This window comes from Oncorhynchus gorbuscha, linkage group LG13 (genome assembly GCF_021184085.1).
Source record: "Oncorhynchus gorbuscha isolate QuinsamMale2020 ecotype Even-year linkage group LG13, OgorEven_v1.0, whole genome shotgun sequence".
Taxonomy (NCBI): Eukaryota; Metazoa; Chordata; class Actinopteri; order Salmoniformes; family Salmonidae; genus Oncorhynchus; species Oncorhynchus gorbuscha.
Window position 1 is genome coordinate 46,937,587 of NC_060185.1, and position 288,358 is coordinate 47,225,944.

At 43.0% G+C, this 288,358-nt stretch overlaps 1 protein-coding gene across 2 annotated transcripts; it reads right to left on the reverse strand.

Moving 5' to 3' along the window:
• Positions 1–44,468: 44,468 nt before the first annotated feature.
• On the reverse strand, positions 44,469–193,137 carry LOC123993033 (leucine-rich repeat and fibronectin type III domain-containing protein 1-like protein). 2 transcript variants are annotated; one of them, XM_046294773.1, is made up of 6 exons: positions 192,104–193,137; positions 104,532–104,729; positions 61,225–62,598; positions 56,730–57,378; positions 45,735–45,788; positions 44,469–45,508 (listed from the first exon to the last, which is right to left on the reverse strand). In XM_046294773.1, exons 2-4 carry the CDS (start codon positions 104,597–104,599, stop codon positions 56,820–56,822), a joined length of 2,001 nt encoding a protein of 666 aa, XP_046150729.1. In that variant the 5' UTR covers positions 104,600–104,729; positions 192,104–193,137; the 3' UTR covers positions 44,469–45,508; positions 45,735–45,788; positions 56,730–56,819. The 2 variants fall into 2 exon arrangements, with proteins under 2 accessions (XP_046150729.1, XP_046150730.1); XM_046294774.1 differs by lacking the exons at positions 104,532–104,729; positions 192,104–193,137 and adding an exon at positions 98,390–98,480.
• Between the last annotated feature and the right edge of the window lie 95,221 nt (positions 193,138–288,358).

Here is a 288,358-nt window from a genome sequence, read left to right on the forward strand (position 1 = left end):
GCACAAACCCAAAACAATATGGAGATATCGGTAAGGGAGTAGGGGTTTGCATGACACCACATATGCAAATGATTAGGCAATAGATGGGCCACACTGACAATTTAGCTTAACACACGCTTGCTGAGCCTTCCCTAACTGGCCTTTCTCATGGATTGTGTGTCAATTAGAGCCTTTCCATATGCAGGTGGAGTTGAATGGATGTGAATGGCTCTGTTTGTATAAGTACTACCCATTGTTGTCACCCAGTGTTTGTATGGTGGTCCCAGTAGGGAATGCAGAAGGCTATCTCCATGCACTGTATGTGAGCATGGGCCTATTTGCTATTTCACAGCAATGCATAGCAGTTAAATTGTGAAAGAATTAGTGTTATCCCTACACTGCAAAATTAACTCCTCTGCAGTTATTTCCTGGCAGTCAATATCCTAGAACTAAGCAACATATACATGTAAATGTAACCAGTACATTGCAGATAAAAAATAAGTTACTTAAAGTTTTTTTTATTTTTATGACTAAACATACAAATATTTTCTTTCTCCTCTCTACATTTTCCTCCTCTGTCTCTGCTGCTAAAGCCACTTTCTACCACGCTAAATTCCAAGCTTCTGCCTCTAACCCTAGGAAGCTCTTTGCCACCTTCTCCTCCCTCCTGAATCCTCCTCCCCCCCCCCTCCTCCCTCTCTGCAGATGACTTCGTCAACCATTTTGAAAAGAAGGTCGACGACATCCGATCGTCAAACGACACCGCTGGTTCTGCTCACACTGCCCTACCCTGTGCTCTGACCTCTTTCTCCCCTCTCTCCAGATGAAATCTCGCGTCTTGTGACGGCCCGGCCGCCCAACAACCTGCCCGCTTGACCCTATCCCCTCCTCTCTTCTCCAGACCATTTCCGGAGACCTTCTCCCTTACCTCACCTCGCTCATCAACTCATCCCTGACCGTTGGCTACGCCCCTTCCGTCTTCAAGAGAGCGAGAGTTGCACCCTTCTGAAAAAACCTACACTCGATCCCTCCGATGTCAACAATTACAGACCAGTATCCCTTCTTTCTTTTCTCTCCAAAACTCTTGAACGTGCCGTCCTTGGCCAGCCAGCTCTCCCGCTATCTCTCTCTGAATGACCTTCTTGATCCAAATCAGTCAGGTTTCAAGACTAGTCATTCAACTGAGACTGCTCTCCTCTGTATCACGGAGGCGCTCCGCACTGCTAAAGCTAACTCTCTCTCCTCTGCTCTCATCCTTCTAGATCTATCGGCTGCCTTCGATACTGTGAACCATCAGATCCTCCTCTCCACCCTCTCCGAGTTGGGCATCTCCGGCGCGGCCCACGCTGGATTGCGTCCTACCTGACAGGTCGCTCCTACCAGGTGGCGTGGCGAGAATCTGTCTCCTCACCACGCGCTCTCACCACTGGTGTCCCCCAGGGCTCTGTTCTGGCCCTCTCCTATTCTCGCTATACACCAAGTCACTTGGCTCTGTCATAACCTCACATGGTCTCTCTTATCATTGCTATGCAGACGACACACAATTAATCTTCTCCTTTCCCCTTCTGATGACCAGGTGGCGAATCGCATCTCTGCATGTCTGGCAGACATATCAGTGTGGATGACGGATCACCACCTCAAGCTGAACCTCGGCAAGACGGAGCTGCTCTTCCTCCCGGGAAGGACTGCCCGCTCCATGATCTCGCCATCACGGTTGACAACTCCATTGTGTCCTCCTCCCAGAGCGCCAAGAACCTTGGCGTGATCCTGGACAACACCCTGTCGTTCTCAACTAACATCAAGGCGGTGGCCCGTTCCTGTAGGTTCATGCTCTACAACATCCGCAGAGTACGACCCTGCCTCACACAGGAAGCGGCGCAGGTCCTAATCCAGGCACTTGTCATCTCCCGTCTGGATTACTGCAACTCGCTGTTGGCTGGGCTCCCTGCCTGTGCCATTAAACCCCTTCAACTCATCCAGAACGCCGCAGCCCGTCTGGTGTTCAACCTTCCCAAGTTCTCTCACGTCACCCCGCTCCTCCGTTCTCTCCACTGGCTTCCAGTTGAAGCTCGCATCCGCTACAAGACCATGGTGCTTGCCTACGGAGCTGTGAGGGGAACGGCACCTCAGTACCTCCAGGCTCTGATCAGGCCCTACACCCAAACAAGGGCACTGCGTTCATCCACCTCTGGCCTGCTCGCCTCCCTACCACTGAGGAAGTACAGCTCCCGCTCAGCCCAGTCAAAACTGTTCGCTGCCCTGGCCCCCAATGGTGGAACAAACTCCCTCACGACGCCAGGACAGCGGAGTCAATCACCACCTTCCGGAGACACCTGAAACCCCACCTCTTTAAGGAATACCTAGGATAGGTTAAGTAATCCTCTCACCCCACCCCTAAGTTTCCTAGGGCTCAGGTCCTCCGATAGAGAGAAAGAAAGAGAGAATTAGAGAGAGCATATGTGGGGTGGCCAGTCCTCTTCTGGTTGTGCTGAGTGGAGATTATAACAGAACATGGCCAAGATGTTAAAATGTTCATAAATGACCATCATGGTCGAATAATAATAAGGCAGAACAGTTGAAACTGGAGCAGCAGCACGGCCAGGTGGACTGGGGACAGCAAGGAGTCATCATGTCAGGTAGTCCTGGGGCATGCTCCTAGGGCTCAGGTCAGCTGAAACTGGAGCAGCAGCACGGCCAGGTGGACTGGGGACAGCAAGGAGTCATCATGTCAGGTAGTCCTGGGGCATGGTCCTAGGGCTCAGGTCCTCCGAGAGAGAGAAAGAAAGAGAGAAGGAGAGAATTAGAGAACGCACACTTAGATTCACACAGGACACTGAATAGGACAGGAGAAGTACTCCAGATATAACAAACTGACCCTAGCCCCCCGACACATAAACTACTGCAGCATAAATACTGGAGGCTGAGACAGGAGGGGTCTGTTTGTGCCCATGGTAGGTGTGAGCGAGTCATCATGCTGCCCCGTTGCTTCACGTTTCTCTTCAAAGTCCTGCGCTTTGTGGTATGTTGTCAATTTGAATTCTGCTCTCTGGAAACATGAAAAATGTTTTACTGATGTCCATAAATCAGCTCTGTCTATTCCTTTCAGAATGTTTTTTTTTTTGTCTCAATAAATTTCTTAAATTGTACACTCAATCATAGAACTCTGTCACACTTTTCACATCACAAACATACAGCAAGTTTATGTTTATTGTCACGAGTCTTGTCCTGGAGGCAGAACTGAGGGATTTCCTCTTAAATAGAAAGTAAAAATTGGCTGTATTGTAAAAATTCACGAAAACAAACATGATCTTTCTGGTCTTATTTTAAAATTAGGGCTAGGCATTATGGTTAGCAGCGTGGATAAGGTAAGTTTTAAAATCCGATTTTATGACTTTGTGGCTTTGCTAGCTAGTGACCAATCTGCAGAGCTGCCTCCAGAACAAGAGTCATGATTAAAAAAACGCTCACCTGCAAACATACACTGACCTCCTCTGGATTTTGTTATACAACCCTACCCTTCTTTCATCCCTCGCTTGGTTTTCTTTCAAATTCACCAGGCCTTGTTTCATGGTCCCCCAGATTCTTACACTCCACTTCCTAAAGTGTTTTCCAAACCCCCCTCCCCCACATCAGGAAAAATGACAGCCTTTTCTTGGTAAGGGAAATCCCTCCCCGCACAGTAGCTCTAGCTTCCCCTATTTCCAGTAAAAGTGTGACAAGGCACTGTGGAATGTGTTTGGACAAGAGCCGAAGAGGTGGCTGGACACACTCGCACACACACACACACACACACACACACACACACACACACACACACACACACACACACACACACACACACACACACACACACACACACACACACACACACACACACACACACACACACACACACACACACACACACACACACACACACACACACACACACACACACTGCTCTCGCAGAAGCGTATAGACACCAAAAGTGCCACCACCTCTTGTCTCTTTCCCCCCAGACCCTTTTCCTGATTCCAGGAAACAGCTCCAGCCTTTGTGGGTCCACCCAGCCATATGCTGCCAACTGCTGCCTTCTGTGGCGCAACACTGCTGACCATGGAGGACTAAGACGACTCTGGTTGGTTTACAATGTGCGTGTTATGGTGGTGGAATTGAATATTTGATTGAATAAAAACAACATTTTTAAATAAGCAATTGCTTTCCCATATGTCTGCATTATTGAGACAAACAATTGGCTATGCATGATATTTTGGCGGACAAATTTGTAACATCAAAGTTAGCAATGGAAACACACGCTCTGTAAATAGCGACACATCAGCCACAAGATTGGCAATAAAAAAAAATCATACCCCTAAACTAGCAAATGTCCATTTGCACAGGAACCTTAGTTCAAACTCCCATGCACTCTGTGCTCGAGCCGTTATTGACGACTGGTGCTGTCTGGAGCGTGCACACAGAGTCTGGTTCCCTGGGTGTGGGAATCAGTGAAGTCTTCTTCTCCTCCTGAGCAGCTGTTGCTGTTATTTTAACAGGGGCCTGTCTCTCTGTCTGCGCCAGTCTGTGCTTTCATCGCCCTCAGCTGTTGATAGCACGTTTCCTTTCCTGTTAAACTGACAGGCCAAGTTTGTCAGATGGCCATGTGATGTGCTTTTGGGACTTGGACACTGTGACTTCAGAGTCACATTGCAGACTGCCCACATGTCGCAAATGAGATAGATTTCAGTTTGCCTTTTTAACACCATTGAGGATTTGCTATGATGTTGATAAAGGTTACTTGATCTCTCAGTATTCTATTTGGCTGTTACACATTCATGAACAGGCGCACGAGTAATCCAGCGTCATTTGGGTCTGACTATTTGGGACATAGCAATGACCGCAAGTCAAATAAATAAAAGATAACAGAATAAGAACCATCTTGCTAGCAGAACAGTCCCCTGTGGTTTCAAAGTGACTGTATCGCAGCAGTGGCAGTTATGAACCTGCTAGTACTACTGGAGGAAACGCCTCATCTCAGGAACAGCGGTGATCTAAAATGGCAGGTGGGAATGTTCCACTGTGTCCCCTAGAGCAGGGGCTCTTACATTTTTTTCAGCTCGATACCCAAATTAAGAAATTGACCCAGATCGTCCTCCATTGACATAAATTAAGAAGAGATAGTGTGTGATAATATATGTATTCTCATAACTCGCAACCCACCTCTAACATGCCCAGGGCCCACTTTGGGTCCCGACCCATAGTTTAAGAAACCCCCGCCCGAAAGAGATGCTGTTCTTTACCTTTGGATGATGTTTGGGCTCTGATAAAGCCTATCTGTGTACACCGTCTACAGATCATGTGTGTCTTTAGTCAGTGTAACTGTAGGCAGTTAGTGTAAGAACACTAACAAGCCAATCATGGCTGTCAGAATGGTGGAGTCGTGAACATTCATCATATTCACCCTAAATTACATTAATATATATGCACGGTTGCTTCTGAGAATTCCCAACCCCCCTTTTCCCTGTGTGCTAAGCATGAATCATGTACATAGTTAGGCTGGTTAGGCTAATCCAGCATTCCAGAGCATTGTTCTTCTTCCAATCTAATGTTCGGACTCTGTTTTCATCATGCTATATCTTTTACGCCTCCCCCTCGTCCACACAGTGCCTCAACTAGAAAGTCGGTCGAAGAGATGTGAACGATGAAACCGAATAATACTGAATAACTGAGTGATTCTGAATTCCTTCTAATATTACATTCGGAAAGGTTAGAGAACGCGCAATCATCCTTCGTATACCAAATAGAATTTTTGACCGCCGTGGAGACTTTGCTTTCGCCTTCAAGTCGGACAAGTCAGCCAAGACTGAAGCGCATGAGAGGGGGGCTGGCTTAAAAGTTATACACAGAGGGGATTTTACTCCTGGATATGGAGCCTGGTTGTTATTCGATATGAAACTAATCAGAGTGCACCTGGACATACCACATTATGGGAGGTACGTTACGACAACAGACAGTATCTGCACTGTTGATATTATTTTCTCTGGCTTCAGCCCGAGGTGACTTCATGTTTGGTTTCAAATATAACCTCCAATATGTATTTTCTTTGAAAGTCCCTGGCCCGTTGCTTGGTACTCGTTCCCGAATGTTTAGAATGTCAACATTACATCCAAAAGTTAGAAAACACAGGATAAAACGTGTGGGGTTCGTAAAACGCAGGCCCTCGACACGTGCCAGACGTTTAGTCGAAATAGCTGCCCTTTAAAATGCGGTTTATAACCCAGGTGGGGTTGGGAACATATTTGACTTTGGAACTCTCTCTTTCTCGCCTGGAGCGCAAGCTGAGGCCAAGGTCAACATATGCCCTCATAGCCTTCACTGGTCCTGCCTCATAGGGCTCTGAAGGGGGCCGTACAGTGAAAAGTCAACACAGGCCTTTTACTGTTAATGTTGTCATTACTGTCCCAAAGCGGAGGGGTAAGGGGGGCACCTCGTAACTCAACACCAGTTGCAGAGCAGGGACTTTAAAGTAGGGTGGTGCGGATGGGAAGGGGGGTTCTTCAACCCTTTTCAATGAGCTCAGCACTTGAGATGAATAGGCTAGTAAAATGATGGAGCGCCTGGCTGTGGGGTAGATGTGAGGCCGAGTGGTTTGGGTCGTATAGGGGATGGTGGTCTGTACAGTCACATGTACCTCCTGTCAGCAGGTCCCAAGCCACAAGCACCTGGTGACATAATTGCTGGGTGGTAGACTGGGGGCTAGACCGGGGGGGCAATCCCAGGGCTGGAGCACTGGTCTGGGTTTGGTTGCTCCGGTTCACCCCCATGGCAGTCCAGACACACACACAGACAGGCAGACCAACATGGCTTTCTTACAGAAAACACAAGCACTTCTGTTTGCTTTGTGTGTTTACATCCTTTTTGCAAATTCTTTCTCAGTTTGTGTGAATGACGGCTTATGATCAAGCTTTGTGGACACATGTTGAGAGTCGACATACTGGTAGGAGTAGCATTTTACACAGACATATACATGCAAATAGATAAAAGTTTAAGGCACAAAGACACCCTTTGTCCCATGTGTGCACGCACGCCCGCACGCACGCACGCACGCACGCACGCACGCACGCACGCACGCACGCACGCACGCACGCACACACACACACACGCACACACACACACACACACACACACACACACACACACACACACACACACACACACACACACACACACACACACACACACACACACACAACATACTGCTACCACACGTTACCATTAACCTGTCATAAATGGAGAACTTACGTCGATCTTCTGAATTGTGTTGTCTGGATGTGGTGGCATGTTAAAGTAGAGGGGTTACAGAGTGTGAAGGCTTGTGGCGCTGATAACGGGTACCCCTCTATGCCCACTTCCATTCGCTCAAATTGATAACCACTGTGCAAGATGTTGTGGTTAGCCCAGCCGTAACGGGTGATACCTCGGGGCAAACGGCTCCAACCACTGTCAGTTAGCTCTACAACAACATCTCTGGGAGTGGGTTAACCTCTATGTGTGTAGAGACTAGAGAGGGTTGAACACATCAAAGTCAAGTCACATAAGCTGTTTGAGGTGATTCCAAATGAACGTAAAGATGTTAACGTACTTGTTTATTTTTATCGGACACACAGAATAATTGTCTTTTGACGATATCTACAAAAAAAGACTCACCAAACATTCTAAAATAGTATTACGCTATTTGTACAGAAGATGAGGACACCCATGACAGAACAATGCTTGCCATGACAGAACAATGCTTGCCATGACAGAAACAGGTTTGAGATGTATGAAACAGATAACAGGAAGGAAGAACATGGGATCAACACGAGGACAGCAGAAAAGAGATGAACATCTAAACAGATAACTCGATGACTGATTACTGTAGAAGGTGGCCGGGAACGCATTGGCCTACTGAATGACGCCTGTTGCAGAGAGGAATAAATCTGTCTCTTTCACAGCGGGAACTGCAGCAAAGCATGGTTTTGTTCTGACACTCGTCATGCCTCCAGCCAAGTTCATAGCCTAGATCACGCGGGCTCGTGATCAGGGTCGATCACGTTATGGTACTGGCCCGCGTGATCTGGGTTCGACTCAGACCTTCCCTTCCCACAGTTGCGTAAGGAGATCTGCTTTTATAAATTTTGTGTTGCACCAAGTTCCTCTATGTGCGGTCTGTGTGTAACTGCCTGTTAACTGTATCGTGCCAAACTCAGCTCCCCCTTCCTCACATACCTCTGGAGTGGAGTGGACAGCTGCTGCCAGTATTGGCGAGATTGCCCAAAGCTGTCACTAGACATGGAGGGATAATCTATGTTAACACTGGGCATTGATAATATTACAATCTTCTATAAAACGGGGTTTTAAAAACGGCGATTTCATTCGCAATTAGATGAGATATGAACAAGCTTTTCTCTGTGGTACAGAAAATAATATCTTTGTGTTTCTGGTGCTGGAATATATTATGGAACATGTTATGCTGTAAGTGAGACTGTATGCGTTGTTGGATGATAACAAGGTTATGTCTCTTTTCCTTTCCTGACACATAGCCTAGGCCCTATGAAATGTGAGTGGGCTTCAGCCACAAGGCCTTGGAGTTAACTAAACTGTGGACCTCTCCCATCTGACAAAGCCTACGAGGGTACATCATTTTTATTTCAGGCTGGAACTATCAACACCAGAGCTGCTGACTGACATGAGTGAGCTCAAATATTTGATGTCTGAGGTCGGGAAACGGTTGGCTACGATTGCTCCCATGGCGGTCATATTTGGCGTAGTGTGTGTAAAGTTTAAATGGTTCATACTGGCATGATGTGCACATGAAATATACTCTGTCTCTCTGAAATTGTCACGCCCTGACCTTAGAGATCCTGTTTATGTCTCTATTTTTTGGTTTGGTCAGGGTATTCTATGTTCTATTATTTGTATTTCTATGTTTTGGCCTGGGGTAGGGTTCTCAATCAGGGACAGCTGTCTATCGTTGTCTCTGATTGAGAACCATACTTAGGTAGACCTTTTTCCCACCTGTCTTTGCTGGAAGTTGACTTTGTTTATGGCACATAGCCTTAGGCTTCACGGTTTGTTTTGTAGTGTTTATTGTTTTGTTCGGTGTCTTTTCTAAAAAATAAAAATAAAATGTACGCGCGCCTTGGTCCTCTTCTTTCAACGGCCATGACAGAAATGCAGTATCTGTATTGTGCAATAGCAAGTACAGTATCTGTATTTTTCACCATGTGACAATTGTGTTTAATCTAACACACGGTTTGACTAGCAGTATGAGAAAAACCTTGAATGTTCTTCCCGTATAATAGTGAATGACAGTTAAAATCGAAAGGTTTATTGTTTAACTATTTCTAAAACCACTTTTATAGATATTTGGTTCTTTCCCAACTGATTAACCCTTTGACATACAAAAAAACCCCTGCAAAGTGAGTGAGCTGACCACTTGCATTTAACCCTGAGTGGCGCAGCGGTCTAAGGCATTGCATCGCAGTGCTAGAGGCATCACTACAGATCCATGTTTGGTCCCGGGCAGTGTGACAACCGGCCGTGATCGGGAGTCCCATAGGGTGGTGCACAATTGGGCCAGCGCTGTCTGGGTTAGGGGAGGGTTTAGCTGGAGTAGGCCGTCATCATAATAAGTTAAATAAATACAGATTTTTTTTTCAGATGTCTGTCACATGAAAATGGAATTAGAAAAGGAAAAGAGGTTCCTGCCACTGCTCTATCCCCTTCTATCAAGGCTCTTTCTGAAGAGAAAAAGCTTGAGAGGCAAATGTTTTAAGAGTACCCTTGTCTGTTTTCTCTTCTCTGTCTCCCCTACTCTTTCCACTTTTTCTCCTTCCACAGGACTGGTGAGCCTGCACAAGAGCAGAACAGAGCGACAAGAAGGCCGCTATTCACCAATCATTTTCAATGAAGTTAATTATCTGTTGCCTAATTGGCCGCAGGGCCCTTCCACAGTAGCACGGGCTGTCCTGGGAAAAAAAAAAATGACTACATACATTTCTAAAAACAACAACCCCTACAACAAGCATTCTCTCCCAATGGGGCATGCTGAATACTGAAAGGCGGCCATTTAGCTGTGTCCTCTTAGGGCCTTGTCACACCGAGGAGCTCCATACAATGATGTATTCAACGCAGCGGGTTTTCCAATGCTGGGTCCTGGGACCCCCTCTTTGTTTGTTGTGATCAGAAACTCGCCCCAGAGCACGTTTGTTTCCCAGCAGCCTCTTCACTGCCCCTCCGGCCCTAGCTATGCTACAGGAATTGGTGTTTGTGGTATTTGTGTGTGCATGGGCATTAGGTTACATTTACTCCTCCTCCCTAGCAACCGACTTGTGGCCTTAGTTTGCTATTCATTTGTGTGGTTTCTTCCAATGATTTGGCATTTCATTTTTTAAAAACCCTTTACTCCTCCACCAACCCCCATTAATCGCCTCCTCCCCAGCCTATTCTCCCTGCCAGTCCCACTGGCTCTGTCCACACAAAAGCCCACAACGTCTTTCTCTAGCCCTAACGTGTCAGGACAACTATAGTTTATGGACATCTGGACCCATCACTAGGTGCAAAGTGTATCGTGATCTGAGAAGACCGTGAGAAAAGTGGCAAGATTGTGGCTTGTGACTAAGTGTGCTAGTTACAGAGTATGTCTGGTGGGGGGATTTGTTGAATGATGGGTGTTATAGTTGCGTTTTCATGATGCAAAGCATCAAACATGGCTTTGCATTATGAATCTACATTTGATGTAAAAGACAAAGAGTTCTTGATGTTCTGTTTTTTTAACTTCTCTCTTTCTTCTATGTTCTTTTATCATGCTTTCCTTTGTCCACACTTCTCTAGTGTCTGGGGTTTTGTGGTAATGCTGTCGGTTGGTTGTGCTTTTAGAAATGATCAAATGTTACCAAGCAACAGTAGGTTTCTTCAGCACTACAAGATTACTGAAATAATACACAGCATTAATTATTCAAGATCATTCTGTGTGTTTGATCAGCCTCAATGCTCTGGCTTATTAAATGGGTCATTAATTCATGCTCACTCTAGATAGGAACTTAAGCAATATAGAATTTACTAGCCTGCTTCACCCCCTCTCTGCTCCCAATAGTCCCACATCACCTTTCTCTATTTCCTTTTCTAGCAACTCTCTTTATCCCCTGTCTATTCCTCTATTCCCCTCACTAGCATCTCTCTCTATATCCCCCTCTCTACTCCTCTCTCACATCTGCACTCCTTCTGAATTTCATGGTCCGTCGGCGAATTGAGTCGGCAGCACAAAGCCTGGAGCCACGGCAACGCTGCAGTCCTTGGGGGCGATGACCCCTGACCTCTCACAGCTGCTTTTCAGCAACAGCACCTATCCCACAATCCCCACTTTTTTTCACTCCAGGGGCGAAGGTCATGAAAGGGGAGAACAAGGAGCTGAGTCTTCATAGCCAAAAACCCAGGCTGGCGTGTGAATGCTCAAAAGCTGACATTCTGTGCCACACAATCTCACAGGGAAGCATAGAGAAACAGTCAGGGAGAATGGGCATCTTTGACCCCTTGGGCAGAGTGGGAGAGTTAATGTCCATATCATTTCAGAGTTCCTCTTCCATTTAAACTATGACACTGTCGATCCCATCTACTTTTTCCATTTGAAATAGTAGTAGTCTTTTGTTCTTTGTTTATTTCAGTTTGAATAGTTAAAGGGATAGTTCGGGATTTTGGCATGCATGCTGATCCGGCTACACACGCAAGCATTTTGCTACACCCGCAATAATGTCTGCTAAATACGTGTATGTGACCAAAAACATTTTATTTGATTTGATCCCGAACACTTCAAGTCTTTGAGCTAAGCTAGTTAGCATTTGTGAAACTACTTCTGACTTCCTTCATACTGGACACAGAGATATAAAAATGGTATCCACAAGTTCATCTGACGCTGAGGATGTACACTATGGATAAAAGGCTTCATTGGCAAAATCCTTAACTATCCCTTGAAGTCAGTTTAAATGATTAATATTGTGGCGTATAATCATAGCAATGCTAATAACCTTGAATATTAAAGCATTTATCCATCTTAAATGTTGAAATATTTCAATATCGGACGGTCAACCTGCCTATATTTGTAAAAGCAGATAGTAAACTGGAGAGATGAAGAAGTAAGAAAATAATGAGGAAAATCACTTGACTTTCTTGGTACATTTTCAATTCTTGTTGAATTACTGTCTCGCTCATTAAAATGGGAATTCTTCCCTGAGCTTGATTGAGCAGCTAATTATGTGCATCTGCAGAGTAATTAAAGACAAAGTAGCTCGAATTTATATTGATCCTGTCTGTCCTTCCCTCCTTTTCCCTCCTTTTCTTCAGCTGCCTCTCACAGAAGGATTCTTCACCTGCAATTGGATTTCCACACTCGCTCAGTCTACTCCTATTTTTATGAGTTTCTTTTCTAGTTTTCAAGTTTTTCAGAGTTTGGAGCTTTTACATATTTTCATCATGCTTTCATTGTCAGTATTTGATATTCTGCCCTACATGCACTTCCTTCACCAAATAAATGTTCTATTGATGCTGAATGTGTTATTCAGTTAACATTACTACCCCATTCTCTGTCTTCTTGTCTTCTCTATCAATAACCCACTTTCCATTTATTCTCACTTCTTCTTATACTTCTCCCTTGTGTGTCCCCTTTCAATCCTGCAATCCTCTTAAAAAAAAACTCATTCTTGCATCCAATACGGGTCTCAGCACTGAACACCGTGAATGTAGGCAGAGCAGTGCTAACCTTCTCTTACCCCCAACAGCCCCCCACACCAACTCTTCTCACCCAAGCTCCCAAGGGACAGGGACAATGCAGCAGCCCCCTGCTACAGTGTAACAGACTGCCCCCCCCACCCCCACACCCATTTCAATTTCCACAACAAAGCAGGTCAGAAGATTCTCACGCTGCTCGGAGCCTGCCATCCAATGCTGAAGATTGGTCCCGCCCCTTTACACACACACGGACGCACTGACACACACACACACGCACACACACACACACACACACACACACACACACACACACACACACACACACACACACACACACACACACACACACACACACACACACACACACACACACACACACACACACACACACACACACACACACACACACACACACACACACACACACACACACACACACAACCGTCTCTCTCTCCTCCTGCTCTAGCACCCTCTCACATGAAAAAATACTATAGTATACCAATGTGTAAATACTGTAGTATTGCTATTTGTATATACGTGTATACACTGTAGTGTTTATGCGGACTGTACTGTAGTATTCACTGTAGTGCTTTTTCAGACATGACTGTAGTATACTGTAGTATTTGTTGTAGTGTTTTTGTTTTATTATCTTTGACATAGAAGTCAAAGTCATAAGGATTTCTCCTTGAGGAAACATACTGGACAGAAACTAAAAGAGCAAATTTTCCATAACCTGTAGGTAGGTAGGTCTGGAGTCTGAACGGATAGTTCAGAGCTTCGGCTCTTTTCTATAACCTGATTGTAACGCAATATATGGTCTATACTTCGCATGTAGGGGGTAGCCAAGCTAGCTGCACTTCGTTTCGTTTGACCATTTTTCAATTGACATCTCTTTGTATATATCCATAAAAATGATGCCAGCTGATTCATGATTTCGACTGGCTGAGAAACGCTGGCTGCCTCTCTCTCTCTTGTCCCGACAGGCAATAGTTCACTGGGAATGTGATGATAGAAATAAAAGCTGAAATAAACCACTCTCTATTATTATTCTGACATTTCACATTCTTAAAATAAAGTGATGATCCTAACTGACAGGCAATTTTTAATAGAATTCAATGTCAGGAATTGTGAAAAACTGAGTTTAAATGTATTTGGCTGAGGTGAATGTAAACTTCCGACTTCAACTGTATATATATATAGAACCGCCCCCGTGGTCAGCTTGCTCTTTGAAAGTAAAGAAAACAGATATTTTTTTATAGATATGAGATATGAAAACAATAACTGAAATGTTTAAATAATTCTACCCTGAAATGTAACCATGAGCGAATATAGTTTATGTAGCATGTATAAGGAATAATTAAAGCATTAAAGTCCAATTAGGTTGAACTGAGAGAGAGAGAGAAATGTGTGTGTGTGCCTAAGAAAATACCAAAGAACAATTCAAATGTGTTTGAACCAACCTGGCTGAAACTTATGAGGACAGGGAGTACTTCTCAAGGTTTCCCTAATCTCGGGGGAATGGAACTGTCGGCTGGGTAGTGATACACAGTGGTGAGAACTATGGAGAAGGATAAAACTCACCTACTGTTTGTGTGTATGTATATGCATAGGATACCTACTGTTTGCGTGGAAGTATGTGCGCAGCTATAAAATGGATGTCTTTGTATAATGGACTTTCTCTGAATAAACTGTACAAACCTTTTGCATAAGCTGAGTCTTTGCCTAATTATTATTAAACCCATGGTCTTACAAACCTCGAGGATTGGTCAAAGCTATTGATTGTTAGTGATTATCAATGGAATTGAACATTCTCATGTCAGATTGTTCAATCTAAAGCAGCAGATGTCATTTTTAGGATACGTCAATATAGCCCAGTGCTGCTTACCTGAGATGCAATCTTCATAGTGTTATTTTATTATTTTTGATTGAAAAAAAAAGGTTTTGCTCTCGACAAAAAGACACAAATGTACCTCCATAGCATATAACAATTTGCCAGTGAATAACCACACCTTCATACAAACGTGCTACTGTATGCAAAATTCTTGACGCACAACCGAAGATGCTGACATATCCTGCCAGCACGCCCACAAGCGAGCCACTCAGGAGCAGAATGATGAATCATGGAAGAGGGAATGGAATGAGATGGGAACAGGAATTTGTTGCAAGTTGGGGAGGAGGGCTAATAGCTGAACAACAGAATATTTAACCTTGTGTTATGCTGGTGAATGAGGACCCAAAAGCGACTTAACGAAAACAGAGTCTTTATTCCAGTATATGACAAAAGTAATAATCCTGGAAAAATCAAGAAGAAAACAAAACAGGAAAAAACTTAAATCCACTCGTAGTAACGAGGACAGACTGGAGACTCGACCATTGACTGCAGGTTGCTTCAGGAAGGCACCGACCGTAGCAGACTAAGACACCTGCTCACACGCAGCATCTGAAGGAGACAAAACACGACAGGGCAAGACAAGGACACAGAACAGCGAACATCATACAAGGATCCGACAAGGACAGAAGCGGAAAACAAGGGGAGAAATAGGGGCTCTAATCAGAGGGCAAAATAGGGGACAGGTGTGAAAAGAGTAAATGAGTGAGTTAGGAGAATGAGGAACAGCTGGGAGCAGGAACGGAACGATAGAGAGAAGAGAGAGAGAGAGGGGGAGAGAGAGGGATAGAAAAAGGGAACGAACCTAATAAGACCAGCAGGGGGAAACGAACAGAAGGGAAAGCACAAGGACAAGACAATATATGACAAAACATGACAGTACCCCCCCACTCACCGAGCGCCTCCTGGCGCACTCGAGGAGGAATCCTGGCGGCAACGGAGGAAATCATCAATCAGCGAACGGTCCAGCACGTCCCGAGATGGAACCCAACTCCTCTCCTCAGGACCGTAACCCTCCCAATCCACTAAGTACTGGTGACCACGTCCCCGAGAACGCATGTCCATGATCCTACGTACCTTGTAAATAGGTGCGCCCTCGACAAGGACGGGGGGAGGGAAGACGAACGGGGGCGCGAAGAAAGGGCTTGACACAGGAGACATGGAAGACAGGGTGGACGCGACGAAGATGTCGCGGAAGAAGCAGTCGCACAGCGACAGGATTGACGACCTGGGAGACACGGAACGGACCAATGAACCGCGGAGTCAACTTACGAGAAGCTGTCGTAAGGGGAAGGTTACGAGTGGAAAGCCACACTCTCTGGCCGCGACAATACCTAGGACTCTTAATCCTACGTTTATTGGCGGCTCTCACAGTCTGCGCCCTGTAACGGCAAAGTGCAGACCTCACCCTCCTCCAGGTGCGCTCACAACGTTGGACAAACGCCTGAGCGGAGGGAACGCTGGACTCGGCGAGCTGGGACGAGAACAGAGGAGGCTGGTACCCCAGACTACTCTGAAACGGAGATAGCCCGGTAGCAGACGAAGGAAGCGAGTTGTGAGCGTATTCTGCCCAGGGGAGCTGTTCTGCCCAAGACGCAGGGTTTCTAAAAGAAAGGCTGCGTAATATGCGACCAATCGTCTGATTGGCCCTTTCTGCTTGACCGTTAGACTGGGGATGAAACCAGAAGAGAGACTGACGGAAGCACCAATCAAACGACAGAACTCCCTCCAAAACTGTGACGTGAATTGCGGACCTCTGTCTGAAACGGCGTCTAACGGGAGGCCATGAATTCTGAACACATTCTCAATGATGATTTGTGCCGTCTCCTTAGCGGAAGGAAGCTTAGCGAGGGGAATGAAATGTGCCGCCTTAGAGAACCTATCGACAACCGTAAGAATCATAGTCTTCCCCGCAGACGAAGGCAGACCGGTAATGAAGTCTAAGGCGATGTGAGACCATGGTCGAGAAGGAATGGGAAGCGGTCTGAGACGACCGGCAGGAGGAGAGTTACCTGACTTAGTCTGCGCGCAGTCCGAACAAGCAGCCAAGAAACGGCGCGTGTCACGCTCCTGAGTAGGCCACCAAAACCGCTGGCGAATAGAAGCAAGTGTACCTCGAACGCCGGGATGGCCAGCTAACTTGGCAGAGTGAGCCCACTGAAGAACAGCCAGACGAGTAGAAACAGGAACGAAAAGAAGGTTACTAGGACAAGCGCGCGGCGACGCAGTGTGAGTGAGTGCTTGCTTAACCTGTCTCTCAATTCCCCAGACAGTCAACCCGACAACACGCCCATAAGGAAGAATCCCCTCGGGATCGGTAGAAGCCACAGAAGAACTAAAGAGACGGGATAAGGCATCAGGCTTGGTGTTCTTATTACCCGGGCGATAAGAAATCACAAACTCGAAACGAGCTAAAAACAACGCCCAACGAGCTTGACGTGCATTAAGTCGTTTGGCAGAACGGATGTACTCAAGGTTCTTATGGTCAGTCCAAACGACAAAAGGAACGGTCGCCCCCTCCAGCCACTGTCGCCATTCGCCTAGGGCTAAGCGGATGGCGAGCAGTTCGCGGTTACCCACATCATAGTTGCGTTCCGATGGCGACAGGAGATGAGAAAAATAAGCGCAAGGATGGACCTTATCGTCAGACTGGAAGCGCTGGGATAGAATGGCTCCCACGCCCACCTCTGAAGCGTCAACCTCGACAATGAATTGTTTAGTGACGTCAGGAGTAACAAGGATAGGAGCGGACGTAAAACGCTTCTTGAGGAGATCAAAAGCTCCCTGGGCGGAACCGGACCACTTAAAGCACGTCTTGACAGAAGTAAGAGCTGTGAGAGGGGCAGCAACTTGACCGAAATTACGAATGAAACGCCGATAGAAATTAGCGAAACCTAGAAAGCGCTGCAACTCGACACGTGACCTTGGAACGGGCCAATCACTGACAGCCTGGACCTTAGCGGGATCCATCTGAATGCCTTCAGCGGAAATAACAGAACCGAGAAATGTGACAGAGGAGACATGAAAGGCGCACTTCTCAGCCTTCACGTAGAGACAATTCTCTAAAAGGCGTTGGAGTACACGTCGAACGTGCTGAACATGAATCTCGAGTGACGGTGAAAAAATCAGGATATCGTCAAGGTAGACAAAAACAAAGATGTTCAGCATGTCTCTCAGTACATCATTAACTAATGACTGAAAAACAGCTGGAGCATTAGCGAGACCAAACGGCAGAACCCGGTACTCAAAATGCCCTAACGGAGTGTTAAACGCCGTTTTCCACTCGTCCCCCTCTCTGATGCGCACGAGATGGTAAGCATTACGAAGGTCCAACTTAGTAAAGAACCTGGCTCCCTGCAGAATCTCGAAGGCTGACGACATAAGGGGAAGCGGATAACGATTCTTAACCGTTATGTCATTCAGCCCTCGATAATCCACGCAGGGGCGCAGAGTACCGTCCTTCTTCTTAACAAAAAAAAACCCCGCTCCGGCGGGAGAGGAAGAAGGCACTACGGTGCCGGCGTCAAGAGAAACAGACAAATAATCCTCGAGAGCCTTACGTTCGGGAGCCGACAGAGAGTATAGTCTACCCCGAGGGGGAGTGGTCCCCGGAAGGAGATCAATACTACAATCATACGACCGGTGAGGAGGAAGGGAGTTGGCTCTGGACCGACTGAAGACCGTGCGCAGATCATGATATTCCTCCGGCACTCCTGTCAAATCACCAGGTTCCTCCTGAGAAGAGGGGACAGAAGAAACAGGAGGGATAGCAGACATTAAACACTTCACATGACAAGAAACGTTCCAGGATAGGATTGAATTACTAGACCAATTAATAGAAGGATTATGACATACTAGCCAGGGATGACCCAAAACAACAGGTGTAAAAGGTGAACGAAAAATCAAAAAGGAAATGGTCTCACTGTGGTTACCAGATACTGTGAGGGTTAAAGGTAGTGTCTCATATCTGATACTGGGGAGAAGACTACCATCTAAGGCGAACATGGGTGTGGGCTTCCCTAACTGTCTGAGAGGAATGTCATGTTTCCGAGCCCATGCTTCGTCCATAAAACAACCCTCAGCCCCAGAGTCTATCAAGGCACTGCATGAAGCAGCCGAACCGGTCCAGCGTAGATGGACCGACATGGTAGTACAGGATCTTGATGGAGAGACCTGAGTAGTAGCGCTCACCAGTAGCCCTCCGCTTACTGATGAGCTCTGGCTTTTACTGGACATGAATTGACAAAATGTCCAGCAGAACCGCAATAGAGGCAAAGGCGGTTGGTGATCCTCCGTTCCCTCTCCGTAGTCGAGATGCGAATACCTCCCAGCTGCATGGGCTCAGTCTCTGAGCCGGAGGAAGGAGATGGTTGCGATGCGGAGAGGGGAACACCGTTAACACGAGCTCTCTTCCACGAGCTCGGTGACGAAGATCTACCCGTCGTTCTATGCGGATGGCGAGTGCAATCAAAGAGTCCACACTGAAAGGAACCTCCCGGGAGAGAATCTCATCCTTAACCTCAGCGTGGAGTCCCTCCAGAAAACAAGCGAGCAATGCCGGCTCGTTCCAGTCACTAGAGGCAGCAAGAGTGCGAAACTCTATAGAGTAATCCGTTATGGATCGATCACCTTGACATAGGGAAGCCAGGGCCCTAGAAGCCTCCCTACCAAAAACTGAACGATCAAAAACCCATCTCCTCTTTAAAGTTCAGATAATTGTTAGAACACTCAGCCCTTGCCTCCCAGATAGCTGTGCCCCACTCTCGAGCCCGACCAGTAAGGAGTGAAATGACGTAAGCAATCCGTGCTCTCTCTCTTGAGTATGTGTTGGGTTGGAGAGAGAACACAATATCACACTGGGTGAGAAAGGAGCGGCACTCAGTGGGCTGCCCCGAGTAACATGGTGGGTTATTAACCCTAGGTTCCGGAGACTCGGAAGACCAGGAAGTAGCTGGTGGCACGAGACGAAGACTCTGAAACTGTCCTGAGAGGTCGGAAACCTGAGCGGCCAGGGTCTCAACGGCATGACGAGCAGCAGACAATTCCCGCTCGTGTCTGCCGAGCATAGCTCCCTGGATCTCGACGGCAGTGTTGCGAGAATCCGTAGTCGCTGGGTCCATTCTTGGTCGGATCCTTCTGTTATGCTGGTGAATGAGGACCCAAAAGCGACTTAAAGAAAACAGAGTCTTTATTCCAGTATATGACAAAAGTAATAATATAATATATGCCATTTAGCAGACGCTTTTATCCAAAGCGACTCTGGAAAAATCAAGAAGAAAACAAAACAGGAAAAAACTTAAATCCACTAGTAGTAACGAGGACAGACTGGAGACTCGACCATTGACTGCAGGTTGCTTCGGGAAGGCACCGACCGTAGCAGACTAAGACACCTGCTCACACGCAGCATCTGAAGGAGACAAAACACGACAGGGCGAGACAAGGACACAGAACAGCGAAAATCATACAAGGATCCGACAAGGACAGAAGCGGAAAACAAGGGGAGAAATAGGGGCTCTAATCAGAGGGCAAAATAGGGGACAGGTGTGAAAAGAGTAAATGAGTGAGTTAGGAGAATGAGGAACAGCTGGGAGCAGGAACGGAACGATAGAGAGAAGAGAGAGAGGGAGGGGGAGAGAGAGGGATAGAAAAAGGGAACGAACCTAATAAGACCAGCAGGGGGAAACGAACAGAAGGGAAAGCACAAGGACAAGACAATATATGACAAAACATGACACCTTGACTAAAGAATAGACTAATAGCTGAGCTAGGTGTGAAACCCCCCCTCCTATCACAGACCAGATTTGCCTTTACAACCAGGGGGTAGCTTGCTACTCAATGTAATGAAGTAATGACTTTTCAAATAACCTTACACGTTATATTGGCCGACAATTTGTTAGTTACGCTGTACTTACAAACCACATAGCATATCATTACAGCAGTATGTACCGGTATGTTAGCTAGCTACCTAACGTTAGTAGTTATACATCAAACTTGCCAGTATATTAACTATAGGCTATCTAACTACCCAACGTTTATTGACTTGATTGTTCTTGTCATTCTTAGCTTAGCTAAATGGTATAGCCGTTGTGCTTTCTCAATGGACATTCGGGTGCTTTCGTAAATTCGCTCTGGCTGTCTATAGGCTGGACAATAGAACGAGTCAAAACGGCTCAAGAACGTTGGCTAAACTGGAACATTAGCGCGAGCCCGTAGCAAATGAATGGAATTGAACGTTCGCAGGGCCTGTTTTGACTGGAGTTTTGACTGGAGTGATGTTTAGAATTTCATTAATTTCATTATTTCACCACTACAATCTGTGTAGAAAGTAAAACATCCGCACCTTGATGGTGTCAACTGTGCTTTTGTCTGCGCAATGGAAAAGTAGGGAAAAAATAACAACTTCGGACTATTTCTGGTCTAGCAATCGATGACAAACGATCTCGCTGCTCAGACTTACATAATTACAAAGAGGAGATTCTCCTGATTAAAATGGTGCCCGTGTAACAGTTTTGCTTCCGTTCCTCTCCTCGCCCCTACCTGGGCTCGAACCAGGGACCCTCTGCACAATATGGAATACTATCAAATGCTTCTCTAAGATGCCCTCTGGTGTTCAAACTAGCAATAACTTGTAGAAATGTCTGAGAATTAAATGACGTGCCACAGAAAGATGCAGCAGCACGAAGGGTGTGCCGAAGTATGACGCAACTTTTAAAGGAGGAAACACGTTGGCTAATAGGTCCGATGAAAAAGGTAGATTACTCTCCCGGCGACGAATCCTTACAAGGCACCTGGACCTTCGCTCTTAATACCTCCGTCTCTTTCTCCTGCAAATGATGGGGATGAGGGCCTTGTTGGGCATCTAAAGTAAATCCTTCCCGTCCGACTGGTTGAAGAAAAAGTATTTCTCCAGTATGGGGTAAGTAATCTGTGTCCTGATGTCTAGAAGCTCTTTTCGGTCATAAGACACGGTGGCAGAAACATTATGTACAAAATAAGTTACAAATAACGCCAAAAATACATGCACAATTGGTTACGGGATCGTAAAACGGCAGCCATTCTCACTAATACACTGTATTTCAAAGAGTCTAAATATAAGCCTTCCACAACCATAAGAACCCCAACGAATTTAATGATTTTATCAAAATAGTTTTAACTTGCTTTTTTTTGCAACCTGAACCATGCACAATGCACATCCCCACTAATAATGACCTACAGACATTTTAGAAAATGAACACAGTTCTCATCAAATCAAAGTTTATTGGTCACATACACGGTTTAGCAGATGTTATAGCGGGTGCAGAGAAAGGTTTATATTATTAGCTCCTAACAATGCAGCAAAATGTCAAACAAGAAAGGTCGGAATGAATCTCGTAAACAATTGCTCAAGCACAAGCCCCTGTGCTAGTCAATTGCCAGCTAACCTTTATATATCAAGTTTAGTTGAACTTGGAATCTATTTGTTAGCTAACAAGGTAGAACAGCGGAACAGCAGGCTAGCCTTTCCACTTGTTAAGATGTTGAAATCAAGTGGCCTACCTGGATAGGAAGATGCTTGCCAATTCCTTATATATATGGTATTTTTATGCTCATTGCACATTTACAAAACCCAGACTAGACAGCTAGCACATAGCAGTGTGCAACCGCAATGCCGAGTGCAACAGAAACTGAGCATTCATTTTCCAGAAACAACGTTCATTGATACTCCCATTTTAGTAGGGTCTGCTCTCCATACATTTTGGGAGTTGAAACATAAAAGTGGTATTGTTAGAAAGGTTAAGTTGTCCTCTGTTGTATACTTCAAGGGCTATGAGTTCCATAGAAAATAATGAAGGACGTGAAAGGAGTGTTCCACGACATGCTAGTAGAGTGGAACTCCCCTTCCACGGAGTTGCAATATTTTTCAGAGAACGCATAGTTGATTATCCCTTTTATAGCATGGCTATAATTGAACAAATGTTCCACAAGGAATATGTTCAACATCAATTGCAATGTGTTCAACATCCACTGAATTAGCTAGCAAGTTTAGTAGATACAACAGTAGTTGCCTTGGTAACCAAACATACTGACTTGCTAGTTTAGTTAACCAAACCACCAGTCCTAGCTTGCTATACAAGAGATCATGTATATAGCCTCTCTACTGCTATTTTATTGTTGCTCTTTAATAATTTTTTACTTAACAAAAATATTCAGTATTTTATTAAATGCTTTCTTAACACTTATTTTTCTAAAAACTGCATTGTTGGTTAAGGGCTTGTAAGAAAGTATTTCACTGTAATGTTGACACCTGTTTGGTTTGATTTGATCACCATGATGTCACAATTAGCAAGCAAATTTAGTTCCGGGTGGAGCAAGTTGCATTCCATGCATGGTTCTCTGCATGGTTGTGCTCTGTATTTACACATCAGTAATCACATAATGTAATTGACAGTACGCTAAGGAGCAGGGCAAAATCAACTTTCCAATCACGTGAAACTTTGTCAATGTCGCAGTGCTATTTCATGGTGTAATCTCAAAATGATCTAGCAGATGAGGGTAGTGAGTCACTACCTCTATTAGCTGGCTATGTAAGGTTAGCTTGCAATTTCAAAAACTGTTTGTTCACAATGAACAACAAGCAATGAGAGCCCGTGCCCGTGCCCGTTCATTCATTCATAGATGAATGATATCCCAGTAAAGCAATAATATTGTATTTTAAACAGAAGTTTATATTTTCTGTGTATAACATTAGCGACTAGTTCAGCAACTAGTTAAGGAAATATTTGTGTGCTGATGTAGCTACCAAGCCATATTATAGCCATATTATTAATTGAAAATGAGGGTTGTCTTGCTAACTCTACATGACTGACATCTGCATTCATCCATGCATGCTGGCAAATAGCCAATGCAATGGGAAGGCAAGGATATCTATCTAGCTAGCTACCGCACCCACACTGGGAGGAAGCTTGAGGTAATTCGGTGTTCAAACAAGATTGCTGGAAAATAACTAAACAATAATTGCAACTCAGCTAGCTAACTAGCTAGTTAGCTAGGTAGTTGGGGCCTACAGGTGGGCTAGCTAACATTAGCTAGCTACTGTTTTTACATACATGCATGCTGCACAGTGCCCGTGGGTGAAGCTTGGATAAGTAAAAAAATACTGTGAGATTGGCTAATTGTCGCTATTTTCATAAATGGAACTGATTAGCTATCTGGCTGGATACATATTTCTATAAAAATACATACAAATACATGGCTTTGTCTAGCATACAGGTCAGCTGCAACCAAGGTAATGTAGCTTTGTAGCTAGTTGGCATTTCCTCCATGAACGGAGCAAACTAGTTATCTAGTTGACAACCTAGAAAAATGGAGGCTTGATAACAAGAGAGTAGTGCTGATCATTGTATATAAATGCTAGAAAAACTGGTTGATTTATTCATTAGATAATCTAGCTAGTCCGGCAGTGGTCTGCATGTGGTTTCCTATGTGTTCTCGAGTCCAGCTTTCCGATGCTCGAATCCTGGAACTACCAGATCGGCTTTGTTTACAAACATTGTTCTTGTCTATTATGAACATTGAATTCAATAATGCCAATAACGTTTTCAATTTGACTTTTGCTTTCAAAAGCAGCTCAAACACTGAACATGTACAGCAAGAATGAACTATAGCCATTGAATTCTATCATGCTGATATATCATGCCATAGAATGCCCTTCAGGCCAATCAGAAACTAGTATTCAACACATAACACAATAACAGTAAAATAATGTCTCAATGTGTTTCGGTGTCCATATGACCGATTCTGTTTGACCAAACCTCAAATATAAATATTGAGTTGAAAGTGCTTTTTGTTAGACTAACCTGCCTTTTTATAAAAAAATATTTTGAATTGGACTTCTCTATGGGGCCGTCAATGGGAATTGTACTTTTGGGCTCAACTTCAGCTAAACTGCAGTACCAAAAGTGTTCTATGAGCCCAGTGGAAAGTGTGCATCCCTGGCCCCTTGGAAATTGATTGAAGGAGAGGAGACCAGAAAGACAACATGAGAACAAGAGGATATAAACGCTAATTCAAATAATTATGAATAAATAAACAATTATTGCTAATACATGCATTTGGAATTTCACACTAAAACATATATTCTAATTAATCAAATATATTCAATATATCGTACAACCCTAGTGTAGTATAGTATTCTCCACTATACTACAAAGTTCTGTTGAAAGCACTACACATGATCAAGGGACAGTACAGTGTGTAGAATAGTATTCTACAGTATACTACACATTTCGATAGTAAACTGAATTATTGTTTAATGTGGGCTCCTCTGTCCATCATTTATTTTCCTTCAACCAGACCCCTCCTACCCATACACACACAGCACACTACAGGCAGCAGTGGGCCAAATGGCCTGCTGTCAGAGGAACAGATGTATTTATTCATCCGGGAGCACCACATTCTTATGCCATGGCCTCAACACCAGGGATTAGAATGGGTCATCAATAAATATAATAATCCCCTAACCACCGTTTCAACCCCCCAGCCCCTGCCAACCGCTCGTCGCTCTGCTTCATCTCATTGCCCAGCTTCTCACCCTTCTGTTTCACATCCAACTCTCTACTTATAATGTGTCTAACAACTCCATTTTTTTCCAATTCTCTCTGTTCATTTTAATATATCTATATATATATATATATATAGTACCAGTCAAAAGTTTAGACTCACCTACTCATTCAAGGGTTTTTCTTCATTTTTTTACATTTTATTTGACTATTTTCATTCCCAGTGGAGCTGGTTGAGAGAATGCCAAGAGTGTATAAGCTGTCATCAAGGCAAAGTGTGGCTACTTCTCAAATGTAATATATATTTTGGATTTGTTTAACACATTTTTTGCATACTACATAATTCCATATTTGTTATTTCATTGTTTTGATGTCTTGACTATTATTCTACAATATAATAAAAAAAGAAAGAAAGAAAAACCCTTGAATGAGTAGGTGTGTCCAAACTTTTAACTGATACTGTATAGATATATATATAATATAATAATAATAATATATGCCATTTAGCAGACGCTTTTATCCAAAGCGACTTACAGTCATGTGTGCATACATTCTACGTATTCTTGGTTTAGAGAATAGTTATTACTTCTACTCTGTCTTACCCCTTCTCTTCCTGAATTTCCCTCTCTATTCCCCTCCATCTATTTCACTCTCACCTCCACCTCTCTCTCCCTTTCCCACTCTCTCTCCTCCAGTCCCTATCTCCTCCTGTCTCTCCTTCTCACTGTCTCCCTACCACCCTCTCTCTCTCTCTCTCTCTCTCTCTCTTCCAGTGTTCCTCTCCCCTCTCCCCTGTAGTCTCTCTCTCTTGCACATACACCATTGTCTTCCGAGTGCATCTGCTGAGATTTAAATCCCCTTGTGTCCTCTTGTGTCTCAATGTGTTGATGTGACTGGTATCTGCCGACGACACAACAGGAAGGTCTTGGGCCTGGGCCAGGGCTGGCAAGGCTTCCCATCTCATTTGGCTTTAAAGCAGACGTGTTCTCTCTCTGCTGTCTCTCTGGCTGTGGGCTGAATGCAGAGAGAGGGGAACGGCATGCTACTGGATGGTTATACAATTTCCTTAAAAATGTATTTTCACACGCAGACAGGATGGCTGCGAGTCAAAAGTGGTTCCCTTTCATGGTGCTGAAGAAGAACTCGAAAGCCACCAAGAGGCGACTCATTGTTTCATTAGCAGTCTGCATTGAGGTTAATCTGGAACACAGAATAACTGCATTTAAAGTGAAATAAGTGTTGTTGTTTTTTTAAACAATTTAAAGTAGTGTTAAATTGAGGAGTTTAATTCCAACACTCTATGTATCCGTTTTCAGAAATGTTAGTAAAATATGCTAATATTGTTGAAAGAACAAAGGCGAAAATTTGGTGGACGTAGCATTTTTGAACAAAACTCCTCAATTATAGAATATTACCAGTAGGAGTGACCATTCCAATGGTATTATTATCTCCATTTATTGCTGTAATTAATCTGTATCTCTGAAGCATTATAGATTGCGCGATGCAGCGTTTCCGTTTCCATTTCCTTTACATTTCAAACACGCTGTAACGCTGAACTTCCTCGATGCGGATTAAATAGAGCCCTAACTCATTTATCTTGTTTATATACTAATTGAAAAGTAGATCCTTTTGATATCAAGATTGCGCATAATCTTATACGAAGAGTACGCCTTCACACACTCATGCACATATGCAAGATGGCGCCGATAGACATGTCTAGCTCCTAAGAAACTTTGCAGTATTTTGCTTTTTTTGTGTGTTATTTCTTACATTATTAGCCCAGAATGTTTTTGTGTTATTACATGCAGCCGGAAATAACTTTTGGATATCAGAGCGGCGGTAACTCACCAGTATTACGACCAGGAATACGACTTTTCCAAATTGGGTCCTTTGTTCGTACCCCCCAGGGCAATTGAACTTATCCCAGAGGCTGCTCCAAGACGCTGCCGGCCGAAAAGAGGCATTCGGAATGGACTTCTACTCCGACTCCGACTCAGGAGGCCGGCACACCATACAACAATGCCAGAGACTGTAATACTCTGTTTCACGGAATCATGGCTCTCTCCAGATATACAGTACAGTGCCTTGCAAAAGTATTCATCCCCTTTGGCATTTTTCCTATTTTGTTGCATTACAATTTAATTTAAATTGATTTTTATTTGGATTTCATGTAATGGACAAACACAAAATAGTCCAAATTGGTGAAGTGAAATGTAAAAATTACTTGATTTAAAAAAGTATAGAAAAACAAAAAATGGAAAAGTGGTGCATGCATATATATTCACCCCTTTGCATGAAGCCCCTAAATAAGATCTGGTGCAACAAAATACCTTCAGAAGTCACCTAATTTATTAAATAAAGTTCACCTGTGTGCAATCTAAGTGTCACATGATCTGTCACATGATCTCAGTATATATACACCTGTTTTGAAAGGCCACAGAGTCTGCAACACCACTAAGCAAGGGGCAGCACCAAGCAAGTGGCACCATGAAGATCAAGGAGCTCTCCAAACAGGTCAGCAGAGGTGTGGACTTGAGTCACATGACTTGGACTCGAGTCAGACTCGAGTCACAAATATGATGACTTGCAACTCGACTTTGACTTTAACACTAATAACTCTTGCCTTAAATTGGACTCGAGCCCTTTGACTTGAACTGACTTGATACCCTCCCCAAGACCAAGTATTAAAAATGATGCTATTAAAAAAGTGTGCAGCGCATCAACTCTTCATTTAACGGATTGCAGTTTTGAATCAAATTGTGGCAGCTGAGAAAAAATTGCACGTGGCAATGCAGAGGAATGTTGGTGGGTGAATTTAGTCGGAGCCCTCGGAAAGATGATACTGAAAACTATTATTTTCGGATATGAAGATTACGCTGTAGTCAACAAAAAATGGATTGCAACTTGCAAAAAATGCAGGAAGAAAACAGGACGGAGGCGCAACAACTTCCAGCTTGGTTCGACATTTGAAGCTGCACAAAATTGAGGAAAATGCTACCGAACCTCTATCAACACATTGACTGTAGTATTCAATTAGGAAAAACACTAGACCACTGCTACTCACCTTTTCAAGATGCCTACAAGGCCCTCTCCCGCCCTTCCTTTGCATATCAGATCACGACTCCATTTTGCTCCTCCCTTCCTATATACAGAAACTCAAACAGGAAGTACCTGTGCTAAGGTCTATTCAAAGATGGTCTGACCAATCAGAATACGTGCTTCAATATTGTTTTGATCACTCGGACTGGAATATGTTCTGGGTAGCCTTTGAGAATAACATGGACATTTACAAGGACACGGTGAAGGAAGTGTATAGGGGATGTTGTTCCATCGGTGATTATTAAAACCTTCCCAAACCATAAACTGTAGATAGATGGCAGCATTGGCGAAAAAAATAAAAGCGCAAACCACCGCATTTAACTATTGGCAAGGTGACTGGGAATATGGTCAAATACAAACATTGTAATTAATCCCTCCGTAATGCAATCAAACAGGAAAAACGTCAGTACAGAGACAAAGTGGAGTCGCAATTGAACGGCTCAGACATGAGACCTATGTTGCAGGGTCTACAATCATGGATTAGAAAGGGAAAACCAGCCATTTAGCGGACACCGACATCTTGCACCCAGACAAGCTAAAGACCTTATTCACCCGCTTTGAGGATAACACAGTGCCACCGACGCTGCGCACTCTCAAGGACTGTGGGCTCTCGTTCTCCATGGCCGAAGTGAGTAAGACATTTAAACGTGTTAACTCTTGCAAGGCTGCCGGCCCAGATGGCATACCTAGCTGCATTCTCAGAGCATGCGCAGAACAGCTGGCTGGAGTGTTTACAGACATATTCAATCCCTCCCTATCCCAGTCTGCTGTCCCCACTTGCTTCTAGATGTCCACCATTGTTCCTGTCCCCAAGAAAGCAAAGGTAACTGAACTAAATGACAATCACCCCGTAGCACTCAATTATGTCATCATGAAGTGCTTTGAGAGGCTAGTTAGGGATCAAATCACCTCTACCTTACCTGACACCCTAGATCAACTTCAATTTGCTTACTGCCCCAATAGATTCACAGACGATGCAATCACCATCGCACTGCATACTGCCCTATCCCATCTGGACAATATGAAGCTCAGCCTTCAACACCGTAGCACCCTCCAAGCTCATCATTAAGCTCAGGGCCCTGGGTCTGAACCCCGACATGTGCAACTGTGTCCTGAACTTCCTGACGGCCGCCCCAGGGTGGTGAAGGTAGAAAACAACACCTCCACTTTGCTGATCCTCAACACAGGGGTCCCACATGACTGCATGCTCACCCACCTCCTGTGCTCCACTTTCAGCCATGACTGCATGGCCACAGATGCCTCCAACTCAATCATCAAATTTGCAGACGACACTGATTACCAACAATGACGGACCAGCCTACAGGGAGGAGGTGAGGGCCCTGGTAGAGTGTAGCCGGGAAAATAAAACAAAATGAAGGAGCTGATGTGGACTTCAGGAAACAGCAGAGGGAGCATAGCATGCCCCTAATCACATCGACGGGACCACAGTGGGAAAAGTGGAAAGCTTCCTCGGCATACACATCACTGACAATCTGAAATGGTCCACCCACACAGACAGTGTGGTGAAGATGGCGCAACAGCACCTCTTCAACTTCAGGAGGCTGAAGAAATTTGGCTTGGCCCCTAAGACCCTCAGAAACGTTTACAGATGCACAATTGAAAGCATGCTGTTGGGCTGTATCACCGTCTGGTATGGCAACTTTACCGCCTGCAACAGCAGGGCTTCGCAGAGGGTGGTACGGTCAGCGCAACGCATCACCGGGGGCAAACAACCTGTCGTCCAGGACACCTACAGCACCCGATGTCACAGGAAGGCCAAAAAGATCACCAAGGACAACAACCACCCAAGCCACTGCCTCTTCTCCCCGTTACCATCCAGAAGGCGAGGTCAGTACAGGTGCATCAAAGCTGGGACCGAGGGACTGAAAAACAGCTTCTATCTCAAGGCCATCAGACTGTTAAATAGCCGTCGCAACCCGGCTACTCAACCCTGCACCTTAGAGGCTGCTGCCCTATACACATAGACATGGAATCACTGGCCACTTTAATAATGTATCACGAGGCACTAGTCATGTTCACATACTGCTTTACACATCTCATGTGTATATACTGTACTCTATTCTACTGTTTTTTAGTCAATTCCACTCAGACATTGCTTGTCCTAATATTTATATATTTAATTATTTTACTTTTAGATTTGTGTATTGTCGTGAATTGTTAGATGCTACGAACACAAGCAGTTCGCTCACCCAGCAATAACCATGTGACCAAAAAAATGTCATTTGATTTGACCTCCTTGATGTCAAGATAACAGATTTAGGAAAACAGGCTCAATGCATTGCCTTCATGCGCTCCCTGCAACCCCCTAAATTGGGCCAATCGAGAGTTTAATTTGTGTCTACCTCACTCCAGAGCGGCGCAGCGGTCTAATGCACTGCTTCTCGGTGCTAGAGGCATCACTACAGACCCTAACTTGATTTCAGGCTGTATCTCAACCGGCCGCGATTGGGAGTCCCATCGGGCAGCGCACAATTGGCCCAGCATCGTCCGGGTTTGGCTGGGGTAAGCCGTCATTGTAAATAAAAAATGTGTTCTTAACTGGCTTGTCTAGTTAAATAACAATAAAATAAAAAAGCGATCCATCTTTGATTGGCTTGAGCCGTTCAGGGTTTCTCCTCGTTAGCTACCATTAACCTGAGGTCCAGGCATCCTCTCTTCAAGTTGCTAATGATAATTACAGGAGTGGCTGTCAATGCTAGCCTTGCAGATGAACGCTCTTAAAATGGAGGCCACTGAGTCACTCCACACAGAGTTATGCTAAATGTGTGTGTAATTATGGGTCAGAGGTCGTATGGTATACCTCTTACACCTTCTCTCAGTCAATGTCACTATGCTGCTGCTGGTGCTGACTGGAGACATCAAGTCCATGCAAGTTGATACGTGGCTGGCAACAAGACATATATCCCATTCCCTAAATCAGTGTTTCCCAACCCTGGCCCTCCAGTACCCCAAACAGTACACATTTGTGTTATAGCCCTAGACAAACACACCTCATTCAGCTCATTGAGGGTTTGATAATTAGTTGACAAGTTGAATCAGGTGTGCTTGTCCATGGTTACAATACAAATGTGTAATGTTGTGGGTACTCGAGGACCAGGGTCGGGAAACACTGCCCTAAATCACTCTTTGGTCAATACATTGTGCTTTTGAAGATACGTTTTAAATGGTCACTTCGATCTAGCTGTATGGCCTAGTCCACAGAGATTCCCTGTGTCATTCAATGGGAAAGACAGACCCTCCTGCCAAGCCTTTTAAATATGCACATATGTCTTCCTGAGAACAGCCATGTTCTCTTTCTCTCAATTCAACTTAAGGGCTTTATTAGCATTGGAAACATACTGTATGTTTACTTTGCCAATGTAAGTGAAATAGATAATAAACAAAAGTGACAAACAATACAAAATTAACAGGAAACATTACACTCACAAAATTGTGTTGGGTTGGTGGGTCCTGTGTTGTATGTCCCATTGCGGTGCTGAGGTTGTGGTCTAGGTCTGAGGTGGGCTGTTCTGCTCTCTGTCACACACCTCTCTCTCTCTCTCTCTCTCTCTCTCTCTCTCTCTCTCTCTCTCTCTCTCTCTCTCTCTCTCTCTCTCTCTCTCTCTCTCTCTCTCAATTCAATTTCAATTTAAGGAGCTTTATTGGCATGGGAAACATATGTTTACATTGCCAAATCAAGTGAAATAGATACTAAATAAAAGTGAAATAAACAATAAAAGCATAACAGTAAATATTACTGTTACAAAAGTTCCAAAAGAATCAAGACATTTCAAATGTCATGGTCTATATTCAGTGTTGAAATGATGTGCAAAATACTAAAGAACAAAAAGAAAATAAATAAACATAAATATACTGTACGTTGCTATTGGTGTTTGTTTCTTCACTGGTTGCCCCTTTCTTGTGGCAACAGGTCACAAATCTTGCTCCTGTACTTCACCAAATAGATATGGGAATTTCATAGAAATTTTCTCTCTAATATGGTCATACATTTGGCAGGAGGTTAGGAAGTGCAGCTTAGTATCCTGTCACGCCCTGATCTGTTTCACTTGTCTTTGTGATTGTCTCCACTCACCTCCAGGTGTCACCTGTTTTCCCTGTGTTCCCTGTTTGTCTGTTGCCAGTTCGTCTTGTCTACCCAACCAGCATGGTTTTTCCATGCTCTTACTTTCCCTTATCTCTGTTTTGCTAGTCCTCTCTGTTTTGACCCTTGCCTGCCTTTGACTCTGGACCCGCCTGCCTGACCATATTGCCTTCCCTGACCTCGAGCCTGCCTGCCACTCTGTACCTCCTGGACTCTGACCTAGTTTTTGATATTTTGCTTGTCCATGACCATTCTCTTGCCTGCCCCTTGGATTATAATAAATATCAGAGACTCAAACCATCTGCCTCCCGTGTCTGCATCAGGGTCTCGCCCCCTGTGTCCTTTATATTTCTACCTCATTTTGTGGGCAGTGTGCACATAGCCTGTCTTCTCTTTAGAGCCAGGTCTGCCTTCTGTGGCCTTTCTCAATAGCAAGGCTATGCTCGCTGAGTCCATACATAGTCAAAGATTTCCTTCATTTTGGGTCAGTCAGTGGTCAGGTATTCTGTCATTCTGTCACAGGGCCAAATAGCTCATTTTTTTGTAAATTATTTTCAATGTGTCAAGTAATTATCTTTTTGGGCCTAATAATGTTGTTGTCCTGGGTCTCTGTGGCATCTGTTTGTGTTTTTGAACTGAGCCCCAGGACCAGCTTGCTTAGGGGGCTCTTCTCCAGGTTTATTTCTCTGTAGGTGACAGCTTTGTTATGGAAGGCTTGGCAATTGCTTCCTTTTCGCCAATTTTAACAATTGTTGTTTGTGTACATGGATTTAATAATGTTGTTTCCCCCAACACCGTTTTCCATCCATTTGTATAGCAGGACCTCGTGCCAAGTTGAGTCGAAAGCTATTTTGAAATCAGCAAAGCACGAGAAGACTTGGTTTGTTTGTTTGTAAATTAGGGTGTGCATGGTGAATACATGGTCTGTCGTACGGTCATTTGGTAAAAGTACATTGTTTTCGCTGAGGACATGTTCGAGTCTGCTGTTAATGATATTGTAAAGGATTTTCCCAAGGTTGCTGTTGACGCATGTCCCACGGTAGTTATTGGGGTCAAATTTGTATTCACTTTTGTGGATTGGGGGGGGGGGGAATCAGTCCTTGGTTCCAAATATTGGGGAATATGCCAGAGCTGAGAATTATGTTTTATAATTTCATTTAGAGAGTTTGTTTTTTGTCCTGTAGTTCATTCAATGTAATTGAAGAATCTAGTGGTTTCTGGTAGTCTTTAATAGTTGATTCTAAGATTGGTATTTGATCATGTACAGTGGGGCAAAAAAAGTATTTAGTCAGCCACCAATTGTGCAAGATTAAAAAGATGAGGCCTGTCATTTTCATTATAGGTACACTTTCCACCATAATTTGCAAATAAATTCATAAAAAATCCTACAATGTGATTTTCTGGATTTTTTTCTCATTTTGTCTGTCATAGTTGAAGTACACCTATGATGAAAATTACAGGCCTCTCTCATCTTTTTAAGTGGGAGAACTTGCAAAATTGGTGGCTGACTAAATACTTTTTTGCCCCACTGTATATGTTTTTGCGGTTTGTTCTTTGTTATGGAGCCAAAAATATTGGAGAAGTGGTTTATCCATACATCTCTGTTTTGGATAGATTTTGTGTTGTTTGTTTAGAGTATTACAATTTTCCCTGAAGTCGTTAGATTCTTCAATTACATTGAGCTGATTTCTAACGGTCTGTTCCTTCTTATTCCGTACTGTATTTCTGTATTGTTTTAGTGATTCACCATAGTGAAGGGGTAGGCTCAGGTTTTCTGGGTATCAATGTTTTTGGTTGGATCGGTTTCTCAATTTCTTTCTTAGGTATTTGCATTCTTCATCAAACGATTCATCATTATTGTTAATTGTCTTCGGTTTTCTGCTTGAATTGTTTAGATTTGATAGGGAAGCTGAAAGGTCAAATATGCTGTTTAGGATTTTTCCTGCCAAGTTTACACTATTACAGTGAAACATTTTGTCTAGGAAATTGTCTAGAAGGGATAGAATTTGTTGTTGCCTAATTGTTTTTGGTAGATTTCCACACTATTTTCCTTCCATCCATAGCATTTCTTAATATTATAGATTTTCTTTGGCTTTGATGCTTCTTGATTGAGCAACGCTCTGTTCAAGTAGAGTGTGATTTTGCTGTGGTCTGATAGGGGTGTCAGTGTACTGACTGTGAACGCTCTATGAGGCTCTGGGTTAAGGTCAGTGATAAAGTAGTGTACAGTACAACTGCCAAGAGATGAGCTACATGTCTACCTACCACAGGAGTCCCCTCGGAGCCTACCATTGATTATGTACATACCCAGCGTCTGACAGAGCTTCAGGAGTTTTTGTTGGTTATGTTGTCATAGTTGTGTCTAGGGGGGCAAATGGGGGAGGGAATGCTGTCACCTCCTGGTAGGTGTTTGTCCCTCTGTATGCTGAGGGTGTCAGGTTCTTGTACAGTTTTGGCATTTAGGTCACCACAGACTAGTACATGTCCCTGGGCCTGGAAATAGTTGATCTCCCCCTCTGGGATGGAGAAGCCGTCAACGTTAAAGTATGGAGATTCTATTGGGGGAATATAGGTAGCACACACAAGGACATTCTTCTCTGTTGAGATCATTTCCTTGTTAATTTCTAGCCAGATATAAAATGTTCCTGTTCTGATACATTTAATAGAGTTGGTTAAGTCTGCTCTATATCACATTAGCATACCTCCTGAGTCTCTTCCCTGTTTCACACCTGGTAGTTTGGTGGATTGGACTACCAGCTCTCTGTAACCTAGAGGGCAACCAGTGGGTCCGTATCCTCTGTACCATATTTCTTATAGGATGACAATGTCTGTATTTGTTCTGGGTTGCTGCTCTGTAGGCCAAAGGCAGATGACCTCAGACCTTGTATATTCCAGGATGAGATAGTAAAAGCTTTGCGTGGTTTAGGCCCAGACCATTACAGTAGGTCTCTCTCAGTATATCTCCATCTTCTCCCTATGTTTCTAAAAATCCCCAGGACACTGAGATCATTGTGTCATTTCTGTGTGAGTGTAGTATGATGGATAAGAACATTAAAATCTGCCTCCCTTGTATGTCACAGTGTGCCTCAGGGTATTGGTGCGTTTGCGAGGCTGTTTGTCTGAGTGTGTGAATCAATGTAGCCCCACACAGACACACACGTGTAGAATGAGCTCATATTGTCGCACCTCTCAAAGGCTCTGCATGTGCTCCACAAACCATCTGTGTGATTGCAGTGTAGATTATAATGTACAGTGCGTCCCTCCATGTGTGTATCACTAATAGGAGCGTGAGTCTGCTGAGGGGGCTGTAGGCTGTAGTCCAATTCTTTGTGTTCTTCAGATGGCGGTTGGCCCCCATACGGCCCCTAACAGAGGGGTCAGGCTCCCGGGCCCCGGGGCCAGAGCATCCATCATCCCACTGGTGTTTGAGGCCGGCTCCGTCGACAACACCAATTATTCTGAGGAGCCTATCGACAACACTCGCACACTGGGCCTGTCTATGTCCCACTTCTTTTGTCTTGTGCTCACAGACAGAGAGCAACTGATTACTAATGATGATTTATTTATTTTTTCAACTTTGTTGTTTTTGACTGTTTTATGGACCGCATCTTTTAATTTTCTCTTTTTCAACATTTTGTTTCATAAGGTCTTTGTGAATTAACATGTTCCAACAACTTGCTGTTATTAACGAGTTGACAACAATTGAGAAACGTTCAAATTGAAAGATTTGGAGGTACGGAATTGCCAGCGTATTCCCTCTTTGTGATAAAGTCACAGAAGTGAAACACTTGTGGATATAGCTCCCCAGAGACAATGACCGTACCCCCAAAGATGTGGATGTTATTCCAGCTCCCCGTCATGCCCCCTGGGCGTATGGCACGTCACAATATAAAACATGCACACTTGTGTCCCGTTTCCAAAACACACTGAAATTAATGACCAATTAGCTTACACAAGTCACTCTTAATTATGCCTCAGTCTGCTTGTGGCATAAGAGGAATGTAACAATGGCCGTAGTTATCACAGCTCAGGAGAAGACCCAGATGCAGACAAAAACAAGGGCAGACAAACGAATGGTCAAGGGCAGGCAGAGGTCAGTAATCCAAGGCAGTGTCACAAGTTACAGAACAACAGGCAGGCTCAGGGTAGGCAGAATGGATCAAACCGGGAAAAAATACCTAGAGCACAACAGGTGTATGGAAAAACCACTGGAATGCTGAACTCTTTTGGACCATTTGCAGTTGCTTTCATTTATGATGTTTCTTAGATCTCCAAGGGAGGCAAAGTAATGCCTCTCGCGTTGTTTTCCAATTGGTTTGAGTGTCAAGTGGATTCTTATACTCCTCATTGCTTTTCTTTTTGATGTATTTCCAGTGGTTGATTATTGTTTTAGTTCATTATTTCATCAACTCACAAAATGAATGAAGTACAATATGTTTGAACAGGACTTAAAGTATTATCACGCATACATTAGTAGGTCTACAACCCAGCCAGAACTATGTCCTGATGTTAGCTTTCGCAACTTCAATTCCTATGGAAGATACAATAGGAGGGTAGATGCATAGAAATATAATGAATAGAACAGGCTTGGAAGCTCTAAGGCTGGCAATTTGATTGGTAAACTCATGGGTACACTCCAAATGACTGCCTGGTATTGTGATGCAATCATTTCCATGGTAATTTGGAATGTTATATCAAATGACACCATGGTAATGTAGAATTTTCATTCAAACGATGCTAACTTATGTGGCTTATGCAATGGAATGTATTTGTTGTAACGTCAATCGAGTTGACTCAACAAATCACAGAACAGATTGAAGGGTACACTTCCTGCTTTTACTTCCTCCCATGGGGCTGTAATAAAATGACGCCGAAGAGGATGGCTGACGTTTTACATGCCCGTAACCAATTGAGCTATTTTGTTCTTATTTTTTGCGCTATTTGTAATTTATTTTAAAAACGTATTTTATACATAATGTTACTGCTACCGTCTCTTATGACCAAAATTAACTTCTGGACATCAGAACTGGGATTACTCACCACGAACTGGAAGAAGCTTTTTCTTTAACGAGTCCGACGAGAAAGATATACTGCTCTCCCTGGAACAGGCCCAGATCCACATCATTTGCGTGAAGAAAAGACATAGGAAAAGAGGATGCAGATCAGGCTGCCTTTTGAGAATCCGTAGACGAGTGAGTAAACTCCCACTGCCATCAATTCTACTTGCTAACATGCAATCATTGGAAAACGAAATGGTTGACCTACAATCACGATTATCCTACCAACAGGATATAAAGTACTGTAATATCCTTTTTTTCACTGAGTCGTTGTTGAACGATGACACGGACAATATAGAGCTGGAGGGATTTTCAATGCACCGGCAGAACAAAGAAGCTACGTCTGGTAAGACAAGGGGTGGGGGTGTGTGTCTTTTTGTCAATAACAGCTGGTACGTGATGTCTAATATTAAAGAAGTCTCGAGGTATTGCTTGCCTGAGGTAGAGCACCTTATGATAAGCTGCAGACCACAATATCTACCAAGACAGTTCTCATCTATATTATTCCTAACTGTCTATTTACCACCACAGACCGATGCTGGCACTAAGAGCGCCCTCAACCAACTCTATAAGTCCATAGACAAAAAAGAAAATGCTCACCCAGAAGCAGAAGCTGTGCTCCTAGTGGCCGGGGACTTTAATGTAGGCAAACTTAAATCAGTTTTACAATTTTTTTTACCAGCATGTCACATGTGCAACCAGAGGAAAGAAACCTCTAGACCACCTTTACTCCACACACAGAGATGCATACAAAGCTCTCTCTCGCCCTCCATTTGGCAAAGCCGACCATAAATATATCCTCTTGATTCCTGCTTATAAGCGAAAACAAAAGCAGGAAGTACCAGTGACTCGCTCAATATAGAAGTGGTCAGATGGTGCAGATGCTACCCTACAGGACTGTTTTGCTAGCACAGACTGGAATATGTTCCGGGATTCATCCAATGGCATTGAGGAGAATACCACCTCAGTCATCAACTTCCTCAATAAGTGCATTGACGACATCGTCCAGACAGTGACCATACGTAGTACATACAACATCAGCATCGAGCTAAAGGCTAGAGCTGCCGCTTTCAAGGAGCGGGACACTAATCCGGACGCCTATAAGAAATTCCGCTATGCCCTCAGACGGACCATCAAAAAAAACAAAGCGTCAATGTAGGATAAAGACTGAATCCTACTACACCAGCTCTGACGCTCATCGGATGTGGCAGGGCTTGAAAACTATTATGGACTACAAAGGGAAACCCAGACGTGAGCTGCCCAGTGACACAAGCCTATCAGACAAGCTGAATGTCTTTTATGCTCGCTTCGAGGCAAGCAACACTGAAGCATGCACGAGAGCAACAGCTGTTCTGGATGACTGTGTGATAACGTAGCCAATATGATCAAGAACTTTAACTTCTTGACACTACCCATCCCATCCCATCCCTGTATATAGCCTCATCATTGTCGTGTTATTGTGTTACTTTTTATATATGTTTTACTTTAGTTTATTTTGTAAATGTTTTCTTAACGTTTCTTGAACTGCACTGTTGGTTAAGGGCTTGTAAGTAAGTATTTCACGGTAAGCTCTAAACTTGTTGTAATCGGAGGATTTGATCTAGGTCAAAAATACACAGGTTAAGACAACGTATTCACAAATCTGGTACCAGCACAATTGCTAACTACCAGCGCCGTTGCTAACTAGCATACCCATTGTTGCAAAGAGCTATGGGATATTATAATTGTCTTAACCTTTGTCATCTTCAACCTATGGGTACACTCACATGGCTGCCAGTCCACCCATTATGCCGTCATTGATTCGAACAGGGATATCCGTTCTATTCATTCTATTTCTATGGTTAGATGTGTCGGTGAAAGTGGGTCACCAACAGAAGACAAAAACTGAAAAATTCCAGCCCAGTTCAAAATCGGGAAAACTTCACACCTCAATGAACCTGTGAGAGAGCTAGGCAAAACAAATGCTGTGAAGGGGCCTGTGCTGCTCGTAGAGGGGGATGCCCTAATCTCTCTTTTGTCCCGGTCCAGGTAGGGGTCTCGCTTTGGTATGAAGTTCCCCTTGAAGTGGAGTGAAGCAGGGTGGGTATAATGAAGTGTGATGGGACACCACCAGCCCCCTCCCCCACCATCTCTCACCCTGTCCCATACAGCCCAATCCCGTGCCATTATTGCCACTAACGTCCTTCCTGGGTCTGTGGAGAAGCCAACAGATGTTGGCTGGTGTGAAAGGACCCTTGAGCTTGTAAACTAGCCGCCGGGATTTGGAGGGGACGGGATCAAAGGGAGGCCTACTTGAACACCTCCAGAGACACATATACTCTGACCAATCTTCAACCTCAGCATGTAGACAAATGTGTGCACACATGTATTTATACATGGACTCTCACTTTGCAAGCCTATTGTCCCCATACCGACACATTCACTAACATGCAATCAAGGACAAATGTGTGTACACATACAAACACGATTTCACGCACACATTTACAGGCATAAACACGCACACAGGTACTTGAACACGCACTAGTTAACCAAACCAATCCAAAAGGGGTCTGTTTTATGTAATACTTGTCAGTGTAATAACTGAAGAATTCACCATTGGAGGAAGTGAGCAGACAAAAAAATATGCAGACAGAGGAAACAAATAGCAATGTGGAGCGACAGCTTTACTTCGTGTCCTTTTTCCAGATTTAGAGAGCAGAACGGAGGATCAAGCACCCAGGTAGAAATTGCCTGAATCTTTGTTGAGTTTGACAAACCCAGGTTATGCAACGAGTGCTGCTTGCAATGCCAGGTGACAATTAAAATAGCAAGCGGCGAAGTAGGGAGAAACTTCGAATAAATAATAATTTGGCAGAGTGCTCAGGCAACACTGTCTGACAAAACATGACAGGAGCATAATGTGGCATCACATAACACAACAGTCCTTCCCCAGATACCTGTTAGACACTGACTGCTCATCTTATCTTTCCTGGATGAATATGCATTTAGGCCAAATGTAAAGGGAGTGGATTCGGTGGATGTGCCAACATTGTAGCTTTGTTCTCTGTTATTCCAGTGGCAGCGGTTGCGTCTCCCTGTCTGACAGCGCAGGCCTTTCATCCATAGGAGATGTCCCTGCTAGTCCTCCCAGAATGTCACCTCAGCAACATCACCACCACTTTCATCCGCTGGGAACAGGAAGTGGTTTTTTACGACTGTTTCCTGGATGTTACACTTCATCGTTTACTCTCCCTGTGTCGTGATGCACTCTGTCTTCGTCTCTGAGTTTAAGGTCATTAGGATTTCTATGGTCAGCTAGATCTTGTTTTTACAGCTTACCAATTAAAGTACTACAAAATAACACCTTCATATGTAAAAAAATAAAAAATAATAATAAAAAGGAGAATCAGAGCTTTGTCATTAAACAAACCTCTTTCTGTCTATGGCTTTTATTTGGGGGGGGGGGGGTGAGAAGAGAGCATGTTGGGTATTCAGCCACCCCTTTTAACCTGGCTCATGGAGGATAAGTGACACACACAGACACATGGGAATATCCCTTGCAGTCCAAAATAGCCTTCACCCACACACCAAAAAAAGCATCTCACATACTTGAACAATTAGTTCCATGGCTCAAATCACCAGAAAAAGTCCAACAGTGCTTTTGACTTGAGTACAATGAAAGTACATACTATCAGTGAGGTTTGGGTGACAGTTAATACAACATGAGGTTTGTATTCACTCACTTAAAGACGACAGACTAGTCCTTAAAACCCCATAGAGATTATCCAATCTCACAACAGTCACATGTTAGGGCAGAATGACATGTCAAATTAATGACTATTCCCGAGAATGTAAACTGGCTGCCTGAGCAATTTTGACATTAGCTGTGGGACCAGCAGAGGCCCAAGAGGTCTGTCTGCCTGGGTGTTTAGTATTCTGCACCACCTGTTTGGAGCCTGAAGGACCAATGATGTTAGATTTCAATCCATCTAGCAAAAATCCTGAATCATTGCTCCTCCATTTTGTAAGACTCACAAACATACCATGATTAAAGTAGTGTCACACCCTGATCTGTTTCACCCCCTCCAGGTGTCGCCCATCTATCCAATTATCCCCTGTGTATTTATACCTGTGTTCTCTGTCTGTTCGTTGCCAGTTCGTATTGTTTGTTCAAGCTTACCAGCGTTTTTCCTGTCAGCTCCTATCGTTTCCCAGCCTCTCTTTTGTCATCCTCCTGGTTTTTGACCTTTGCCGGTCCCCGGCGTCTACATTCCCTGAGAATATCCGAGTTAACCGAGTCCCTCCAAGAGCCTCCGGAGACTGCTGATTCACCTCTTCCCGAGCCGATAAAGCTCGGCAGGGCTGGGCTGTCTCCAGCCAACCGCGTACGCAGACTTGAGACCCAGAGATGTCTGCATTGTGGTATTGCCGGTCATTTTGTGTCTACTTGTCCCTTCAAGACAGCTAGCTCATTCGTTGGAGTGAGTACACTTGTGGGTCTGAAAGATAATTGTTCTTCTCCCCTTACTCACCCCACCTATCTATGCTACCCTGCTGTGGGGCGACCAGTCCAAGTCTCTCCAGGTACTCATCAACTCGGGGATTGATGTGAGTCTCATGGACGTTAGACTGGCATCCGAGCTGGGCATCCCCACTCAACCCCTCTCCCTTCCCAAGGGTGTTGGAGTGCTGGACGGGCGCTCTTTTGGCCAGGTCACCCACCAGAACACCCCTGTCAACCTACGAGTCTCGGGGAACCACAGCAAGACTATCCAATTCCTGCTGATTGAGGCTCCGCAGGTTCCGTGGTATTGGGATTCTCGTGGCTCCAGCAACACATTCCCTCCATTGACTGGGCTACTGGTGCCATTATAGGTTGGAGCCCATCCTGCCACACTCACTGCCTGAAGTCAGCTCGGCCTGCCCCGGGACGTCTTCCTGGGGGCTTGGAAATTGCCCCTGACCTCTCCACCAGCTCCACAGAGTACCAGGACCTCCGGGAGGGGTTCAGTAAGGACTGGGCCACTTCGCTTCCACAGCACCGACCAGTTACAAAAGAAGGTCGAGCCTGAGGCACTGGCACATCGCTATAGGGCGGCGGCTACACCCATGGAAGCCAAGACCTGTCCCGCCTGCTCCAAGGTCATTACCCCCTCTACTGTTTGTCCTCTGTTGCTCTGTACCCTCCGTATTTTTCCTACCTTTTCTGTGTCTAGTGTCCCGTTTGTCTTCTGTTTCTAGACCCTTCCGTTCCCCCGTGTCATTGATGGCCAGCCCTGATCTGTTCCACCTGTCCTTGTGCTTGTCTCCACCCCACTCCAGGTGTCGCCCATCTTCCCAATTATCCCCTGTGTATTTATACCTGTGTCCTATGTCTGTTCGTTGCCAGTTCGTCTTGTTCGTTCAAGCTTACCAAGCTTTTCCTGTCAGCTCCCATCTTTTCCCAGCCTCTCTTTTCTCGTCCTCCTGGTTTTTGACCTTTGCCTGTCCTGACCCTGTACCCGCACACCTGACCTCTCTGCCTGTCCCTGACCAGGGACTGCCTGTCGTCCTGTACCTTTGCTTTACCCTGGATTATCGACCCCTGCCTGCCTTGACCTGTCTTGGCCTGCCCCTGTTGCTACAATAAACATTGTTACTTTGACAGTCTGCATCTGGGTCTTACCTTGAATCCTGATAAGTAGAGGAATCCAGATGTAGGCTAATGTCGTTACCTCATGTTCCATGTTTTTCTTTTTGATCTTAAGTCCCGTTTATATCTGCCTCTAACATGCATACTTCATCCTGATCTTGTCTGTTCACACTTACAAAATCAAATTACAATCAGATCAGAATGTGTCTTTTAATCGTCTATGCCTGTGGGCACATTTAGCATGTGTACAAGATCAGGACGCATGTTAGCACCAGGTGAGAACGGGTGATGAATGTTTTATTTGTTTTGGAGGACATTGACAAGCACCACATCTGGCAAAATTAGTTAATGACTTTAAGGTTGAAATCAATAAAATAGGAGATAGAAGAGCACTCGTGTAGTTTCATTTGAGCTCGAATTGGCAATTCAACAGGTACTCTTCAAAAGGTCAACGTCAAAAAGGTAGGCCTGGTAATAGAGTCAAAGGTAATTTTAAAATTGAGGTGAAGTGTTAAAAAAAGTAAGATCAAAGTTAAAAAGGGATCCAGGACTTTTTCCTGAATCTAATCACATGGAGGTGATGTGCAGTGTTTTTGTAGAGAGAGGCAATCTCAGCCTTTTTGACAAGCTCGAAATCCATTCATGCGTTCTCTTTTAAACAAGCCGATAATCTTTGTGTAAATCAGCACTTGAATGAAAGGAATCTGCTGTAAAAGCATCAGAAACGATAACTGACACATCAATAATGAAGGTTTACCATAATGCAGGCAAAGCTGACAACCACATGTGAGAGTGGAACCACTTCACTGGTTACCTTGCAAAGCTGCTTTTGGGCTCCCTTATGTAAAACATATGCTAATAAGAAATTACACATGAATCTCAATGAATGTTGTCAATCCTGTTAATGCTTTTTGCTTCCCTAAAATACACATTTTATGTATATGGTTTGTCTATGGACGTTTTCCTAGCCTAATGGCAATGCAGTTTTAAACAATGACATGGTTGGGCCATCTGACCACAGACTGGAAAGCAGAAGTACGACCTAGAGTTAATCAAATGTAAATAAAAATGTTCACGTCAACAGTGCCTGTGGAAGGGTCTCTGAGATTAGGGGTGTCTGGCTATAACATAACCACTAGCATCTATAGACCTGTTACTTACTCAGTTGCTTCTCTAATATCTTTTCCACACTAATCTATGTCTGAGTTGAACTGAGCTGAGGTGGACTGGTCAAGTCACCATGAAAGCCTCTGGCGACCCTTAGTGGCAAAACCCTACTTCTGTAACTGTCATTACATTGTCATAAGGTCAGTGTGGTTGAAAACTGACCAACAAAGCTGACGAAAACACTGCTTCTCAATGCATTTTCAAAACAAGTTTGACACTTAATGCAATTATTCATCTATGAATAGGATTCATATCGGAAATTGTGTGAGTAATGTTGCGGCACATCTTCAAGAAAAATACTTTTATTTCTTTATAAATCCACATATTTGACCTATGAAAGCATAAAATTCCATCTCACGTTTTTTTCTTATTGTTGCTTCATAATTCAAAGGGAATATGGTTATCAAATCAGAGAAGATTGAAGGTGTATCTCACATACAAATACATACACAGTCAACAGTAAGGGGAAAAAGAGTATTTGATCCGTGTTCCATCTTTTCAATTGGCAAGTGGTACACAATAGGGTCAGTTTCTTTTCTGTAAAGTTTGTGTCAGAATGAAACTTAACTCACCATTTCACCATCAAACCACAAGGTATTGCTTGTGCTGTAGGTTCATGTAATCAAACCAAACCAGGTTTTTCTTTTGTCCTCATCTTGAGAGCCCATGTTTTTGGCCAAATAATTATATTTTTCCCACCGTCATCCAAAATGGATGCATTTGATCTCATAATTGTTGATTATACTATTCAGATGTCTATATAGACGGAGGGAGAGAGAGTGGGAGAAAGAGAGAGAGAGAGGATTATAAAGATTATAAAGTGCCCTAGAGATCACCGAACAACCGTTTGATATTGGTGCATCGACGTGACATCGATGTGTGCTAACACTTCCAAGGCCTTCGGGGGGGGGGGCAAAACACTGTATCGCCATCTCTTATTGTATTCCTTTGGCATGTGACCGATCGTTAAGGGAGAGTGGAGCTTTATTACGAAACCCACAACATTTCATCAAAACCATCCAAGGGTGTTCCTCTGTAATAGGCAATTCCAATGAGAATCCCAAAAAAGTATTCCGAAAGGAATTTGAGGCGTCTGGGTTGTCAACTCATTCCTCACACAGTGAAAGAAACCCCAGGTTTTGGAATACATTTCCCTCCACTCCACAGGGCTGGATTACATCCCAGTTCCAGGTAGAATTGCATAAGTGACAGAACACAGCGATTCCATGGCATCCACCCATCTCTACTCCTAATGCTGTTCTTGGCTTCATATGTCTTCTTTTGTGAGTTTGTTTTTCCAACTTCCTTGGACCAGGGGGACTTTACCTGGAGGAGAGAATTAAAGTGAACATCACCAAGGAATTGCCTAAACCCCGCAGTCTACTAGACAATCTAATGCAATAGAACGAAAACACTATTTGTGTTGTACGTGTCCCTTCTTGCCTTCTCATTTGCCCTTTAAATCAGACATGCGTAACGTCATACCTTCACCATCTCTATGTAGAACTTGCATATAGAATTGAAATGTATAGCTCTCTGCCCCTAAACTCACCTTTCCATTCTCCCTCCCTCCACCCCAGAAGACGAGCATGGGTGATGTGCGAATCTGGAAGAGACAGGACACAGGAATCAGTGCACGAACCTCATCACCTGAGCTAAGAATTCCTGGAAAGTTCCCGTATGTCTTACCTGACCCCGGGGGGAGGGGGGGGTTTCAATTCTGTAGATATGAATATCACATCTGGCTACGTGATTGCGCCTATTAGTTCCTGTTTTTATTATACAGAGACACAGGATAATAAGATGGTGCTCTAGAAGGGCATAGGCCCGATTCAAACCCACGCCAGACCTGGCATATCTGTGTGATCAGAAGGCAACAGCAGTAACCACTAGACCACCCCAGGCCACACACACCTACAAGTATTTGACAGTGTCTTACACATAGGTCTTGTTGAAAATGAGGTGATGAAAGCGGACCAAGACCATGAAGAAGCATATCTAAGAAGCTGGTTCACTGACTGATTTGGATAAGGTCGACCTTTCTCAATAGCAATGCTCACTGAGTCTCTGCATAGTCAAAGCTTTCCTTAATTTTGGGTCAGTCACAGTGGTCAGGTATTCTGCCACTATGTATGTACTCATTATAGTTAGCACAGTTTTTTGGTTAATTCTTTCCAGTGTGGGGTCTGTTAGTGTTTGTGAACAGAGCCCCAGGACCAGCTTGCTTATCTTATGGGACTCCTCTGCAGGTTAATCTCTCTGTAGGTGATGGCTTTGTTATGGAAGGTTTGGGAATCACTTCATTTTAGGTGGTTGTGGAATTGAATGGCTCTTTTCTGGATTCTGATAATTAGCGGGTATTGGCCTAATTCTCCACTGCATGCATTAATTGGTGTTTTACGTTGTACACAGAGGTTCATTTTGTATAATTCTGGTTGGTGAGCGGACCCCAGATCTCACAACCATAAAGGGCAAAGGGTTCTATAACTGATTCAAGTATTTGTAGCCAAATCCTAATTGGTATTTCAAATTTGATGTTCCTTTTGACGGCATAGAAGGCCCTTCTCGCCAAGTCTCTCAGATCATTCACAGCTTTGTGGAAGTTACCTGTGGCGCTGATGTTTAGGCCAAGGTATGTATAGTGTTTTGTGTGCTCTAGGGCAACGGTGTCTAGATGCAATTTGTATTTGTGAACCTTTTTTGGAACACCATTATTTTTGTCTTACTGAGATTTACTGTCAGATTTACTGTCTCTCTCTCTCTCTCTCTCTCTCTCTCTCTCTCTCTCTCTCTCTCTCTCTCTCTCTCTCTCTCTCTCTCTCTCTCTCTCTCTCTCTCTCTGTCTCTCCCTCTCTCTCTCTCTCTCTCTCTTGCAGTGCATGCTGGGAGTTTTTGGGGAGTTTGAGTGTTTGGTGTCTCTGTTTTCTTTACATGCTATTTTCTATGGTGGAGGGTTAATGCAATATTTGTTTTAGCGGTATCCACAGTTTTTTCAAAGTTAGGGTGGAAGAGGACAGAGTAACTTTCCTGGGGTTTGGAAGGTGTGGTGTGTGCGATGGCATCTCAGCCTAGCGCAGAGGAGACGCAATCGATACGGCATGGATTCAGGTGTGTTCCTGAGAATGGAGTTAAGGTGGAGGAGGTTCTGCTCGCGGTCGGTGAACAGGTAGGAGCTGAATTTATACACTCTGCTTCTAGAATGAACAAAGCTGTGGTTGCGTTCATGAAAAGGGCTAATTTGGTTGGTAGGCTAATTGCTAGCGGAATATTTGTAAGGGGTGTGTTGGTGTCAATTTCACCTCTCTCTACCCCTTCGACAAGAGTGGTAGTTGCAAATTTGCCTCTTGTCTAATCAGGCTAGAGATGGTAGGGTAGTGGAGGCTGGGTCTAGTCAGGCTAGAGATGGTGGGGAAGCAGAGGCTGGGTCTAGTCAGGCTAGAGATGGTGGGGAAGCAGAGGCTGGATCTAGTCAGGCTGGAGATGGTGAGGTAGCTGAGGCTAGGCCTAGTTATGCTATGGAGGGTGGTGTAGATGATTCTGGGCCTAGTCATGCTATGGAGGGTGGTGTAGATGATGCTGGGCCTAGTCATGCTATGGAGGGTGGTGTAGATGATTCTGGGCCTAGTCATGCTATGGAGGGTGGTGTAGATGATGCTGGGCCTAGTCATGCTATGGAGGGTGGTTTAGATGATTCTGGGCCAAGTCATGCTCTGGAGGGTGGTGTAGATGATGCTGGGTCTAGTCAGGTTATTCTAGTGGATGAGGAGAGTATAGTGGGGAAGTGTAAGAGACTAGGGGGGAGGAGGAGGGTGTCAAGCGGAAAAGGAAAAAGGGTGTGGACAAAGGCACCATGGAAAATTTGCCTGTTGCTGTGGGTGATGCCCTGACCAGAGACGAAGGCCAGGTGGTCAGGGTGGGAGATAGAGATGAGGAGGAAAGTGAGTCTGAGGAAGATAATGACAAGTTATTTTTTTCAGACTCCTCTTCAAAAAAGTTAATCTTGAGGCTTTTGCTATGCTATGAAAAATGAGGGGCATGGTGTCCTCTCACCCAGGAAACGGTTTAGGTTGAGGAAGTGGGTCACAACAGTGCGTAAAGGTTTACCTTTAGACACTGTTTAGACATATATTTTCTTTCTGACACTGGGGATTTTTGCGCTTTTCTATTGGTCTTTTTCTCCGCTGGATTTTCTTCCACTTCTTATGGAGACTCTTCGGGTAGGCTCGCTCAATATAAATGGCGCCAGAGATGCGGGAAAGAGGAGTGTGTTGGGTGAATATGTAAAACAAAAGAAAGTACAGGCGTTGTTTCTGCACGAGACGCATAGTGATGTGTTGAATGAAGTCGATTGGGTGCTCTGGTGGAAAGGGGCAAGTGCATTGAGCCATGGGACAAATCTTAGTGCAGGGGTGGCAGTCCTTTTTGCACCGGGGCTGTCTGTAAAACGTTGCTCTTCAAAGGAGGTGTGTAAAGGTAGGCTGCTTGTTGTTAAAGCAGAAATTAACAACATGGGTTTTGTCTTTATAAATGTGTATGCGCCTAACACAGGGAGAGAAAGAGGGGTTCTATTTGGGAGCCTTAGACAGGAACTCTCACAGGTAGCGCCTGAGGAGACGCTGGTGGTCGGAGGAGATTGGAACTGTACAATGGATTTTAGGAAAGACAGAAATGGGGAAGAGCCTCATTCAGTGTCAGTGGGAGTGTTAAGGGACATCGTTAATCAGTTCGACCTAGTGGATGTTTGGAGAACTTAACATCCAAACACAAGACAGTATACATGGGTGAAGGTTTTTGGTGCTAGGGTGAGTGCAGCCAGACTTGATCGGTTTTACATGTCTAGGAATCAGAGCAATAGGCTGCTGGGCGCTACCATTCTCCCGGTGATGTTTTCGGATCATCACATAACCATGGCTCGGCTGTCTATCTCACCAGGGCCCCGGCAGGCATCTTATTGGAAGTTCAATGTAAAGCTCTTACAAGATGCCACTTTTTGCTCAGGTTTCCATACCTTTTGGGAAAGGTGGGGTCAGTGAAGAGACGAGTATGAGTCTCTGAGTCAATGGTGGGATGTGGGGAAAGTCCAAATTCGGCTTTTCTGTCAACAGTACACAGCTCTCTCATCCTCAGAGGCTAGGAGAGTATTGGGGGAGGTAGAGATGGTGGTGCAAGGCAATGTAGGCGTCCAGGCTAATTTAGCTGAATTATGTAGCGACCTGGGCAGTTTTTTCCAGGTTAAAGCAAAGGGAGCACTTTGGGGTGCTCCCAGCTCCTTCTTCTTTGGTTTTAATTGACAGAGTGGTGAAGCCAAGGGTAAGCATTGTCTATGGCTGTCTGATGGGCAGGTGAGATGCGGGAGTGGACTGTGGAGTTTCATACTGAATTGTATAGGGCAGAAGTGTGTGATCCTATGTGTGCTCAAGTCTTGTTCGCAGGACTCCCTAAGCTCTCTCTGGCACAGAGGGATGAAAGGGACATTCCTCTGTTGTCCCATGAACTGGCAGAGGCCGTAACCCAGATGTCCGCAGGTCGTGCACCGGGGGTTGATGGGAATAATTGGACTGGACTTCTTTTGTGTGTTGCGTGAATGCGTCGGGGTAGGAGAGTTGCCGATGAGCTGCCGTCGGGCGGCTCTGACTCTACTGCCCAAAAAAGGGGACTTGTGTGAACTTAAGAACTGGAGGCCTGTGGAATTACTCTGTGCGGACTACAAGATATTTGCCAAAGTCCTCTCTAACAGACTGAAGTCCCATTTGGACTCGATAGTACATAAGGACCAAACATATTGTGCACCGGGACGCTCAATCACGGACAACTTGTTCTTAATTAGGGACATGTCGGACTTGTCGAGAGGTTTTAATGTGAACTTTGGACTGGTCTCTTTAGATCAAGAGAAGGCTTTTGATAGAGTGGACCATGAGTATCTGTTTAATGTGATGTCTGTGTTTGGGTTTGGGAAGAGTTTTTTGACCTGTGTGAAGATGTTTTATTCTGGGGCGTCATGTATGGTCAAGGTGGGAGGGGGGCTCAGTAGGCCAGTCTGGGTGAGGCAAGGCATTAGACAAGGATGCCCTCTATCTGGGCAGTTATACCCACTAGCCATTGAGCCTTTTTTAGGACTGCTACACAGGAGACTACAGGGAGTGTGCTGGACAGGAATGGATGTGGTGACAGGCATAGCAGTGTCAGCATATGCAGATGATGTTTCTGTGATGGTCAGGGATGATCAGGATATGCAGGCACTAGAGACCAGTCTGAAGGTGTACGAGGGAGCTTCATCAGCTAAGGTAAACTGGGGCAAGAGCAAAGCTCTGTTATGTGGGTCTGCTCGCAGACCTGCAACGCAAGCTGGTGGACTTCTTCTGGTCGGGCCATCAGTGAAGGCAGCAGTGTTGTACATGACCGCTCACGAAGGAGGACAGGGCCTGGTGGAACTGGAGAGCAGGATGGCTGCTTTCAGGCTAAAGGCGGTGCAGAGACTGCTGTACCATGCTGATGTTGGCTGGAGGGAGCCAGCATGCGCGCTGCTGAGGAGAGCTGGTGGATTAGGGTTGGACCGGCAGCTGTTCCTCATGAAGCTGGAGAGGCTGAGTACAGCAGGTCTCTCAGATTTTTCTCCACAATGCTGAGGGCCTGGCAGCTGCTAAGGCCCATATGAGAAGGGGGTGTGGAGCCTGGGCTATGGGAGGAGCCTATCTTCCACAACCAAGCCATCCCTTTGAGATCGGTTCAGTCGGCCACCCTGCAGAGGTAACTGATGGCAGGGGGTTTACAAAGGCTGGGTGACCTGAGACTGCTGAGAGAGGAGGGGTGGAAAACCCCGGAAGTCTTGGCACAACAAACAGGAATAATGTCTCTTCGGCTGCTGGAAAGATTCCTGGTGGAGGTCCAGGAGGCACTGTCTGAGCCGGTAAGGGGGATATTTGAGCGGCCAAAGGGAGAGGGGCCACCAATGTTTCCGCCACTGCAGGTGACGGCAGAGACTGGCAAGGGGGTCTGGAGGACTTGTTAGATTTGAACACTCCGAGCCTGGGGGAGTTTGAGGTAAAGCCCTCTACAACCTCTGTGTTAAGGTTAGGAACATTAGAAGCCTAACAGGAGAGAAGGCACATCAGTGGCAGGGGGTATGTGGAGCCGAGAGTATTTTGGGTTTTAGGTGGAGGGGGCTCTACAAACCCCCAGTACCAAAGAGGTCAGGGGACCTCCAGTGGAGGGTTCTTCATGTAGCCCTGGCCACAAACAGCTGGTTGGCACGGGTTGAACCGGGAATCGGGCAGGGGTGTATTTTCTGTCAAATGAAAGAAACTGTGATTCATGTGTTTTCTGGGTGCACCAGGTTAATGCCTTTAATGTCTCTGTTGGAATGTCTGTGTGAGAGGTTGGGGTGGTTTTTACTGTTGGGATGTTTATAAGGGGATACAGGTATTCGAGTAAGGAGAAAGCCAAATGTGTTTTGTTGAATTTTCTGTTTGCTCAGGCAAAGTTAGCTATTTGGCTAACAAGGAGGAACAGGGTCAAAGGTGGGGGGATAACAAACTCTTTACTATTGTTTAATGGGATGGTCTATAAAATGATAAAATGTGTAGAGATGTTTGAGGAGATGTGGTGTGTTGGGGGGGCAGTCTGTATAGCTGAGGATGATGTTTTGGATATACGGTTGTAGGAGTGGGAATTGTGATGTTGGTTTGTATCATGTGGTAGACAGAAAGGTGAGTATGGTAAATGTATGCAGTACAGGATATATATATATATATATATATATATATATATATATATATATATTTTTTTTTTTTTTTAAGGGGTCGGGTGAGTTTTAAATGAAAGACAATGTCAAGTCTCTCCCTCTCTGTCTTTCTATATTTCTGCAGTCCTTTCAATCTCTTCTCCATCCCTACCTCTTTATCTCACTCTCTATCTTTCAACCCCTCCATGTCTTTCTCTCTCTGTACACTACATCTTCCCTTATCAATCTCTCTACCGTTGTCTTTGTTCTTATTGACTCTGTTTCCTCTTAAACTTGTCTCTGCTCTCCAGTCTCTCTCCCTCTCTCCAGGCTCTCTCTCCAGTCTCTCTCTCTCTCTCTCTCTCTCTCTCTCTCTCTCTCTCTCTCTCTCTCTCTCTCTCTCTCTCTCTCTCTCTAACCAGTCTCTCTCCCTCTCTAACCAGTCTCTCTCTCTCTCTCTAACCAGTCTCTCTCTATCTCTCCAGTCTCCCCCCCCCTCTCTCTCTCTCTCTCTCTCTCTCTCTCTCTCTCTCTCTCTCTCTCTCTCTCTCTCTCTCTCTCTCTCTCTCTAACCAGTCTCTCTCTCTCTCTTCTCTCGTCTCTCTCTCTCTCCAGTCTCTCTCTCTCTAACCAGTCTCTCTCTAACCAGTCTCTCTCTATCTCTCCAGTCTCTCTCTCTCTCTAACCAGTCTCTCTCTCTCTCGCCAGTCTCTCTCTAACCAGTCTCTCTCTCTCTCTCTCTCTCTCTCTCTCTCTCTCTCTCTCTCTCTCTCTCTCTCTCTCTCTCTCTCTCTCTCTCCAGTCTCTCTCTCTCTCCAGTCTCTGCTCTCCAGTCTCTGCTCTCCAGTCTCCCTCTCCAGTCTCCCTCTCCAGTCTCTCTCTCCAGTCTCCCTCTCCAGTCTCCCTCTCCAGTCTCTCTGCTCTCCAGTCTCTCTCCTCTCCAGTCTCTCTCACCAGTCTCTCTCACCAGTCTCTCTCTCTCTCTCTCTCTCTCTCTCTCTCTCTCTCTCTCTCTCTCTCTCTCTCTCTCTCTCTCTCTCTCTCTCTCCAGTCTCTCTCTCTCCAGTCTCTCTCTCTCTCTCCAGTCTCTGCTCTCCAGTCTCTGCTCTCCAGTCTCCCTCTCCAGTCTCCCTCTCCAGTCTCTCTCTCCAGTCTCCCTCTCCAGTCTCCCTCTCCAGTCTCTCTGCTCTCCAGTCTCTCTGCTCTCCAGTCTCTGCTCTCCAGTCTCCCTCTCTCTCTCCGCCCCCTCCTTTCCTCCTGTCGCCAGTAACTCTGTCAGCCTCATTGTGTCGCTGTGAGAAACACAGGGCCTCCTGGGAGTGATCTGTCATCTCCTCGCTGGCTGTCTGATGCTCCTAGATGAATTATGGATGCACAGACACTGCAGGTATTTCACAGCTAAACGCTGAGCACGGAGGCTGAGGAAGAATACTACCTCATCTGCCTCATCCAGGCCTGTCACAGAGAGAGAACACTGCCTGCTGCTGCCCACAGCTATAAACACGCAGACATTCATTGAGCCAACTAAACTCTCTTCTTGAAGAAGACTATGATCGACAGGGTTGTAAAACCCTGTGTAACCAAGGTCTAATCACTCGGTCATCTGAGACAAAAATAGCTCTTCCTACTAAATGGATATGCAATGCAACCAGGACTCATAAACTGCTCAACAACAAAAACAACTGATCCCAAATGAGAGCTGCATGGATTGCTTCACTGCTGCAGCAGTTGATGACTCAAATGGCAAGCTATTACACGAGGTCAATGATCGTAAGGTTGATAATCTCTTAGTTTAGGTCAGGGGTTCCCAATTCTTTTTCGGACCTGACCCCATTTTGATATCTGAACATGTGCACGACCCAACCCATGTGAAAAACAGTATGTAATTAACAGCCAATGTTCACTTTTTTATTTGGGGCTATGACAGTTAATTTAAAAACAGTATTTCTGATTGTCTTCTCAACTCACCATCACATTCTTTTAATGTGGGGCTATATGACAGTCAATGGCAAATTAGTCTGACATAATGTCTCTGATCTCACCACCACTAATGAGGTAGGTGTGCTTGATGCATGTCGCATTGGAGCTTCTTAAAGTCAGGGGGCGGGGTCGACCTGCGCACCTCATCTCTGCTGTCATCCAACCTGGATCGATATTTGGTTTGAATGCAGAAGAGCGCACTGAATCCAGCTTCACACAGACATGAGCTGGTGAAGGGTAGCCTACCATGGGTTTCAGAGCACTTTCAAAGCATATGGGAACTCTGAAAAAATAAGAGGTCAAATCATGATGTCAGTGATCTTTAGGTCGGAAAGTCAGAGCTCTAGAAGAAAGCCCGAGCTCCCGAGTTGGATAAGCGTTCAAAATGATTTTTCCCCACTTCCGAGTTCCCAGTTGTTATGAACGCCACACTAATTCCCAGAGGGAGACGGTAGGTTATTCCCTTTGAGTCAGGAACCAAAACTCCTCTGTATTGAACTGTGAATGCGTTGTCTGCAGCATGACAGCTCGATCAGCTTTGGACTGATCACAGTTAAATGGATTGGGAAGTCGGTCCATCCTAAAGTGCTCTTCCAAGGGTTGGGAGGTGAGCAGTCAACGCTCGTGTGGGACACCTTACTGATGCCGTTTCTGTTATTTTTCTTTTCATTACTCAGAAAGTCAACCAAGTCTGTTTTATTTGTTTTTATACATCCATTGTGAATGACAACAGTTCCTGTCTCAATGGGAAAAATCATTCCAACACTCCTCCTCGATAACCACCAAGCCTCGGAGTGAAATAGAACATTGTCATGCTCTGGTCCCATATCACCACATAGTTTTGCGAACAGGTGTGCACGCAGTGGATGTGGTTTCCAATCGAAGTTACCTGTTGCAGTATATCTCCGAGTTCTGTGCTCAGCTTCTTTGCCCCCAGTTGCTCTCGGTGTATCATACAATGCATCCATATGGCAGAGGGAGACACATTCAGAACTAGAGTGCAGAGGCTTGCCCTCCGCCCCGGGACAGATAGAGCCCCATCTGTACAAAAACCCATAATTCGATCCCATATGAAATATGTTTTTTTTTGTCAATTATAGCCATGCAGCACACTGTAATATAATAATAATAATATAATAATATAATATAATATAATAATAATAATAATAATAATAATACAACATCCCACCTATGCTGTTTCATACTCGGAAATCGCGAGACACAACACCATGTCCTGTATAGTGAACAAAAGTCAATGCTTGAGCATCTCGGCCCTCACAGCTAACGTCCATTTGGAGAGCATTAGCTGGGGAGTTTCTGAGTCGTTAAGTCAGAGTTTCCTCTTTGTTTAACAGTGTTATCTGACAAAGGTATTGATGTGAGTCCCACACATTGTTGTCACCATATCAATTGCGGCCGGCAGTATCAAGGTCTCTGCAGTCGTGTGTGGTTTCATAGCGTAGCGGGCCTAGCCGTTCACCGTGGGAATGATTCAAGTGCGGCCTTTTCCCATGATCTGAGGGCAGTCTCTGGTTGAATCTTTTACATTTGAATCATTTTCATTTAGATTTTGAAGGTTAACCACATTACAATGATTTTGAGATACAAAGATGATGTTATAATGTATCCTGAGAAAAAATAATAGTATGTATAACCTTTTTTTGACATACATATATATATATGACAAAAAAAGGTTATACATACTACTGTATTATTTTTTTCTCAGGACTTCTTGAAATTCTCCTGCAACCCAATTGTCATATCATGCCACCCCACAAGGGGTCGCGGCCCCTAGTTTTGGAACCGCTGGCTTAGGTTAACATTACCAATGGCATACCTGAACATACCCATAGGGGTCGCTATTACGCATGTGGCTGCCATTTGCCTTTTCTAACCTAACAAGGTTCTGACCCTTGTTTAAAAGTAACTTCCAGCTGCTGGTGACATAGCCTGTAGCTTGCCCTCCAAAAACGAATCAGAATAACACAAATGCCTTAGGAATCCCCAAAGATGACTTCAAACCCTCGTTAGTACACTGAGTTTGCTAATATGCGGGTTGATGTGATGTTGTTGGTGGGCGGCAGAGACACCGATGACAGTGTTTAAAAAGCCACAGAGCTGTCCCGGGCCCAGCTCAGTTCATTTGAATTTGGAGAGTGCAGATGTAGAGGAGATTGCTATACTGCGGATATTAAACTTACAACAAACAACTCAGGGCCAGCAAAGTCAGCTATGATTGGTTATCATGGAAACAGAGAGTGTGTGGGGGGTGGGGGGGGGGGGTCCCATCGGGCAGCGAGGGAGAGAGGAAGGAAGTAGAGAGAGGGGGGACGTGGAGCGAGTGAGCACAGCGTGCCGTCCTTTATGTGCTGTGTGATTTTATGATGATTGCCTATTCCCATCAGTCCTGGGGACTTGGCGTGGGGCACGAGCAAAGCCTGCCTGCAGTCATCGCTGAAGCTCAATAGGACTAGTTCACTGTACTATTTACTACGCTTCATTTAAAGAGGAAAATACGATACAGGAAAAGTACTGCACTTTGTCAAGACAAGCCCCTCGAAATAGACACTGCATGCAGATGCACCTAGACTTATAGGAACACAGCATGTACACACACACACACACACACACACACACACACACACACACACACACACACACACACACACACACACACACACACACACACACACACACACACACACACACACACACACACACACACACACACACAATCTGTAAACTACACACATCTGTAAGCTCTTACAGAAGCAGTCTGCAGAATTTTTAATGAATACAGATGAGCCCTGAGCACTTGCCCAGACTTGTCTGACAAGAATCACCCACCTTGGACACGAGATAATCCTTGGTAAGGCAGAGGGACCCCAGCACCAGGAAATAAAAAGGGGGCGGGGTGGGGAAGTCCCAGATCCTGTGTTATTGTGATATAGCATCCTCGTCCTTCACTGACTTCCCGTAGTCTGGGTTCAAGTCCACTACGGTGGTCCCTTTCAAGGGCCCTCCGAAGCCCCCTTCCGAGGCCTGATGGGGTCCCTCGTGCCCTACCTTGTCCACTGGGCCAGGAGGCATGGGCTTATTAGCCGAGCCTGAGGAGGAAGGGGGGATGGGAGGGCCTCCCCCGCCCGCCGCGTGGCCTCCGTTGGTCTGAGAGCACACGTTGCTGACATGTGCCGCCTTCTGCTTGTAATGGTTGCTGTGCAGCTTGTATTTCATGAGGAGGATGAAGATGAAGACAAGCACGGACGCCACTATGATACCGCCGATCACGATGATCATGGTTCCGCCCAGGAATTGGTCGTGGAGGGAGCGGCACTGACGGTACTCGCGCTCTGTGGTAAAAGCCACGCAGCCCACCAGGCGGGTGCCGGTTAGGGCCGTGACGCCATCGTCGTACACCGCCAGCACACACAGGTCATAATCCCGTTGAGTGGCCAAGTCACTGAGTAGGAAGAACTTATGAGACGCAGGGATCATCCTGAGAGAGAGAGAGAGAGAGAGAGAGAGAGAGAGAGAGAGAGAGAGAGAGAGAGAGAGAGAGAGAGAGAGAGAGAGAGAGAGAGAGAGAGAGAGAGAGAGAGAGAGAGAGAGAGAGAGAGAGAGAGAGAACAATGTTATTGACAGAGTGAACATTCTAGCAGTAATCCGAAAACTGAAAGCTTGTATGAAGGCAGTGAACTCAACAACCTATACTTTCAGTACCTGGAGATTACGTTTAACCTTTACTACCCTGACCACACACTTTCATGCTCTTCTCTCATTCTGCACTCTCCATTGTCAGGTTTACTTTCTGTCTTACTAACACTAGACCACACATTGGCTAAGGTGTGTGAGTGTGTATGTGTGTGGCTGAGTACGTTCCTGCATGTGTGTGTGTGTCTGTGTGTGTGTGTCTGCTGCTACCCCGGTGGCTAGCGTGCCAAACTGCTCCATTTATCAACAGGGACATAGGGGCCCGGGGGCTCCGAGGTGACGAAACATGGAGCGGAATTCCAATGCGCGACATGCCCAAGGGGTGACAGCGTGGGTGACAGTGTGTGCATTAAACATTTCTCCTCTAAACGCAGGCGCCAGCGGGGCCAACCTCTACGCTCACACGGCGGGATTCGTACTGTCTCAGAGTACCCTCCTCTGCCCTGCCTTATCCACAGGTCACACCTGCTGTTTCCATTAAACCGACTTACTACCGTTACTACGCTCTTGCCACCCTGTTTATCCCCTGTGTTCTCCTTTACAAATTGCAATACATTTATGGAGCATGCAGAATATCTGCCACCCATAAAGTTAGTGTCATATTATGGTCTGGTGTTTAACTATGGAGTAAAAGTTTCATGATGAGATGTTACTTGTATTGTTACGTGTTATTACTTTCTATTTTTATCTCTCTCTACATTGTTGGGAAGAGCCCGTAAGTAAGCATTTCACCGTTAGTCTCCGCCTGCTGTTTTTACGAGGCATGTGAGGAATAACATTAGATTTGACGTGAACAGAAAAACGTGTCAACTCTCTACACTGTAAGTCGCTCTGGATAAGAGCGTATGCTAAATGATCAAAATGCTAAATGTACGTTTTCAATTCCGTGAACGTTTCCTCGAACGAAAGAAAGGAAACGAGAAGATCAAACTACTAAGAAAGGTGGAATCTCACTAATTAGGGGGAATTGTCTTGATGTTGATTCTGCACACCCCGGAGCATATACGCTCATCATTAGTGGATGTTCTGGATGAGTGGAGGTCACTAGCCGCCCACAGACGGGTCTGGCCATTTCGTTAGTCGTCAGCCTAGCATGCAGTCTAGGTATAAAAAGGGAGGTCGCCCGGTTCAAAAAATAATAGGCCCCAATATACTGTATCTTCAGATGTGTCGACATCTATATCCTCTGGTGGGACTTTGATGGACATGGAGGAGAAGGCTGGGTCCCCTACATGCAATGGGGAGGAGGTGGTGGGGATGGTGAGAGAGGAGCGGGAGCCATCACTGATGTAGTCAGACCTGACCTTGCCATAACTCCTGTCACCGGTCTATCACATTAGAGATGGGAATATGGATGCTACAGGCAGGGGGCCAGGAGGGGTTAGGGGGACATGAAGGTGTGTGTGTGTGTTTACTCTTGTGCGCGCGTGTGTGATCATGGATGTGAGTGTGTGCTGAAATCTCCCTACCACATGCTGTCTATAATGGCTTTAACATAGGATAGTTCTCATCCTCTCATGTAAGACTGTCTCCGAAGAGGCCATACAAAAATAAAGGCAATTAGGTAGGGATATCTGGAGTCAAAAGATGGACAGAGAGAGGGAACGAAAGGAGGAGAAAATAGAGAGTGCAGTCGACTTGATGTATGAAAGAAGAAAGAGACTGAGGAAAGCGTATACCGTCACAATCCTCTCCTGTTTTCAGCGCAATGTTAATGTGTCTGAGAGGATATTAGCTGTCCTCAGCCACTGCGTCCCTTCATTACCCACTCCCTCCATCTCTGACCTCCCAAATGCAATACAACCGTCAGTCCACACAGAGCTGGACTCATGTGTACCTAATTGATAAAAAAAAACGCATACCGATTACTTTGCAGTGCCATAAACCAAAGGCCTCCATGTGATTTTTTTGCATAATTAACAGCAAATTGCTTCTCCCACGTGTCTTTTTTGTCTTCATCCATCCCAAGGGAAAGGCCGGAAGTTAATTAGGTACTAACAGGGCTGCTTCAACGGAGAATCACGCCACAGTGCAATGTTGAAGAGGGCCGTGGTGTAATATAAAAATCGAATCAATAGATTAATTTCTGTCTTTTAACGAATCTCTCCGTCCGTCCATTATAGGCTTGTGGAATAATCCACTGTGTGAGTGCTGTGAAGTGCTTCAACAGAGAGGTGAATGGATCTGAGCTCGCTGGCTATTTTTGCCGTGGCGAAGGGAAAAATACCCTCCGCTTAAGACTTCTAATGTTGTACAGTACTCTCACTTCTAAATTTCTTTAATAACATTAGCTGGTGCTGCAACACTCATGGGGATGTTTCCTATAAAAAATAATGAGCCACTGAACAGCGAATTTTAGAAATCTTAAGAGGAGAATATTGCCCTAGGAGAAGAAAGGGGTTCGCAGCCGACTCTGGGGGAATTTAATGGCCGCCGATTTCTCTGGTTTTCACTTTGAGGAGAGAATTCTTTTTCTTCTGTTAATGTTCCACTTGATTCTTAGCAGAGACAAACAGAGGGCTGTAGTGACTGTGGGAGTGACCCCCCTTTCTTCTCTGTGTAAATCGGGATGTTTCAGGTGTTTTATGCTCTCTGCAACAGTCCCATGAGAACAGATTATTTTCATTCCTAAAGTTGGGGTGAAGAGTTCAACTCAACTGTGCCTCATTCAAAATCAGTTATCAAACACTGCCTTCTGGAACGGATTGCACCTCACTGGGGTAATGTGTTTACATCAGTTTAACTCTGCACTGGGATTCCTTTGGGTGCTATAGAAAATATTAAATATTTTCTCTCACTGAAGTTAATACCTCCATTGTCCACGGCTTACAAATAATCACAATCACTTAAAAGTCTGGACAGTATATTGTTATTTCTGATAGGAACAATACTGAATTACAAAAGCCAAACTCAACACTTTTCAAAACCCTTCCATGACACTTACGGCACGGGTGTGGCATTACAGTGAGGTGTTACAGTACGACTGAGGCATTACAGTAAGAGTGAGGCATTGCAACCTCCAGTCCATTGTGTCATTGAATGCTTGGCCTTTGATACTTGGGAGTCAACCCACTGAATAAAACATCTGAATCTGATATCAGAAAGGTCAATATTGAACTGCATCTCCATCTCAGTTCTATGGAAATGATTGATGGCAACAAGTTCTCTTCTTATAGGCCCTTCACTGCCAGACATATTATAGCTAATGGCTACTGCACAGTAATGCTATATAGGTTGGTGTGGCAATAGATGTCTGCACATTGAGTCATTCCAACACATTTTCTTCAGAACTTCTTTGTTGTTTTCCCTGTGGGCGTCATGTTCTAGTGTTTCTGCAGTTCGCTCAGTGACTTCTTTAGCGATGAGTTAAGTCCACGCATGTTGTCATCGGGCAATACATTCATTATCAACGTGATTCAGTGCCTCTCTAAACCAGGCTGTTAATGGGGATCAATTTCAAGACTCATGAACTGTCGAAAAACAACAAGAGACCCACAGTATGCAATGCCACACGTGAAGACCACCTTCCACACAAAGATACCAGTTGGCTTTATAAGGATAACATTAACCACCCCCCCATAGAGATCATCTTATATGATCTTTTTGTAAAAGCATGTGGTTCCCAGCTCACCTGTATATGAGGATGTCGTCGGAGGAGCTGTTGTACTGGATCTGGTACATACGGACCCCCGGAATGTGGTCCTGAGGGGGCCATCGGATGGTGACCGAGGTCGAGCTCAGCTCTGACACACTGACCCTCTGATGGTCGGTGCGGGCGTGGCCCCCGCTGGCGTTGGACTTGATGGAGGTGGGGATGTCAGAGGGGCCAGGCTCGGGCTCCAGCTTGGGGTCAAAGTGTGGAGAGGGGTTAACCACCAGCTCCACGGGAGCCGTTGCCTCGCCGGCGGCGTTGGATGCGATGCATGTGAACTTCCCAGAGTCCTTCACAGTGGTGGTGAGGATGTCCAACGAGCCATTCTCATAGCAGATGGTGCGGGACGTGTTCCCAATCAGCTTCCCCTCGGGGCTGACCCAATGCGTGGAAGGTTCCGGGTCGCCCACTGACTTACAGCGCAAGCTCACCTCCTGACCCTCCATCACAAACATCTTGGAGGTGTGCCGCGTGATCATGGGTGGCTCGCACACAAACTCCTCCTCGCGGATGGTCCAGAAATACTTGCCGGCGAGCTCTCGGGGGGAGGCGCATGTCTCCAGGTCGTCTTCCCTGGTCAGCCTCCTCAGCCAAACTAGCTCACAGTTACAGTGCAGCGGGTTCCCACCGAAGCTCAGCACCAGGGATGTGAGTGGAGAACCTTTCAGCTTAGCGTACACTGGGATCCTCAGGAACAGGGGATCTGGAGGGATTTTCTTCAGCTTGTTGGAGGTCATGTCTAGACGCGCCAGCTTGTGCAGGTTGGAGAAGATGCCCTCGGGGACCATCTCTATGAGGTTGTGGTCCAGACTGAGGGTGTTGACACTGGCCAGCAGGCCAATGGTCTCCCAGGGAATGTTCACCAGGTTGTTATAGGACAGGTCCAGGTCTTCTAGGGTCTCCAGGAAGTCCTGGAAGGCCCCCTCTGAGATGCTGTGCAGCTGGTTGTTGGCCAGGATCATGTGCCTGAGGTTGACCAGGCCCTGGAAATGGGTGTCGTCCAGCATGGTGAGCCGGTTGGCGTCCAGGTGCAGGGCGTGCAGGTCCTGCAGGTCGGCGAAGGCATACGGCTTGATCTGGCTAATGGTATTGCGCGACAGCGTCAGGTGGATGAGGCTGCTCATGTTAGCAAAGTCACGGTGACGAAGGGTGGTTATGAAGTTGTCCATGAGGCGCAGCTCGGCAGTCTGCCGGTCAATGTTTGGTGGCACGAAGAGCAGGCCTGTCTTGGCGCAGAGAACAGTATAGGAGGGCATGAGGTTCTGGCAGGTGCAGCGCTTGGGGCACAGCATGGTGGCGACGGGCGCAGCGAGGAGGGCCAGGCACAGGAACAGGTGCTCCATGGCTAGGCTCCTGGAAGACAAGGGGAAAGGCTGTTAGGATACAACAGCAATGAAAACAGCATTGAAAAAAAACCCAAATACAATGAAAACAACAACATTGTTGTCATTGTATTTGTTGTTTTGGGATGGATAGAAAGCTGTAAATATAACATATTTCTAAAATGAAATGCTTACATTTTTATCAGGGACCTGAAAACAGAGAATCTATTTAAATAAGGCAGATTTTTTTCAAGAATAGATACAGTTCATTACAAATGTTGTTGCATTACAGCCTTTATTAAAATTGATTATATTGTTCTCCTCAATCTACACACAATAGCCCATTATGGTGAACACTATCAGTCAAAAGTTTGGACACACCTTCTCATTCAAGGGTTTTTCTTTATTTTTACTATTTTATACATTTTAGAATAATAGCGAAGACATCAAAACAATTAAATAACACATATGGAGTCATGTAGTAACCAAAAAAGTGTTTAACAAAACAAAATATATTTTATATTTGCAATTCTTCAAAGTAGCCACCCTTTGCATTGATGACAGCTTTGCACACTTGTCACGTTCTGATCTTAGTTCTTTTGTTATGTCTTTGTTTTAGGTTGGTCAGGGCGTGAGTTGGGGTGGGTTGTTTATGTTCGTTTTTCTATGTTGTGTTTTGCGTTTGGCCTGGTATGTTTCAATCAGAGGCAGGTGACCTGCGCCAACTCCCTGTGCTTACTGTGGAGAGAGGTGGACCGGGCAGGCACCGTGTTATGCCGTGAGGCGCACGATGTCCCCGGTGCGCAGGCATAGTCCGGTGCTCCTCGTAATCAGCCGGGCTAGAGTGGGCATCGAGCCAGGTGCCATGAAGCCGGCTCAGTGCATCTGGTCTCCAGTGCGTCTCCTCAGGCCGGAGTACATGGTTCCAGCCGTACGCATGGTGTCCCCGGTTCGCCAGCACAGCCCAGTGCTGTCTATTCCACCTCGCCACACTGGCCTGGCTACGGGGAGTATCCAGCCAGGTAGGGTTGTGCAGGCTCGGTGCTTGAGACCTCCAGTGCGTCTCCACGGTCCGGTCTATCCGGTGCCTCCCCCATGCACCAGGCCTCCGGTGGCAGCCCCCCACACCAGGCTGTCTCTGTCTCCTCCCTACAGGTGCTCCCGCCTGTCCAGCGCTGCCAGAGTCTCCCGCCTGTCCTGAGCTGCCGGAGTCTCCTGCCTGTCCTGAGCTGCCGGAGTCTCCCGCCTGTCCTGAGCTGCCGGAGCCGCCCGCCAGTCAGGAGCTGCCAAAGCCGCCGCCCAGTCAGGAGCTGCCGGAGCCGCCGGCCAGTCCGGTGCTGCCGGAATCTCCCGTCCATTCGGGACCTGTTGCTAGTATTCCTAGTCCAAGGTCGGCGGCGAGGGTCGCCGCTCGAAAGGCGCCACGGAGGTGGGTTAAGAGGCGGGGAAAGACTATGGTAGAGTGGGGTCCACGTCCCGCGCCAGAACGGACAGACATCCACCCAGACCCTCTCCTATAGGTTCAGGATTTGCGGCCGGAGTGGTACTCTCACGTTCTGACCTTAGTTCTTTTGTTATGTCTTTGTTTTCGGGTTGGTCAGGGAGTTGGGGTGGGTTATCTATATTCGTTTTTCTATGTTGTGTTTTGCATTTGGCCTGGTATGGTTCTCAATCAGAGGCAGGTGTCTTTAGTTGTCTCTGATTGAGAATCATACTTAGGTAGCCTTTTCCCACCTGTGTTTGGTGGGTGATTCCTTTCTGTCTTTGTATGTCACCAGACAGGACTGTTTCGTTTCAGTGTTCTGTGTTTTAATAAATTCATCATGAACACGTACCACGCTGCGCATTTGTCCTCTGATCCTTGCTACTCCTCAGAAGAGGAGGAAGATGAACGTTACAACACTCTTGGCATTCTGTCAACCAGCTTCATGAGGTAGTCACCTGGAATGCATTTCAATTAAAACAGGTGTGCCTTGTTAAAAGTTCATTTGTGGAATTTATTTCCTTCTTAATGCGATTGAGCCAATCAGTTGTGTTGTGACAAGGTAGGGATAGTATACAGAAGATAGCCTTATTTGGCAAAAGACCAAGTCCATATTATGTCAAGAACAGCTCAAATAAGCAAAGAGAAACAACAGTCCATCATTACTTTAGCAAATGAAGGTCATTCAATCAAGAACTTTGGAAGTTTCTTCAAGTGCAGTTACATCAGCCATCAAGCGCTATGATGAAACTGGCTCTCATGAGGAACGACATAGGAAAGGAAGAACCAGAGTTACCATTAGAGTTAACTGCACCTCAGATTGCAGCCCAAATAAATGCTTCACAGAGTTCAAGTAACAGACACATCTCAACATCAACTGCTCAGAATCAGGCCTTCATGGTCGATTTTTTTTTACAAAAAAACACAATAAGAGAAAAAGACTTGCCTGGGCCAAGAAACACGAGCAATGGATATTAGACCTGGGAAAGTTGTCCTTTGGTCTGATGTGTCCACATTTGAGATTTTTGGTTCCAACCGCCATGTCTTTGTGAGACTAAAGGTAGCTGAATGGATGATCTCCGCATGTGTGGTTCCCATCGTGAAGCATGGAGGAGGAGGTGTGATGGTGTGTGGATGCTTGCTGGTGACACTATCAGTGATTTATTTAGAATTCAAGGCACACTTAACCAGCATGGCCACTACAGCATTCTGCAGTTATACACCATCCCATCTGGTTTACACTTAGTCCCACAATCATGTGTTTTTCAACAGGACAATGATCTAACACACTATTTGACCAAGGAGGAGAGTGATGGAGTGCTGCATCAGATGCCCTGGCCTCCACAATCACCCAACCTCAACCCAATTGAGATGGTTTGGGACGAGTTGGAGAATAGAGTGAAGGAAAAGCAGCCAACAATTGCTCAGCATATGTGGGAACTCCTTCACGACTGTTAGAAAAGCATTCCAGATGAAGCTGGTTGAGAGAATGCCAAGAGTGTGCGAAAAGTTGTCATCAAGGCAAAGGGTGTCTACTTTGAAGAATCTCAATTAAAACAAAATATTTGTATATGTTGAGCACTTTATGGTTACTACATGACTCCATATATGTTATTTTATAGTGTTGATGCCTTCACTATAATTCTACAATGTAGAATTATAAAAAATAAAAAGAAACCCTTGAATGAGTAGGTGTGTCCAACCTTTTGACTGGTACTGTATATTTAAACCCCCCGTAAATATCACAATTACCTAAGTAATCAGACCCTTTACTCAGTACTTCATTGAAGCACCTTTGGCAGCGATTACAGCCTCAAGCCTTCTTGGGTATGACGCTGCAAGCTTGGCACACCTGTGTTTGGGGAGTTTCTGACATTCTCTGCAGCACCTCTCAAGGTATTTCTGTTTTTCATTTTTAATACATTTGCAAAAAATTCAATAAACCTGTTTTCACTTTGTCATTATGGGGTATTGTGTGTAGATTGATGAGGAAAATGTATTTAATTTTAGAATAAGGATGTAACGTAACAAAATGTGGAAAAGGGTAAGGGTTCTGAATACTTTCCGAATGCACCGCACCTAAGTCCATTCCCAGACCTATTCCCTGAAGGTGTGCTTGGATACGAAAACATGCACGCTTTACTACAGTCTGGTCAGAATGTCATGATGTGAATTTGTTGCAGGTTCGCCAAGATCACGGGGATATCTGTGGAGGCTACAGAAAGAGAAGATATCAATGCTGCTCCCTTGACACCGCACTTCATTCTACCACACCCCACCACTTCAAACCATTATGACACCCCATCTGTCTATAACACACACTCAACTAGAATTTCACAAGGCAATCCTTTATGTAAATATTCAGAAATGCTCCAGAATAGCTCATGGATATCTGTTACGAGATCCTTTTGTTTATTGTTTGTGCACACCATTCCATTCTCATAACGTTTACATAGAAATGGCAGAACGTGATTATTTCCCACTGCCAGGGCACCCACTCTGAATATCAATGCTCTAACTGCAGGGATATGAAAGAGATGGACTTTCAAGCGGGGAAGAGGAGGTGGGAGAAGGTGGAGAAAACATGGATGTGTAGTTACGGCTCTCTGCCAGGTGGGGGAGATATCGAGCCACACAGGTGGTATATCAGTAGGGACTGAGAGAGGAGAGCTGCTCTCTGCTCTGCTAAGTAAGGCGAGCCAGATATCAGAGGCAGAGAAAAAGACAGTGCGGTGTCTCGGTGACACGCCCAGGCAGGGCTGAGCTCCCTGCTCTCCGTTATAGGGAGGATGAGAAGTAACAGCACCCCCGGAGAGAGAGCCATTACCTCTCGACAACTAACTAAGAAAAACGCAATGGGAAAAGGTACCGATGTCAATGCATGTAAGTGGTGGACTATTTCATGCAGGCGCATTAGCTATAGGGCTATCACTGGAGGCTCCTGAGGGGGCTAATAATAATGGATGGAATGGAGTCAATGGAGTGGTATCAACCACATGGAAACCACGTGTTTGATGTGTTTGATACCATTCCGTTGACTCCATTCCAGCCATTATTATGATCCGTCCTCCCTGCAGAAGCTTCAACTGAGATCTAGGTACTTGACTTAACAGTAAAGTATGATTGAGTCATGGCATTCACATCAATGAGTAGTCAAGTGCAATTCACATACAGTACCTACACAGCACTTTCTTCGGTGTTAAATCAACACTGAGCGTGTTAAATGTCTATACAGGTCCACACTTAAATGAACACACTGCTTAGTGTAAAGCCTTATTTGCATATTTCCCAGAGTGCCTTTTGAGTGAATAGTAGAGTTACCACCCATGACAATTTGTTAGTGACAGAGACATGGTTGTTGCATTCATCCTTTTTTCAATCACGTGGCCTTCACCAAGTGGGATCCTAAGCGAATACAGTAGGTTATCATTCAAATGAATTTTGTTAACACAATAGATAAAGCCTTATTTTGAGGGCCTAGTTTGTCATTATATGCAAAAATGGATTAGAAATATGCACGTGTGGCCAGGGAGGATCTGGCTGACTTCTTTACAATACAATACAATATCCTTTGTCCATTAGTTACAGTGAACAACAAAATGTGTCACTGAGTGTACAAAACATTAGGAACCCCAACCCTTCCTATTATTGAGTTGCACCCATTTTTGCCCTCAGAACAACCTCAATTCGTCGGGGGAACGGTGTAGAAAGCGTTCCACGGGGACGCCGGCCCATTATGACTCCATTGCCTCTCACCTTTGTGTTAAGTTGGCTGGATGTCCTTTGGGTGGTGGACCATTCTTGATACGCACGGGATACTGTTGAGAGTGAAAAGCCTAGCAGCGTTGCAGTTGTTGACACAAACCGGTGCGCCTGGCACCTACTACCATACCCCGTTCAAAGGCACTTCAATATTTTGTCTTGCCAATTCACTCTCTGAATGGCACACATAGAATGTATGCACACATGACTGTGGATAAAAGCGTCTGCTAAATGGCATATATTATTATTATTATTATTACACAATCCATGTCTCAATTGTCTTCACCTTAAAACTCCTTCTTTAACCTGTCTCCTCCCCTTCACTGATTGAAGTGAATTTTACGAGTGACATCAATAAGGGATCATATAGTAGCCGTCACCTGGATTCAACTGGTCAGTCGATGTCATGGTGTTTTGTGCACTCAGTGTATATTAAACCTCTTTTAGTAAGGTTCTTTAAACTCCTCCAAAGAACCACAACGTTTCTGTGTAGAAAAATATCACATTTTTTCTTAGAGTGTATAGACTTAATTTGTATACAAACATTCAAAACGTAGCCTACAGTGCGAAACTTGAAAGAACTTGTGGTTCTCACAGTCAAACGAAATGATACAATGTATCACAAGTGCTCGGTAATTCCAAAATAAAATATTTAGGGTCATATGACGATCTGCTCTGCTGTTCCTCCCCTTCACACCAGGGCTTCCCACTACCATGAGATGTATATATTTAATGTATTACATGAATGTGATTACAGCCCTTCTGAAAATACATTTCAATCGTGTTTTAATTAGGTTTTGTCCACCCTGCTCCGTGTATTCCATTTTAAATTGGCTCCCAGCGCAGCTTTACTTCCGGGCCATTATGATGGATCTGGCAGCTTCTTCTCTGTACATACCTAGCTGCAACCTGCATTCAGAATGACTGCCGGGATGGGAAGACTAAGGTACGAGACTACCTAAATCATCAAAACTGGATCAAAATTGTACCCATTCAGTAACGGGTACAATAAGTCTAACTAACAGATTGGATTCGTTTAGAAAAATGAACGTTATTTATATTTGAGTTACATACGATGCATTAATCTATCAATGTACATGCAAAAACTGAGACATTGAAACAAACAATGCTAAAATAAAAAAAATATCTACAATAGAGCATGCTGGGAAATATGATAGATGGGTGTGGTTTTGGTTTAACACTGAGGTTCTTTTACACCAATGAGTGATAATAGAACACCTGAATCAACACTAGAAATGTTGCATTGAAAAATCAACAGTAGGTAGGTAACACTGTCCAATTTGTTGTGTAGTCGATTCTGTCGCTGCATGCATCTACAGTAAGTGTCCTTAAAAAATGCACAAAGTAGCACAGCACGTGTAGTTTGTTAATAGTATATGGAATCCATCATTATTTAGTCTCTTGACGCTCTGGTTGGCTCTTATTGTAAGTACAAGTATTGTTTGTGGGAAAATAGCTTAACATGAGTGTTTTAATTTTTTCAAGGGATTTCAATAGTTTAATAATGTTGCTATTTGTGAATTACATAAGATGGCATCATTTTTTGTAAAACTGTATCAGCTCAGTACGTCTTGGCAGAGACAAGCAAAGATAGACGTGATTCTCATATGGTACAAATTGTTTCAATCCATTCTCCAGCACTGGAACACACAGGATTGAGCAGCCATCAATATTTTAGTGAAGGAATACTTGAGTGCTTGACAGAGGGAGCAGAGTGGGTAACCTCTTGCCCTGTTAGGCATTTAATAAGAGACTAATATGGTCAAGGGTAAATATACAGTATAGAATCTGTCAAATGGCTGTCTTACAATCACTGCATTTATGTAAGGAACAAGCTGTTCATGACATGTTTCTACTGCGTGTTTCTTGGGTAGCCGGTAGCTTAGGGTCATTGCAAATAAGAATTTCTTCTGACTTGCCTAGTTAAACAAAGGTTAAATAAAATAAAATTCACTATGTAAGGAAGGCTGGTAATACATGCTAACTGATAAAGATGCACGTGAAAAGGTGGTTAAAAGGGGAGGATGGGGTATGAATACAGAGTACAGCGACTCATCACCCGCAGCCATTGTTGTTAACAGTGGGATTTCCATTTCAATGAAAATAAGAAAGGCGAGATTGTCAGAACATGGAGTAGAGTGGTGGGTGGAAGATTGACAGTTAATAGAAGTGTTCTGACAATCTAACAGCCACAGCTGTTTAGAGGACATCCTGCTGTTCAAACGGGCTTCCTTTTTCATCAACACTAATCAACGCAATCTCAAAGAAGAGGAAGGGATGGTGTGTGTGTGTGTGTGTGTGTGTGTGTGTGTGTGTGTGTGTGTGTGTGTGTGTGTGTGTGTGTGTGTGTGTGTGTGTGTGTGTGTGTGTGTGTGTGTGTGTGTGTGTGTGTGTGTGTGTGTGTGTGTGTGTGTGCACAAATGAAAACTGAAGAGAGGAGCAGTAAGGTAGAGAGAATCTGAGTGAGTGAGAAAGAAAGAGAGAGCGGGATAAAGAGAGACAAAGAGACAGCTAAAAGGAGGCAGACAGCTAAAAGAGAGTGAGATGAAACGAGTGGAGCGAAAGCAGACACCTCCACCATCCACTCCACTTCTCAGCACAATATATCTTGTCTGAGGGTGTATTAGCCATCCACAGCCCTGCATCTTCCCTCCTCCAAAGAGAAAGGGAGAGATGGAGAGATCGCTCGTGCCACCCAATTCCCCCCCCCCCGACCTAAAAGCATCCCTCACCCAGTGCCTGATGGAAAAGAGGGCAAGCGGCCCACAAAAACAAAGGCAAAGCGCAATCCCTGGGCTCAGTGTGTGGGTACAATCACCTCTGTGATCAGCATTGTAAATATGAGTAAGTAGGGCAACTGCACTTGAACAACAAGGGCCTGCAGCCCGCGGTGTTCTCTCCCTGTCCCCCTGGGACACAGACTGCTGTCACGGGGGCTTACAGGAGCAACCGGAGCAGACAAGTCACTGAGCCTGGCTTAACCAACCAACGCTCTCACTGAATGCCTCTGCTTGCCTGCCTGGCTGGCATGCAAAGGGCGGGCGGGGTTCACGTCCATACACAACCCTCATGGCACACACACACATGCAAAGGGCGGGCGGGGTTCACGTCCATACACAACCCTCATGGCACACACACACACACACACACACACACACACACACACACACACACACACACACACACACACACACACACACACACACACACACACACACACACACACACACACACACACACACACACACACACACACACACACACACACACTCCTTCCATTAACCCCCTCCATTATGAGCCAGAACCTGTGACACAAATCAGCTGTGTTATCTGGACATCCTCAGCAGGAGAGTCATTTCCATGCTATCTCCTAACGACAGGGAAAGTGATCAAGAGGATCAAGCTGATTGGTCATTACTACAGTAGAGTTTGGCTGGGGAGGGTCATAAAGGTCCCCCCTCCATGACTTAATTACCTGGCTTCCTAGGGAAAGCTGGGGAGAGAAACTGTGACTAATTGCAGCCTGATGCCTTTAAAGAGGAGATGGGGAGGGTAATGTTCTTGCTGTGCTGGCAGGCCAATTGATTTTTATTGTAACAGGCGTTCTCCAAAGCTCCTGTTTTTTTTTTGTCCATGGAGATTTTATTAACCTATTATTAATTTTGACATGGTATTTATTGGTGATGCATTGCAGCTGCGATAGCCGTCGCCATGTATTTGTTAATCATTACTAAAGGTTTGAGCCACTCTTGCACAGTCATTTCCCCACGCTATGTGCCTTGAATGGAAGTCCACCTGGACCGAATGGAATGTCCTAGACATTTTATAATCATCACGTTCCATTGTGCGCCACCAACCTGTAATTGCTAAGTGCAAATTGAAAGCGAGATATTAATGAATGGAGAGCACACCTATTTTTTGTTGTTGATGGGGAAACATTTGCTTTTGTTGTTTTGTTTCTTCCTCCTTGCTGTTGGCCGTAAATGTAATTGCCCATTTTGATTTGCATAAGCATCCCTTCCGTGGGATTTTGCACGGCGGAGTAATTTCTGTTCCATTTCCTTTTGAAAACTTTTTCTGATGCGAACATGGTGGCACAGTGGTTGAACTCTCCCAAGGGGCTTGTTCAGTGGGACAGATGCTACATTACTGGAATCTATGTCATCTGCAAGCTCACCGGAGACTTCTTAAGAAACCTATTAAGTAAACAATGGTTATGCTGGAGGTTATAGTGGGTGTACCATGTACGTGGAAAACGCTTCTATTAACCATCTCCAATACACTTCAATACATTGGATAGTGGATAAGCCTGTATCTTACACATTTACTATAGTCAAAACATTTTCATTTAATAATTAAGACAACCATCCACCCACACACATACATACTGTACAATAGATCTATACGTCTTTACCATAAACACTAAGACATACATGTACATCCTGCATGGTAACATTGAACTTGAACTTTGAACACCTTCATGCAAACATGAATTGAACATACAAGGGTTGCAAAGCTACTGATAATTTACCAAAGTTACCGGAATCTTCTGCAATTTGGATGATTAACAGAAACTCTATGACATCTATGGTAACTTTTAAAGTTATACTTGAATAAAATAAAAACAAATGTATACACATATATCTCACATTTTTTATATATGTGCCCATATTGTCAGTGTTTCTCGTAGATAGACCATATGGTTCAAGAGAAAATAGCCTAATTAGTGGAAATCAACAATTACATAATTTTCAATTAACTCCGCAAGTCTTCCAATTACGTTTTTTTTCATAACTGCCACCAGTCTGATGCCAAAACATTGAAAACAAATACCTATTGACATAGTAAAATAAATAAAAGTGTGTAAAAAATATCTACACTGAGTTTACAAAACATTAGGAACATGAGACTGGCCAGCTGAATCCAGGTGAAAGCTTACTGATGGTACCTCTTGAAGCTAGGGGGCACTATTTTTATGTTTGGAAAAATAACGTTCCCAAAGTAAACAGCCTATTTCTCAGGACCAGATGCTAGAATATGCATATAATTGACAGCTAAGGATAGAAAACACACCAAAGTTTCCAAAACTGTAAAAAAATAGTCTGTGAGTATAACAGAACTGATATTGCAGGCAAAAGCCTGAGAAAAATCCAATCAGGAAGTGACTCTTATTTTGAAACCCCTGTCTTTCTATGCATCCCTATTGCCCATTGAAAGGGATATCAACCATATTCATTTTTTCTATGGCTTCCCTAAGGTGTCAACAGCCTTTAGACATAGTTTCAGGCTTTTATTTTGAAGAATGATTGTGAACGACCACATTGCGTAAGTGGACAGGTGGGGGCTCTCAGAGTGATTTGTGCGCAAAAGAGAGAGGCGGCCATTGTTACTCCCGGTCCTAGTGAAAAGCCAACTGTCCCGGTTGATATATTATCGAATAGATATTTGAAAAACACTTTGAGGATTGATTATAAAACACGTTTGACATGTTTCTGTGTACATTATGGATATAATTTGGAATTTTTGTCTGCGTTGTTGTGACCGTTCTTTCCGGTGGATTCCTGAGCATAACGCATCAAGCTAACGGAGGTATTTGGATATAAAAAATATCTTTATGGAACAAAAGGAACATTTGTCTAACTGGGAGTCTCGTGATGAAAACATCCGAAGATCATCAAAGGTAAACAATTAATTTGATTGCTTTTCTGATTTTCGTGAAAAAGTTACCTGATGCTAGGTGTACTTATTGTTTTGTTGTGCTATCGATAAACTTACACAAACGCTTGTATTGCTTTCGCTGTAAAGCATAATTTCAAAATCTGAGACGACAGGGTGATTAACAAAAGGCTAAGCTGTGTTTCGCTATATTTCACTTGTGATTTCATGAATATGAATATTTTCTAGTAATATTATTACATTTACATTTAAGTAATTTAGCAGACGCTCTTATCCAGAGCGACTTATTTGTGCTATGCTATTCAGCGTTGCTGATGACAAATATACCGGATCCGGGATGGGTGGTTCTAAGAGGTTGTTAACCTGTTGCGACGAGCAAACCCATATCCGGGAGCGTAATCATAGCCTCAAACGCATTAGCATAACGCAACGGACATAAATACCCCTATAAACTTTTCCTATTCATGAAAATCGCAAATGAAATAAATATATTCAAACACAAGCTTAGCCTTTTGTTAACAACACTGTCATCTCAGATTTTCAAAATATGTGTTACAGCCAACGCTAGACAAGCATTTGTGTAAGTTTATCATGGCATAATGCTATGCTAGGCTCTGCTGACAGCAGGCAACATTTTCACGAAAATAAGAAAGCAACCAAATTAAATAATTTACCTTTGAAGATGCTTTTTTTAAGATGCTTTCACTCAGGAGACTCCCAGTTAGATAGCAAATGTTCCTTTTTTCCAAAAAGATCATTTTTGTAGGCGAAATAGCTCCCGTTTGTTCATCATGCTTGGCTGAGAAATCGACCCTAAAATGCTACAACTATAACGCCAAACTGTTTTCAAAATTTGCTACATAATATCGACAGAAACACGGCAAATGTTGTTTAGGATCCATCCTCAAGGTGTTTTTTACAAATATATTCGATAATATATCCGTCGAGGCAGTTGGTTTCTCATAAGAAGCGATTGGAAAAATGGCTACCTCAAGGTTTTCTGCGGGAGACACCATGTGACCATGCCATATATGGTCCCTTACAGCCATTCTTCAAGGGAAATGCCTAAAAAGACGTCACAATGCTGTAGACACCTTGGGGAAAACGTGGATAACGTAAGCTCATTCGTAGCTCATTCACAGCCATATAAGGAGTCATTGGCATGAGGTGGTTTAAAAAAATGTGGCACTTCCTGGTTGGATTTTTATCTGGGTTTCGCCTGTAACATCAGTTCTATGGCACTCACAGACAATATCTTTGCAGTTTTGGAAACATCAGAGTGTCCTCTTTCCAAAGCTGTCAATTACATGCATAGTCGAGCTTGTTTTCGTGACAAAATATCTTGTTTAAAATGGGAACGTTTTTCATCCCAAAATTTAAATAGCGCTCCCTAAATCCAACTGGTTAAATCCACTTAAATCAGTGTAGATGAAGGGGAGGAGACAGGTTAAACAATTATTTTTAAGCCTTGAGACAATTGAGACATGGATTGTGTAATTCTGACATTTAGAGGGTGAATGGGCAAGACAAAAGATTTAAGTGCCTTTGAACAGGGTATGATAGTAGGTGCCAGGCGCCCCGGTTTGAGTGTGTCAAGAACTGCAACTCTGGTGGATTTTTCATGCTCAACAGTTTTATCGTGTGAATCTAGAATGGTCCACCACCCAAAGGAAATCCATCCAACTTAACACAACTGTGAAAATCATTGGAGTCAACTCTTTCGACACCTTGTAGAGTCCATGCCTCGGCGAATTGAGGTTGTTCTGAGGGCAACTCAGTTTGTTTTGTAGACTCAGTGTATAAAGGATATTTCATGCTGAAACATACATATTAAACCCCAATTGTATTGAACAAGTTGATGGTTTATACACTGCTCAAAAAATAAAAGGAACACTAAAATAACACTTCCTAGATCTGAATGAATGAAATATTCTTATGAAATACTTTTCTTTACATAGTTTAATGTGCTGACAACAAAATCACACACAAATTATCAATGAAAATCAAATTGATCAACCCATGGAGGTCTGGATTTGGAGTCACACTCAAAATTAAAGTGGAAAACCACACTACAGGCTGATCCAACTTTGATGTAATGTCCTTAAAGCAAGTCAAAATGAGGCTCAGTCGTGTGTGTGGCCTCCACGTGCCTGTATGACCTCCCTACAATGCCTGGGCATGCTCCTGATGAGGTGACAGATGGTCTCCTGAGGGATCTCCTCCCAAACCTGGACTAAAGCATCCGCCAACTCCTGGACAGTCTGTGGTGCAATGTGGCATTGGTGGATGGATCGAGACATGATGTCCCAGATGTGCTCAATTGGATTCAGGTCTGGGGAACGGGCGGGCCAGTCCATAGTATCAATGGCTTCCTCTTGCAGGAACTGCTGACACACTCCAGCCACATGAGGTCAAGCATTGTCTTGCATTAGGAGAAACCCAGGGCCAACCGCACCAGCATATGGTCTCACAAGGGGTCTGGGGATCTCATCTCGGTACCTAATGGCAGTCAGGCTACCTCTGGCGAGCACATGGAGGGCTGTGCGGCCCCCCAAAGAGATGCCACCCCACACCATGACTGACCCACTGCCAAACCGGTCATGCTGGAGGATGATGCAGGCAGCAGAACATTCTCCGCGGTGTCTCCAGACTCTGTCATGTCTGTCACATGTGCTCAGTGTGAACCTGCTTTCATCTGTGAAGAGCACAGGGCGCCAGTGGCGAATTTGCCAATCTTGGTGTTCTCTGTCAAATGCCAAACGTCCTGTACGGTGTTGGGCTGTAAGCACAACCCCCACCTGTGGACGTCGGGCCCTCATAACACACTCATGGAGTCTGTTTCTGACCGTTTGAGCAGACACATGCACATTTGTGGCCTGCTGGAGGTCATTTTGCAGGGCTCTGGCAGTGCTCCTCCTGCTCCTCCTTGCACAAAGGCGGAGGTAGCGGTCCTGCAGCTGGGTTGTTGCCCTCCTACGGCCTCCTCTACGTCTCCTAATGTACTGGCCTGTCTCCTGGTAGCACCTCCATGCTCTGGACACTACGCTGACAGACACAGCAAACCTTCTTGCCACAGCTCGCATTGATGTGCCATCCTGGATGAGCTGCACTACCTGAGCCACATGTGTGGGTTGTAGACTCCGTCTCATGCTACCACTAGAGTGAAAGCACCGCCAGCATTCAAACGTGACCAAAATGTCATTCAGGAAGCATAGGAACTGAGAAGTGGTCTGTGGTCACCACCTGCAGAACCACTCCTTTATTGGGGGTGTCTTGCTAATTGCCTATAATTTCCACCTGTTATCTATTCCATTTGCACAACAGCATGTGAAATGTATTTTCAATTAGTGTTGACTCCTAATTGGACAGTTTGATTTCACAGAAGTGTGATTGACTTGGAGTTACATTGTGTTGTTTAAGTGTTCCCTTTATTTTTTTGAGCAGTGTATTTAGGATGTTTTACAGCTTTGTCATTCTATTTCATTATTTAATTAGTACATATGATAAGGCCACACAGAGGGTAAGAGATAATTGCAGATACCTGTGCTAATCTGAGGTACCCAAAACGGCCATTACATGTCATCGTACACAATTCAAAATAAAATTCTGGTAGTTTACTGGTAAACGTAGAAAGTTTCCAGTAATATAGCCTCCCTCGGCAACCCTATACCAATCACACATCTCTACACACACAAACACTCACGCAACTAGGCAGCATTACAACAATGTTTAGGGAACACAGTGCTCTATTGGGCCTGTCGTGTTTGATTTCCAATGCAGTGACGGGGGAATTCACCTCCACAGCACCATAAATTAACACAGCAGCGAGTTCCTGGCCTGCAACACATAACCAGGCAGAGCAGACGCTATAACACAGGCCATTCTGTAGCAGACCTCCCCCACAGCCATAACACATACAACGGGAGGTGCTAGATGGTGGCGGTTGGTAGCCAGGCGACAGGTCTGACAGCACACGAGAGAGTGCCAACTAGTTGACAGAAACTTCAACCCTGTCTCCCTTTAAGACAATGGCAAGATCGCTGGCGGAGTGTCTCCGCCACTCTGATTACGCAAGCAGGCAAATGCACCCCACCTCCTCTCTCCTTTCCTCGCTCCATCCATCCCCAGCCTTCACTCCCATCACGGGACACCCTCCACTCCCGAATCAGATTGGCAACTGTTGGCGATGGTTAATAGGATTGTGTTGCTGAGGTGAAGCAGCAACATGGCAATCCACTCCCAGTGCCAAAACAATTAATGGCATTAGAGCTCGTAATTAGCCCATGATCCCTCTGTCATACACTTTAACAGCACTGGCCTTTCCCTAAGTAAGCTGTAGATACGCCCGCTCCCTCCCTCTACCTCCCTTCATCTCTCTCCATTTCCATCACTCCGTCCCCCGCCCCTCTCCCTGTCCTCTACCCTGACTGTCAAAGCAACATGATGTATTCAGGGGGCGAACTGCAGGGCTGTGGCACAAACTAATGCAAATACATACAGGCAAGCAGGCACACACGTACCAGTATGCACCCATGCACATACACACTAACTGCACCCAGACAAAGCCACCATGACAGTGGCTGCGAGCTGCTCTGTCTCTTGTGAGATTAAAGGCTGTCAAAGTTTACACGTTAACTTGGGCTGGGAATTGCCAGGGACCTCACAATATATGACGATACTTAGGTGCCGATACAATATGTATTGCAATTCTCACGATTCTATATGTACTGAGATTCAACACTACGATTGAATTTCAATTCGATGTTCCAAACATATCGCTCACCATATGTCTGCTTCAGAGGGACAAGAGAGAGAGCCATGAGAAAACGAGTTTGATCAGTCCTGGAAATAAAAGTGCTGAAAACAAATTGGCTCCCTATTTAAAAAGGAGATGGAGAATCCGCTTTGAAGGGAAAATACTGGAGTTTTGGTGCAGGTACAGCCAACTAGCTCAAAAATGACACTGCGATATTGTCAAAACGATACGATATGATATATCGACAAAAATAACATCCCGATATGTAACTGTATAGACCCCCCCCCCTCCCCATCACTAATGTTAACTGCAAAGTGCCTCCCGCCCGTTAGAAACCAAACTCCAGGCTCTCTCAAACAAGTCTTCTGCTAAACGTGAGCCTCCTTTTCAAAGACGTCGGCCAGAAGAACCCTCTACACTCTTCTTAGCTGTGTAGACCTCCGCTGCGGTGACGCAGGTCTTGCTGCTGTCGTTGTTGTTGATGATGTTGATGGGATAGTGGCGGTGAGGACCGGAGACCTGATGTGCTCATGGAAACCAGGCTCTGCCTCCAGGACAAAAGTCAGCCGGGGTTGTAGTCCACACCCGCCTGGCATGAAATAACAGATTTGCACGACTATCTCCACTGGGCTATGATTACTGCTACCCATCATCACACTATATAATGGTGGTAAGATAATAACACATTGGTAAAAATCAAGCCTCGTATCTTGAACTACACAACATTGCATTTGAGCTGTATTTCATCTCATGCATCATCATTCTGTAGCAGTGTGAGCATATTCTGTACAGGTTGGCAGGCAGTCTTTGCCGGAACACTCACAAATCATCAGTTATGGAAGTCAACAGGAAGGGGATTGGATTAATACTCTGGGAATGTGGCCATGACAGCTGGGTGAACACCCTGGCTCACTAAAGAAGCGCCATGGGATCTTTATGACCCCAGAATATATCAGGACATTGGTTTTGAAGGCACACCCGTCCCAGCTATGATGCCCTTACAACACTGTGTCTGTACAACTGCAATGAGGCTTTGGATCTTCCATAGGAATCTCCCATACTGGCCCACTGAGACACATTCCCAAAGATGTCTCCCATCCAAGCACTGGCCAAACCTCACCCTACTTAACTTTTGACTTTGTCTGACAGTCACGTGCTGTTTGTGATGAATGCTAGGGTTTAAGTGCTTTTGTTATGGTGTGAGGTTTGTCCCATTTTCTGAGTGCACATCTTCTAAATCCGTGGGGTATGGCCTAGCCGGCCGCCTGACAGAAAATAAGTTAGGATGTGAAACCGGGGCAGCTGGAAATATCACCTCTTAAGAGGCAGCAGCGAGAGTCTACTGTCAGCATTATTTTCATCATGGTGCAGAGGTTTTTGCTCAGCAGTTTTGGCAGTGAACTTACGGACAAGCGCCCCTCAGCCAGGAAGAGGACGGCTGCTACATGTTGACATCCTGTACTACCTTCAAAGGCTACTGCTGCGCTGTGGTTCGTATAGACGGTAATGCTAATGTGTGGCTAGCCTTGGAGTCAATTGGAGCGAGAAGCTCAGCTCAAAAAGCCACAGCTGAGACAGAAGCGAGGGAGCTGCCATCTCACACCCCCTCTGTCTCCCTACCTCTCTCCCTCGCTCTGCCTTGGAAGACATTACACATCCCTTTCCATTCCCGTCCTAAATTGAAGAGAAAAAGTCTCAGGCGTTTTCTTGTAGGATCACTTCTTTTCAACTATATGAAACATAATTTATGCAGAACAACTGGAGAAAGTATGACAAGAACAGAATAATCGGGTAGTTATACTTTACTGTTTGCTTACGAGATTGAGGTTTAGGCACACAGGCGATTAGAGTGGCCAAGTTTTATTTCTGGACCAGTTTGAGATGTGTGCTCTGGAAGGTTTGGGTTAGAAGCAGGGCTGGTTAAGCTGGTCCTGGACCTGCTCCATTGCAGTCTGCAGAGCTCTCTAGTCTTACTGATAATAGACTGAGGTGACTCAGAGCCCAGTCAATTTGTGTCTGCCTCCCCACACTGCTCAACGCCAGGGAGAGCATTACATCTCCACCCACACACTCAGCCGAACCAACACTCTAGCTTATGAAAACAAACACTAGACTACACACACACACACACACACACACACACACACACACACACACACACACACACACACACACACACACACACACACACACACACACACACACACACACACACACACACACACACACACACACACACACACACACACACACACACACACACACACACACACACACACACACACACACACACACACCATAGGAATCTCACCTTTCTTTGAAGAGGTGTGTGCTTAGACTCAAAGTAAAGCTCAAGAGGCTCTCTTAGATGGAAAAATGTAGGATATCGGCCAACCTTCGGCAGCCTTCAGACTATAAGCGTCATTATTTTCCCAGCCGTTCTATGATATTGTGTGGGGGAGGATAGGATAGCACCATCATTTGGATACCTCTCTGCCGGAATGCCCACTACAGGGGGTCAAAGTGTAAACAAGAACAAACAGCATTCCAACAGAGGCACCTTCTGCTTTGTGCTCCTTAATGAAATGGACTCATGCTCCATGCCTACCCATGGTAGCGGATTGATATGTACAAATGACAATGAAACAACACGAATGCGACCCGCATAGGGAAGTTATCATCATCAAGAAAAATGAACTATTGAGAATACCTCATAGCAGGGGTTGATTCCTGTCAAGGTATTTTCCTAAGAGAGTTTTGTATGAAGCATTCAGCCGACAAATTGTGTCGTAAAAGGTTCTCTAAAATTCCAATTGTATTGTTTGAAGGCTTGAAATCGAACAAAGGACGTCAATGCCAGCATGACGTGCAAATCAGCCACGAGACTGAATGCCAGCATGATGTGAACATCAGCCACGAGACTGATTGCCAGCATGATGTGAACATCAGCCACGAGACTGAATGCCAGCATGATGTGAACATCAGCCATGAGACTGAATGCCAGCATGTTGGAGATACAGCATGTACTGTATGTATGTACTTGTACTTCAGCCCAGTGGGTTCCATGACTGGTGAACGGATTAAAACATCTCTAAGCGGATGAGCAGAAGATTATCAGCCCACTGACATGTTAGCTGCCATTATCACTCCATAGCTGTAGCTACATGATCAAATTAGTCTCTTTCTCATATTCTCGATAAACAAGAGTTAGCGCCCTTTGCACATTGGTGGTATTTTGTCACAACAGTTACATTTTTACAGTAGCAATGCTCTGTGGATTCTCTTTCCAGTGGTTACACTTAGCACAAAAATGATTCCAGAATGTATTGTACATAACATGTTTACACTGCAGGATGTTGTGCAAAGTGAACCACATTCATCATACCAATGTTCAGTTTATCCCAGGTTCATTTTCTCACATAATTCTAGCTAGTTAGGCTTCTTCACACGTTAATTATGCATTCATGACCACACACTGATTCTCCACACAATTTCCCCATGCAGTCCTCAGAGCATGTGTCCGAGGTATACAGTATGTGGCCTTCCTGGCAAATGTTTTGGTGAGTGCTTTTCTACAGAGCCCCTAGACAGTACTAGAGAGACTCTACGCTCCCTTGATTCTGGATCATGGAGATGATAGAAATACGATAGTGATGGAGACACTTGAGATTGGCAAATCTTTTCCTAGTACACTAGGACCTCATCTGGGATAAGTGAAGAGTCGATGCCAGAGGGGTTTCTCCCCGGCAGGCAAGGCAGTGGCAGGGATCTCCCTAACGCATTATCCGACAGAAGTGGCCCTCCATATTTGCCGTAGATTCTCAGAGAATCACTTGTATTTATCATCCGCCACCCAGGGAGAAGCTTGGCAGCTATAAAGCACAGAGTGGCTTGCAGGTGGGAAAACTCCCCGGCGGTACAGTTGCTACTGTGTGTAAAGTACGCTGCGCTACATCCGGAGGATGTGCGGAAGTGTTAGCGGTAGTATTAAAAAAAAATTCTAGCGGGGCGTGTTTCTCGAGACATGACAGCGTGTAGGTAGAGGAACATATGGATGCGGAACAAACAACAGCATGACGCAGAGGCTTTGACCTTGGCGAGGCAGGCTGGCGCTGCTGCAGGAGGCCCACGTTGCTGACAGGTGCCACACAGCCTGGTACAGTGCCTTGTTTCGTCTTCCCCCGCACTCACACACACGTCCAGAACACAATACTGTATGTCCCAATCAGGTATGCCGCACTACATGGGCTGCATTCCAAACTTGGATTCTGTATTAAACATACTCCTTAGACAAAGGCCTATCTTTGATTGATGGGATAACAGAAAAGAGTGGGATCTTTAATAGCTCATTTGTTATGCAAAGGCCCATCCCCGAATTTCAACTTGATGTATGTGAGAGCATTCTACGGCCAGTCACGTCGACTTCAAACGTACTGAATCGGATTCATTTGACAATCACAGTGATACAGTGCTTTCAGAATGTATTCACACCCCTGGACTTTTTCCACATTTGTTGCCTTGTAAAGTAGGTTTACAATGGATTTAATTGTCAACAATTTAGAAAAAATACTCAAAGTGTTAGTCAATACATGTTAGAATCACCTTTGGCAGTGATTACAGCTGTGAGTCTTTCTGGGTAAGTCTCTAAGAGCTTTCCACACCTGGATTGTGCAACATTTGCCCATTATTATTTTCAAAATTCTGTCAAATTGGTTGTTGATCATTGCTAGACAACCATTTCATGCCTTGCCATAGTTTTTCAAGCAGATTTAAGTAAAAACTATATCTCAGCCACTATGGAACATTCACTGTCTTCTTGGTAAGCAACTCTAGTGTAGATTTGGCCTCATGTTTTTGGATATTGTCCTGCTAAAAGGTGAATTAATCTTCCAGTGCATGAAAAGCAGACTGAAACAGGTTTTCCTAAATTTGTTTGCCTGTGCTTAGCTCCATAATGTTTATTTTTTATCCCCAAAAACTCCCCAGTTCTTAACGATTAGAAGTATACCCATAACATGATGCAGCCACTACTATGCTTGAAAATATGGAGAGTGGTACTCAGTAATGTGTTGAATTGGATTTGCCCAAACATAACACTTTGTATTCAGGACATCCTCAGTTTTCTCCGATCACAGCCACTAAACTCTAACTGTTTTAAAGTCACCATTGACGTCATGGTGAAATCCATGAGAGGTTTCCTTCCTCTCCGGCAACTGATTTGGAAAGGACGTCTGTATCTTTGTAGGTACTGGGTGTATTGATACAAAGTGTAATTAATAACTTCACCATGCTCAAAGGGATATTCAATGTCTCCTTTTTTAAACCCATCAACCAATAGGTGCCCTTCTTTGAGACGAATTGGAAAATCTCCCTTGTCTTTGTGGTTGAATCTGTGTAGTCATTCAAAAATCATGTGAAACACTATTATTGCACACAGAGTGAGTCCATGCAACTTATTATTGACTTGTTAAGCACATTTGTACTCCTGAACTTATCCCATAACAAAGGGGTTGAATAATTATTGACTCCAGACATTTCAGCTTTACAATTTTAACCAGTTGAAGCTAGGGGGGCGCTATTTCATTATTGGATAAAAAAACGTGCCTGTTTTAAGCGCAATATTTTGTCACAAAAAGATGCTTGACTATGCATATAATTGCTAGCTTTGGAAAGAAAACACTCTGACGTTTTCAAAACTGCAAAGATATTATCTGTGGGTGCCCCAGAACTGATCTTACAGGCGAAACCAAGATGCAACTTCAAACAGGAAATGAGCAGGATTTTTGAGGCTCTGTTTTCCATTGTCACCTTATATGGCTGTGAAAGTGCCACGAATTAGCCTGCCCTTTCTATCGTTTCTCCAAGTTGTCTGCAGCATTGTGACGTATTTGTAGGCATATCATTGGAAGATTGGCCATAAGAGACTACATTTACCAGGGGTCCGCCCAGTGTCCTTTGTTGAAATTGTTGCGTAATCTCTAAGCTGCTCGCATTCATCCATGTGATTGAGACAGAGAGGAGACTTCCATGAATGATATATCATGAAGAGATATGTGAAAAACACCTTGAGGATTGATTCTAAACAACGTTTACCATGTTTCAGTCGATATTATGGAGTTAATGTGGAAGAAAGTTTGGATGAATGAATTTTTGTTTTTCTTTGGTAGCCAAACATGACGCAGAAAATGGACCGATTTCTCCTGCACAACTAATCTTTCAGGAAAATTGAACATTTGCTATCTAACTGAGAGTCTCCTCATTGAAAACATCCGAAGTTCTTCAAATGTAAATGATTTATTGAATCTTTTTGCTGGTTTTTGTGAAAATGTTGCCTGCTAATGCTAACACTAAATGCTAATGCTAACGCTAAACGCTAAATGCTAAATGCTAGTTTGCTATGGTTGAGAAGCATATTTTGAAAATCTGAGATGACAGTGTTGTTAACAAAAGGCTAAGCTTGAGAGCAAATAAATTAATGTCATTTAATTTGCGATTTTCATGAATAGTTAACGTTGCGTTATGGTAATGAGTGAGGCTGTATTCACGATCCCGGATCCGGGATGGCTCGACGCAAGAAGTTAATAAATTTGTAAAAAATGTAAAACAAAACATAATTCCACTTTGACATTATGGGTTATTGTGTGTAGGCCAGTGACAAAACATCTCAATGTAATTATTTGTTTTAATCCAGGCTGTAATAAAACAAAATGTAGTCAAGGGATGTGAATACTTTTTAAGGGCACTGTATGTCTTATACAGTGTTGTCAGACATACGGTCGGCTAAAGATAGCTAGCTGATGAACATACGGCACAGAGCAGTGTCAAGGGTAGAGGTCTATCCTGCAGCAAACCTTTTCTGGCTAGACAGATGTTGCGTGTGTGTTGCGCAAGCCCTCAGGCAGCTGGGTAATTATGTGATGCCTTGAATCCATTTTGGGACGCCTAACAGTTATTTGCTGACTCACTAAAAAGTGTTCAACGGCTAACAAGAGGATTTTTTTTTAGTTGAAAATGCCACGTTCAGAACCTCCAGACCTTCCGGTGTCTGCAATTTCAATTCCATCCCCAGTCCATTTAGCTGAGCACAGATGACATCCAATATAACGCCCCAAAATGCAGCGAGAAAATGGTAATAAAATACATTTTTTTTAGACCCATTCAAAATGGCTTGCCCAGCAAAAGGCTGATTTGATTAGCCTTCCAGAGTAATATTGTAAGTACTGCCTTCTCTGGGGACAGGGAGGTTGTGCCAGAGAGAGACCCAGATGACCCAGAGTGCCATCCAACGTGTGAAACTCTCAGCTTCTCTTTAAAATCGCTGCAGGGCAGCTCCCATCATGTCATCACATTCAGGCAGACTTAGTCGTGCCGTGGCCAAGTGGTGTGTCATTGTCCTGTGGCTTTTGTCCTCTTTCCCCCGAACCATCTCATTAAATGAATTAGCAAGCTTCATTCATCCAAATTACCGGGTACTATAAAAAGTACATGAGAGACAGACAACCTTGGGTGAATATGCTACTACCCTATAGCTAGTTATTTATTTCATTCCAAGTGTATACTTATCTCTCCTCTAATTTATCGGATATTTGAAACTGAGCTTTCATAAAGTTTTCTTATGATAGGGACGTCATTCTTTGCAAGGTTTCATTGTGATAGGGACGTCATTCTTTGCAAGGTTTCATTGTGCTAGGGACGTCATTCTTTGCAAGGTTTCATTGTGATAGGGACGTCATTCTTTGCAAGGTTTCATTGTGCTAGGGACGTCATTCTTTGCAAGGTTTCATTGTGATAGGGACGTCATTCTTTGCAAGGTTTCATTGTGCTAGGGACGTCATTCTTTGCAAGGTTTCATTGTGATAGGGACGTCATTCTTTGCAAGGTTTCATTGTGCTAGGGACGTCATTCTTTGCAAGGTTTCATTGTGATAGGGACGTCATTCTTTGCAAGGTTTCATTGTGATAGGGACGTCATTCTTTGCAAGGTTTCATTGTGATAGGGACGTCATTCTTTGCAAGGTTTCATTGTGCTAGGGACGTCATTCTTTGCAAGGTTTCATTGTGCTAGGGACGTCATTCTTTGCAAGGTTTCATTGTGATAGGGACGTCATTCTTTGCAAGGTTTCATTGTGATAGGGACGTCATTCTTGGCAAGGTTTCATTGTGCTAGGGACGTCATTCTTTGCAAGGTTTCATTGTGATAGGGACGTCATTCTTTGCAAGGTTTCATTGTGATAGGAACGTCATTCTTTGCAAGGTTTCATTGTGATAGGGACGTCATTCTTTGCAAGGTTTCATTGTGATAGGGACGTCATTCTTTGCAGGGTTTCATTGTGATAGGGACGTCATTCTTTGCAAGGTTTCATTGTGCTAGGGACGTCATTCTTTGCAAGGTTTCATTGTGATAGGGACGTCATTCTTTGCAGGGTTTCATTGTGATAGGGACGTCATTCTTTGCAAGGTTTCATTGTGATAGGGACGTCATTCTTTGCAAGGTTTCATTGTGATAGGGACGTCATTCTTTGCAAGGTTTCATTGTGATAGGGACGTCATTCTTTGCAAGGTTTCATTGTGATAGGGACGTCATTCTTTGCAAGGTTTCATTGTGATAGGGACGTCATTCTTTGCAAGGTTTCATTGTGATAGGGACGTCATTCTTTGCAAGGTTTCATTGTGCTAGGGACGTCATTCTTTGCAAGGTTTCATTGTGATAGGGACGTCATTCTTTGCAAGGTTTCATTGTGATAGGGACGTCATTCTTTGCAAGGTTTCATTGTGATAGGGACGTCATTCTTTGCAAGGTTTCATTGTGATAGGGACGTCATTCTTTGCAAGGTTTCATTGTGATAGGGGCGCCATTCTTTGCAAGGTTTCATTGTGATAGGGGCGCCATTCTTTGCAGGGCCTTGAAGAGGCCTCTCTACAGTATAGAGCCCCTTTATGAAACATTCTACTTCGTCTACATAAAGATGATCATTCGCCAGTGAAATAATGCGTCTGATGAGAACCATTGTTCCTATTTTAAGACCATCCATTATATTTCACAAGCACGGCAGTCCATTTCCAAAAGGGTAGTGTATAAGCTCATATACCGCCCATTCTCACCTTCTGGTCTGTAGGTATCCACCGTAACCTTTTTATATTGCCAATTGACTCAGATACTTTTTACAAGCGACATGCCCTTGACGAGTCCTGACAGTCACTTTGACTTGTCAATTGTGTATTCAGTATGAGGATGGCTGGCCTGTATGCGATGAGCATCGGAGGCAGCCGGCCCAGCATCGGACCATAAACTACACGCCTGTCAATGAGACACACTGGCTTGTTTGTCCCCCCCCCCCCTGTCTGTAAACACTCAAAGTCACGACAGGCTCGTTAAGCATGTCATGTTGACACCTTCATAGGGAGATGGCTCAATATTTAGCGAACGGAGAAAGAGGAGCGGCCTATAATGTCCGCTTTCCTGCAGAATTATAGCTAGTAACAGGTCGGTTCGATGGAGAGAGAGAGAGAGAGAGAGAGGGCAGGGATAATCAGTCCTCTGTCCGATGACTGGCCCTACACACCCTGTCCGCCTCCTGCCATTCCTATTCATTTTGGGGGTTTGGGGGCAGAGACTTATCTACAATTTCAGGACTTAATTGAATGTTGGAAATGAAACATGTGTCTGCCTAAGGCATGGTGACGGCTCCAGAAAGCACAGACACATTGAGTAGGCTCCGAGAGATTATGACAATGAAAGGAGGGGGAAGAAGAAATTGAGACAAATCCTATCTAGTTGTCTGTTTTAAATCAGCGAGACGTTGCCGGAAATAATGAACATTTGGGTAAGTCACACAAACATTCCCGAGGGCGGAAGATAAAAAAAAAACTTTCACTCAACTAAAAATGAGTGCTTTTATTTCAATTACAAAATGACGGCATCATTTATAGTATGTTATTGATCGCCTCAAAACAATATTTAAAAAAGTAGCCATGGTAATTAAAACGAAAAAAGTTGTATGAATGAAACTCAGACGGATATTCTTTGTAACATGTATGGTAAGTAGTTTCTAACTTCTTACTGTCTTTCATGATTAACTTTTTATAAGAACAGTTAATTCAGAAAGTATTCAGACCCCTTCACTTTTTCCACATTTTGTTACGTTACAGCCCTATTCTAAAATGGATTAAATGTACGTGTTTCCCCCTCATCAATCTACACACAATACCCCATAATGAAAATGCAAAAACAGGTTTTTAGAAATGTGCGCAAATGTATTCAAAATAAAAAACGGAAATATAACATTACATAAGTATTCAGACCCTTTACTCAATACTTTGTCGAAGCACCTTTGGCAGCAATTACAGCCTCAAGTCTTCTTGGGTATGATGCTACAAGCTTGGCACACTTGTATTTTGGGAGTTTCTCACATTCTTCTCTGCAGATCCTTTCAAGCTCTGTCAGGTTGGATGCGGAGCATAGCAATTTCCAGGTCTCTCCAGAGATGTTCGATCGGGTTCAAGTCTGCACTCTGGCTGGGCCACTCACGGACATTCAGAGACCTGTCCCAAAGCTAGATTTTATCAAGGAGCACTCTGTCCTTTGCGCCGTTCATCTTTACCTTGATCCTGACTAATCTCCCAGTCCCTGCCGCTGAAAAACATCCCTACAACATGATGCTGCCACCCCCATGCTTCACCGTAAGGATGGTGCTAGGTTTCCTCCAGACGTGACGCTTTGCATTCAGGCCAAAGAGTTCAATCTTGGTTTCATCAGACCAGAGAATCTTGTCTGAGTCCTTTAGGTGCCTTTTGGCAAACTCCATGTGTGGTGTCCTTTGCCTTTTTCTGAGGAGTGGCTTCCCTCTTGTAATGTTTGTCGTAGGTGGAAGAAGGTGAAGAGGACCAAGGTGCAGCGTGGTACGTGTTCATGGTAAATTTAATAAAGAAACTGAACACTAGAACAAAAAAAACAACAAAGCGGAACAAACAAAACAGTTCCGTCTGGTGCAGACACACAAAGACAGAAAACAACTACCCACCAACACCAGGTGTGAACAGGCTACCTAAGTATGGTTCTCGATCAGAGACAACGATTGACAGCTGCCTCTGATTGGGAACCATACCAGGCCAAACACATAGAAATACAAACATAGAACAAAACCTAGAATACCCACCCACATCACACCCTGACCAAACAAAAAAATAGAAACATACAAAGCAATCTACGGTCATGGCGTGACACCTCTGGCCACTCTACCGTAAAGGCTTGATTGGTGGAGTGCTGCAGAGACGGTTGTCCTTCTGGAATGTTCCCCCATCTCCACAGAGGAACTCTGGAGCTCTGTCAGAGTGACCATCGGGTTCTGGGTCACCTCCCTGGTCCTTCTCTCCCGATTGCTCAGTTTGGCCATGCAGCCAGCTCTAGGAAGAGTTTTGGTGGTTCCGTAGTTTTTCCATTTAAGAATGATGGAGACTAATGTGTTTTTGGGGACCTTTAATGCTGCAGACATTTTTGGTACCCTTCCTCAGATCTGTGCCTTGACACAATCCTGTCTCAGAGCTCTACGGACAATGCCTTCAACCTCATGGCTTGGTCTTTGCTCTGACATGCACTGTCAACTGTGCGACTTATATAGACAGGTGTGTGCCTTTACAAATCATGTCCAGTCAATTGAATTTACCACAAGGGACCTCCAATCAAGTTGTAGAAACATCCCAAGGACCATCAATGGAAACAGGATGCACCAGAGCTCAATTTCGAGTCTCATAGCAAAGGGTCTGAATACTTACGTAAATAAGGTATCTGTTTTTTATTTTTAATAAATGTGCAAAAAAAATCTAAAAACCAGTCTTTGCTTTGTCTTTATGGGTATTGTGTGTAGATTGATGAGAGACAAATATATAAACCATTTGAGAATAAAGCTGTAACGTAACAAAATGTGTAAAAAGTCAAGGAGTCTGAATACTTTCTGAATGCACTGTAAGATAGCTGAACTACAAATCACAGAAAAAAAAATGTGGCAGTAAATCCAGACTTCAATATGTCTGGGACAGGGCCCATAGAGAACACTTTAGTGAGATAGAACAAGGGAATCAGTCTAGCCTGGACACGCTCCTCTGGACAGATGATGTCAATTATCACTCCAGGCTAATTATATAAAATACATAGCAGATAGGCTGCTTCAGTGGCAGGCAGATCTCTTCGTGCCAGAACAATGTTCACACATTCATCTTGTGGAGGAAATCCCCCATGGTGTAACGACGCTTTGCCTCGAATGGTAATGCCAATAATGAGGGGACAATATAAGAGAAGATATTAATTGAATTATGGAAATGAGACGTGACATTTTTTATCTTCTGGCCTCCCCAAAGAGCACATTCCGCATATCTCAATAGAGTTTTCTCTCTGATTTGCACAGTAATGTCTCTGCGTGTGAAGTTGGCAGGGGGTTTGGGCTGGTATGCTGGCCTAAAATTAGGCGATGTGCCATAGAGGAGGAACGGGGGAGGAGGAGGGTACAAGGCTGTAATTACAAGGATCTGTGCCCCTGTCGGGACAGCCCCGATCGAATCTGGGCAGGCTGGGAACACTGTGCTGTAATAATGACATACTGGAGCTCTGTCAGTGTTCCTGGAGCACAGCCAGGAACTCCTACCAACAGCACAGATGATGTAAACAGAGATAAATAATACAATAAAATAAACATAAAAACTGCTGTTGTTTTTGACAACAACATCAAGCTTAACCAGTCATGAATGCAGAGTTGTTGACCCTGAGTGATGCACATCTTCTTTGGCGCCTCACCTGCTTTCATAGCCTACTTGATGTACCACGTCATGGTTTTTGCCTCGTTTGGTTTAACACACACACAGACATTCAACCACCATGTTACGTAACCTTTGCAGGTGGCCCGTTAAATAGCACAGAGCATCATAGAAATCTCCCTGCGATCCACAGAACAGCTTCTGCCTGGACAGATGCTGGGCTAGTGACTCATCCGTCTCTTGTCTGTGTGATTGTAATGATTATATTAAAACCCTCCATGTCTCCTCGACGTGGAGATAATATGCACATGGCACCATCCCAAGTCTGAAAATAGTGTCACTAATGACAACAACAGCAGTGCAGCAGTGGTGTGGTGAGGGGTGATAAGACAACGGAGGGAAGGAGGCGAAGAGGCTTTGCAAAAAAACAGTCACATCGCGAGAGGACGTCGACACAGAGGGTCTCTACCGCGGGCCGCTGCCCGCCTCCCAGCCCAGCGGAACTCTCCCAACTCCCAGATCAAAGCTCGAACACGCTCCAGAAATCTCCTCTGCTCTCTCTCTCTCTCTCTCTGTGTCTGTTCGGAGAATAATTGCATAAGTGGTTTCAGCTTTCTGAATTTATCTCCCACAAGCCAACTTGTTTCCTCTTCTTTCTCTCTTCTTGCGTCTTGCTTCACTCTCCCCTGTCTTTCTCGCCTTTACTCTTCTCTTGCATCTTCATCCATGTCTATAGCCCTCAGATTTGCCACAGAGCTAAACCCGAGAGATACGCTTGACAGACGGGAGAGAGAGACGAGGACAGGGCCGAGGGCAGGATTTCGAGTGTCTGTTCTCTAAAGATGACATCCTCCAACACAATCTCAAGAGGGGGTCTCTTGCCATTTTATGTTTCATTGCTGACCATGGTTATCGTCAACGTTTATCTTTCCAATTTTGTTATGATTAAAATATCACAACACAAACCCCTGCTATGATGCAAGTGGACACAATGACACTCTCCCACCCATCCACTTACCAAATGTATTGGTAAACTGCTCATTAAGACTTCCCTGTGGCAAAGCACTGGGTGGATCAATGAAGGGAAAATCAAGTCTGACGGGCTGAGATGATACTGGCCTCTCCCGGAGAGTGGCCGGGCCCCCTGCTCACCCACCGGCTGTCAATCTGAAGAGTACCTCATCCACACTCCCTCAAAAAACACTACAGCCACCCAGCAAGAGCCCTAAACCCTGCCAACCCCATGACCAGTAAGGGAGGAGAGGGGAGGAGAAAGGAAGGTGGGGGGGAGGGGACCAATTCCCATGTGACCTTTGTTGTTGTTATGGGAGTATAATATGGGAGATGAGCACATCGATGTGGAAATAGTCCGCTAGAAGGTACAGTGAAAGCAAAAGGTTGCCGGCATTGAGTACTTGCACGATTATATGTGTAGATATTACGCGCAAATGAAACGCGACCGCACATACACACGCACTCACACACACACACAAACGGCCCCATACCCAAAACTCTGAGAGCGCTGGAGAGTCATGTTGCCTTGGCAGGACGGCTGTAGTGGCAGATGGACTGTGCTGATTCCTTGTCCCCTATGGTTTCCCTGGTAGTGCCAGGCAGAAGGGATGATCTTTCTGCCTGTAAGCCAGTCTAAAACGTCTCATGTCAGGCTTCAGAAAGCAAGGAAACATCCCTTGACGGCTCTCCTCATCCAAAGCTACTGTCTGCTCATCTCTTTGACTTAATAGGAAAAAAAAGATTGTTTTGCAACATCTAAACACTCTAAATATTTTGATTTCCCAAAGGCAAAAAGCAACCTGCACGGAACCTTTAATTTGATCCAATATACACTTAACAATTTTAATAAATGGTTGAGGGAAATTCAAATCGAAAGCCTTCCAATAACTCACTAATTGTCCAACTGGCCCTTAGCTGACATAAACAATTGGTGTGATGCACTCAGTGACAGGTGAGTTTTTTTGCACTTTTTAATTTTTCTATTGTGTCTGATAAGGCAGTTCTCTCATTATGCCGTGAGACATTAAATATTCCTCTTGGTAATCTCTCCTGTGTGATTGGATCACTAATGTCTCATTCCATTTTTTCATTCACAGCTATGACAGGACATTCACGCTGAAGAGCAGACATTAGGCATATCGTTGTCAGAGAGCAGTGACGGCCCGTTAAGTTCCTCAAGGGTAGCTGGCTTCTTAAGTACTTATTCTATTAAGGTTACTTTAAATTCCTCAAAAGAACCAGACTTCAGTCAATCCAGCCAATATCCCAGTTGAATGATTTGGCCCCTGATTCCTGCGGAACTTATACCCTGAAGACTCAGAGCCACCGTACTCAAGAGCTAAAAATCTATACAAAGACCATAATCTAGTACACCTATTGCATTTGAATTGTCAAACGATGACAAATGTGTCCTTACACAACATGGGAAAATATCAACGCTGCTACCATTTTTCCAAATGAGGACTATATTTTCTCACCGCCAGCAGGGTGTCAATGGGGTTATAATGACATTCACCTCGGAATGAACCTGCCTCGATTTCCGACTGAAGGAGAGATTGACTGGCAAAAGGAGACCATTATATGCAACTCCTCAGTCCTCAAGACAAGAATGTCAGTCCATTTGATTTAATAGCATTCTGTTTCACATTGGTCCAGTAGTCCACACATTGAAGTTTACTCCCTTTGAAGCGGGCAAGAACAGGTACCAGCGGCAAAAAAAATATATAGAGTGGTCGCTGTCGCTGCTCACTTCAAAAGAGCCACTTCGAGCATCAATCGAGGGTTTGCGTGATTCGACATGATTTTGACACAGCCACTGGCTGTGTCAAAACCCTGTGACTTCTGGAACGGTTGGTGAAAGATGAGTCTGTATTGATTTGCCAAGTTCGTCTGAGGTTGTAAATCATCGGGAGATACTATTCTTCACAAAGTGGGCTACAATGTTGTGAGAGACAGAATGCTCTGGAATCTCGCTATCCTCCATCCATGTCAATTTGATCAAACTACAAACTTAGACGGTGGAAACAGTAGGTTTAAAACTGACTTGCTCGGCATAGTTATGTGCTACACGTGTATATGTGCACTAGATGAACATACTTTATATTCAACTGGATTGTAGATTAAAATGGTAAACTCCACCATATGATAAATCTGTGTTCTATACCAAAAACCCAACAAAAAGAATTGTCATTTCTAATGATTAATCTATACTGAACAACAAATATAAACAATTTTACTGAGTTAGAGTTTATATAAGAATATCAGTCAATTTAAATAAATAAATTAGGTCCTAATCTATGGGCTGGCCTAGAAGGGCCCACCCACTTGGAAGCCAGACCCAGGCACTGGGGAGCCAGGCGCAGCCAATCAGAATGAGTTTTTCCTCACAAAAGGGCATTATTACAGACAGAAATACTCCTCAATTTCATCAGCTGTCCGGGTGGCTGGACTCAGATGTTTCCGCAGGTGAAGAAGCCGGACGTGGAGGTCCTGGGTTGGCGTGGTTACAAGTGGTCTGCAGCATGCTCCCTCAACTTTAGACATCTGTGACATTGTGTTGTGTGACAAAACTGCACATTTTAGAGTGGCCTTTTATTGTCCCCAGCAGGAGGTGTAATGGTGTAATGATCATGCTGTTTAATCAGCTTATTGATATGCCACACCTGTCAGGTGGACGGATTCACTTGGCAATTGAGAAATGCTCACTAACAGGGATGCAAAATATTTTTGCACAACATTTGAGAGAAATGGAAATTTCTGTGATTTTTTTATTTAAGATCATGAAACATGTATATTTTTGTTCAGTATATGTTGATCAAACATTTTGTTCAACATCTAATCAATCAAAGTCATCATGAAAGAAATGACTCACTCCCAACTCCCCAAAATCCCACACCCCCAACTCCCCAGTGTGGCTAAAAGTGTACTGTGGGCTTGAGAGCCGTGGGCGATGCAACGCATGGGCTGATCAATAGTCTTTAGGGAAGTGATCACTGCTGCTACCTCGCTTTCCAACCAAGGTGCATGAATTGAGGCGCAAACTGAAGGAGAGTGGAGATTCAGCAACACTAGGAGGACAATGGAATTCAATTTAAAAAAAGTTTATTTTGCTCAAAGGAGAACAATGGTCTTTGTTGAGGCTCAGATTGGAGATCCTTTAGTGAGATCCTTTATCCTTTAGTGAGATCCAATGAGCAGCACATTTGTCCAGGACTATGATGGCTCTAAGGGGCAAAGTAGCACACAAGGTAACAAGCTCATCTCCCAACAGGTCACACACCGTTTCCTCCATCCAGTCAGAAGGTTCTGAAGGTTGAATCTACCAAGACCCAAAATAAATCCCTCCAGACTGTCCCTATGGAGAGAAAGAGAGAGAGAAAGAACACGAGAGAGCATGAGACAGTGAGATAGATGAAGTGAGAGAGGAAAAAAGAGAGTGAGAGAGACTCAAAGGTTGTTACTGGCCAGGGGGTAGTGTGGAACTGTGAAAGGTATTAGCGCATTGGGAGAAATCTACCAATATTATGCCATCTGCCAGCAGATGCCGAAAACATCTTCCTCTTATCACCTAATCCAATTCCTGCTTGTGCAGGTGTTTCCCTGAGCGTGTCTGTGAAAAATGCCAGAATTGAGCTGGATCAATTCTCTCTTAGTGTTCATCTTGGCTCTGTGATCTTTGGAAAGTGGTTCATGTATTTTACAAGAGAGCAGAGGAAACAACTATTTTAGTGGAGTTTCGACAATGCTTATGACTGCATATTCAGTCTGAAATTGATAGCTTTTTTTCCCCGATACTGAAGCCTGTCCATAGCAGACATCCTTTTTTCATGGCTGAAAGTGAGGCTTTAAATGGAGAAATTATAGACTCGAGGAGAGCCCCTTCTTATCGACTGATTATAATCACCATTAGCCAACATTCTGCAGATGTAGGCTATCAGTTAACTGACTTTGTTTGGCTGGCCTTAAGCAGGCCCTCAACAGTTTTGGATATTTATAGTAAAAGAAAAAACCCACTCTGAGCAATATAGTATAATCTACAGTGAATAGAGCCATCTGCTTGGAGACAAAACAGTAATTATATAACAATTATGAATTGAATGTGTATTGTGTAACAACATGATTGGACATTATTTATGAAACAGGCGTTTGAGAGGGAGGCATGTGATGTATTTTGACTTAAACAGACTGTGAAAGGGGCTAGACCTCACTGACGCACACATGCATGGACACACACACACACACACACACACACACACACACACACACACACACACACACACACACACACACACACACACACACACACACACACACACACACACACACACACACACACACACACACACACACACACACACACACACACACACACACACACACACACACACACACACACACACACACACACAGTTCAGGAGTTGGGTGGAAGGAAACACACTCTGCCTAAGTGAGATAGCTTGAGATAGCTAGAGGGAAAGCTCAGAGGGACGTTGCTGGAACACAATGCTGTTTTAGAGTTTCAAGTTTTATATAACATTGCCTGAGGGATGGTCATGATGGTTAGACTGACATTGTTGTGACACAGCACGAGAAGAGAAGAGAAGAGGGATGTTGGCTTGATGGTGACATGTACAGTGTCTGTCTGAGCAGCCCTGCCTCAGTGGGGACACAGTCGGGATTGGGGGACTAATCCTAGCCTGCTTCACAGAGTGTTTAAACAGATGGGCCCGGCTGCTGTGAAAGCCTCACTCACAGATTGCCTTGGAAACCGTTTGAAAAGAGAAAAGAACAAGTGAAAGAGAGTGAAAAGTAATAGATGTCCTGGGTGGCTAACTCTCTGTGGCGGTGTTGCTAGAGCCAAAAAGAAATATGTATAAGATAAAGTTATGTATGACGGAATATGTGCACACAAATGTGATGGTTATGCCACTGGTTCCAGGTTTGTGGTTATTTTACTTCTGTAGCTTTTGTGCTGCGCTAAAGTCCCTGTATCCTCGAGAATGTAGGTTTTAGGGTATGCCCAATAACAGAACTATGCATATTGACATGTCAGCTAAGACTTGGTGTCCTTACTTAAGACTTAATTCGTCGTAATGGTAATTATGATAATGCATTTACAAGGACATTTTCCAGTCAGCAGTCATCAATCAAGCGCTACAAAATGTGGGCTTCAAGAATCCTTAAGAGTCTAAACGACACACCCGTGCGTCAATCTTATGAACACAATACACAAAAATGCCCATAAGCGAGTTTAAGTGACGTGTGTTCTTTTTGGTGTGGCCTGTCGGAATCCCCTGCATCAGCCTATGTCGCCCTTCCGCATCGGTGGTGGAAAGTGGCAGTGCCACAGTGCTGTTTGTCAGACCAGATAGGACCACTCTAGGAAAAGATGCTACTTCTCACGAACACGATGGCGTTCTCCCTTTTGCACTACAGCCCCCACAAGTGTCATGGGACTCGAAGGCAACCCATACTAAAAACGAATGGAAGTGCTGTGCGGAGATAGTTTTGTGCCTTCTAGATATAGGACAGACACTTCAAAAACCTTATTTCTTAGGTTTCTTTTTTTTTAACCGTCTTTCTGAATGCGTTTCTATTGGCAGCAAAGGCCAAATTCAATATTTTATCAAATAAATTGTAAATGTTTTTTTTTATGTACCTAAATGGGATCTAAAAGTCTAGATGAAATAGTAGAGCACCCCTCACTCCAGCCGCTTAGACTTTTAGAGGTTAAAGAAGAATTTGCTTTTATTAATGTGCAAATTTTTGCAAGCATTCCAAATGTTGTCGTCAGGAACATACTGGTTCAAAGAGATAAACAAATGGACGGCATTAATAGTGGCAACTGCTGCACAATGGACAAGGCCACCACACTGATACTGGAAAACAGAGAAAGTAGAGCTGCGAGCAGCAATTCAAGGCTACAAGCAGATAAGAGTTTAAGTGTTATTCAAATCATTTGAAATGTTGGAAAGCTTTCTTTTTTAGAGATGCATTTGTTCCGCAAAAATGTTGACATTTGCACCCTGTTTTCGATTCCAAATGCTTGCTACAGAGTCGCCATGTTTTCAATCAACACCATATTTTCTGTGTGGGTGTGGCATGCGGCCGACTAGCTTCATAAACAAAAGTACTACTGTATGTGTGAAGTTATTATGAAACAAATGCATAAAAAAGGCAGATGTTGGTTGAACAATGCAAAAAAATGGTTTGAGTTTGGGCAGCTTCATTGCTAGGCACTCAGAAATCCCACATCGGTATCTATAAAAGAGCACTCAACAACTAACTTTTGATTTAAAATTCCAACAATGCTCATAGAAACAAAACAAAGACTATTTCAAATACTTTGAATTCTTCTCCATACCTGAGTGACTCATGCCAAAGGAAAAGAAAACAGTGAATCTCTGTCTTTCACCTGACTGGGGAGAGGTTTGCTGTGTTTTTGTTTCTCTTTCTCCATTTCTACCCAGAGCACACTGTTCTCTTCATTCTCTCCGTTTCTCTCCATTCTCTCTGTTCAGAAAGGGCTTGGGTTTTTCATCTCCTGTCCACAACTCTGCGGTCTCGTTGTCTCTCTGATGGGGGAAATGTTTGGTCTTCCAGTTTTATCCTTTCATAACCAAGCACTTCTTCCTAGCTCCATTATCACAAATACCTTCTGTTCAGTTCTGAGAAAACCTGACATGGGGGGGGGGGCTTTCCATTCTTGCATTGTGTAAAAGGTGTTACCATAATGCCTGGTGCAGTTTATGTGGTCGAGAAACAAGGACGTTCACGCAGAACAAAAGCTACAGAAGTAAAATAACCACAAACCTATTGAGGACATGAAAAGAACACCCTGTCCACGAAAACAAAACACAAACGAGGCATATATGTCAGCTACTCCAATAATCACAGAACGCTAGAGACAGGGAGTGGCACATGAGAGAGAGAGGAGGAGGGGGGGGTGGACAGAGTGCGATAAAGGGAGAGAAACAGAGAGAGAGAGAGAGAGAGAGAGAGAGAGAGAGAGAGAGAGAGAGAGAGAGAAAGGGCGAGCCGACAGAAGCTCTGGCTGTGAGGGACGTGGTTGGCATGGCGCTCTTAGCGCTTTGACACCTCGTTACGGTCTGCCGTGACACTGACACGTCACAGGAGGAAGACGGAGAGAGAGGATAGAGGGAGAGGAGGGGGGTCCTATCAGAGCTCCCAGGCTCACAGGCCTGGCATGTGGAAGATGGAAGACAGAGGATGCCCCCACCAGCAGGGCAATCAAGCTCAACAGATGGCGCAGACGTCTGGGAGCCTGAGACTGTATACGCCCAGCTAGAGCAGGGCTGATGACAGAGACGCATAGGACCTATCTGAGCATCACATGAGTGGGTACAAGGAGAGTGGAGGGGGGGGGGGGTGTACAGGCACATGTGTTTGTGTGTGTGCGACAGTGTTTTACAATGTGTGTGTGTGTGTGTGCAACAGTGTGTGTTAGTGTGTGGGTGGGTGTAGCCTACCTCATTTAAAAAAAAGAATTACTACAAATCACACCTACTTCAAATGGTGAAGATTTTGTGTGTCACTGCTAATTCTTCCAATTGACATTCACGAATTCAGTCTTATGCTTTATGGTAAAAATATGACCTTTGCTTTCATTGATCTTTTTTTAAATTCACAAATACAGAGGGTAAATTAAAGTGCGAGGGGTCCAGTGAGTTGCGCGTAAACGAACTAACGATTTGAATGAAGTAGGAAAGGTAAACCGTAATAAAGGATGCAGGTTTACTACAGTACTGACATAGGAAGAGATATATAGAAGGGGGAGGGAAGGTTTTTCAAATGGGCTCCTTTTAAAACACATGCATACTTACACACACACACAGACACACACACACGCACACGCACACACAAATCAAATGGGCTGACAATACACGAAAAGCCTTCAAAGATGCTCATCTTGTCTCTGAAGTAACATTCATGCAAAAACGGTGGGGGGGGGGGGGATGAAGAGAAAAATTCAGCATTGGCTTCTTTATCAAATCATTGAGGAACAAAGATATTACACATATTTTTAGAACAAAGGCTCATGATTGCAACAAAACAAAGAACAATTCAACCCAATGGTAACCGGGTTGAGCAAGTACCCCCAAGTCCTCCCAAATGAAATGTGTAAAAAGAACCAGAGATTGAACGTATCCCAGACAGATGAAATACTATGAAATAGTATGATGTGCAATGGGAAGTTATTCAAACCCTAAAAGCTTGACTACTGAAAGGGTTTTTGTTACATCTGCCTCCTCTAAATAACACTTTTCCTTCTTTCAAGCCAAAGATAATTCACAAACAAATTGATAGACTGATGCATTGACGTGTATTCACATGTATATGTCATCGGAGTCCAGATTACGAGCACTTAACAGTTCTATTCTGCAATAACATATCCTCTTACCATCACCATTAGACCGTCACCATCCAATTGAAACTCTCAATAGCCTCACACTTATTTCTACCTCGGCCCATAAAAATGACACTGCATAACTCCCCCACACCATAAAACATGAATATATATTCCTGTCTTTATTGAGATTCCATGTTCGCTTCTGGGTGGGGAAATTCCATTGCAAACTTAATTTATTCTTCACACTAAATAGATGACCAACCCTATGCAAACCATGAGGGATACCCCCTTTTCCATATAATTCACAGAGAATCCATACGGTATGTGATGGGGACAGAGGGTGTAATCAAACATTAGCATGCTCATAATGATCCTCAACACGCGTTATAACACTACCGCTTTTAATGCTGCATGGACATTGGCTACTGGCCCCACTCCACTTCTTGTGTTCTCTTGAATAGCCAGCCTTGTTTCCCAGCGGTCACTATTACATCCGGTCCTTTTCCCCTTAGCACTCCCCAGACTGCAATGAGCACTGATGGGGCCCCAGACATTACACAGGCGTGAATATGAACCAACAGAGTGAGTCCATTATCGGAGACGGATGAGAAAAATATTGTCCAATAAACTGGTGTGGCTGCGCAGTGAAACCAAAACACTTCTGCTCCAGTGGTGTGTGGGCATCGTGGAGCAGCTGTCAGCACCAAGATTAAATTGGAACAATCCATTTTAGTGAAATGAAGGCTCTTGGAATAGAGCCGCCCTGACACATGCAGGTTTATATTAGTTTACCAAACAATGTGGTTAGACTAACTGAACAAAAAACCCAAGAACCACCAAGATTGATTTTTGAGTGTCTGGTATGGACGTTTGGTCAGCGGTTGGTTGAGGTCGGTGGCCATCTTCCGAGGCCTTGTCAGAGTGTCCAGTCACAAATTACACTTAATTGATATCCACTGTTTTATATCCACCTTCAGAAATAATTCTGCCTCTTCCATCTACACCTTGGTTCCCTTTTATGCATAAATGAATAGAAAATCAAGGACAGTGATAATTAATGGAAAATTAGGGGGATTTCAAACCATCCCAACCATCCCATTTCCATATACAGCAGCTGGTGTGGCAGTGGAGGAGAAAAGAGATGTGCATTGGGCTTCATTATGATTCCAGCCGGACACATTTGTCAGGGATTATCTCTGAGTGTCTAACACCTAATTACCGTTGGGCCACTATGCAGGGCGTCCCTCTGAGAACTCTGCTGGCTCTTGCTGGCCGGCTGGTTGGCTGCAGCTGGCACCTCTGGGGTGCCCTTCTGACCCGCTTGCCCGGTGGTACTCTTGGTCTGCCACCATGCCCTCACACCACGTCCTTGCCAGCCAGCTGCCCAGTCGACCGAAGGGACATCCGGTGTCATCTTCGATTCAGGGGATGCGCCAAATATTGAATATAGATGGTCATATTATTCAGAACTACATACAAATACCACTTTCTATGTTATTTCACCTAGCCTACCGGTGGATTTGCCTGTAAGCATATAGATTAAACAATGTCCATGCATTTGTTGTTGCTGTGCTTCTTTGTTTTATCACAGTGGAGTTAGCAAACACTTGCTATTTACTTTGCCCTTAGACTAAATTATTCCTTAATATGATCATTCCACCCTGCTGCTCACACATTTCATGGCTCTTAACCTTCTTTGATATGTAGGCTGCAATGCCCATTAGAGAATGAATCAAATAGAGTCCAGAGATTGTATTTTCTATTTTTCCATTGAAATTCATGGTAAATGTCTGTGCCTATGTATTTGAGTGTTTAAAGAGGATTGTAAGCACATTTTAATCAGGAAAGTATATGGACATAGCTCACGATTCTATAATGACAGTAGTTGTTGAGGCAATGAATTGATCTATGTATAAAAACACCTTCTGATTGCTGAGTTTATCAGGAAAATAGCTCTGAATGCATCACGCACACACACACACACACACACACACACACACACACACACACACACACACACACACACACACACACACACACACACACACACACACACACACACACACACACACACACACACACACACACACACACACACACACACACACACACACACACACACACACACACACACACACACACACACACACACACACACACACACACACACACACACACACACACACACACACACAAAGTAGATCAGTAAATACTGCAGTGACAGTCACAACAGGTCCACATCTATCTTTAGGGCATATTGGTAATGCAGGCAGAATGCATTATACTGTAAGAAACTTCAGGCAAAATTAAGTGGTGGCAAATAAGATTGCTTACACTTAAAAAATGTGCTATTTAGATCCCTTTGAAGAACCCTATATGGTTCAAGATAGAACCCTTTTGGTTCCGGGAGGAACCATAAGGCACAGACATTGGGCTCCCGAGTGGCGTAGCGGTCTAAGGCACTGCATCTCAGTGCTAGAGGCGTCACTACAGACCCGGGCTAGATTCCAGGCTGTATCACAACCAGCCGTGATTGGGAGTCCCATGGGGGGGGCGCACAACTGGCCCAGCGTTGTCCAGGTTAGGGTTTGGCCAGGGTAGGCCGTCATTGTAAATAAGAATTTGTTCTTAACCGACTTGCCTAGTTAAATAAAGGTTACATTTAAAAAAATTAAGAATAATAAAACGGGCTATTACCTGCTTGTTACATGATGTGTCTGCATTAAGGCACCCGGTAATTGATGGTTAATGCACATTCTGGATACAGCCTCTCATATTATACTGTACACACTGCCAGGTAAAAACCCTCATTAGCAGGATGAAGTTATGTCTAGGGGAGCATGCCAGTGACACGTGGGTGCTTATTTGGAAGATAATTTTTCACAAATACATGCACCAGAACTTAAAACTCCTAATTAGAGTATATATCCCTCGTATTAGGTAGCAATAGTGCCTTAATTCCTCTTGAATAGTGATTCATGTCACTGGAGTATACAGTATGGTCTAGAGAATAAGACTCATATCGAAATGTTTTATGGGCCTGTGTCTGAGAGCACTCCCAACCTTACCCCCCATATCCCAGTCTCCCTGGGCATGCCAAGGGCAGCTTCACCTCAGCTGGTGAGTGCCGGGCCGGTTATAGGGATGGTTGGGACAGAAAGGCTGTAGACGAGGGGGTTACATGGCTGCTTCGCTCCCAGTGAGAGTTCCTGGTGTCTCCTTAGAGAGGCTCCTCTCACCCACTTCACATTGATTAGAGTCACGTTAGATGGCAGAGGTAGAGCGACAGCTTGGAATCTGGACATAAAGTCCCCACCCAGAGTCATTCGATTTCAGGCTCTACAAAGAGACACTGTTCTTGAACCCCCCCCCACACACACACACACACTTTCCCATTTGGCACAGACAGTGGTGATAATGTATAAATATGAAACCATTTAAATGCAATTCATATTTTTTCAATGTATCCTTGAGGTTTCCACATCAAGCTACACCGTTAGAAAAAAGGGTTTGAAAAGGGTTCTTCGGCTGTCCCCATAGGAGAACACTTTTTGGTTCCAGGTAAAACCCTTGTTGGTTCCAGGTAGAACCGTCTGTGGTATTTATTTTTATTTTTTTTTATTTTTGTTTACCCTTTATTTAACTAGGCAAGTCAGTTGAGAACAAATTCTTATTTACAATGACGGCCTACCCCGGCCAAACCTTAACCCGGACCACGTTGGGCTAATTGTGCACCGCCCAATCACGGCCGGTTGTGATACAGCCTGGATTCGAACCAGGGTGTCTGTAGTGACACCTCTAGCACTGAGATCCAGTGCCTTAGACAAGCTGAGCCACTCGGGAGCCCATATCATGTTTACACATTCAATTAGGGGATATCAGCGTAGAGCAAGTCATTATTTCATCAACATTTCCTAAGTTAGTCGGCAGCAGCTGTTCGACATGGGGTCAATGTCTCCCACAGACCGTTTTGAGGTCAGCTACAGCCTGTTCCAATGTCAACACTAGCATACAACCGTACCACTTAGAATGAAGAAATGTTTTGGCCATGATTTCTAAGTAGCTAGTATTCTAGGGAAGGTATCGGAACACAGCCGTGTGATATTCTCCACCAAGGCCATGATATTCAGCGTACCTTATTAAAGACGCGGAGGCGAAGGCGCCACTTGGCGTTGTCCACGAGCCGGCGGCCAGGGCTCTCATCCGTGTGTGAGTGTGTGTGGGTAGCCTCCACTCTATGTGGACAGCTTACGTTGGCTGGACTCAAGTCTGCCCGCCGTTAAGACTCCTGGCCGCCTGTCATTGGCTCAGCTCGGGCCACCTGCCAATCTGCCTGTGAGTGACAAGGAGAAAAAAAACACAGATAAGGAAAAGAAAAGCACACACAAACTGTCCCTTTTACAGGTACATTTACGTATAAATGGTCATTAACTTGACAACGACAGACGAGTGATTACATCTAAGAAGTGACAGAAAAACACACATTTTCCACCAGAGTTGAGAAGATTCCAAAATCTGAAGATTGCTTTTCATTCATCAGTATGCGGTGGCCTTGAGCAGTGTGGGAGATAAATGATAAACAATTTCTGTTGATTTTAAATGAAAAAAATCCCAACGGATTTAAATGATTTTTTACTGTGATAGCTAACTGTGTATATTCACAAGAGACAATGACATGAAAGGTGTGGATAGAGCTTTGTAATAAGGCCATTTTCACACACAGAGGATTGTGTGAGCTTTTTTGGGGGGGGAGACATTTGGACTGCTACAGGGGTTTTGGGTAATGGTTGCATTTTCGAAAGCCTGTGAGATCAAGCGCTCATTTGAAATCTCTGGCAGCTCAGCGTTGCGTCATCATTTGTCTTGTGGCTCTTCAGGGCTAGAATATACATTTCAACCAGACTTCAGGAGGGCTCAGTCATGCCTGTATCTATTAGCGTGTTTTACATGTGCCATGCAAACCCTATAGTTTAAACACTATGCACACTGAGATTCTCTGCATGAAACCTGAACTGGAAAACTGAACTGATCACTACAGCATCAGAAGCTTTGCACCTTGAAGGAATTTCCCTCCGTGGGAAACTAAAACATTTGGAGTGTTTGTCTAATCAGGCAAATGAACATGAATATATTGTTAATACATAACAAACAAAGCAACACTTGATTAAACCTATTCGTTGATGAATATTGAAGGATTCTCTGCTCTATCGACTGGATATGTATTCGTTTAGCCATACGTGCATCCCTACAGGCATCTACTGAGTTGTACATTAGTCACACTCGTGAGTTATGTTATCCCCCTTAATCAGAGACAGCATCAGACACGATGCCAGGGAATCGAATTGAAACATGTCGAGGAACACACAAACGTAAAACACACACACACACACACACAAAACACTCCCTCTCTCTCACTGACATACCCTGAGGTTTGGCCCCTTAGACGTGTCATAAAGACAGGACATCAAATGAAAACTTTCCACTATAATAACAGCCTCCCTGCACTGTCCCCAATCAGCCCCACCTGGCTGCCAGAGTCTGGCTGCACAAGCAGATCAGGTATGGCAAGCATAAGACAGTACCTCTGTTTTTTTTTCTACAGTTCATGTAATCACTCCATCGCACTACCAACATCAGCCCTGCACAGCTCCCCTATCTCACAGTACAGCAGCCGGCATTCGAGCATAGCACTCTGGTGCTTTTACAACCCATCGACATTGCTAATAGCTGGAAAGGTCATAGCACATCTTAGTAGAATGGTCGCTCAGGCTTATCGCTTGTACAGTCTTCCCCTCTTCTTTCTTTTTAAAATCTTTTCACATCTGACATTTAGGGCAAAGGGGTTTCAAGGTCGGCTCAAAGGCCATATCGCAAATGCGGAAATCAAACAAAATTAGCAGAAAGCTTGGAATCAGCCATCACTCTATTTGCGCATGACTCATCCCCTGGGGTTTCCTTCAATGGTTGGTCACCCAACTGTGGAACCGTTGCTGTGTTCCTCATCTTAGATGTGTCTGAGGCAGCTAAAGAGCATCATTTATCACTTCAGCAAGTCTGCTCATGATGATGCCACCGGTCGCGGTCGGTGGTCAGCGGTCACACACGGTGTCAGACCTCTCCTCAACTAAGGCATTAGGATGGAGTTAACTGAACTGTCTAGCTAAAATGGACCTTCGGGGCTCAGATTGTCATGGCAACAGGTTTAGTCATGGCACTGGGGTTGCAAAGGAGTGACACCTGATTTACTTGACGACGTGGCCCTGATTGTCTCTGAACCCGACGTGTGCCGTGGTTATGGTCATCTGGTTATGGTCCAGCAATCCCGGCAAGAGCAGGCACGAAGCCAACCGTACGCCTGGAGAACATAGAGGGTAGAGGAAGACAAAAGATCCAGAAATGGCTGCAACCTTCAACCTTTCCTCTCTAACCAACCAATATACAGTGTGCAGTCACTCCAGTCAGCAAAGAAGACAGGTTGTCATGTCACTGAAGTGTTTCTTGTAGACGATGCAGCTGCTATTTGTTCAACGAAGGGATTTGTCACAAGCTATAACACTTCGACATGTCCATGTCTCCTTTTACTGTCAGTATGACACATGGTTCTTCTGAAGATATTGAATTACAGGTACTAGATGTATGTTGGTCCTAGTAGGCTGCTAAAAAAAGCTTAAATGCTGTGCTAAAGCAATGAATGACTATGTGATGGACAGTGCTCCTGAACAGCCACTCCATTGTGAAGGCTTCAAGGGGGAAGTCATGATGCAGAAACAAAACGGTCGATGCGGATGCAGATCGATTGGCTCACTGCAAAACTGCAGCCACATGGAAACGCTTTCCCGTTGGCTCCCCTTAACATCCTAGCTAAGCAATAGTCACTCTACACACAATGGTCAGTCCGACCAGTGTATTCCAACCACACGGTAAACACAATGAGGTCAACACAAATGTTTGAGTTTGTATTAAAACCAAACAACATTCTCCACAAAAATGTAGAGGAGGTTAAGATCCAGTCTCCATTTCCTCTTCCTCTCCCTGAGGGAAAAAACAACATATGCTGACTTCAAGGCAATCCAAACGTTATTAGTCTTGGATGGACAATTGACAATCCCCAAGATGCTCATCCCGTTTGAGTTCAAGGGAGAGAAAAGAGAGAGAGAGAGAGAGAGAGAGCTTCATTTAAGCACTTTCTCAACTTGCAACTGACAGTCTTTGAATTGAGTCTTGCCTTGCCCAAGCCAACACCATATCCCCCCCCCAAAAATAGCAAACTCATGAGGAAACAAGGAGCGAGAATGTCTGTGTGATAAAGAGAGAGAAAACATACCAAGCAAGAGAAAAAAAGAAAGAGAAAGGGGGCAAGTTCTTTCCCCAGCATTCTTTGCACTTCAAAAATCCACTGCACACACCTGCCCTCGCCCAAAATGCACAATCCGATAGAGGGTGAGAGAGACAACGAGAGAGAAACCTAATTGCTATTTCACCGTTTTGGGGGGAGGGGGCTCCCATTCGCTGCAGGCCCCACTGTCCAAAGAGCAATTTTCTCTATATTATAAAGAAGATGAGCCACCCTAACCACAGGGCCAGGGGTGAGCATGAATCATTTCACTCTGGGGGAGAAAGATATATATATATATATATATATATATATATATATATATATATATATATATATATATATATATATATATATATATATATATATATAGAGAGAGAGAGAGAGAGTTAGAGAGAGAGATACCTGGGGTATGAGCGATGGGCTAAAAAAAAAACCCTGCTTCAATCCAAATTCCGCTCCTCTGGGGAGAAGAGGGGGAGCAGCCTGTGCTTTCTTCCTATGGAGGCCAGATCGCAGCTGGGAGGGAGGTATGTACACTGTCTGCCCTTTGCTACCAGAGAAAGAAGCACTGCTTTCCCATAGATGATAAAATATATTGTGTGATGATATGGAGTTGCAGAGGGCAGCCTCAATGATCCAGCCTCCAATTTAGATGAGATGTGAGCAAAGGTGGTTAGGGAAAGTCAAGTCAACAGTACATTTAAAATAAATTAAATTAAATGTGGCTCCATTCAGGAAACTAGGGCTATATTGTGCGTCACCACTTTACAGTAGAGGCATTTGAAAGTAATTTTAAAAAATCAAAATGCATGTTGGGGCAGAATGCCTTCTGGAACACGTGAAACATGTATGCGATCTGTAAATACAAATACAATTGTTTAATTAGGAGCCTAGTTGGTTTAGCCACGGAAAAAGACAGGAATCTTCCCGCTAGCCATAATTGGCTAGGATAATGAATGGGCTGTACATACTGAGCGATGAGTTCGGATTGGTCTGCCATGTAGCACACTTATGTCAATAACATGAGCTGCTCAGTATGTGTATTTAATCCTTTCTAACACTGCTTTTTTGAAAGATATCACAAAGAACTGCAAAAGTGTTGCTAATGCTCTCCACTTTCTGGAGGACCGAGGTTTGAAATCAGTGGAATGCCCAGTGGAAGCAGAGTATGATAGCAAATGAGTTGCAGAGAATTCAGGAATTTGATTTCAAATATGTGGACGGTATTGAAAAGAGAACACCCAGAAGACTGTTGTATAAAACACCTGTCTCTGGATTACATCTTCAAACTAAGGGCAACCATGGCATCCGTGACAGGGAGGGGAGAAGCGTTAAGCCATGTATACGGGTAAGTGGGTCTAGCTAGCTACATTATCAGATATTGTACGTTTCTAATTTTGTCAGAACATTTTATTCATTGCAAGTTAAAGCATACTGTTAGCTAGCAAACTAACATTAGCTAGGTCGCTAGCTAACATTGTGTATGATCTGTGTAGTAATATTATTTGTGTCTCAGAGCCATTTGCATTGGTAGTTATAACCTAATTTTAGCTAGCTAGCTAACATTGAAGCTACTTGGTTAGCTTTAGCTACCTGTAGATTCATGCAGGGTAGTAACATTATGGGATTATGGTTCATTGTTTAGCTAGCTAGCTACAGTACATGTCTAAACAAAAGACTCCACTATCCAAGTAACCATTTCACTGTACTGTTTACACCTTCTGTATCCTGTGCATGTGATGTAGTGTGTGTTTACCAGAGACAGTAATGTGAAGAACAACATGACCTGCACCAAAGTCAAATTATAACGTTATGGGATATAGGATATAACGTTAGGCCAACGAGACAGTGTCAAAGTTCTACAATTCTCCAGTAGAATGCCCTGCTTTTATTTTGTAATTGTCTGTAATTAGCTCGCCATTAATTTGTAAATAACTTGTTGTGAGTTTATTTTCCTGTAATAATGAATACAAATTTACTAAAGTTAAGACATTGTTAACTATATTATATTGTCATTATTTGAACTGGCCTGCCAGCTAACTTCATGCTAGCTAGCTAACAAGCTAGAAATGAACAAAAACATTGTTTAGAAAGTTGCTTTTAGTTGCCTGGTTTCCAAAGATTGACAAATGTAATTTTTAAACGGATAGGTTTATTGGTGTTAAATACACCAGTTATGCTATTTTGGACCACCAGGCTGCTGATGTCATGCAGCCTGTTGTTTTTGTGTTCATAACGACATCGACAAGCTTGATGTTGGACGACAAAGAAGAGCTCTCCAGTAGGCGTACCAAAACATTCAAGGGCCATTTTCTCAAAAGTGGGGTTACAAGTTTATCAACTTTCAAAGCAGAATAAATGTTCCATTGTTCCTCAACTGTAGTGTATGATATAGCATTTTCTAGCTCTGAGTCTCTACTTTTATCCAGGGTGAAAAACACAATTTAAAATTTTGCTACTTAAGACCAAATCGAGCCATTAGGTCACAAATGTCAGTCAATCACACTAGCGGTTATGTCAACAAAATACACTAAATTTCCAAAAGTATGTGGACACCTCCTTGTTGAACATCTCATTCCAAAATCATGGGCATTAAGGCATGGAGTTGGTCCCACCCTGCTGCAATAACAGCCTCCATTCTTCTGGGAAGGTTTTTCCACTAGATGCTATGGCGGTTCCATGTTGAAAGTCAGTTACCTATTCACTAAGGCCATTCTACTGCCAATGTTTGTCTATTGAGATTGCATGGCTGTGTGATCGATTTTATACACATGTCAGCAACAGATGTGGCTGAAATAACCAAATCCACTCATTTGAAGGGATGTCCACATATTTTTGTCAACGTGGTGTACATTTAATTTGAATATAGAAACACATACTGGTAAACATGATGTTTGCCATTGGCAAATGTTAAAGACAATGTCTGGTTTTGTATGGCAGAACCAGCCTTGATATGCCATGAACATATACTACTTAGGTTTACATTCATCGTTGGCTTCACCTGTTCTAGCCTCTTTGATCATGACTTTGGCCAAGTAATTTTATTTGCCTATGTCGAGAGGTTTAATTCAATCATGATTTGGAAGGATATTATGTATTTTTCAAAGCTTTATTCTGAAAGGAGCCTAAGCTGTTCTCTGGAAAACTTTGGAGAGTAAACTAGAGGAGCTGGAGTTGAGCAATTCTATAATTTCTCATTTCCAATCCAGACGTGAGAGGAACAGTAAGCATGCCAGGTTTTCTTAACACTCAACCTCAACTCAACCTTGCATCTGTAAATATTAGTGAATGGGGAAAAGACAAAGTACACAGTGAAGAGGATAATCAATACTACACAGTTTGACCACACAGCATCACATAAAACATGTCTGATTATTGCCAGAAACATATGCACTCACTATATATCAAATAGAATTACAGTCATTAAGAGGTTTCAATCGGCTTTGAATTGCAGGTGGAAGGGGGGCATTGACCCTCATTACGTAAGGCAAGCAACAGACCCTGAGTCTCATTCTCCAATCAATTTCTATCAACCACAGAGATAGAATTCAATTAGAGGAGTTCTGCACTCACAATGGCGTCGCCCAGTCGAGCCACAATCGCCTCGGTAAAGTGAGCTGGAGGCAGGTGACCTTGAGCTCATAAACGCTTAGAAAAACAGTTTCCCAAAGGGTTGTCCCCATAGGAGACCTCATTTTTGGGTTCCAGGTAGAACCCTTTTGGGTTCCATGTAGAACCATTTGTGGAACATTTCAACCTGGAACCAAAGGATTCTATCCAGAACAAAAAAATAGTTAATCAAAGGGTTCTACTAATGGGGACAGCCAAAGAACCGCATTAGGTTCTAGATAGATTTGTAGGAAGAAACTTTGGAAAATGCCGTTCAGTGCTTCAGAGGAAAATTGAAAAAGAAGGGGAAACAGGAGAGATAGAAAAGGAGAGAGAAAATCAGCGTGACGTCTGTTCGATCTCATGCCAGGGTATCTCGGGATAACTGAGGTGAGATGAGCTGTGTCAAACAAAGACGTGATAGCTGCTATTTTAAGAGGTGGGGTGAAGATGGGGGTGAGGCATGCTCCCCCCGCTTCGTCTGGGAAGTGGGTGAGAAACAAGGTAGGAGGTTTATCACACAATCACATTCCCTGTACAGGTAGGCTTACAACATAAACAAGCACAGGCAACCACTAAAGACAGATTCCGCCACACTCCAGACAGCAGTAATCTCCACCAGTCAGTTTTGAAATGAGTTATATCCAAGTCCAGGATTCTGCTTACTTTCCTGGTTTTCAGATAATGTGGTGCACCCAAAAAGACAGTTTTCAGTTTTGATCTGGGAGTGGGTGACACACAGTAAAACAACTTTTGAGTTTTGTATCACATCTGTTTGATACATTTTAGTTTGAAATGATTCAGTGCGATTCGGTTTGATTAGAGAACGATGCGGTTCGATGCGATACAATTTGATGACTGACATTTGTTTCATAAACACATTCATTTTCCATTCTAAATTAAAATTTGCTGCGGACTGAGCTCATGAGCTGGGCCTCTGAACTGGATCTGTATTTGTGTGTGTGTGTGTGTGTGTGTGTGTGTGTGTGTGTGTGTGTGTGTGTGTGTGTGTGTGTGTGTGTGTGTGTGTGTGTGTGTGTGTGTGTGTGTGTGTGTGTGTGTGTGTGTGTGTGTGTGTGTGTGTGTGTGTAAATTATGTACTGTATGTGTATGGTGTATGTACGATGTAAGGCACCTGAGCTGAGCCATAACGGAAACTAGGCATCTACCACCCCACTACTGATTTAGGGATGTTCTTTGTCCCCCCCCCCACTTTGGATTTGAAATCACCATCACCCACTTATTACCAAATTAGATGAACAAATTTTATTAAGGTACAGTACCAGTCAAAACTTTGGACACACCTACTCATCAAGGGTTTTTCTTTATTTGGACTATTTTATACATGTAGAATGTATAATAACACATGTGGAATTACGTAGCTACCAAAAAAGTGTAAAACAAATCTTCAAAGTAGCCACACTTTTCCTTGATGACAGCTTTGCAAACTCTTGACATTCTCTCAACCAGCTTCATGAGGTAGTCACCTGGAATGCATTTAAATTAAAAAGTGTGGAATTTCTTTCCTTCTTAATGTGTTTGAGCCAATCAGTTGACAAGGTAAGGGTGGTATACAGAAGATAGCCCTATTTGCTAAAAGACCAAGTCTGTATCATGTCAAGAACAGCTCAAATAAGCAAAGAGAAATCACAATCCATCATTACTTTAAGACATGAAGGTCAGTCAATGTGAAACATTTCAAGAACTTTTAAAGTTTCTTCAAGTGCAGTTGCAAAAACCATCAAGCACTATGATGAAACTGGCTCTCATGAGGACCACCACAGGAATGGAAGACCCAGAGTTACCTCTGCTGCTGAGGATGTTCATTAGAGTTTACCAGCCTCAGAAATTGCTGCCCAAATAAATGCTTCACAGAGTTCAAGTAAAAGACACATCTCAACATCAACTGTTCAGAGGAGACTGTGTGAATCAAGCTTTCATGGTCGAATTGCTGCAAAGAAAGCATTACTAAAGGACACCAATAATAAGAAGAGACTTGCTTGTCCCAAGAAACACGAGCAATGGAAATTAGACCGGTGGAAATCTGTCCTTTGGTCTGATGAGTCCAAATGTTCGATTTTTGGTTCTAACCGCCGTGTCTTTGTGAGACGCAGAGTAGGTGAACGGAGAATCTCCTTTGCACCCCAGTATCTCTACTTGCACATTCATCTTCTGCACATCTATCACCTCAGTGTTTAATTGCTATATTGTAATTATTTCGCCACTATGGCCTATTTATTGCCTTACCTCCTATATTGTATTATTGACTATGTTTGTTTATTCCATGTATAACTCTGTATTGTTGTTTGTGTCGCACTGCTTTGCTTTATTCTTGGCCAGGTCACAGTTGTAAATGAGAACTTGTTCTCAACTAGCCTACCTGGTTAAATAAAGGTGAAATAAATAAATAAAATAAACAAATCTGTGGTTCCTACCGTAAAGCATGGAGTACAGCATTCTGCAGTGATATGCATTCCATCTGGTTTGCACTTTGTGGGACTATGATTTGTTTTCAACAGGACAATGACCTAACACATCCAGGCTGTGTAAGAGCTATTTGACCAAGATGGAGAGTTATGGAGGGCTGCATCAGATGACCTGGCCTCCACAATCACCCGACCTCAACCCAATTGAGATTGTTCGGGATGAGTTGGGCCATAGAGTGAAGGAAAAGCAGCCAACAAGTGTTCAGTATATGTGGGAACTCCTTCAAGACTGTTGGGAAAGAATTCCAGGAGAAGCTGGTTGAGAGAATGCCAAGGGTGTGCAAAGCTGTCATCAAGGCAAAGGGTGGCTACTTTGAAGAATCAAAAAATATAAAATATAATTTGATTTTTTTTAACACTTCTTTGGTTACTACATGAGTCCATGTGTGTTATTTCATAGTTTTGATGTCTTCACTATTATTCTACAATGTAGAAAATAGTAAAAAGAAAAACCATTTGAATGAGTAGGTGTGTCCAAACATTTGACTGGTACTGTATCAATATTATAAATTAGCTATGACATAGCCAATACATTTACTGTATAGCACAACTTTGGATTTCACCCCCGTCTCAAAATCTGAAAGGTTTTGATCATTTGGAAGTTTTTGCAATGATCTTATTTTACCTATGATGCAAATTACAGGCCTCTCTCATATTTTTAAGTGGGAGAACTTGCACAATTGTTGGCTGACTAAATACTTTTTTGCCCCACTGTATATCTAAAAACGACCATACACACTGATTGCTTAAAGCAAAACTACCAAAACTATTGCTGATGTTGAACCTGAACAATCAATATAAAATACATTGTAAGCCCTTTTCATCAGGTAGAGCCAGATGATAGTTGTCTCCCCGGTAGCTTACTTTTATTCAGGTAAAACACAATTTTTCAAGCGTGCATAGTTAAATTAAGCAATATGGCTCGAGGAGGCGTGCTACAGTATATTGCCAATATATCACAACTAAGGGCTGTTCTCACGCATGATGAAATGCGGAGCGCCTGGACACAGCCCTTAGCTGTGGTATATTGGCCATATACTACAACCCCCCAGAGGTGCCTTATTGCTATTATGAACTGGTTACCAAAGTAATTTGAGCAGTAAAAATAAATATTTTGTCGTAACCATGGGATACGGTCTGATATACCATGGCTTTCAGCCAATCGGAATTCGGGGCTCAAACCACCCAGTTTGTAAATTACAATAACCTAGCTAATTACATAGGTTGTCAATTAAAGAATAAAGTCAAATATCACGCAAGCCATTTTAGCGTTTGAATGCTGAAGAAAAGCAGGAGCATGCCACCTGCCTCTCGTTGATGAGAGAGAATGTAACAAGAGCCCACCAAAAAAACATTCACTGCCGATTCGGAACGTATGAATCGGTTTTCTGATCAATCGACACGCTATATTGTATCAGTTTGGGGTCCGCGGATTGTAGTGGTGTTTATTATATAATTGAATCAACCTGTAACATCGTTTGTCTGTTGAATGAAGAGAGTCAGACCGAAATGCAACGTGTAGGTTATTCATGACTTTAATGAAGGAATTGCGGTACATGAAATAACTGAAATACGAAAACAACAAACGGAACGTGAAACCTATTACAGCCTATCTGGTGAACACTACACAGAGACAGGAACAAACACCCACAAAATACAACGCGAACTCAGGCTACCTAAATACGGTTCCCAATCCGAGACAACGAGACTCACCTGACTCCAATTGAGAATCGCCTCAGGCAGCCAAGCCTAACTAGACACACCCCTAATCATACACAATCCCAATTAATACAAACCACAATACGAAACACAACATATAAACCCATGTCACACCCTGGCCTACCCAAACATATAACAAAAACACAAAATACAATGACCAAGGCGTGACACAACCTGCATCACTGAGAGCAGTGTGCAGCCAGAAACCACTTCTCTTATTTGATTTGAATCATTTGAGAACTGATTCAGAAGAAGCCCAAAATAATGTGTCACTTTCAAAGCCCAGATATAGAAAATTATCTCCGTCTTCACCTCTTCAAAGGGAGCTCAGTCTCCTCCTGTGATTTATGTCAACTCCCCTACGGAAGCCGACGCAGAAAACCTCATCAAATTACACCCTGTCTTTCTGACAGGAAGTCGGCATGGGCTCAAGACTTTACCTACTCCCCTGTAGGCATTCATTTATTTCTCTCGTCTGCCCTGACATGCCGTATTCATCTCAGATACTGAGAGATTTACACCGCTGCCAAAGAGTACCATCTAAGAGCACTTAACTGAATTACTGTCATGCAGTCTTTAGTTAATTACCTTCCTAATAATGCCCCACATTCCCTTGTCTATGAGAAAGATGGCACATGTAAGTACATGGAAGAACTGAATTCATTCTATGAGACAGACGAAAGATAGGGATTTGAAACCGCAATCCCTCGTTAAGTTGTTATCCTCCCCTGAATCTCTGGCAGTCATTTTGCCAAGTGCAGCCACATCAGGACAAGGCTAGTCAGTGGAACAGATTGTATTGCACAACTTCCTCCGAGTCCTAGCTACTTTTTCCAATGTGCATGTTCTGTCTACTTGAGAATGATTTAGCCTTGCGTCATTACATTGTCTTGGTGAAGGGGAAATGGGTGGGAGGGGTAACAGTAAACACTTTGCCGTTCTTTACAAGGCCGTCTGTAATCCTATTGGTACATATTGGAAAGGAGGGCAGATTGTACAACAATCCTTGGGCATGTCATGCATACAGGGCTCCCTCTCAGGCCTCTAGGTCACCAGGCTGCTCGTTATGGAGCACACCTGTCGCCATCGTGATGCGCACCTGCGCGTCGAATCACCTGGACTCCGTCACTGCCTCGATTACCCGCCCTATATCTGGCACTCCCTTTGGTTCCTTCCCCAGGCGTCATTGTTTCTGTTTCATGTCTGTGCGGTGTTCGAGGTTCTTGTTTTTAAATGTTTTATTATGTTATGTTATGTTTATTTTATTAAAACACTCACTTCCTGAACTTGCTTCCCGACTCTCAGCGCACATCGTAACAGTTATACAATATTTATTTAGAAATTCAATCAAATAAAGAAATACAGGATATTAAATGGACCTTTTGAATACAGTTTATGAGTCACAATATCCTTGGAATGGTGGGCACACCACATTCGATTCCATTAACTCCTTATAAAAGGGACAGTTAAGTAATTTAATAAAGACACTGTCATGGAACATGTGATGTACAATGCAGAATGGCTATTATCCAGTATGACTGCTATCTAGTTGCATTTGTAATTGGTGAAGACTGGCCATATTCAGCTTACAAAATACATTACATGACCTAAAGTATGTGTACACATGTTCATCGAACATCTCATTCCAAAATATTGAGCATTAATATGGAGTTGGTCCCCCCTTTGCTGCCATAACAGCCTCCACTCTTCGAGGAAGGCTTTCCACTAGATGTTGGAACATTTTTGCTGGGATTTGCTTCCATTCAGCAACAAGTGCAACAGTGAGGTCGGGCACAGATGTTTGGTGATTAGGCCTGGCTCGCAGTCTGCGTTACAATTCATGCCAAAAGTGTTTGATGGGGTTGAGGTCAGGTTCCAGTCAAGTTCTTCCACACGAATCTCGACAAACCATTTCTGTATGGACCTCGCTTTGTGCACAAGGACATTGTCATGCTGAAACAGAAAAGGGCCTTCCCCAAACTGTTGCCACAAAGTTGGAAGCACAGATTTGTCTAGAACGTCATTGTATGCTTTAGAGTTAAGATTTCCCTTCACTGGAACTAAGGGACCTAGCCAGAACCACGAAAAACAGCTCCAGACCATTATTCCTCCTCCACCAAACTTTACAGTTGCCATTAATTCGGGAAGGTGGCGAAACCCAGATTCGTCAAACCCAGATTGGCCAAACCCAGATTCGTCCATTGGACTGCCAGACGGTGAAGGGTGATTCATCACTCTAGAGAATGCGTTTCCACTGCTCCAGAGTCCAATGGTGGCGAGCTTTACACCACCCCAGCAGACGCTTGGCGTTGCGCATGGTGATCTTAGACTTGTGTGCGGATGCTCGGCCATGGAAACCAATTTCATGTCAGCAACTGGTGTGGCTGAAATAGCCGAATCCACCAATTTGAAGGCCAGTCTACATACTTTTGTATATATTTTGTACATCTTCTTCGGTAATTAGACTAGGTCTAATAAGAGGATCGACATAACATATATCAAAATATAGGAAGCCCTGAACAGAAAATGTTGGAACGACATCCATATTTAAACAAAAACATGCCTAAAACTCCAGCCAGTGGAGATATGCATTTGCATACAGAGGTGTTTACAACGAGCGGTTGATAAGGCTCAGCATGGTAATGAGATATCTGAGCACAGGGAAATGGAGGCGACGTGCCGGTGCGCTTATACTGCTCATCACTAGAGATTGCTTGTCATTCAAGCCTCAACATGCTCTCTGAATTCATTGACCCCTCCTGCGAGAGATTGGATTTTGCATATGGGTGAAATTCTACGTGGCCGGGCAGAACTTTAAGAATACTTACCGGTATTATAATAACAGACATGAGCAGGTGAAGTGACTCTTAATAACAGGCAGGCTAACATTATGCATGCATTCTGGTGAGGATGCATACATTAGCATAGTCAGATATTGGTTTTTAGTTGTCGGGTGACATTGGGCATAGTACCACATAATATTGCATTGCGTAGTCCGTGCAAAGAGGGAGTCAGCGGATCTCAAATGTAACCTGAACCTAACCTTCAGTTTAAATGGCAGAGAAATTCATATCTGCCTCCAGATGCTGCTTCACCCTGAAAGACAAATAAGAGACCAAGAAGAATGATTATCTTCATCTTGGCCAAGGACTTTCTTTGTGGGATTGGAAAAACCGCAATCTTAAGAACAGTAATTTTGTCCAAATGCTTGTTCATAAGAGCTCTTCAACACCACCGCAGCTCAACACGGACGATCACCTTCAACACTGGGGCACGCTCACACCACTCAAACCCCCTTAATATACTAACTAGGCATCCTTCAAGACCAATTTCCCACTTTCTCCCAATTATTAGCTTGGAAAAACTGCCTCCTTGAAATGGGGCCTCCATCCCTCCAGAGATTGCTCTCGTCCCCACATGCAGTAGCACATTGAAGCTTTCATCACAGCAGGGTTGTTAAAAATGGCCGCTCTGGGATCAGATCTGGGATCAAGTGGTAGGTCGTGCGGACGGATGGACTGTAAAGCCTGTGAAGCCCACCCAACCCCATCCTCATCTTCCTCCCAGGGAGTGTAATAGCATTGCATAATAGGGACTCAGTCAAGAGTGATGGTGTTTGGCGCTACCTCTGTTTGATATCAGCCTCCACTACACTCCCGTTGCTCTCAGATTCCTATCGGGGTGTAGGCCTGACCAACCTCGACTCGCAACACATCAAATGGCAGACTAGAGCATCTCACTCACATCATTATGACTGTGGCAAGAATGACACTGGCACTAGTTCTTTAGACTACAGAAGAAAGAACATTCTGAAGTGACAATGAGATATTTAGGCCTACTTCTAGAAATAATCTTCTGCAGTGGCATATGTCCTTTAAGACTATGGAAAGAACATTCTGTGTCGTAAGAATAGCATCCTTCGAAAGAGCGTCATGAAGCGTGCCTTTTCGGGCTACAGAAATAAAGAGTATGTACTGACACTGACACCTGTCCTTCAGACTGTAGAAAGAACAATCTGCACCACCACTCTTATGTTCATTTTATCTTCAGTTTGGGTATATGACGGGAAAGAGAAGTGGGCCCTCTATGGCAAGTTGTTTATGCCTGTACTTTTCCAGGATTGCTTTGAAAATGATTTCAGTCCATCACCTCATTACAGGAAGGAATGAAACCCATTAAACGGACCGCTTTCAAAATGAAGCCAGTGAATATCCAGGCCATGTAAGAGTACTAAAGACTATATTTTGGAGGAAATTAGTTGCAACAAAGAAAAAATACAAATTACAGAGGAAGAGAGAGAGAGAGAGAGAGAGAGAGAGAGAGAGAGAGAGAGAGAGAGAGAGAGAGAGAGAGAACCCACTGGGCACACACTGGTCGAATCTATACCGTTTCCAAATAATTTCAATGAAATGTGAACCAATGTGGGATAGATGTTGAATTGACGTCTGTGCTTAGTGGGAAGCCTTTGTACTAGGCTATTTGAAATTCCATCCCATTGTTGTTGTCGTAACGAAGTAACTAGCTACCTCGGCACAGCGCGAACCAGTATGCTGTATTAGCATTCCTTAGTGTTACATTTCTCTTCCTTAGTAAAGGACAAGGAGACAGGAGAGAAATCTCGCTCATGTGGTAAATTACCGTGTCTGTGTTAGCTGAAGGGAATTGTGTAGGGTGATCATTAAGGGTGTTGTCCCCAGAGTTTCAAACACCCAAACGTCTCTAGAAAGAATGAGGACTTATATATAAATACCCTAGGATACCAGTCATTGTCGATATAGGGCTTACAATTATGAATGTAAGTGTACTCAAGGGCTTAGCTTCATCACAAGGAATATGTCTTTCTCCAAACGGAATTGTATGATGCCAAGTCAAGGTGAATCCAATATTCATTTAGTCATAAATATAGATAAGCACATGTCATTTCACAAGGACACTGAGCCACTCCAATAACAAAACAAAGTAATTCATAATAAATTGGGCATGGTCGGTCTACATAATCTCTTTTATATGAATGTTGATAATAACACTTGCCATAGCCTCCATATGCAATTTGTTAAATTACAATGTTATTGGGCCATAGTCCTCTTGTGAATTTCCGCAACATTTTATTTTAACGCAATCATCAATATTGCAGTACCAATGGTAACACAGTGAAGGAAATGCAATGTGCACGTGCCAAATGGAATATGGGACATCAATGCACGATACTAAATGCATGTATGCATGCCTTAATTAACACCTCTGCTCTTTAAGTCCAAAAGCAGGAGTCTTAGGAATGTCTTGAAAGATTAGGAGTGTGTCAGTCTGGCAGTTAAAAGAGCTCGCTCAAGCCTGGACTGGTCTAATGTCAAAATAACTGGATCATTCAGGCCTCTCAAGGGAATTAATGCATTAATGATGCATTGGGGTTAATTGACACTCAGCAGCACTTATCAACATTGATTTCCTCCAATCATGAGCCCCATATCTGATGATATTAATGGCTAATTAAATATTCATCAGGAATATCATAGAGCCCACCCCATGAGCTCAGGAGGAGTAGATACACCGAGAGAAATAAGGGCAAACGGAGGAGTGTTGCTTCGTTACACACAGACTAAACGCAGGGCGGGCGCACACACATACCAGTACCCACTCATACTAAAACACATAATAGTAACACAGTGCATTCTTTTTTTAATCTCTCTCTCACACACACACACTTTCACTCACACTTCTTCAGATTCAAACTTCTACAGATGCACTATGGAGAGCATCCTGTCGGGCTGTGTCACCGTCTGGTACGGCAATTCTACCTTCCGCATTTGCAGGACTCTCCAGAGGGTGGTGTGGTCAGCCCAATGCATCACCGGAGGCACACTGCCTGTCCTCCAGGGCATCGACAGCGCCCGGTATCACAGGAAGGCCAAGAAGTACATCAAGAACCTTAGCCTCCCGAGCCACAGCCTGGTCACCCTGCTACCATCTAGAAGGCGGAGGCAGTACAGGGGCATCAAAGTTGGGACCGAGAGACCGAGAAACACTTTCTGTCTCCAGCCCGTTAAAATGTTACCACTAGCCAGCCTCTGCCCTGAACTGTTCTAGCCAGCTACTACCCGATACTCTCCTTACAGACTGCTGCCCTATGTAACACTGGTCACTTTAGTAATGTTTACATGCTGATTCAACTACTGTATTCTAGTCATGGCTCATCCTATATAACTATTTATTTGTATTTTTCTGGAATATGTTTTGTATTTAATATTTTTTACTGCTATGTACTGTATTATATTACAGTACATAGCAGTTTTACACTGTTGGAACACAAGCATTTCACTGCACCTGTGATAATAACACACACACACACACACACACACACACACACACACACACACACACACACACACACACACACACACACACACACACACACACACACACACACACACACACACACACACACACACACAGTTAGTCCAACGCTCTAACCACTAGGCTACCCTGCCGCCCCGGTTTGAATTACTGTATTGCCTGAAAAAGGAATGAATTGCTATGACAATTTAACTTCCAACAATGATACAATGTTGACTATTAAAATTCACTGAGTCACATGGGTCTTTAAAAAGTCAGTTAAGCGTCAACTATTGGCACTCCATACTAGATGGGGTATGAATTCTCAATTCATTTGGTGTGTAAATGCTAAATTACAGAAGACGGCATTTTCCTGCTAGGCTCTGCAACATGATTTAATTTCACAAGACACTGCTTACAGGTCCCCAGCTCAGAGTGGAGAAACAGTATTAAATGTTGGGAAATTAAATCACGAAAGTCGAGAAGCAAACATTTCTGGACATGTTGAGAACAAGCTTTTTCCTTTGCACGGCCTTTCCCTGGTTAGTGTAGTAATGGGATACTTCTCATTAAAAGTTCACCTCCTGCCTTCTAAGGAATATAGTTAATTACTTTGGAGAAACACTGAAAGACCGTTAGTTAATATGTCCAATACTCATTCTTTTTCATGTTGAAATCCCTGCGAGATAAGGGCATCCAAGTCTGCATGGAATAGATTTCCACGATAAAAACATGCTGTAGCGAGCTAGGAGTTAGTGCAGCTTCCATGTCTCACAGGGCATGTCGGAGAGAAACTCACTCAAAGGTAGTATTATCACACTATAAAAACATGCTGAGGGCAGCAGAATAATATTTAATATGAAATTGTGATATGAGATATTCTACCTGGATTTAAACCACCCCATACGGTGGCTGGTTTTCACTGTGCAAATCTGTTCAGGCCCTGAGAAGATTTACAACAGGTATATATACACATATAATCTGTAAACCTGTATTTTTCATTGAATGTTCTCATATTCACCCAATTCAAAGGCTGTTTTAAAAGGGTAATGCAGCCTCTGTTGAGTGTCTTTCCTCTGAATCACAAATCCTTTTGGCATTGAGACATTCTTACTCGTCTGTTGTTTTTGTCATTCACAGACTTCAGTGCAACTACCAGCTTGTTGGTTACTGCACTCGATCAATTATTCTCTGTGTCCACTCTCTGCATTGCTGCACAGAGAGGGAATTAGAGGATGAAGGATGACTTAGGGTCAATGCCAGAGGAGCACAGGAGAGAGACCACACACGCACGCACGCACGCACGCACGCACGCACGCACGCACGCACACGCACACACACACACACACACACACACACACACACACACACACACACACACACACACACACACACACACACACACACACACACACACACACACACACACACACACACACACACACCCTTGACACCTAGCCAGGCATGCAGTTACTGTAAGCAAATGGGAAACACCAAAAGCATACACCGCAATGTGCAACTGCATTCTCTACTTAGCATGTTCATTATAAAATCTAACAACATGTGGACACATCTGCATGCTCATTTACATGCACAGAATATTGCACACTCACTAGGGTGGGAATAATGAGGTATAAAATGGGAAAGTGGTGTATCACAGTCCCTGAGCCTCTTCAGCTGTGTTTATACAGGCAGCCCAAATCTGATATTTTGTCCAATTATGGGCAAAAGAGCTGATCTGATAGGACAAAATACCAATTAGTAGAAACATATTAGAATTGGACTGTCAGTGTAAATGCAGCCTTCCTTTCTCACATTTCTCTCCCTTACCATTGGCCAGGCAGATAGAAACATTTGGTGTTCCCCTCACACATCTGTGGCGTTTACACAGGCAGCCAAATTCTGATCTGTTGTCCCATAATTGGTCTTCTGCTCAATCACGTCAGATCTTTTTCAGAGCTGATCTGATTGATCAAAAGACCAATGAGTGAAAAAAAAATCTAAATTGGGCTGTAAATGTAGCCTCAGAGGAAATGTACTACCTAACGCAGCTCAATTACGGGCTGCTCTCCAGACGCTGGTCATTTGTCTTTCTCCCCTGCTGGGCCATTTGACCAGAAGGCCTCACTCTTCCTGAACACTGCAAGGTGTGAAACAGACAGATGAAACAACTGAATGTCTGCATGGTCATAGTATAACTCGTATGATAGGTAGGCTTACTGCAATACACAGCAGCTTTTTTTGATTCCCCAATTAAGTGAGAATTGTGTTCATCAGAGGGAGAGGAGGGAACAGATGCTGGATCCGACTTGTCAGCCAGATGTGGGTTTAAGTAATGAGAAGGATTAATCTATATGACTTTGAACTAAGATAATGAGCATGAGGCTGAGTATATAGGGAATCAACAAATGAATCGTTGTTTTTAACAAGAATGAAAGGATTTCTTTACCCAATCCAGTTTGAGGTAAAAGTCAAACCTCATCTCTGAGCGTGAACACTAGATCATTGCTATTTTGGCAACAATGGTATAAGGCGGCATTCTGACACCCAGCGGGAATACTGCGCGTGAGAGGACAGAGAAAGGGTTAACGCAGCAGCCCGACTGTAGTGTGTCACTGGGCTATGTAAGCCCATACTGCCCAAGGCTGTATTGTATGGCGTTAAGGTTGGCAGGCGTTGAATAATTAAAGACTTGGCTGTTTCATTGCTTAATTAAGCACCTTAATTTGCCTCATCTAGCAAAATTGCAGAGCCTGCCCTCCCCCCTCTCATCCCCCACCCCTACCCCACCCTGGCCCACTTCAGCCTGCCCAGAGCTTCGTCATTTATTCTTTTGAAAGAAGACAGCCATTCACTGTGTCTGTGAGTCTGTATATCATACTTTATGGGAACTGCTCAATTTTCCACAAGCACTTTAGTGGAGGAGTCTTTGATAAAGACTATACTGTAGAACCAATTTACAAGCAGCCCAAAACACCTTTGTAAGATGTGCATTCATGTATTTGATACCATTCCACACATTTGACACCATTCCACCCATTCCGCTCCAGCCATTACCACAAGCCCACCCTCCCCAATTTAGGGGCCACCAACCTCCTGTGCACCAGACACTGGGGGATGAATTCACCTTTCAACAGGACAATAACCTAAAGCACAAAGCCAAATCTAAACTGGAGTTGCTTACCAAGACGACAGTGAATGTTCCTGAGCAGCTGGGTTACAGATTTGACTTAAATCTACTTGAAAATCGATGTCAAGACCTTAAAATGGTTGTTTAGCAACAATCAACAACCAATTTGGCAGAGTTGGAAGAATTGTGAAAATAATAAATGGGCAAAGTTTGCTCTTAGAGACCTAACCCAGAAAGAGTCAGCGCTGTAATCTGCCCAAGGTGCTTCTACAAAGTGTTGACTCAGGGGTGTTGATACTCATGTCGTGTTTACAATAACTTTGACAACATTTCTAAAGCATGTTTCATTTTGTCATTATGGGATATTATCTGTAGATGGGTGAGAGAAACAAAAAAGCAATTTAATCCAATTTGAATTCAGGCTGTAACACAACAAAAAATGTGGAATAAGTCAAGGGGCCTGAATACTTTCTGAAGGCACTGTCATTTCTGATGTATCTGAAGCAGGCTATCGATTGATTTTCCTGGCAAAAACAGACATATTAGCAGGAGAAGACATTTGCGATTGCAACACTGCGTGACCTATTTAGAGAGCCTAAATATACAGTGGTGCAGCATTGTAAACACTCGCATTCCACTCTTGGCTAATCACTGAGCATCCCTTTGATGGAATTCACAGTCAGAAATCCCACAGCAATGTATCAGATAAAAGGCAAAATGTTAATTTATTTAATCTCTCTGTAATAAAATAGGGGTTGGAAATAGATTATGGTCTTGAACTTTCAGACCATTCGCCGCCCCTGTCTCCTTATCTTTACATTCATATGTTGACATGTGTGTTCACACAAAACACAATCACTTCCGTGGATGTGCACGCTGCTGAACTAAATGAGAGACTAACGGAGGGGGAAAGTGTGGTTAGCACAAGCTAATTAGCGATGATATCGTTTTCTGGAATCAGCGTTGCTGGTAGCAGTAGGTTTTAACACGACACGTGAGCACGACATGGCTTATCTCAAGGCAAAGTGAGGTTTAATGAGGTTTAATACGTTCTTGATGATTTTATTTATTTATTTAATGTTGTGGCCTTGAGCATCAGCAGCCTGATATATAATTGCATTAACTGGCCTTCAAAAAAATGCCACTATGAAATGCAGTGTTAATTTCCTATCCATTTCCCCCTTTCAATATTCAGCACGAGATCAATCGTTAGGTCCCAATACAATAATTAATTTTAGCTAGACAATACTGAAAACATGGCAAATTAATTATTACTCTTGCTCTCAGTGAGTATTCATTTGAACAGGATATCAGCGCCATCACTCAACATCAATGAAGCCCAAGATATGATTTGTAGGCTAATTTACAAACCGAGAGGGGGCATGGGTATGCTACTCCTATGATGAAAGAGAGCGCATCTTTGAAAAAAAAGAGCTGTGAAAACAATCCAATGACACAATTTGTCACACCCCAATCGGTTTCACCTGTCTTTGTGCTTGTCTCCACCCCCCTCCAGGTGTCACCCATCTTCCCCATTATCCCCTGTGCATTTATACCTGTGTTCTCTGTTTGTCTGTTGCCAGTTCGTCCTGTCTCGTCAAGCCGACCAGCGTGTTTTTTCGTACTCCTGTTTTTCTTGAGCCGCTGTTTTCTAGTTGTAACGTTCTGGGTGTAGTGGGTGAGAAGTCAGAGTTCAGGGTAGTGCTCATTTAATGCACAAAACGGCGAACATAAGCCAACCCCATGAAAACACAGGGCGTACAACAAAACAAACGCTCCAAACACGGGGACATAAACTGTCCAGCAAAACCCACTAAATGGGAAACACGTAACCCACAGACGTGCACACAAGTTACACAAAACAAAGGAACTAATGTCAGAACGTGACACTAGTTATCCCGGTTGTGATCGTTTCTGCCTGCCCTGAGCCTACCAGCCCTTCTGTACTTTTTATACTGCCCTGGACTAAACAATACAGAAAGTCTGCCTGCCCTTGACCTGTCATTTGCCTGCCCCCTGTTTTACTAATAAATATATATTATTTGAACTGTATCTGGGTCCTGATACAATTGGCCCCTCAATCAGTCTCTGCTCATCTCAATAAATACCCAAATCTCACTTGTGTTTGTCGTGCACAGACAATGAAAGCAGTGTCTGATGAATAACACCACCCAGAGAATTAATTTCTATATTCTTAAAAGCTAACATGCTCCCGTTGTCTTTGACTTATTCTGACGCTCGCTTCACATTCAAAGCAAAACAGTGCCTCATTCTCACTGACATAAATCGTCTGGAAATAATTAAGCTGAGAAGTTGTTACTGTGAACGGTTGACATATTGTATAGGAAGGGGCAAAAAAATACACATTACTCAATAACATTTGTCGAAAGTCAATCAGAGTTGTTCCACTATGCATTACTCAAGTGGATGTCCCCGAGAATGACTCCCCGAGAATGACTCCCCGAGAATGACTCCCCGAGAATGCACATTAAGTGATGCCCCCCCCCCAACATATGTACAGTCATGATACTTGACACAGTGATGGTGAATATACGCCTTTCAGAAACCCAAGATGGAGCAGGAAATCAATCCTTAACCATTGAAATCAATTGGAGACCCTTGGCACCCTGTGAAACACCCTTAAAGTGAGTGATGATCGCTGATATTCTCTCCCGTGATGTCATTTCTGAAGCCGATGTTCTACAGGCGTCTGTGTATATCCTGTCACCCAGCTGAGCAGACCCCTGCCAGCACTAATCTCAAGTGATCTGCAGACACATGGCCTTGAGCCATGAGCATGAACACCCATCCACATGGTATACTGATCTCGTTAAATGGAGACTGGAGGCTCAGCAGAAAAAGACCAAAGCCCTCACTGCAAACTCTCTGATGCAGTTTTACATCCCCATACTGCTGTGCTGGAGAGAGGAGGGGAAATTGCATCAGAACAGGGAGGAAATCCTCCCTAAATATCCCATAACATGAAGAGACCTGTGGACCGTCCAAGAATCCACCACTTATTTGGAGTGTTATGAAGTGGACAGGAAAGCATCCTCTGTTCTATGAAATGACGTGCTGTCATAACGCTGTTGGTATAATTCTTGTTAAAGTGCTTGATTTCTCATTGTATTTTCATAATTTGTTATTTCAGATGTGTTTGGACCATTTTACATCTGAAATGATGGCCCAGTTACATTCATTAATCATCGGAATTACACAGGACTTCCCCACATTTCCACCGTAATTTGTTATCAAGGAACACTTGTTCTATGCACACAGATAGGAACAAGAAAAAAGCCCAGGAGTGCTTTTTTTCTGGGCTTTTCATTGTGTTGGTATTCCTGTGCTTTTATACGTGGAAAAATGGGAGGACTTTTTCAAGCTCCGGAATACCTCATTGCAGTAATTACTTAGGAGTAAAAGCATAACACTGATCATGGAGCTGTCTGTGCATTTCTCGTCGAGGAGGAAGCCTACTGCTTTGCATCTTCAGCGCTCAGGACTTCCATAGATATAATAGTGAGAGGCTGATGTGGGATAAGAAGTCCTTCGGTTGGGTACATCCAAATATAACAGTATAAAGTGATGAGAATAAAGGAGTTCTATCAGGAGATTTGCATGTTAAGTTGGTCTCTACACCCTTGGAAATTCAAGCAATGTTCATGGAAATGCAATCCAGACTTTATCCCTAAACAGTCTTTTGAGGGCCATAAACCAAATTGCGCAAAACATTTTAGTGGCCCCCTTCTTGACATTGAGTTAATTTCCTGCAATTCTACACATTTTGCAATGGGGAGGAGAGAAGGTTTAGCAATTTTACAACTCATTTCAGGCAGTTATACTCATTTAGCCAAAAATCTGTTTTACAGCTAATTTCCTTTAATTCTACACATTTTGCCATGACTTATGACTTATGCCATGTTAATATGATATCTGAGTGAGAGTGACTATCAAAATCAATTGGGGCTCCCTAGAGGTCAGGGCCCCTGGGCACGTGTCCTGTATGTCCAGTCGACCATGATTACTATAAGTTTAGATATCTGGCTAGACTATTTTACCAATCCAATTTGTTTTGCTGACATGGGCTAATTGAGTGACTGTCAGTGACTGTCAGTGACTGTCAGTGACTGTCAGTGACTGACATAACAAGAGAAAAACTGCTGATGGCTCAACCAAATTTCAAAATTGCACCTTGTGTATCCGACCATTCTACGGGCTGGATTCAATCTGTATCGTAGAAGTATAGCGGGAGATATGCATTATAGCTCGGTTGAAATTTCAAGGCAATGTTCCCGCGTTCACAAAGAATACATTCACGGTAAACACGGCATACAAAAATGTCGGCTCAATTGGAAATGACCTTGACATTTTCAAGCGGATTTTCTGCGATTCTTCAGTTATACACATTGAATTCAGCTCTAACTCTCAACAGTAAGTTGAGACCCCGACTGAGTTCTTCAAAATATATTTTTTTTGGGGGGTTGCCCAAGCGGTCGCAGGGCTCAAGAGGTCGTTTATGTTGCTTATGCCTGGGGCAGTACCTGTCCCTAAAGAACAGAAAAGAGTGTTATGGAAGGTCTGGATCCGAGGAAATGCCTCAGTGTGCTGTTTTAGTGCCTTCATTCATCTTCCAACTTAAAAAAAAACCTGAAACGTGCACGTCCTTTTATGATTCGGACTCTTACCCCGCACCAACTGCTGGGAAACGGTTAATTAAAGAAATAGAGCTACATTAGGCAAAGAGCGAGTCAACAGCTCATTTGCATTCGCTTTCAAATCTCTCCTCAGACCTACTCGCATCTGAAGCCAGCACCTTTCCCATGTGTGGCTCACTGGAAGCAAGAAGAGGAGGGGGTTGGCCAGCGGGACTTGAGTCCAATCCCTCCAGAGCGTTGATAACTCCTGAATCTTCTACATTAAACCAGATCTTTTTGAATGTGCTGCTGTTGATTCTGCTGGGACAGGCCTGTGGTGTTGTGCTGCCTGTCCCGAGTTGATCGATAAGACTTCATCTGTCCGGAGCAAGGAATGGCCTTTCTGTGATAGGCAGCGTCTGTGGAGTAGGAGGTGGACAGCCTGTCGACTCAGAGATTCAGGATCAGAATCATAAATGAGGGAAGGCAAGCATGGGCAGTCTGGGCTTTCTCTCACTGGATTTCAATCCCTTTACTTCCCTTTACTTGTATTTTTATTTTCACTCAGTCTGTAGTTATTGTGTTCTGTTCCTTTTTAACATTATTATTTTTCCAGAGGGTTCCCCCATGGGCAGTCAGGTATGGCATAAACAAGATTGCAATCATGTGTATCTCAGCTCAGTGGTTTCTGGGTAAACTGTCTGTCATAACACAATGAATATAAAGGATGTTACTATAATACACACACGAGTCAGCAGGAAACCTTGTCACTTCTACTAAAATCCCGGGAGCATATGGCCAGGGAATATACACGAAAGAAAAATATAGACGCAACATGTAAAGTGTTGGTCCCATGTTTCATGAGCTGAAATACATTTCCATACGCATAAAAAGCTTATCTCTCACACATTTTGTGCACAAACTTGTTCAAATCCGTGTTAGTGAGCATTTAATCTTTGCCAAGATACTCCATCCACCTGACAGGTGTGGCATATCAAGAAGCTGATTAATGCATGGTCCTTACACAGATGCACCTTTTGCTGGGATCACTAAAAAAGGCCACTCTAATATGGGCGGTTTTGTCACACAACACAATGCCACAGACGTCTCAAGTTTTGAGGGAGCGTGAATTTGGCAGGCTGACTGCAGGAATGTCCATCAGAGTTGTTACCGGAGAATTTAATTTTAATTTCTCTACCATAAGCCTCCTCAAATATTGTTTTCGAGAATTTGGCATTACGTCCAGCCGGCCTCTTAACTGCAGACCACGTGTATTGCGTTGTGTGGGCGAGTGGTTTGCTGATGTCAAAGTTGTGAACAGAATGCCCCATGGTGGCAGTGGGGTTATTGTATAGGCATGCATAAGCTACGGATAACGAACACAATTGCATTTTATCGATGGCCATTTGAATGCACAGAAATACCATGACAAGATCCTGAGGCCTATTATGAGGCCTGTTTTTTTATTAAGGTATCTGTGACCAACAGATGCATATCTGTATTCCCAGTCATGTGAAATCCATAGATTAGGGCCTAATGAATTTATTTCAACTGACTGATTTCTTTACATGAACTGTAACTCAGTAAAATCTTTGAAATTGTTGTGTTGCAGTTTATATTTGTGTTCAGTATACTACTTTAAAGAAAGTCGGTCAAATACCACTTCATAAAGCTTGCTTTGTGAAGTGTTCTCCCCTCAGAAAACTCTATTAGCTAAGACATGACACCACAGGGCCTCGGGCTAACTCGGTCAAACAAAGCTCATAGGTCTGCAAGCGAAAAACTGTGTCACCGAGGTTAAGGTACAGTACAATATGTATGTTTGTACAGTATCTGTCAAATGTTTGGAGACACCTACTCATTCAAGGGTTTTTCTTTATTTTGACTATTTTCTACATTGTAGAATATTAGTGAAAACATCGAAACTATGAAGGCAGAGATGTACGAAGGCAGAGATGTACGAAATAGAAATGTCAACATGTTGCATCACATATTTCATTACGATTCCAAATGGTTCCTTCTTTCTCTCTTCCCTTCAAAGTCCATATAATAGCTTATTGTGAAAGAAAATGGCAGCTCATCTTCGGAGATACAGAAAAAGTAGGGTTTTACTTCAAATTAAATGTATAATATCAGACTGTGTAATTTATTTATGTATAACTATTGCTCCCGAAAATATGTGCAACATGATTTATTTAGTTTGTGTCGCAGAAAAGAGATCAGCCTACATATACATTTTTCACAGTCCTGTATTCCACAGCTTTCAAGCTACTCAATTAGGGAATCATATACCGTATTACAATAATGCTGGGTCAAGGATAATAGCCTAATGCAAACTGTAATCTACCACTTTATCCCACTTGGATATTGCTTCAGTCAGTGCAAAAACTAAATAAATGGGATTATAATATCACTGATAATTGGTTTTGAAATTTGAGATAAGGTGACAGGAAATGGCATGTGGGATGTTAAAATGACATTTGCAGTTTCCAAAGAAAATCTGATGGGAATATTAGACACAGTCTCTGACAGATATCAAAATGAGTCATTCACATCAGCTTTAGCTGTAGGACGTGTGGAACTAATGTAATAAACAGACAGGGTTTCAAGGTGTGACAACATTGTACAAAGTCCCACTCCCAATTATTAGAGGCTTCTGTCACAAAACAAAACACAGACAACAAGGGTGTTAGACAGTAATGGGCTAGCTACAAAACACACACATACGTACCTACGCACGCAGGCAGGCAGGCAGGCAAACACACACACACACACACACACACACACACACACACACACACACACACACACACACACACACACACACACACACACACACACACACACACACACACACACACACACACACACACACACACACACACACACACACACACACACACACACAGAAACTTTGCATGTATTGGGAGGGTTTGGGGGAATTACAATCCTAAAAAAACTATAGTCATTCTGCATAATTTCACAGGATTTCATTGCCAGGCGCCATGATGAGAATCTCCTCCTGAGGAAGTAAGTATCTTAGGATTTAAATGAGCTGATCCGACCACTAATGGTAGCATTCAGACAATATCAATTACTTCACTGTTTGCATTTTAAGCCTTATTGGTTTCCTCACTGTGCACTCTATAGGGAATATGTTTAAGGGACAGTTTGACATTTACTGGGGGAGGGGTCCATAATAGGGGAGGGTTTGATTTGGGGAGGGTTGTGTAGTTTTTTTATTGGGCACAGGGGATGGTAGTGTATTTTTTCCTTGGTTTACCTTTCACTAAATCATTTCTTCTATCCTAGCCAAATTTCCTCATCTGCTTGCATGTGCTAATGTTTAATACAGTCTATCAGTCTAACTGTCTATCCTTCCATCTATCTACAATTCATAGTGGCAATAGTGGTAGTTGGATCATTTGTCCAGATCTGCAATAGGCTGACTAGCATCGTACCACACGTGAAATCATTCAAAGCTGCACCAGTGGAGAGGCCAGGTGCACCATTACGCATGAAAGAACAGCTCAAAAAGCTCCCCTTTGATCTTGTTTAGGGACAATACAATTATCTAGACTAGCCTACAACACCACAATGCAACTAATAATTGCATTATTGTTTTCAAATGAGTACAAAATTCTACTCTAGGCTGTATAAACCAGTGAAAATGTCAATGAAAAATGGCGCAAAAAAACACAGTGATTTGAATAATGAATTCCATGTGGCACTGCGCTCAACAGTTTAGAAAGGCACAGTAGCAGGTCAGTCTGGCTGTATTTTAAGTTCTGATACTGAGATGGGCTGTCTGTTGTGGATATCATTCTAATACGTCATCCTACAATAACGTGGCCACATATGCTCCCAGCAGGTCCAGTTATTCAGGGAAGTTCAAAAGGGAAAACCAAAAACTTTCATAAATAATAAGACGCGTGATTCAGTGTTGATCATATAGGAGACAATGCAATTACATGACAGGTCAGGCCCCCAATACACTCATTAAAGTAACTCTCTCCCAGTGAAAGGATATCAATACCCATTTCCCAAGCCATAGTTATCAATTACCACGTGATGAAGAGAACCAAAAACTCTCCTCCTTTCAACACATAGCACATGTCAAAAGCCTTAACCTGACTGATAATAGCCATTGGTGAGTTTGTCACAACACTTTGATGATGATGGCAAAACAACAGATTCCTAAAGCTGGGATACGGGTTGAACCCATATGTGCATCACCTGGCTCTTGTCTCATAGTGACAGTCTCTATCGCACCATCCAGATCAGCCATAGAAGACGGGTGACCCCTGCCTTTCAAGCTGTCAGCTCTTGACTGGTTAAGCCTTGTTACCTGTCAGCCACTCTGAAAATCTATTTCCTGAACTGCATTGTTGGTTAAGGGCTTGTAAGGAAGCATTTCATGGTAAGGTATTCGGCGCATATGACAAATATAATTTGATTTGATTTGAATTGTTTTCCACCTGGCAACACCCCAGAAATGGAAGAGCACACAAATGTACTGCACTGCTGGAGCTGGGAACAAAATCATTTTGATGCACCCACTTTAACATCTGCTGATCTTTGATCTGATTTGAACATATCACATTTTTACTGAGAATTGCCTTGGACATCACGTGGACCTTTGCCACAATGGCCATCTGAGGTACATCTTTCACTGCTTCCTCTGGCCTGTCCATGGTCTATCCTCCTCCTCTCTCCGCAACTAATCCAATGCTCACAAAAGAACTCCAGCTAAAGTTCACGTTGCAAATCCTCTTTCAATATGCTAATCTCTTTGATGTTGTACGCAAAGAGCCCTGCTTTATCTGGCACATGCATGCTCCATCACAGCCAGACTGAGCTCTTTTCTTTTGGTAATCATCCCTGTCTCGCACATCCACACTGACAGCTCAGTATGGGCTCATGTATTACTCCAGGAACCACGGGACACTGTAAAACTTGAACAAAAGCAAAGCCCACAAATACAAGACATACTGTACATGGCCTAAGCAACACCTAACGCCTTCAGCTCATGTTATTTCCCATTGTGAGATTGTGGCAACATTGTAGTTATGTGCATCCAATCTCCGTGTACATTCATATGTGAAAGCGGCCGGGACCTTCTAGTTAGCACACACTCACTCCATTGGTACACCTTGGAATCTATACATTTTCAATGGGAAATGTGACAACAATGAGGCCACGGTTAATATGAGTAGAGAGTAGAGAACTACTTTATTAATCTCAACTTGGGAAATTGTTTTATCACAGCATGCATCATCAATGACAGGACACGCAACAATGACCAACACGTTAGAATAAACAATGGATATTAAGACACATAAAGGCCTCTCCACAATAGTATCCCTAAAATAGCAGTCTGATTCAAGTCCGGTTTTCTATCCTACTCTGGGGGGAAAACCAGCAACATCATTGTGCAATAGGAAGACCTCATAAAATAGTTCATAAACTACACTTGTTGAAGAGCCTCGTGGCTGTGGGTAAAAATGGTCTAAACCTCTCTGTGGAACTGTAGGACAGGATCAACCTGCTACTGAAGCTTCTCCTAGGGGAAATTCAAACACACATTCTAACGACATTGACTGAAGACATTGACTGAAGAGATAGGGCCATGTAAGGCGCAGCAGTGATTAGGTCAGGAAGGAGAGAATGTTTAGCTCCACAACAGACTACCTCAGTCGACACGTCCATAGTAGGCATCAACCATTCATTGCTTCTCAACCATGTGATCACGAGTCACTAGGTCTCCATTGTTCTGCTGCTCTGCTTCCATTGATCCATTTGTCTTCTGTAGGTAGAGGTCTAGATTTAGCAGAAGAGAGATAGTGTCAGACTGGGGGCTCTATCTACATACACGCCTCCATCTGTCTTTGTGCGAGATAAAAAAAAAATAACTTAAAAAAAAAAATCAGAGAGAGCAGTGAATATACACTGCGGGCTGAAGTGAGCGAGAAAAGTGAGAGAGACGCCCGGGACATGCAGGGGTGTGAATAATGAGTTGGATAGCGACGCTAGGATCCCTCCAATCCCTCGGAAACCCTGTTAACAACGCGTCTCTCTTCCCTTATGGGATGAGTACGATACAAGTCCTCGCTATCTTAAGCCTCCCATGTGCAGGGATCCTGGAAAGCAATTTGGCTCGGGGTCATTAAGTCACACCAAACTGTCAGCGATAGTCCATCTATTTGTACTCTCGGTAGAAACTCAGGAGCCTGGGTTGTCGTTTCGTTATCCTCTCTCGTTGCCGAGGCTTTATCATGCACAGAAACACTGGCATATTAATTGAGCTATTGCAGTGAGGTATTGCTGGCTTGTTAGGGACAACAATAACCTGCAGGAGCGCTAGCCTTAAGAAGAATAAACACGTTTAGTTATTTTTGTGCTTATGGAGACAAATCCCATTAGGGGTATGGGTGGGAGGTGTTCCTACTTCAATGGAGCACACTGGGCTCCTACTAGGAATATAGATCCCTGCAACAACATGTTCAGCTGTTCAGCATTGCAGGGCCAGAAAGAAAATGGCAGCCCACTCTGGCACCAATCAATGGTGCACTGACAACAACAAAAGCAGCTAGCGCCATCACCTGAGGTGAAGGATATTAGGGATGAGATTGGTCTGAGACAGACAGCCTTGTTGGGCCTGAGATAAGACTTGGAGAGTGGGCAGACATTTAGATTTTTTTATTTCACAGGTACTGTCAAGTAACATGTAACATGGGAACCAAGCACAGGAGCTTAAACATGCCCACATAAAAGACTATCAATCAATTTTCACATCATGTCTTTGTACAGTAGCTTGTTGGGCAGGTACAGCAGAGCCAAGGCAGCGTGCCAGCAGTGTTCTGTCTCGAAGAAGATGGCTTCCCCACTGAGGGAATAGTTGTGTGCTCTCGCTCTCTCTCTCTCTCAAGCATGTCTCCTTATTGAGTGGCAGAGCTTACACGGAGCAAATTAACTGAGCAATCGTTAGGAGACGTGTAGTTGTTAAATTGACTGGGCATCCTCTAGACACACAGGCCGAAACACACACAACACTTAAGATCAAGCAGAAACCACCTATCTAAAAAACATAATTAGCAACAGATTCATTGATGAATAGATGAGCATGCAAACCAGAGTATTGAGGAGATAAACGCATGCATGCAAAAGCAATATCCCACTATTACCCACCGTATGCGTGAGTGGCGGCGTATCATGGCTTTCCCAAGAAGTCAGTGGTGTATAACTCCCACTCAAAACATCATTCAGAATAGGAAGTTAGCCATAAGCTATTGTAAAGCAGATTGTCATTTAACAGTGCATTTAACAGTTTGGCTGAAGGGCATTGCCTCTATTGCCTTTGCCGATCAAGGCATACGAAATCCCACGGTACTGTAACACCCCGTTCTCTTAACTACTCTAGTAAATTCAAACCACATTTAGAGATACATAGTAACCAACAGAGCACACAACTCTAGGGCTTCTTATCCTTGAAAGCACTCTGTATTTTCCATTTAGTATCTTGCCAGCGTGGATATAATGTTCGAGCAATTACCGATTCGCACAATTGCCCTGTGTACTAATATGCAGGTTATCATCTATCCCATAATCACAGGCTTAATCAACAGCATGTTTCAAACCCATAAGTCGTGGGGTCCTATACGTTTACGGCGCACCCACGCACAGGACGCCCCCATATGCTGACTTGTTGATGATGTGCACCGCACCGTAAAAGGCTTGGCTGCATTCCCTCATCCTGGGTTGAATTTTCGTTTTTCACTATAATGACGTAGACAAGCAAAACAACAGCGGAAAATCTGGAATTGCAGATGGGGGCATATGTCTTCTCTTTTCTCCTCAACTTTCCATCCCCCCCGCCTCTCTCTCCCTGCTGTCTTCTGCCCTTCAATATTTATGGTGACCAATTTCAGGAGGTTATTCAAATGAAGAGCTTCAGTTGAATGCAAGTCAATTGTGATATTAAGGTAATTCATCATGCTATTGATCTTCAGCTCTTGCGGATTGGGCATGGAGTGTGGGTGTGGAGTGTGTGACTGTGCATGCATGCCTGTGATTGTGTTGCTCTGGTTATTTTCATGGAACGCATCTTCGCATCCAATATGAGACATTATACAGCTTTATCTGCCAATCTCATTTTAGCGTTCATAATACCTGCAAAACCGGCATTGGCAAATTTCATTGTACCAATCAATACAACGCAGAACGTGTTTAACTCATCTCAGCACAGCTGTAAGCGTGGCGACATTGATCCATTGTTATGCCTGGACAATAAGAATGCTAATGCCTGATTGAGATTGGCTGTACCAGACAAAACGCACTGTGCCTATTTTGTGAACAATGTGTTTTTGTTGCCCATGTCAGTACCAAACCACAGTGCAGTGGCTATTAAAGTTTGATGGGACTTTGATCATTATCGTCCTTTACTTTTCAGACTTTTCTTCTTCCCGGAGACAAAGGATGTATTTTTAGATGGAGGGATGGAATGGAGAAACAGGCCAGCATACACAATGATCCTGAATGATTTAAGGGCTTGAAGGTGTGCTCTTCCTCCTCTGACCTTTGGCGTGGGCATGCTCTGGGACTTAAAGTAAACACTGCTCCAGTTCATTGCAGCTTAAACAGAACACAACACTCCACATACATTAACATCGACCATTGTCAGCCTTTTAAATGCTTTATTATCCAAATGTTTAAAGTGCGTGTGGGCAACGGAGAGAAACAAAATGGTGCAGGCGATGTGGCGGAGAGTGAGAGCGGGCGCTGGAGATGGGGGTGTGAGCAGGTGGGTCTGGGCAGGTGTGATGTAGTTGTGACGCAACACGCATCCGATTATTCAATACGAATAGGATTTCTTTGATTGATTTAGTTTACATACTTCATCGTAATCACAATTTCACAAATAATTGAACACGCACAGCATGAGCAGATTAACTTGGTCAAAACCGTCAAAGCATTTCTTTATTTAAGACTAATCAGAAAGTATGTTGGTACTTATTTATTTTGATTGTTAGGTTCTAAGTCTCAGAGTGAAAAACTCTACGGACACTAGGAAAGCTTAACCAAGTTCATTCTTCCCAGAGGATCAATACAGCTGCATTAGACAAAAACATTTTCACACAAACACTGATATTTAACCATTCCTCATAGGCTAAGTCTTCTCCTACACATCTGTATAAACATTGTTCTTTACTGCTAGGCAGGACGCTAGTGACATGGGCCACAAACTTGTATTTCTCCCTTAAAGTGACCTAACCTGACCTCAACCCCCCTCCATCACTAATCCATGGCTCTCTCCCCTTATCAATGCCTGCCACATGTAATCACTTCCCTGCACTCAACACATTACAAGCTTAATTGCACACACTATATACTTTCCTCCTTTAACCATTAACTTCTGGCGTAGAGCCTCTAAACCTCAGCACTACATCAGTGACATGAATATGTATATTTTATATTCTCAGAACCCAATGTGATCCAAAGCCACAAATGAGTGAGTCATTCAGCTTCATGTGACAAATCCTCGCTGGACTCTCTTTCATTCCGTTTCTTCTTCACATCAGCAAAGAAGGTCTCCGTGTCTCAGAAACTCACTTCATATAGAGGGGCTATCACGCTTTCACACGGTGGTACATAAAGACAGTTTGTTATTTAGAATGATTTCTTTCTGTTTTTAGAGGGAGAGAAAACAAACACCCACCATGCTTTAAAAAAAAAATTGTCAGTCCACATGTCAAGTGCTATTGCGCCATTGTATTCACCCAAGTTCTCTCTCAACTCCAGGAACACAGCTAGCTAATCTTTTATTTTGCCTGATGCAGGACTCTATTGCCAGAGAAGAGAGACTCTCGGACTGAAAACATTCACACCGCCACTAATTTATGAAAAGATAGTCAATTTGTGCCACAGTTTAGATTACCGATAGATCAGCGTTCTAACTCCCTCTTGTGATAGTGTGGTGCGATGACAGAATGACACAATTTACCACAATCTACCACCAACAGTCGCTGCATAAGCTTGAAACTTTTAAAGGAAGAACCACTGTAGGACCCAAGGTCACTGCAACCAAACACGCACGTTTCCTATCTCTGTCCCCAGCAGGTCAAAGGTCAAAAGTCACATGCACCAACATGACATAAAAAAGCTTCCCTGTAGAGTACTTGCTCTAAGTTTAACCGAGTCTTAATTGAGTTTGCACTACGCATTAAGTAATATTTCATAGCAGGCTGCTTGGTGATGCGTTCCTTTCGTGGTACGCCTGCTGCAGAATCTCAGATGGGCCACACAAGCTCAAGCTAACACACAGGGGCTCTGGCAGGATAAACTATTTAACTGCACCCATCCGGCAGGCTTCCTTGTGCGTTGCTGCTTGGAGGAAGGGCTATAAACAGATTAAAGTAGAATAGTCCTCTGAAGGATGCTAAGTAAAGCCCATTAAAACTAAAATGGTTCCTGTGCAGCAGCTCATACAAATTGCAGCAGGGGAAAAAAAGCCACTCTCTTTTGTGAGAGGATCATATCCTATGTATGCTTGCTTTGTAACAGATCCAAAATAATGTTGTCTTCACTGCGAGAGCCTAAAGCTGGCATGTCACTTCCACGTTCATGACGTGTGAGCCGTGTCTCCATTGAGAAATTAACGGTGGGATTATCCTATCCTAATCTGACTCAAGAAGCACAGAGAATGACATACGGTAATTGGGATGGCTTCAAATGCCAGTCAAACAGCACAAGGGCAATCTATCGAATAATTATCAGAGGACAACTTTTGGCATTGCATTATCATAAGCTTCCAGACCACATCTATTCTCCGTTCTTATATGGAGGTAGCCAGTGAATAAAGTTGCATTTGTGGGATCAACTCAATTTTGGTGTTTACATCAGCATTTTTACAAGGTGCATATGCTAATGTACATTGTGTATCTTATATAATACAGAGGCCTTGATCAGTGTATGCGATGACATTAATTATAATGTGAGAGTGCTGATCTCTGAATCTGTTCCACTTCTCTAACAGAGAAATCTGACGCAGCATTTTCCCTGCATTGTGCTAGCATCTTGTACGTGTGACAGGGCACTCACAGTGTGTTCTTCTGGCCCGTGCGGTGTTGAGGTTCCCCCATGTGACCCTACAGTGTGTTGAGATTGCTATTCTTCTCGATAAGCACTTCCTGTTACATCATCGCTGACACTGAAATAACTCGTAAGTTTCTATTTTGTGCTGTTTTTGGTTGGGTTTTAAATGGCGCATACTGGAGTGACACGTAAAAGGCACTAAAGCATCCCGGTCCTGTTACTTGAAGATGCACGTCGTAGGGAGGAAGGAAGCTCGGCGTGGATAATCCAAACTGACTCCAGCAAGTTTGACCTTATCAGTGAAGTTTCAACTGGTAAAGTGTCCTGGCTTTGCCACCGGCTCCTCAGACAGAGTGTCTGTCGCTGCTGATCCAAGTTGTAATTAATGGGCTGTGAAAGGCATCACTCTGCCTCTGGACAGACGTGACTAAGGGAAATGCAACAGACAATCTCTTTCACAAAGTGGACGTTTGTATGTCTCTAAACCAAACCATGCTTTGTGACATACATGTTTAAAATCATTTGTTTTTATGGGATGACATACAAGTGACATACAAATGTATATGTCTGTCGAAGGTGAAAAAACAATGATTCATTGTTTTGATATTATATTGAGACCATATTGGTTTTTGCCATATAAGGGTAAATAATAAATACAGATACTATGACTACCACAACCACTACCTCCACCACAACTACTACAATAGTTAATAAATAAAAAAGTATACCGAATACATTCATGTATTAGTCGCTTTTTCATATAACTCTTCCATTCTAAAGGGTATCATTTTGTTATTCACCACCCATGTGTAACATTTATCTGGTTGATGTATTGGGGCTATTCAGCACCGGACTACCCTTCACACGCCAATGCCCGTTGTGGAAAGACAAAGACTTATTTACTCATTAAAATGTGAGAGAGATTAGATGTCCTCTCTTTCAACTGCATGTCTTGATGTCTGCCACCATCCTGCAACAAATGGCATAAATCACATCCCGTGAATGGTCATATGTTTTGTGGCAATTAGTTGACAATGTGCACGGTCATCTCCAACCATTGAACCCAGTTATTATGCTATTTAAAAAAAACTATATATAGCATCATGCTTACAACCAGAAAGGAGATAACTGAAACAACAAGAAAAATGGTGGTGGGGGGGGGGGGGGGGGGGTGCTAGAGAGCGTGCTGTGGATTAGACGTGTTTTGTCAGAGCTCTGCTCAATTTTGAAACAAGTTCATACTCATCTTAATCTCTCACAACCTATAACTTTGAACATTGTCTGGCAATATGACAAAAGGTAAAGGCATCATAAAAAGGGGGAGCAAAACAATTTCATTTGCATGAGACAAAAAATGAAACAATGCCAACACCGCCGACCCACGAGGAGTTAGCTGAGGATGCTAGCCCCCCACAGAACCTACTCCAAGTGACCTACTGGCTGCTATAAACTCACTAAGCAAGAAGGTGGACACAAGTTTGGCTGATATGTCAAAGAGTATTGGGATTGTGAAGGCAACCAAGGGCAGGCTACATGAGGTCGAGCAGACGACAGTTGATCACGAGACCAGGCTACAGGACATTGAGAAAACAAAACACTGAAATGCTCAAATCACATTCAAATCACCCCTTTGTTGCCCCCCTAAATGTGGAGTATGAAATAATTTTTTACGGAACAAATTTTTGGTATCGTTCTTTTTTTTACATCCGTTATTATTAGATGATTATGAACATGGTCTTTTGCCTGCTAATGCCTGCAATGCAGTGAAGAAAACGATGACAACAATAACGTCTAATGTAACTGGCCCCTCTAACAGTACAACTGGCCAGCTTGGCCCCCCCAGTTGAAATGGTCTAGAATCGCCACTGGACTCTACCCTTTGGGAATCTCTCAGGGCTGTGATTAGAGGTCACATTATTTCATATACATCGGAGAAGAAGAAACACGCCAACACTAGGCTGAAAGAAATTGAAAGAGAATTAGGTGATCAGGAGAATGTTTTTAGAACGGTTTACTCGAATGCAGTCATTGAAAAGATCACAAAGTTCAAATATGAATACAATACCATCCTTTTGAAACGGGTGGGCTCTTTACTTGCTAGAATGCAACAAAGTTATTTTGAACTGGGTGACAAACCACATAAATTATTAGTAAGACAGCTAAGGCATATACAGGTATCTAGAGCTATTCACAAAATAAAATACAAGAATGGTGAGATAGTAACAGATTCGCAGTATATTAATAGTTTTACTCTGGGCTATATCAATCAAAATGCGATGCTACTGATCCACCAACTATGGAATGCTTTCTCACTGAATGTTAACTTCCTAAACTAGACAAGACAGCAGCTGCTGCACTCGATGCTGGGATAACTTTAGAGGAGATTAACGCAGTGATAGCACAATTTCCAAACAGCATGGCCCCTGGGCCCAATGGATATTTAATAGAATTCTATAAGAAGTACTGCACCAGTCTAGCTCCACTTCTGTTGCCAATGTTTAAACATTCCAAAGAAAATGCCAAACTCCCGCAAACACTACGAGGCTACTATAGCACTCTGTCACGTCTGCTCCCGCTCTTTCCTTCCACTGGCGCTTGAGGGCGCCAGATTGCCCTGGATCACGCACTTCTGCCATCCATCACGCACACCTACCCTCTATCGTCACTCGCATCAGCGTTATTGGACTCACCTGGACTCACTTATCACATGTTCATTTCCTCCCCTATATTTGTCAGTTCCTTTGCTCTGTTCCCTGCTGCTGCATTGATTGTTTTGGTCTTTAGTTTTAGTTCTTGAAGCTGTTCCAGTCTCGTGTTGTTTCAGTTATTTATCAAATGTTACGCACTGTACCTGCTTCGTCTCTCCAGCATCATTCCGCATGACAGAATGCAGCAGCCATCATACGAAGCATCGGGGAGTACTGGCGTTCCGGGTGGAATGGTGGCAGCGGCTCTGGGTCGCCACCGATGGAACCGGGGACGCCTAACCAGCTCTTCGGGCTTTCACGCCCTAGGTGGCTCGAGAGGTTTCCTTTCCCCAGTTGCCTAGGAAGGCACCCATCCCACGTCTGGCCTCAGCCGGATCGTCAGTTCTCGTTCGCCCAGCCGGTCCAGGAGTTTTTGGTTGTCTTTTGTTTTGATGGTGGCGTCGGGGTGGATTCCGTCGCCGATGGAAATGGGGGTGCCTAGCCAGCCCGTCGGGCTTCCATGCCCTGTCTGGCTCGAGAGGTTTTCCTGGCTCGGCGGCTTCCCATCCCACGTCACGCTCCGCTGTATAACCGGGCTCCCCTTCTACAGCGGGATCGACAGGCGTCTTGCCTCAGCCGGATCGTTGAGCTTCCATGCCCCAGCCGGCTCGCCAGGCTCTCACGCTCCGGCCGGTTCGTTGGGCACATGCGCCCCCAACCAGTCTCGCCCAGCGCCCATGTCTTGGCCGGTTCGCCCAGGTGGGACGTCTGCTCCCGCTCTTCCCTTCCCCTGGCACTTGAGGGTGCCAGATTACCCTGCATCACATACTCCTGCCAACCATCACGCACACCTGCCTTCCCTCGTCACTCGCATCAGCGTTATTGGACCCAGTTATCACATGTTCATTTCCTCCCCTATATTTGTCAGTTCCCCGCTGCTGCATTGATTGTTTTTGTCTTTAGTTTTAGTTCTTGATGCTGTTCCTGTCTCGTGTTGTTTCAGTTATTTATTAAATATTACTCCCCGTACCTGCTTCATCTCTCCAGCGTAATTCCGAGTGACACACTTATCTTGATAAAACAGATAGAGATTCCATGGAGATGTCATCTTATTGCCCCATGTCGTTGCTCCCCATAGAAAAGGTAAAGATATTGGCAAACCGATTGAACAAATGTATTTCTGACATCATAAACCCTGACCAGACAGGTTTTATCCCAGGCCGACATATATACTACAATTTGAGATGCCAAATCAACAGAATGTATCATGATCATAAAGTTGATGCAGTGGTAATTGTGCTTGATGCAGAGAAGGTGTTTGATCAGATTGAGTGGAAGTACATGATGTCGGTTCTGGAGCATTTCAGTTTTGTAAAGGAATTTATTATTTATGCACACCCAATGGCATCCATGGTAACCAATCAGGAGATGTCGTAGTCATTCCGCCTGTTCAAAGGCTGTCGACAGGGGTGCCCTATTTTGCCTGCTCTCTTCGCTATAGCCATGGAGCCCCTCGATACTCTCATTTGTGTATATGCCTATACAGCTCCTGTTAAGACGCGCAGCACAAAATCTCCCTTTGTGCTGACAATGTTCTTTTGTTTTTATCCAAGCCTAAAACTTCTATTCCCCCTCTAACTTGATAAATACATTTGGCTGCTTCTCTGGTTATAAGATGAAGTGGCAAGAAAGTAAATTGATGCCGATATTACAGCCTGTGAATATGCAATGTCTGCAATCTTCCCCATTTAGAACAATGATGGACAAGGTCATAAGCCTTGGCATTGTAGTGACAAGAAAATTGATCAGATTGAACAAAATATAGATTTTTGGAACTGTGTCTATTTCCTTGGTTGGTTGTATAAACACTATTAAAATGGTTGTCCTACCCAGATTTCTTTACTTCTTCCAATGTCTACCCCCAATTTCATACCACAAAGCTATTTTACGGAACTGGACTCAATGGTAATTCAATTTTTATGGGATAACAAGAGACAGAATTTCAAAGAAGCATTTATGCAAGTACAAGATAGAGGGGGACTTTGGCCTTCCTCACTTTAAACTGTATTATTGGGCTGCCAATCTGAACATTGTGTCCTTCTGGAGAGAAAGTTTACCTGGGATCCGTCTGAATGATATGCCTTCATGGCTTATGATTAAGCAGGCCTCCTGTCTATGCTCCTCACTCCCTGCACTTGTTAATAGCCCAGCATGTGTGAAAAAAGCCACTTACGACTCTAACGCAGTCATTTGTCACACTCTTAGGATCTGGGAACATATTATGTATTTTCGTTGCATACCCAATGTCTACATTGACAGCCCAATTTGCCTGAATCATGCTTTCCACCCTGCATTGGATGATATGGTGTTTTCACAATGGAGGGAGAAGGGGCTCACAACAATCAATAATTTATACATTGATGGTGATATATCCTAATTTCAACAGTTACAGGGTAAGTTTAACATGCCAGCAACACATTTTTTTCAGATACCACCAAATCAAGATTTTTTTAAGGACACATATCCCCCAGTATGGTTTTACACTAAAGAATCCTACATTATATGGCCTTATTGTCACGATCGTCGTATGTAGTAGACCAAAGCACAGCGTGGTTAGAATACATACTTCTTTATTTAATGAACAACACTTAAACAAAAAACAACAAAACGAATGTGACTGCTATATAAACACTGTGCTAACATGCAACATAACATAGACAATAAGCCATGAAATACCCAAAGAAGATGGCTGCCTAAATATGGTTCCCAATCAGAGACAACGATAAACACCTGCCTCTAATTGAGAACCAATCTAGGCAACCATAGACCTACATAAACACCTAGATGGAAACAACCAGATAAATCTACAAAACCCCTAAACAGTACAAACACCCTAGATGAGACAAAAACACACAATCCACCCTCGTCACACCCTGACCTAACCAAAATATATAAAGAAAACAAAGAATACTCAGGTCAGGGCGTGACACGTATCCTTGTCAAACCCCATTCAAAAGGGTCTGTCTCTAGACTTTATTATGTGCTACAGGCCCACATAGAGGTATCTACAGACACTTGGGAGCAGGAACTTGGTTCAGAAATTTCATGCTGTCACAGTTACCAGCCCTTTCAAGCTTAACATCCTTATCATTTATCGCCCTCCAGGTCCCCTCGGAGAGTTCATCAATGAGCTTGATGCCTTGATAAGCTCCTTTCCTGAGGACGGCTCACCTCTCACAGTTCTGGGCGACTTTAACCTCCTCTGTCTACCTTTGACTCATTTCTCTGCCTCCTTCTTTCCACTCCTCTCCTCTTTTGACCTCACCCTCTCACCTTCCCCCTACTCACAAGGCAGGCAATACGCTCGACCTCATCTTTACTAGATGCTGTTCTTCCACTAACCTCATTGCAACTCCCCTCCAAGTCTCCGACCACTACCTTGTATCCTTTTCCCTCTCGCTCTCATCCAACACTTCCCACACTGCCCCTACTCGGATGGTATCGCGCCGTCCCAACCTTCGCTCTCTCTCCCCGCTACTCTCTCCTCTTCCATCCTATCATCTCTTCCCTCTGCTCAAACCTTCTCCAACCTATCTCCTGATTCTGCCTCCTCAACCCTCCTCTCCTCCCTTTCTGCACCCTTTGACTCTCTATGTCCCCTATCTTCCAGCCGGCTCGGTCCTCCCCTCCCGCTCCGTGGCTTGACGACTCATTGCGAGCTCACAGAACAGGGCTCCGGGCAGCCGAGCGGAAATGGAGGAAAACTCGCCTCCCTGCGGACCTGGCATCCTTTCACTCCCTCCTCTCTACATTTTCCTCCTCTGTCTCTGCTGCTAAAGCCACTTTCTACCACTCTAAATTCCAAGCATCTGCCTCTAACCCTAGGAAGCTCTTTGCCACCTTCTCCTCCCTCCTGAATCCTCCTCCCCCTCCCCCCACCTCCTCCCTCTCTGCAGATGACTTCGTCAACCATTTTGAAAAGAAGGTCGACGACATCCGATCCTCGTTTGCTAAGTCTAACGACACCGCTGGTTCTGCTCACACTGCCCTACCCTGTGCTCTGACCTCTTTCTCCCTCTCTCTCCAGATGAAATCTCGCGTCTTGTGACGGCCGGCCGCCCAACAACCTGCCCGCTCGACCCTATCCCCTCCTCTCTTCTCCAGACCATTTCCGGAGACCTTCTCCCTTACCTCACCTCGCTCATCAACTTATCCCTGACCGCTGGCTACGTCCCTTCCGTCTTCAAGAGAGCGAGAGTTGCACCCCTTCTGAAAAAACCTACACTCGATCCCTCCCATGTCAACAACTACAGACCAGTATCCCTTCTTTCTTTTCTCTCCAAAACTCTTGAACGTGCCGTCCTTGGTCAGCTCTCCCGCTATCTCTCTCAGAATGACCTTCTTGATCCAAATCAGTCAGGTTTCAAGACTAGTCATTCAACTGAGACTGCTCTTCTCTGTATCACGGAGGCGCTCCGCACCGCTAAAGCTAACTCTCTCTCCTCTGCTCTCATCCTTCTAGACCTATCGGCTGCCTTCGATACTGTGAACCATCAGATCCTCCTCTCCACCCTCTCCGAGTTGGGCATCTCCGGCGCGGCCCACGCTTGGATTGCGTCCTACCTGACAGGTCGCTCCTACCAGGTGGCGTGGCGAGAATCTGTCTCCTCACCACGCGCTCTCACCACTGGTGTCCCCCAGGGCTCTGTTCTAGGCCCTCTCCTATTCTCGCTATACACCAAGTCACTTGGCTCTGTCATAACCTCACATGGTCTCTCCTATCATTGCTATGCAGACGACACACAATTAATCTTCTCCTTTCCCCCTTCTGATGACCAGGTGGCGAATCGCATCTCTGCATGTCTGGCAGACATATCAGTGTGGATGACGGATCACCACCTCAAGCTGAACTTCGGCAAGACGGAGCTGCTCTTCCTCCCGGGGAAGGACTGCCCGTTCCATGATCTCGCCATCACGGTTGACAACTCCATTGTGTCCTCCTCCCAGAGCGCTAAGAACCTTGGCGTGATCCTGGACAACACCCTGTCGTTCTCAACTAACATCAAGGCGGTGGCCCGTTCCTGTAGGTTCATGCTCTACAACATCCGCAGAGTACGACCCTGCCTCACACAGGAAGCGGCGCAGGTCCTAATCCAGGCACTTGTCATCTCCCGTCTGGATTACTGCAACTCGCTGTTGGCTGGGCTCCCTGCCTGTGCCATTAAACCCCTACAACTCATCCAGAACGCCGCAGCCCGTCTAGTGTTCAACCTTCCCAAGTTCTCTCACGTCACCCCGCTCCTCCGCTCTCTCCACTGGCTTCCAGTTGAAGCTCGCATCCGCTACAAGACCATGGTGCTTGCCTACGGAGCTGTGAGGGGAACGGCACCTCAGTACCTCCAGGCTCTGATCAGGCCCTACACCCAAATAAGGGCACTGCGTTCATCCACCTCTGGCCTGCTCGCCTCCCTACCACTGAGGAAGTACAGTTCCCGCTCAGCCCAGTCAAAACTGTTCGCTGCTCTGGCTCCCCAATGGTGGAACAAACTCCCTCACGACGCCAGGACAGCGGAGTCAATCACCACCTTCCGGAGACACCTGAAACCCCACCTCTTTAAGGAATACCTAGGATAGGATAAAGTAATCCTTCTCACCCCCCCCCTTAAAATATTTAGATGCACTATTGTAAAGTGGTTGTTCCACTGGATGTCATAAGGTGAATGCACCAATTTGTAAGTCGCTCTGGATAAGAGCGTCTGCTAAATGACTTAAATGTAAATGTAAATGTAAATCTCAGATGAGGACTAGGTAGAAGCTCTCAAGAATATAAACCACAATTCAGTGAATGCCAGACACAACCTTATTCAGTTTAAGGTAATACACAGGTTATATTACTCAAAGGTTAAACTGCATACAATATTCCCAGACACCTCACCCACTTATTCTGGACTTGTCCTAAGTTACATGCTTGTGCTCTCATTTTTTGATTACTTATCTAAAGCCTTTGATAGAGTTCTAGCCCCAGACCCATTGATCGATCTGTTTGGTACAGTTAATGGGAATAACCAGGAGGGGAAGGCTGTCTCTCTATGTACGCTATTAGCCAAAAGGCTCATATTGCAATTTTGAAAATTGGAGACTGTACCTACCTTTGAAATGTGGTTACGGGTTTTAGGGAATGTAATTTTTGGTTGAACTACACTGCTTGTAATGACTAGATGCTGTCTTCTTATATATTCTTATTCTTATATACCATGCTGTCTGCTAATTATCTATAGAATATGTTTTAACTTTTCAATTTAAAATTATTTTCTCACAAGTTTTATTTTCTAACAACAGTTTGAATTTAGGTATGTCCCGCCTCCTTGTTAATTTTCATAAGAAGTAGTACATTTCACCGTTTACCGAGCGGACACACCTCTCTTCAACGAGAGCCCAAGCACTTCCCTAGTTTCCACAGATCAAGTATTCCTGTCATGGTTGTTTTCTTTACAAATTGGACATGTGTGCGTTCCTATCATAGTAAGTGGCTTACTTTCTGTATATCGCGTTGTCATTTCTGCTGTAGCGCACCATATGTATGTATGGATCATAATCTATTTACTGTTTTATTCAATTTTTTTAACGTACTGGTGACAAATCATGCATTCCGATTCTTGCATAGATTGTAACGGACACATACAGTGGGGCAAAAAAGTATTTAGTCAGCCACCAATTGTGCAAGTTCTCCCACACAATGGCCTGTAATTTTCATCATAGGTACACTTCAACTATGACAGCTGGTTCCGGTTGGAGCGAGTGGTCGCATCTGCACTTCGCTCCCGCGGGTAGTATAACTTTTTCATTATATTTCATTATATCACAACGGTTTGATTTGTCTAATCTTAGCAATTTCTTCTCAGCTAGCTACATAGCCGTCTTTGTATCAAAGATAATTGCGTAATTATCGTATTTCGCCGTCCTAACGTAGTCTTCACTAGCCAGCTAGCTAACGTCCACTGATTAGCTGCACTGGAGAAACTATTACACTCAACTGAACGACTTGATTAGTGTAGTGTTAGCTAGCTACATAGCTGCCTTTGCTGTCTTCGTATCATCGTATCCAAGATAATTGTGTTGTTTAGGTTTAGAGTGTGTAGTCTTAGAGTGATTATCTTAATTTACCGAGGTTAGCTAGCCAGCTATTTGTCGTCCTTAACGTAGGTGACTCTGCTAGCTAGCCAACGCTAGCCAACGTCTTCTGTATAGAACTCAACTACCCGGTCGCATTCACAGGTAGTATCACATTTTCACTTCATTTCATTACAGTACAACGGTTTGATTTGTTTGATCGTAGCTAGCTACATAGCCGTCTTTGTATCAAAGATAATTGTGTAGTCTAGAGCGATTTTCTAGGTTCGCTAGCCAGCTATTGTCGTTCTTTTAACGCAACGTAACATAAACAACACTGCTAGCTAGCCAGCTAGCCCCCGAATAGCAACACTGCAGAAACTATTACACTCAACGGAACGACTTGATTAGTGTAGTGTCAACAACGCACCCACTGCCAGCTGGCCTACTTCAGCAGTACTGTATCATTTTAATCATTTTAGTCAATAAGATTCTTGCTACATAGCTTAACTTTCTGAACATTCGAGACGTGTAGTCCACTTGTCATTCCAATCTCCTTTGCATTAGCGTAGCCTCTTCTGTAGCCTGTCAACTATGTGTCTGTTTATCCCTGTTCTCTCCTCTCTGCACAGACCATACAAACGCTCCTCACCGCGTGGCCGCGGCCACCCTACTCTGGTGGTCCCAGCGCGCACGACCCACGTGGAGTTCCAGGTCTCCGGTAGCCTCTGGAACTGCCAATCTGCGGTCAACAAGGCAGAGTTCATCTCAGCCTATGCCTCCCTCCAGTCCCTCGACTTCTTGGCACTGACGGAAACATGGATCACCACAGACAACACTGCTACTCCTACTGCTCTCTCTTCGTCGGCCCACGTGTTCTCGCACACCCCGAGAGCGTCTGGTCAGCGGGGTGGTGGCACCGGGATCCTCATCTCTCCCAAGTGGTCATTCTCTCTTTCTCCCCTTACCCATCTGTCTATCGCCTCCTTTGAATTCCATGCTGTCACAGTTACTAGCCCTTTCAAGCTTAACATCCTTATCATTTATCGCCCTCCAGGTTCCCTCGGAGAGTTCATCAATGAGCTTGATGCCTTGATAAGCTCCTTTCCTGAGGACGGCTCACCTCTCACAGTTCTGGGCGACTTTAACCTCCCCACGTCTACCTTTGACTCTTTCCTCTCTGCCTCCTTCTTTCCACTCCTCTCCTCTTTTGACCTCACCCTCTCACCTTCCCCCTACTCACAAGGCAGGCAATACGCTCGACCTCATCTTTACTAGATGCTGTTCCTCCACTAACCTCATTGCAACTCCCCTCCAAGTCTCCGACCACTGCCTTGTATCCTTTTCCCTCTCGCTCTCATCCAACACCTCCCACACTGCCCCTACTCGGATGGTATCGCGCCGTCCCAACCTTCGCTCTCTCTCCCCCGCTACTCTCTCCTCTTCCATCCTATCATCTCTTCCCTCCGCTCAAACCTTCTCCCACCTATCTCCTGATTCTGCCTCCTCAACCCTCCTCTCCTCCCTCTCTGCATCCCTTGACTCTCTATGTCCCCTATCCTCCAGGCCGGCTCGGTCCTCCCCTCCCGCTCCGTGGCTCGATGACTCATTGCGAGCTCACAGAACAGGGCTCCGGGCAGCCGAGCGGAAATGGAGGAAAACTCGCCTCCCTGCGGACCTGGCATCCTTTCACTCCCTCCTCTCTACATTTTCCTCCTCTGTCTCTGCTGCTAAAGCCACTTTCTACCACGCTAAATTCCAAGCATCTGCCTCTAACCCTAGGAAGCTCTTTGCCACCTTCTCCTCCCTCCTGAATCCTCCGCCCCCTCCCCCCCCTCCTCCCTCTCTGCAGATGACTTCGTCAACCATTTTGAAAAGAAGGTCGACGACATCCGATCCTCGTTTGCTAAGTCAAACGACACCGCTGATTCTGCTCACACTGCCCTACCCTGTGCTCTGACCTCTTTCTCCCCTCTCTCTCCAGATGAAATCTCGCGTCTTGTGACGGCCGGCCGCCCAACAACCTGCCCGCTTGACCCTATCCCCTCCTCTCTTCTCCAGACCATTTCCGGAGACCTTCTCCCTTACCTCACCTCGCTCATCAACTCATCCCTGACCGCTGGCTACGTCCCTTCCGTCTTCAAGAGAGCGAGAGTTGCACCCCTTCTGAAAAAACCTACACTCGATCCCTCCGATGTCAACAATTACAGACCAGTATCCCTTCTTTCTTTTCTCTCCAAATCTCTTGAACGTGCCGTCCTTGGCCAGCTCTCCCGCTATCTCTCTCTGAATGACCTTCTTAATCCAAATCAGTCAGGTTTCAAGACTAGTCATTCAACTGAGACTGCTCTCCTCTGTATCACGGAGGCGCTCCGCACTGCTAAAGCTAACTCTCTCTCCTCTGCTCTCATCCTTCTAGATCTGTCGGCTGCCTTCGATACTGTGAACCATCAGATCCTCCTCTCCACCCTCTCCGAGTTGGGCATCTCCGGCGCGGCCCACGCTTGGATTGCGTCCTACCTGACAGGTCGCTCCTACCAGGTGGCGTGGCGAGAATCTGTCTCCTCACCACGCGCTCTCACCACTGGTGTCCCCCAGGGCTCTGTTCTTGGCCCTCTCCTATTCTCGCTATACACCAAGTCACTTGGCTCTGTCATAACCTCACATGGTCTCTCTTATCATTGCTATGCAGACGACACACAATTAATCTTCTCCTTTCCCCCTTCTGATGACCAGGTGGCGAATCGCATCTCTGCATGTCTGGCAGACATATCAGTGTGGATGACGGATCACCACCTCAAGCTGAACCTCGGCAAGACGGAGCTGCTCTTCCTCCCGGGAAGGACTGCCCGTTCCATGATCTCGCCATCACGGTTGACAACTCCATTGTGTCCTCCTCCCAGAGCGCCAAGAACCTTGGCGTGATCCTGGACAACACCCTGTCGTTCTCAACCAACATCAAGGCGGTGGCCCGTTCCTGTAGGTTCATGCTCTACAACATCCGCAGAGTACGACCCTGCCTCACACAGGAAGCGGCGCAGGTCCTAATCCAGGCACTTGTCATCTCCCGTCTGGATTACTGCAACTCGCTGTTGGCTGGGCTCCCTGCCTGTGCCATTAAACCCCTTCAACTCATCCAGAACGCCGCAGCCCGTCTGGTGTTCAACCTTCCCAAGTTCTCTCACGTCACCCCGCTCCTCCGTTCTCTCCACTGGCTTCCAGTTGAAGCTCGCTTCCGCTACAAGACCATGGTGCTTGCCTACGGAGCTGTGAGGGGAACGGCACCTCAGTACCTCCAGGCTCTGATCAGGCCCTACACCCAAACAAGGGCACTGCGTTCATCCACCTCTGTCCTGCTCGCCTCCCTACCACTGAGGAAGTACAGCTCCCGCTCAGCCCAGTCAAAACTGTTCGCTGCCCTGGCCCCCCAATGGTGGAACAAACTTCCTCACGACGCCAGGACAGCGGAGTCAATCACCACCTTCCGGAGACACCTGAAACCCCACCTCTTTAAGGAATACCTAGGATAGGATAAGTAATCCCTCTCACCCCCCCCCTAAGTTTTAGATGCACTATTGTTAAGTGACTGTCCCACTGGATGTCATAAGGTGAATGCACCAATTTGTAAGTCGCTCTGGATAAGAGCGTCTGCTAAATTACTTAAATGTAAATGTAAATGTAAATTTAAAAAATCCAGAAAATCACATTGTAGGATTTTTAATGAATTTATTTGCAAATTATGGTGGACAATAAGTATTTGGTCACCTACAAACAAGCAAGATTTCTGGCTCTCACAGACCTTCTTTAAGAGGCTCCTCTGTCCTCCACTCGTTACCTGTATTAATGGCACCTGTTTGAACTTGTTATCAGTATAAAAGACACCTGTCCACAACCTCAAACAGTCAAACTTCAAACTCCACTATGGCCAAGACCAAAGAGCTGTCAAAGGACACCAGAAACAAAATTGTAGATCTACACCAGGCTGGGAAGACTGAATCTGCAATAGGTAAGCAGTTTGGTTTGAAGAAATCAACTGTGGGAGCAATTATTAGGAAATGGAAGACATACAAGACCACTGATAATCTCCCTCGATCTGGGGCTCCACGCAAGATCTCACCCCGTGGGGTCAAATGATCACAAGAGCATTTGGATGATCCAGAAGAAGATTGGGAGAATGTCATATGGTCAGATGAAACCAAAATATAACTTTTTGGTAAAAACTGAACTCGTCGTGTTTGGAGGACAAAGAATGCAGAGTTGCATCCAAAGAACACCAAACCTACTGTGAAGCATGGGGGTGGAAACATCATGCTTTGGGGCTGTTTTTCTGCAAAGGGACCAGGACGACTGATCCGTGTAAAGGAAAGAATGAATGGGGCCATATATTTTGAGTGAAAACCTGGCTGGGTCTTTCAGCATGACAATAATCCCAAACACACCGCCCGGGCAACGAACAAGTGGCTTCATAAGAAGCATTTCAAGGTCCTGGAGTGGCCTAGCCAGTCTCCGGATCTCAACCCCATAGAAAACCTTTGGAGGGAGTTGAAAGTCCGTGTTGCCCAGCAACAGCCCCAAAACATCACTGCTCTAGAGGAGATCTGCATGGAGGAATGGGCCAAAATACCAGCAACAGTGTGTGAAAACCTTGTGAAGACTTACAGAAAACGTTTGACCGTTAACGTTAACAAAGTATTGAGATAATCTTTGTTATTGACCAAATACTTATTTTCAACCATAATTTGCAAATAAATTCAATTATTTTTTAAATGTTTTACTGACTATGATGAGCTAATGCTAAGCTACTTGCCGGCTATGTGTGACGCCATGTTTATTGACATCATACAATATATTCTGGTTGTCACGTAAGTGTCTGTCAAGCCAAAGATGTTATAACAAGTGATAGTTCACCCGACTGACTTATGGTGCTTTCAAGACAACTGTGAACTCAGAAAAATACTAGGTAAAATCATGACATGAATGATCTTCAAGTCGGAAAGTTGGAGCTCTAGAAAGAGGCCCGAGTTCCTGAGTTGGAATTGCGAGTTGGATGACCATTCAAAATTTTTTTTTCCCAGTCTGAGATTTCCCAATTCTTTTGTCTTGAACGTGGCATCAGATTGTAACTTTGGTACCTCAGGGTTGCCAGCCCAGACCCTCCTTTCCAGGGGTTTAAGTTTTATTTAGCGTATAAACTTTTCTTGTGTTGGCCCCCCATTTATTGATAAAGAAACATCCCCCATCATAGTAATATTTCCTTTTCATATCCCCCACGATACCTTCCCCCATTTCTACCCCTCATGAAATGAACCCCCCTACAAAACTCCCTAAAATGGTTTCATCCCTGTTAGGCGAGGCAGTAGGCTTGTATTTGGTGTTATGATCTGTGAGGTGAAAACATTTGATGTGCTTTGTGATTTGTCCAAAACGGTAAACTTGTGCTTCAGTCATGTGCGCCGGTTCTTGTATACACTGTAACAAATACATCAACGATTTGTAATATGCTGAAATGCTCCTATATTTCAGGCAATGAGCACAGCCATCTTTGACTTTGTTAATTTGCATCTTATAGTGAATGGCATTCTGGGATTATGTCAAACATAAACAAACATGGCTGCCATCATAAAGAATTTAGCTGCTGTTAGCTTAGCTGACACAAATGTATTTTCTAAACAACATTACAATAGTCTTGTGCTCACCAGAGGTGGTACATTGGAAACTAGTCTAGCTGTTAGGTCGCTAACTTATGTTGAGTTTTTTGTAAGCGCAATCTGTTATCTAGACTGGTTTATGGAATTCATTTGGCTGTGGATGTGTTCTGTGTGATGCTTGGATGTGTAACGGCTGTTGGAAGTAGTGGATGACCAAGGTGCAGTGTGGTACGTGTTCATCTTTATTATTTGAACTGAACACTGAGTAACAAAAAACAACAAAGAGAACGACCAAAACAGTTCTGTCTGGTGCAGAAAGACACAAAACAGAAAACTATCCACACCACACAGGTGGGAAAAGGCTACCTAAGTATGGTTCTCAATCAGAGACAACGATAGACAGCTGCCTCTGATTGAGAACCACTTCCGGCCAAACACACAGAAATAGAAAACATAGAATGCCCACCCCAACTCACGCCCAACTCACGCGTCATACGTTACTGTTCCAATCACATATTTGAGATAGTATGCTCCAGGGACCACTCAACAATGATCACAAATACGTGATCATACGAGTCAAAGGGTGTAACGCTTGTTAAAATGGGTAGACCAAGGCTCAGGATGATTTGGGTTCATCATAATTTATTTAAATGTGAACCAGCAACAAAACAATAATGAGAATCAAACTTACAGCCTTGTAGTGCTCAAAAGCAACAATACAAAAACAAGATCCCACAAAAACAAGTGGAAAAAAGGCTGCCTAAGTATGATCCCCAATCAGAGACAACGATAGACAGCTGCCTCTGATTGGGAACCATACCCGGCCAACAAAGAAATAGAAAACCTGGAAATAATAAACTAGAACACCCCCCAGTCATGCCCTGACATACTCCACCATAGAAAACAAAGGCTTTCTATGGTCAGGACATGACAAAGGGTTAATCAGCTATATAATTTGTAAAACATCAGTTCTCATTCAGAGCTGTTTGCAATTCCCCATGCTATGACTATCTGTGTTAATGACAACACAGTCAAAGACAACTGCAAGTGGGAACCCCTGAACACAAGGCAGTAGATGAGGCAAGTAATCGTTGTTTCCACTCTCTGCTGGTTAAATATTTGGGAAGGTTTTTCTTTTTTTTGTCTACTCTCCAGGCCTTGCCTCCTTTCATTACCTTTCATTACAGGCAAACTGAGCTCACAGCCCAGCCCTTGGACAAATTATATGATTAATCCACACAAATATTTGTGTCAAACAATAATTTGCGCCTCAATTCGGCTGGCTTGTCACACCACGGGTGATGTTGCTCCCAAATTTTCCTCCTCATCTAAATAACTATAATTTGCGACTTCTCTGGGCTTGTGCGTGACACCTTTAAATCTGTGACTCATCCTAATGGTTCCTAATCCCTCAGAAAGAAGGCCGGTCTCCCTGGCGGAGAGTGGAAAATGAGAGGCTGCCCGACGCTACCGGCCTGGCTATCCATTCCATTTATTTTTAAACCATCGCAGAGGTGATACTGGAGTTGGTGTGCATGCAACCTTCGTCTGCTAGACTGAACAGCCCCCCTTGCTCAGGCGTGAAGAGGGTCAGGTATAAATTAAGGAAGGGGAAATGACATGGAGAACAGGAGCACAGGGTGGAACTGGCAGGCCTTATCAGAGCCTATCAGTGGAGAATCTGAAACATGGCTATGTAAATGGCCCCTCATAAATTATGAAAGATGTATTATCACACAAATGGAAAGGGTGACAGTGATGGAAAGAAATGGGGCCGATCAAAGGTAATTCTTCAGCATGGCCTGGCAATTATCCAGCAATAATGAATTACTATTCCAATAGCCTAAAAAACCCTCCCTGTCACTCACATGCACATGCTTGGAGATGCCAGGATATTCCAAATGTACTGTACACTGAGTGTACAAAACATTAAGAACACCTTCCAAATATTGAGTAGGCTGGATGTCCTTTGGCTGGTGGACCATTCTTGATACACACGCGAAACTGTTGAGTTTGAAAAACCCAGCAGGGTTGCAGTTCTTGACACAAAACGGTGCGCCTGGCACCTACTACTATACCCCGTTTGTCTTGCCCATTCCCCCTTTGAATGGTACACATACACAATCTATGTCTCAATTATCTCAAGCCTTAAAAATGCATCTTTAACCTGTCGCCTCCCCTTCATCTACACTGATTGAAGTGTATTTATGCGTCAGTCACCGGGGGCTGATACTGTCATTGTTCATGTGGGGTCAAATGACATTATGAAGGGCAGCTAAGAACAGCTGAAGATGGATTTTAAAGAACTGATTGGATTACTACTTGACACCAACAAAACACCCCATAATGTCTGACCTTCTGCCCTCCCTAAATCGTGGCATTGAACAGTTCAGCAGACTTATATCCCTCCATAACTGTCTATGAGACTATTCCAGCTCTGTGGGTGCAACATTTATTGACAATTATGATACATTCTGGAAACCAAGCTTGTATTATAAGAAGGATGGGATCCACCCAGATCATTTGGGTTCCTGGATCCTTTCACAGCATTATAAGGCTGCATTGAGACAATGACTTATCAATGACCCATGTCCAGATAATTTCATCCCTACCATAGTGTTGCTGAGTTGTCATAATGCTTCAGCAAATGTACATTATCTCATGGGCATTGGAAGACACCATGTAAGTAATCTAATTGATGTCCCTATGACTGCCCTGAATGCCTCTGGGGATCCTACAACTATTCTATGTAGTAGTCATATGGCTATGAACCAGAGTTATACTGTTAGCACTCAGGTGTTTTGCCCTAGCAGGAAGTCCAGTGTATGCAGTTTATTTTATTTATTTTTTATTTCACCTTTATTTAACCAGGTAGGCTAGTTGAGAACAAGTTCTCATTTGCAACTGCGACCTGGCCAAGATAAAGCATAGCAGTGTGAACAGACAACACAGAGTTACACATGGAATAAACAATTAACAAGTCAATAACACAGTAGAAAAAATGGGCAGTCTATATACAATGTGTGCAAAAGGCATGAGGAGGTAGGCGAATAATACAATTTTGCAGATTAACACTGGAGTGATAAATGATCAGATGGTCATGTACAGGTAGAGATATTGGTGTGCCAAAGAGCAGAAAAATAAATAAATAAAAACAGTATAAAAACAGTATGGGAATGAGGTAGGTGAAAATGGGTGGGCTATTTTCCTATAGACTATGTACAGCTGCAGCGATCGGTTAGCTGCTCGGATAGCTGATGTTTGAAGTTGGTGAGGGAGATAAAAGTCTCCAACTTCAGCGATTTTTGCAATTCGTTCCAGTCACAGGCAGCAGAGTACTGGAACGAAAGGCGGCCAAATGATGTGTTGGCTTTAGGGATGATCAGTGAGATACACCTGCTGGAGCACGTGCTACGGATGGGTGTTGCCATCGTGACCAGTGAACTGAGATAAGGCGGAGCTTTACCTAGCATGGACTTGTAGATGACCTGGAGCCAGTGGGTCTGGCGACGAATATGTAGTGAGGGCCAGCCGACTAGAGCATACAAGTCGCAGTGGTGGGTGGTATAAGGTGCTTTAGTGACAAAACGGATGGCACTGTGATAGACTGCATCCAGTTTGCTGAGTAGAGTGTTGGAAGCCATTTTGTAGATGACATCGCCGAAGTCGAGGATCGGTAGGATAGTCAGTTTTACTAGGGTAAGCTTGGCAGCGTGAGTGAAGGAGGCTTTGTTGCGGAATAGAAAGTTTACCCTGCACTAACATAAATGCAGAAGTTTGTTTGAAAGCAGTATCCATATCCATCGGATGTAGTAATCACAATACATTAGCTATTTCTAGGAAAACCAAAGTTACAAGGCTTGGGTCAAATATAGTGTAAAATAGGTCATATAATACGTTTTGTAGTGATTCATATGTTGTTGATGTAAATAATAATTGTTGGTCCTTGGTGTGTAATGAGGAGCAACCAGACGCTGCACTTGACAAATATATGAAATAGCTTATCCCAGTTACAAATAAGCATGCACCCTTTAAGAAAATGACTGTAAAAACGGTTAAATCCCTGTGGATTGATGAGGAATTTAAAAAGTGTATGGTTGAGATGGATGAGGCTAAAGAAATGGCAAGGAGGTGTGGCTGTACAACCGATTGGCAAATGTAGTGCAAATTGAGAAATCATTTGACTAAACTGTATAAAAAGAAGAAGAAACTACACAATGAAATATAGATAAATGACATGAAGAATGACAGTAAAAAGCTTTGGAGCACCTTAAATTACATTTTGGGCAAAAAGGCAAACTCTGTTCTATCATTCATTGAATCAGATGGCTCATTCATCACAAAACCCACTTATATTGCCAAATACTTAAATATTTATTTTAATGGTAAGATTTGTAAACTTAGGCATGACATGGCAGCAAAAAACACAGACTCTACACATCCAAGTACAGTATATCTGACCAAATTATGAATTCCTAAAGCAAGTGTGGAAGAGGTGAAGCAAATATTGTGAAACAATTATTCAGCCACTGGGGTCTGACAACTTGGATGGAAAATTACTGAGGATAATAGCGGACGATATTGCCATGCCTATTTGCAATATATTACATTTGAGCCTACTAGAAAGTATTTACCCTCAGGCCTGGAGGGAAACAAAATATATTCCCCTATCTAAAAAGTAAAGCCCCCTTTACTGGCTCAAATGGCCGATCAAACAGCCTGTTACCAACCCTTAGAAAACTTTTGGACAAAATTGTGTTTGACCAGATACAATGCTATTTTACAGTAAACAACAGACTTTCAGCACGCTAATAGGGAAGGACATTCAACAAGCACAGGGATTACACAAAAGATTGTTAATTGATGGAGAGAAATTGTGATGTTTTTTAGACCACAATGCGAATTTTGACATTATCGATAATAGTCTGTTGCTGGAAAAACGCATGTGTTATGGCTTTACAACCCCTGCTATATTGTGGATCAAGAGTTACCTGTCTAACAGAATACAGATTGTGTTCTTAAATGTAAGCCTCTCCAACAAAATCCAGGTAGAATCAGGAATTCCCCAGGACAGCTGTCTAGGCTCATTACTTTTTTCAATCTTTACTAACGACATGCCAATGGCTTTGGGTAAAGCCAGTGTTTCTATGTATGCGGATGACTCAACACTATACACGTCAGCTACCACAGCAACTTAAATTAATGCAACACCTAACAAAGAGCTGCAGTTTCAGAATGGATGGCAAGGAATAAGTTAGTCCTACATATTTCAAAAATGAAAAGCATTGTATTTGGGACAGATAATTCACTAAACCCTAAAACTCAGCTAAATCTTGTAATGAATAATGTGGTAACTGAGCAAGTTGAGGAGACTCAACTGCTTGGAGTAACCCTGGATTGTAAAACTGTCATGGTCAAAACATATTGAAACGACAGTAGCTAGGATGGGGAGAACTGTACTTAATAAAGTGCCAATCTGCATTATTAACAGCACTGTTAACAAGGCAGGTCCCACAGGCCCTAGTTTTGTCGCACCTCGGCTACTGTTCAGTCGTGTGGTCAGGTGCCACAAAGAGGTACTTAGGAAACATTTATCTGGCTCAGAACAGGGCAGCACAGCTGGCCCTTGGAGAGAGCTAACATGAATAATATGCATGTCAATCTCTCCTTGCTCAAAGTGGAGGAGAGGTTGTCTTCATCACTACTTGTATTTGTGAGATGTATTGACATATTAAATGCACCGGGCTGTCTGTTTGAACTACTGGCACACAGCTCAGACACCCATGCACAACCCCACAAGACATGCCACCAGAGGTCTCTTCACAGTCCAGAACAGACTATGGGAGGTGCACAGTACCACATAAAACCATGACTACATGACATTTTATTCCACTTCAAGTAACTCATGCAAGTAGTAAAATTAGATTTAAAAAACAGATAAAAACAGAAAACAACTATCCACAAACACAGGTGGGAACAGACTACCTAAGTATGGTTCTCAATCAGAGACAATGATAGACAGCTGTCTCTGATTGGGAACCATACCAGGCCAAACAAATGAAATACTAAACATAGAACAAAAACATAGAATGCCCACCCAACTCACACCCTGACCAAACCAAAAATAGAGACATAAAAAAAGGAACTAAGGTCAGAACGTGACAGTATCTTAATGTTTAAAAAAATGTATAACAGCCTTCATTTTGCTGGACCCCAAGGCAGCAGCTAATGGGGATCCATCATAAATACAAATACAAAACACACTTTCACCTGGATTAACCTGGTCAGTCTATGCCATGGAAAGAGCAGGTGTTCTTAATGTTTTGTACACACAGTGTATGTCATGTGCACGTCATACTGTATTGCAGGAGTTGTGGATCACTTCTGACCGTTTTCAATTTTTATAAAGGCCAGGCAATTCCAACGCAGAATCAGAATGTGGTCTGTATGGCTGGGTGATGTTCCAGTTTAATGCATTTTTTTTAATGACAGAAAATTGATCTACGTTATTTATAGTGTTTGGTTGAATACAGACAGCCCAGGGTCATTGTCTGTTATAGGATGCGTGAAATAATCATTCATGTGAGGTAAACATTGCCTGGGTGTGAGGTTTAAAAGGCTGAGAGAATCAGAGTCATCCAAGACATATGGCAGTGAGTTACAATAGTAGGTCTCTAAAAGGATCACTCCAGGCTAGGGCACACATTATTGTTTTTGATGATAATACAGTTTTGGCCTGAAGTAATTGGTGTCAAATATTTATTGAGAGGGTTTTCTTGTTTGGTCATGTAGTAACACTGGGTGACAACATGTCACAACAGAGTGTCAGATTCAGACACAAAGCCCAAGGATGCAATCACTGTCTAACACACTAAAGTACGATAGCCTTTGTGATATGAGAAACAGCACGTGCACGACAAATGCTGTGCATCTTCACTACTGAACAATGCGACGTAGATCTAAGTCACAGACCGACAGTCACGTCGATGTCAGCAATGGTTCAGTTTTCAAAGAGGATAAAGGTCCCAGTTCGTCTTACAACATAGCAGTCATGTTAGGCAGCCTAGTGGTTAGAGTGTTGGACTAGTAACTGGAAGGTTGCAAGTTCAAACCCCCGAGCTTACAAGGTACATATCTGTCATTCTGCCCCTGAACAGGCAGTTAACACACTGTTCCTAAGCTGTCTTTGAAAATAAGAATTTGTTCTTAACTGACTTGCCTAGATAAATGAAGGTTAAAAAAATACCACATTGAAGCATAGTACAGCTATTTCTTTGCTGAATATCTTTCTGAAAGTAAATTCTGTTTAGGTTTGTATAATGGTAATTTCCCTCTCCCCAAATACAGTATAGTCTACCATCTCCAAGTCCACTGTGCAATACAGAAGGAAGCAGGTGCAAAAGGGTAGGCTACTTTCATTGTTTAATAAAATCTCTAAGGCTTTTGGGAGGATAGAGCTAGTGGTGGATGACCAAATGACGGCTCATAGACGTGAATGAGGTGGCCTGCAATGCATCTTCCCAAAAGTGCCGTAACGGGAGTATTTGTTATGCAGCATAGCCACAACAACACTGCCCAGATTGACCCACTCCCTTCAGTGGGTATTTCCTTATTGATGGATTATAACTCAAGAGAAAGGCTGGAAAAAGCCCTAGCTCGTTTCATAGCCCCATAGCACCATTGAAGGGCACTTTCATATCCAGCGGAGAGGGAATGTGAAGGTCATCTCAGTGGCGCCATTAAATATACTCCTATCTCTCTACTCGCCATTATATTTATCGCTCATAAAAATGGCTGACTGCTTGCACTATTATTAGGAGAGAGAGAAACAGAAAGAGAGAGAGAGAGGGAAACAACTCCTGTTGCCTCAGCCCTTTTGGATCAGACTATGCATTTGTCTTCTCTGGTCTGTTTGGTTTACCCTCACCAGCCCACTTGTTGCTGTAGCTAAGTCTGTGCCAAGCTGTCGGAATCAGTTGGCCAAGAATAGTGGTTTTCTATTAATGTGAGTTGTCTGCTGGATAAAGGTTGTTGCCAGCATTTTTCATGGCTACTTTGGTTTCACTTCCCTGTCTGCCAGAGTACCAGGTGGGAAAGTATAATATAATTTAGCGGGGTTGGCGCTGCCACAAGACTAACTCGAAATTCAATTGGTTATTCTAATATCTTTTGACCTTGAACAAGATCAACCTTGGGAAAAACTGCAATATATATTGCTGATGGGTTCCATTTAAATTCCAAAGCAAGAAGAGATGAGCAAATGCCATATTCTATTTAAAATATCCCATTGAAGACTGAGCATGGATTGACAGATAAACACACCATTGAAATAAGTCACAGGACAGAAAGGTCAGCCTTTACTCCAGAGCTGTTTACCATCATCCATCTTTGATAACAGTCATTGCCTCTTATCTTAACATTTAGCAATCAAACTCTAATCAACGACCAAACACCCATTCCATACTAGGAGGCCACTAAGCAAGGCCAGACTAGACATGTTCCCTGTCCTCCTCTCTGTCCTCCTTATTCATGTCTAACCCAATTCACCATATGAAAAGTGTCTCTAGTGGTGAACATGTTTTGAAATGGGACGTTGTGACATAAAATTGTTTGAAGGAGAGTTGCACCCGAAATGACAGTGATTTATGCAATAAACAATTGAATAAATTACATTGACTGGCTCCAGTTTGAAGTGTCTGTTTTTGATGCACGGCAGTGACAACTCCTGCACCAAGCACTTCTGCTCTCTTTTCCCCCGTACACAACTCAGAGTGCTTGAAACCTATCAGACATAACACTTTATCAAAGGGATGTATTCCTCCTAACTTCCTCAGAAGCTGCAGAACTTGAGCATTCAGAAATGAAAGCGAACCGGCCTGTGGTTTCGGGAATTTTGCTTGGCTCTTTGACAATCACCATAACTTGCTTATATTCCCCCTACCGCAGTCACCCGATTTGTGGATTTGTATCCCTCTACTTACAAGAAGTGACCTCATTTACATTGTCATTGTGCATGATATGGGCCATGCTAGATGGTGCATTCGTTCCATTCTAGGCAACACAAAGTGTTCCTGTTCCTTGCTGGTTCTTGCTCAATTCTGATATCAACAGAATGTCAGTTACATGTCCTCTCACACTCATGGTTAAGATCATGTCCTGAGTTCTGTGATCAGGCCTAATTACTAACATTTAAAATAGAAAATGATATGCGTTGGCAACGTTTTTATGTGTTTTATAGTGGAACGTATGAAAAAACATCTTCACTGTTTCTTCCTTGTTTAAGTAATAAACAACTAAATTGCAGATGCTCCCAAAGGTTAAAGGTATTAGATCTAGGGGACCTGCCCACAGAAACAAGGAGACATCAGGAGCATCTTAACACACATTCACCATCACTGGTGTTCTACTCTGGGTTGTTGGGCCACACAAGCTAAAGGCTAACAAATGTTTCTGCGTATATCTACAGTTTTACAACAACCTGAAGGTATACACAGAAATTATGACAATAACCAAATGTTATTCTGCTTTTGATATATCTGAAGATAAACAATTCATGACGATGCAATTATAATTCATCATGACAACACAAGCAAGTATTTTTAGATTGCTTATCTTTGGGAAAATGCATTAGCTTTGTAAAGACGTATTACGGTGATAGTGTTTACTGTACTCAGGTGAGATCAGTAATTAGAAACTGTATCAACACAATCTCTAGAGCTTGCAGCAACCAATTTCTAGACACTGCTATTGTTTCATTTATCACTGTCAAGCTAGAACCAATGCTTTGCTTATTCATGGTTTTTGCCGTATTTCCATGTGCTGCTTTTTACCTCATAACTTGTGTTCTGCTTATGAGACACAATAGCACACACACACACACACACACACACACACACACACACACACACACACACACACACACACACACACACACACACACACACACACACACACACACACACACACACACACACACACACACACACACACACACACACACACACACACACACACACACTTGGGAAGAATTCAGACCCCTTGACTTTTTCCACATTTTGTTACATTACAGGCTTACTCTGAAATGGATTAAATTGTTTTTATTTCTTCATCAATCTACACACAATACCCCATAATGACAAAGCAAAAACAGGTTTTTAGAAATGTTTGCAAATTTATTTAAAAAATGTAAATATTACATAATTATTCAGACCCACAGCATGATGCTGCCACCACCATGCTTCACTGTAGGGATGGTGCTAGGTTTTCTCCAGACGTGACGCTTGGCATTCAGGCCAAAATGTTCAATCTTGGTTTCATCAGACCAGAGAATCTTGTTTGTCATGGTCTGAGAGTCCTTTAGATGCCCTTTGGTAAAACTCCAAGCGGGCTGTTATGTGCCTTTTACTGAGGAGTGGCATCCGTCTTGCCACTCTACCATGAAGGCCTGATTGGTGGAGTGCTGCAGAGACGGTTGTCCTTCTGGAATTGTCCTGTCTCGGAGCTCTACGGACAATTCCTTATACCCTATGGCTTGGTTTTTGCTCTGACATGCATTGTAAACTGTTAAACCTTATATAGACAGGTAGGTGTTTGTCTTTCCAAATCATGTCCAATCAATTGAATTTACCACACGGTGGACTCCAATCAAGTTGTAGAAACATCTCAAGAATGATCAATGGAAACAAGATGCACCTGAGCTCTATTTCAAGTCTCATAGCAAAGGGTTTGAATACTTATGGAAATAATGTATTTCTGTTATAAATTTTAGTACATTTGAAAACATTTCTTAAAACCTGTTTTCACTTTGTCTATATGGGGTATTGTGTGTAGATTGATGAGGGAAAATAGTAATTTAATACATTTTGGAATAAAGCTGTAACGTAACAAAATGTGGAAAAAGGGAAGGGGTCTGAATACTTTTGGAATGTACTGAATTCAAAAGTAATCAAAATGGAAAAAATAAAAATAATTATGAGCTACAGTCAAGGCAAAACAAATGTTTTATGGATGAGTATTAGAATGTTTGGAGAGAGACAGACTGAAAGACAGACAGACAAACAGCGAGACTATTGATAGTAGAATTGATGGATGGTTGCATGTATATACTGCATGTGTGTGTGAGTTTATGAATGTGTCTTCATTTGTATGAATGTGTTTGTTTGTCTGCTACAGAACAACACCTTATATAATATACAGTCTCACTTCTCCTGCCACCCACCCACACTAAAGGTCTGTTCAGCTCATTCAATCTCCACCAGCAAGGAAGTGACACAGGAAATGCATTTACGAGAGGGGCAAACTGAATGAAATGCTACATTTACTTTAGACGACAGCTGGTGCAGGGGCGCAAAATCAGGCTACGCACCACAGAGGTGTGCCAGATTGATATTGTGGTGATTTTCCATCAATTCCTTCAAAGTGGCAAAATACAAAAAGGTCTCTTTGGCTAGAGTCTTCTGAATGGCTGGAGGTGGCACATCCCAGCAAGCAGAGAACATCCTGAGAACATTTGGTGACGTTGCCATTAGGTCCCTTAAGGGTGTCGGCGCAATGTGACCCACTGACTTTCTGAAAAGGTTCTAGGAACATTAAAGTTCCCAGGATGTCATAGAGGACCATGTCAGGACCTTTTTAGGACGTTCTTAAGATTTTCCCTTTCCTATTCTTTAGGATGTTGCATGATGGTCCCAAGTGAACCTTCTCTGACCGACCTTTTTCCAGTCCCCGGTTTGTCCAAATTACTTTTTTTTTACCATCTTCGGGACGTTGTGTCATGGTCCCTTGGAGGTTTGTCTAGTTCCCGGTTTGTCCCAAGGACATTTTTAGGACATTCTTAGGACGTTGTGTAATGTTTTTTTGTCATGTAATGGTCCGTTGTTCCAAATCATTATAAGTAAAGTCATTAAATGGTATGGGGGGGGGGTGTTTAAGGTAAGTTATACGCTGTTCAGCTAAAATAGTGTCAAAATCTTGAATCAATGACAATATGATTACCTTTGACATGATCACTTAGTGTTGACTACACATGCCACAACATCCTGACTCAACCTGGGATTTGAACTCACAACTTCTGGATTTGGGGTATGCTGCGCTACAAAGACTGTAGAATCCCCCACAGAGTCATTACCAATAATATTGGTTTATTCAGATCCTCATTAGCTTTCGCCAAAGCAGCAGCTATTCTTCCAGGGGTCCACACAAAAGCATAAAACTCAACAAGTAAAAAAAACATAGTCAAAACAGTCACAGAAATGTAAAAATGCAATGCTTTTCTCTTGAGACCAAAAAAATTACAAAAATAATAAATAATGTCACATTTTCTTCTGTAGTGGTCATTAAGGAAGTAAATAAATAAATAAATAAATGCTAAATGGCATACGTTACGTTATACGTAACGTAAATATGAACACATTTATATTATAGTCAATGGGTACTGTTACAGTAGGTGAAAAACATAGTTGACATTTTACAACTAAGTACTTCTCTGCAAAATAGTGCCATCTGAACTATTATTTTATATATCAGTTAATCTGACTACTCTCTCATTGATTTGATTTACTTATTTCAGCAATTTGAGTTTGGGATTTCGGTATAGTTGTCTAATGTTGGTGGGGCATAATTATTAGGTTTTAATGTTACTCCTGCATCACTATGATAAACATAACAGGTTTTCTTTAATGTATTTGTAAACTGAGATTTACCTTGAAGTGTAATGTGTAGGAATAGGCCTGCAAGAGGTGAAATCAGTCAATGTTACAGACATTGTGGCATAGCAGGACAATTGTAATGTCGTGAACCGAGGCAATGAATTCAAATCCCAGGTGAGGACTGTAGTCATGTGTGTAAATTGAAAACACTATATGTTAAAAGCACAGTTAGTATTGGTGTCCCTAGCATTGCCATAAGACAAAAAACAGTTAACTTCTTGAGTGTAGGGGGCAGAATTTTCGTTTTTGGCTAAAAAACGTACCCATTTGAAACTGCCTATTTCTCAGGCCCAGAAACTAGAATATGCATATAATTGTCAGATTAGGATAGAAAACACTCAAGTTTCCAAAACTGTCAAAATATTGTCTGTGAGGAAAACAGTACTGATATTGCAGGCGAAAACCTGAGTAAAATCAAACCAGGACGTGCTGTTTTTCCTGAAAGCTCTCTGTTTCATTGAATGCCTTGCCTTGGATATCAACCAGATTCCTTTTCCTATGGCTTCCACAAGGTGTCAACAATCTTTAGACATAGTTTCAGGCGTTTATTTTGAAAAATTAGCAAGTAAAATAATATTGCGTCAGTGGATAGCTGAGTGTTCGCAGAGTTTTGCTTGCGCAACAGAGTGGGGCAGCCATTGTCTCTCCCTCTCCTATTGAAAAAGCGACAGTCCCAGTTGATATATTATCAATTATATATTTTAAAAACAACCTGAGGGTTGATGATCAAAAACGTTTGACATGTTTCTGTGGACATTACGAATACTATTTGGAATTTTCATCTGCGATGTCGTGACCGCTCGAGCCTGTGGATTTCTGAACATAACGCGCCAAACAAATGGAGGTATTTTGGATATAAAAATAATCTTTATGGAACAAAAGGAACATTTATTGTGTAACTGGGAGTCTCGCGTGTGCACACATCCGAAGATCATCAAAGGTAAGCAATTTAATCTATTGCTTTTCTGACTTTCGTGACCAATCTACTTGGCTGCTAGTGTTTGTAATATTTTGTTGATGTTCTTACATAAACGTTTGTTATGCTTTCGCCGAAAATATGTATTGAAATCTGACACGCCAGGTGGATTAACAACAAGCTAAGCTGTGTTTTGCTATTTTGGACTTGTGATTTCAAGAAAATGTAATATTTTTAGTAATTTAATTTGAATTTGGGGCGCTGCAATTCAGCGGGTGTTGATGAAAATTATGGGTGCACCAAGAAGTTAATGGATCAGTGGTTAAACAATCACGGGCTTGGCAACAGTTACAAGAGGTGATGTGTATGAAACTAAGGTGCGAGTGCCTTGGTAAAATGTTTTTATTTTTTTGGGAAAATGTTTCTTCTGCGACCATCAGATGACGCCCCCGGGACAACCTAGAATCTAGACAAAAACCTCCAGGGGACACTGACACAACGTCCCAAGACTATCCTAAAAACGTCCTCTGGGACGTCCCCGGGACAAACCAGGAACTTGACAAAACTTTCAGGGGACCATGACACAACGTCCTGACCACTTTAGGCAAACATTTCGTGACGTCTTAATAACAACTAATTTTTGTTTGGTCAGTGTGCTGCGGGCATTTGTCACTATAAATGAGCAGGGAAGTGCCCCAGAGCTAGGATAAAATCCACTTCGAAGAGCAGAACATTCATCTCAAGTAATGACCTCAGTCTTATCAGCAAAGCCACTGCCATATCTGATTGGTATAAAGGGCCCGTTACATTACATACAGTCTCAAAGTTCAATGCATACCATATAAACAGGAGCAGCATGAGGGATTATCTTGCAGATAAACAATTTCTCAGCCAATCCCAAGACGAAGCCACAGAACTACACTGCCTTCCAGATCATCCCTGAAATTGGACCAACCAATCAGCTACTATGTCTCCAAAGCCAAAGTCATGTCACTTCTAGAAAGTGAACCATTTAGGACCTACAGTGGCTTGTGAAAGTTTTCACTCCGCCTGGCATTTTTCCTATTTTGCTGCCTTCCAACCTGGAATTCAAATGGATTTTTGGGGGGTTTGTATCATTTGATTTACACAACATGCCTACCACTTAGAAGATGCAAAATATGTTTTATTGTGAAAAAAACTAGAAACAAGGCAAAAACAAAAGAGCTTGAGCGTGCATAACTATTTACCCCATTCCAAAGTCAATACTTTATAGAGACAACTTTTGCAGAAATAACAGCTGCAAGTCTCTTGGGGTATGTCTCTATAAGCTTGGCACATCTAGCCACTGGGATTTATGCCCAATTTTAAGGGCAAAACTGCTCCAGCTCCATCAAGTTTGAGTTTCCAAATAAAAATCAATTTAAATTACAGGTTTTAATGCAACAAAATAGGAAAAACGCCAAGGGGGATGAATACTTTTGCAACGCACTGTATCTTGTAGAACCCTGCACCGAACGCAAGGTGAGCTCGAAAAGGAATTGTCCCGCGATCCTTCCAGCATAATGTGTGCATTCTTCCACATATAGAGTGCCTCAACACATATTAGGTAAAACCACTTTACTTCTTCAGTGGGGCGAATCGATAATCACTTGTCCCCCTTTCTCTCTCTCTTTCCTTCTTCCATCGTCTCCTTACCCAACATGAATAAAAAGTGTGTTCATTGACTCGTGTTCATTGCGCATGAGTCGTCTCACGATCGCAGCAATTTTTGGGGGCTGATGGTGACAGGGTTGATGAGCAATGGGGACGTGAGAGAGAGGGGGGTGGGATTGTTGACAGCTCTGACATGAGGAACAATGAAAGCAAACAAGAGAGGATGAAGAAAAAATAATAATCTGACTGAATGTGTTATTTACCTCTTGAAAGGGAAACAAAAGTGGAAGCTTTCGAGACAGGGGAGGATGCTGTTAAGGGAAGATTTAATTGCCTTTGAAAAAGGGAGATGGAGAGAAAGAAGGATGCGAGAAATAGAGAAGGCAGAACGAGTGATGTGCTGGTGGTGCAATCAAAGTTTTTATTCCAAATAACCTCCCTCGTCAGTTCCTTGTGAAGGGTCATGTAGAGCTGAGATGTAGCCCTGACAATGAGGGCATCTGGGATTGTTTTTCATTTGAGGGTACATAAGAATGTATTTTTTTACGGAGGAGTGGGGAGGGGATTTGGGGGTATATGGAACAAAACCCTTGACCAAAGGAAGATAGCTTTGGCAGACAGTCTAGCGATTTGCAAGGGTAGATTGAATGTTAAATTGTTTACTACTCTGAAAACATTATCAATCTGTTTTTTTCCCTTTTAATGGGTTCGCATACTCCTACGTATGCAGTTGTTTTTTGTTTCCTTTCCTTTCATTTAGTTTTTTATATAACTTCTTACGGCTAGGGGTTCCGCTAGCGGCACATTCCGCTGAAAAGGCAGTGCGCGAAATTCAAAAATACATTAACAGGTGCAATACACCAAATGAAAGATACACTTCTTGTTAACCTCTTCAACCTATGGGGGCGCTATGTCATTGTTGGATAAAAAAAGTGCCCGTTTTAAGCGCAATATTTTGTCACGAAAAGATGCTCGACTATGCATATAATTGCCAGCTTTGGAAAGAAAACACTCTGACGTTTTCAAAACTGCAAAGATATTATCTGTGAGTGCCCCAGAACTGATCGAAACCAAGATGAAACTTCAAACAGGAAATGAGCAGGATTTTTGACGCTATGTTTTACTATCATCTCCTTATAAGGCTGTGAATATGCTGTGAAAGAGCTTATGCGCTCTACCTTTCGTCCAAGATGTCTGCAGCATTGTGACGTGTTTGTAGGCATATCATTGGAAGATTGACCATAAGAGACTACATTTACCTGGTGACCCGCCCGGTGTCCTGTGTCAAAATTATTGCGTAATCTGTAGGTCCATGCACGTTCCATTTCTTCAGAAGAGAAAGTCAACTGCCACGAAGGATTTATCGCGATGTGAAAAACACCTTGAGGATTGATTCTAAACATTGGTTTGCCATGTTTCTGTCGATATTATGGAATTAATTTGGAAAAAAGTTAGCGTTTTAATGACTTAATATTTTTTTCTTTTTTTTTTCTTGCCCAAACGTGATGAACAAAACGGAGCGATTAGTCGGCACAAATATTTTTTTGTTGTAAAAATGGAACATTTGCTATCTAACTGAGAGTCTCCTCATTGAAAACATCTGAAGTTCTTCAAAGGTAAATGATTTTATTTGAATCCTTTTCTGGTTTTTGTGAAAATGTTGCATGCTGAAAGACAGGCATTATCCTATGCTAGGCTATCAATACTGTTACACAAATGCTTGTTTAGCTATGGTTCAAAAGCATATTTTGAAAATCTGAGATGACAGTGTTGTTAACAAAAGGCTGAGCTTGAGAGCAAATAGATTAATTTCATTTCATTTGCGATTTTCATGAATAGTTAACGTTGTGTTATGCTAATGAGCTTGCGGATAGATTTACACAATCCTGGATACAGTTTTTTTCGTAGCTAAACGTGACACAGAAAACGGAGCGATTTGTCCTAAACAAATAATCTTTCAGGAAAAACTGAACATTTGCTATCTGAGAGTCTCCTCATTGAAAACATCCGAAGTTCTTCAAAGGTCAATTATTTTATTTGAATGCTTTTCTGGTTTTTAGTGAGAATGTTGCCTGCTGAATGCTAACGCTAAATGCTACGCTAAATGCTATGCTAGCTATCAATACCGTTACACAAATGCTTGTTTTGCAATGGTTGAGAAGCATATTTTGAAAATCTGAGATGACAGTGTTGTTAACAAAAGGCTAAACTTGAGAGCAAATAGATTAATTTCATTTCATTTGCGATTTTCATGAATAGTTAACGTTGCGTTATGGTAATGAGCTTGAGGCTGTAGTCACGATACCGGATCCGGGATGGCTCGAAGCAAGAAGTTAATCTACCAATCATGTCCGATTTCAAAAAGGCTTTACAGCAAAAGCACAACATATGATTATGTTAGGTCAGAGCCTAGTCACAAAAAGACACAGAGCCATCTTTCCAGCCAAAGAGAGGAGTCACAAAAATTAGAAATATAGATAAAATGAATCACTAACCTTTGATGATCTTCATCAGATGACATTCATTGGACATCATGTTACACAATACATGTATGTTTTGTTCGATAAAGTGCATATTTATATCCAAAAATCTCAGTTTACATTGGCACGTTACATTCAGTAATGTTTTGCTTTCAAAACATCCTGTGATTTTGCAGAGAGCCACATCAATTTACAGAAATATTGTTAATAAACATTGATAAAAGATACAACTATTATTCACAGAATTAAAGATAGACTTCTCCTTTATGCAACCGCTGTGTCAGATTTAAAAAAAAACTTATGTAAAAAGCAAACCATGCAATAATCTGAGTACGACACACAACCAACAAATCAAGCAATACAGATATCCGCCATGTTGGAGTCAACAGAAGTCAGAAAAAGCATTATAAATATTCACTTACCTTTGATGATCTTCATCAGAATGCACTCCCAGGAATCCCAGTTCCCCAATAAATGTTTGATTTGTTCGAAAAAGTTCATCTTTATGTCCAAATACCTCATTTTTGTTAGCGCGTTCAGCCCAGTAATCCAAATTCATGACGCACGAACAGACAAAGTCAAAAGGTTCCGTTACAGTCCGTAGAAACATGTCAATCGATGTATAGAATCAATATTTAGGATGTTTTTAACATAAATCTTCAATAATGTTCCTTCCGGAGAATTCCTTTGTCTTCAGAAATGCAATGGAACTCAAGCTAACTCTCACATGAACGTGCGTCACGAGCTCATGGCACTCTGCCAAACCACTGACTCATTCAGCTCCCATTCCCCCCTCCTTCACAATAGAATCATCAGACAAGGTTCTAAAGACTGTTGACATCTAGTGGAAGCCTTGGGAAGTGCAATTTTACCCCATAGACACTGTATATTTGATAAGCCAAGTTGAAAAACTACAAACCTCAGATTTCCCACTTCCTGGTTGGATTTTTCTCAGGTTTTCACCTACCATATTAGTTCTGTTATACCCACAGATATCTTTCAAACAGTTTTAGAAACTTCAGAGTGTTTCTTATCCAAATATCCAAATAATATGCATATATTAGCTTTTCACCCAAACATGAAAATGCTGCCCCCTATCCCAAACAGGATAACAGGATTTCTATTCGTCTTTTGTTGTTGTTGAGACATACAGAAATCAATGTGTGGTCTTGGGAGGACAACAAAAAATGTACCTTCTTGACCTTGGCTCTACGCATGCAGAGCCCCAAATCATACAGTGTCTGCCAATGTTGCTCTCGTCTGTAATTCCTGATATGTTTCTCCTGAGATTGTTGCATTTTGTTTTACCATACAATATGTATCCAGGGTAAAGAGTGTAACTTGACAGTAACTTATCATCTTTATTGCTCCAGGTGAGAGATTCCTGAAACATAAATCGAACACTTGCCATGTATGTAGTGCAATACACACACATGTAAATACTGTATGACTCATATTCCCAACATAGGAGACCTACTGTAGTAGTGACTAACCAAAGTACATTGATTTTCAATTGCTTGCATGCATTGGTCAAAACTGTATGTTGACCAAACTGTGAATAATTTCTCTGCTTTCACACAAAATGCATTCAATGACCACATTCTTCGAAATCCATTACCTTTTTCTCATTCATACTCCACCACCTGCAAAACTATATAGTTGCAGCACATGTTTTCAAATGCAAACACACTGTTTCCAAAACTTTTAAAAACACATTCAAAACAGAATGATGGCAAATGTATTGCATTTCTGTAACCAGATTGAAACATATAGAACATTTTAGCAGAATAGTTAATCATTCCAAACACAGCTGATTGCAATTTCAGCTGAAAGCCTAACCAAGTGTCCTGTTTTTAGTCTCTTTAACAAACAGACAAAAGAGGATGGCTTCGGAATGATTTAGTTTGGAAACACGGATCAAGGAAGACAGGTTGGTGGGGAAAGAAGAGTGGCAGGGAGAGGGAGACTGTGTGGAGGACAAATGAGAGGAAGACCAAGAGTGGTGGTCTCTGATAAGGGCCACAATTATTGACCATGTTGTAAACCATGGTCTCTCTTTGAGAGAGGCCAGTTGAAGGGTGCAACCAAGTCTGCAGCGTTCAGCAGTTGCATCAATAGTACAAATTTTCCGGCAAAACAACAGGTGAGATGTGCATCCTTCAATGACAATTGAACTACATATTACAGTACAATACAGTATGTTCACATTTTTATGAATATTATCAGATGCGCAGGAAATTGCCATTGTTGACATGGTAATTGGCAACAATGCAAGAAAACTGTGGAAAGTTCGGTACAGAGTGTTGGCAGACAATATCACTTTTGGGAATGCGAATATGGTCAGCACAATGCCACTTGACAGAGTCCTAGTACCCTTTGAGAGAAACAGTGAATGTGTGAAAGAACTCTGGTGTCAATATGTCTGTTCAATAACCAAACAGGGTTCATACACAGCTATGAATAATGTAAAGCACTATAAAACTGTGGATTTACTGTATTTTAGAGAGGAATGGAGATGGAAGCCAGGCAAACTGCACATACATTCATCTTTGTGGGTGAAGCTGGATTCAACCTGGCAAAAACACACCGCAGGGGAAGAAATGTGATTGGATAGAGAGCAACCGTGGATGCCCCAGGCCAGAGAGGAGCTAACATAACAATGTGTGCAGCACCGTCCAATGATGGTTTGCTGTTACACAAACCACTCATTGGCCACTACAATACAGAGAGGCTCAGTTATTGTCTGGATAACCTTCTTGATCAACTTGTGCCAGTGGAGGAGAGGGGGGCAAGAAACTCCCCTCTCCTGTTGCAGTCACAGACTGGTTTGCTGCACATCCCAGGATGTCAGTACTGTTCCTGCTGCCATACCCCACCTTCCTAAACCCCATAGAGGAGTTTTTCTCTGCGTGGAGGTGGAAGGTTTATGATCACCATTGACATGACCAGATGTCCTTACAGGATGCCATGAATGCGGGGTGCGGAGACACTTCTCCTGAAGACTGCCAGGGTTGAATTAGACATTCCAGAAGATACTTTCCAAGATGAATCACCAGAGAAGACATAAGATGTGATGTTGATGAGAACTTTTGGCCAAATACAGGAGAGAGGGAGAACTAGAACCCTCACAGTACTCTACAGTATGAGTGATTAGGGTTGCAGGGTAGCATTCCAGAGGGACATCAGAGACTGTAAGGTGAATGCACCAATTTGTAAGTCGCTCTGGATAAGAGCGTCTGCTAAATGACTTAAATGTAAATGTAACGTTTTGCTTTGCTTCACGGAAACATGGCTCACTCGAGAGACGCTAACGTAATCGGTGCAGCCAGCTGATTTCTTCACGCATCGCGCCGACAGAAACAAACATCTTTCTGATAAGAAGAGGGTCGGGGGCGTATGCCTTATGATTAACGAGACGTGGTGTGACCACAACAACATACAGGAACTAAAGTCCTTCTGTTCACCTGACTTAGAATTCCTCACAATCAAATGTCGTCCGCATTATCTACCAAGGGAATTCTCTTCGATTATAATCACAGGCGTATATATCCCCCCCCCCCCCCAAGCAGACACATCGTTGGCCCTGAACTAACTTTATTTGACTATTTGCAAACTGGAAACCACATATCCTGAGGCTGCATTCATTGTAGCTGGGGATTTTAACAAGGCTAATCTGAAAACAAGACCCCCTAAATTGTATCAGCATATCGATTGCGCAACCAGGGCTGGTAAAACCTTGGATCATTGCTATTCTAACTTCCACGACACATATAAAGCCCTCCCCCGCCCTCCTTTCGGAAAAGCTGACCATGACTCCATTTTGTTGCTCCCTGCCTACAGACAGAAACTAAAACAAGAAGCTCCCGCACTCAGGTCTATTCAACGCTGGTCCGACCAATCTGATTCCACGCTTCAAGACTGCTTCGATCACGTGGACTGGGATATGTTCCGCATTGCTTCCAACAACAACATTGATGAACACGCTGATTCGGTGAACGAGTTCATTAGAAAGTGCATTGATGATGTCGTTCCCATAGCAAAGATTAAAACATTCTCAAACCAAAAACCGTGGATTGATGGCAGCATTCGCGTGAAACTGAAAGCGTGAACCACTGCTTTTAACCAGGGAAAGGTAACCGGAAACATGACCGAATACAAACAGTGTAGCTATTCCCTCCGAAAGGCAATCAAACAAGCTAAGTGTCAGTATAGAGACACAGTAGAGTAGAGTCACAATTCAATGGCTCAGACATAAGAGGTATGTGGCAGGGTCTACAGTCAATCACGGATTACAAAAAAAAACAGCCCCGTCACTGACCAGGATGTCTTGCTCCCAGGCAGACTAAGTAATTTTTTGCCCACTTTGAGGACAATACAGTGCCACTGACACGGCCCGCAACCAAAACCTGTGGACTCTCCTTCACTGCAGCCGACGTGAGGAAAAGATTTAAACGTGTTAACCCACGCAAGGCTGCACACCCAGACGGCATCCTCAGCCGCGTCCTCAGAGCATGCGCAGACCAGCTGGCTGGTGTGTTTGCGGACATATTCATTCAATCAATCCTTATCCCAGTCTGCTGTTCCCACATGCTTCAAGAGGGCCACCATTGTCCCTGTTCCCAAGAAAGCTAAGGTAACTAAGCTAAATCACTACTGCCCCGTAGCACTCACTTCCGTCATCATGAAGTGCTTTGAGAGACTAGTCAAGGACCATATCACCTCCACCCTACCTGACACCCTAGACCCACTCCAATTTGCTTACCACCCAAATAGGTCCACAGACGATGCAATCTCAACCACACTGCACACTGCCCTAACCCATCTGGACAAGAGGAATACCTATGTGAGAATACTGTTCATCGACTACAGCTCAGCATTTAACACCATAGTACCCTCCAAACTCGGTGTTCAGCTCGAGACCCTGGGTCTCGACCCCGCCCTGTGCAACTGGGTACTGGACTTCCTGGCGGGCCGCCCCCAGGTGGTGAAGGTAGGTAACAACATCTCCACCGGGCTGATCCTCAACACTGGGGCCCTACAAGGGTGCGTTCGGATCCATCTCCTGTACTCCCTGTTCACCCATGACTGTGTGGCCATGCACGCCTCCAAGTCAATCATCAAGTTTGCGGACGACACTACAGTGATAGGCTTGATTACCAAAAACGATAAGACGGCCTACAGGGAGGAGGTGAGGTGTAAAATAACCTCACACTCAAAGGAGATAATTGTGGACTTCAGGAAACAGCAGAGGGAGCACCCCCCCATCCACATCGAGGGGACAGTAGTGGAGAGGGTAGTAAGTTTTAAGTTCCTCGGCGTACACATCACAGACAAACTGAATTGGTCCACCCACACAGACAGCGTTGTGAAGAAGGTGCAGCAGCGCCTCTTCAACCTCAGGTGGCTGAAGAAATTTGGATTGTCACCAAAAGCACTCACAAACTTCTACAGATGCACAATCGAGAGCATCCTGTCGGGCTGTATCACCGACTGGTACAGCAACTGCTCCGCCCACAATCGTAAGGCTCTCCAGAGGGTAGTGAAGTCTGCACAACGCATCACCGGGGGCAAACTACATGCCCTCCAGGACACCTAAACCACCCGATGTCACAGGAAGGCCATAAAGATCATCAAGGACAACAAGGACAACAACCACCCGAGCCACTGCCTGTTCACGCCGCTATCATCCAGAAGGCGAAGTCAGTACAGGTGCATGAAAGCAGGGACCGAGAGACTGAAAAACAGCTTCTATCTCAAGGCCATCAGACTGTTAAACAGCCACCACTAACATTGAGTGGCTGCTGCCAACACACTGACTCAACTCCAGCCACTTTAATAATGGGAATTGATGAAAATGGATGTAAAATGTAACACTAGCCACTTTAAACAATGCTATTTAATATAATGTTTACATACCCTACATTACTCATCTCATATGTATATACTGTACTCGATACCATCTACTGCATCCTGCCTATGCCGTTCTGTACCATCACTCATTCATATATCTTTATGTACATATTCTTTATCCCTTTACACTTGTGTGTATAAGGTAGTAGTTTTGGAATTGTTAGGTTAGATTACTCGTTGGTTATTACTGCATTGTCGGAACTAGAAGTACAAGCATTTCGCTACACTCGCGTTAACATCTGCTAACCATGTGTATGTGACAAATACATTTGATTTGATTATACTACACATGTTGTTGAGAACTAGAACCCTCACAGCACTCTACAGTATGAGTGATTATACTACACATGTTGATGAGAACTAGAACCCTCACAGCACTCTACAGTATGAGTGATTATACTACACATGTTGATGAGAACTAGACCCCTCACAGTACTCTACAGTATGAGTGATTATACTACACATGTTGATGAGAACTAGACCCCTCACAGTACTCTACAGTATGAGTGATTATACTACACATGTTGATGAGAACTAGAACCCTCACAGTAATGTACAGTATGAGTGATTATACTATACATGTCACGACTTCCGCAGAGGTTGGCTCCCCTGCCTGTTCGGGCAGTGCTCGGCGGTCGTCGTCACCGGCCTACTAGCCGCCACCGATCCCTTTTCCTTTTTCTGTTTGTTTTGTCTTATTAGTTGCCCCTGTGTCCTATTGCGTTTACCTGATGGGCGTCCTTATTTAAGGCTTGTAAACCCGGCCTTGTTTTGTGTGGGATTATTCTTGTGTTACGTGTTGTGTTGTTGGGTGTGTTCGTGCTCCGGACTGGGTACCCTGTGTTTTGGGTTGGTCCGTAATTTTCGCGCCCTGTGTTTGGGCATTGTATTTTGGTGCCACATTAAAGTGCACTTCTCCCTTGGAACTCTCCGCTCTCTGCGCCTGATTCTTACCTCACGTACCTAGTCCCGCGTGACAATACATGTTGTTGATGCTTTTTGTTGTTGTAATTATTAGTGCAGCCCTGGAATTTCAGGAATTTGTTTAAACTTTTTGTTTTTCACAAGTAAATTACTACATGCAAAGATATAGAAAAATTAAAGGCTGTTGAAGCAAATTGCTGCATTTATTATTCATTCTTGTTACATATATTTTAGTACAGTCAGTAAAGTGAAAAGGTGTTATTCTTATTCTATAATGTGAAAAATCATTCAAACTTCAAAGAGTTCATCATTTATGTAATGCTCCCTGTTGTTAGTGTTTTTTAGGTCAGTGTGTTATGAGTGATAATGTACGCTTTCTGAGTGAGAATTGTTGCCAGTGTTCTGGTCGAACGAGCTTCTTCTGAGACATGTATGAGGTGTTTTTGGTGATCTGAGTGAGTTTTGAAGGTGAGATGAACTGTTTGGACAAGATGCATGTTGTTAAAGCAGACTGTGTGAAGGGTTTTGAAAAAGTGGCTTCAATATTGACCGATGCTTGTTAGCAATTGGAGAAAAAAAACTGTAAGAGGAGTAGACACATGGCAAATATCATGATTAACTCTAGCAACTGATTGAAAACTCTGATTGAACTATTATAACCCTCTGCGTGTCTCCACAGCCTTGGTACACCCCACATTGATGTGTTGTCGACTCCCCATGTGCCAGGATCTCAAGAGTGAGTTAGTTAGTCCACAACAGGTAACATAACTACTGAAAATCTACCTGCAGAGACAGTTCTCCTCCAGAGTTGCAGCTCCATTGAATCTAAAGGGCAGCCTGACTTCTATTCTGAATTTTTTTTGCAGGGTGGCCTACATAGCTCTATCTATGTGCTGTGTGCTGTTGCTGGGCAAGGGGAGCCATTTTCCTCAGGTTCCAGTGCATGATGGGAAACAGTGGTTGGCGCCAGACAGTGTCAGTGCCCAGTAGCAATCTAATCACTCCAGTCTCAGCGGGGAACTCAGCCACCACAGCCACTCTGGATGGACTCAGGCTGCAGGTAGTAAAAGCCTGCTTTACCCCACCCACCACCTGATCAATGAGTGCTAAGGTTCAGGAAAGAGAAGGAAAGTCTGTCTGTGTGTCTGTGCGTTGTGTGTGTGTGTGTGTGTGTGTGTGTGTGTGTGTGTGTGTGTGTGTGTGTGTGTGTGTGTGTGTGTGTGTGTGTGTGTGTGTGTGTGTGTGTGTGTGTGTGTGTGTGTGTGTGTGTGTGTGTGTGTGTGTGTGTGTGTGTGTGTGTGTGTGTGTGTGTGTGTGTGTGTGTGTGTGACATGGGAGTGCAATGCTGAGCTGAGAGGATGGGGAGGGAGGAGATGGGAAATGGGAGTGTGATGTTTTTAAGTAAAATATATTTGCCATCAGGTATTGATCAAGTGATCAATTGAAGCAATTAACGGTTGAATCAAGTTTGCTGAGCCACCGTTATTCTCTCCTCACAACGCTCAACGCACAATGCATTGCAGAGCCTCATTTGAAAAAATGCACGAGGGTCCCTTTCATTGGGAATAGATCAAGTGCAGAATTACAAGAGGGATGCAGCTCTCCCACTCCAAAGACTCAAGGCTCACGCCGACTGGTTATGTTGTGTTCTCTCTGACACATGGACGACTCTTTGGCCCTAAGAGAAAAATAGGGCTAGGAGAAGACATATGCCTTATCTGTGAGAGAGAGGGTGAGAAAGAGAGAGGTAGAGAGATAGTGAGAGAGAGTGTGTGTGCATGCTTGCTTCTCTCTATTCAGCTCATCTCCTTTTTATTCAATTATGAAAGCAGATGTAGTAAAAAGTAGATTTTAATTACCCTGGGCATTATTTCACTGGACTGCTATTCAGCGGTATTAACATTCTCCACAGTAATTAGCCAGCAGAGTAAATTGATATGTAAGATATTAAATCAATGATAATTTCATAGTGAGCACATTATATGTGAAATGGCTTTAGTGCAAGTCTGCTAGCTAGATTAATAAGATTCAATTTTTTCAGGTGTGGGATAAAGTTTCATTTACGCCACAAACTATAATGCCACAAAACCCAGAGCTTTGGCAATAAACTATTTTCATCCAATACCCTTTATCCTTTCGTTTCGGATTTGAAATGATCTGAGAATCTCAGGAATGGGGCAATATCAGTCCTGGGAGACACAAATGAGTGATTAGCACTTGACAGGCTGCGGGTCATGTCAAAGTGTTGACGAAGTGACGTTAGAAAATGAATGGTTTCTGAGATGTGAGCGAGAAGCTCAGAATTCTCAGTCACTCTCTCTCCTGTCCTCAATCTCAGGCTATTTGAATGTATTGTGCCTTTGGATATTGAAGCAGGAATGAGCAATGGATATGCCATTACATTTCCTTGTCACCGAGATGAGATTGAAAACTGCATTCCGACACACACAGGAAGAATATGACGCACTCTGAAGCAAAGCTAGAATGATGTGAGTGGAACTAACATTAACTACAAATGTGATCAGAATGTTATTAAAGAGGGGGATATCAATTTATGATGACACTGTTCTTGCAGTAAAATGTCAAAATCGCCCTCTAGTGGCCTCATGGGTGGAATGTCATACTTTCATAATTAACCCTTTGACATGTACGAACACACGGTTGTGATCATTCCACAGTAGTCCCTGCAGCGTACGCTCAAACCAGTGTGCTGGTTCAGGGGCACCGTACGCTCAAACCAACACTTATTTAGAACCTCCAGTTACGATTGACACAACAGTCTGCGTTTGAGCTGGCCACACAGTTTTTTTCACAGAGACATATTTTGCACAAACACAGTCTTTACAACGTTATGCCCTCAATGTGAGCAACTTATTTTTGATCTGACAGACGTTTACGTGACAACCAGAATGCATTGTACCCTGTGATGTCAACAAACATGGCGTCACACATCTAGCAATTAGCTTCACTTTAACTATTTGTTTTACACACATCATATGTGTCCATTAAAATCGATGCAAAAATTGAAATGCCTGATTTGTCACCAGTACTTGAAAATATGTGAATAAAACAGTAAATGCATTATGCTCCATACATACATTTGGTGTGTTACAGTAGAAATGGCAACACGACATACAGAAACTATAATGATAAAAAAAACAAAAATGTTAAACTTCTATTTAACTTGACAAGTCATGATAGCGTAATAAGAGACTTACTTGCACTCATGTCCAAAGTTATTATTAGTTGTGAAGGCAATGCGGGCGCCTGCTGGAAAATGTTCAGGGGAGGAAAAAGTTTGTGCTTGGGCTCTTGTCGAAGAGAGAAGTTTGTCCTGCTCAGTAATGCCTCAAATGTAAATTGAGTCATTACAGTGAAATGGGCTACTCCTACGGGAATTTATGAGGGGATGGACACCCCTCAATTTAAAATGTTGTTAGAAAATAAAACTTGCTAGAAAATTATTTGAAATTGACAAGTTGAAACATAGCCTACAAATTATTAGCAGGCAGCGTGCCTTGGTTTGAGGGCAGCGTAGGTTAACTTTCCTGTTGCTCAACAATTCGATTTTAGAACGGTGAATGCATTCTGACAGCAGACGGATATAAAACACGCTGTGGCGACCATGATATTTGGAACTCAGAAAACAATCGGTAGTCTATGTCAAATGATTGTGTTATATTTCAGTCTTGATGTATATAAAGTGTAATATTGGGATGCAAACTGAAAATATAATACATTTAAACTATATCTGACATGGTACAAGTGTCTTCTTTTTTTAAGCCCATAACCATGTGTGTGAGGTGTATACTTTTGTTTCAAAGCAGATTTGTTTAAGACTACCAAGAAACACTCTGTATGACCCTGATTTAGCCCACTGCAGTAAAAGGTTGATGAAATAAGGGAGAAGCACGAATCTAAGGCGTGAATAGAACCTTGATGTCCAGAGACCGGCACGTTAGCAAGAAAGCTAGCTCTTTTGGGTGAGTGGTAATTGTGCTTATCAACGCCACAGTCATTACAATACAATGGGGTTAGTGTGTAATGTTAATGAAGTATGAAAAACTGAACCATCTCTGGTTACTATGCTGCTGTAGCTGGCAAACAACACACATCTGTCTGCACATACATATGCATACACACGAGATATTCAATAATCCAGTCGTTTTTAGAAGGCCTAATATATTTTGTTCTGGCTGAAATGAGACTTCATGGCTAATTGCTTCTCTTTCCAGGTGTCTGCTCCTACATGACTGGGCCACTGTGCTATTAAACAGGCTCATTAAAACCTCATGTAGTATCAAGCCTCTCTCCACCTGGATGTGATCGCCTTCGGCTGCTCATCTCCAGACCTTTGCCATTATACAGTACATTCGGGAAGTTGCGGCCTTGTTCTTAAAGGGATGAAATCATTTTTTTCCTACACACAATACCCCATAATGACAAAGCAAAAACAGGTTTTAAGAAGTTTGCACTTTTTTTTAAACACTGAAATATAACATTTACATAAGTATTCAGATCCTTTACTCAGTACTTTGTTGAAGCACCTTTGGCAGTGATTGCAGCCTTGAGTCTTCCCAGGTATGACACTACATGCTTGGTACACCTGTATTTGGGGAGTTTCTTCAATTCTTCTCTGAAGATCCTCAAGCTGTCTCAGGTTGGACGGAGAGAGTTGCTGCACAACTATTTTCAGGTCTCTCCAGAGATGTTCGATCAGTTTCAAGTCCAGGCTCTGGCCACTCAAGGACATTCAGAGATTTGTCCCGATGCCACTCCTACATTGTCTTGGCTGTGTGCTTAGGGTCATTGTCCTGTTGGAAGGTCAATATTCTCCCCAGTCTGAGTCCTGAATACACTGGAGCAGATTTTCATCAAGGATCTCTCTGTACTTTGCTCCGTTCAACTTTCCCTCGATCCTGGTCTCCCAGTCCCTGCCACTGACAAACATCTCCACAGCATGATGCTGCAACCATTATGCTTCACCGTAGGGATGGTGTCAGGTTTCCAACAGACGTGACGCTTCACAATTAGGCCAAAGACTTCAATATTGGATTCATCAGACCAGAAAATCTGAGAGTCCTTTAGGTGCCTTTTTGAAAACTCCAAGTGGGCTGTCGTGTGCCTTTTACTGAGGCGGCCTGATTGGTGGAGTGCTGCAGAGATGGTGTCCTTCTGGAAGGTTCTTCCATCTCCACAAAGGAACTCTAGACCTCTGTCAGAGTGACAATCGGGTTCTTGGTCACCTCTCTGACCAAGGCCCTTCTTCCCCGATTGCTCAGTTTGGCCATACGTCAGCTCGAGGAAGAGTCTTGGTGGTTCCAAATTCTTCCATTTAAGAGTGATGGAGGCCACTGTGTTCTTTGGGACCTTCAATTCTGCAGATATTGTTTGGTACCCTTCCTCAGATTTGTGCCTCGACACAATCCTGTCCCGGAGCTCTACGGACAATTCCTTCGACCTCATGGCTTGGCTTTTGCTTTTGACATGCACTGTCCACTGTGGGACCTGATATACACAGGTGTTTGCCTTTCCAAATCATGTCCAATAAATAGAATTTACCACAGGTGAACTCCAAACAGGTTCGCTTTGTCATTTTGGGGTATTGTGTGTAGATTGGTGAGAAATAAAAAATATTGAATACATTTCAAAATAAGGTAATGTAACAAAATGTGGAAAAAGTCAAGGGGTATGAATACTTTCCCGAATGCACTGTAAAGTATGTATAAGGTAGGTAAGACTATTGTAGGTGTGCACTCCCCTCACATGGAACACACATTCATGTTCTATTAGTCTGAGAACAAATTTGATTGCACAATAAATCCTGGCCATGTTTCCAAACAATCAAAGCAAACATATTCCACATAAGAAAACACCGTGATGAGGTATAATGGGGATTAAACAATGCAGGGTACGACAGCGCTCCTCTACTGTCCACAATGGACGCTGTACCTCTCCAGTTTCATAGCCACATATTGATGAAAGCCATTGATCGGAAAAAGGAGTCCATTTGCCTAGCTGGTGCCTTAGGCCAGCACTATACTGCAGCGTTAAGGATCTGTATATTGGACCTGCGGCTATAGTCTCTAGACTAGTCTGTGTTAGTGGGTCTAACTGGTATCCTTGGAGATCATGGCCATGATGGTCTGCTGGGGTAGGATGAGGGTCAGGAGGAGGATCAGAGGGTGTCCTCTTGTTCATTAGCCAGAGTAGCCATTTGTCCACGTCTTGGCATAATAGTGAGACTACCTCCCGGGCCGCTGGAGCCCTGCTGATGGATGGCGGCGGTTGAGAATGGAAGCATCAATCAGGTCTATAGGGCCCTACCATGGTCCCATCGTCCTCCTACTAGGCCGACACGGAGTGACACCGCAGGGACGGCCCTACCTTGTTTTGTCTACCGTTGACCTGGCTCTAAGTGGGAGGACGGAGCATGGAGAACCAAGCAACGTCGGACTAAGAGCACCTTAGAAAATGGTTGACAGAGGAAGCACGGGAGAGGAATGCGTATTGCTTATAGTACGTGCATGGTCAAGGAGACACATTGGTAAAAGATTATCTCACATTACACATTTTTGATCTCGCATTGATCCTCGTCCAACTAAGCGCCCGGTCACAAAAGAAGACAAAAGCAGTTAAGATTGAACTGCATATCAACCTTTCATCAACCAACCAGTAGGGACTTGACAATCCATGTATTTCCATTGACTATTTCTGAGTAATTTCTAATGGATAACGAGGCTGTTAGCCAGCAATAAAGGCAGACAGCTCAAGAGAGTATTATCCTCCACATTAATCTTCCCTCTGCAGATCTTAGACACCTCTATTGCCTCTGGTGGAAATTTGATCTGGAGGGCTGTGCCCGCTGTTGTGATTTACGAGCTGGAGCGAAAGGTAATCATGACCTCTCTTCCACACCCAGTGTCTTGTCTCCTCGCTGATTACTCTCTGATGTACAATTTCAGCAATGATCGTGTTATTGTTTTGATTTCTTGCCATCGAGAATCTCCTTCAACCAGGGGTGACCGACCCATCATTGCATTCACCTTTAGATCAACAGCCTATTTACTGAGTACTTTCACTGTTGCCAGCTCATATCATCACAAAACACACCTTTGTAATGGATGCAACACCATTATTTTCTGTAATGATGTCAACCATGGCCTATTTCAGAATGCATAAAAACTAAGCTTGTCGGCTCCAGACACTGACTAATGCGGGTCGTAACCCACGCTACGGGAGAGTATGGGGATGTGTGCACATTGACGCTTAGAGCTTAGTGTTTAAAAAAACTCAGTCCCACTTTAAACAAACAACTACTGTATTCATAGAGGTTTTGGAGCCGGAGCTGCCGTGTCACATTTTATACAGCGAGACAAACATACATTATTTGTGAAGAATGTGTCATGAGTCATGCTCTCTAAATCCTTTTATAACTAGCTGTTTGTTTAAGTTATGACCAAATGCTCCAACCTCTCCAATATTGTACATTAAGGGGAAAGAAAGAGGGAAGGAGGATGGTCGAGGTGAAACTGATGGCTGAGCTCGGCAGCCATGCTCAGTAAGAGTGAGGGTGGAATCAATGGTGGAGGAGACTACTGAGGGTCAGTGGGCAGCTAGATCACAACAGAACAGCCAGCAGCCCTGAGGAGGTATTGAGGGCCTGCCAGCTCACTGAGAAAGGCTAGCAAGGCCTCGCTGCATGTGGATCAAACCGTCATCAAAAGGGGATTAGGACCAAAGCTGTGGTGGTGATGGCCACACACCTTAATTCACATATGATTGTAGACCTGATGGACAGACAGTTCAACTAATCCATAAGTTATACCATATTCAAGGACATCCTGAATATCTGAGAGTAAGCCTTTGTTTGAAAGCAAAACATTATACATACTGTATAATTTCATTACACATTTGTTATAGAATTGATTTCGATTAAGCAATTGCAGGGCACCACTCTAACCAATCATGAGGCAAAAATAAATATACTGTACAAACAATGATACCGAAACTCTTTTCCCATCTGCATTGGGATTTCCAGCAAATGTAACCTACACATCATTACTAGTTAATGACCTCACATTTATGCATTTTATAGGGCAGCAGTTAGCCTAGCGGTTAGTGTGTAGGGCCAGTAATGGAAAGGTCCCCGGTTTGAATACCTGAGCTGACAAAGTGAAAATTTGTCGATGTGCCCTTGAGCAAGCCACTTAACCCTAATTTGCTCCAGGGGCACCGTACTACTATGGCTGTAAAACAACACATTTCACTGCACCTATCCGGTGCCACCCCATAGATCTTGGTTTACGCATTCATTTCATGCCTATTGCAGATGGGAAATGCCACCCTTTCTGCATAAGTTCTGCCCACATTTGAAGAAACACAGCCCACGTTGCACTGAGCAAAAACCATAAGAGTTCATCAACTCAACTCGACTAGGCTACTGAGTGGGGCCCGTACATTTCCTCTATAACAGTCCCAAAAGAGGATTACACTGGCCCAAAACAATGAGAAAAGAAAACCTAGCCAATTACAACAGTACAGTATGGTCTGCAGCCGCAATGCTGTAGATTTGAGGTTCACACAGAGTCTATTTTTATCTTAATGCTGACAGCAACCATCCCACTGTTCATACAACGGTGATCGAGATAATTGGGTGCCATTTATCCACGGTCTCTCGCAAAGACTTAGACATTTTCCACAGTGATGCCTTATAGAGCTATGGTGGTAGCAACAGAATGCAATCTATACATTTTCTCTCCTTGCAATTTCCCATTTCAAATCTGGATAGCGCCCCAGCATGGGGACACTCTTTACAGGAGTTGAATCAGAGTGCAACATTTACAAACCCTGAAAGAAGGGAGGAAACTTAAACAAGTGAGTGCAGCTATTTCAGGTTTATTTCCATGTGGGGTAGTTCCGACCAGTTATTTAACATGTGTCTAGTCTTCAGCTTTGACGGAATGAAGGGAAGGCTGGGAGAATCTCCCTTGAGCTATCGCTGCGTGTGTATTGTGTTTGACAGCTTGCTGGATGCCAGACTCTATGGATCAAAGCAGGCTGTAACAGTGAAGCTAATCCATTACAACCTGATCTGCCTCACATAAAAGCAAGACTTGGGCCCTGTTAGGTCCCTACCTTCTCACTGACTCCAACTTCACAGCTGCCTCAAATGGTATCAGACACAACAGGACTGCACAGCTCTCACTTATCACACTGTGGGATAGTCAAGTGCATGAACCATTGTTGAGTTGGACTGGGGAGGTGTGGTCTTGACTGGGGAGGGAACGAAGAGAGAGAGCGGATCCATACGACTCAGAATGTCTATTCTACCATAATGGGCTACTATGTTCTAACTCTCATCCTACTGACAGAGAGCCCGGTCTGGGCAAGGCACAGAACACCAGACAGCCTGGAGTAGCCATGTACAAATGCATTTTGGTTGGCACCAGCCATGTCCACCTAATCTCACCCATGGGCTACTGGTTGGAACACACACACACACACACACACACACACACACACACACACACACACACACACACACACACACACACACACACACACACACACACACACACACACACACACACACACACACACACACACACACACACACACACACACACACACACACACACACAGACACACACACACACACACACACAAGCCCACAATCAAACACACATGCACACGCATACATGTGCACACACACACACTGCTAGAAATGTGTCAACATGTTTTTTTCTGAGCTACAGCAATACATAAACAATAACCTAGACTGAAACAAACACACACACACACACACAGTTCAGTCCCTCCCCAAGGAGGCACAAACTCTAACACCAGGCAGCAAAAAGCGGTCTTCAGCTATTGACTAGTGAAAAAAGGCATCTGGGCTTTTTATGAGGTTTACAATGAAACCTGCAGATTGCACAAATGAAATTATAGACCATATGAATGAAAAAAACTCAGTTTAATTGTTTTATTATAGGCCTATCTTGTGTCTATTAGTCTACAGGGTCTGAATATTATTGAGAGCCTTTCAAATTCAGTTCACCATAGTCATCCTCTATGCCACATACAAACACATCCACATTTGGCACTAGAATAGGCCACCACAGGTGCTCGCTGGCCTAGAGGCAAGGCTGTCACAATGCAGACTAAAATGCTAATTAGTGCACGTTAGACACACGTCATATTTCAGAAAGGCTATCAGATTTGTGTCAGATTTGACCTTCGAATTGAACAACGCCCTAATCGCTGATGCATGAAGATGGGTGATGTAGCTGTGTTTTAATGACATTGTAGCCTAGACAGAAGCATACTCACTACATGTCGTACATGAGAGTATGTAGGCTAGGTGCTGAGTGGCTTTGTGTCTGTGTGTGAGGCCGTCTCTGTGAGAATAAGTGCGTGGGTGTGAAGTGGTATAAAGTAGAGCACCTTGTCATGTTCCATATGACCGTTATCGTTGCATACACATCGCCTCAGTCACTGTTATCTATTGTCTCTCGTTAGTTTATGCAGCAGATAACGAATATACTAATGACTATTCATTTGATCATGATGCAGCGTAAAATACATTATATCAGCGCCCTCCAGCTCTCAAAACCGTGAAGTTTCAAGGATACCGTTTCGGGAGCTGTCCATTGTACTGAGAGTCAGTACATACAGCCAATTCGTCTGGTGAATTCAACGTTAACATTTAGAGAGCTGGCCATGGTGCTGAAAAGTATCACCCAGCCACTTCGGCCAGCGGAAAACAATCCTAGTTCTGATTTCATTGTAGCCTTACCAACCACATCCCTTGCTGTTTCTTTCGCCCCTAATCAGTATTATGCAGGACTATATAGCTATTCACTGTAAGAATGTTGATGACACAGAAGCAAATATCCCTACAATGCGTCCTCATTCCAACAGAGCTAACGCATTCCAGTGTGGTCAGAATTGCAGGCAGCTCTGGCAACCACCAAGCACACATTTCGTAAATGACACCAATTAGGCCTAAACATGTTTTAGTGTTTCTCTCACTTTTGTATACAATTGAGATTGCATGAAATATGTTGCATTGATAACGTAAATCTGATATACAAAACACACATTAACATACTTATGCATTATTGGTTAGAGTGGAAAACACTCATTCGTGCACAAATATGCTATATTTAATCAAATTAATGTCAAATATTAGAATGCATATGTTGGCACAATGATGGCGTTGCAGGCTATCATCAGCAGGGCATGTCGGTAATTCTTCAACTCTCGTGCGAAATTGCATCCCAAGTCGCAGAAACCGACGTTTAATGGTCGAACACATTTTAAATAGGATTAATGCATGATCGATTAGCCTACCTTTTTGGTTTGAGCCCTCTCTCCGGTCCCTCAAAGTCGAAAGATCCCGCTGTCGTTACGCACGGTGCCTGGCGATCAGCGTCCAACTTTGCGCTTCTGTCCTCTCACAGAGGGATCCGCTCTTGCCCAGGATGAATCTGAGGCGGCGGAGGGTTGCTCTATAGCAGCGCCAGTCGGGCAGCGCAGGGAAATGTCTGAGCTCGAAAAGACGCACACCCAGACAGGAGACAAGCTTCAGGTACCGCCAACGGTCACAGGTATAGCAAACACTTACTGGAAAACACACAGGAATATCAAATCTATAATTGAAATACTGGAAAGCTACTACTATAAGGTGGTTTTAGTCAATCTCTTCGGTTTCATCTGTGCTGGGTAGCAATGCCTCTTCCCACCTTTGTTGCAATGCACAATGTCATTGACTAACATGCTAATCACATTTATCCATTGGTCCCTGGCACGACGTTATTTTGAAACCTGATGTTTTCCGTTCCCCCAAATATCCAAGAAATCATACAATTGTTAGAAACACACTCCAGTGAATTGAAACAGACCGTACGTTTATCCAAAAACAATCACTCGTGCATTTTGGAGAAAGATTATGCAGTAACCTTTAACTTTGTCCAAAATACAAGGTGCAGGCGTGTCCAGCGTTGCTCCAAAATCCATAGCTGGGTTCCTACAACCTCCTACAAACCCAACATTTTTTTATCCATCTATTAAAAATAAAACAATAGCCTATCATGTGAAGGAATATCCTTTATCAAGGAATTACAGAGCTGCCGCTTGATATACGTCTCAATTAGGTTATTGGGTGAATGACAAACGACGGTGAATGATTTACTCGACAATTCGCCCGGATGGCTTCTGTGGATCACCCCTAGGTGAGCGAGCGGGTGGAGATGCAATCTCAGCTCGAGACTTGCAGCGGCACGCCCAGTCCGATGTCCTTCTTCCTCAATCCCTCCAGCGAATATGTTCCTCGTCGCTCTCTGTAGGCCTACTTTCTGACCAAGTAAGTAGCTTGCAGAGAGAAACTCATCTTATCCACCTCCATGTCTTCATGTGAAAACCTTGAATTTAGTTAAAAAGATATGTTGCATTGTGCCTCGTTGGGAATGTCATGTAATAGGTTTCACTAAAACATCAGATGCAGTGAGGGAGGGAAACGGAGCTGTGCACAGGAGGGAGGGAGCGATGCACTCACTGGTGTCTATGCACTTGTGAATTTAAATGCATCCAATTCAGCTTTTTAATGTATAGCCTTAATAATGATCTCAGTCCCGAATGATTATAAATCATGATGTTTCCTTGGTCCTTGTAGGCCCTCCCCAAGACGTGATTCTGATTATTAGGCCCAGGCTACATCACTGTCATCATATATCTCTAATTGTTATTAATACCATCACATTAAATCTGTAATATTTCATTATTATATTTATAGGCCTGGCAAGGGGTACCATGTCTCTCCCAGGAGAGGTTGGCACAGTAGGCTAGATTATTTCCAAGGTGCAGGATTTGGTGAATAAAGTTGTAGAAAGTAGCTCAATCATGGACTAATGCAGTGCTCAAGACCAAATATGTGCAGATAGAAATACTTCTCAGATCTTTTATTTCATCTCATGAAACATGGGACCAGCACTTCACATGTTGCGTTATATATATGCAATGAACAAAATGATAAACCCAACATGTGAAGTGCTCTTTCATGAGTTGAAATAAACGATCTGGGGAGTATTTCTGTGGGGGAAAACAACATCTGAATGGTTTGGCCTGGCTCCCCAGTGGGTGGGCCTGGCCCCTAAGTTGGTGCGCCCTGCCTGGCCCACACATGGCTGTCTCCCTGCCCAGACATGTGAAATCCATAGATTAGGGTCTAATACAATTTTTTCAATTGACTGATTTCCTTATATGATCTGTAACTCATCAAAATATTAGAAATTGTTGCATGTTGCATTTATATTTTTGATCAGTGTATATTTATTATATATTCTTCTTTTTTTTTACAAGAAAAGACACTTTCGGCACAGTGTCACTTTGCACTTAGCGAGTGGTAAGAATAAATTGACTTAATGTCATCCCAAACTTGACATAACATAGCCTACCATATACATGTCCGTTTCCCTACTTCTCATCAGAAGAGAGAAACCAATTTACTTAAATGCACAGTGCAGTCAAAAACCAGATTTGCTTTTGTTTTATAAAGATTTCCACACTGTGTGGTTGGACTAATACTCTGAAAGTATGATAATCCCCTTTTATTGTTAGAGTTATTTAAAAGGACTGCCTGAAATTTCACCCTGTTTTGGTGGAATGGAGTTTTGGTCTGCCTGGTGACATCACCAGGTGATAAATTAGTTAATAGATCAATACAAAACGAACGTTCCAAACCTCTCTGCCAATAACAAACAGCTAGTTTTAAGATTTCCCATCTCAACTCAGACCACTCCCAGACAGCCCTAGAAACATTCTTGCTTGAGGAATTGCTCTTTTGACCATTGTAATTAAACACAATCACAGTAGGGTATTTAATTGTTACCCAGACATTCTTTGATAGTGAGGCAAAAACAGCTGCATTGGACATTTAAATAGCCTCTGTGTCAGGAAGCCCTCGTTAGTGGAATATGCTCTCACCACATATAAACAGCTGGCGTCAGACAAGAATGTTATCGCCACTTGTCCCCTTACAGGTTGGCACAAATCAACTGAATACATACATTTGTGCCTGACAGTCAGTCAAAACTGTTCGCTGCTCTGGCTCCCCAATGGTGGAACAAAATTCCTCACGACGCCAGGACAGCGGAGTCAATCACCACCTTCCGGAGACACCTGAAACCCCACCTCTTTAAGGAATACCTAGGATAGGATAAAGTAATCCTTCTCACCCCCCTCCTCCCCCCCTTAAAATATTTAGATGCACTATTGTAAAGTGGTTGTTCCACTGGATGTCATAAGGTGAATGCACCAATTTGTAAGTCGCTCTGGATAAGAGCGTCTGCTAAATGACTTAAATGTAAATGTAAATGGAAACAAGCAAGTGTCAGGAAATAAAAACATGACAATAAACCGTATTGTGCGAATTAAAAACTTGTCTCAAAAGTAAACCCGCCCACGACCCTGCCCCTTGCTGCATCAACAATGGATATACAGTGGGGCAAAAAAAGTATTTAGTCAGCCAACAATTGTGCAAGTTCTCCCACTTAAAAATATGAGAGAGGCCTGTACTTTTCATCATAGGTACACTTCAACTATGACAGACAAAATGAGAAAAAGAAATCCAGAAAATCACATTGTAGGATTTTTAATGAATTTATTTGCAAATTATGGTGGAAAATAAGTATTTGGTCAATAACAAAAGATTATCTCAATACTTTGTTATATACCCTTTGTTGGCAATGACAGAGGTCAAACGTTTTCTGTAAGTCTTCACAAGGTTTTCACACACTGTTGCTGGTATTTTGGCCCATTCCTCCATGCAGATCTCCTCTAGAGCAGTGATGTTTTGGGTCTGTTGCTGGGCAACACAGACTTTCAACTCCCTCCAAAGATGTTCTATGGGGTTGAGATCTGGAGACTGGCTAGGCCACTCCAGGACCTTGAAATGCTTCTTACGAAGCCAGTCCTTCGTTGCCCAGACGGTGTGTTTGGGATCATTGTCATGCTGAAAGACCCAGCCATGTTTCATCTTCAATGCCCTTGCTGATGGAAGGAGGTTTTCACTCAAAATCTCACGATACATGGCCCCATTCATTCTTTCCTTTACACGGATCAGTCGTCCTGGTCCCTTTGCAGAAAAACAGCCCCATAGCATGATGTTTCCACCCCCATGCGTCACAGTAGGTATGGTGTTCTTTGGATGCAACTCAGCATTCTTTGTCCTCCAAACACGACGAGTTCAGTTTTTACCAAAAAGTTATATTTTGGTTTCATCTGACCATATGACATTCTCTCAATCTTCTTCTGGATCATCCAAATGCTCTCTAGCAAACTTCAGACGGGCCTGGACATGTACTGGCTTAAGCAGGGGGACACGTCTGGCACTGCAGGATTTGAGTCCCTGGCGGCGTAGTGTGTTACTGATGGTAGGCTTTGTTACTTTGGTCCAAGCTCTCTGCAGATCATTCATTAGGTCCCCCCGTGTGGTTCTGGGATTTTTGACCCCACAGGGTGAGATCTTGCGTGTATCCCCAGATCGAGGGAGATTATCAGTGGTCTTGTATGTCTTCCATTTCTTAATAATTGCTCCCACAGTTGATTTCTTCAAACCAAGCTGCTTACCTATTGCAGATTCAGTCTTCCCAGCCTGGTGCAGGTCTACAATTTAGTTTCTGGTGTCCTTTGACAGCTCTTTGGTCTTGGCCATAGTGGAGTTTGGAATGTGACTGAGGTTGTGGACAGGTGTCTTTTATACTGATAACAAGTTCAAACAGGTGCCATTAATACAGGTAACGAGTGGAGGACAGAGGAGCCTCTTAAAGAAGAAGTTACAGGTCTGTGAGAGCCAGAAATCTTGCTTGTTTGTCGGTGACCAAATACTTATTTTCCACCATAATTTGCAAATAAATTCATTAAAAGTCCTACAATGTGATTTTCTGGATTTTTTTTCTAATTTTGTCTGTCATAGTTGAAGTGTACCTATGATGGAAATTACAGGCCTCTCTCATCTTTTTAAGTGGGAGAACTTGCACAATTGGTGGCTGACTAAATACTTTTTTGCCCCACTGTACTTATTCCCAATTTATCTTCTTAATCCTCAATTAACATATATAAAAAAGATCCCCATTTTATCCGGCTGTTTAAGCTACAAATATATATTTTCTGTTGTTGTTGTTGCATGGGCTGCATATCAATTCACCGAATTCACCTATGTTGGCCTTCTGCATTTGTGGTGGAAAGTGGCAGAGCTACAGCCTTATTTATCAGACCATGAGACATTCCAAAAATTCAAAAATTCAAAAATTCTCATGAAAATATCTGTAGTGTCAGAACAGACTAATTTGAACACCGGTACAGGTTTCCAAAATGAATGGAAGTATAGAAGTAGTTTTGTGCCAACAAAATATACAGTATCTCCTAAATATAGGATAAACACGTCAAACCCATATTCATTATGATTTCATTTTTGGCTGTCTGTTTCATCATTTATAAATGTTTTATTCAATGCAATTCTATGGGCTATAGTAGTAAAGGCCAAATTCAATATTTTATCAAATATTTTCTACATAGCAACATCATAACCACTTCCTCAAAATAGTAACTTGCTTAATTAAAATAGTCAGAATTAATCCAAGATAAATCAAGAAATATCTCATTAATGTAGACGTTTTTGCAGAGGAGGTCAGTTACACAATTTTATATCTAGCTAAGGCGTTTGGTGCAGTATTTCTCAAGTAAAAACATTTGTATGAAAAAAATAATCCGTCCGGAAAAGTCTGGTTGTGTGCTCAGTACTGATTTCTGAGAACGATAACAGGTCTACAACTCCATCATCTGCAAGCTGTGAAACTATTGTAAAATAAAGCAACAAGCTACAGGCTGTTTATCACTGCCCAAATCACTTGCTAGCTGGCTCAATTCCAACTCAATGTTTGTCAATGAAGCTAGCAAGTAGTAGCTAGAAGGCACATTGAGCAGCCAGGCCACAATCAGCTTATCACGTCTGGCGAGTGGCAGCATTTAGTTTTTTACTATTTGTTACCAGAGTGTGCATCTGTCTGGCAGTGTTTCATCATGTTACAAAACAGGCTGTGTGGCGACACAGCAAAAAATAATTCAGCAAAAAAATTAAATTAAATATGGGTGAAGTAGGCAAGAATTTCCTTTATTTTTCAGCATCAAGACCTGCTTTTTTTTATTTTACCTTTATTTAATTAGGCAAGTCAGTTAAGAACACATTTTTATTTTCAATGACGGCCTAGGAACAGTGGGTTAACTGCCTGTTCAGTGGCAGAACGACAGATTTGTACCTTGTCAGCTCAGGGATTTGAACTTGCAACCTTTTGGTTACTAGTTCAACACTCTAACCAAGAGGCTACCCTGCCACCCCACTAGGCTAGCCTGCCGCCTAATTCTCACTTGAAACACTTTTTGTGTTCCTAATTCTCACTATTTGTGTTAAATAGGCTAAATCACACATTCTATTAACATCTGACTACAGAGTAATCTGTTCTTCCAATATGTAGTTTGAGCTTTTAGATTTAGACATGATAACCTTTCACAAAGTAGTTTGCAATTAACTATTTTTCTAGGTATCTTCAGTTAAAGCTGCAATATGTAACTTTTTGGTCGACCTGACATAATTCACATAGAAATGTGAGTTATAGATCTGCCATTCTCATTGAAAGCAAATCTAAGAAACTGTAGATCTGTTCTATGTGCACTATTTCGATGCTTCACATTTTTAAAAAATATTTTACTTTGGGTTTAGTACACCATCTTCAAACAGCTGAAAATACAATATTTTTGGTTATGGAAATATATTTCACAGCAGTTTAGATGGTACAATGATTCTCTACACTAGGGTGTCAAACTCATTCCACGGAGGCTGAGAGTCTTAGGGTTTTTGTTTTTTCCTTTCAGTTAAGACCAAGACAACCAGGTGAGGGGAGATCCTTACTAATCTGTGACATCAATTCATAAATCAAGTACAAGAGTGAAGCGAAAACTTGCAGACACAGCCCTCCGTGGAATGAGTTTCACACGTGCTCTACACTATACTTTCTTGTTTTGTCACATAAACTGAAATTAGGCCAACTATTAGAATTTTACCAACCAGAATATAAGGGAGCGATTTCTGCATAGTGCATCTTTAAGTAAACTGTATATTTCTTAAGGGTAGTTTAGTGTAGCTTTAACTTCTTCCAGGGTGAAGTAATTGGTACCTTGCTAAAATACTGTATATTTTCATAATTGCTTCCCCGACACTGATTGTTTTAAACAATATCTTATCACAGCCCTGGCAAACAATGGTTAATAACCAACTCCCAGATCAAAATGGCTGACCTTTTATCCCATCTATGTCTTTCTGGAGGTTCTGGCTGCTATGATTGGACACAGCGAGCTTACTCTATAGAGAGCAATCAGCACAGCTGCTTCTCTCATATTAGTGGGCACTGGGCAAGTGGACATGAACGTAATCCATACGCAACTCTCCAGTAGGCTAAGTCGTGACAAACTCACTTAGAAATGCAGTTTTGGAAAAGACTGACTTTATGACCAAAATTATCCTATTTACACTTTGTAGTCAATTTTGACACTAAAATTCATGTTTCTGACTCATATCGATGCACTAGAAGTTGAAGTTGGTTCTAAGGTAACCTAGGCAGCGATACACTACGCAATGGGCACAGATGTCAATTCGACGTCTATTCCATGTTGGTTCAAAGTCATTTCATTGAAACAACGTTGATTCAACTAGTGTGTGCCCAGTAAGTATTGGCTAAGGGGCAGTTGACTTTTAAAATCTGATTCGCTCTCCCTCGTGGCAAGGCGGAGAGACAATGACGAGAGACAAGGTCAATCACAAATCAGGATATTACTTTATTCAAAACGTATTAATAAGAAAAGCATAAAGCAATTGCTTCTATAATGATGAGGCTGGTCGGCTCAACATTTCTAAGTATTGTGGCGAGTAGCTCTGACATACAAATAATACAAATATATTTTATAGAAAAGATACGCCCTTTTAGTCTTCTGACAAACCACATATGTATGGAATGGGTCACTAGGTGGAACTGGATATATGAGAAATGAGTATCCTGCAGCCAGATAGCATTTGCTATACAAAGACTGTTCTTATTGTTTAGTCTGGCCCCTAAGACGAGGGTCTCCGTTCTCGTTCCTGGTACTTCATAGCACAGAAACACCAATTAATTCTATGGCATAATTCAATTGTCAACTCCAGATACTCCCATCTCAAGTAAAACCCCTTCTTGACCACACGCCTGGACATGCTCACTGAGGGGAGTGAGCCTCTAGGTCATACACCAACCCAGGATAGGTGCTAAGTCAGAGATGACATACAATGGTTCCAGACACTACCCCACTGTCACGACTTCCGCCGAAGTTGGTCCCTTTCCTTGTTCGGGTGGAGTTCGGAGGTCGACGTCATCGGCTTTCTAGCTACCGTCGATCCACTTTTCTTTTTCCATTTGTTTTGCCTTTGTTTCATACCCCTCTTTTCTATCCAACAATCACTTGGTCATTATTTACCCTCTGTTCCCCCCATGTTTTTTTTTGTGAGTGATTGTTTAGTTGTATTTTTGGTCTGTCATGGTGTGCGTGTATTGTTACTTTGTATGTTTACATCTTTTGAGTAAAGAACGTTGATTACTCAATTCTGCTGTCTTGCGCCTGACTCTCTACACCAGCTACACCTAGGACCCATTACACCCACACATCTTTTTTCAGACCTTATCTTCCCAGAGGAGGGAGTGACTGGCGCACAGACATTGTGGAGACAAGTAAGTGGTTCCCCATTAATCACACCACCCCTTCACAAGGTTTAGAATAGGTATAGACACATTCACATGTGAAGATAATGTTCTCTTCTCTTTCTAATATTCCACATAGCACCAGAGACATGTGACAGACAAGCCTGACTTCTCCCCTCTCTGGGCCCCAGGTGACTGAGCCCCAAGCTGAGGGAGGAAGTGCAACTGCCAACACCAGAGTCCAAAGGGATACATTCTAATAATAAGTATATCATATGAGCACATTATGCAGATAAGACATCTTCATTATCTATGTTGCCTAACAAATTCTGATTCTTCAGGCAACAACAGGGAGCCTAAAAATTGGGCCTACCCTTTTTTTTGTAAGAATTCATCTCAAATTACTCAAAGGTAGGGTCGATATCGACAACAACGGTAATGTAATGATCTACAGTGGATATGGCTGAGACTGACATATTAGTAGCTGTGTTGCCAAATTGAGGCAAATCAATGTGTCATGTGGGCTAATCAACTAGGCCTACGGTAGCCTAGGCTGTCGATAGTGGGTGCTAGATCTGCACTATCAGTCTACAATTGATGTGCATTCCCAGTAATACACTCGTGTCTCCCGTGGACCGGCTCATACATGAAGCATCCTCCATTCAGGCTGCAAGGCATCATTTCCCTCCTTAACCAATTTTTAATGGCGAGCTGGAAAATATAAAAACTGGAGAAATGTATTTTATCTTAACCCTCCTGCTGTGTTCCTGTCGAATTGGACCGATTTTTAAGTTTTCTCTCTGAAAAATGTAATTCATTTAATCTGATTGTCATAAGGTTCCATGACTTTGTCCACACAGGGCATCTGAACACGCAAAATACATTTGAAGAATTTCATAAAATTGTGCGTGTTTTATTTAACATTTGTACACCTGTGGTGTTCGGTCAAAAATGATCATTAGAAATGAATGGGTGAGACTACAATTAGTGTATAAGATTGAGTTCAGGCACATGCCCATTCATCAGATTGACACACTTCCTCTCCCAGACCCGCACATGCATATGTGTTTGAGTGCACACACACACACACCTCACTCCCCTTCTAGCAGGAATCCACATCAATCCTAGACGAAAGTGCAGATCTAGTGCTCCAGCGCCCCCTTTGGTTGCCTAGGCTAGGCCTAGACATAAGCAGCAACAAACGCTACAAACTCCAAACAACATGTTTTAAGTGTGGGGAGTAAAGTACCCTATAGTAGCCTAGAGCCAACATTTTAATAGTGGATGTCTGACAGTCTTTAGCAACGTGAGAGAGGTTGTCGCCTATGTAGGAGAAATCACGCGCTATCACAACACCTACCTCTATGCATACTGTAGCCTGCTGTGTTGAGTGCCTTACTGCTCCATGTAGGAATGTACAGTAGAGTGAGAAGAGATTCTATACATAGACTGCCTATCATGTAGACCCACAGTACTATTGGTTAACTAATGCTAAATCCCATCACTTAGAGGGGTTAATTATACACTATTTTAATCTCCCAGTTGATACCCCATTAGCTAGCCCTCCATTGGTTCAATATAATATATAATGAAATAACTTGTATGGCTTTGAATTGAAACACTATTTAGGTTAAAGTTCTCATTATTTATAAGGCTGGCTGATGGCAGAATATCACCTCACTTAGGAACACAGCAAAACTGAAATATGCTATTACACAATTGTGGAGAATAAACTACAGTCTAAAGCACAGCTGTAACCTCATCCATTTTGTATTTAACTCTTCTCTCGATTCCTCTTCTGCAAATGAAGCAGCCAGACACACTTAACGTTTCAAAACCAATCCTTTAAAGAAGTGCCAAGGATCAGCGCGATAGAGAAAGTATTACAGCAAAGATGATGGTTAATTATGCAGTCCGCAGATACGGTTCACTAATCTCCTCTCCCTTTCCCTGAATGTCAGGGTGTACACACAGTATCAGCACATGAATGGTAGCACATTCGCCTGGGAAATCTCATGTGTCTGTATGACTGGGGTAGCCACTTTCTAAGTGAAATCGGACATGAAAGACGGTAAGGGTGAGTAACAGAGCCAAAACCAAACTGCTGACAAGGTTGAATGTGTCAACTCCCCAATATTTACACCCAGCCATGTTGAAACAAAGCTGACTTGGTACATTGACTAGGCCTTCTGACTAGCCTAATACTTTTCTGTGTTTTATATATGAACTCAGCAAAAAAGGAAACGTCCTCTTACTGTCAACTGCGTTTATTTTCAGCAAACTTAACATGTGTAAATAAAACAAGATTCAACAACTGAGACATAAACTGAATAAGTTCCACATACATGTGTCTAACAGAAATGGAATAATGTGTCCCTGAACAAAGGGGTGGTCAAAATCAAAAGTAACATTCAGTATCTGGTGTGGCCACCAGCTGCATTAAGTACTGCAGTGCATCTCCTCTTCATGGACTGCACCAGATTTGTGAGTTCTTGCTGTGAGATGTTACCCCACTCTTTCACCAAGGCACCTGCAAGACATTTCTGGGAGGAATGTCCCTAGCCCTCACCCCCCGATCCAACAGGTCCCAGATGTGCTCAATGGGATTGAGATTCGGGCTATTTGCTGGCCATGGCAGAACACTGACATTCCTGTCTTGTAGAAAATAAAGCACAGAACGAGCAGGATGGCTGGTGGCATTGTCATGCTGGAGGGTCATGTCAGGATGAGCCTGCAGGAAGGGCACCACATGAGGGAGGAGGATGTTTTCCTTGTAACGCACAACATTGAGATTGCCTGCAATGACACCAAGCTCAGTCCGATGATGCTTTGACACATCGCTCCAGACCATGACAGACACTCCACCTCCAAATCGATCCCGCTCCAGAGTACAGGCCTCGGTGTAACACTCATTCCTTCGACAATAAACGCAAATCCGACAATCACCCCTGGTGAGACAAAAACACGACTCGTCAGTGAAGAGCCCTTTTTTTGAGTCCTGTCTGGTCCAGCGACGGTGGGTTTGTGCCCATAGGCGATGTTGTTACCGGTGAAGTCTGCTGAGGACCTGCCTTACAACAGGCCTACAAGCCCTCAGTCGAGCCTCTCTCAGTCTATTGGGGGAGGTCTGAGCTCCGATAGAGGGATTGTGCATTCCTGGTGTAACACGGGCAGTTGTAACTCGGGCATCCTGTACCGGTCCCGCAGGTGTGATATTTGGATGTACCGATCCTGTGCAGGTGTCGTTACACGTGGTATGCCACTGCGAGGACAATCAGCTGTTCATCCTGTCTCCCTTTAGCGCTGTCTTAAGCATCTCACAGTACGGACATTGCAAATGATTGCCTTGCCACATCTGCAAGGAGCCTCATGCCTCCTTGCAGCATGCCAAAGGCACATTCACGCAGATGAGCAGGGACCCTGGGCATCTTTCTTTTGGTGTTTTTCAGAGTCAGTAGAAAGGCCTATTTAGTGTCCTAAGTTTTCATAATTGTGACCTTAATTGCTTACCGTCTATAAGCTGTTAGTGTCTCAACGACCGTTCCACAGGTGCGTGGTCATTACTTGTTTACGGTTCATTAAACAAGCATGGGAAACAGTGTTTAAACCCATTACAATGAAGACATGTTAAGTTATTTGGATTTATACGAATTGTAGGAATTATGAAATATAATTTGAGATTCTTCAAAGCAGCCACGAATTTCCTTTATTACAGCATTGCACACTCTTGGCATTATCTCAACCAGCTTCATGAAGTAGCCACCTGGAATGCATTTCAATGAACAGGTGTGCATTTTCAAAAGTTAAATTGTGGATTTTCTTTCCTTCCTAATGCGTTTGATACAATCAGTTGTGTTGTGACAAGGTAGGGCTGGTATACAGAAGATAGCCCTATTTGGTAAAAGACCATGTCCATATTATGGAAAGAACAGCTCCAATAAGCAAAGAGAATTGACAATCCATTATTACTTTAAGACATGGTCAGTCAATCTGGAACATTTTTTTCAAGTGCAGTTGCAAAAACCATGAAGCGCTATGATGAAACTGCCTCTCATGAGGACCAACACAGGAAAGGAAGACCCAGAGTTACCTCCACTGCAGAAGATAAGTTCATTAGAGTTACCAGTCTCAGAAATTGCAGCACAAATAAATGCTTCTCAACATCAACTGTTCAGATTAAACTGTGTGAATCAGGCCAATCGCCATGTCTTTGTAAGACACGGAGTAAGTAAACGGATGATATGCACGTGTGGTTACCACCGTGAAGCATGGAGGAGGAGGTGTGATGTTGTGGGGGTGCTTTGCTGGTGACACTGTCTGTGATTTATTTAGAATTCAAGGCACACTTAACCAGCATTCTGCAGCGTGCACCATCCCATCTTGTTTGCACTTAATGGGATTGTCATTTGTTTTTTAACAGGACAATAACCCAACACACCTCCAGGCTGTGTAAGGGCTATTTGACCAAGAAGGAGAGTTATGGAGTGCTGCTTCAGGTGACCTGGCCTCCACAATCACCCGACCTCATCCCAATTGTGATGATTTAGGATGAGTGCTCAGCTTATGTGGGAACTCCTTCAATACTGTTGGAAAAGCATTCCAGGTGAAGCTGGTTGAGAGAATGTCAAGCGTGTGCAAAGCTGTCATCAAGGCTGGTGGCTACTTTGATGAATCAAAAAATATAAAATATCATTTGATTTGTTTAACACTTTTTTGGTTACTACGATTCCATATGTGTTATTTCATAGTTTTGATGTCTTCACTATTATTCTACAATGCAGAAAATAGTAAAAAAAGAAAGAAAAACACTTGAATGAGTAGATGTGTCCAAACTTTTGACTGGTAGTGTATATTTCGAAACCCAATTGCCCACATGCCTGAGTGGGTTTTCTCTTCATAGCCACAGCAAAATTGAGCCCGGATTTTAAAGGACCCACACTCTCACGAGGTGAGATGAGGGTGAACAAAATAAGAGTGAGACAGAGGGACCATGGCTCACCTTGCTGTGACAAGGCAGAGTTAAGAGTTTTTTTTCAGAGGTTAAATGGAGGTTAGCAGAAAGCTGATACCTCCTCAGCTGAAAGCGTCTGAATATTTGTGCCAAGTGACTTTCCTTTGCCTTACAGATGGGGAAGGTCTGGTTGGTAATGGGCCCAGTCCACTTGTGGTTTGTCTCCTCCCAAATGGGTCGGACAGGGTCCACTGATGAGGGGAAGTAGACCTAGTCAAGTCAGCACCACTAACCACTGACTGGTGACAATATTTTGGTGACGTCTTGGATGGTACCTACTACCATGCCGTAGACATGCCACTCTGCCATGCCACACTGTGAATGGATGAGTGTGGCCTAGTTCTATTGTGCCGATGGAGGATGTATGGTTGGCGAGGCCAAGTTGCAGAGTAATGCAGGAGCAATGTCAAATATTTTAGCTCTATTGTCCATTGTATATGAAGTTCAATAATTGGTTCTGGTTTCCCAATATATTTGACCTTTAACCTATCAAAGCTTACTAGGCATTGAGTGATGTTAGTGGAAGCATATCATCTTTATTCAGAGTTATTCTCTTTCTTTGGCTCCAAATTAAATAACATGTAGGGCATATACAATGTGACAAGGCTTTGTAAGAACAGTCTTGGTTAATTTAACTCGGGGTTCTTTTGTTTTGCCTCAGCACAAATATTCAATGCAGGAGTTCTCTCATCCCACTGGAGTATTGTTGCATACATTACTGTGAATTATTATTATAATATGGAAACCTGACCTTATCTATCAGTATTTGTAAGAGTCTCATACATTACAATGATACACCTGAAATATTTAGAATGCTAAGGTACGGAGTCACAAAGTCAGCTTTATCTATAGAAGTGGAGGCTCCTCAGAGGAGGAAGGTGAGGACCATCTTCCTCAGTGCCTTTCATAAAAATAGAAATCGTGAAACATAAAAAAAGTGATGCTTTTTAGATAAAACTATACTAAATATATTCACGTCAGCAAATAATTGATAAAAACACTGTTTTGCTATGAAGGTCTATAGTTGCCTCAACAGCACTCGTAGGGTAGCACCATGGTGAGCCAGAGGACAGGTAGTTTCCATCCTCCTCTGGTTACATTGACTTTAATACAAAACCTAGGTGGCTTATGGTTCTCACCCCCTTCCATAAACTTCCGGAGGACGTCATCCAACCTATCAGAGCTCTTGCAGCATTAACTGACATGTTGTCCACCCAATCAAAGAATCAGAGAATTAATCTCGTACTGAAAGCATAAGCTGCAGCTAGCTAGCAGTGCAGTGCATTACATATGGTGAGTAGTTGACCCAAAGTGAGAGAAAGACAATAGTTTAACAGTTTTGAACAATTGAATTTATTCAAAAAGAAGGAGAAGCAAGAGAGAGAGCTATATTTCTCATTTCACTTTCACTTACTTAGCTAGCGAATGCATCTAGCAAAATTTAGCCTACTCAAACACCCGACTCAAACAGGGAGGAATGCTGTAACCGCTAAACTCCTTCCTGACTGTACACTGTACTGCTTGATTGTAAGCGGGTTTACTAATGTGTTAGTTTTAGTAGCTATGTTGACTATGGCATTAGCTAATATGGTGACAACGATGTAGGCAGTGTGTAACTGTTAGGGGTTATGATATGAAGGTTTGGCTTGGAAAGGTATTTTTCACCCAGTCACAGACAGCTGATGGGCTGTGCACCGAAGTCCACAAGATAAGGAAAAAGGTGAGAGGAGGAGTGTGCTTAGATGCGAGAAGGAATACAACAAGCAAAGTGACCATGCTGTGTGCATGTGGCTGCTATAAAATTGAACTTTGTTTGCATGTGATCAGGGATGTGTTCATTCCGCTGATTCTGTTGAAAAACATTTCTTAAACGAAAGTAAACGGAACAAAACGGGGATAAACATAACTGTATTTTTCCAATTGAAACGCTCGGTTGTAATGGTTGGACTAATGATAACACCCTAGATCATCTAGATGCAGGCAAGAGTGTGCAAGGCCTTACTGAATGTGTCACTGTCTGTCACCTTGATCACTCAAATTTTTCTCTCGACCTGGCACCTACGTTGTAAGCTTTCATCTATAGTCTATGTTGTAGCAACATCAAGATGGGTGTAGGCAAAATGTGAGTATCAATATTACATTGAGCTGGGTGAACGGAATATGAATGACAGTCATCCAATGTGGTGAAATATAAATAATTATCGTCCTCCCTCATCTTAAACGGAACCGACAGCCACTGATCTACAGTATTGGTTTCTGTATGAGAGACCTCAGAGTCATATCTCTGAGTGCAACCAGACACTCATACCTTAGAGGCAAACTGCACGCCAATCAAATTCTATGTTCCCAATCTAATAATGCTGCGTCTGTGGCATGTGGGCCAGAGGCTCTGGCTGATTCAGTATAAAGGCCCACGCTTTGCAGCAACCACAGAGGACGGTGAGAGGCTTTGCTGCTCTGATGGCAGTGGGCAGCCTCTCTGACCCAGAGGATCCAGGACGATTGGATGTGCTCTTGCTGTTAGGCCTTGGCCACTGGAGTGGAGAGACGGAGTATGGGATTTATTGGAGAGCGAGAGAGAGTGAAGGCTTGGAGTCGGGACTGAAGGTCGGCTTGGATCGAAAACTGATACTGCGCCCCCCATGCCCCTTTGGTAATCTGCAGTTGTTTTGCAATGCCTTTTAACTGGGATTAGGCCACACCTTTACATTTTCTCGCAAGCCGTGTACATACTGTACACACACACACACACACACACACACACACACACACACACACACACACACACACACACACACACACACACACACACACACACACACACACACACACACACACACACACACACACACACACACACACACACACACGCACACACGCACAGGCACACATGTGCCGACACAGACACACACGGATGCACACACAGCACATATCACTTCACATTCGCTTCAGAATTCCTGCTTTAATTCATCGTGCACCAATACACACTTATCCAAGTTCTGTGTTTTACTAACTCCTTGGAATAATTGCTAGTTTGAAGGCAAAAGTTGTGTTTTCAAAGATAATGTCATTACAGAGCCACAATATGTCTCATTATAGAAGGCAATATTGTTACACTGAGTGGTTTTAATTAAAGCAAGACTAGAATGCTGTTCTGCAGCTTGCTGCTGTTTGTCAGTGACACAGAGAAGCATTTGTCTAAACTCTAAAGGCTTTTGTCACCGATGCAACTGGAAAACAGGGAGCTTCTCAGAGCAGATGGATACTGCTGGGGATGAGCACTCCAGTGAAACTGTTTTTACAGTGAGCAACTGTTTCTTTGCTGTAGATGCACAGCCGAGTGGTTGGATAGCCCAACCCAGAGTCATATGCACGGAGTGTACAGATAATTAGGAATATCTGCTTTTTCCATGACATAGACTGACCAGGTGAATCCAGGTGAAAATTATGATCCCTTATTGATGTCACTTATTAAATCCACTTCAATCAGTGTAGATAAAGGGCAGGAGACAGGATAAATAAGTATTTTAGCCTTGAGAAAATTGAGACATGGATTGTGCTGCTGTCTTTAACCCTGAATGATCAGCTATGAAAAGCCAACTAACATTTACTCATGAGGTACCTGTTCTACCCTCTATAACCACTGTGATTATTATTATTTGACCCTGCTGGTCATCTATGAACGTTTGAACATCTTGGCCATGTTCTGTTATAATCTCCACCTGGCACAGCCAGAAGAGGACTGGCCACCCCTCAGAGCCTGGTTCCTCTCTAGGTTTCTTCCTAGGTTCTGGCCTTTCTAGAAAGATTTTCCTAACCACCGTGCTTCTACATCTGCATTTCTTGCTTTTTGGGGTTTTAGGCTGGGTTTCTGCACAGTAATTTGTGACATCGGCTGAGGTAAAAAGGGCTTTATAAATACATTTGATTGGTTGATTGATTGATTGAGTATGTGTGCCAATCAGATGGTGGGCAAGACAAAATATTTAAGTGCCTTTGAACGGGGTATGGTATGCCAGGCACATCGGTTTGTGTCAAGAACTGCAACGCTGCTGGGGTTTTCATGATCAACAGTTACCCGCGTGTATCAAGAATGGTCTACCACCCAAAGGACATCCAGCCAACTTGACACAACTGTGGGAAGCATTGGAGTCAACATGGTCAATGCAATATTAGGAAGTTTCTGTCTGAACGTTCCGAGAGCGCCACTTTCTCCTCCATAGCCATTGCTAGTTGATAAATGATCCTTCCGCATTGTGCTGTTTATTTCGAATCATTTTAAAAACCTATGAAGATGTCCAGTAAAAGCAGATATACAATTTGTTGACACCACAACACAGTACAGACTTGGATACACGTTATCCCCAATGCTCTTCAGTAAAAACATCTGTTAAATTTGCTGCACTGTTTTGATTATTTACAGTGGGTAATTTCGCAAGGAATTGTCAGAGGAACTCTCGTATTGTTATATCACCTAAGTATAGAGAATAAAGGCACCTACATGGCATCCATTCTAAAACCTTGCCGAAATCTCTATATATTTGGCTCTGGCCCAACCCTGCTCTCCACTGCCTCACAGCTTCTATTCTCATAGATCCACAGGCATAGTCACCAGTGTCTCCAGACTTGCTACTTTGCCTGACACTGTACACTTTCTTAGTTTAACTTACATAGACCACGTGACAGAGTCCAGCAACGTCAGCAGTACGGTGTAGAAGATGACGAAAGACCAACAGAAGTGTCGAACCTTTGAGTGAGACAGTGAGTCAAATATACAGGTGAAGTCGGAAGTTTACATACACTTAGGTTGGAGTCATTCAAACTTGTTTTTCAACCACTCCACACATTTCTTGTTAACAAACTATAGTTTTGGCAAGTCGATAGGACATCTACTTTGTGCATGACACAAGTAATTTTTAAAACACTTGTTTACAGGCAGATGATTTCACTTATAATTCACTGTATCACAATTCCAGTGGGTCAGAAGTTTACATGAATACACTAAGTTGACTGTGCCTTTAAACAGCTTGGAAAATTCTAGAAAATTATGTCATGGCGTTAGAAGCTTCTGATAGGCTAATTGACATCATTTGAGTCAATTGGAGGTGTGTACCTGTGGATGTATTTCAAGGCCTACTTTCAAACTCAGTGCCTCTTTGCTTGACATCATGGGAAAAATAAAAGAAATCATCCAAGCCAAAAAATTGTAGACCTTCACAAGTCTGGTTCATCCTTGGGAGCAATTGCCAAATGCCTGAAGGTACCACGTTCATCTGTATAAACAATAGTACACAAGTATAAACACCATGGGACCACGCAGCCGTCATACCGCTTAGATAGGAGACATGTTCTGTCTCCTAGAGATGAATGTACTTTGTTGTGAAAAGTGCAAATCAATCCCAGAACAACAGCAAAGGACCTTGTGAAGATGCTGGAGGAAACAGGTACAAAGGTACAGTACCTAAATCCACAGTAAAACAAGTCCTACATCGACATAATGTGAAAGGATGCTCAGCAAGGAAGAAGCCACTGCTCCAAAACCACCATAAAAAAAGCCAGAATATGGTTTGCAACTGCACATGGGGACAAAGATAATACTTTTTGGAGAAATGTCCTCTGGTCTGATGAAACAAAAATTGAATTGTTTGGCCATAATGAACATTGTTATGTTTGGATGTTTGGAGGAAATAGGGGGAGGCTTGCAAGCCGAAGAACAACATCCCAACCGTGAAGCACGGGGGTGGTAGCATCATGCCTTGGGGGTGCTTTGCTGCAGGAGGGACTGATGCACTTCACAAAATAGATGAAAAATAGAGGGAAATTATATGGATATATCAAAGCAACATCTCAAGACATCAGTCAGGAAGTTAACTTTGGTCGCAAATCGGTCTTTCAAATGGACAATGACCCCAAGCATACTTCCAAAGTTGTGGCAAAATGGCTTAAGGACAACAAAGTCAAGGTATTGGAGTAGCCATCACAAAGCCCTGACCTTAATCCCAGAGAAAATGTGTGGGCAGAACTGAAAAAACATGTGCGAGCAAAGAGGCCTTTACAACCCTGACTCAGTTACACCAGTTCTGTCAGGAGGAATGGGCCAAAATTCACCCAACTTTATTGTGGGAAGCTTGTGGAAGGCTACCCGAAAAACATTTGACCCAAGTTGAACAATTCAAAGGCATGTGTATGTAAACTTCTGACCCACTGGGAATGTGATGAAAGAAATAAAAGCTGAAATAAATCATTCTCTCTACGATTATTCTGACGTTATACACATTCTTAAAATAAAGTGGTGATCCTAACTGACCTAAGTCTGGGCATTTTTACGAGGATTAAATGTCAGGAATTGTGAAAAACTGAGTTTAAATGTTTTTGGCTGTGTAAACTTCCGACTTCAACTGTATCCATAGTTTCCCTCTCACCATAACAGGGCCAAAACTGGTTGAATCAATGTTTTTTCCAAGACATTTCATCCAAAAATCTATGTGATGACGTTGAATCAATGTCTTAAACTGATAGTATTTGCAGAAAGTCATCATCATAAGGGCATTTCACAGTTTTTCACCCAACTTTTAACCTAAACCCAATGACCTGGAGACACTTGTTGTTGATTTCAAGTTGAATTCACATGAGTGAATTCAACCAAATGTAAATCAAAAACTAGATGTTGAACTGACATATGTGCCCAGTGGGAAGGCCTTCTGACTGTCCTATGAGGAACTAACTACCTTTGAATGTGATTGTTAGAAAAATAACTTTGTCATTATGTGTCAGTTACTGTGTTGGTAGTGATATATATATATATATATATATATATATATATATATATATATATATATATATATATATATATATATATATATATATACACATATACAAACTGTAATGTACATCTCCCAGCACCTCCCATGACTTTCATCTCTCTCTCTCATATATATATACATATATATATACACCTTACTTATATACATATATATACACCTTACTTATATACATACACCTTACTTCAGCACGACTGAAAATTGCATTGATGTATATTAGAGTGGCAGTTGTCCACGGGACAGTGTAGTAGATTCCCCTTGTAGTGTAAAGAGTGAGGAATTGCGAACTTGGCAGCCATTTGCCTCTGTGCTCAATAAATGTTGTATGTGGCACTAATGTGCCATAGACTCAGCAAAAATGAAGGACATATGGGGAAACCATGTACAGCGTTCTGGCGAGAAGGGCATTTCATCTTGATAAACGAGAGCCTCGATGGCTTCTCAAATTGATTCAGCATGTTAAAGATGAAGCCTCATTTAAATATGTGAGCAGTGGGAGGTGGGTGATTAATGATGCATCAATAGCGGCCCACCTGACCTGAAAATTGCAGTACATGCTTTACCCATCTGGCTTAGCTATTGATTAAGCTGGAGCTGGACATGGGCCAGGAATGAGGGTCATGATCAATTTTGGAAGAATCATCAACTATTAAAGCCTCCGTAAAATCCAAGGTTGCCTATTAGTCTAGTTTGGCAGCAATGATTGTGAAGCAGCTTTAGGGTGAATAAGACCATGAGCACAGGGCAGAGAAAATTAGGAGAGTGGCTAGAGTGAGAGATCAATGAACGATGCAAACCTTTCTTTATTAAAATACCAAATCCTTACACATAGAGATGAGAACGTCGTAGACATAGATTTTCAACAAACTAGCTTTGAAATGTAGACCTCATTAGCAGAAGAGCACCAACAACAAGATTAAAATCCTCTCGCATTTCTTCATCTGCTTCGTATATCAAAGTGCTCTGATATTCCTACAAACGAGGGCCTGACTTCATTATGAACAATGATACAAGCTCATTTTGAGTTGTTCATGCACCCGGAATCATTAAGAAATCCATCTCTTTGGTTGATCAACAACGCTGTCCCCCAGATGGGTTCGTTACATACGTAGTTTCTCACGCAGACCTTTGGGAATTACAAAAATGACCACTGTATAGAGGGGAAAAATGTCCACTCAACAAAATAGCCCAAATTAGAGAAATAATCTCCTCTTTAAGGAGCTACTACTTGTTCTATTTCTATTCCTTCAGAATGCATCTAAGGGGTCTTTAAGGGTAATCTCCTTATGGAGAAAAATACAACCAAAGAAATGTCTTCAAATGAAAAGAAGAAGATGTTGTTTTGGTTGGTTGACAGTGGTAGAATTACTTTTCAATTATTCAAGTTTGAAATTATTCAAGTTCACCAACTGAGAGGTGAGAGGTCAAATATTGTTTAGGAGAACATTTAGCTCTTAAACAGAATTCAATCTTTTTTTTGTAATAAGTTGAATGCACCCCTGTTACGGTACATTATTCAAGTGAAGGAGATGGATTCTTTTCTTGAATATTATTTCAGGGCATCTGGAAATATTTTTTATAAAATTGAACCCCCAGATCGGTACAAGTGAGACTTGGGTAAATACACAGAGACACATTTTCCCTTCCTGTATTCTTTAAAACCCAGCTACAGGAAGAGGCAATCCATTAATAAACTAATAAAACAAGAGTGTTACATTTCAGGTGAAGTCAATTTATGCAAGGCGCAGTATATTGACACAAATAAACAGTCACATAGAGAGCACTGCTTCCTTCCTAACATGGTGGAATGAAAATGCTGAGCAGTAAGCAAATACGTCGCTGCCTGCTGAGGCGAAATTTTTAGGGTGTCACCACACTTAATGGGTTAGCGCTCATAATGGGAAGATTCCCTATGAAGTGGATGCAAATGTTTGTTGTTTTTAGCTAGTTAAACTTTTTTCCTATGAACCTGCCCGATACAGACATTTACTGTTCTTTGATATGTACTTTTTCTCGTTAAAACCTAGGCTATAGCAACATGCCTCCATGGCTCATCTTGGGAAGAAAAACAGGTACCGGAAACTAGGAGCAGAAAGATGGACATTGTTCATTTTTGTCGGGCAGATGAACCCCAAGAGATTTCCTTCCTTTCTCATTATCTTTTTTTTGTGCTGCAGTTGCTTTTTTAAAGTGCTTATTTTAAACCAAAGCACCTATGAAGTAACACCATAGCAAACATTTATGTTGCAATACATTTGCTCACATGCACAGTTTCTCACAACTTCACAACAATTTCCCCCCAACTTGAATGTTTATTATTAATTACGGTTTTGGGAGAACCTCTTCAAAATTGTCATTTTGCATCCCAACAAGCAGCATTATACATGAAAAGCCACATCACTATGGCATTGAAATGCCTGTCACTCTGATTTGGACGGCAACACTAATATGAAAAAAAGATGTATAATCAGAATTCTCCGTGTTTAGCCATTTTCCATTGCCATTCTCAAAGAGAGCATTGGTAGTTGTGCCAACTAACCATGACAGTCAGTCCATTACCTTTTCTATGGAGAAGATTTAGCTGTTAAGTGCAATATTGTGTTCTCCCTGTTGAGAATGAGATAAAGAAAATTATACATAAAATCGAGCACAGAGTATACATACAGTGCCTTCGGAAAGTATTCAGACCGGTTGACTATACCCATATTTTGTTACGTTACAGCTGTATTATGTATTACCCTCATCTATCTACACACAATATGCCATAATGACAAAGTGAAAACTGTTTTTTAGATGTTTGCAAATGTATAAAAAAAAAAAAAAAACAGAAATACCTTATTTACATAAGTATTCAGACTCTTTGTTATCTAAAAATGAGCTCAGGTGCATCCTGTTGCCATTGATCATCCTTGAGAGATTTATACAACTTGATTGGAGTCCACCTGTGGTAAATTCAATTTATTGGATATGATTTGCACCTGTTTATATAAGGTCCCACAGTTGTCAGTGCATGTCAGAGCAAAAACCAAGCCAAGAGGTCGAAGGAATTGTCTGTAGAGCTCAGAGTCAGGATTGTGTCCAGGAACAGATCTGGGGAAGGGTACTAAAAAATGTCTGCAGCATTGAAGGTCCCCAAGAACACAGTGGCCTCCATCATTCTTAAAGGCAGAAGTTTTCATCCTGTAGCTCCAACTCCCAAAAGTTCTGGGACACTGTGAAGTCCATGGAGAACAAGAGCACCTCCTCCCAGCTGCCCACTGCACTGAGGCTAGGTAACACGGTCTCCACCGATAAATCCATGATTATCGAAAACTTCAATAAGCATTTCTCAACGGCTGGCCATGCCTTCCGCCTGGCTACTCCAACCTCGGCCAACAGCTCCGTCCCCCCCCGCAGCTCCTCGCCCAAGCCTCTCCAGGTTCTCCTTTACCCAAATCCAGATAGCAGATGTTCTGAAAGAGCTGCAAAACCTGGACCCGTACAAATCAGCTGGGCTTGACAATCTGGACCCTCTATTTCTGAAACTATCCGCCGCCATTGTCGCAACCCCTATTACCAGCCTGTTCAACCTCTCTTTCATATCATCTGAGATCCCCAAGGATTGGAAAGCTGCCGCAGTCATCCCCCTCTTCAAAGGGGGAGACACCCTGGACCCAAACTGTTACGGACCTATGTCCATCCTGCCCTGCCTATCTAAGGTCTTCGAAAGCCAAGTCAACAAACAGGTCACTGACCATCTCGAATCCCACCGTCTCATCTCGAATCCCACCCTCCGCTGTGCAATCTGGTTTCCGAGCCGGTCACGGGTGCACCTCAGCCACACTCAAGGTACTAAACGATATCATAACCGCCATCGATAAAAGACAGTACTGTGCAGCCTTCTTCATCGACCTTGCCAAGGCTTTCGACTCTGTCAATCACCATATTCTTATCGGCAGACTCAGTAGCCTCAGTTTTTCGGATGACTGCTTTGCCTGGTTCACCAATTACTTTGCAGACAGAGTTCAGTGTGTCAAATCGGAGGGCATGCTGTCCGGTCCTCTGGCAGTCTCTATGGGCGTGCCACAGGGTTCAATTCTCGGGCCGACTCTTTTCTCTGTATATATCAATGATGTTGCTCTTGCTGCGGGCGATTCCCTGATCCAGCTCTACGCAGACGACACCATTCTATATACTTTCGGCCCGTCATTGGACACTGTGCTATCTAACCTCCAAATGAGCTTCAATGCCATACAGCACTCCTTCCGTGGCCTCCAACTGCTCTTAAACGCTAGTAAAACCAAATGCATGCTTTTCAACCGATCGCGCTGCCTGCACCCGCATGCCCGACTAGCATCACCACCCTGGATGGTTCCGACCTTGAATATGTGGACATCTATAAGTACCTAGGTGTCTGGCTAGACTGCAAACTCTCCTTCCAGACTCATATCAAACATCTCCAATCGAAAATCAAATCAAGAGTCGGCTTTCTATTCCGCAACAAAGCCTCCTTCACTCACGCCGCCAAGCCTAGTAAAACTGACTATCCTACCGATCCCCGACTTCGGTGATGTCATCTACTAAATGGCTTCCAACACTCTACTCAGCAAACTGGATGCAGTCTATCACAGTGCCATCCGTTTTGTCACTAAAGCACCTTATACCACCCACCACTGCGACTTGTATGCTCTAGTCGGCTGGCCCTCGCTACATATTCGTCGCCAGACCCACTGGCTCCAGGTCATCTACAAGTCCATGCTAGGTAAAGCTCCGCCTTATCTCAGTTCACTGGTCACGATGGCTACACCCATCCGTAGCACGCGCTCCAGCAGGTGTATCTCACTGATCATCCCTAAAGCCAACACCTCATTTGGCCGCCTTTCGTTCCAGTACTCTGCTGCCTGTGACTGGAACGAACTGCAAAAATCGCTGAAGTTTGAGACTTTTATCTCCCTCACCAACTTCAAACATCAGCTATCTGAGCAGCTAACCGATCGCTGCAGCTGTACATAGTCTATTGGTAAATAGCCCACCCATTTTCACCTACCTCATTCCCATACTGTTTTTATACTGTTTTTATTTATTTTTCTGCTCTTTTGCACACCAATATCTCTACCTGTACATGACCATCTGATCATTTATCACTCCAGTGTTAATCTGCAAAATTGTAATTATTGGCCTACCTCCTCATGCCTTTTGCACACATTGTATATAGACTGCCCCTTTTTTCTACTGTGTTATTGACTTGTTAATTGTTTACTCCATGTGTAACTCTGTGTTGTCTGTTCACACTGCTATGCTTTATCTTGGCCAGGCCGCAGTTGCAAATGAGAACTTGTTCTCAACTAGCCTACCTGGTTAAATAAAGGTGCATTTTTTTTTAAATGGAAGAAGTTTGGAATCACCAAGAATCTTCCTAAAGCTAGCTGTCTGGCCAAACTGAGTAATCAGGGGAGAAGGGCTTTGGTCAAGGTAGAGCTCTGATAGAGCTCCACAGTTCCTCTGTGGAAATGAGAGAACCTTCCAGAAGGACAACCATCTCTGCAGCACTCCACCAATAAGGCATTTTATGGTAGAGTGGCCAGACAGAAGCCACTCCTCAGTAAAAGGCACACGACATCCCGCTTGGAGTTTGCAAAAAGGCACCTAAAGACTAGCAGACCATGAGAAACAAGATTCGCTGTTCTGATGAAACCAAGATTGAACTCTTTGGCCTGCATGCCAAGCGTCACATCTGAAGGAAACATGGCACAAGATCTACTGTGAAGCATGGTTGTGGCAGCATCATGCTGTGGGGATGTTTTTCAGTGGCAGGGACATGGAGACTAGTCAGGATCGAGGAACATATGAACAGAGCGCAGAGAGATCCTAGATGAAAACCTGCTCCAGAGCACTCAGGACCTCAGACTGGGGTGAAACTTTACCTTCCAACAGGACAACGACCCGAATCACACAGCCAAGAAAATGCAAAAGTGGCTTCAGGAATGTCTTTGAGTGCCAAGCTTGTAGTGTCATACCTGGGAAGACTCGAGGCTGTAATCTCTTCCAATAGTACTTCAACAAAGTTTTGAGTAAAGGGTCTCAATACTTATGTTAATGTTATTTCAGTTTTTTTATACATTTGCCAAAATGTCTAAATGACTGTTGTTGCTCTGCCATTATGAGGTATTGTGTGTAGATTGATGAGGGAAAAAATGTGGAAAAAGTAAAGGGGTCTGAATATTTTCCGATTGCAGTGTGAACATTGCTATGCTCACTTTTGCAAATGATTGGTTGAAAACAAGATTTTGAAACATAGCTTCATAGAATACTACCAACAGTCACAATATTTCTGTGAATAACGAACCATAGCAGGCCTACTGCTATCCTCCATAAATCCTCCTTGATTACGGTCTGTTACAACTTCTACCTGAGCCCTGCTGGCACAGGTGCTATTGACTGTTGATCTGACTGTTGTCATACAACTCATTAACTGTCCTGTGAACTCACCTGTTTAAACCAAGGACTGGGGGCCAATTAAATCAATTCAATAACGGGGTTACCTCTGCAGCTGCATTTCACCCACCATTGCCTACAGCAGTAATCACACTTCCAAGCACACCAGGAAGGGTTGGCATGCTCACACATGCAGATTAGCGCAAATCCATTTGCCTAAGTAATTTTCAAACTATAGCAATACCATGTGATGGGTTGAGAAGTGCTGAAACCTTCAGTCTAGAGCTAGCTTCAAAAGCGAAGCCCAGGGAAGTGTCTGGGTAACGGGATTAGGTCTGGAAAGGCCAACCAAATTACATTACAAAGGAATTTCAAAAGCCAAGGCAACACAGTTCATTTAAAATCTGAGGCCATTACTGGATAAATAGTGAGAAAAGGCCTGCAGTATCAGGCTTCTGGGCTCCGATGCAATGCTGTATATTGTGTGTACATGGACACATACTCAAAGGGGTTTACATACTGTGTGTATGATATTCAATTATAACTGCCATTCAATTGGATCTCTGTTAAAAGGAGACCTGAGAGGAAGCACACACAGGCACACAGCAACACACAGTCTCCTCTCTCCCAGAGGGTCTGCAAGAGGAAGTGTTGTGATTGTTTCACTGCCCCTGCCTGAGAGCAGAACGACCCATTGGCTGCTAATGATTAAAAAAACAAAGCAGTGACAGGCTTTGTCCACAGCTTATTCACCTCTCCAGTCCTCAAAAGGCCAGCGAGAGGCCTGCTGCTCTCTGATAGAGTCCAATCTGTAATCCTCTAATGCAGGAGATAGGGCTACTGTCACCCCAGTGACACCCCACAGGGAAGCAAGCCCACATCACCAGACACAGGGCTAAAAGGACAACAATCCTGGAACACCCCTCCCATTCTACTATCGCCTCAGAGAGGCATTGTTGTCCCAGCCCACAAAGACTGTCCTCTTCTCTAACCGTCCACCACCTACCACAAAACAATTCTTCTCCATGCTTCCCAGAGAGAGATAGATTTCATACCCAAGTCTCTAGTGTCTCCGCCAGCATCACAGGATATTAAATCCACTGTAAAGACTATCACTTACCTGAGAGAGATGTGAGTCATGACTGAGTGCCAACATTCTCTGTTGTTAAGAGGTGTTGAATATGACATGCTACATGCTGGGATGTACCAATTAGAGGGTGCAACAATATACATATGTGTATGCAAAGTCCATTCAACTGTACATAATATGTATATAGCACAATAATATAATATTATCATGGGCCTAATGCACAGTGAACACGCTCCATCATGTTTCGCATTGCAAGGGAGACTATTAATGGAGATAATTGGTGATGTGGCTGTGGCTTTTCCAGATGGGAGGCATAGCTCCCTCTGTAGCCGATGGGCTGTGGACCCTGTGTAGGTGGAACTGCAGTGAAGGACAGTCAGTCACAACAGAAAATGTCTGATTCAGAGACCTCGCAATCTAAATGTCTGTAGAACTAGTCTATATCTTGCTCCATTGGCTTTTCAGCACAGCCCAGATTCATTCCTTGGTTTTGCAAAAGCACTGTGACACGGTCTAAGGTTTAAGGAGATGTGATGTCCCAAAAAGAGGATGGATATCAACTGCAGTGGAGACTCTTCAGAGGAGGAAAGGGAGGACAATCATCCTCAGTGAATTTCTTGAAATAAAAAAATAGTAAAACATTGAAAAACTACGCTAAATATATTCACGTCACCAAATAATTGATTAATACACACTGTTTTACAATGAAGGTCTACAGTAGCCTCAACAGCACTCTGTAGGGTAGCACCATGGTGTAGACGGAGGACAGATAGCTTCCGTCCTTCCCTTGGTACATTGACTCCAATACAAAACCTAGGAGGCTCTTGGTTCTCACCCCCTTCCATAGACTTACACAGTAATTATGACAACCTCCGGAGGACATCCTCCAACCTATCAGAGATCTTGCTGCATGAACTGACATGTTGTCCACCCAATCAAAGGATCATAAAATGAATCTAGTACTGAAGGCATAAACTACAGCTAGCTAGCACTGCAGTGCATACAATGTTGTGAGTAGTTGACTCAAAGAGAAAGACAAGAGAAGAACAGTTTTCAACAAATTAATTTCTAAAAAAATGCAGGAGAAGCAACTTACTTAGCAAGCAAATGCAGCTGGCTAGTTTAGTTACTCAAACACCCGGCTCAAACAGAGGGATTGTTATGCAGGTGAATGAGGACCCAAAAGCGACTTGGCGAAAACAGAGTCTTTAATCCAGTTAAAGGAAACAGCAATACTCCTAGACAAATCGTTTTGTAAAGTTTATTACTGGATTAAGTAAAGCATGACAAAAACAATTCCACTACAGACGCATGCGTAATCACGAGAACTGACTGGAGACTCGATAATAAACTGCAGGTTGCCTCTGGGAAGGCACCTGTTACTTCCTGGCCGTAGCAGACTCAGGGACACCTGCTCACCACGCAGCATCTCACCCAGTGGGAAACACGACATACGACGGGGCGATACAAAGACACAGCACGATTGTGAACAATATACAAGGATCCGACAGGGCAGAAACGGAAAACAAGGGGAGAAATAGGGACTCTAATCAGGGGAAAAGATAGGGAACAGGTGTGGGAAGACTAAATGATTGATTAGCAACCATCTCCCTCCTCTGGGAATAGGAACAGCTGGGAGCAGGAACGGAACGATAGATTTTGAGAAGAGAGAGAGGAAGGAGGGAGAGAAAAAGATCCTGGGAACGTCCAACCTGGAAAAAGACCAGCATGGGGGAAAACGAACAGAAGGAAAAGCAAAATGACAAGACAATATAAGACAAAACATGACAGTACCCCCCCACTCACCTATTAATTGGTCGCCTCCTGGCGCACTCGAGGAGGAATCCTGGCGACAACGGAGGAAATCATCAATCAGTGAACGGTCCAGCACGTCCCGAGACGGAACCCAACTCCTCTCCTCAGGACCGTAACCCTCCCAATCCACTAAGTATTGGTGACCCCGTCCCCGAGAACGCATGTCCATGATCCTACGTACATCTTGTAAATAGGTGCGCTAACACTCGTTAGGGCAACCGGGTTCTGCCGTTTGGGACGGGAGGGGGATGGGAAGACATGCTGAAACTTTGTTTTTGGGGTCACCGAAGATTCAGGGCTTGACACAGGAGACATGGAAGACAGGATGGACGCAAGCTGTCAGTGATTGGCCGAAGATGTCGCTTTTTAGGGAAGAAGCAGTTGCGCCCACAGCTTACAGGATTGTTCCGCCCGACCTGGGAGATACGGAACGGACCAATGAATCCCGCTTCCAGGAGTCAACTTACGAGAAGCTGTCGTAAGAGGAAGGTTGCGAGTGGAAAGCCACACTCTCTGGCCGCAACAATACCTTGGACTCTTAACCTCTTAGTCCGCCCCATCCCGGATCCGGGATCGTGACTACAACCTCAAGCTCATTACCATAACGCAAAATTAGCGATTTCTGAAAATTGCAAATTAAATGAAATAACTAAGTCGGGTAACTCTCCTCCTGCCGTCTCAGACCGCTCCCCATTCCTTCTCGACCATGGTCTCATCGCCCTAGACCGTCTGCCTTTGTCTGCGGGGAAGACTGTGATTACGGTTGTCGATAGGTTCTATCGCTAAACTTCCTTCCGCTAAGGAGACGGCACAAATCCTATGCCTAAGCTTATCCTTTTCTTAACAATCCTGTCGTCTCAGATTTTCAAAATATGCTTTAGAACCAGAGAAAATCAATAATTTGTGTAAGAGTGGTGATAGCTAGCTTAGCATTTAAACACGACACGACAGGGCGATACAAAGACACAGCACGGTGAACAATATACAAGGATCCGACAGGGCAGAAACGGAAAACAAGGGGAGAAATAGGGACTCTAATCAGGGGAAAAGATAGGGAACAGGTGTGGGAAGACTAAATGATTGATTAGGGGAATAGGAACAGCTGGGAGCAGGAACGGGAACGATAGAGAGAAGAGAGAGAGGAAGGGAGAGATTAAAAAATTCGTTTCCCTCTGCTGGGGTTCTTTCCCTCTTTCTATCCCTCTCTCTCCCCCTCCCTCTCTCAACTGCTCCCAACCTAATCATCAAAAGACCAGCAGGGGGAAAACGAACAGAAGGAAAAGCAAAATGACAAGACAATAGAAGACAAAACATGACAGGGATGCTATGTTAGCTAGCTGGCTATGACTATCCAACACAACACTGGAATTCTTCCAAGTCAAGGTCATTTTTATTAAATTATTGCCACTGGGGACCGCCGGTCTAACTGCTTACTGACTATTCACTATAAAGTTACTGATTGTAGCGGGTTTACCAACTCATTAGTTCTACTAGCTATGTTGACTAGCACATTACTTTAGCTAATATGGGGACAACGATGTAGGCTGTGTGCAGCGGTTATAACATGGTTTGGCTTGGAAAGGTTTTTCGCCTGGTCACATACAGCTGATGTGTTGTTCATTGTAGTCCACAAACAAAGGGAAAGAGTGAGAGAAGGAGATTGCATAGAGGCTAGAATGAATACAATGTGGCTGCTATGCTCAGGGTTGTATTCTTTTTGCCGATTTTGTTGAAAAAAAAACTTAAACTGCAGCAAACAAAACGGCGATAAGTGCCTTTCATTCCTTTGGGTCAAATTATTCAAAGAAAATAGTGGGGAAAATATTTTGCCATGGGGTGAGAAAATACACTACATATGCAAAGTATGTGGACACCCCTTCAAATTAGTGGATTTGGCTATTTCAGCAACACCTGTTGCTGACAGGTGTATAAAATCGAGTACACAGCCATGCAATCGCCATAGAAAAACATAGAATGGCCTTACTGAAGAGCTTAGGACTTTCAATGTGCCATCGTCTTAGGATGCTACCTTTCCAACAAGTCAGTTGGTCAATTTTCTGCCCTGCTAGAGCTGCCCTGGTCAACTGTAAGTGCTGTTATTGTGAAGTGGAAGCGTCTGGGAGCAACAACGACTCAGCCATGAAGTGGTAGACCACACAGGCCGTGTACTGTGTGGCCTTAGTTGCAATAGTCACTACCAAGTTCCAAACTACCTCTGCAAGCAACAAAGGAAATTCATGAAATGGGTTTCCATTGCCACCAGGCCTAAGATCATCATACGCAATGCCAAGCATCAGCTGGAGTGGTGTAAAGCTCGCTGCCATTGGACTCTGGAGTGATTAATCACTCTTCACCATCTGGACGAATCAGGGTTTTGCGGGTGTCAGGAGAATGCTACCTGCCCGAATACATAATACCAACTGTAAAGTTTGGTGAAGGATAATGGTCTGGGGCTGTTTTTCATGGTTCGGGCTAGGACCCTTGGTTCCAGTGAAGGGAAATCACTACAGCATAAAGTGACATTCTAGACTATTCTGTGCTTTCAACTTTGTGGCAACAGTTTGGGGAAGGCTCGTTCCTGTTTCAGCATGAAAATGCCCCCATGCACAAAGCGAGGTCCATACAGAAATGGTTGGTCGAGATCGGTGTGGAATAACTTAACTGGCCTGCACAGAGCCCTGGACTCAACTCCCTCGAACACCTTTGGTATGAATTGGAACGCAGACTGAGAGTGGCCTAATCACCCAACATCAGTGCCTAACCTCATTAATGCTCTTGTGGCTGAATGGAAGCAAGTCCCCACAGAAATGTTCCAACATCAGGTGGAAAGCCTTCCCAGAAGAGTGGAGGCTGTTATAGCAGCAAAGAGGGGACTAACTCCATGTTAATGCCCATGATTTTGGAATGAGATGTTCAACGAGCACGTATCCATGTACTTTTGGCCATGTAGTGTGTCATTACCATTTTGGTGTTGCTTTGACATCAGTGAAATGTAGCATGAGATATTATGTAATCATCAAAATAGAGCAGATTAATTAAATCCTTACAATAGCTACCATTTTATAAGTAGAAGAGTCGTGTTGAGATATTGCGAAAGTGAGCCGCCGTTTTTCTGTGTTTCAAAGAAGACCGGCTGTGAAAACTACTTTATAGAGTTCAATGATATGATTCATGTGCGCTCTTATAAACAGCCCTGCTTTTTACAGTGAAGTGGCATTTAGCTTGTCTAGACTCTTTCACTCAGCACAGATGTCTGCATTTCATTTTGAGGAGCAATGTCCTGTAGTGAACGTCTGCCATAATGTTATTTTGCATTCATTATCTAGCATTCATGAGGGGAACTCAGCAGTTTGAACAATGGCAGATTGATCTTCTGAGACTAGAACATAGATTATTCATTAAAGTTGCCCTGTAACGTTTGACATGACGTCTTGAGAAATCTCTGAGGCCTTGTCTAATTTTTCATGGCAATGTTGCACCTCACTTCAGAGTATCTTCTGTTTACAGATACCTCGGCTCCGAGTATACCTTCGGGTTTTCATATCCACCTTGATAAAATGGTCTCACACATCACAATTCATTTAAGCCCAGTAATGGACTCCTTATGTTACTTGCCCCAGGATGGGTGCCGGTGAGCTACCGCACAATAGAATCAGGACTGAATTAATTTGAGGATTTCTGTGAATAGGAAAAGGTGAGTAAAGAAAAACACCAATGACCTCTTAACTTTAGGGCCACAGCACGTCTTGAAATGTCAGGAAATGATTTAAATACTTTGCAAGGCATGACATATATACATTGCATTCGGAAAGTATTCTAACCCCTTGACTGTATCCACATTTTGTTATCCAGTATTGTAAAATGAATTCAATGAATGTTTTTCTTTGTCAATCTACACACAATATCCCATAATAACAAAGCAATAACAGTTTTTTTTTATGTTTGAAAATGTATTAATAATAAAAAAACAGATATACCTTATTTAAGTATTCAAACCCTTTCCTATGAGACTGGAAATTGAGCTCAGATACATCCTGTTGCCATTGATCATCCTTGAGATGTTTCTACAACTTCACTGGAGTCCACCTGTGGAAAATTCAATTGATTGGACATGATTTGGAAAGGCACATACCTGTCTATATAAGGTCCCACAGTTGACAGTGCATGTCAGAGCAAAAACCAAGCCATGAGGTCAAAGGAATGGTCCATAGAACTCTGAGGCAGGATTGTGTCCAGGCACACATCTGGGGAAGGGTACCAAAACATTTCAGCAGCATTGAAAGTCCCCAAGAACACAGTGGCCTCCATCATTCTTCAAGTGAAGAAGTTTTTAAACTAACAAGACTCTTCCTAGAGCTGGCCATACTGAGCAATCGGGGGAGAATGGCCTTGCTCAGATATTTGTCGAAGAACCCGATGGTGACTCTGATACAGCTCCAGAGTTCCTCTGTGGAGATGGGAGAATCTTCTAGAAGGACAACCATCTATGCAGCACTCCACCAATAAGGCATTTATGGTAGAGTTGCCAGATAGAAGCCACTCCTCGGTAAAAGGCACATGACATCCCATTTGGAGTTTGCCAAAAGGCACCTAAAGACTCAAGATCTGATGACAACAAGAAGGAAACTGTTTGGCCTGATTGCCGAGCATCATGTCTGGAGGAAACATGGCATCACCTTACGGTGAAGCATGGTGGTGGCAGCATCATCTTGTTGTGATGTTTTTCATAGGCAGGGATTGAGAGACTAGTCAGGATGGAGGGAAATATGAACAGAGCAAAGTACAGAGAGACCCTTGATGAAAACCCTCCGGAGTGCTCAGGACCTCAGACTGGGGTGAAGGTCCACCTTCCAACAGGACAACGACCTACACACAGCCAAGACAAAGCAGGAGTTGCTCTGGGACAAGTCTCTGAATGTCCTTGAGTGGCCCAGCCAGAGCCCGGACTTGAACCCGATCGAACATCTCTGGAGAGACCTGAAAATAGCTGTATAGCGACCTCCCCATCCAAACCTGACAGAGCTTGAGAGGATCTGCAGAGAAGAATGTGAGAAACTCCCCAAATACAGGTGTAACAAACTGGTAGCGTCATACCCAAGAAGACCTGAGGCTGTAATCTCTGCAAAAGGTGCTTCAACAAAGTAAAGGGTCTGAATAATAGTTTTGATTTCAGTTTTTTATTTTAATAGATTTGTTCAGAGAATTGTACCAATACACACCTATTCACTTTTTTAACTTTGCCTTTATAATGAGCTAAACGGTTGCACTACAGTCTAGCCTTCATTGAAATGGCTAGTATGAGTGATTAAGTGACAATTAAACTGTCCATCAGGGTTGTCATTTGGGAGTGTAACATTTAGTGTGGAATAATTATTTGAAAAGTTGTGAGGAGGGGGTCGGAGAATGTAGTTTTTGCGTATACAGTATATGTTTACTTCCTGTCATTTCTTGGTTGATCCATTGGGGATTGAAGGTGTTTTTTTCTGACGTGACAGTGGAATATGTCATTTGACTAATTGGTACAAAAGCAGGGATGCATTTTTATATGCATTTACTGAATAAGGGTATGCTCAATGACACGCAATTGCTAAATTCTGTATATTGTCTTTGGAAGTTGCATGCCTCGCAGTTATGTTTGCACAGTATATGCTATAGGGAATTCCTATAGCAATGTATTAGTCACCAAGAACCTCTCTTGTTGTGAAAGACTTTTGAAAAGCGTGTCTGTAGAGGAAACTTCCATTGGAAACTACACTATTCACATTCATAACTTTCCATGAAATGTATATTTGGTTAGTTTATTTCTAAAACCCATAGGCAACATTGTTGCCGGTGATGTCTGATGAGGACATGCCTTATAACAGGCCTACATGCCCTCAGTCCAGCCTCTCTCAGCCTATTGCGGACAGTCTGAACACTGATGGATGGGTTGTGCATTCCTGGTGTAACTTGGGCAGTTGCTGTTGCCATCCTGTACCTGACCCGCAGGTGTGATGTTCAGATGTACCGATTCTGTGCAGGTGTCTGTCACTGCGTGGACGATCTGCTGTCCGTCCTGTCTCCCTGTAGCGCCGTCTTAGGCATCTCACAGTACGGACATTGCAATTTATTGCCCTGGCCACATCTACAGTCCTCACGCCTCCTTGCAGCATGTCTAAGGCACGTTCAAGAGTAAGTTAACCTTTCTAGGGCAGGTGTTCTGCTAGTGGAACCTCTCGACAACATTCCGCTGAAAAGGCATCGCGCAAAATTCAAAAATATTTTTTCGAAATATGTAACTTTCACACATTAACAAGCCCAATACAGGAAATTAAAGATAAACATCTTGTTAATCTACCCATCGTGTCCGATTTCAAAAATGCTTTACAGCGAAAGCACAACATATTGTTAGTTATGTTATGTTATGCTATGATATGTCATAGACAAGTAAAAAAACACACCAAAGACAGGAGTTTACAGCCAAAGATAGGAGTCACAAAAAGCAGAAATATAGATCAAACGAATCACTAACCTTTGATGATCTTCATCAGATGACACTCATAGGACATCATGTTACACAATACATGTATGTTTTGTTCGATAATGTGCATATTTACAGTGGGGCAAAAAAGTATTTAGTCGGCCACCAATTGTGCAAGTTCTCCCACTTTAAAAGATAAGAGAGGCCTGTAATTTTCATCATACACTTCAAATATGACAGACAAAAGGAGAAAAAAATCCAGAAAATCACATTGTAGAATTTTTAATGAATTTATTTGCAAATTATGGTGGACAATAAGTATTTGGTCAATAACAAAAGTTTATCTCAATACTTTGTTATATACCCTGTTTGTTGGCAATGACAGAGGTCAAACGTTTTCTGTAAGTCTTCACAAGGTTTTCACACACTGTTGTTGGTATTTTGGCCCATTCCTCCATGCAGATCTCCTCTAGAGTAGTGATGTTTTGGGGCTGTTGCTGGGCAACACAGACTTTCAACTCCCTCCAAAGATTTTCTCTGGGGTTGAGATCTGGAGACTGGCTAGGCCAATCCAGGACCTTGAAATGCTTCTTACAACGCCACTCTTCGTTGCCCGGGCGGTGTGTTTGGGATCATTGTCATGCTGAAAGACCCAGCCACGTTTCATCTTCAATGCCCTTGCTGATGGAAGGAGGTTTTCACTCAAAATCTCACGATACATGGCCCCATTAATTTTTTCTTTTACAGTCGTCCTGGTCCCTTTGCAGAATAACAGCCCCAAAGCATGATGTTAACACCCCCATGCTTCACAGTAGGTATGGTGTTCTTTGGATGCAACTCAGCATTCTTTGTCCTCCAAAAAGTTATATTTTGGTTTCATCTGACCATATGACCATATGACATTCTTCCAATCTTCTTCTGGATCATCCAAATGCTCTCTGGTGCAGGTCTACAATTTTGTTTCTGGTGTCCTTTGACAGCTCTTTGGTCTTGGCCATAGTGGAGTTTGGAGTGTGACTGTTTGAGGTCGTGGAAAGGTGTCTTTTATACTGATAACAAGTTCAAACAGGTGCCATTAATACAGGTAACGAGTGGAGGACAGAGGAGCCTCTTAAAGAAGAAGTTACAGGTCTGTGAGAGCCAGAAATCTTGCTTGTTTGTAGGTGACCAAATACTTATTTTCCACCATAATTTGCAAATAAATTCATTAAAAATCCTACAATGTGATTTTCTGGATTTTTTTCTTCTCATTTTGTCTCTCATAGTTGACGTGTACCTATGATGCAAATTACAGGCCTCTCTCATCTTTTAAAGTGGGAGAACTTGCACAATTGGTGGCCGTCTTTTGCTAATTAGATTTTCGCGGGGGCGTGGACATCGACCTTACTTAATGGAAGCTTCTCTAATGTTACACCACACTTGGAAGGTTTTTCGCAGGGCAGCTCTTTTGGCCTTCTACTCTTTTCTATTTTTACCAATTACCATTGGCATTTTAAAAAGCCTGTGTGTCAATGTATGCTGTTTATTCAACCCAGCAACCGCAGCTAGTGAAGTCACTGCAACCCTAATCAAAGAGTTGCAGTCAGTTTTAGACTGAGTGACTAGTAGTAAACTAGTCCTGGATATCTCAAAATCAAAGAGCATTGTATTTGGTGTAATTATTTCCTAAGTTCTAGACCTCAGCTTTATCTGGTAATGAATGGTGTGGCGGTTGAGCAAGAGGAGACTAAATTACTTAGTGTTAACTCATATTGTAAACTGTCAAGGTCAAAACATATTGGTTAAATTGTTGTGAAACTCTAGTTTTAGCTTATCTTGATTATTGTTCAGTCATATGGTCAAGTGCTGCAAATAAGGACCTAGATAAGCTGCAGCTGGCCCAGATGGCTAATTTCAATACTATGCATTCTAGTCTCTCTTGGCTAAGAGTTGAGGAAAGCCTGACTGCATCACTTCTTGTTTTTTTTTACAGGACCTTGTGAAGATACTGAAGAACTATCTATATCCACAGTAAAACGAGTCCTGTATCGACATAACTTGAAAGGTCGCCCAGCAAGGAAAAAGCCACTGCTCCAAAACTGCCATAAAAAAACAGACTATGGTTTGGGAAAAGATCATACTTTTTGGATGGATGTCCTCTGGTCTGATGAAACAAAGATAGAACTGTTTGGCCATAATGACCATCGTTATGTTTGGAGAAAAAAGGGGGAGGCTTGCAAGCCGAAGAACACCATCCCAATCGTGAAGCACGGGAGTGGCAACATCATGTTGTGGGGGTGCTTTGCTGCAGGAGGGACTGGTGCACTTCTTAAAATAGAATGCATCATGAGGAGGGAAAATTATGTGGATATATAAAAGCAACATCTCAAGACATCGGTCAGGAAGCTTGGTCGCAAATGGTTCTTCCAAATGGATAATGACCCCAAGCAGATTTCCAGAGTTGTGGCAAAATGGATTAAGGACAACAAAGTCAAGGTATTGGAGTGGCCATCACAAAGCCCTGGCCTCAATCCTATAGAACATTTGTGGGGAAAACTGAAAAAGCGTGTGCAAGCAAGGAGGCCTACAAACTGACTCAATTACACCAGCTCTGTCAGGAGGAATGGACCAAAAGTCACCAATCTTATTGTGGAAAGCTTGTGGAAGAAAACCAAAATGTTTGACCCAAGTTGAACAATTTAAAGGCAATGCTACCAAATACCTATTGAGTGTATGTAAACTTCTGACCCAATGGGAATGTGATCAAAGATATTCACGCTGAAATAAATAATTATCTCTACTATTATTCTGACATTTCACATTCTTAAAGTAAAGTGGTCATCCTAACTGATCTAAGAGAGTGAATGTTTACTGGGATTAAATGTAACGAATTGTGAAAAAACGTGTCACGCCTTGGTCATTGTATTTTGTGTTTTTGTTATATGTTTGGGTAGGCCAGGGTGTGACATGGGTTTATATGTTGTGTTTCGTATTGGGGTTTGTATTATTTGGGATCGCGGCTGATTAGTGGTGTGGTATAGGTTTGGCTGCCTGAGGCGTTTCTCAATTAGAGTCAGGTGCTTATCGTTGTCTCTGATTGGGAACCATATTTAGGCAGCCTGAGTTCGCTTTGTATTTCGTGGGTGTTTGTTCCTGTCTCTGTGTTGTAGTCACCAGATAGGCTGTAATTAGTTTCACGTTCCGTTCTGTTGTTTTTGTATTTAGTATTCAGTTATTTCATGTACCGCGATTTATTTCATTAAAGTCATGAGTAACCTACACGCTGCATTTCGGTCCGACTCTCTTCTTTCAACAGACGAACACCGTTACAAAACGAGTTTACATGTAGTTGGATAAGGTGTATGTAAACTTCTGCCTTTAACTGTACCAAAATGTCTGAGGCACGAATGTACCAAATCAATCATACAGCCCTGTAGCAATGCAATGGTCAGACTCACTCTGAACAGTGAGGATCTCGCTCTCTCTCTCTTTATCTATTTTCTCTCTATCTCAACCCACACACAGAGACCGTCCACACCAGAAGGAATTTTCGTGAGGAGTCTTACTTTGTGGAGGAGAACGTGGGCAGGGTATTTTCTTTTGAGTAGAGAGCTTTAATAACAGCATGGTTCTTAGGAGGTTTCTGATGCTGGGGGGTCTTTAGCTTCCAGCAACAATCTAATTGGCTCCAGGGATCAACAGGGACTTGGCAGAGGGAAACTGTTTAAGAATATATTTGGGCAAGGAGGAATAGAGGAAATAGATTTTGTGCAACTATAATTCAGGATAGTAATTCATGGCAAGTAGTTTGTTGTGCAGCCTTTCTGTAATAATAAGAGGATGTGTACTGCATTACCAACCGTGCTAATTGGTATTGGAAGACATCATCAAGCTGGCATATGAAACACTATTGCCTCCCTCCCATTGCCACTTGAGTTTGTCCTCTGTCTTGCTCTGGCTCCCACATTGGCGTTGTGTCTGTACAAATCGTATTGTATCAGCTGATGCAGTCTTTTGGCAATCACACAGGTGTTCAGTCGCCCACAGGGATTGACAAAGCTGTATGTTTCAACGGAACATTTTCTTTTTAACTGTATAGGTTTAGAGTTAGTTATATTATCAGACACACAGTCTATAATCAACAAATGCTGTGAATAGTAGCACTTCATAATAACGCCACATAACAAAGCATTTATAAGGGAAAGAAAGTGAAAGCTGTACAACTGAATGTGTTCAATTGAAACGTGTCTTCCACATTTAACCCAACCCCTCTGAACCACGTCATTGGTGCCAGGAGAACAGTGGGTTAACTGCCTGGCTCAGGGGCAGAAAGACAGAATTGTGCCTTGTCAGCTCGGGGATTCAATCCAGCAACCTTTCGGTTACCAGCCCAATGCTCCTACCTGCCAGGCTACCTTTAATGGATTAGTAAATAGTTTATTCATCATTAATTAATAATTACACCCACATTTGTAAATGTTAGTAACCTAGTTATTCACACATTTATGAACAACTTTAAAGCTTTTTAATAATGATTAATAAGATAATTAATAAGATGTTTAATGTAGGTCCATATAAACCCTTGCATGGCTTCATCTAAAGTGTGGGCTATTTATGCTTTATAAATACTTTGTAAATGTTTTTAGTGACCAGTGTAATTTCTCACAAAAAGATGGACATGCCATTGGTGGACATTCTAGCAGTACCTGATGCTCCTTAATAAGGTCTGTCTCAAATTGGTCCTTAGAACATATCAATGGTTAAACAATAAGCACACAACACAGAGGATGTTTAAGAAAATATATTGATCATTTTATTCCAAAACAGTCACAGTGTTGTGTGATGTGTATCTTCTCTATGCCGAGTAAAATAACAATATTTATCTGAAAATGCTAACCTAAGGGTTTATTGGCTGTGAATTTTCGATCAAAACAAAAGTGTAGTCTCGGTTAAGCCAGAACTGAAATATTGCATAATTTGGTCAGCTGTGTGATTAAGTTCTGGGCCCATACATGTTTTGTGCAATCAAAATTTAAGCATCGCCTTCACCCAATCCTGGTAAGTCCAAATAATCAGTGAAGAAAACCCAAACACCAGAACTACAGCTGCTTGCTGTGCAATTCCATCCCGTCACAACGGATTCCAGGTTTACTAGCAGAATGTGTCCACAAGAGATTAAGCGCAGTCCATAGACTGCTTAGTTCTTACTAGGTAAGGAAACAAATATCTAAATAGATTATTTAGTTGAACTATCCCATTATGTTTAAAGAGTTACTTAAAAGGCCCAGTAAAGGTTCCACCATACAAAGCCATTATTGAAAATAGTCTTTAGTTAAACAACTGAAGCACTGGAAGCATTTAAAGGTTATACATGTAACATTTCTACCTCAATCCGCTATCAGTAGTAACGAAGGAATATAAATCCACTAGAGAAAATGTGTCTGGTCTGGTCAGGTGTTGTGTGTTGGCTACATCTCCCTGTTGTATGATTAGTTCGCATTCACGAGGTTGACAACATTAACAAAACATTCACATTTACAACTCTTCCTCAAGTCAACAACAGTTTTTGTGAATAAAATGTTTGATATTGTTCCTTATTCTTTTAACATTAATGATTTATTTGGAGACCTTAAGGAACATCAGGTACTGCTGGAATGTATAACAATGGTATGTCCATCTTTTTATGAAAAATTATACTGGTCAATCAAAACATTTATAAAGTATAAATAGCCCACACTTTAGATGAGGCCATGAAACTAGACAAAACTAATGATTCGTAAATTATTTATTAGGACCTATGTTGAACATCTTATGAATGAAGTAATGATTAATAAATTATGAATACACTATTGACTAATCCATTATTAATGCTTTATTGCATGGAATTATTATGAAGTGCTACCTTTATTTCAAAGAATAAAGCCTTGAACTGAATAGCACTGGATTCAAACTATTGACCTTTGAACTCACTTAAGTTCATCTTAAATAGTGTCAATTGGGACTCCATTAGCCCAGTACCCAAATGTGAAGCTCTTTAACCTCTCCTGAGGACTCACCTTGTGACTCTGTCCTCTCAGGGCCCTGATGTCACACGTTGTAGTGTACTAAAGCATGGTGTATAACTAGACCCTCTAAAGCACTTCACGCTCCACTTCCCAGACATGTGACAGATGTCAGGTGTCTGTGCATTACAAAATGTTGTATTATTCATTTGCCTGGCAGATGTGTTTACTAATTCATAAAATGAGAGGGTCAAATTGAAAATAGTATGTTATTTTGTGAATAATATATGATATTTATAATGAAAATGCTCATATGTGCATTGTCCTACAAGTCAGTAAAATGACTTGTAGAATGTAACACTTTTTTTAACGGAAAATAAGTATGTTGTTATTGAACAAGTTCAGGTAGTAGTACGGGTACCTTCCATTTCTGTCACGCCCTGACCGTAGAGAGCGTTTTATGTCTCTATTCTGGTTTGGTCAGGGTGAGATTTGGGTGGGCAGTCTATGTTCTATGATTTTCTATTTCTATGTGTTTGGCCGGGTGTGGTTCTCAATCAGAGGCAGCTGTCTATCGTTGTCTCTGATTGAGAACCATACTTAGGTACCCTTTTGCCCCACCTGTCTTGTGGGAAGTTAACGTGTTAACAAGTTGACTTTGTTCAGGGCACATAGCCCAAAGCGTCACGGTTTTGTTTGGTTCTTTGTTTGTCGGTGTCATTTTTAATAAAAAGAAAATATACGCTTACCTTGCTGCACCTTGGTCCAGTCCTTCAGCCAGCCGTGACAATTTCACTTAATTTCAATAAGTTTTCTCTTTATTCCTGCCTACTGAACATGGCCTAGATGCAGGGTTATTTTACCATTTTAATTAAAAAAGAAAAGAAAAATTACAAGCCATTAGCTTGAACAAAGCTGCTTTGTTAAATTTGTTAAATTGATTGAGTGTTTTCAAAGCTGATACTATAATGTTACACACAGAGATGGCTATCTAAAATGTCATTATCTGTCATTAAACTGTTTCCAATTTTACCATTGAGGATTAGTAGTTAGCAAATTCCTTGGTACGGTTCTATTCTACGGATCTATTGAAGGAGATGATGGGGCAGACCTTGAGTCAAATTCTTGTAGTGATGTCGGTCTTTGCTAGGTGACCAAACATCTATTATCTGTGCCTATGGCTACATAAAGTAATTATCCTGCAGAGACAAACACAATAGAGTCCAGTAATTGTTGCAAAATGCAGGAATGCTATAATGAAAACTGGATTCAAAAACAGTGATTTTCTGAGAGGGTCCAGAGAACTATTGTAAGATCTTGGTGCAGATTTATGGTCCATTGTGGCTATGTTTGTAAATGAGCATGCTGTGAGAACCCTGTAAATTCAGATTAAAAGTTGGCTGGTGACTAATAGCACTATTACCCACTAAAAATGCTTTTTAGCACATTGAAGATAGGAATTATTTTAATAAATAAGAACCCTCAATAGACATATTCCAAACATCACGTGGATCTTCTTAGACAACCTCTCCATGTATCACTGTTTACAAAGCATTAAGCTCTGTAATTGTCTGCACATCAAAATTATATTTCCAAACATTAACATATTTTCAAGCTGGTTCATTCTAATTTACCCAAACTGTGTGTTAATTTTGGGAATGACACAGTAAATTGAGCTTGTCATATTTTCTCAATATGCTTTCCAGGTGGTTTATTTTCTGATCTATTGGATGTTATCCATATCAGCAAGGACTGTCTATTGACTCTTCACTTTGGGCTCCTGACAGGCATGAAGGCCGTGGCTAAGTGATAGATGACGTTCGAGGATTAGAAGGGCCCTGCCAAACAAGCTGGCGGTGTCACACTTTGGGCCGAGGAGCAGATATCCCCCGTTTGATATTAAATCTCTGTCCGGCTTACAGGCCAGATCAATGTCTGAGACCATCGGGGGGCATCGGAGTTAAATGGATTTGCAAGAAGAGGGAGGGGAAAAAAAAGAGTTAGATGAAGAAGAGGACGAATGTCAATGAAGATTTCCCAATTACATTACATTGGGGCTGTTTCAGTTAGCCAAATAACGCAGAGGGGAGCAATCAATTAAGTAAATTAAATTGCATCGGAAGCATGCCACCATATTTATCTTGTTTGCAGAGGGAAGATCTGGTTGGTGCCATGGAGTCCTTGGAAACATTTAAAAGTTGAGCTGAAGTTATTGTGCTGACTCATTGCCAAATAGACAGACAGATAAAGTTAGTAATTCTGTGAGACGAGAGAGGATGAACAATTCTCTGGTGACATTGCTTTTGCTACCTTTGAGATTTCCTGATATTAACTACTTTGTGCACTGTTTTGCTGTGTCAAGATGATTTTACACATGAGCACACCGAGGTCCGGACCTCAGTAATATTTTCTAATAATAATACACAATACAGTATATATAAAACATATAATATATCTATACTATACATATATATGGTGACTTCAGAAATTATTCACGCCCCTTGACTTTTTTGACATTTTGCTGTGTTACAGCCTGAATTTAAAATCTATTAGAATTAGATGTTTTTTTATCCACTGGCCTACACACATTAATCCATACTTTCAAAGTGGAATTATGTTTTTAGAAAATGTTGACAATGAATTAAAAATGAGTATACAACCCCTTTGTTATGGCAAGCCTAAATAAGTTCAGGAGTAAACATTTGCTTTACAAGTTACATAATAAGTTGCATTGACTCACTCTGTGTGCAATAATTGTGTTTTAACATGAGTTTTGAATGACTACCTCATCTGCGTACCCCACACATACAATTATCTGTAAGGTCCCTCAGTCGAGCGAGCAGTGATTCAACCACAAAGACCAGGGAGGTTTTCCAATGCCTCGCAAAGAAGGGTAGATGGGTAAAACATTGGTATTGGTAGATGGGTAGAACATTTCAAAAGCATACAATAAATATCCCTTTGAGCATGGTGAATTCATTATTTACACTGTGGATGGTGTATCTGTCACTGTCGTCAAATAGAGGAGACCAAGGCGCAGTGTGGTAAGCGTACATAACTCTTTTAATGAAAGAGCGAACACTGAACAAAACTTTACAAAACAACAAAACTAACCTTGAAGCTATATGGCTAGTGCAGACAGGCAACTAAACATAGAATAACAACCCACAAAATACCCAAGGAATATGGCTACCTAAATATGGTCCCCAATCAGAGACGACGATAAACAGCTGCCTCTGATTGACAAGCAATCTAGGCAACCATAGACATATAAAACCCTAGACAATACAGGAGATCCCTCAGGAGACCATCAGCCACCTCATCAGGAGCATGCCCAGGTGTTGTAGGGAGGTCATACAGGCACGTGGAGGCCACACACACTACTGAGCCTCATTTTGACTTGTTTTAATTACCTCCAAGTTGGATCAGCCTGTAGTGTGGTTTTCCACTTTAATTTTGAGTGTGACTCCAAATCCAGACCTCCATGGTTTGATACATTTTATTTCCATTGATAATTTGTGTGATTTTGTTGTCAGCACATTCAACTATGTAAAGAAAAAAGTATTTAATAAGAATATTTCATTCATTCAGATCTAGGATGTGTTATTTTAGTGTTCCCATTATTTTTTAGAGCAATGTATATACAAAGGTATTTGGACACCCCTTCAAATGAGTGGATTTAGCTATTTAACCACACCCGCTGACAGGTGTATACAATTGAGCACACAGCCATGCAGTCTCCACAGAGAAACAGAATGGCCTTACTGAAGAGCTCAGTGACTTCAACATGGCACCATTGTAGGATGCCACCTTTTCAACAAGTCAGTTCATCAAATTTCTGCCTTGCTGGAACTGTAACTGCTGTCATTGTGAAGCGAAAACGTCTAGGAGCAACAATGATTCAGTCGCGAAGTGGTATGCCACACAAGCTCAAAGAACGGGGACGGCGAGTGCTGTATCGTGTGAATTGTCTGTCCTCAGTTGCAAAACTCACTACCGAGTTCCAAACTGCCTCGGGAGCACCTTCAGCACAAAAATTGTTCATCTGGAGCTTCATGAAATGGGTTTCCATGGCCAAGGATGCGCATCACCATGCTAAGCGTCGGCTAGAGTGGTGTAAAGCTCGCCACCATTGGACTCTGCAGCAGTGGAATCGCATTCACTGGAGTGATGAATCATGCCTCACCATCTGGCAGTCCAATGAACGAATCTGGGTTTGGGGGATACCAGGAGAATGCTACCTGCCCCAATGCATAGTGCCAATTGTAAAGTTTGGTAGAGGAGGAATAATGGTCTGGGGCTGTTTTTCATGGTTCGGGCTAGACCCCTTAGTTTCAGTGAAGAGAGATTCACACTACCGCATGCAATGACATTGTAGATGATTCTGTGATTCCAACTTTGTGACAAAAGTTGGGGGAAGGCCCTTTCCTATTTCAGCATGATAATGTCCCCATGCACAAAGCGAGGTCCATACAGAAATGGTTGGTCGAGATCGATGTGAATTAACTTGACTGGCCTGCACAGAGCCCTGACCTCAACCCCATCGAACACCTTTGGGATGAAATGGAACGCTGACAAAAAAAACAGGCCTAATCGCCCAACATCAGTGCCTAACCTCACTGATTGTCACGAATGTTTGTTACATGAATTGGACCAAAATGCAGCGTGGTATGGTTCCATCCTCTTTTATTAGAAGTGAAACACACAGAAAACAATAACGCGCAAAACGAAACGTGACACTAATGTAGCGCGCGCAGGCAACTATACATAGACAAGATCCCACACCAAACAGGTGGAAAATGCTGCCTAAATATGATCCCCAATCAGAGACAACGATAGACAGCTGCCTCTGATTGGGAACCATACTAAGCCAACCTAGAAATAAATAAACTAGAATGCCCACCCAAGTCACACAACGACCTAACCAAAATAGAGAATAAAGGATCTCTAAGGTCAGGGCGTGACACTAATGCTCTTGTGGCTGAATGGAAGCAAGTCCCCGCAGCAATGTTCCAACATCTATTGGAAAGCATTCCCAGAAGAGTGTCGGCTGTTATGGCAGCAAAGGGGGACAAACTCCATATTAATGCCCCTGATTTTGGAATAAGATGTTGGACGAGCACGTATCCACATACTTTTTGTAGTGTAGTGTATATATACAGTGCGGAAAGTATTCAGACCCCTTGACTTTTCCATATTTTGTAACGTGACAGCCTTATTCTAAAATTGATTAAATTATTTTGTTTTCCTCATCAACCTACACAAGGTACCCCATAATGACAAGGGAAAAACAGGTTTTTAGAAATATCACATTTACATAAGCATTCATATCCTTTACTCAGTATTCTTTTGAAGAACCTTTGGCAGTGATTGCAGCCTCAAGTCTTCCTGGGTATGACGCTACAAGCTTTGCACACGTGTATTTGGGGAGCTTCTCCCATTCTTCTCTGCAGATCCTCTCAAGATAGGATGGGTAGCATCGCTACACAGCTATTTTCAGGTCTCTCCCGAGATGTTACGTCGGGTTCAAGTCTGAGTTATAGCTGGGTCACCCAAGGACATTTATTGACATGTCCCGAAGCCATTCCTCTGTTGTCTTGCCTGTGTGCTTAGGGTTGTTGCCCTGTTGGAAGTTGAAACTTCACCCCAGTCTGAGGTTCTGTGCCCTCTGGAGCAGGCTATCATCAAGGACCTCTCTGTACATTGCTCTGTTCAGCTTTCCCTTGATCCTGACTTGTCTCCCAGTCCCTGCTGATGAAATGGTGCTAAGTTTCCTACAGAGTTGATGCTTGGAATTCAAAACAAAGAGTTATGAATATTACATTTACATAATTATTCAGACCCACAGCATGATGCTACCGTCACCATGCTTCACGGTAGGGATGGTGTTAGGTTTTCTCCAGACGTGACGCTTGGCATTCAGGCCAAAATGTAAAATCTTGGTTTCATCAGAACAGAGAATCTTGTTTCTCATGGTCTGAGAGTCCTTTACGTGCCTTTTGGCAAACTCCAAGCGGGCTGTCATGTGCCTTTTACTGAGGAGTGGCTTCCGTCTGGCCACTCTACCATAAAGACCTGATTGGTGGTGTGCTGCAGAAATGATTGTCTTTGTGGAAAGTTCTTCCATCTACATATAGGAAGTGTGGAGCTCTGTCAGAGGGACCATCGGGTTCTTGGTCACCTCCTTGACCAAGGCCCTTCCCCCTGATTGCTCAGTTTGGTCAGGCGGCTAGCTCTAGGAAGATTCTTGGTGTTCCCAAACTTCTTCCATTTAAGAATGATGGAGGCCACTGTGTTCTTGGGAATCTTCAATGCTGCAGACATTTTTGGGTACCCTTCCCCAGATCTGTGCCTCCACATAATCCTGTTTTGGAGCTCTACGGACAAGTCCTTTGACCTCATGCGTTGGTTTTTCCTTTGACATGCACTGTCAACTGTGGGACCTTATGTAGACAGGTGTGTTCATTTCCAAATCATGTCCAATCAATTGAATTTACCACAGGTGGACTCCAATCAAGTTGTGGAAATACCTCAAGGATGATCAATGGCAACAGGATGCACCTGAGCTCAATTTCGAGTCTCAAAGCAAAGGGTCTGAATACTTATGTAAATAAGGTATTTCAGTTTATATCATTTCCTACGTTTGCAAAAAAATCTAAAACCTGTTTTCACTTTGTCACTGTGGTATTGTGTGTAGATTGATGAGGGGGATTTTTTATTTTTTTTGTAACGTAACAAAATGTGGAAGAATTGACGGGGTCTGAATACTTTCAGAATGCACTTTATCTACATCTGTCACTCCAGTATCCCTGCAAATTCTAAATATGGTATTGGAACTGACCCAGTAGCTTCTTACTGTCCTTGTGTTCTTCTTATTTCATATTTTCATTTCTTGTGTGTGTTTTGTTTTTTTGTGCTTCATTGAAATTGATTACTTCATTGTTCGGTTTGGAGCTTGAAAGAAAGCCATTTGACTGTACTTGTGCACGTGACAATTACAATTGTATAGCTAGTAGGCTATGTGTGTTTGATCTGTTGTATACATTTTGTTATTGAACCTTTATTTAACTAGGCAAGTCACTTAAGAACGAGGGAGAGCATAATATACAAGACAATTCGCAAAGGTGCAAATGAGAACCATGATGATCTTGCACAGATGAAGTCAGAAGTTTATATACACTTAGGCTGGAGTCATTAAAACTAGTTTTTCAACCACTTCCACAAATTTATTGTTAACAAACTATAGTCTTGGCAAGTCGGTTAGGACATCTACTTTGTGCATGACATAAGACATTTGTCCAAAAATTGTTAACAAACAGATTATTTCACTTATAGTTCACTGCATCACGAATGTACATGCAGTAATTTGACAGCTTGGAAAATTCCAGAAAATTATGTCATGGCTTTAGAAGCTTCTGAAAGGCTAATTGACATCATTTGAGTCAAATGGAGGTGTACCTGTGGATGTATTTCCATGCCTACCTTCAAACTCAGTGCTTCTTTGCTTGACAACATGGGGAAATCAAAAGAAATCAGCCAAGACCTCAGAAAAGAATAGTAGACCTCCACAAGTCTGGTTCATCCTTGGGAGAAATTTCCAAACGCCTGAAGGTACCACATTCATCTGTACAAACAATAGTACGCAAATATAAACACCATGGGACTACGCAGCCATCATACCACTCAGGAAGGAGACTTGCTCTGTCTCCTAGAGATTAAAAGTGCAAATCAATCCCAGAACAACAGCAAAGGACCTTGAGAAGATGCTGGAGGAAACAGGTACAAAAGTATCTATATCCACAGTGAAACAAGTCCTATATTGACATAACATTGCCACTGCTCTAAAACCACCATTAAAAAAAGCCAGACTATGGTTTGCAACTGAACATGGGGACAAAGATTGTACTTTCTGGAGAAATGTCCTCCGGTTGATGAAACAAAAATAGAACTGTTTGACCATAATGACCATTTATGTTTGGAGTAAAAAGAGGGAGGCTTGCAAGCTGAAGAACACTATCCCAACTGTGAAGCGCAGGGGTGGCAGCATCATGTTGTGGGGATGATTTACTGCAGGAGGGACTGGTGCACTTCACAAAATAGATGGCATCATGAGGAGGGAAATGATGTGGATATATTCAAGCAACATCTCAAGGCATTAGTCAGGAAGTTAAAGCTTGGTCGCAAATGGTTCTTCCAAATGGACAATGACCAAAGCACACTTCCAGAGTTGTGGCAAAATAGATTACGGACAACAAAGTCAAGGTATTGGAGTGGCCATCACAAAGCCCTGACATCAATCCTATAGAGCAAGGAGGCCTACAAACCTGACTCAGTTACACCAGCTCTGTCAGGAGGAATGGGCCAAAATTCACCCAACTTATTGTGGGAAGCTTGTGGAAGGCTACCCAAAATGTTTGACCCAAGTTAAACAATTCAAAGGCAATGCTACCAAATACTAATTGAGTGTATGTAAACTTCTGACCCACTGGGAATGTGATGAAAGATATTCACGCTGAAATAAATCATTATCTTTACTATTATTCTGATATTTCACATTCTTAAAATAAAGTGGTGATCCTAACTTACTTACGTTTTTTTTACTTGGAAGAAATGTAAGGAATTGTGAAAAAACGAGTTTAAATGTTTTTGGCTAAGGTGTATGTAAACTTCCGACTTCAACTGTACATAGATGGTGGGGATTCCGGTGGGGTGCCCCCACCCAGGCAGTGGCAGTGCTGGCAACACTATCTTCAGTAACCCATGGGGAGGGGGTCACACTCAGACCTTCAGATATGGGGCATATTATTGTGGCCCTGGTGGCACAAAATCAAAGGTCTGACTGCACGGAGATGGTCAACACGGGGTACCATGTTGTGTTTCAGGGGAAGGGGGTCTATCTGACCTCCATCGTCTAGGTTGTGACAATGGTTAATCAAATCTCCCTATTTCTGCCCAGTTTTATAGGCCTTCTCATACAGCTGCAACTGTATGTATATCTGTTCGTAAATAAAGACCTTTCTTGAGTTGGGCTCTGGGATGGTGCAACTGAGAATCTGAGTCTATGGTTGTTGTGGGGGAAAGGGGTTGTGTGTGTGTGTGTGTGTGTGTGTGTGTGTGTGTGTGTGTGTGTGTGTGTGTGTGTGTGTGTGTGTGTGTGTGTGTGTGTGTGTGTGTGTGTTTATCCTACATCTTTTGCGAGGGAGTAAAAGATCTTGGGGACACAATAATTGTTTGCTAATATAATAATTGCTTGCCCTAATGTCATTTTGGTAATGGCGAGACTGGTGAGAGGTAAAAAGTCCTTTGCATAAATTGCCTACATTACTACAAATATGAATAGCTAATTACGGAAAATAAGATAACAGGATTAAAATATATATATATATATATATATTTTTTTTTTTAATGGCTATATATAATACAAATCAAGGTGAGGGCGATGGAAATGCATTTGCTGGTTGATCTGCTTCTGCTCTATGGGTAGCACTGTGTGCCCTTTTCGAAGGATGGTCTCTCCTGGGCCATGGGATCCGGGGGGTCGGGGGTGGTCTGTCGAGCATTGGGATGTGTCACGACTTTCGCCGAAGTCGGCTCCTCTACGCATTCTAGCTACCGATGTCACCGGCTTTCTAGCCACCGTCGCTCCATTTGTCACCTTTCCATTTGTTTTGACATGTTCCATACAAACCTGGTTTTCATTCCCTAATCATACTGAATGTGTTTAGTCCTCTGTTCCCCTACTTGTCTTTGTGTGTATTGTTAGATGGTGTTTTGTCTGGTGCTACACTTTACTATTGTTTCTGTGTTATTTTGGCACGTTGATTTCTCACGTTTGTCATTTGTGGGACGGAATTAAAGTGTGCCTATTTATTTCACTCTGCTCTCCTGCACCTGGCTTCGCCTCCCTTATACACACCTAACAGGATGACAACCCAACTCGGGATGAGGAGGGCTTTTTGTCGGTACTTCTAGAAGTAGTAGGTGGAGGAGTCAAGCGCAGAAAGCAGGGTAGTAGATACGTGGATAGTTTATTCCCAAAGCAACAGTGTCGGTCAACGCCACACACACAGGCGCTAAAAGACCCAGTCCAAAACAACAGGACGAAACGGTTCGGGAAAAATAACATCCACAGAAATCACACACACCAAATAACAGAAAACAAGCCCGCACAAAAGCCAGCGGGCCTACCGGGTTTAAATTGTCCAAAACCAAGACCTAAACAAGAAACAGGTGCAACTAATCAGACAACACTAAATGAAACAGAAAAGGGGATCGGTGGCAGCTAGTAGGCCGGCGACGATGACCGCAGAGCGCCGCCTGAACAGGAAGAGGCACCATCTTCGGAGGGATTCGTGACACTTTTAGTGGGTGGAATAGTGGGGACCAATTGGAGGTTTGCTTAATAGCAATGCAAATATCATGGTACAGCTTTATGGACACTCAATCATCATGTTACTTTTTAATGGAATGTTTACAAACATATAATTTGATAAATAGAATTGAAACTTGTGTCTCATTATCATAAGTGGTGAAATAACTATAGACAGTTATAATTGTAATGGCTTAGCAGATAATAAGAAAAGACGATCAGTATTTACCTGGCTAATAGAGAAGGAATATAATATCTATTGTTTACTGGAAACTTGTTTTAGATTAAGTTTTGTGGAAAAGGACTGGGGGGGGGCAAAATATATTTCTCCCATGGGCGAAGAAATTGGGTAATGGGTAATTAATCAAAATTAACAGTAATTTTGATCCAAATGTGCAATCTGTCCAAACAGATCATCATAGTAGATTATTTTAAATATATCATTGGACAATTAACAGATATGGCTTATTAACATATACGGTCCAAATAATGATGATCTTTGAAAATATATATAAGAATCAATTCTACAAGCAACACTAGACTCAATTATTATGGTGGGGGATTTTAATACGGTTTTAAATACCTCTATGGACCGACTGTAAAGGAAATCACACTACAAACTATCACCTCTGGCACTTAAGGAAATCATGAATGTCATGGACATTTTGGAATTAATGGATATATGGAGGCTTAAATACCCTGACCTCGTGAGATATACATGGCGGAGGCTTAATCAAGCTAGTCACCTTGATTACTTTCTTGTGTCATTCTCTCTGGCACCAAAAGTTTAAAAAAGTGTTGATACGGAACAGAATGCGGCTGGATCATCACATAATGGCTTATATATTACTCTTACCGAATTTCCACGTGGGTGAGGATATTGGAAATGTAATCAAAGCCTACTGGATGATAACTTGTTTATATCTAGGACAGGAGAATTATATCTGACTTTTTCCGACATAACATAGGTGTAGAAGATCCCCTTATTGTATGGGACTGTTTTAAATGTGCCTTTAGAGGCCATGCAATTCAGTACTCATCTATTAAACAAAAGCAATTTAGATCAAAAGAGTCCATATTAACAAAGGACTAACAGTGCAGTTAAATAGCAATAAAAGCTGTACCATAGAATAAGTTAGATGAAAAACAAAAATAAATGGAGGAACTTATTCAAGAACGATCCAGTGTAATATATTACAAAAATAAAGCAAAGTGTATAGAAAATGCACCAAATTATTTTTCAATATTTAAATGCTACCAACATCGTTTTATTGAAACTTGTTACAAATGATGGATCCATGCATGATTCACCAAATTATATTTTGAAAGAGGAAGTAAAGTACTTTAAAAATATGTTTTCATTTCAGTTTTCTCCATCTCCATTAACCAAAGCTAATTGTCTGTGTTTTTGTCCTATTAATAATGCAAAATTAACATCTGTACAGAAAGATTCATGTGAAGGGCAAATTCCAGAGGAGGCCCTTCTTAATGCAATTAAAGCCCTGGGGAACACTCCAGGGCTGGATGGCATACCAGTGGAAGTATACCAAACATTTTTTGATATACACAGAGGGCCATTATTAGCATGTTTTAACCACTCCCATATAAATGGTAGATTATCGGACAGGCAACAAGAAGATCTGATTTCATTATTACTGAAACAGCATCCAAGTGGTATATATAAAGATCCAGTCCATTGAAAAAAATGGAGGCCTCTTACACTTCAGTGTTGTGATATACAAATTCTAGCTAAATGCTTGGTGCATAGAATTAAAAAGGTATTGTCAGATATTATTCATTATAATCAGACAGGTTTTTTACATGGATGATACATTGGAGATAATATAAGACAAGTACTGCAAACAATAGAATACTATGAAATATTTTGGGAATCCTGGCCTGGTTTTCATAGCTGATTTTGAAAAGGCTTTTGATAAAGTACGACAGGAGTTTATATATAAATGCCTAGAATATTTCAATTTTGGAGAATCTCTCATAAAATGGGTTAAAGTTATGTATAGTAACCCTAGGTGTAAAATAGTTTTGCCAACGAAATGTTAGCTGATAAAATTAGATACAACAATAACATGAAGGGATAAGAAATCTGTGGCTTAAAAACAAAGGTGTCATTGTACGCTGATGATTCATCTTTTCTTTTAAAACCACAATTAGAATCCCTCCACAGTCTCAGATGATCTAGATCTTTTTCAATCACCACCTTTGAAAACCTTTAAGGAATACTAGGATAGGTTAAGTAATCACCCCACCCCCTAAGTTTTAGATGCACTATTGTTAAGTGACTGTCCCACTGGATGTCATAAGGTGAATCATTTGATGATCTAAATGACTTAAATGTAATGTAATGTAAATGCTATCCCCTCCGGATTAAAACCAAATTATGATAAGTGTACTATATTATGCATTGGATCACAAAAAAATGCAACTTTTACATTACCAATAAAATGGTCTGACGAAATTTTTTACATTTTCACTCCGTTAATTTTTTTATAGAAAGTTAGCAAAAATAGACAAGATCTTGCTACCATGTAAAGGAAAATACCTGTCTATTTGTGGAAAAATCACCCTGATTAACTATTTAGTCATATCACAGTTGACCTATTTGCTATGGTTTTGCCTACACCTGGTGACCTGCTTTTTAAATTATATGAACAAAAAAATGTATTACATTTCAAATCAAATCAAAATCAAATCAAATCTAATTTTATTTGTCACATACACATGGTTAGCAGATGTTAATGCGAGTGTAGCGAAATGCTTGTGCTTCTAGTTCCGACAATGCAGTGATAACCAACAAGTAATCTAACTAGAAATTCCCAAACTACTGTCTTATACACAGTATAAGGGGATAAGGAACATGTACATGAGGATATATGAATGAGTGATGGTACAGAGCAGCATACAGTAGATGGTATCGAGTACAGTATATACATATGAGATGAGTGTGTAGACAAAGTAAACAAAGTGGCATAGTTAAAGTGGCTAGTGATACATGTGTTACATAAGGATGCAGTCGATGATGTAGAGTACAGTATATACATATGCATATGAGATGAATAATGTAGGGTAAGTAACATTATATAAGGTAGCATTGTTTAAAGTGGCTAGTGATATATTTACATCATTTCCCATCAATTCCCATTATTAAAATGGCTGGAGTTGGGTCAGTGTCAATGACAGTGTGTTGGCAGCAGCCACTCAATGTTAGTGGTGGCTGTTTAACAGTCTGATGGCCTTGAGATAGAAGCTGTTTTTCAGTCTCTCGGTCCCAGCTTTGATGCACCTGTACTGACCTCGCCTTCTGGATGATAGCGGGGTGAACAGGCAGTGGTTCGGGTGGTTGATGTCCTTGATGATCTTTATGGCCTTCCTGTAACAACGGGTGGTGTAGGTGTCCTGGAGGGCAGGTAGTTTGCCCCGGTGATGCGTTGTGCAGTCCTCACTACCCTCTGGAGAGCCTTACGGTTGAGGGCGGAGCAGTTGCCGTACCAGGCGGTGATACAGCCCGCCAGGATGCTCTCGATTGTGCATCTGTAGAAGTTTGTGAGTGCTTTTGGTGACAAGCCAAATTTCTTCAGCCTCCTGAGGTTGAATAGGCACTGCTGCGCCTTCTTCACGACGCTGTCAGTGTGAGTGGACCAATTCAGTTTGTCTGTGATGTGTATGCCGAGGAACTTAAAACTAGCTACCCTCTCCACTACTGTTCCATCGATGTGGATAGGGGGTGTTCCCTCTGCTGTTTCCTGAAGTCCACAATCATCTCCTTAGTTTTGTTGACGTTGAGTGTGAGGTTATTTTCCTGACACCACACTCCGAGGGCCCTCACCTCCTCCCTGTAGGCCGTCTCGTCGTTGTTGGTAATCAAGCCTACCACTGTTGTGTCGTCCGCAAACTTGATGATTGAGTTGGAGGCGTGCGTGGCCACGCAGTCGTGGGTGAACAGGGAGTACAGGAGAGGGCTCAGAACGCACCCTTGTGGGGCCCCGTGTTGAGGATCAGCGGGGAGGAGATGTTGTTGCCTACCCTCACCACCTGGGGGCGGCCCGTCAGGAAGTCCAGTACCCAGTTGCACAGGGCGGGGTCGAGACCCAGGGTCTCGAGCTTGATGACGAGCTTGGAGGGTACTATGGTGTTGAATGCCGAGCTGTAGTCGATGAACAGCATTCTCACATAGGTATTCCTCTTGTCCAGGTGGGTTAGGGCAGTGTGCAGTGTGGTTGAGATTGCATCGTCTGTGGACCTATTTGGGCGGTAAGCAAATTGGAGTGGGTCTAGGGTGTCAGGTAGGGTGGAGGTGATATGGTCCTTGACTAGTCTCTCAAAGCACTTCATGATGACGGAAGTGAGTGCTACGGGGCGGTAGTCGTTTAGCTCAGTTACCTTAGCTTTCTTGGGAACAGGAACAATGGTGGCCCTCTTGAAGCATGTGGGAACAGCAGACTGGTATAGGGATTGATTGAATATGTCCGTAAACACACCGGCCAGCTGGTCTGCGCATGCTCTGAGGGCGCGGCTGGGGATGCCGTCTGGGCCTGCAGCCTTGCGAGGGTTAACACGTTTAAATGTCTTACTCACCTCGGCTGCAGTGAAGGAGAGACCGCATGTTTCCGTTGCAGGCCGTGTCAGTGGCACTGTATTGTCCTCAAAGCGGGCAAAAAAGTTATTTAGTCTGCCTGGGAGCAAGACATCCTGGTCCGTGACTGGGCTGGATTTCATCTTGTAGTGGCAAGCCAGACAAAATAAAACGGGCCTATTTATATAAAGAATATGAATTTGGGTGGGCAGAAATGATTCAATATTAAAACATAAGACCTCACACTAAAGGCATAAGTCATACAAAAGTTATGCTTAAAACCAAACTGGTTCTTCTAGTAAATTGGTAGAAATGTCTCACCCCATGTTCAAGAATGGCCTTTTCCCCTTTATTCAGATTACAACTGATCGTTTTCACTTGTTTGAAAAGGAAATAATCTCCAAAATAACGTTATTTTTTAAACAAGCCTTAGAAAATTGGGTGCAATTTCAGATTAATCCACCTGGAAAGACAGAACAAATAATACAACAAATATTGTGGCTAAACTCAAATCCATTAATTGATAAAAAAATATTTTTTGATAACATGTTTAAAAAAAGGTATACTTTTTGAAAATGATATCATAAATAGAACTGGTGGAGTTATGTCACACATGCAGCTGACACAAACATATGGAAATGTCTGCGCTACCCAAAATTACAACCAACCCAATTTGTAAGTGGCTCTGGATAAGAGCGTCTGCTAAATGACTTAAATGTAAATGTAAATGTAACTAATTGCAGCATTACCACAAAAATTGAAGAGGCAAGTAAGAAGGGGGAAAAAAGGAACTTGTTTGTCGGCCCTGTATTAACAACTATAAATGGTTAAATAAAAACAAATACCAATATCATTTAAGGACCAAAAAGTTGACAGCAGTGCCATATAAAATGCAAAATAGTTGGGAAGAGATTGTCGATGTACCTATTCCATGGCACATGGTTTTATGAATTGACACGCAAAACAACGCCGGATTCAAAACTTCAATTTTTTCAATTTAAATTATTATACAAAATTATTGCAACCAATAAAATGTTTTATATATGAGGGATACAATCTTCCCAGCTCTGTAGATTTTGCTGTGAGGAGTCATTGGATCATTTATTTTGGTACTGTCCATATGTAGCTCGTTTTTGATCACAGGTCCAGGAATAGTTGAAGAATTGCAATATTTACCTAGAACTAACTCTGCAGATAAAAATGCTGGGTGATTTGAAAAGTCAGTCAATCAATAAATAATAAAAAATGTTATCTTTCATTTACAATCGGCAGAAGCTATGAAAATAGAAAGGTTCAGCACTTTTGTGAAGCATCACAGCACAGTTTAAAAATATATGGCAAATAGAATTCCAAAATAGATATAGATGGGAGGGGTTTAATGTAGATGAAGGGTGGGACTAATGACAACAAGACGACCAAAATGTAATACACAGGGTCTGTAAAATGTATATAGGTTCAGAAATGTTGCGAAATAGCACAGTTACAAATATCAATCAGAAATAGAGGAAGGACTTAAAACAAACAAAATATAATAAATGTCTAAATGTCTAAATGTGTCTAGAATGTGTACAATATGTATAAACTGAAGGTAGAGGCCTAAGTGTTATTGCTTATTCGTTTACTCCAATGGGGGGTTGCAGGGAGGGAAAAATACATGTATGTATATTCTAAAAATAAAAGTATGTATGTATGTACTTTATGTATGTATGGATATATATATTTACCCCAATTACATTGATGGAATCAACAATCTATCTGCAATATTAAAGATGGTCCACTCCTTAAAAAAAATATAAGCAATGTCAGTTAAGAACAAATTCCTATTTACAATGACGGCCTACACCGGCCAAACGCTCCCTTAAACTGGACGACGCTGGCCCAATTGTGTGCTGCCCTATTGGACTTCTGATCACGGCCAGTTGTGATACAGCCCAGGGTCAAACATGGGTCTGTAGTAACACCTCCCCCACTCAGTCCCATGCGAACTGAGATGAATGAACCTACAGCTACCAAGGTGATAATGGCTAGGGTTCTTTTTGCTTGTTTTTGCTGTTTGCCAAATATCATTAAATTTTTATTTTTTTATAGACATGCAGTGAAAATAATTCCCCCCGTGCCTTCTGGACTTCACTAACACTGAAATCCTAGTTATGGCCCTGCCCCTTCCCGACCTCACTAACACTCAAATCCTAGTTATGGCCCCCTGACCCCTTCCCTATGGGCCTGCCCCCTCACTAACACTCAAATCCTAGTTATGGCCCTGCCCCTTCCCTACCTCACTAACACTCAAATCCCCTGCCCCTTCCCGACCTCACTAACACTCAAACTAACACTCACAAATCAAATCCTAGTTATGGCCCTGCCCCTTCCCGACCTCACTAACACTCAAATCCTAGTTATGGCCCTGCCCCTTCCCGACCTCACTAACACTCAAATCCTAGTTATGGCCCTGCCCCTTCCCGACCTCACTAACACTCAAATCCTAGTTATGGCCCTGCCCTTCCCGACCTCACTAACACTCAAATCCTAGTTATGGGCCCTGACCTCACTAACACTCAAATCCTAGTTATGGCCCTGCCCCTTCCCGACCTCACTAACACTCAAATCCTAGTTATGGCCCTGCCCCTTCCCGACCTCACTAACACTCAAATCCCAGTTGCCCTGGATGATACAACCAGGTCTAGTGATCGTGGTCAAAGAGTAAGGGTATGACGTAAATGCTGAAATACTATGAACAGGTAAATCCTTGCAAACCAGGTATACCCTTGTTTTACAACACATTTTCCGCTTTAATAATCATAAAACGTAGCCATTTCAAAATGCACCCTGCGGATGCCTCTCATTTTCTACATAGGATGTAACTATTTGGTCCAATATTCTGTAGCATTACATTTGAGGGCTTCTCTCAAGAGTTCCTCCACATAGTATTCCTACCTGTGATTTGAAAAAGCAATCTATTGGTCACAAAGACATGTGCAAGCCACTGCAGTTCAAACCACTGAACGGCCGTATTAAGTTCTTCTTGTCATTCTGCCAACATCTCTTTACTGCAAGACGAGGAGGATGATTCAAGCTACTATCCTTCCCTCTCGGCAATCTGGAGAAAGCCCCTAGAGAGCGTCAGCTAACTCCTGTCATTGGGAGATCAGATACAGCTGGTTCTTTAAACAAGCCCACTAAAACCCTAAGATTGGACCTCGCAAGAGCAGTCAACTTCTGTGGAAATTGTGTTTTATTGAACTTGGACACGCTACATTTCAACAATGTCTCGAAATTCCATCAGCGCAGGAGGAGTTCAAACTGCAGTAGCATGTTGTTGTGTTTTACATCCAGTTTCAGACGGTTGTTTTCGTTCTCCCTACGATATGGAGGAAAGCAATATAATTAAAAACACAAGAGAGTTCTAATGACATAATCAGAGAAGTTAAGCGGTAGGATAGATTGTCATCTGTCTTAGTGTAGAATATCTCTGAGGACATTCAACACTTGGGATGTTTTTCATGATTAAAGAACTGTATGCCTTTGTCTTTGAGTGAGTTTGTTTGTCATGTCTGTCTAATTAGAACCTGACACTCATTTGCAAACTGCTACTACTCTGTTTACCTTATATCATGTTGCCTAGTCCCTTTACCCCTATACATATCTACCTTCATCACTCCAGTATCCCTGCACATTGTAAATATGGTATTGTATCTGACTTAAATATTTCCTGTGTATAGTATGCTTACTTACTTTTTTTCCTATTCTGATTTCTTGTGGGTTTTCATTCTAGTAATACATTGTTATTGCATTTTGAGTTTGCAAGAAATGCATTTCACCATACTTGTACACGTGACATTAAAACCTGACACTTGAAAAACTATGTCAGAAAACAGTCCTTATCATATGAAAGATTTGAAGTGTGACATCCATTCTGAGAAATCTCACCACTTCATGTTTTCAGACTGTCATTTCCAACTACATGCTTTAGTCTGCATTTCCACCAGCCTGCTCTTCATGGCATGGCTCATGAGCTATTGTTCAATGGCTAAGTAACATTGGAAAATAGGGCAGTGCTGACAGAGCAGAGGTCCCAAGGGGAGTCTACAACTGTGTAAAACTCAAAGATAACGCAGCCTTTTAAACAAACAAATTAAATAATGCATGTTGAAAACTATCGACAAACCACACTTTGGGATTGAAATCAAGAGTCTCCCATCCGAAAAGCATTTTCACTTCACATCTGACAGTTTCTCTACTTATTTATCTGCAGCTGTCTAATTCCTCTCCGGGTAATATCATGAAACAGACATTTCTGTCATTTAACATTTCAACACTTTGGGGGAAAGAACAGCGAGTGTGCGTTAGGATTCCATTCGATTGTCATATTCAAATAGTTCCGTAATCAGAGGCAGTCAAAGACGAGTAAGAAAATATGGCACTCGTATGTGTAAAATCATGGTTTCTTAACACGGTAAAAAGTAAAGTAAAATTGTGCTTATCTGGTTGATTTAACATTTTTACTTCACAGCCTCGAGCAGCAGCATCTTGGCCTCTTTTCATTGGGGGTATTTTTCCCAAGTACCAGGCATTAGAAGCTTCTTATTGTGTGCAGGGTGATTCTGTCTATTTCCCAAAGCACACATTATGTGAGCTTGTTTGCCTGGGTTGTCCTTTTGTGTGTGCAGAAGAATGGTGGAGAAAGCTCTGTGTCAAACGACTGGCCTGCAGACTTAGGGCTCTATTTTAACAAACTGAACGCAATGGTAAATCCAAGCCAGAGGCGGTGGCGCTGTGTCAGAAATGTTTTAGGTATTTCCACTAATACAATTATCGGCACCCTTGTTGGCATTAGTTCAGAGGGCTGGGTTTAATGAATTAACAAGTTGTGGGTGTGTTAAGTCTTGGCCCCTCACTGGCCAATCAGAATTTGCTCCGTAGTGAAATATGTAGTTGCTTCAAGTCATGTATTTACAGTCTTCTATGTATTGCCTTGGAATCAACTCCAGTAAGTCCATTATAGTTTCTTAAATGGCTTACGCACACAAAATAACTAAATGGAGACCTACAGTTGAAGTCGGAAGTTTACATACACCTTAGCCAAATACATTGTAACTCAGTTTTTCACAATTCCTGACAATCAATCCTAGTAAAAATTTTTCTGTTTTAGGTCAGTTAGGATCAACACTTTATTTTAAGAATGTGAAATGCCAGAAAAATAGTAGAGAGTGATTTATTTCAGCTTGTATTTCTTTCATCACATTCCCAGTGGGTCAGAATTTTCCATACACTCAATTAGAATTTGGTAGTATTGCCTTTAAATTGTTTAACTTGGGTCAAACGTTTAGGTTGCCTTCCACAAGTTTCCCACAATAAGTTGGGTGAATTTTAGTCCATTCCTCCTTACAGAGCTGGTGTAACTGAGTCAGCTTTGTAGGCCACCTTGCTTGCACATGCATTTTCAGTTCTGCCAACAAATGTTCTATAGGATTGATGTAAGGGCTTTGTGATGGCCACTCCAAGACATAATTTTCATTCCTCATGACACCATCTATTTTGTGAAGTTGGTTCGCGGTTGGGATGGTGTTCTTCGGCTTGCAAGCCTGCCCCTTTTTCCTCCAAACACTTTTCGCACCAAAGTACGTTATTCTCTAGGAGACCGAACGCATCTCCTTCCTGAGCGGTATGACGGCTGCGTGGTCCCATGGAGTTTAAACTTGCATACTATTGTTTATATAGATGAACGTGGTACTTTCAGGCATTTTGAAATTGCTCTCAAGGATGAACCAGACTTGTGGAGGTGCCCAATTATATATTTTTTTTTTTTTCCCATGTTGTCATGCAGAGGCACTGAGATTGAAGCTAGGTTTTGAAACACATCCACAATTACACCTCCAATTGACTCAAATGATGTCAATTAGCCTTCAGAAGCTTTTAAAGCCATGACATAATTTTCTGGAATTTTCCAAGCTGTTTAAAGGCAGAGTCAAGTTAGTGTATGTACATTTCTGACTCACTGGAATTGTGATACAGTGAATTATAAGTGAAATAATCTGTCTGTAAACAATTGTTGGAAATATTACTTGTGTCATGTAAGTAGATGTCCTAACCGACTTGCCAAGACTTCTTAGGGATAGGAGACTGCTAGTGGGACAACTTTGGGTGAAACTTTAGAGCGCGCAATTCAAATAAATAATCTGAAATATTATGGATTGTACATTTTAGTGTCTTATAACGGGTGAAAGCTTAAATTATTCTTAATCTAACTGCACTGTCTGATTTACAGTAGCTATTACAGCGTAAACATTCCATGTGATTGTTTGAGGACGGCGCCCCACATCAAAATATTTTTCCACCGGCACAGGTTTCATACATTCCCAAATAACGATTAAATACTCATTTACTTTTTGAAAATGTTCCTCTGATTTGTCATCCAAAGGGTCCCAGCTATATCATGTAGTGTCGTTTTGTTAGATAAATCCTTCTTTATATGCCAAAAGTCTGTTTTAGTCTCTTTCACCATACAGAGGAAGGAATCCAAAAGTCCACCCCTAAACTCTGTTTCAACAAGTCAAAATATGTTTCTATTTACTCCTCAGATATCCTAAAATGTAATCAAACTATAATATTTATTTTTTGAAATAAGTATGTTCAATAGGAAACCGATTTTAGCAGGTGCGTAAATGTCTTCATGCCGCACACAAACACAAATTTCCAAGACTGTCTCCCTCTACTAAAACTGATATTTCTTATTCGTTCTGGAAGTTACTAGACTGATGACACCCTGTGGAAGCCATAGGAATTGCATCCAGGGAGCTAATTTTCAATATGACCTTTCTCTTGCAAATCTAAGAGGATGGATGGTCTCTCCCCAAAAAATTCTGGTTGGTTTTTCTTTGGATTTTCTCATACCATATCTATTGTGTTATACTCTCCTACATCATTTTAACATTTCTACAAACTTCAAAGTGTTTTCTTTCTAATGGTACCACTTATTTGCATATCCTGGCTTCAGGGCCTGAGCTACAGGCTGTTTACTTTGGTCACGTCATTCAGACAAGAAGTGGAGAAAAAAATGGGCCTAGCCCTAATTAACAAGAAATTTATGGAGTGGTTGAAAAACTAGTTTAAATGACTCCAACCTCAGTGTATGTAAACTTCCGACTTCAACTGTATCTTTGCTAAATGGGTTAATTAACTTCAACCCATTTGCAGTCCACATTGTTCTAAGTAATTGCATGTCTTCAATAACATACACACTGATATAGGGTCTAGGCCCACTATAAATGGCATTATGGCTGAGCATGGACATGCCAAACATTGTCAATAAGCAATATTAAATAAATTATTGATAAGGCCTAAAAAGAGAATGAATAATTCTAATCAAGTTCTTAACAAAGCGAAACAACAACCAAATGACCAAATAATATGAAATGGGAAAACATATTTGTTTTGTGTTTCTAAATTAAAAGTGTACAGGTGCCAAAAGCACATGTTCATGTGTGTGTCATGGCTGGTTAGGCTACGTTTATGCAGTCAAAATTCTTGCTATAACCAACTGCATTACTGCTAAAACCAGCTTTTGGCGGGTCTTAAATATTCCTACCAGTGCTGCCTGAAATTAGCACTTTGGATCATGTTTTTAAGCATATGCCTAAAATATTTCCAACCCCTCCCATCTGAGCCTAAGCGTGCTGATGTTCGACAGGTAAATTGTCGGATCCTGGCGTTAGGGCTGGAAAATGACAGTGCACCAGTTTTTAGATGACAAAATTGCAAACTAACATGCGTTAGACACTAACGCCACCTTAACACCAGCCGAGCCCTTAATCTCTAAAAACATGTTGATGTCCTAGGTTGGAGGGACAATCCACTCCCCATGCCTTTCAAACCCTTGCAATCAGAGCTCAGTAACACAACCGTAGTGATATTGAAAGTCCAAAACAGGACCAAAATGAAAATCTAGATACTGGGGATAGAGTATTGTTGTTTCAACCAAAAAGGCTTTCTGTGAAGAGGAAATGTAGAATGTACAGTAATCAGACTGCCTCAATCTCCAATCCTGCTGCTTCTTTGAAAGTCAGCCAGTCTGAAGGTGATCATGTGGAAACTGTTAGAAAGTCCATCATCATCAAGACATAAAGCCTTAATTGAGAGCTGTCATCAATAGAGGAGAAAACTGGCATTCAGAGGAACTGACTCAATGATGCCCTGTTTGGCTAGCAGGGAGTTGTGCTCTGCAGGAGGGCAGCGAACAAGCCCCACCATACTCCCTTCATCATGCCAGGGTTCTGCTCTCATGGGCACTGATGGAGGGAGCAGTGGATGATTCCTTGGGGATGAGAGGGTACATCATGCACACATAGGGAATGCTGTGTGGCACAAGAGCCTCAAATGCCTGTGGTTGTTTTTCCTATATATTGGCTTTACCAGTTTTTCTCCATGGGAGGCTGAAAGATACCACAATACTTCCCTCAACTGTCATCCCCAATTCGTGTTGTAAGTTGAACACCTCCGGATCGTTGCATAGAGAGACCTACGGCGTTGACAAGTACAGCGGTTGTTCATTGGTGTGGTAACAAGGAATCAACCTATGGTCCACGCTGTAAATGTTCTCAAATTATAACAACATCATTGAAATGTTTCTGTACAGTATGTGTGCATGATGTATCCCATTATTCAACCTGGTCTCAGAGTATTATTCTGTACATAAATCTGAGACATTCCATTTAGTATGATATGCTACATTTAGTATGGTATGTATTCATTTGTGGATGTCCGTCATCCAAATTGTATGACATGTTCCTGAATTACATTCCATATAATATTTGCAAAACGTATGCAAAACGTATGTTACAAATTGTTAGCTAGGTGGCTAGGTGGCTAGTGCTAGCATTGGCTAGGGGTTAGGGTTAAGGCTTAGGGGAAGGGTTGCCTGAAAGGGTTAAGGTTAGGTTTAGGGGAAGGGTTAACAAACATGCCCAGTAGTTGCAAAGTAGATAAAAATGTAAAGTTGTAAAGTTGTTGAAAAATTGCTGATTAGCTAAAATGCTAAGTTGTCCTCTGGGTTGCTAGACGTTCACGTTATATGTCCACCAATCCACCCCGACCAACCACCCTCCTTTCGTTTTAGTCTTAAGTAACCTTCTGTTTTACGCAACCATACAAAATGTAACATATCATACTAATTAGAGCCCCAGATTTACATTAAATATGTTATATCTAATCTATGAGACCAGGTTATATTATTACCTGCACTTAGCCAGAAACAATACATACATTTCTCTACCACCCTGAAAGCTTGAGCCCCATTTTCAAATGCTGTGACATTTCACAAGAGAGAACACTCTCTCTCGGAGCCAGGCAACATCACTAATGCTGTTATAAAAGCCACTTTGAGCCCTTTGTAAATACCAAGGCAGACAAACATGTGCATCCAGATGCTGTGGGCATTTCATATGTTGATATTTAAAGGTGCAGGGAACATGTAGTGGGGTGACAAGCATAGTTGGATGGAGCGACTCTGGGTCGCAGGATAACAGAACACACATGGAAACTGTCAGAATGACAAGGATTTGGTAAGTGGCCTCAAAAGAGGGCAACAGCTGGTACCAGATAATATAAAGGAATATTCCCAACCTGGTTATTTTACTTGATATAGCTGTTGTTTAGACCCATTCTCCTATCCAAGGCAGATGATATTGTACTTGTTGATATACAGTTTCTGCCGTTGATCCTGGTGTGTATTGTCTCCCTGGCCAGTTCCTGCTCTCTGACTTATTGCTATGTCTGGTGTGGTGGTTGTGATCTGTCCTGCCTCCCAGGGCTGAGTTGGGCTGGCAGTAGAGTGGGAGAATTCCCAGGGGCAGAGTAGGGGGTGTGGAGCAGTCTTTGACATTTCCTGCCTGTTAAGGTCTGTGCTCGTAATCCACCGATTTTATACCTACTCCCGCTAGCTTTGGCACCTCGGCTCTGCATACTGTCACAACTCATCTGACCATAAGCGAGTGGCTTGTGAACTGATGCCACCCCCCTAGTGGCAACTGGAGTAGACCCACTTCAGGTTCAAGTAGAAAGGGGAAACAGGGATGCTTAAGAAGGCCAGAGGGGTAATAAACTGAAATTAAGATATTACATTATGGCCATCTGTGCATACAATAGATGATACATATTTTAATTGTATCTTTATTTAACTAGGCAAGTCAGTTAAGAACAAATTCTTATTTTGAATGACAGGCTAGGAACAGTAGGTTAACTGCATGGTACAGAGGTAGAACGACAGATTTTTACCTTGTCAGTTCAGGGATTCGATCTTGCAACGTTTCGGTTACTAGTCCACTGCTCTAACCACTAGGCTACCTGCCGCTTAGTTTGTACTCTGCACATGTCTTTGTATTTGCAATATTGGCTTTTGATGGGAAATTTTATGTGACAGGACAGTTTGAAATTGTGTACATGATATGTCTTACATTGTATTTATACAGCAGCAGTTATATAGTATTTAGTTTCCAAATATCATTGGTTTCCTTGTCAAGTGGGCACTTTTGTTTTTGAAGGCTCTGAACCTCTTGGGAAGGATTACATGATGCAACACAGAGAACAATTTTGTAATATAAATATTTTGGGTAGCCGAGGACAGGGATGAATTTCAATATTAATGTGCTATAGCGTGCAGTGGTCACTCTAACTTACGACGAGACATCCCCCGGAGAGAAACATACAAAATCAATTTGGCTTCAAGAAATTTCCTTTTAGGAGTTGCCAGCTAGGCACTCAGCCTTACAGTCTAGTCGGAGGACTACCAATGAACTATACTAGCACTATAACGACAGTATCTGTATCTTTGCACACACTTCCTTACTTCTATGTCCACCTGTATTAACAGTGGTATAAAGTACTTAAGTAAAAAATAATTTAAGGTACTACTTAAGCAGTTTTTGGGGTATCTGTACTTTACATTATTATTTATATTTTTGACAACTTTTAGACATTACTAAAGACAATAATGTACTTTTTACTCCATACATTTTCCGTGACACCCAAAAGTACTTTTTAGAATTTTAATGCTTAGCAGGACATAAAATGGTCCAATTCACGCACTTTCCAAGATAACATCCCTGGTCATCCGTACTGCCTCTGATCTGGCTGACTGACTAAAGCCAAATAATGAATTGGTAAATTATGTCTGAGTGTGCCCCTGGCTGTCCAAACATGAAAGAAACAATAAAACGGTGCTGTTTGGTTTGCTTAATTTAAGGAATTTGAAATTAATTCATACTTTAGTATATTTTAGCAATTACATTTACTTTTTATACTTAAGTATATTTAAAACCAAATACTTTTAGACAGAATTGAGCTGTAAATACATCCTGTAGCTTCCAAGCTTCATGTTACATGACACCCTCAGAGCTAGAAGTGAAACTCCATCAATTATCATGGGGCTCAACTATGGGGCTAGCCCCTTAGCCTAATTGTCTAATCGAATCACAGAGGTTCACTGTGTGTGTGTGTGTGTGTGTGTGTGTGCGTGCGTGCGTGCGTGTGTGTGTAACTGTATTTGCATGCTGTATTTAATCTTTAGACACAGACATGTTTTTGTTAATTTAGTACATTTTCCCATTTGTTTGATGGTGCACTAAATGTGTCCTTCCTACTTTATGTTAAATGTAACAAATTCCCATAAGTTCTAGTTAGTCCCTGGCGGTGATGCTAATTTCATCATCTGTTGCTCCGAATGGGTTCCCGACCTCACAATGAGGATACAATTCTAGGCACAATGCAAGCCATACAAATTTTACTCTTTAGGCATTCAGTGCCCCAGACTGCACATTTCTACAGATAATATAATAATATATGCCATTTAGCAGACGCTTTTATCCAAAGCGACTTACAGTCATGTGTGCATACATTCTACGTATGGGTGGTCCCGGGGATCGAACCCACTACCCTGGCATTACAAGCGCCATGCTCTACCAACTGAGCTACAGAAGGACCAGATGATTATATAGAGGATTATCACTCCTGCAGGCAATTTGACCTCCCCATTGGACCTTCTAACCCCACAATCAAAGTAAAGATAAATTATGTGATAAAGAGCATTGAGTTGCAAGAATGCTTCATTGCCTTTATTTACAGTTATAATCTCTGGCGGTTTTGCTTAAGTTTATGATGCCTATGAAAAGTATCTTTAACTCTCGCTTGTGTTTCCTATTTCACAGGGAAATGATGCGAAAGACGTGGAGATTTCTGATTGTACATTTCTACATTTGTATGTCAATCACAGGACTCGGTTTTCCAGTTTGTCTTACTAATCACCATGTGTCTCTAACATGTCTGTTGGTGTATGCACTGTACTGGCAATCAACTGAAATAGTATCACATTGGAATTTAACACTAGAGAACCAGGGGCCTTGAGTGGTCATTTTGATTCGAACATTCTAATAGTCTAGTACAGTGGTTCCCAAACGTTTTATAGTCCCGTACCCCTTCAATCATAAAACCTCCAGCTGCGTATTCCCTCTAGCACCAGGGTCAGCACACCCTCAAATGTTTATCTCTGTAAGCCTGCCACACACACACTATACGATACATTTATTAAACATAAAAATTAGTGTGAGTTATCATCACAACCCAGCTCGTGGGAAGTGACAAAGAGCTCTTATAATAATATAAAAAATTATGATTATTATAATATATTATAATCATACATTTTGCTCTTTATTTAGCCATTTTACATATATAACTTTTAGTTCATCGAAAATTGTGAATTACAGGTTAATGAGAAGGGTTTGCTTGAAAGGATGCACATAACTCTGCAATTTTGGGTTGTATTGGAGAGTCTCAGTCATTTTCCACACACAGTCTGTGCCTGTATTTAGTTTTCATGCTAGTGATGGCTGAGAATCCACTTGCACATAGGTATGTGGTTGCAAAGGGCATCAGTGTCTTAACAGATTGATTTGCCAGGGCAGTATACTCATTTGCACACAAACATGCAATGATGGAAAGACCTGTGTGTTGAGCTCCAACTTCTTAAATCATAGCCTCAATATTGTCCCACATATTGAATATAGTTGCGGAGAGTCCTTGTATTCCTAGATTCAGATCATTCAGGTGAGGAAAAACATCACTCACGTAGCCCAGTCATGTGAGAAACTCGTCATCATGCAAGCAGTCAGACAAGTGAAAATGGTCATTCAGAAAACTCTAAGCTCGTCTCTCAATTCAAAACAACGTGTCAATACTTTGACCCTTGATAACCAGCACGTCTGTATGTTGTAAAAGCATTTCAGGGGCCTTGCTTTAACAAAGTTAACCATTTTCACTGTAGTGTCCAAAACATCTTTCAAGCTGCCAGAGGCATTCCTTTGGCTGCAAGAGCCTCTCGGTGGATACTGCAGTGTACCCAAGTGGCTTCGGGAGCAACTGCTTGCACTCCACTATGTCTCCCCGTCATGGCTTGCGCCATCAGTACAGATACCAACACATCTTGACCACCAAAGTCCATTTGATGTCACAAAGCTGTCCAGTACTTTAAAATATCCTCTCCTGTTGTCCAGTGGTTTGCAAAAGAGGATGTCTTCCTTAATTTACCCCCAATAAATGTAACAGACTTATACCAGGAGCTGTGCCAGGCCCACCATGTCTGTTGACTCATCCAGCTGTAACACATATAATTCACTGGCTTGTATGCCATGTCACTGATGCGTCGTGAAACAGTGTTGCTTGATGAAGGCATTGCTTGTATAGTTTCTTTGGCATTTTCCCCCAGCATTGTCCCAGCCATATCTGTGGCTGTCAGGACCCGGTTATGAACCCAGGTCTCCAGAGTGAGAAACAGTCACTTAACCAACTGAGCCACGAATAGTCGGCAGAACCCAGAAGATGAGGCAGACACAGCAGTACTTGAGACGGTGTATTTAATGAAGTAAAAAGTGAAGTCCTTCAGGGAAACATGTAACTCCACAACCTCAAAAGGAATTCCACAAGAACAAAGGTAATCCTCCAAGACAAAAAGGAAAATCCACAAGGTGGTAGGTATAGCATAACAAGCCTCAAAAGGTACTCAAAAATAAATAAACAAGAACAAAAAACAGAATTCCACAAGAGAGTCCACCGGGATCAACAAGAGTTCACAGAATACTAGGGCTGGGTGCTAACATACAAACACAGAGCAAAGAACTGAGGAAAACTAAGGGTTTAAATACAATCAGGGGAAACGAGGCACAGGTGCAAATAATAATGGGGATCAAGGGAAAACAAAAGGTCAAAAAGCACAATGGGGGCATCTAGTGACCAAAAACCGGAACAATCCTGACAGTGGCAGCAGGAATAATTAAGTCATCTACAATGGTATGGGGCTTGCCTGTCCTAGCCACTTGGTAGCTCACCATATAAGATGCTTCTAGCCCCTTCTTATTGACAGTATCTGTTGCTTTTATACATGTCTTATTACTTGGAAGTTGTCTTAATTCTTGCTCAAAAAACTATTGTGGCTTATTTATCAAATCGGCGTGTTTTGTTACTAAATGTCAACGCAAGAGTAAATGTTTCATCGAGTTGTGAGATATATGTAATAACACACTGTGGCTGAGGAAAGGCACTTCTCCCAATATAAGTGAACCCCAAATCAATGTAGTTCTCATCATACTTGTGCCTCTCGATGGTCCAACGTCCCTGTCTGTTGTTCGGTGCCTTCCCAGGCAATAGCTCTTCGGGTGCATCGGATTCACAACTGTCAGTGTCCAGGCTAGCTGGTCTAACAACAAATGTTGAATTACTGATGCTAGCATTGGATGTGCTCGTGGAAGCAGAACAACTTATGTTGTCGACAGGTGCAGGTGTAGTACTGCTGATAGTAACAGGGCCTTACTTTTTTTAACCATTTATCAATTTTTGAGCAAACAGAAGGAGCAGCAGCTACGTTTGGCTACATATGGACTGTTAGAGGAAATCCCGCGACTGAGTAACGGTTAATTTGTTTGGATGTTAATTATTTGACTTGGCTACCTGTATTTCACATTGTGTTGTTATTTCGCTGAACACTAGATGGTTTAATTTGATTTTTGGCAGTGAAACGAGGCTTATCAGGCGAGGAAAAACATGCATAGCCCCGTTGGAAAATATAAATGGACAGTTTGAAAAACCTCAGAATCTGCTCTTTCTGATACTATATAGAAATCAATGTCTTACCTGCATGTCTCTGTAGGATTATTTGAAAAAGTAACTTTTTGGGCTCCAGGAAAAAAAAGTATGTCCTTTAAAAACGGCTTTTAACACATTCTGTTTATGATATTGAAATTCTTGCAACATGCATGTGTTAAAGAGACTTATTTTAGAAAAGTCAAGAACTGACGAGGGCCTTACAAATGATAGAGATATTACAATTTTAAATTCATATTGCATCAAAATGACTAATTTAGCTCTTCTAGTGTTAATGTACTAAAGAGATGTAACCCTGTCTTAGAGAAAGGTACTGTATGACTCAAGGCAATAGATATACCACCATCCACACTGTCATTCATCTATGCAGTATGTCATGTGTGCTGTGCTGCAGGAATGATGGCTCTCATCTTGGCATTGCACCAAACTAATAAAATATGAAGGCTGTGAGAAAAGGAGGGAGAGGGAGGGAGAGAACATCATTTTTTCAAGCAGAGGGTTACCTATGGATGTCTTTCATAGGATAATTGTTCCCCTCCTGAAAACAGCAGGTTTTACAGTGAGTTTCCAGTGAACAGAATTGCTCTGTAAATACATCCTGTAGCTTCCAAGCTCCATATTACACGACACCCTCAGAGCTAGAAGTGAAAATCTAACAATTGTCATGGGGCTCAACTGGGGGGCTAGCCCCTAAGCCTAATTGTCTGATCGAATCATAGAGGTTCACTGGTGCTGTGTGTGTGTGTGTGTGTGTGTGTGTGTGTGTGTGTGTGTGTGTGTGTGTGTGTGTGTGTGTGTGTGTGTGTGTGTGTGTGTGTGTGTGTGTGTGTGTGTGTGTGTGTGTGTGTGTGTGTGTGTGTGTGGTATGTGTGCTTGTGGTATGTGCGCATGAGCGCATGTACTTTACGGGGCGATTGTATTTGGTGTAGATATGGTGTAGATGTGTATTTAATCTTTTGCCACTGATTTTTTTTGTTCATTTAGTCAATTTTCACATTTGTTTGATGGTGCACTAAATGTGTCCTTCTTACTTTACGTTAAATTTAACAAATTCCTATTAGTTCTGGTTGGATTAGTCCCTGGCGGTGATGCTAATTTCATCATCTGTTGCTCCGAATGGGTTCCCGACCTCTTGCAGAGTCACAAGGAGGATACAATTCTAAGCACAATGCAAGCCATACATATTGTAGGTATTCGGTGATCCGGTGACAACTCCTGCAAGCAATTTGACCTCCCTATTGGAACTTCTAACCCCACAATCAAAGTAAAGAGCATGATTATGTGATAAATAGTATTGAGTTGAGAGAATGCTTCATTGCATTTATTTATAGTTATAATCTCTGCACTGTTGCTTGAGTTTATGATGCCTATGAAAATTATCTTTAACTCTCGCTTGTGTTTCCTATTTCACAGGGAAATGATGCAAAAGATGGAGATTTCTGATTACATTTGTATGTCAATCACAGCGCTATAGCGCTATGCTATTCAGCGGTTGTTGATGACACTTATCCCGATATCGGGATTGCAGCCATAACTAGTTTTAATCATGGCCCCAATTCTGTCCTGCACATTGAATATAGTTGAGGAGAGTCCCTGTATTCCTAGATTAATATCATTCAATTGAGATAAAACATCACTCAGGTAGGCCAGTCGTGGGAGAAACTCGTCATCATGCAAACAGCCGTCAGACAATTGAAAATTATGGTCGGTAAAGAAAACTCTAAGCTCGTCTCCCAATTCAAAAAAACTTGTCAATACTTTGACCCTTGATAGCCAGTGCACTTCTGTATGTTGTAAAAGCATGACATGGTCGCTGCCTATATCATTGCATAGTGCAGAAAATACACAAGATTTCAGGGGCCTTGCTTTTACAAAGTTAACCATTTTCACTGTTGTGTCCAAAACGTCTTTCAAGCTGTCAGGCATTCCTTTGGGAGCAAGAGCTTCTTGGTGGATGCTGCAGTGTACTCAAGTGGCGTCGGGAGCAACTGCGCATTACCACTCCACTATGTCACCCTGTCATGGCTTTTTTCGCCATCAGTACAGATACTAACACTTCTTGACCACCAAAGTCCATATAATGTCACAAAGCTGTCCAGTTGTAACGGTTTTCTTCTTCTGACGAGGAGTATGAAGGATCGGACTGTAACGTCATTCGTCTGTTGAATGTCTGTTGAAACAACAAACTAAACGTGAAACTGATTACAGCCTATCTGGTGACTACTACACAGAGACAGGAACAAACATCCACAAAATACAACGCGAACTCAGGCTACCTAAAGGCAGTTCCCAATCCGAGACAACGAGAATCACCTGACTCCAATTGAGAATCGCCTCAGGCAGCCAAGCCTAACTAGACACACCCCTAATCATACAAAATCCCAATTAATACAAACCCCAATACGAAACACAACATATAAACCCATGTCACACCCTGGCCTACCCAAACATATACCAAAAACACAAAATACAATGACCAAGGTGTGACAGAACCCCCCCCCCCCCTAAGGTGTGGACTCCCGGACGCACCTCAAGAGCATAGGGAGGGTCCGGGTGGGCGTCTGTCCATGGTGGCGGTTCTGGCTCGGGACGTGGACCCCACTCCATTAATGTCCTATTTCCTCCCCTCCGCGTCCTGGGATAATCCACCTTCTCCGCCGACCATGGCCTAATAGTCCTCACCCAGATCCCCACATAACTGAGGAGCAGCTCGTGACAGAGGGGCAGCTCGGGACAGAGGGGTAGCTCGGGACAGAGGGGCAGCTCAGGACAGAGGGGCATCTCAGGACAGAGGGGCAGCCCGGGACAGAAGCAGCCCGGGACAGAAGCAGCCCGGGACTGAGGGGAAGCCCGGTACTGAGGGGAAGCCCGGTAATGAGGGGAAGCCCGGTACTGAGAGGAAGCCCGGTACTGAGAGGAAGCCCGGTACTGAGGGGAAGCCCGGTACTGAGGGGAAGCCCGGTACTGAGAGGAAGCCCGGTACTGAGAGGAAGCCCGGTACTGAGGGGAAGCCCGGTACTGAGGGGAAGCCCGGTACTGAGAGGAAGCCCAGTACTGAGAGGAAGCTCAGTACTGAGAGGAAGCTCAGGCAGGTAGTAGGCTCCGGTAAATCCTGGCTGGCTGGTGGAACTGGATGATTCAGGTTGTCTGGCCGATCTAGAAGATCTTGGCAGACTGGCACTTCTGGCGGATCTTGGCAGACTGGCACTTCTGGCGGATCCTGGCAGACTGGCGATGCTGAGCCGACTGGCGGCGCTGGGCAGACTGGCGGCGCTGGGCAGACTGGTGGCGCTGCGCAGACTGGCGGTGCTGGGCAGACTGGTGGCACTGGGCAGACTGGCGGTGCTGGCGGCGCTGGGCAGACTGGCGGCGTTGGGCAGACTGGGAGCACTGGGCAGACTGGGAGCACTGGCGGCGCTGGGCAGACTGGGAGCACTGGCGGCGCTGGGCAGACTGGGAGCACTGGCGGCGCTGGGCAGACTGGGAGCACTGGCCGCGCTGGGCAGACTGGGAGCACTGGCTGCGCTGGGCAGACCTGGCCGCGCTGGGCAGACTGGGAGCACTGGCTGCGCTGGGCAGACTTGGAGCACTGGCGGCGCTGGACAGACAGGAGACTCCGGCAGGGCAGGAGAGGAGACAGGCTCTGGCTGCGCTAAACAGGCGGGAGACTCCGGCAGCGCAGGAGAGGAGAAAAGCGCTGGCTGCGCTGAACAGGCGAGGCGCACTGGAGGCCTGGTGCGTGGTGCTGGAACTGGTGGTACTGGATCTAGGACACGCATAGGAAGCCTGGTGCGGGGAGCTGCTACCGGAGGACTGGTGTGTAGAGGTGGCTCTGGATAGACCGGACCGTGCAGGCGCACTGGAGCTCTTGAGCACCGAGCCTGCCCAAGCTTACCTGGCTCGATGCCCACTCTAGCCCGGCCAATAGGAAAGGCTGGTATGTGCCGCAGCTGGCTCTGCACCTGCACTGGAAACACCGTGCGCTCCATAGCATAACACGGTGCCTGCCCGGTCTCTCTAGCCCAACGGTGAGCACAGGGAGTATGCGCAGGTCTCCTACCTGGCATAACTATTCTTCCTTCTAGCCACCCCCCCATTAATTTTTTTGGGCTGTTTTTCCGGTTTCCAACCGCGTCGCCGTGCTGCCTCCTCATACCTGCGCCTCTCCGCTTTAGCCGCGTCTGTTTCATCCTTGGGACGGCGATATTCTCCCGGCTGCGCCCAGGGTCCTTTACCGTCTAATATCATCTCCCAAGACCAGAAGTCCTCATATTGCTGCTCCTCACAATTAACAGGGAGAGTGCTGACCGGAGGACACCAGTCCTCCGGTCCTTCTGTAGCTCAGTTGGTAGAGCATGGCGCTTGTAACGCCAGGGTAGTGGGTTCGATTCCCGGGACCACCCATACGTAGAATGTATGCACACATGACTGTAAGTCGCTTTGGATAAAGGCGTCTGCTAAATGGCATATATTATTATTATTATTATAGAGTAGGCTCAGGTCTGACTCCTGACTCAGCCACTCTCTCTCTGCGCTCTCCCCCCGTTACTTTCGGTTTTCACTCTGCGTCGCCGTGTTTTCCTCTTAGACTCCATTAGCCTGTAGCCCTCTTCGCACTGCTGAAGCGAATCCCAGGCGGGCTCCTGCACTCGCTCTAGGTCTGCCGCCCACCTGTCGTTTTCTTCCCACGTCGTATAATCCATGCTTCTGCTGTCCATAACGTCCTCCTTTAGCTCCTGCCAGTTTACACACTGCTCGGTCTGTGAGTGGTGGGTGTTTCTGTAACATCGTTCGTCTGTTGAATGAAGAGAGTCAGACCGAAATGCAGCGTGTAGGTTACTCATGACTTTAATGAAAGTCGCGGTACATGAAATAACTGATATAAGAAAACAACAAACGAAACGTGAAACTAATTACAGCCTATCTGGTGACTACTACACAGAGACAGGAACAAACATCCACAAAATACAACGCGAACTCAGGCTACCTAAATACGGTTCCCAATCCGAGACAACGAGAATCACCTGACTCCAATTGAGAATCGCCTCAGGCAGCCAAGCCTAACTAGACACACCCCTAATCATACACAATCCCAATTAATACAAACCCCAATACTAAACACAACATATAAACCCATGTCACACCCTGGCCTACCCAAACATATACCAAAAACACAAAATACAATGACAGTGACAATGTGCAGCGTGGTAAGTGTTCATGTTATTTATTGGAACAGAACACTAAACAAAATAACAAAGAGAATAAACGAAAACGAAACAGTCCTGTCAGGTGCAGAAACAGAAAACAACTACCCACCAATCATAGTGGTAAAACAGGCTGCCTAAGTATGGTTCTCAATCAGAGATAACGATAAACAGCTGCCTCTGATTGGGAACCATACCAGGCCAAACACAGAAATACAAAAACATAGAACACATAGAATGCCCGCCCTGACCAAACTAAAATAGAGACATAAAAAAGGAACTAAGGTCAGGACGTGACACTAGTAATTTAAAATATCCTCTCCTGTTGTCCTGATTTCCAGAAGAGGATGTATTCCTTAAATTTCCCCCCATAAACGTAACGGGCTATGCCAGGCCCACCACCTTTGTTGACTTATCAAGCTGTAATGCATAGAATTCACTGGCTTGTATGCAAAGCAGTTATTGTTTCAAAACATCTACTGCCATGTCACTGATGCATCGTGAAACTGTATTGTTTGATGAAGTCATTTTCTGTTTAATTTTTGGGCCCTTTTCCCCCAGCATTGTCCCAGCCATATCCGCGGCTGGGAAAATGAAGGTCTTGGGTAACATCAGAATACAACAAATCATTATTTCAAAGAACACAACATTATTTTCATTAGTTTATGTTAATGATGCATATCTGTATTCCCAGCCTGTCACGCCCTGACCATAGAGAGCCTTTTTATTCTCGATTTTGGTTAGGTTGGGGTGTGACTAGGGTGGGTAATCTAGGTTGTTTTTTTCTATGTTGGCCTGGTATGGTTCCCAGTCAGAGGCAGCTGTTTATCGTTGTCTCTGATTGGGGATCATATTTAGGCAGCCATTTACCCCCTGTGTTTTGTGGGATCTTGTTTTTGTGTTGTTGCCTTTGAGCACTTCATTGACACCACGGTTCGTTGTTTATTTTGTTTTGTTCAAAGTTTCACTTCAAAAGATATGTGGAACCCAGATCACGCTGCGCTTTGGTCCGAGTATGCTTCCAACGAGGATCGTGACACAGCCAGGTGAAATCCATAGATTAGGGCCTATAGAATATATTTGAATTGACTGATTTCCTTATATGAACTGTAACTTTTGTTCATTATATATAGAAATCAATGCCAAAGAGGATGGCTAACATTTTACATGCCCATAAACAATTGTGCTATTTTTTTATTTTTTTTTATCCATTGTAGGTAACTTACATTTTAATTACAATAACTTCTGGACATCGGATTACTCACCATAAACTGGAAGAAGCTTTTTCTTTTAACAGTTCTGACGAGAAATATATACCGCTCTCCCAGGAACAGTTCCAGATAATTTGCATGAAGAAAAGATGGAGGAAAAGAGGACGCAGATCAGGCTGCTTTGAGAATACTTAGCTATAAAGCTCTCCCCTGCGCTCCATTTGGCAAATCTGACCATAATTCTATCCTCCTGATTCCTGCTTACAAGCGAAAACTAAAGCAGGAAGTACCAATGACTCACTCAATACGGAAGTGGTCAGTGATGCAGATGCTACGCTACAGGACTGTATTGCTAGCACAGACTGGAATATGTTCCGGGATTCATCCAATGGCATTGAATTGTACACCACCTCAGTCATCGGGTTCATCAATAAGGGCATCGACGATGTCGTCCCCACAGTGACCGTACATACATATCCCAACCAGAAGCCATGGATTACAGGCAATGGCTAGAGCTAATGGCTAGAGCTCAACACCATAGTGCCCACGAAGCTTATCACAAAACTAAGGAACCTGGGACTAAATATCTCCCTCTGCAACTGGATCCTGGACTTCCTGACGGACTGCCCTCAGGTGGTAAGGGTAGACAACAACATGTCTGCCAAGATGATCCTCAACACTGGGGCCCATCAGGGGTGTGTACTTAGTCCCCTCCTGTTCTCCCTGTTCACCCACGACTGCATGGCCAAACACGATTCTAACACCACCATTAAAATCGCTGATGACACAACAGTGGTAGGGCTGATCACCGACAACAATGAGACAGCCTACAGGAAGGAGGTCAGAGAACTGGCAGTGTGGTGCCAGGATAACAACCTATTCCTCAATGTGAGCAAGACAAAGGAGCTGATCGCAGACTACAGGAAAAGGCAGGCCGATCAGGCCCCAATTAACATCAACAGGGCTGTAGTGGAGCGGGTCGAGAATTTCAAGTTCCTTGGTGTCCACATCACCAACAATGTATCATGGTCCAAACACACCAAAACAGTCGTGAAGAGGGCACAACAAACCTTTTTCCCCCTCAGGAGATTGAAAAGATTTGGCATGGGTCCCCAGATCCTCAAAGTTCTACAGCTGCCCCATCGAGAGCATTCTGACCTGGTTGCATCACCACCTGGTATGGCAACTGCTCGTCATCTGACAATACAATGCTACAGAGTGTGTCCAGCCCAGTACATCACTGGGGCCAAGCTTCCTGCAATCCAGGATCTATATAATAGGCAGTGTCAGAGGAAAGCCCATAAAATTGTTGACTCCAGTTGCCCAAGTCATTGACTGTTTTCTCTGCTACCGCACGGCAAGCGGTACCAGAATGCCAAGTCTAGGACCAAAAGGCACCTTAACAGCTTCTACCCCCAAGCCATAAGACTGCTGAACAATTAATTAAATGGCCACAGGACTATTTACATTGACACTCCCCCTATCCATTTGTTTTGTACACTGCTGCTACTCACTTTATTATCTTTGCATAGTCACTTCACCCCTGCATACATGTAAAAATTGCCTCTAACCTGTACTGCCGGACACTGACTCGGTAGCAGTACCCCATGTATATATCCTCGTTATTGTTATGTTAGTGTTTACTTTTTTTATTTTTTTTAACTTTTGTTTATTTGGTAAATATTTTCTTAACACTTCTTGAACTGCACTGTTGGTTAAGGGCTTGTAAGTAAGTCTTTCACGGTAAAGTCTACACTTGTTGAATTCGGCGCATTTGACAAATAAAGTTTGATTTGATTTGACTCTGTAGGAGGATTTGAAAAAGTCCCTTCTTGGAGCTCTGGGGGGAAAAAATGACATGTTCTCTTAAAACTGAATGTTATGTTTGTGATATTGAAATTCGTACAACATACGTGCATTAAATAGACTTATTTAGGAAAAGTCAAGGACAGACGGGGGCCTGACTTTAAAAATAGTAAAACATTTTGTTCATAGCGAGTCAAAATGACTCACTCGACTCTTCTAGTGTTAATGTACTAAAGAGACGTAATAATCTCTGATTCAAGGCATCAGATACACTACCGTCCATACTATCATTCCTTGATACAGTACTGTATATCATGTGTGCTGTGCTGCAAGGCTGATGGCTCTTATCTTGGCATTGCACCAAACTAATAATACATGAAGACGGTGAGCGATGGAAAGAGGGAAAGGGAGGGCAAGAGAGAGAGAGGCTGCAGGATACTCTGAGAGAAATCGGAGTGATTCCCCTTCATTGTTGACAACTGCTAGATCATAAAATGTCACTGTGTTCTACTGACAAATGCCCTCGAATAGCTTAAGCATGGCAATTACCCTCTGGTGATATGATTGCTGTGAAGGGAGGCCAATGAACATGCTATGTAGGAGGAGGATGGGGAGCAGGATTATTTACAGTGATACAGAAATAGAAAGAGAAAGCCCTGTAATCACACTAAAGGGATCTCTCGGTAGCGCAGGCACACCTTCTTCTCTCATACACCCAAGGGTCAAATATTTTTCTCCGTCGCTCCTGTCTTTTCCTCTACTGTATGCTCTGAGATCGTGTAACACATGAGAAAAGCTTTTTGGTCTATTCACGTCTCTCTATTAGTCACGTCTGTGCATCACAATACTATTTACAATCCTGAGTAATTTGACATTCTATCAAATTGCTAATGACTAACATGATTCGTGTTAGGGCTTTTGTTGAGGACATAAGATGTGTGAAATCTTGGTCCATATATACAATGATGGCCTACCCCGGGCCAAGCCCGGACGACGCCGGGCCAATTGTGGGATTCCCAATCATAACCGGATGTGACGCAGTCTGGATTTGAACTAGGGACTGTGGTGATGCCTCTTGCACTGAGATGTAGTGCCTTAGACCGCTGCTCCACTTGGGAGAAAATGAGACTGTGTGTTTATTATCCTAGCTCTGACTCTTGATAGAATGGCTAATTATCGTGGTGTTGTGTACTGACATTTGCCTGCCTGTCAGTAATAAGCCAATGATGGATGGTACTGTCTACTGTTTAGATCTTATTATGCTATCCTTATGACAGGAAAATAATTTATATTAAGCAAATTGCTTGGTTGGTTGGTTGGTACACGATAGATTATTAACCTTTTTGGCTCACACATAGGATTTATTTTTTAAATGTACTGAAATAAGAGCACAATTTAACACATACTCCAGTGTTCATCATTGTCCTCTGCTTGTCTGCAGCAGAATCAGTGTTCGAGACTGCAAGAGAGTGGACTCATGAGGCATTCGATAACTTAAATCAAACAGCTAGGTGTAAACAACTAAAAGAAAAGATCAAAGTCCTCCGTACTGGACTTGCGCATCAGTTTGAAATATTGTTTGCTCTCCCTGTCTCTTTCTATTCACTTTTGAATAGGAGAATTTGAGATGAGAAATGTACTCTGTTAGACAATAGCTCCACCTCATCACTCTCTCGGCCTTACTGCCAATGAGTGCCTGGGTGGGGATTACTCACTGGAAACGACAGCTCAGAGGAAGACAGCAAAGAACATTTAGAAATGTTTGCTGGTAAATATGTGGCGGCTGGCGAGATGTCTTTTTATGATTGGCACCATTATCACAAGGAAATTCTGAAAATAACATTATATCCAGTATATCATGACAGTCACGCCCTGACCTTAGAGTTCCTTATTATTTCCTGTTTGGTTAGGTCAGGGTGTGACTCGGGTGGGAAAGTCTATGTTTTCTATTTTTGGCCGTGTGTGTGGTTCCCAATCAGAGGCAGCTGTCTATCGTTCTCTCTGATTGGGGATCATATATAAGTTTTCTTTTGGGTTTTGTGGGATCTTGTTTTCTGTTGAGTGTCCGTACCTGACAGAACTGTTCGCTTTCGTTTTCACGTTTGTTTGAGTGTTTTTTGGAAAATAAAATATCATGAACACTTCCCATGCTGCGCTTTGGTTCACTCCTTTCGACGAGAGCCGTAACAATGACATTGTAATCCCGGCAGCGGACGGGGAAAAGTGTGAAACAGTGAAGTTACTGTTAATAGTTTCAGAGGTAATATAGTTGGCTGGCTGCCAGGATATCAACAGCGGAAGAAGTCAATAAGCTCAGTGGAAATGTTTGTGCAAAGTCTCAAAGATACAACTATACTGTGTATTGGAATCACCTATAACATCAATCTAAATAGTTGACAAATGCGAGGAGGAGCCTCGATGTTACATCGAGATTTACTGTGCAGGTCGGAGGTCAGAACTACGTGATGTGCAGATGCCACCGTAACTACGCTTCTTGGCAGGAGACGAAGAATCCAACAGAAATTCTCCATTCATCTGTACAAATCAGACCTCTACATTGTAGACATGGCCTTCCTATTGGAGATGTCTCTCCAATGGGAAGTTTCCTTTCAGAAAAAGCCTCTAGCTAGCGCTGAGCCGAGAACAGTGGCAGTTGAGGTGAGAAAAAAAAACAAGGAAAGATAGAGAAGAAAAGGTGTGAAGGGAGGGGTGGAGAGTGGAGGGGGATGCGTCAGTGGGCTCCCCAGGGCTGGTTAATTACCTGGGGGGGATTTCACAGTGGGACAGTCATTATGTTCAGACACTCAGGTGTGACTTTCTTGTTTCCTTTAAAAGCTTTAGCTCCTTCTAGGCTGTCTAAATCCTGGTGCAGCAAGCTGTGCATGCAAGACACCAAAAAGAAAGTCTGACAGGAATTGTGTGGACCTCATCCTGGTTCAATATTTCATAACCCATTTCTATAGATTTTTTTTAATGGAGATTTGACTATATTTATCTCAGCATCAACTGCCACAGTATATGTTATTAACCTATTATAATGGCAGTTAGATGGTTATGCAATGAATTGGAGCAGTGGTGACATTTTTCTGTTTCTCTCCAGTGATTATTCTGTCATGATAGAGATGCGTATAGCCGGGAGAATACATCAACATATTGACGGTTAAACACATACTTCACCCAAGGAATCCGCCAATTCTACTTGTCAAGTCATACACACATGCATGCAACACACACACACACGCACACTCTCTCTCTCTCTCTTTCTCTCTCTCTCTCTCTCTCTCTCTCTCTCTCTCTCTCTCTCTCTCTCTCTCTCTCTCTCTCTCTCTCTCTCTCTCTCTCTCTCTCTCTCTCTCTCTCTCTCTCTCTCTCTCTCTCTCTCTCTCTCTCATACTTCCCCTTCCTTCTCACCAATGCTCACTGTGATTCATATCCCAGAGTGCTTTGCTGACCTATAAATACCCCTCTATTGTGCTCAGATGTCTGCAGGGTAGTGCAGATTTAAAGGGGGGCCTTCTCCATCGTGGAAGAGCCGTCATGCTTACAGTGGCAGGACAAGCCTGGCTGTGGACACAATGCGGTAGCAGAAAATGACCAATATATCCTTCTGCAACATACGCGGGCAGGCGTGGGCTGTAATTCCTCCTGAGTGGTCGGTTGTCAAAATGAGAGGGGTTGAGTGGTTGAAATGGAGACGTACAAAAAAAAAAACATGAGCAAAGAGAAGGTATTACACAGTGGATGAGTACAAGAGAGGATGCAGCTAAATTCTTTAGGCGTTAAAATGTTGCATCCTCTCAGGCAGTACTGTATGTATGTATGTATGTATGTATGTATGTATGTATGTATGTATGTATGTATGTATGTATGTATGTATGTATGTATGTATGTATGTATGTATGTATGTATGTATGTATGTATGTGTATGTATGTATGTATGTATGTATGTATGTATGTATGTATGTATGTATGTATGTATGTATGTATGTATGTATGTATGTATGTATGTATGTATGTATGTATGTATGTATGTATGTATGTATGTATGTATGTATGTATGTATGTATGTATGTATGTATGTATGTATGTATGTATGTATGTATGTATGTATGTATGTATGTATGTATGTATGTATGTATGTATGTAGGCTGCAGGTACCTTAACTGTCTGCTGTATGAATCATCTGTAGAGTCCTATACCCCATTTGTATTTCAGGCAACATAATTATATGTTGTCTCTTGTGTCTTCATTAATACCGGTGAACATGATATGATGGACTATAATAACAAGCCTGTCAGCAAAGATACAGATGATAGTCGTGTAGAATACATCTGGTGTCTTATCCTAACAAAAGCATATGGTTCCTTTACATGGTAATTTCTTCTCCATACATGTCCATGAGATTCTGTCTCTTAGAAGGCAGGCGGATGGTCCCCTTTGCTCCACCTGGGTACTGGTCTGACATTGATCTAAAGCCACGACTGCAGATCATGCACAACGGTTTCTTTGCTTTACCCAGCAGTGAGCAGCTGTGCCCCTGTCAGAACACACTGGCATCCATGATAAATGACACCATGGGAACGTGAAAGGCCGGGCCCATGACTCACAGGCCTTTGTCTAGAGTGGCATTCTGATGTTGATGGCTGTGGATCTGGAAAGAACGCCGCAAGGTACAGCCTTTATGCTCACAGCCGGGCAGAGAATGTCACGCCTTGGTCATTGTATTTTGTGTTTTTGATATATGTTTGTCAGGCCAGGGTGTGACATGGATTTTGTGTTGGGTTCGTATTGGGGTTTTATTAGCATTGGGATTGTGTATGATTAGGGGTGTGTCTAGTTAGGCTTGGCTGCCTGAGGCGGTTCTCAATTGGAGTCAGGTGATTCTCATTGTCTCGGATTGGGAACCGTATTTAGGTAGCCTGAGTTCGCTTTGTATTTTGTGGGTGTTTGTACCTGTCTCTGTGTTGTAGTCACCAGATAGGCTGTAATTAGTTTCACGTTCCGTTCTGTTGTTTTTGTATTTAGTTTCAGTTATTTCATGTACCGCGTTTTCATTCATTAAAGGCATGAGTAACCTAAACGCTGCATTTCGGTCCGACTCTCTTTCTTCAACAGACGAATGCCGTTACAGAGAAGGCACAGAGTGTAACTGTAAGAGCCATTTTGTATATGTAAAAGAAAAAGTATAAAAGATGTTTTGGTTTATTTGTTATTGCTTAGAATTATATGGAAACAGTTTTTCAATGTTTTTACAGTTGATGTTTATATATATTATATATATATATATATATATATATATATATATATATATATATATATATATATATATATAAATCAATTTGTATTGCTATTGTGACACCTGGTGGCAACCTGTTGGGTTAGGTCATAATTTAAAGGGTTAAACCTAAGGCGGCAGCGATTTAGACAATTGGAACAGGTGTTTGTACCTGAATAGAAGCCGTGAAGGAGGTACCGTTTTCAACCACCTTATGTACCATTTTGTTTTTCCATTTAATCAACCTGGAACTGTGTGACAACCCAGACAGTTCTTTGTGAGTAATACATCAAAATAAACTGCAACAACTCTCAATGGGGAAATGTGTTAGAACCAACCCTATAAAAAGGCATCTGTAGTTAAAACGTTGGGACATTGTTTAAAGCCACTACAGTGACAGGCTTTTATCCTGGCTCTATGTGCTCCCAATGCAAGGCAGCGCTGTTCACTGTTTACACTGCATTATATGAACAGCATTCTGGGTTAAATGAATCAATACTTTCATTACTATGCTATTACTATACGCATAATATCAGAACGTACAGTGACTTCAGCAGTTAAGACGGTGCTTGACGTTGACAATCTTTCACTTTTTTATTACCAACAGTGGGTTGGTTGGCTGAGAAGGATTGTTTACTTTTTGTGTGATTTGAAGTGCAACGTGCAACAATTACACATTCGATCCACAGTGTAACAAGAAAATGCTCCAAAAAAACATACTGTACACAGACAGGTCCATAATTATTGACAGCCTTGATGAGCAAAAAAAAAAAAGAGATTTTATTTAACAAGTAATACAAATAATCTCAAAAAGATAGGGGTAAAAATGATTGGCACCCTCGTTTTAAATACTCTATCACCCTCCCCTTTTTTGGGAACATTGGGAGGGATCTGAGACCATTCCTCAATACGTAATATTTACAGATCTTAAAATATTCTTCATCAGCTGTTATGGACTGCCCTCGTCAAATTCAAAATGGAAAACGCATCATACTTACTAGTCTATTCAACCTCTCTTTCGTATCGTCTGAGGTTCCCAAAGATTGGAAAGCTGCTGCGGTCATCCCCCTCTTCAAAGGGGGAGACACTGTGAGGCGCACGGTATCCCCGGTGCGCAGGCATAGCCCGGTGCATTACATAGCAGCACCTCGTATCGGCCGGACTAGAGTGTGCATCGAGCCAGGTGCCCTTGGCACCAGCCCTACGCATGGTGTCCCCGGTTCGCCAGCACAGCCCAGTGCGGTCTATTCCACCTCTCTGCATTTGCCTGGCTACGGGGAGCATCCAGCCATGTAGGGTTGTGCAGGCTTGGTGCTCAAGACCTCCAGTGCCCCTCCACGGTCCGGTCTATCCGGTGCCTCCTCCACACAACAGGCCTCCGGTGGCAGCCCCCGCACCAGGCTGTCTCTCAGTCTCCTCCCTACAGGTGCTCCCGCCTCGTCAACGCTGCCAGAGTCTCCCGTCTGTCCTGAGCTGCCAGAGTCTCCCGTCTGTCCAGAGCTGCCAGAGTCGCCCGTCTGTCCTGTGCTGCCAGAGTCGCCCGTCTGTCCTGAGCTGCCAGAGTCGCCCGTCTGTCCTGAGCTGCCAGAGTCGCCCGTCTGTCCTGAGCTGCCAGAGTCGCCCGTCTGTCCTGAGCTGCCAGAGTCGCCCGTCTGTCCTGAGCTGCCAGAGTCGCCCGTCTGTCCTGAGCTGCCAGAGTCGCCCATCTGTCCTGAGCTGCCAGTCTGTTCTGAGCTGCCAGAGCCGCCCGCCTGTCAGGAGCTGCCAGAGCCGCCGGTCAGACAGGAGCCGCCGGAGCTGCCGGAGTCTCCCGCCTGTCCAGTGCTGCCAGAATCCTCACTAGCTTTAAGCACCAGCTGTCAGAGCAGCTCACAGATCACTACACCTGTACATAGCCCATCTGTAAATAGCCCATCTAACTACCCACATCCCCATACTGTATTTATTTATTTATCTTGCTCCTTTGCACCCCAGTATCACTACTTGCACATTAATCTTCTGCACATCTATCATCCCAGTGTTTAATTGCTATATTGTAATTACTTCGCCTCCATGGCCTATTTATTGCCTTATCTCCCTTATCTCACCTCATTTGCACACACTGTATATAGACTTTTTCTACTGTATTATTGACTGTATGCTTGTTTATTCCATGTGTCAAACTGCTTTGCTTTATCTTGGCCAGGTCGCAGTTGTAAATGAGAACTTGTTCTAAACTAGCCTACCTGGTTAAATAAATGTGAAATAAATCAAATAAAATGTGACACTTAGTTCTACAGTATATCTTGAACATTTGATTGCTAACATGCAAAAATGTTAGGACTGTACTGTATCAACAGTGGACTAATGAAACAAATGCAACAATATCATTTTTGAGTGGTATTTTCCTTTAAGAGCAGCTTAAATGAAAGGGGAAGGGTCGGGAAGTGTGGAAATTTGTCAATCATGTCTGGCATGAGTTGTCGGTGGTCGTGGTGCGTGCAGCATCCCTCTTGACAAAAAGGTTCGAACCCTGTCAAAGTAGAGCTCTGGTCACAACTCCCTAATGGTGCTACAATGCTTTAAGAAAGGATATCTTTAAGAAAGGATATTGCCTTGGCAGTAGCTACAATATCGTATCCCAAGACAGTAATAACAGTGGTATACTGGCTAAGACCAGGATAAGACAAATTCTTATCCTCTCTAATGTTAATTACAACCTCTGATTCTAATTAAAGAAATGACTGAGTTGGCTGATGTATTTAATCAAACTATTATTATCATGGTAATACTGAAGAGGTAGATCCAACTCCACGGGCATGGCTGACTGCAAAACGATTCAGCTCAGATGAGAGAAGCACTTTGAAAGCCAGGCAAGTTTCAAAGCAAGTCTGCTTCAAGTGTCTGAGAGCCATAAAAAAAGTAGAATCAGCATTTTGAAATTCAATCACCTGTGATAATGATCAGTACATTCTTTAAGTGGCTTAGAATAGATTCTGCAACAGTTAATGCTCTTATCTAATAACCATGGAAAACAACAGAAAACAATGGCCTTCTGGGTAATTATAGTGCCTTCAGAAAATATTCACACCCCTTGATTTTTTTCATATTTTGTTGTGCTACAGACATACTTTAAAATGGATTAAATTGAGATGTTTTGTCGCTGGCCAACACACATTTCCCCAAAATGTCAAAGTGGAATTAGGTTTCTTCAAACATTGTACACATTAATAAAAAATAAAAAGCTGCCACTTCTTGAGTCAATAAGTTCAACCCCTTTGTTATGGCAAGCCTAAATTAGTTCAGGAGTACAAAGTAGCTTAACAAGTCACATAATAAGTTGCATGGGTCACTCTGTGTGCAATATTAACATGCTTTTTGAATGGTTACCTAATCTCTGTGTCCCAGACCCCAGACATATCTGTAAGGTCCCTCAGTCGAGCAGTGCATTTCAAACATAGATTCAACCACAACGACCAGGGAAGTTTTGCAATTATGTATTTGATCAAAGTACAATAATTACCAGGGTAATACTGAAGTGGATGAGCCAACTCAATGGGCATAGCTACCTGCAGAACGATCCAGCTCAGATGAGAGCTGCACTTTGAAAGCCAGGCAAGTTTCAATGCATCCCAACTTCAAGTGGCTGAGAGCCACAGAAAAGTACAATCAGTCTGAAATTCAATGACACAGGATGATCCATAAATGTTGTAAGTGGCTTAGAATAGATTATGCAACAGTTACTGCTGTTATCTTATAACCAATATTTGAATGGAAAAGAACAGAAAACAATCACCTTAAAGTGCCTTCAGAAAGTATTCACACCCCTTTAAAAAAAAGTGCTACAATCTGAATTTAAAGTTGATGAAATTTTGATTACACACATGTCAAAAGAAAATTATTATAATAAATAAAAATCAAATTACATTTTAATTGTCACATACACATGGTTAGCAGATGTTAATGTGAGTGTGCAGTAATAACCAACGAGTAATCTAACCTAACAATTCCACATCTACTACCTTATTCACACACAAGTGTAAAGGGATAAAAATATTACATAAAGATACATGAATGAGTGATGGTACAGAACTGCATAGGCAAGATGCAGTGGAAGGTATCGAGTACAGTATATACATATGCGATGAGTAATGTAGGGTATGTAAACAAAGTGGCATAGTTTAAATTGGCTAGTGAGACATGTATTACATAAAGATGCAGTAGATGATATAGAGTACATTATATACATATGAGATGAGTAATGTAGGGTATGTAAACATTATATTAAGCGGCATTGTTTAAAGTGGCTAGTGATACATGTTTACATCAATTTCCATCCATTTTCACTATTAAAGTGGCTGGAGTTGAGTCAGTATGTTGGCAGCAGCCACTCAATGTTAGTGGTGGCTGTTTACCAGTCTGGTGGCCTTGAGATAGAAGCTGTTTTTCAGTCTCTCGGTCCCTGCTTTGATGCACCAGTACTAACCTCGCCTTGTGGATGATAGCGGGGTGAACAGGCAGTGGCTCGGGTGATTGTTGTCCTTGTTGATCTTTATGGCCTTCCTGTGACATCAGGTGGTGTAGGTGTCCTGGAGGGCAGGTAGTTTGCCCCCGGTGATGCGTTGTGCAGTACTCACTACCCTCTGGAGAGCCTGAAGGTTGTGGGTGGAGCAGTTGCCGTACCAGGCGGTGATACAGCCCGACAGGATGCTCTCAATTGTGCATCTGTAAAGAGTGCTTTTGGTGACAAGTCAAAACCAGTCAAAACTTGACGACACACCTACTCAGGGTTTTTCTTTATTTTTTACAACTATTTTCTACATTGTAGAAATAATGTAGAAAACAAAAAAGTGTTAAACAACTGAAAATATATTTTATATTTGAGATTCTTCAAAGTAGCCACCCTTTGCAATGCAGGTGCTTCTACACCTGCATTGCTTGCTGTTTGGGGTTTTAGGCTGGGTTTCTGTACAGCACTTTGAGATATCAGCTGATGTATGAAGGGCTATATAAATAAATTTGATTTGATTTGATGACAGCTTTGCACATTCTTGGCATTCTCTCAACCAGCTTCACCTGGAGTACTTTTCCAAAAGTCTTGAATGAGTTCTCACATATGCTGAGCATTTGTTGGCTGCTTTTCCTTCACTCTGCGGTTCAACTCATCCCAAACCATCTCAATTGGGTTGAGGTCGGGTGATTATGGAAGCCAGATCTGGTGATTGTGGAGGCCAGGTCATCTGACTCTCCTCCTTGGTCAAATAGCCCTTACACAGCTATCTGGAGGTGTGTTAGGTCATTGTCCCGTTGAAAAACAAATGATAGTCCCACTAAGCGCAAACCAGATGGGAAGGCATAGCACTGCAGAATTATGTTTTAGCCATGTTGGTTATGCCTTGAATTCTAAATAAATCACAGACAGTGTCACCAGCAAAGCACCCCCACACCATCACACCTCCACCTCCATGCTTCACAGTGGGAATCACACATGTGGAGATTAACCATTCACCTACTCTGCATCTCACAAAGACACGGGAGTTGGAACCAAAATCTCAAATTTTGACTATTCAGACACAAGGACAGATCTCCACCAGTCTACTGTCCATCGTTTCATTGCCCAAGCAAGTCTCTTCTTATTATTGGTGTCATTTAGTAGTGGTGTCTTGCAGTAATTCAACCATGAAGGCCTGATTCACACAGTCTCCTCTGAACAGTTGATGTTGAGATGTGTCTGTTACTTGAAATCTGTGAAGCATTTATTTGGGCTGCAATCTTAGGTTCAGTTAACTCTAATGAACTTATCCTCTGCAGCAGAGGTAAATCTTGGTCTTCCTTTCCTGTGGCGGTCTTCATGAGAGCCAGTTTCATCATAGCGCTTAATGGCTTTTGCAACTGCACTTGAAGAAACTTTCCAAAGTTATTAAAGTAATGATGTACTGTCGTTTCTCTTTGCTTATTTGAGCTGTTCTTGCCATAATATGGACTTGGTATTTTACCAAATATGGCTATCTTCTGTATACCACCCCTACCTTGTCACAACACAAATGATGGGCTCAAACGCATTAAAATGGAAAGAAATTCCACAAAATGACTTTTAACAAGGCACACTTGTTAAATGGAATGCATTTCAGGTGACTACCTCATAAAGCTGGCCAAGAGAATGCCAAGAGTGTGCAAAGCTGTCATCAAGGCAAGGGTGGCTACTTTGAAGAATCAAATATAATATAAAATATACAAAATATATTTACATTTGTTTAGCACCTTTTTAGTTAATAAATGATTCCATAGTTTTGATGTCTTCACGATTATTCTACAATGTATAATATAGTAGAAGAAAGAAAACACTTGAATGAGTAGGTGTGTCCAAACTTTTGACTCGTACTGTACATGTAATCACTTCCAAAGTTGCTTCCACAAAGTATTGACCCAGGGGTGTGACTACTTCCGTAAATTAGTTATTTAATTTTCAATACAATTGCAAATATTTCAAAAAATATTTGAAATATTGGGTATCGTCTGTAGATGAAAAATGTATGCAATATGGTTTGAATTTAGGCTGTAAACACAACAAAATAAGAAAAGAAATCATTTTAAGAATTTAAAAAAGTACATCAAAGTACAATTCACTTTATACAGTGATGTACGGCTGGATTTAGTGCACCGTCCAATTAACCTCCCAACGTTGAGTGTTCAAAAAACTTCAACTATAAACGTACTGGATGTCCAGTAAGAAACACAACTCAGCTAAGACATTTCCTCATACTACTTTACCATTCAAGGTGAGCTGTAACAAAAGCCACGATGCAGCAGAAATGGCATCCTGTTAGGTTTAAAGGATCGTGTGGGAACATGAATTTCATCCTCACCGAGCAAGAGATTGGGGGGGGGGGGTTAGGGGGGCATATGCCATGCAAGTCTGTTTCACATTTAAGGCCATGGTAATGCTGTTCCTGCATAAAACATTTGCAAGGTAAATATTAATGAACTATTGGAAACTGAATCGTGCAGACATTGATCATTCAAATTGGTCCGTGGAGCGTTGTGATCAGTCTTTTCATGCCGGAGTGGGCCCATACGTGGGCGGCTCAAAGTGTAACTCCAATAAAACGGAGGTGTCACATTAGATATACAATTAAAGAATCCTGCCTATTTATCAAATGCAGAGAAAAGGTCCCGAGCTTTTCTTGGCTGTGACACATTGTAAACACCAGATTCTGCAGTATCTTCATAACAGATGGGTCATGAGGGGGCATGTTCCACTTTTATTGCTGGGGGGCAATTTAGTTAAATGGTGAATAGTGCACCTATCACACTACATAAGCGTTTGTTCGCGTTTACCACAACATCCCTGCTCTGCATGGTAGTGGTATCTTTAATCGTGGACACTGAAGGGGCTAAAACCAAGGCCTCATACCTTTTAAAGGGTTAATAAATTGTGTTATGATAAACTGTAAGAGACCTCTGTGCGTGTTTGTTAACACCTGTTTTGAGTGTTGTGTCCTTCAGACATTATCAGAAGGCGGAAACCGCCTACGCTCATACTCCTCCTGTCTGGGCCCCACCGTGGCTGTCTGGGCCCCACCGAGGTTCTGAGAATATGACCGGCTATCTCAGAAAACAAAGCTGCCGCAGGCCTGATGAAAACAGCCAGCTGTCAGAAGATGCTTAGACTCGTTCACCTTGTCAAACCCACTTTTGGGCTTTTCATTAATGACAAGATGGTTGCTGCTGTCAGGGGGAGGTTAGATTTATTAAAATGTTGTTGCCAGGGAAAGCCACACAAGGGGAACTGGAGAGGCTATATAAGTTACAGGATGCCTTAGACACTTTGTAGAACCTGGGGAGAGCTATCATATACTGTATTCTGTTAGGTTTGTTTTCCTTATACACAAATGACAGCAACAATGACAGCGATGCCTTTGTTTTCCTTATACACAAATGACAGCAACAATGACAGCGATGCCTTTGCTATGTGAGTTAATGCCTGTCAAGTGAGCAGTGCAGGTAGACAGGACAGTAGACAGGACAGAGAGCTTCATCTCAATGTGATCGATAGAAACACAGGGAAAATCCCATGCTTGTGTTTCATAATGCTCACTGTAACTTAGCCCTCTTTTTCCATGGCAATCAGCATAGCGCCCAGGACCCCCTCTTTCTGACTCACCATCGATCGCCCATTTGATGTCTTTGATTGCAGCGCCAGCCCTCTCTCTGCCTATCACTCATTTTAATCATGCCTACACAGGCACACCACTATGGATGCCTGTCATGTAGCACAGCAGCAGAGGCTCATTTCACCCAGGTACATAAAACTCCAATGATTAATTCATGAGAGACAAACAACCACTGTCAGAGATAAAGGTTTTTAAGCTGTCTCAGAATTGATGTATGAAGATGTGTTAGATGTAAAGAAGCTTGTCATTCCAAGAGAGATGGTATAGAACAGGTATTCCCAAACTGGGATATGTGTTTTTTAACAAAAAAAATTCAAACATTCTATTTATATTTTTCAACAGGGCTATACATTTGGGTGAGTTTTATTTTGTGCCTGAGTAGCCTCGTTACACTGCCAAAAAGATAATTAAATAATCTAGTTTTTAGCAAAGCAACATCACAATGTCAAGTACATGTAGCCAAGTCAAATAATTAACAGCCAATCACATTAACTGTTACTCTCTCGCAGAAATTCCACTAACGATCTGTATGTAGCCAAACGTAGCTGCTGCTCATGTTGGTATCTGTACTGATGGCGCAAAAGCCATGACAGGAAGTGGAGTGGTAACGCGCATGCAAGCAGTTGCTCCGGACACCACTTGAATACACTGCAGCATCCACCAAGAGGCTCTTGCTGCCAAGAGAATGTCTGACAGCTTAAAAGACGTTTTGGACACTACAGTGAAAACTTTAACTTTGTTAAAGCAAGGTCCCTGAACTCTCATGTATTTTCTGCGCTATGCAATGATATGGGCAGCGACGATGTAACGCTTTTACAACATACAGAAGTGTGCTGGTTATCAAGGGTCAAAGTATTGACATGTTTTTATGAATTGAGAGACAAGCTTAAAGTTTTCTTTACTGACAATGATTTTCACTTGTCTGACCGCTTGCATGATGATGAGTTGCTCACACGTCTGGCCTATCTGGGTGAGGTTTTTTCTCACCTGAATGATCTGAATCTAGGATTGCAGAGACTCTCCGCAACTATATTCAATGTGGTGGACAAAATTGAGGCTATGATTAAGAAGTTGGAGCTCTTCTCTGTCTGCATTAACAAGCAGAATCCAATACAACGCAACATTGCATAGTTATGTGCATTCATTCAAGCACATCATTTTCATTAACCTGTGGTGAGTTACAATTTTTATGAACAAATAAGGTTTAACTTCTTCGAGATAGGGGGCGCTTTTTAAATTTTTGGATAAAAAACGTTCCCGTTTTAAACAAGATATTCTGTCACGGAAAGATGCTCGACTATGCATGTAATTGACAGCTTTGGAAATAAAAAAACTCTGACGTTTCCAAAACTGCAAAGATATTATCTGTGAGTACCCCAGAACTAATGCTACAGGCGAAACCAAGATGAAGTTTCATACAGGAAATGCCCCAGATTCGGAAGGCGCTGTGTTCCAATGTCTCCTTATATGGCTGTGAATGCTCCAGGAATTAGCTTGCCATTTCTGTCATTTCTCCAAGGTGTCTGCAACATTGTGACGTATTTGTAGGCATATCATTGGAAGATTGACCATAAGAGACTACATTTACCAGGTGTCCGCCCGGTGTCCTGTGTCGAAATGATTGCGTAATCTCTACGTCCATGCCCGTTCCATTTCTTCAGAAGACAAAGGCAACTGCCACGAAGGATTTATCATCGATAGATATGTGAAAAACACCTTGAGGATTGATTCTAAACATTGTTTGCCATGTTTCTGTCGATATTATGGAGTTTTTTTTGATAAAAGTTTGCGTTTTATTGACTTAATTTTCGTTTTTTTTCTTACCCAAACGTGATGAAGAAAACGGAGCGATTTGTCAACACAAATAATATTTTTGTAAAAACTGAACATTTGCTATCTAACTGAGAGTCTCCTTTGAAAACATCTTAAGTTCTTCAAAGGTAAATGATTTTAGTTGAATGCTTTTCTGGTTTTTTGAAAAATGCTGAATGCCAGGCATAATCCTATGCTAGGCTATCAATACTGTTACACAAATGCTTGTTTTCTATGGTTGAGAAGCATATTTTGAAAATCTGAAGGACAGTGTTGTTAACAAAAGTCTAATGAGAGCAAATAGATTGAAATTTGTGATTTTCATGAGATTTTCATGAATAGTTGTCGTTATGCTAATGAGCTTGCGGATAGACTAAACGTGATGCAGAAAATGGAGCAATTTGTCCTAAACAAATAATCTTTCAGGAAAAACTGAACATTTGCTATCTGAGAGTATCCTCATTGAAAACATCTGAAGTTCTTCAAAGGTAAATTATTTTATTTGAATGCTTTTCTGGTTTTTGTGGAAATGTTGCCTGCTGAATGCTAACGCTAAATACTATGCTAAATGCTACGCTATCTATCAATACTGTTACACAAATGCTTGTTTTGATATGGTTGAGAAGCATATTTTGAAAATCTGAGATAACAGTGTTGTTAACAAAAGGCTAA

Bases quoted from the DNA above. Each gene is read 5' to 3' on its own strand.
- LOC123993033 (XM_046294773.1), bottom strand. From the start codon at position 104,599: ATGAGAGCCCTGGCCGCCGGCTCGTGGACAACGCCAAGTGGCGCCTTC. The intron at 62,599-104,531 runs GTACGCTGAATA...CTTGTCTTCCAG, and splicing joins GCCTCCGCGTCTTTAATAAG to GAGCCTAGCCATGGAGCACC. The intron at 57,379-61,224 runs GTGAGCTGGGAA...TCTCTCTCTCAG, and splicing joins GACGACATCCTCATATACAG to GATGATCCCTGCGTCTCATA.